The sequence below is a fragment of the Furipterus horrens genome, unplaced genomic scaffold, assembly GCF_987537825.1.
Source record: "Furipterus horrens unplaced genomic scaffold, mFurHor1.1.pri manual_scaffold_8, whole genome shotgun sequence".
NCBI classification, from domain to species: Eukaryota; Metazoa; Chordata; class Mammalia; order Chiroptera; family Furipteridae; genus Furipterus; species Furipterus horrens.
In genome coordinates, this window is record NW_028327178.1 from 46310588 (window position 1) to 46598945 (window position 288358).

Here is a 288358-nt window from a genome sequence, read left to right on the forward strand (position 1 = left end):
AGCTCACCCAGAATATGTGCCCCTAAACACTTCAAGTTCATTCTTATCTCTTCTAGAACTTACTTGGTGTTTGGATGAGAGTGGTAGGTCAGACTCTAGGGGACAGCGTACCTAAAACACCTAGAGAGTCAAAACAGTAAGAAAACAGGGACTTTAGCAGGAACATAATGGAAAACATAAAACCTAATGGTGTGAAAGTTTCATTACATTGAACAGTAAAGGGGTAAGAAATCATTGAACTCACCAGTCAGAGCGGTGATACTTAAGTGGTTGGGAAAAGATTCAAAGCTAAAAGTAGACTAAAAATAGCAAGTGAAAACTCAGGTTTAGAGATTCAACTTTTCCATTTTATAAAATGATTTCAAGTGTAATTCTTTAAAAAATTGGTATTGATGAAGAAGTCAAATCTGGAGGATGCCTTTTCTATTTTAAACACGGAATGTTGCTGTAGAGTACAAAAGCGTTGTTTATAAAGAATAATTTCTACTAGATACCTTCCTTTTGGCTGCCATGTGAAAAATTCAAATGGAATGTATATTAAAACCAGATGTTTGAAATTATCTTTTCACATTGAGAAAAATGTTAGTTGATTCTAATAGTGTCTGGATACTGTTAAGATTTTTGCTTCTTCCTACTTCTGGGATCTCTCATCAAATAAGAAGCTTCTTCCTAAGTTCACAACCTATGGGGTGATAATGCCAAGTGAAGAAGCAGTGATGACACAGTGTTTCTAGGGTAAATGCACATAGAATTTCTGGGGGGCCGGGGTCAGGTGGTGGCATTAGGGAATGCTCCCTATAGGAAAACTGTTCTAGGAAATATTTATGTTTTTGTATCACAAAATGTACTTACATGCTTTTCTGTATCAGTTTGAAATTCTTAAAGGTGCAAGTTTCTGTATCAATTTGACTTCTTTTGGGTACAAGTTACTGAGGGTGACTTAAAAATGATAGTGTATTATCTCATATAAGAAATTCAGAAGCAGGGGTTTCCACAGTTGGTTAGTTCAGCAGCTCAATGATGTTAGGACCCTTAACTGGGCCTCTCTACTATTCTCTCACTTTTCCCTCATCGTCACACAATGACTGCTACAGCTCTAAGCAGTCACAACCTCACAAGAAGCCATCCAAAAACAAGAATAAAAAAGATAGTTCCTCCTTTGCTTCAATCTATGATAGGAGAAAATGCCTTCCCAGAAAACCCAGCTGTCTTTCTATTATCTCTCATTGACTAGAATTGGATTACTTGCCACCACTAAACAAATAACTGGCAAAGAATGGAATTGAAAATACTGGTTTAAACCAATCACAATTTCCCCTAAAATGATCCTGTCTTCCCTGAGTCCATTACTAGTTAAACCTTTAAGAAAACTGGGCTTCTGCCATCAAAGAAAATAAGAGGTATGGTTGTTGAGTAGGCAGTTAACAAGATCTGCTTATCACCAATACATGTTTTCCTTTTACTTAAAGGTCTATTTTTAAATTTGCACTTAACACTTATTAAGAAAGCACCATCCTAAAAACTATACTGAATAAAGCAAATACATGTCAACACTAGCTTCAAAAAGGAAGAGAAAAACATGTACAGAAAATAAGCCAAGACAGTGAACAATAAATGAAGGGACAAAAAAAGCAAACGTTGGGATGAATATAGAATTTTTCAGATTCCTGGTCCCAAACTGACCTTTGGTATTCTGTCATAGAAGGGTTTATTTTAAGTCTTATCATAGTGGTATGGTTTCTACTTAGATTTGTATGTCTCTGTTTTTTTGTCATCTACCTCAAAACAGAAAACAACTAGAACTGCCAGAAAATCAAACTGCATGGAAGTCCAACAAACAAAGATTTAAAGAAGTAATACTCATCCAGACAGTTAGGAGGGTTGGAGCCAGGGAGGCAAGGCAGAGAGGACATGTGTGGTGGCAGTGGCAGCAGTGGCAGCAGTGGCCAGGCAGCAGTGGCAAGTTAGTGGCTGTGGCCAACTGGGAGGGACACCTGGGGAGCTATTCTAGTCCAAGGCCAAACCTCGCAGCTTTGGTTCCAGAGCTGGGAAAACAAAGGCTTATAGCTTCTAGCTGTGAAAACCAGTGGGGTTTGGGGTGGTCTCTCAGGGGAGTTTGTTTAGATGGCCCCCAAGGTCCTAGAACATACACAAACCCACCCACTCTGGAAACCATCACCAGGACAACAGCTAGAGGGGCACCAGTCACATATGGGAAGCAGGTGAAGTGACTAGAAAAGGGGTGAGTGCTGAGCAAGCAGCATTCTTCCCTCTCTGACCCCTCTGCCACATACAGCGTCACAAGGTGGTAAAACCAGTCACCCAGCACTAGCAAGTATATAAGGCTCCACCCCTTACAATGTAACAGGTGTGACAGCTCTACCTAATACACAGAGACAAACACAGAAGCCTGTCAAGTTGAGAAGACACAGAAATATGGGCCAAAACAGGGAGCAGATCAAGGCTCCAGAGGGGGGACTAAGTGAGGAAGAGACAGCCAACTTAACAGATGCAGAGCTCAAAACTTTACTTGTGATAACAATGCTCAGAGAAATGATTGAGTACGGCAAATGCATAAGGAAAGAAGTGAAGGCTACACTAGGTGAAATGAAGAAAAATCCACACAAAACCAATAATGAAGGAAAGGAAGCCAGGGTTCAAATCAATGTACTGGAATATAAGGAAGAAATAACCAGTCAAATAGTACAGAATGAAGGAAGAAGAATTGAAAAAAAATGAGGAGAGGCTTGGGAACCTCTAGGACAACTTTAATCATACCACCATTTGAATCATAGGGGAACCAGAAAGAAGAGGAAGAACAAGACATTGAAAACTTATTTGAAAAAATAATGAAGGAAAACTTCCTCAACTTGGTGAAGCAAATAGACATACCAGTCCAGGAAACACAGAGACTCCCAAACAAGTTGGACCCAAACAGGAACAAACCAAGACACATCATCATAAAATACCAAAGATTAAAGATAAAGAGAGAATCCTAGAAGCAGCAAGAGAAAAGAAGAGTTACCTACAGAGAAGTTCCCATAAGACTGTCAGCTGATTTCTCAAAAAAAAAAAAAAAAAAAACTTTACAGGCAAGGAGGGATTGGCAAGAAGTATCAAAGTGATAAAAAGCAAGTACCTACAATCAAGAGTACTCTATCCATCAAAGCTATCATTTAGAATGGATGGACAGATAAAGTACTTCCCAGACAAAGTAAAGCTAAAATTATTATTATATGAAATGTTAAAGGAACATATTTAAGAAAAAGAAGATCAAAACTATGAACATTTAAAATGACAACAAACTCACTACTATCAACCACAGAACCTAAAAACAAAAACAAAAACAAACTAAGCAAACAATTAGAATAGAATCAGAACCATAGATATGGAGATCATACGTAGGGTTATCAGAGGGGAAAGGGGACAGGGAGAATGAGGAAAAAGGTGCATGGATCAAGAAGCATAACTCATAGGTACAAAATGGACAGGGGATATTAAGAATAGTAAAGTAAGGGAGAAGCCAAAGAACATATATGCATGACCATGGACATGAACTAAGGGGAGTGGGGTATGGCTGGAGTGAAAGGAGGTACCAGGCAGAGGAAGGCAAAGGAGAAATAAAGAAAATTGGGACAACTGTAATAGCACAATCAATAAAATATACTTAGAAGAAAAACTAATCACTACTGGCCTTTAAAACATAGTCCATATGCAATGAAAACTATGACTACAGTCCTTAATCTCCAAACTTAAATCTGTCCTCTATGTGCACCTCTCACATAAAAGATTCTTCTTCAGTAATGTATTCAAGTAGTCTTTCTTTCCCTGGACCACACCAGGAAGTTGATGGAAATGTGTATCTGAGATTGCTAATTTCATGATAGTCTGGGTATTGATTGACACAATAATAACAAAATCTGAATGAAGCAAATAAACATGTGCTTGAGAGGGCTGTTTGGAAGGCAGTCTACTTAGGAAAGAATACTAGAGGGGGATTGTGATGGTTTATTTTATGTGTCAGCTTGGCCAGGCTATGGCACGCAATTGTTCAAACAGCAGTCTAGATGTTTTTGTGAAGACATTTTGTAGACGTGATCTCCATCCACCATCTATGAACTTCAAACAGATTATTCTTAATAATGTGATTGGACCTCATTCAATCAGTTAAAGGCCTTAAGAGCAAAGACAGGCTTCCACAAGAAAAAATTCTACCTCAAGATTGTAACATAAAAATCCTGCCTGAGTTGCCAACTTGTCAGCCTGCCCTACAGATTTCAGACTTGCTGGCTTCCATAATCACATGAGCCAATTCCTCAAAAATAAATATTGCTCTCCCTGTCCCATTCCACTTCCTCTCTCTCTTTCCCCCTCTTTCTCTTCATGCCCCCCCCCCCCATTGACTGCTTTTCTGGAGAACCCTGACTGACATGGGGATTAATTCAGTAAAAAGGAAAGTGACTAGAAGGGGGTTAAAATCATGCAATTGCATAAAACTAAGAAATTAAGGGAAGAAAAGTCTTTCATAGAGTTGACCTGGGAAGGATGAGGAGCCTCAGTAGAGGGTCTTCCTTACAAAACAGAAGAGAGCAGTTCAGTCACCATTGACTGGGCTCCAGAAATGCAGTTCTGATATGAGACTGAGGGGATGCCTGCAGTCCAAAATTACAGAAATGAGGAAACACAAATTCTAGGATTTAGCACTGGTTAGTTCATTTAAAACCTAGTATCTATAAAAACAGATTCCACATTTTAGTTCTTGGCAAGCTAGATTTAGGATTAAGCTGGATACTACTAAAGAACCACTGAAAGAGATGGCAGTGGCCATGCCTGGAAGAAACAGTAATACCTGGTGCAAACAGTGAGTCACTAGGGGGCTGGTCTCCTTATGGTAGTTAACCAGTCCTGTGGCTGAGGACTTGGGTGCCACCTGGAGATTCTCAGAAATCCCTGCAGTGACTTTGCTGGAAGTGTGGCGTCCTGCATGAGCGTTCCTGTGGTGTGTGTTATAAACCAATAAAACACAGTTTTCATATAGCTTTGCTACTAAACCAAAATCAATTGAAACATTTGGAGGGAAATAGCTGCTGCAGTAGATTACAAACTTAAGCAATGTGTTTTATACATTATATAATTCCCATGTGCTTAATCACTGCTCAAAACATCAATATCCACAGCAGCTACAGCTGAGCTAGTATCACATAGACCAGCTTATAATGAGGTTTGCTGTCTTGCAGGGTATTAATTAAGGAAGACCCAAGTAAGAATTATCTTTTTTATTGTAGCCAGAAATCCAACTCCTGAGAATTGATTCCTTGCTTTAAAATTTAAGTAACTTCAAAATCTCCTTAAGCTTAAGCACAAACAACCATTCAGAGTCCAAAAAGAAGAATCTTTTTTTTTTCTAAGTGATGACTCATTATGTCTTCTGTGGCTAACTGAGCACAAATTTCACAAACCAGAGCACACTTAAATTTGAAGTCTGGGCTGAAGAATGACAATTTTTGCAAACCACTTAACTTATCAAAGCAGTAAGAACTTCAGTAAAAAGTATATTTTGGAGTCATTTTTTAAAAGTCTTTAACCACCACCCAAACTGGGTCATTAAAACCCAGATAAAAATTTCAGAAATGGTTCAAAATATCATTCAACCATATTCCTATTGACATATATACACACAAGCTAATATCTATATCCATAATGTGCAAGATCCCTCTCTTTTCTTTTTCTTCACTTCCTTCCACCCTTCAATCTTTCCTTTATCTTCCCATGCCCTCATCACATACATTTATCACCTTAGCTCTTAAACTCCCTCCTGCACATGAACATCACCAAAATAGAAATCTGCATCAGCAGATGGTCCATTACTAAATCCAGAGCAAAACTATCTCCCAGGCTATCTACTACTAAAATAGGTGAAACTCCAATGGTTGGAAAGAGGGAGCAGCTGATATTCCATCTTCTGGTTTTGGAACATTGCTTCTTCCCCTGAGGTTCTCCAGGTAGGAGTTACAGAGGAATGTCTAAGATTTCCTGCAGCAGGAAGTCGTGCCCTTGCTAAGAACAGCATGAACATCTGTGGGCCATAAATCTTTGAGGAACAGTTGATGTTTGGATCCTCCAGTGGCAGGCATCCAGCAAGAACTGCATAAATTCACCCAGTTGTTTAAACTGCACCAAAAAGCCAGTCATTCTGTAAACACAATAATGAAAAAGATATAGAGGTGGCTGCCCTAAAGAAACATGGCCTAATCATGGTAAAAGTTCCAGACACATCCAGGAAATGTGGATCGGTAAGCTAAATATTTTTCTTTACTTGCTCATGTCCTAGATGCTCATTAAATGATAAACATAATATGAAGTGTCAAAATGTGAGGTGAAAACTAAAGGAATTAGATTGATGCTTCCCAATCTTTTTGTCTGGATTTAGTAACCGTGTGTATTTTGAGGCTTTAAGTTCTTGGAATAATGCAGAACTTTTTGTTTTTCCTCACTAAAATTAGACCCTTGGTCTTTCACAGACAAAGAAGATTAATGTTGGGGAGCTAAAGACCAGGTCCTGTTTGCTGAGGACATTCTATCTTTGTTTGCCAATAAGTGTGCCTGAGGCCTGTAGTCAAAGACAGCTGGCTACCACCAGCTCCTATTCCCATATTCCGTCTTGTGAAATAGTGTGTCCTTGTGTTCAGACACCCATTCTTCTGCAAGCTCCTTTTCTCACCACATACAGAACTTGCCTGAAGAAACCAGTATTTCCAGACTTCTTCTTTTTCTCTTATGGGCTTCAAAATTAAAGAATCTAGAACCCTACCAGGAAGGGTTTTCCAGGCAGGCCTTGAACTTGGAAACACCTATGGATCCACTAAAACGCTCCCTGAGCTCCTGAACTAGTAAATTTCTTAAGTTAGCTTTGGAGTTGATTTCTCTTTGGTACCAAGGGCAGCTATCATTCAAGGTGATACCAACAAGGTGAGTAAATTGATTCAGAAGAGGACAAACTATGCCGTGGAGAACATCACCCTCAAAATCTCAGTGATTTAACCAAGAAAGATATATTTCTCATACATGTGAAGTCCTCAGCTGCAAAGACTACACAACTTTTGTGATTTTGTTCTCTCAATAGAAAGACTTTTTCTTCTCTGCTAAGGAGTAGAGATTGGAGGATGGTGCAGGAATTTATACTCTCTTAGTCCAGAAGTAATCCCTACTACTTCCACCCATATTTCAAAGGCCAAAACATGTCATGTGGCTCCACCCAACCACAAATTAGCCAGGAGACATAATCTACCATATGCCAGGACAGAATAAAAATGTGAGTCAAAAAGGATCTATCAAATGGATGAGGGTGAATGGCTAGAACCTGAAGAATCAATTCTTCCCCATTGCCTCCTTTGTGACACATAACCCAGATAGGTTCTAGGCCTTTCACGTAAACATACAAATAATACATAAACATGGTTTTTGGAAGTTCAGGTTCATTATTTAATAGAAAACTAAAAGAAAGCTGTATTTATTTATACTGTGTGTTACAACTGAATTGTGACTCCTCAAACTTAAGACACTATAGCACTTTCAATCCAGTTTTTGGGTTCCTTTGGATGATTAGTTGGTTTGTTTTCACTTGTTTATTTTGGGGTTTGGGGTTTTTTATTTTGCTTTGCTTTTTAGTTTGAACTAACAAGGTAAGAGGGAAGGGAAGATTAATATTTTAGAGGTGTTCTTTTTTGGTTAAGCCAGCCTAGTGGTGCTGCTACAGGGTAGTCGGTGGGGGTGGGGAGTAGAAAGAATGTAAGTAATCATCACTGAAAAGATTAGGCAGAAATTAAGCCTAAATATCTACACTGAAGAATTTCCATTTCTAAAGATGGCCTGATACTGCTTTTCAGCAGCTAAAAGTGACACCTAGTGTGGAACAAGGGAAGTGAGCCGGTTCTCAAGTTTGAAGGTCACTCAGACATTTCTTTACTGGCTTCACGTCCTTCTGTCAAAGGTCAGTTAAAATGGACCCTCTTTGGCTTCTTTCATCTTAGAATATTAACAGGAAGTTGTAGGTGGAGCTGTTCAAGTCACCAGCACTGACAACATTAAGAATCATGGGTAAACTTGCTCTTTCTTAATCAGACAATGCACACTAGATACTTACTTGCAAATGTAGGTTAATAAAAGATACAGATCATCAATATAAAGATCCAGAAATATCCTTCAATAGAAGATTAATTAAATAAATTATGATATATCTTTTCAACAAAACTGAACATAACACAAAAGTCAAAATATTTAATGATAAGGAGAAAACATTTACGATATCTGCTAAGTGCCAGAGAAAATGAGCTACAAAATAGTGTACAGAGTGTCACAATTTTGTAAAAAAAAAAACCTTAAAGTGTTAAGGTTAACAGTAACATTGTTTGCCTTTGAGCAATAGGATTAAAGGTGAGTTCTTTTCTATTTTTTTTGTAAATTTTTATAGTTGTTGCAATAAAAGTACAACTCACTTTTTCTTTCTCTTTTTTTGTTTTTTGTTTTTTGTTTTTTTTACCACAGGCAAAAATCTAAATAAGAAGGAAACTGGGAGTGGCTAACTTATTATAAATTAGATAAATAGGAGCATGACCGGATTTTGCTAAAATTAGGGGGGAAATTATACATTAAATTGGGTAATGAAAGATATTGATAAGTACCAAATTTATAAAATGTTGCATTATTTCCTACTTATATATTCATCATCTCTCTACAACTGGATCTGTTCAAACATTTCCCTTCTCTCCTCTGGAGCCAAGTTGCCAACTTAAACCTTAGCGGTCAGGAGCACATGGAAAGTGGGTGAATGATATTACAGCAGGAAGTTATAAAAGCTGTGGGCTCTGAGAAGAGGATGCACATCAGAAGGTAAGCAAAATCAAATACTTAAACATCCTCCCCACTCCTGTTCAAATGCATTAAAGGTATTTGTCTCAGGCATTAGACTGAGGCCTCCGTAAAGTACTATGTTTAATTCATTATAGCCCTGGAGCCTAACTTCCGGTTCAGAACATGGTTGCAGAGTGAATATTTTGTCAAATGTTTCTACTCCTGTACTCCTTCTGTTTAAATATCTTGGGCAGTCAGAGTCAACTGCTTGCCTCGCCACTTTTAGCGGTTGACAGTACAGCAAGGACCTGGCCAGGGTTCTGGACTCTGGAGGCAACAGACTCAGACCTAGATTCCAGGCTGCCACTTTGTTAGGGTCTTCAACAAGTTTCTTAACCATTTTAAGCCTTGGCCTTCAAAACTAAACAATGAAGATAATGATAATATTTAACTTGGCTGTGCTGAGGATTAAATAAAATTACACTTTGAAAATACTTGGAGTAGCAAAAAGCTTGGGAAATATCATTTAATGCTCTGCGTGTGTTGCCTGGAGTCAGGGCCGTGCCTTGCATCATGCCTCACACTAAGTAGGTCTCAAGCAATTTCTGGTTGAAACGTGGGTCTGTATCCCACACTTCTGACCCTGCCCTCACTTTTCCACCAGCTTCTTTCCCAGGTTTACCATACTCGTTCACTTCCACTTCTCATCATTTCACAAAGAACAGAACCACCCATGGTAACAAGCTGCTAAGTTTTCTGAAAGAAGTTTTCTGGCTGGTTAACAATCAATCAATAATTAGTATAGTAACAGTTCCACTACACAGGGGCAACATTCTGGACTTGTTATACATAGTATTGGATTGGCCAAAAAGTCAGCATGGTTTTATCCATAAATTAAAAGACACATTTTTATTTTCCCCAATAATTATTGATTTGGACATTTTGAGTACGTTGGTTATCTCCTGCATGGTATAACGTCGATTGTTCTCAATGTCTCAATTTGATCACTATCAACTTCAACTGGTTCTACTGGACCATGGAGCAGCATCCATCAAGAAATCTCCAGCACAAAACTTCAGAAACCACTTTTGACAGATTCAGTCAGTCACAGAACCTTCTCCATACACAGCACAATTCTTTATTTTGCGTTTCAGTTGTGTTTGTACTTTTCTTGCAATAATAAAGCACAATATGCTGAAAATATTGCTTATTTTCTTCCATCTTCAACATTAAAATGTCTATGCAAAAATTCGACTTTGAAAATTTTTATTTTATTTTATTTTTTTTTTATTTTTGGTTTTTCAATTATAGTTGTCCCCTTTTCTCCCAATTTCTCTCCCCCACTCAACCCACCCCCTCTCCTGCAATCATATCCCTCCCCGTTGTCCATGTCCATGAGTCTTTTCTACAGGTTCTTTGACTAAACCCTTCCCTTACTTATCCACCTTCTCTCCCTCTCCCCTCCCCCCTATTGACTGCTATTCTACTCTTTGCTCTATTTAGTTCTTTTGTTTGTGTTGTTCTTTAGTTTCCTGTATTAGGTGATATCATATGGTATTTTTCTTTCTTTGCCTGGCTTATTTCATTAAGCAAAATTCTTTCTAGTTCCATCCATGTTGTTGCAAATGGCAGGAGTTCCTTCTTTCTTTCTGCTGCATAGTATTCCATTGTGTAAATGTACCACAGTTTTTTGATCCACTCATCTACAGATGGGCACTTAGGTTGTTTCCAGCACTTAGCTATTGTAAACAGTGCTGCAATGAACATAGGGGTGCATAAGTTCTTTTGAATTGGTGTTTTAAGATTCTTCGGGTATAATCCTAGTAGTGGAGTCACTGGTTCAAAAGGCAGTTCCATTTTTAATCTTTTGAGGTAATTCCATACTGTTTTCCATAGTGGCTGCACCAGTCTGCATTCCCACCAACAGTGCAGTAGGTTGGCGTTTCTCCACATCCTCACCAGCACTTGTTTGTTGATTTGTTGATGATGGCCATTCTGACTGGTATAAAATGGTATCTCATTGTGGTTTTTATTTGCATCTCCCTGATGGCTAATGATGTTGAGCATTTTTTCATGTGTCTATGAACCTTCTGTATGTCCTCTTTGGAGAAGTGTTTGTTCAGGTCCTTTGCCCATTTTTTATTTGGGTTGTTTTCTTGATGTTCAGTCGTATCAGCTCTTTATATATTTTGGAAGTCAGTCTCCTGTCTGTGATGTCATTGGCAAATATGTTTTCCCATATGGTTGGTTTCCTTTTCATCTTGCTGATGTTTTCTTTTGCAGAGCAGAAACTCTTTAGTTTGATGTAATCCCATTTATTTATTTTTTTCCTTTATTTCTCTTGCTTTAGGAGATATATCCGTGAAGAAATTGTTACATGAGATATCTGATATCTTCTTGCCTATGTTTTCCTCTAGGACTTTTATGGTGTCATGGCTTACATTTAAGTCTTTGATCCATCTTGAGTTTATTCTCGTGTGTGGTGTAAGTTGGTGGTCTAGTTTCATTTTTTTGCAGGTCCCTATCCAGTTCTCCCAGCACCATTTGTTAAAGAGGCTCTTCTCACTGCATTTTATGTTCCTACCTCCTTTATCAAATATTAGTTGACCATAGAGGCCTGGGTTTATTTCTGGATTCTCTATTCTGTTCCACTGATCTATATGTCTGTTCTTATGCCAGTACCAGACTGTTTTGATCACAGTGGCTTTGTAGTATTGTTTGATATCTGGTATTGTGATTCCTCCTGGTGTGTTCTTCTGTCTCAAGATTGTTTTTGCTATTTGGGGTCTTTTTTGGTTCCATATGAATTTATGGAGTATTTGTTCTATGTCTGTGAAATATGTCATTGGTATTTTAATAGGGATTGCATTGAATCTGTGAAAAATTTTATTTTTTAATGCACACTGATATGACAACTGTCACAATATAATCTAACAAAATTGGTTTGAATGAAGTTAAAGACAACTAAGTGCTACTAGAGCCATCTAGTAGGAAAAAAACAAATGAACTTTTGACGAGCCCAATACCTATTCAAAGCTGCCTGATTTGAAACTGTACTCCCTCCAGGCATCAAGCTTTATGGCTTATCACTAATAAATGTCACTTAAGGGTGGCCCTTCCAAATTGTCTTACATTATATTGCTGGCCTATGGACTATCTCAGCTCTGATGTGTCTTTAGGGAAGCTTTGCCTTAAGAATTTCACAGATATCCCAGGTATGAACCTATTACTACTTAGCCAAGGGATAGTTTCTGTTTATAACACAGGTGATATTCACTCAGCATGATATTAATGTTCTTGTTTTTTGGGAAGTGAGGATACTAGCATGTTAAAGAATCAGAAATTGGCCATTGTCCTTAGGAGAAGGTCAATAGGCAACAGCCATGTTGCCCATACATGATGCTAAAGCCCCACTTCCACAAGGACTGGCAGTTGCACCTTGCCATGTGTTTTAACCAGCCATGCAGAAGATAGCCCAGCAAGCCAAAGCCTGCCACATCACCCTGCATCAGGACCCATCTGGCCCACAGTGAGGTACCACACCAAAGGGTGAGCCAGATGGGGCCTCAGCTTGGAGGATGAGTTAGGGGTGACCAGCACCCACAAAAAGGTGGTCTGGACCATTGGAAATTCAGTGGATCCAAGCAGTCAGGATAAGTCCACAAGTCACTGCAGGCCAGCATGCATGGAATGAAGAAATACAGCTCCAAGCTCACACTCTTTCCCAGGAAGTCCTCTGCCCCCAAGAAGGGAAACAATTCTGTTGAAGAACTCAAGTGACCACACAGCTAACAGGACCAGCCATGCCCATATAGAATGTCCACAAGAAGGAGAAACCAGGGTTGTCATAGAGGAGGAGGAGAAATGCAAGCGGCTCTCTAGTCTTCACAGAGCCCACGCCAGTGCTTGGCTCTTTGACATCTGGGCAAAAAGGGCCAAGGAAGCTGCAGAACAGGATGTTGAAAAGTTGTTGTTGGCAACTTGCACTTTTTAAAAAAAGAATAAAATTAATCAAAATGTATAAATTAATTTTGGGGGGTAAAGTTTAGAAATGCTACAAGGTTAAACTCAAATTATGGGCATATCATGAGCAAAAATATTTAAATATTTAATGTTTTTATATAAAGTGCCAAAAGCCAATATATAAGTATTATGTATTAGGCACCATTAATCTAGTTTTATAGAATTAGTAACAAACTGAAATAAAACTAAAGTTTCTTTTTTGTTGTTGTTTAAGGAGAAGAATTGCAAAAGGCAAAACAAAGGTTAAACAGGAAGGAAAAATCAAGAAACCAAGATATAGAAGGTAATTATATCAGAGTAACTTGTTGCTTCCAAAGATTTTCAAAGCAGAAGACTCATATTATGAAATTTGAATACGTGTTCACAGAACCACGGTATCAACAATTTTTAAGAAACCAGAACAAATGAAAAAGATATCAGGATTAAAATTGGCAAATGTCTCAAGTTTCAAAAAGTAGTCATTACAGATTGATGAACTTGATACCAAAAACCAGCAATATGAGGTCTGTCCAGAAGGTATCCAGCCATGTAATATGAAAAACAGAGACATTTCTTATAAAAGATACATGATACAAGAAACATTGTACATAGGAAAATGATGCCTCAGTCCCTTCAAAGTAGACACCTTGGGCCCTCACACAGTTCTCCCAAATGCCTTCGGCGGCCCCGTCATATTTTCCTGAATCTTATCCATGGTCTGAAATCTCTTCCCTTTCAAAGGTGATTTTATTTTTGGGAAAAGCCAGAAGTCACAGGACACCAAATCTAGGCTATAGGGGGGCTGAGTCTTCTGGGTGGTACGATGTTTCACCAAAAAACTCTGCATCAGGTGTGATGTATGAGTAGGCGCATTGCTGTAATGAAGCTGACAATCACCAGTTGCCCACGACTGCAGCCTATGAATCATCCCAATAGTTTTCACACAAGAATGTTCAAGCTTAATGCAAAATTTGATACAGATTCCTCACTCTACTTGCTCAGTCATTTTGAATGTGACAGCCACACAGTACACATCTCAACAGCATCTACCGCCCCCACTGACTAGTAAAGTGAAGTCATCATTGTTCATGATGCTCATTCCAGGCCACTCTCCTTGGCTGCCAGGTTACATTGATGTTGTGCAAACCATTCTCATTATATTAACAGTGGGTGGACTTTTTTTGGACAGGTCTCATACTTCAAAACAGTTTACTAAAGAGAGTTTGTGAACATTTTTATAAAAAGCACTAACTAGTTAGCAAGCATATGTTCCCTGAAAATAGGTCATAACAACCATATTTTCTTTTCTTTTTTGTTAAGAATATCAGCTAGTTGTAATAGACTGGGAATCAAAACCCTTGAGTTCATGTGGCTGTGGGTAAATCACCTGATCAGGGACAAAATATCCCAAAGTATTTTTCCTACAAATCACTAACACCTGTTTGGCTACAAAGGTTTCATGGTGAAATATACTGCAGAAATAGTTAAACAACAATCAATAGGTTTCATTGCTGAACTTCTCAAGAGTTTTTAATAAGAGTCTGTGTGCATTGTCAGTTTCTGAAGTGAGCTATGATGTGCAAAGTTTCTCAACTCTATTGCACAAAGAACAGGAGTGTCTGTTTATTCATTTGTTTTGTTTTGTTTTCCAGAGTATCTTATAGACCAAGCTTCTGCAGAACTCTGAGAAATACTATTCTGAAAGTCCCTTCAGTTACAGTATTTTATGACCATATATGGTTAATTGTAAACTATTAAATTCAATATGATCACTATTGCTACAAGTAAATCTCATAATTTTAAAATGTGTCATATTTTTACTAAATAATACAAAAACAATTAAAACCAAAACACACCATAGTTTCGAACTCAGAAACTTCCACATTAAATTAATATGATTCAAAACCCAATTTCAGACTAAATTTTAAGGCAAACTGAGATTCAGTTAAGCTTATTTTCTTTTTAGTTTTTGTTCCAGGAGCTATTAAAGTTTATCTCCTGATGGCCTATAATTCATTCCATTTAAATTACATGTTAATTCACTTATAAAAAGAAGCAGGAGGACATGGGGTAGAGGGTAGGGAGAAATCAGTTTCTTTATAATTCTGTTAAATAATCCTGCATTCTTAATTAGATGAGAGAAACCTTTTAACTTTATCTCATATTTGGAAGGAACCCTGAGATATGTTCCAGATACAGCACAAAAGGAATAAGCGTTCCAGACAGTATCATTCTGTACCTAAAAACATTCTCTAATCACATTTAAATTACTAACGTACATTTTAAATCTTATTAATAAAATACTTTATAGTATTAATCAACATCTTCTAAGGCCAATTATAACACTTATAATCTATACATGTACAGTATATACATTCTGCATAGGGAGGATTCCTCATCTTCCCATATCCCGCTCCCAGGGCCCTTGACTCTGACCAAGACTTGCAGGCAAATCTGCAACTCCCCTGAGGCCTCCCACAGGTTCCTCGGTGAGTCAGCTCTAAGAGAAAGAGTTTACCCCGAGTAAACTCCCAACTCCCACATCTCTGTTTACCTAGCATTTCAAAAATACCCTTCTTTGTCAGATATTTTATAATCACATTGGTCTAAATTCAATCAACAACAATCTGGCAAAAAGACAAGGAGGAGGTTGTCACCCTACACATGGACAAGTGAGGAAACTCAGCTGCCCAGCAGAGGGAAGAATTAGAACCTTGTTTTCTGACCACCCCACTGGTGCTTCCTACTCCAGCACATGGCTCTACAACAGGCTGTGGTCACAATTTGCAAATGGCAAGATGCTTTTCTTTAGATTTTGATCTCACCATTTATTTAGGATGGCTTCTGGCAAGTTATTTAACCTCTTTACACCTCAATTTCCCAAACTGAAAAACGGCCACACTGTAATACACACTTTATAGAAAGGATTTGTTTTGTGCATGTAAGAAACCAGCCATGCATTTTGACACATAATAAATACTAATTTATAAATTTGCTAAAGTTTCTATTAATTTGCTTATTTGTCCAAAAAAATATATATTGAGCAACCACTCTGTGCCAGACAAGAGAGTCATAGTCACTGGTCTCATGTATTCGGTAGCTATTTTATTGTAATTATTATAAGTCATATGAGCACTTAGATGACAAAACCAGAAAGCTGAAGACTAAGGGGAAAAACTAGGAGCAAGAGCAGTACCCTTTGGTAGGGGGATGGAATATATTTAAGTAGGCCAAAGTATTTTAAAATAATAATAATACATCAGAAAAATTAAGCTTATTAATACTTTTCTAACAATATTCATATCTCTGTTTTCCAAAACCTCTATTTATCTCTTCGAGCTGATTGATATCTTGAGAGAATTTTCATTATGCCACTTAGGTTTAAAGAATAAATTATTCAAATCACTATCTTCAGTTCTCAAGTAGATAGAGAAAACAATTCAAGGGACATCCAAAAGGTTGGGAACATATCCTGTGGAAATTGTAAGTAGTTTTGTCTTGGATGTGCAGATACAGTTTTTCTAAAAGATCCAACAAATTCATTTTAATTCAGCATTTGATTGGTTTCTGTCTTGAGGGGTCTTATTACAAATCACAGCTGAGACTCTCCTGAGCAGTTTTTGCCTTCTGCTCAGAAGTGATGTTCTTCTCCTTGGATTGGTATGTTTTCAGTACACTGAAGGGGAAATTTTTAACGATAGTGGAATACATGGGGATAGGTATGAGCAATACAGGAAAGGCTGACATTAGCAAAAATGATACAAAGAAGCAGAATCACTGTAAGATCTGAGGATCCCTTTGATCCCCTCTATGTGGTGCTGAGAATTGGAGTACAATCACTCTCAACTATAATAATACATAAAAGTAATTATTTTTCTTTACAACAATATAAACATTGGCATTTTCTCTGAGTGTTCAATTCATCGACTTGAGGTGTGGACTGCTGTTGAACACCCCTTTGTCACAGTAATTTTTGTAACAAGATAATGTAAATTTAGTCCTCATATACCTCTTAGTAGCAACCAAAGACCATTGTAATTAGAGGTAATAATATTTTCTCACCCATTACATCGCATGTGCAAAATAAACAAAGGCCAGACTGAGCAGGATCTCCCTTCATCTATGCTCCATCCCTAAAATACAGCGTAGCTCGGAATATACATTGGAAAGTCTAAAAGTACAACTCAGTTCCACATTTACTGAGAACAAACCCTATTCAAGGTGCTGTACTAAATCATGTGACTACAAGAATGATTAAGATGGTTTCCCTGTCATAGAAGGATTTATAATCTAGCAGGGGAGATGTCAGTAGACAATTGCAAAGATATGTGTGTGTGGTAGATGCTAAGACAGCATGGGGGCTTCAGGCACAATGAAGAATATGTTTAGACCAATTTCATTGGTTGAATGAATGAAGATGCAGAGGTATGAGGAAAACTTCCAGGAAAATAATATATTTGAACTGATTCTTTAAAGTAAACAAAAGATTCCAAAACAACTGGAGTAAGAGAAACTGTTCTAGGCAGAGGAGACTGCATAATCACAGACTAAAAGTGTGACGTCAGAGAAACTACAAGTACTGTAGGGTGCCTAGAGCATAAAGTGTTAGGTAGAAAGGGACAGGAGATGAAACTGAACAGGTAGAGGAAGGCAACAATTTACAAAGTATTTTTGCTATATGAACAATGTATTTTTTGACATTTAAAAATATACAGAAGGTAAGATGGCGGAGGAGTGAGGAGAGGCTGCGGTTTCAGGCTCCCGAGACCCGTCTGCAGTTTGGGCTAATTGCAGACAGAACGTCTCAGTGAGCAGCTGGACACTGGCAGGAGTCGAGCCAAGGCACTGCTGGATTAGAGAAAATCCATCTGGGAACAACCTGTTTAGTGAGGACAGCGGAGGAAAAGGGGACGAAACGGGATTCCTGACTGGGGCGGCTGCCCGAGCTGTGGCGGGAAGTACACAAAGGCTTTTTGGTGACCACAGGCTGCCCCGGAGAGGAGTTGGGAGGAGAGCAGATCTCTGCCCGCTGGCAGAGACAGGACTCGACCAAGTGGCATTGGCGCCGAAGGACAGGAGACAGCGTGCTGCCGGGCAAGTGAGAACATAATTCTCTTTTATATTTTTCTCTAGTGGACGGTGAAGAGGGGAGGAAAGTTTGGGGGTGGTAGGCCATTCTTGAGGAGCGCAGGCGCAGTGGCGCGCTCATCCACTCCCCAACCCTACCATTGGGTCGCAGGGCGCACATAGGGAAGTGCCCTCATTCACTGGCCCAGGTGCGCGGGGCCGTGAGTCCAGGCGTCCCTCGGACACTCCCCAACAGACATAAGATCAGTGCCCCAACGGGCACAGGGAGGGCCCACTGAACACGCAGAGGACCATGCGCAGATACCCCTAGCCAGCTCCCGTGGGCGCCGGGCCCCAGACCGGAAAGCAGACCACTAGCGCAGGCTCTGTTTGTGCTCACCCAGTCGGGTGAGGGAAGGCGGGCGGCTGCAGCACAGGAACAGCAGGCGGCAGCGACTCACAGACGCTCACTTCCACTGAGCACAAGTGTCCGCGGCCCCTCCCTAAAAGGTGAGAGACCAACTCCCGGAGCTCGGTTCAGCGGGACTAAGGGCACGAGCGGTGTGTGAGCATGAAAACACCTCAGCCCGGGGACAATAGGCGCCAATCCCGGGGCAAGCTCTCGGGCCACCCATGCGTGCAGGGACGCGTGCAGGGACACCTCAGCGCGAACGTGGAACCACCGCGACCCGGCAACAATAGGTGCGAAACCCGGGGCAAGCTCTCGGGCCGCCCCACCCGCCTGTGCAGGGGCTCGCACCCAAGGACACCTCAACTGGCTCCAGCGGGCAGCAAGGGAGCGCGCCATGCTGGCAACCGCAGGAGCGCACCAGTGCTGCAAGAAACAAGAACGTCTGAACCGCCACACTAGACCAGCTGCGGATGCAGAAAAAAAGGCAACACGCCAAGGCTAAAACGGAGTAAAACCATCGCTTTTTATTTTTTTCAATTTTTTTTCTCCCTTTCCTCTTTCTTTCGTTCTTCTTAATTCTTTCTTTTCTTTCTTTCTTTCTTTCTTTATTCTTTTCTTTCTTCTCTTTTCTTGGGTTTTTTTTGGGGGGGGTTTGGGGGTATTTTTTTTTCAATTTTTTCTCTCCTTTCTTTCTTCTTTATTCTTTCTTTTCTATCTTTCTTTGTTCTTTTCTTTCTTCTCTTTTCTTGGTTTTTTGGGGGGGTTGTGTTTTTTTTTCTCTCTCTTCTTTCTTTCTTCTATATTCTTTCTTTTCTTTCTTTCTTTCTTTCTTGTTTTCTTCTATTTTCTTGGGGTTTTTTTGGGGGGGGGGTGTTTTTTTTCTCCCCTTCCAAAAAGAATAACAAACTTTATCTCTAATGTGTTGCATATAACCTCTCCTTCTCATCCTTTCTCTTTAATCGTTGCTTATTCATTTGTGTGTCTAGTTTAGCCCCCCTATCACTCTAAATAATAGAATATAATTACTATATAAACCCAATACAATACAATCCCACTTTCTTACTATATTATGCATTTTTCTATCCTTTTCTCCTATTTTTATTAACATACAATGTAAATATTACCTACAGGCTTGCACAGTCTCAACTATTATTTATCTATCACCACCTCTATCAAAAATTATATTTTTCCTCCCCAAAAACAACTCTTATCTATTCTTCTTATAGTATAAAAGCTCTAATCTCTTTACATTTATATTAATACGGGCTCGTTGGCTGACGATAGCAGGATAGAGTGGGGGATACTTTTTGAGGGTGTGGGTCTCCTGCCTGGGCTGTGTGTTTATGTTTTTAACAGCATATCCACAAAAGAACTCAAGACAAAGCGGACAGAGTGACTCTCAACCAACTAGCCAGAAGGAAGATCCTATCAAAGAACATCTGAAAAATAACCAAACAGCATAAACAAACGACATAAAGGGTAACTCAAGAACATCAGGCTCAGGATATCAAAGAGACTGCACCACTGAAACCCCCAGATCTCCGATAAAGAATCTCACACCACAAAGGAGGGAAGTCAAAGCAGACTACCCCCCCAAAAAAACAAATAAATAAATAAATAGAAACAAACAAAAAGAATCCAACATGGTAAGATGCAAAAATAACCTCTCAATGAAGAGAAAAGAGGAATCCTCAGAAAGAGAGATAGATGAAATAGACATAGCCCAAATGTCAGACATGGAATTCAAAACAATGGTGGTAAAGAAGCTCAATATACTCGACATCCTTAAAATCAACTATGACAACCTCCAAGGAAGTTACCAGCAGCTCCAAGAAAATTACAGGGAAGTTGCAGAGAACTACACCAGCATAAAAAAAGACATAGAAACTGTTAACAAGAACCAGGAAGAACTTAAGAATGCAATCTCTGAACTGAAAAACACAGTAGAATCAGTCAAAAGCAGACTAAACGAAGCAGAGGATCGGATTAGTGAGTTAGAAGATAATGTAGAGGAAAAACTCCCAGACAATACAGCAAAATGAAAAACGATTGAAAAAATATGAAAAAGATGTAAGGGAATTACAGGATAGCATGATAAGAAATTGTCAGGATCATAGGAATTAGAGAGGGAGAAGAAAAGGACGATGGAATTGAAAAACTGATAGGAGAAATAGTGACAGAAAATTTTCCAAACCTGATGAGAGAAAAAGTTATACAAGTTCAGGAAGCACAGAGAGTTCCAATGAAGACGAACACCCAAAAACCCACTCCAAGGCACATCATAGTTAAAATGGCAACATTCCAAGACAAAGAGAGAATCCTAAAAGCAGCAAGAGAAAAACAACTAATAACATACAAGGGAGCTCCGATAAGGCTATCAACTGATTTCTCAACAGAAACATTACAAGCCAGAAGGGAATGGTCAAAAATATTTCAAGCAATGAAAAACAAAGGCCTACAACCAAGAATACTCTACCCAGCAAGGCTCTCATTCAAAATAGAAGGTGAAATAAGGAGTTTCTCAGACAAAGGAAGACTGAAAGAATACATCTCTACCAAACCAGCATTGCAAGAGATGCTAAAGGGAGTGTTCTAAGAAAAAAGAAGAAAAGAACAAGAGAGCAGAGGAACAGAGGTACAAAGGGCAATGAATAAATACACGTCAATAATAACCTTAAATGTAAATGGATTAAATGTTCCAATTAAAAGACATAGGATAACGGAATGGATAAGAAAACAGGACCCACATATTTGCTGTCTACAAGAAACACACCACAAGGGAGAGTTAGAAGATGGCCGCGCAGTAGGAGCAGCGTTCTCAGCTCGCTCCTGTTAAGGAGACAATCCAGGAGGAACAAACTCGGGGAGGAATGACTGACACCTTCACAAAAGAACTCAAGACAAGGTGGGCAGAGTGACTCTCAATCAACTAACCAGAGAAAAAGATCCACCAAAAAGTAGCTGAAATACGACCAGACAGATTAAAGAAATATCATCAAGGACAACACAGACGGAAATCCAGGAGGGCGGAGGAGTAAGTGGAAGCTACACTAACCCCCTCCCAGGACGAGCCAGTGCTGACTTAGCCCCAGTACAGCAGACAGACCATCCCCCTCCAAGTGGTGTCATACTAAGGGGAAATAAAAGCCCTGCCTACAGGAATTAAGTTGCCACACCCACGGTCATTAAGTCTGACGGCTGATCACAGATTGAGTATAGTAACAACTAAAGAAGAGAGACAAAGGCAGTAGATCCCTGGAAGTCTCCAACAGGCTGCCTAGGGCCAGTCTGGTACATGATCTGACGCTACCAGAGGCAGATCCAGGAAGAACTGATCATTCTAAGAAGCACCAACAAACAAAAGGAATCACAAAAATGGGGAGACAGAGAAACAACCCCCCATCAAAAGGAAAGGTAGAATCCCCAGAAAGAGTGCTAAATGAAATAGAGGGGAGCAACATATCAGATACAGAATTTAAAACATGGATTATGGAGAAGCTAAATGAGCTCAGCGGAAACTACAAAGAACTCCAGAAAAACTACAGTGAACTCCAGAAGAACTATAAGGAACTTACTGAGAATTATACCAGCATCAAAAAGGACATGGAAGCTATCAATAAGAGCCAGGAGGAAATGAAGAATACAATCTCTGAATTGAAGAACACAGTAGAAGGAATTAAAAGCAGGCTAGAGGAAGCAGAAGATCGGATCAGCGAGCTGGAGGACAACGTACACAAAAACTCCCAGACAATGCAACAAAATGAAAAAAGACTGAACAAGACTGAAGAGGTTCTAAGACAGCTGCAGGACAACATGAAACGTAACAATATCCGTATCATTGGAATTCCAGAAGGAGAAGAAGAAGAGCAAGGGATAGAAAACCTCTTTGAAAAACTAATGACAGAAAACTTCCCTCACATGAGGAGAGAAAGAGTCATGCAAATCCAGGAGGCACAGAGGGTCCCAATGAAGATGAACCCCAACAGGCCCACCTCAAGACACATCATAATTAAAATGGCAACATCCAAAGACAAAGAGAGAATCCTAAAAACAGCAAGAGGGAAACAACTAATAACATACAAGGGAGCTCCAATAAGGCTATCCTCAGATTTCTCAGCAGAAACACTACAAGCAAGAAGGGAATGGCAAAAAATATTCCAAGCAATGAAAAACAAAGGCCTACAACCAAGAATACTCTACCCAGCAAGGCTCTCATTCAAAATGGAAGGCGAAATAAGGAGTTTCTCAGACAAAGGAAGACTAAAAGAATACATCTCCACCAAACCAGCAATGCAAGAGATGCTAAAGGGTCTGCTCTAAAAAGATAAAGAAACAGAGAGAAACAGAGAAGAACACGAGTACAAAGGGGGAAAATGACAATGAATAAGTACTTATCAGTAATAACCTTAAACGTAAATGGATTAAATGCTCCAATTAAAAGACATAGGATAGCTGAATGGATTAGAAAGAATGACCCACATATATGCTGTCTACAAGAGACCCACCTTAGAACAAAAGATCTACACAGACTGAAAGTAAAGGGATGGAAAAATGTATTCCAAGCAAATGGACATGAAAAAAAAGCCGGGGTAGCAATACTTATATCAGACAAAACAGATTTCACAGCAAAGTCCATAAAAAGAGACAAAGAAGGGCATTTCATAATACTTAAGGGAAAAATCCATCAAGAAGATATAACCCTTATAAATATATATGCACCCAACTTAGGAGCACCCAAATATGTAAGGAAAATTTTGAAAGACTCCAAGAAAGATATAGGCAGCAACACACTCATAGTAGGGGACTTTAACACCCCATTGTCAACAATGGACAGATCTTCAAAGCAAAGAAACACCAAAGATATTGAGGCACTGAACAACACTTTAGATCAAATGGACTTAGTCAATATATATAGAAGTTTACACCCCAAAGAAGCAAAATATACATATTTCTCAAGTGCACATGGAACATTTTCAAAGATAGACCACATGATAGGTCACAAAACAAGCCTCAATAAATTCAAGAAAATTGAAATTATATCAAGCATCTTCTCAGATCACAATGCCTTAAAATTGGAAATCAACCTCAAGGAAAAAACTCAAAAACATTCAAACTCATGGAGAATGAATAACATGCTATTAAATAATGAATGGGTTAACAATGACATCAAGGAAGAAATCAAAAAGTTCCTGGAAACCAATGATAATGAACACACAACAACCCAAAACCTATGGGATACAGCGAAAGCAGTCTTAAGAGGAAAGTTCATAGCAATACAAGCCTACCTAAAAAAGCAAGAAGAATCTCTAGTAAAAAATTTAACCCTACAGCTACAAGAACTAGAGGAAGAACAACAAGCAAAACCCAGATCAAGTAGAAGGAAGGAAATCATCAAGATCAGAGCAGAATTAAATGACATAGAGTCTAAAGAAACAATTCAAAAGATCAACAAGAGTAGGAGCTGGTTCTTTGAAAAGATAAACAAAATTGACAAGCCTTTAGCCAGGCTCATCAAGAAAAAAAGAGAGAGAACCCAAATAAATAAAATCAGAAATGAAAGAGGAGAAATCACAACTGATACCACAGAAATACAAAGAATTATAAGAAATTATTACGAACAACTGTATGGCAAGAAATTTGACAACCTAGAGGAAATGGACAGATTCCTGGAAAACTATAGTCTGCCCAAACTGAACCAAGAAGAAGCAGAAAGTCTGAATAGACCAATAACAGCTAGCGAAATTGAAGCAGTAATCAAAAAGCTCCCAGCACACAAAAGCCCAGGACAAGATGGCTTCACAAGTGAATTCTACAAAACATTTAGGAAAGAACTAACTCCTATCCTCCTCAGACTATTCCAAAAGATACAAGAAGAGGGAAGACTCCCAAACTCGTTCTATGAAGCCAGTATAACCCTAATTCCAAAACCAGGTCAAGACACAACAAAGAAAGAAAACTACAGACCAATATCGCTGATGAACATAGATGCTAAAATCCTCAACAAAATATTGGCAAACCGGATCCAGCAACACATTAGAAAGATCATACACCACGATCAAGTGGGATTCATCCCAGGGATGCAAGGATGGTTTAATATTCGCAAATCAATAAACGTGATACACCACATAAACAAAATGAAAGACAAAAACCACATGATCATATCAATAGATGCGGAAAAAGCATTTGATAAAGTACAACACCCATTTATGATAAAAACTCTCAGCAAAATGGGAATAGAGGGAGCATACCTCAACATAATAAAGGCCATATATGAGAAACCTGAAGCCAACATCATACTCAATGGGCAAAAACTGAGAGCATTCCCCCTGAGATCAGGAACAAGACAAGGATGTCCGCTCTCTCCACTCCTATTCAACATAGTCTTGGAAGTTCTAGCCACAGCAATCAGACAAGAAAGAGAAATAAAAGGCATCCAAATTGGAAAAGAGGAAGTAAAACTGTCATTATTTGCAGATGACATGATAGTGTACATAGAAAATCCATTAGACTCCACAAAAAAACTACTCAATCTAATAAGTGAATTCGGCAAAATAGCAGGATACAAAGTCAATATTAAGAAATCGAAGGCATTTTTATACACCAACAATAAAAACTCAGTGATAGAAACTGAAAGAAAAATCCCATTTACCATAGCAACAAGAAAAATAAAATACCTAGGAATAAACTTAACCAAAGAGGTAAAAGACCTGTACTCAGAAAACTACATAACACTGAAGAAAGAAATTAAAGAAGATACAAATAAATGGAAGCGTATACCATGCTCATGGATGGGAAGAATCAACATCATTAAAATGTCCATACTACCCAAAGCAATTTATAGATTCAATGCAATCCCTATTAAAATACCAGCAACATATCTCACAGACCTAGAACAAATACTTCAAAAATTTATATGGAACCAAAAAAGAGCCCGAATAGCCACAGCAATTTTGAGGCAGAACACAGTAGGAGGAATCACAATACCCGATATCAAACTATACTACAAGACCACGGTAATCAAAACAGTCTGGTACTGGCATAAAAACAGCCATATAGATCAATGGAACAGAATAGAGAGCCCAGAAATAAGCCCAGGTTCATATGGTCAACTAATATTTGACAAAGGGGGAAAGAACATCAAATGGAGTGAAAAGAGCCTCTTCAACAAATGGTGTTGGGAGAACTGGACAGGGACATGCAAAAAAATGAAACTAGACCACCAGCTCACACCATACACCAGAATAAACTCAAAATGGATCAAAGACTTAAATGTAAGCCGTGACACCATAAAAGTCCTAGAGGAAAAAATAGGCAGGAAAATTTCAGATATCCCACGTAGCAACATTTTCACTGATATAACTCCAAAGGCAAGGGAAATAAAGGAAAGAATAAACAAATGGGACTACATCAAACTAAAAAGTTTCTGCTCAGCTAAAGAAAACATCAGCAAGATGCAAAGGAAACCAACCATATGGGAAAATATATTCGCCAATGACATCTCAGACAAGGGATTGATCTCCAAAATATACAAAGAACTCATACGACTCAACACCAAGAAGACAGACAACCCAATTAAAAAATGGGCAAAGGACCTGAACAAACACTTCTCCAAAGAAGACATACAGAGGGCCCATAGACATATGAAAGTATGCTCGGGGAAACAAGATGGCGGAGGAGTAAGTGGAAGCTACACTAACTTCCTCCTAGAACTAGTCTGGATTTACAATGTAATTTTGGAGAAATCATCTGGAATAACGAACCGAACACCAGCTGGAGAGAAGTCTTATAACCACGGAGAGACAGAAAAGGCCGCTACATCACAACGTGACCGGTAGGGAGTGCGGAGACGTGGAAGGGCTGGCTGGGCTCCCACGGGTGGCAGCTGAAGGGGCTGAGAAACAGCTCAGCAGCCGGGGATTCCCCCTGAGAAGGGCAGGGTCTAAACCCCCAGCTGGGCTTCCCAGCCTACAGCGACAGAGTGGAAAGTAAAATAGTATCAGCTGTGAAAAGCGAAAAGCCACAGGCTTTCTTGCTAGCCGGAGAGAAACAGCAGGAGAAAAAGAGCTCTTAAGTGGATCACATACGAAAATATTTTGGCCACCACTTACCCTGGGCTCAAGCAGAGGGAAGGCAGAGAGGACTGGAGACACTTGGGGAGAATTTGGCACGGTGGCTTTGAGGGGAGAACTGGAGGAGCAGCTGACTGGGTCCCAGTGCTGACTCATCCCCAGTACTGCGGGTAGACCATTCCCCTCCAAGTGGCGTCAGCCTGAGGGGAAGCAAAAGCCCTGCCTACAGGAATTAAGCTGCCACACCCACAGTCCTTAAGCCTGACAGCTAATCACAGATTGAATAGATTAACAATCAAAGAAGACAGACAACAGCAGTAGATCCCTGGAAGTCTCCAACAGGCTGCCTAGGGCCAGACTGGTACATGATCTGACGCCACCAGAGGCAGATCCAGGAAGTGCAGATCATTCCAAGAAGCACCAACAAACAATAGGAGTCAAAAAAATGGGGAGACAGAGAAACAACCTCCCATCAAAAGGAAAGGTAGAATCCCCAGAAAGAGTGCTAAATGAAATAGAGGGGAGCGAACTATCAGATATGGAATTCAAAACATGGATTATGGAGAAGCTGAATGAGCTCAGCGGAAACTTCAAAGAACTCCAGAAAAACTACAAGGAACTCACAGAAAATTACGTGAGCATGAAAAAGGACATAGAAGCTATCAATAAGAGCCAGGAGGAAATGAAAAATACGATCTCTGAATTGAAGAACACAGTAGAAGGAATTAAAAGCAGGCTAGAGGAAGCAGAAGATCGGATCAGCGAGCTGGAGGACAACCTACACAAAAACTCCCAGACAATGCAACAAAATGAAAAAAGACTGAACAAGACTGAAGAGGTTCTAAGACAGCTGCAGGACAACATGAAACGTAATAATATCCGTATCATAGGAATTCCAGAAGGAGAAGAAGAAGAGCAAGGGATAGAAAACCTCTTTGAAAAACTAATGACAGAAAACTTTCCTAACATGACGAGAGAAAGAGTCACGCAAGTCCAGGAAGCACAGAGGGTCCCAATGAAGATGAACCCCAACAGGCCCACTTCAAGACACATCATAATTAAAATGCCAACATTCAAAGACAAAGAGAGAATCCTAAAAGCAGCAAGAGAGAAACAACTAATAACATACAAGGGAGCTCCAATAAGGCTATCATCAGATTTCTCAGCAGAAACACTACAAGCCAGAAGGGAATGGCAAAAAATATTCCAAGCAATGAAAAACAAAGGCCTACAACCAAGAATACTCTACCCAGCAAGGCTTTCATTCAAAATGGAAGGTGAAATAAGGAGTTTCCAAGACAAAAGAAGGCTAAAAGAATACATCTCCACCAAACCAGCATTGCAAGAGATGCTAAAGGGTCTGCTTTAAGAAGATGAAGAAACAGAGAGACAGAGAGGAACACGAGTACAAAGGGGGAAAATGACAATGAATAAGTACTGAAAGAAAGAAGGAACTTCTACCATTTGCAACAACATGATTGGAACTAGAGAGAATTATGCTTAGCGAAATAAGCCAGGCAACAAAAGAAAATTACCTTATGCTGTCACCTGTTACAGGAAACTAATGAACAACACAAACAAATGAGCAAAATTGAACCAGAGGTATGTAAACAAGGAATAAACTAACAGTAACAAAGGGGGAGATGGGAGGGAGAGAAGGGGTAAGAAGGGGAAGGGTCTAGTCAAAGAACATGTATGAATGACCCATGGACATGGACAACTGGGTGGGGACTGACTGTGGGGGGGACAGGGTGCAGGGAAGCAAGAGGGGGAAAAAAAGTGAGACAACTGTAGTGGAAAAACAAACAAACAGAAAATTTTTTAGTGGGGGGGAAATAAAAATATAAAGAATAGAAATGCAAGTTCAGTGAATATTAGAAGGACAAGGATTTTCCTTCCGATAAGACAGTCCTACAGATTTAGAGACTTGTATGTGGGTTATGTTACATAAATTAACATGTGTTTTCTGTTTTCAAAGGGCATAAGCCTACAATCTCATTACCTGAGTGATTATCTGTATGCATAGGCCTCACTTAATCCTGTCTGCACTGCTGCCTCCTGAGACTCAATGGTTTGGCTGAACTAAGTGGCTGGGTTGGTGAAGAACGGGGTGGTCTGTGGGCTTCACTTTAAAACTGGTTTCTCTTTTCTATCCTAATGGCTTGGACAGAAAAAGCCCAGAGGCCTGAGATGGGGGAAACCTAAAATATTTCCCTCAGTCCAAAATAAGTATAATGGGCAAAAGGGTTTTGGACAGGTGAGATGTACCTGGCACACCTTCCTCCAAAGAAGCCCTTCTTTTCCCTAATGTGGGACATTGAAAAATTAATACCTGTCTTTTGTCATCTAATGGTTACGGATTAAATGATGTCCTTTAACCCTGTTGCCCCCAGAATACAACAAGGATGCCAGCCTGTCAAACCAAGCATGCCGTTGTCCAGAGACAGCCAACCAACCTGGAGTCTGCACGATCCTTCCCCTTGTGGGAAGGCCACCCTCCCCTCCACATCCCCACTCTTATTAGGGATTTCTTGACCCACGGGTAGGTAGGACGACGACCATGTCCAGCTTGAAGCAGCTAGAGGAGCTCGAGACCTTCATCCATTGTCCTTTATAAGATTGTAAAGGGTCTTAAGTCTGAGAGGGAGGAATTGTTATTTTTTATTGTTAAAATATTTAACTAATTAATTAATTAATTTTTAAAAAAAGAAGAAGAATATATGAAAGGGTGAGGCGGGAGAGCTTGTATGTACGACCCATGGGCATGGACTTGGAGAGGGGATTGTTGGGGAAGGGGGGTGCTGGGCGGAGGGGAGCAAAGGGAAAAAAAAATTGGAACTATTGTAACAATATAATCAATAAAATATACTTAAAAAAAAAAAAAAACCCACTCTGCGTCATAAAAAAAAAAAAAAAAAAAAAAAAAGAAAGTATGCTCAACATCACTAGCCATCAGAGAGATGCAAATTAAAACCACAATGAGATACCACCTCACACCAGTCAAAATGGCAATCATCAACAAATCAACAAACAACTTGTGCTGGAGAGGATGCGGAGAAACGGGAACCCTGGTGCATTGCTGGTGGGAATGCAGATTGGTGCAGCCACTGTGGAAAACAGTTTGGAATTTCCTTAAAAAACTAAAAATGGAACTGCCTTTTGAACCAGCAGTTCCATTGCTAGGATTATATCCAAAAAATCCCGAAACACCAATTCAAAAGAACCTATGCACTCCAATGTTCATAGCAGCACTATTTACAATAGCCAAGTGCTGGAAACAACCTAAGTGCCCATCTGTAGATGAGTGGATCAAAAAACTGTGGTACATCTACACAATGGAATTCTATGTAGCAGAAAGAAAGAAGGAACTTCTACCATTTGCAACAACATGGATGGAACTAGAGAAAATTATGCTTAGTGAAATAAGCCAGGCAACAAAAGAAAAATACCTTATGCTGTCACCTATTACAGGAAACTAATGAACAACACAAACAAATGAGCAAAATTGAACCAGAGGTATGTAAACAAGAAGTAGACTAACAGTAAAAAGGGGGGCGGGGGGGAGGAAAAGAAAGGTGTAAGGGGATGGGTCAAGTTAAAAAATATATATATATATGAATGACCCACAGACAGGTGCAACTGAGTGGGGACTAAATGTGGGGGAGGGGAGGGACAGGGTGCAGGGAAACAAGAGGGCTAAAAAAGTGAGACAACTGTAATGGAAAAACAAACAAAAATCTCTTAGTGGGGGAAAAATGAAAATATGAAGAATGGAAATGCCAGTTCAGTGAATATTAGGACAAAGATTTTCCTTCACGTTGTATATTTTTCTCCCTATTTGATCCCTCCAGAGTTTGGCATTCTATACAAGTAAGTAATGACATAAGTTCCTTTGCATAGAACTAATAAGACCAGTTGTCAACAGAGGTTTTTTTTTTGTTTGTTTGTTTTTTTTTTTTTTTTTGACCAAGTCTTTGACTGGAATGTCAAGCCCAAAGGAAACATACTTGGGCTCAGATTGTTGCCAGAAAGCCCTGAGGAACTGGGAATGACTTTCAAAGGTAATAAAAGCCCGTGAGATAAAAGGCCTGGTACCATGGTTGGTTGTGCGGTCCACAGCAATCTTTCCAGGGAAGGAACGAAGGTTGTTTTCCTGAAAGATGGCTAGAAGGGACCTTAAGGCACAAGGAAAGACCAGAAAGACTTGGAAAAAACAGGTGTGTACAGGCAAGGATGAATGCCAGATATGTGGCACAGCTTCTGTGCCCTGAAGAACAGACTGAAGGTCACCCCAAATATTCCTTGGGTAAGTTCCAGCAAAGCAGAACTAAAGATCATAAGTGATCATTTGCTGCTCTTGTTATGTCTATGCAAACGAACAGGATAAATTAAAAATGGACTTAATGTAGTCCCTTTAAAGACAAGGAGGGTAACCTTAGGGAGAAGAATTATTATTCAAGGAAAATCACAATGATCAGTAGTAGAGTATAAAACAGGGCAACTAACCGTCTTAAAAGTTTCTTCTCCAGATTTAGAGACTTGTTTGCGGGTTATGTTACATAAATTAACACGTGTTTTTTGTTTTCAAAGGACATAAGCCTATGATCGCATTACCTGAGTGATTATCTGTACGCATAAGCCTCACTTAATCCTCTCTGCAGCGATGCCTCCTGAGACTCAACGGTTTGGCTGAACTAAATGGCTGGGTTGGGGAAGAATGGGGTGGTCTGTGGACTTCACTTTAAAACGGGTTTCTCTTTTCTATCCTAATGGCTTGGACAGAAAAGGCCCAGAGGTCTGAGAGGGGGAAAAACCTAAACTATTTACCTCAGCCCAAACTGAGTATAATGGGCAAAAGGGTTTTGGACAGGCGAGTTGTGCCTAGCACACCTTCTTACAAAGAAGCCTTTTTTTTTTTTTTCTTTCCCTAATATGGAACATTGAAAAATTAATCCCTGCCTTCTATCATCTAGTAGTTATGGATTGAATGATGTCTTTTAACCTTTTCGCCAAATCTGTTGCCCCCAGAACACAACAAGGACACCAGCCTGTTAAACCAAGCACGCCGATGACCGGAGACAGCCAACTGACCTGGAGTCTGCACGATCCTTCCCCATGTGGGAAGGCCACCCTCCCCTCCACACCCCCACTCTTATTAGGGTTTTCTGGACCCAAGGGTAGGTAGGACGACGACCATGTCCAGCTTGAAGCAGCTAGAGGAGCTTGAGACCTTCGCCCATTGTCCTTTACAAGATTACAAAGGGTCCTAATATTTGAGAGGGGGGGGATAGTGAATTTCTATGAACCAGGGGTATGGACTTGGGGGGGATTGCTGGGGGAGGGGGGTGGTGGGTGGAGGGGAACAAGGGGGAGAAAATTGGAACTGTTGTAACAATATAATCAATAAAAAACATTATAAAAAAAAAAAAAAGAAACACAACACAAAACAAAAGATTTACACAGACTGAAAGTGAAGGGATATAAAAAAATATTCCGAGCAAACGGACCAGAAAAAAAAGCCGGAGTAGCAGTCCTCATATCAGACAAAACGGATTTCAAAGCAAGCGCAATAAAAAGAGACAAAGAAGGACATTTCATAATACTTAAAGGAACAATCCATCAAGAAGATATGACTTTGATAAACATATATGCACCCAACATAGGAGCACCCAAATACATAAAGAAAATACTAGAAGACCACAAAAAGGATATCAACAACAACACACTCATAGAAGGGGACTTCAACACTCCATTATCAACAATAGACAGATCATCAAAGCAAAGAAACACCAAGGATATACAGGCATTGAACAACACACTAAACGACATGGATCTAACTGATAAATATAGAACTTTTCACCCCAAAGAAGCAAAATATACATTCTTTTCAAGTGCACATGGGACATTTTCAAAGATAGACCACATGATAGGACACAAAACAAGCCTCTACAAATTCAAGAAAATTGAAATCATATCAAGCATCTTTTCAGATCACAATGCCTTGAAACTAGAAATCAACCTCAAGACACCCAAACTCATGGAGACTGAATAACATGCTATTAAATAATGGCTGGGTTAACAATGACATCAAAGAAGAAATCAAGAAATTTCTAGAAACTAATGATAATGAGCACACAACAGCCCAAAACCTGTGGGACACAGCAAAAGCAGTCCTGAGAGGGAAGTTATAGCAATACAGGCATATCTGAAAGGATAGAGAATCTCAAATAAAAAACCTAACCATAAAGCTACAAGAACTAGAACAACAACAACAAACAAAGCCTAGGGCAAGAAGAAGGAACGAAATCATCAAGATCAGAGCAGAACTAAATGACATAGAGACTAAACAAACAATCCAAAAGATCAACAAAACTAGGAGCTGGTTCTTTGAAAAAATAAACAAAATCGACAAGCCTCTATCCAGTCTAATCAAGAAAAAAAGAGAGAAGACGCAAATAAACAAAATCAGAAATGAAAGAGGAGAAATCATGACTGATACCTCAGAAATACAAATGATAGTTAGAAATTACTTCAGACAACTGTATGACAAGAAATTTGACAATCTAGAACAAATGGACAAATTTCTAGAAACATACAACCTTCCAAAACTGAATCAAGAAGAAGTGGAAAGTCTCAACAGACCAATAACAAAAAAGGAAATTGAAACAGTAATCCAAAATCTCCCGGCACACAAAAGCCCTGGACCGGATGGCTTCACAGGCGAATTCTACAGAACATTCAGGGAAGAACTAACTCCTATCCTCCTCAAACTGTTCCAAAAAATCCAAGAAGAGGGGAAAATCCCAAACTCTTTCTATGAAGCCAGTATTATCCTAATCCCCAAACCAGGTCAAGACACAACAAAGAAAGAAAACTACAGGCCAATATCACTGATGAACATCGATGCTAAAATCCTCAATAAAATATTGGCAAACAGGATCCAGCAATACATCAAAGAGATCATATATTATGATTAAGTGGGCTTCATTCCAGGGATGCAAGGATGGTTTAATATTCGCAAATCAATAAATATAATACATCACCTAAACAGAATGAAAGACAAAAATCACATGATCATATCAATAGATGCAGAAAAAGCATTTGATAAAGTACAACACCCATTTATGATGAAAACACTCAGCCAAATGGGAATAGAGGGAGCATACCTTAACATAATTAAGGCTATATATGAGAAGCCTGAGGCCAACATCATACTCAATGGACAAAAACTGAAAGCATTCCCCCTGAACTCAGGAACTAGACAAGGTTGTCCACTCTCTCCACTCCTTTTCAACATAGTGTTGGAAGTCCTAGCCACAGCAATCAGACAAGAAAAAGAAATAAAAGGCATCTAAATTGGGAAAGAGGAAGTAAAACTTTCATTATATGCAGATGACATGATAGTATACCTAGAAAATCCTATAAACTCCACTAAAAGACTACTCGATATAATAAGTGAATTTGGCAAAATCGCAGGGTACAAAATAAATATACAGAAATCTAAGGCATTTCTGTACACCAACAATAAAATAGCGGAGACAGAGACAAAAAAGAAAATACCATTTACTATAGCAACAAGAAAAATAAAGTACCTAGCAGTAAACTTAACCAAAGAGATAAAAGACCTGTGCTCTGAAAATTACATAACATTGAAGAAAGAAATTAAGGAAGAAACAAATAAATGGAAGCAAATACCATGTTCTTGGATGGGAAGAATCAACATCATCAAAATGGCCATACTACCCAAAGCAATTTACAGATTCAATGCAATCCCCATTAAAATATCAATGACATATTTCACAGACATAGAACAAATACTCCATAAATTCATATGGAACCAAAAAGACCCCGAATAGCAAAAGCAATCTTGAGACAGAAGAACACAGCAGGAGGAATCACAACACCAGATATCAAACAATACTACAAAGCCACTGTAATCAAAACAGTCTGGTACTGGCGTAAGAACAGACATATAGATCAGTGGAACAGAATAGAGAGTCCAGAAATAAACCCAGGCCTCTATGGTCAATTAATATTTGATAAAGGAGGAAGGAACATAAAATGCAGTGAGAAGAGCCTCTTTAACAAATGGTGCTGGGAGAACTGCATAGGGACCTGCAAAAAAATGAAACTAGACCACCAACTTACACCACACACGAGAATAAACTCAAGATGGATCAAAGACTTAAATGTAAGCCGTGATACCATAAAAGTCCTAGAGGAAAACATAGGCAAGAAAACATCAGATATCTTACGTAACAATTTCTTCACGGATACATCTCCTAAAACAAGAGAAATAAAGGAAAAAAATAAATAAATGGGATTACATCAAACTAAAAAGTTTCTGCTCAGCTAAAGAAAACATCAGCAAGATGAAAAGGAAACCAACCATATGGGAAAACATATTTGCCAATGACATCACAGACAGGGGACTGATTTCCAAAATATATAAAGAGCTGATACGACTCAACATCAAGAAAACAAACAACCCAATTAAAAAATGGGCAAAGGACCTGAACAAACACTTCTATGAAGAGGACATACAGAAGGTCCATAGGCACATGAAAAAATGCTCAACATCATTAGCCATGAGGGAGATGCAAATAAAAATCACAATGAGATGCCATTTTACACCAGTCAGAATGGCCATCATCAACAAATCAACAAACAACTTGTGCTGGAGAGGATGCGGAGAAACAGGAACCCTGGTGCATTGCTGGTGGGAATGCAGATTGGTGCAGCCACTGTGGAAAACAGTTTGGAATTTCCTTAAAAAACTAAAAATGGAACTGCCTTTTGAACCAGCAATTCCATTGCTAGGATTATATCCAAAAAATCCCGAAACACCAATTCAAAAGAACCTATGCACCCCTATGTTCATAGCAGCACTATTTACAATAGCCAAGTGCTGGAAACAACCTAAATGCCCATCTGTAGATGAGTGGATCAAAAAACTGTGGTACATCTACACAATGGAATTCTATGTAGCAGAAAGAAAGAAGGAACTTCTACCATTTGCAACAACATGGATGGAACTAGAGAAAATTATGCTTAGTGAAATAAGCCAGGCAACAAAAGAAAAATACCTTATGCTGTCACCTATTACAGGAAACTAATGAACAACACAAACAAATGAGCAAAATTGAACCAGAGGTATGTAAACAAGAAGTAGACTAACAGTAACAAGGGGGGCGGGGGGGAGGAAAAGAAAGGTGTAAGGGGATGGGTCAAGTTAAAAAATATATATATATATGAATGACCCACAGACAGGTGCAACTGAGTGGGGACTAAATGTGGGGGAGGGGAGGGACAGGGTGCAGGGAAACAAGAGGGCTAAAAAAGTGAGACAACTGTAATGGAAAAACAAACAAAAATTTTTTAGTGGGGGAAAAATGAAAATATGAAGAATGGAAATGCCAGTTCAGTGAATATTAGGACAAAGATTTTCCTTCACGTTGTATATTTTTCTCCCTATTTGATCCCTCCAGAGTTTGGCATTCTAAACAAGTAAGTAATGACATAAGTTCCTTTGCATAGAACTAATAAGACCAGTTGTCAACAGAGGTTCTTTTTTTTTTTTTTTTTTGACCAACTCTTTGACTGGAATGTCAAGCCTAAAGGAAACATACTTGGGCTCAGATTGTTACCAGAAAGCCCTGAGGAACTGGGAATGACTTTCAAAGGTAATAAAAGCTCGTGAGATAAAAGGCCTGGTACCATGGTTGGTTGTGCGGTCCACAGCAATCTTTCCAGGGAAGGAACGAAGGTTGTTTTCCTGAAAGATGGCTAGAAGGGACCTTAAGGCACAAGGAAAGACCAGAAAGACTTGGAAAAAACAGGTGTGTACAGGCAAGGATGAATGCCAGATATGTGGCACAGCTTCTGTGCCCTGAAGAACAGACTGAAGGTCACCCCAAATATTCCTTGGGTAAGATCCAGCAAAGCAGAACTAAAGATCCTAAGTGATCATTTGCTGCTCTTGTTATGTTTATGCAAACGAACAGGATAAATTAAAAATGGACTTAATGTAGTCCCTTTAAAGACAAGGAGGGTAACCTTAGGGAGAAAAATTATTATTCAAGGAAAATCACAATGATCAGTAGTAGAGTATAAAACAGGGCAACTAACCGTCTTAAAAGTTTCTTCTCCAGATTTAGAGACTTGTTTGCGGGTTATGTTACATAAATTAACACGTGTTTTTTGTTTTCAAAGGACATAAGCCTATGATCGCATTACCTGAGTGATTATCTGTACGCATAAGCCTCACTTAATCCTCTCTGCAGCGCTGCCTCCTGAGACTCAACGGTTTGGCTGAACTAAATGGCTGGGTTGGGGAAGAATGGGGTGGTCTGTGGGCTTCACTTTAAAACGGGTTTCTCTTTTCTGTCCTAATGGCTTGGACAGAAAAGGCCCAGAGGTCTGAGAGGGGGAAAAACCTAAACTATTTACCTCAGCCCAAACTAAGTATAATGGGCAAAAGGGTTTTGGACAGGTGAGATGTGCCTAGCACACCTTCTTACAAAGAAGCTTTTTTTTTTTTTCCCTAATATGGAACATTGAAAAATTAATCCCTGCCTTTTGTCATCTAGTAGTTATGGATTGAATGATGTCTCTTAACCCTTTTTGCCAAATCTGTTGCCCCCAGAACACAACAAGGACACCAGCCTGTTAAACCAAGCACGCCGTTGACCGGAGACAGCCAACTGACCTGGAGTCTGCACGATCCTTCCCCATGTGGGAAGGCCACCCTCCCCTCCACACCCCCACTCTTATTAGGGTTTTCTGGACCCAAGGGTAGGTAGGACGACGACCATGTCCAGCTTGAAGCAGCTAGAGGAGCTTGAGACCTTCGCCCATTGTCCTTTACAAGATTACAAAGGGTCCTAATATTTGAGAGGGGGGGGATAGTTAATTTTTACGAATCAGGGGTATGGACTTGGGGGGGATTGCTGGGGGAGGGGGGTGCTGGGTGGAGGGGAACAAGGGGGAGAAAATTGGAACTGTTGTAACAATATAATCAATAAAAAACATTAAAAAAAAAGAACTTATGCACCCCTATGTTCATTGCAGCACTGTTTACAATAGCTAAGTGCTGGAAACAACCTAAGTGCCCATCTGTAGATAAGTGGATCAAAAAACTGTGGTACATTCACACAATGGAGTTCTATGTAGCAGAAAGAAAGAAGGAACTCCTGCCATTTGCAACAACATGGATGGAACTAGAGAGAATTATGCTTAGTGAAATAAGCCAGGCAAAGAAAGAAAAATACCATATGATATCACTTAATACAGGAAACTAAAGAACAACACAAACAAAGGAACTAAATAGAACAAAGAGCAGAATAGCAGTCAATAGGGGGGAGGGGAGAGGGAGAGAAGGGGGATAAGTAAGGGAAGGGTTTAGTCAAAGAACCTGTAGAAAAGACTCATGGACATGGACAACAGGGAGGGATATGATTGCGGGAGAGAGGGTGGGTTGGGTGGGGGAGAGAAATTAGGGGAAAAGGTGACAACTGTAATTGAAAAACCAAAATAAAAAAAAATAAATAAATATAAAAATTAAATGTATACAGTAATTTACAAAGCTTATTTAAACAATTTGTTTTTAATTTTCTCACATGTCTCTAGTTCATGAAGATTTCCACTGAAATGTTATTTATCCATGGAATAGTTCCAGCCCTCCTTTGCCATTTTGTATCCATCATAATAAACCTATTGATTTCTACTTTATATTATATGTATTTGCATAAATAATAACTTCCCTTCCCTTTCCTAAATCTTAAAACCATCTTGAATATTAGGATTTTCACACAGGTCCTAGTATCATAGTTTCTCAATTAAATGAATTTGTGTGGTACTTTGAGTTTTCTAACTGAGCATATGCATTCACACATTTTCCTGAACTAATCATCTGCAGTGACGTTAATAGCACACTTTTTCCTCTAGAGGGAGTGCGAGGTACTTCCTTTCACTCCACGTCTGAACAATTCTTGTGGGTCAAGGACAAAAGGAAATCTTCAAAGGTAAGTAACTAGATCATTCACCATGGGATGTAGCTTTTAAGAAACTGGGTGTAGCTTTTATGGGTAGTATAAATAGAACTGTGTTGGAGAAAATTCTTATTTACTTCTCTGCTTGGACCAACCTTTTGAGGATCCTCACCTTCTCATGAACATGATATGAAACTTGCGAACGTTTACCCCTACCCTTGAAAGCCAAGAAAGAACGAAGGAGAACTTTAGGGGAAAAAAAAAACGCAAAGCAAGCATACAGCAGGATATGTAGGACTTCTACTAGTCTAGCTAAAAATGTTTATCCTGCCTGTTTCATTAGGTTAAGAAACCACAGAATCATCTTGGCATTAATATACTTGTATCAAGAGCTTCCCATTCATTTTGTTCTTGGGACCCTCTCCCCGACCCTCCACCCAGGACTGAACTCAATAGCACAGACACTCAGACACCAATCATATACCAACAATGACTAATAGTAAGTGGAACTGGTATAATGAACCCCTCTCTCAGAAACAATAAAAACAAGCATCAGAAAGATAAATTCATTTGCTTAAGGTCACAAATCTAATTAGTTTTGAATAGCAGCAGCATGATTTATAATAGTTCATTAATTATATTATTTCAGCATGAACTCTAATTTTCAATACATTTTTAATTTAATAAAAATAAGTTGAGACAAATTAGGATGCTAGGCAACCCCAAAAGGAAAACTATTTTACAAAGATGATGGAGAGAATTTTTGCTGCATGGCGTTTTTGTTATGTCTTGTTTTGTTTTTCTAAAATAATAAGACTCAGAGTTTACCATTCAATTCAGATTCTCTTTGGAAGTTTGACTGGCATGTTTTCAGGAAATCAGGAGGTCATACAGTTAGGACCACATTTAATTGTCCTGATGCCACAGAGCACCAGTGTCTGAGAAGAGTGAAAGTAAAAATACCTACTTTTTATGCAAATTATTTCTGTTTAATACTTATGTGAATTTTTATCACAAAATAGGACTACTTTTCATTTAGAACCAGAACAGAAATAAGTAATTTCATTTTAAATGTTTGTGTGTGGACCTAGGACACAAATACACACTAACACACACAAACACATGTGTGCATGCAGACATGCACATACATGCATATTTATACATGGAGCATAAAACTTACTCCTTCCCTGACTCATTTTAGCCTTCTGTCTTTTTCCTTGTCTTTCTCACCTTTACTCCATTCATAGTTAGAAGCAAAATTTTTAAGAGTTGGTGATGAGGCAGAAGCTTGGAGGAGGTAGAGAAGAGAATTTTGTAGAGGGATACAAGAGGATTTGCAGAAACTTGGACAAAAATGACAAGAGATTAAAAGAATTGTTAGCTAATAGCATTGGATGCCTTTACTACCCACCTCAAATATAGCTTTGGTACTATAATTCTATCAAAATTTCCTCATGGCAAACCACTGTACATTATATCAGAAAGCATATCAGCGGAGTGAGTAGTCACTCCATATTGCTTCCGAAGTTATAATTCTAAAAAAACTGAAAGTGAAAATTTGGGGTTAGTTATTATATTTGATCTCAATATCACAAGTGTGATATGTAATTTATATGATATCACTAGTACCAACATGTCCATATTAATGATTCAAAGAATCAGAAGATTTCTGCTTCTAGGAAATATACAGCTCAATTCTTCTACTGCAGCAACTCAAAAAATGAGTGGAAAAAACTAAACATCAAAAAGAAAAAGAAAAAAATTCAGTTCAAAAAGGGACAAATGACCTGAACAGACATTTCTCCAAAGAAGACAATACAAATGGCCAACAAACATATGAAAAGGGTTCAACCACACTAATCATCAGGAAAATGAAAATCAAAATAACAATGAGATATCACCTCATACCTGGCAGAATGGCCATTATCAAAAAGTCAACAAGTACCGATTATTATTATCAGAAACAAGATGGCGGAGGAGTAAGTGGAAGCTACACTAACTTCCTCCTAGAACTAGTCTGGATTTACAATGTAATTTTGGAGAAATCATCTGAAATAACCAACCGAACACCAGCTGAAGAGAAGTCTTGTAACCACGGAGAGAGAGAAAAGGCCGCTTCATCACAACATGACCGGTAAGGAATGCAGAGACCTGGAAGGGCTGGCTGGGCTCACACGGGTAGCAGCTGAAGGGACTGAGAAACAGCTCAGCAGCTGGGGATTCCTCCTGAGAAGGGCAGGGTCTAAACCCCCAGCTGAGTTTCCAAGCCTACAGCAACAGAGTGGAAAGTAAAATAGTATCCAGCTGAGAAAAGTGAAAAGCCACAGGGTTTCTTGCTAGCCAGAGAGAAACAGCTGGAGAAAAAGAGCTCTTAAGCGGATCACATATGAAAATATTCTGCCCCCACTTACCCTGGACACAAGCAGAGGGAAGACAGAGAGGACTGGAAATGCTTGGGGAGAGTTTGGTGTGGTGGCTTTGAGGGGAGAGCTGGGGGAACGGCCGGCTGGGTCCCAGTGCTGACTCATCCCCACACTGCAGGCAGACCATTCCCGGCCAAGTGGCGTCAGCCTGAGGGGAAGCAAAGGCCCTGCCTACAGGAATTAAGCTGCCACACCCACGGCCCTTAAGCCTGATGGCTAATCACAGATTGAATAGATTAACAACTAAAGGAGCCAGACAAAGGCAGTAGATCCCTGGAAGTCTCCAACAGGCTGCCTAGGCCCAGACTGGTACAGGATCTGACGCCACCAGGGGCAGATCCAGGAAGTGCAGATCATTCTAAGAAGCACCAACAAACAATAGGAGTCACAAAAATGGGGAGACAGAGAAACAACCCCCTATCGAAAGGAAAGGTAGAGTCCCCAGAAAGAGTGCTAAATGAAATAGAGGGGAGCCAACTATCAGATATGGAATTGAAAGCATGGATTATGGAGAAGTTCAATGAGCTCAGCAGAAACTACAAAGAACTCCAGAAAAACTACAGTGAACTCCAGAAGAACTATAAGGAACTTACTGAGAATTATACCAGCATCAAAAAGGACATGGAAGCTATCAATAAGAGCCAGGAGGAAATGAAGAATACGATCTCTGAATTGAAGAACACAGTAGAAGGAATTAAAAACAGGCTAGAGGAAGCAGAAGATCGGATCAGCGAGCTGGAGGACAATGTAGACAAAAACTCACACACAGTGCAACAAAATGAAAAAAGACTGAACAAGACTGAAGAGGCTCTAATACAGCTGCAGGACAACATGAAACGTAATAATATCCGTATCATAGGAATTCCAGAAGGAGAAGAAGAAGAGCAAAGGATAGAAAACCTCTTTGAAGAACTAATGACAGAAAACTTCCCTAACATGAGGAGAGAAAAAATCATGCAAGTCCAGGAAGCACAGAGGGTCGCAATGAAGATGAACCCCAACAGGCCCATTTCAAGACACATCATAATTAAAATGCCAACATTCAAAGACAAAGAGAGAATCCTAAAAAGCAGCAAGAGAGAAACAAGTAATAACATACAAGGGAGCTCCAATAAGGCTATCATCAGATTTCCCAGCAGAAACACTACAAGCCAGAAGGGAATGGCAAAAAATATTCCAAGCAATGAAAAACAAAGGCCTACAACCAAGAATACTCTACCCAGCAAGGCTCTCATTCAAAATGGAAGGTGAAATAAGGAGTTTCCAAGACAAAAAAAGGCTAAAAGAATACATCTCTACCAAACCAGCATTGCAAGAGATGCTAAAGGGTCTGCTTTAAGAAGATGAAGAAACAGAGAGAGACAGAGAGGAACACGAGTACAAAGGGGGAAAATGACAATGAATAAGTACTGAAAGAAAGAAGGAACTTCTACCATTTGCAACAACATGATTGGAACTAGAGAGAATTATGCTTAGCGAAATAAGCCAAGCAACAAAAGAAAATTACCTTATGCTATCACCTGTTACAGGAAACTAATGAACAACACAAACAAATGAGCAAAATTGAACCAGAGGTATGTAAACAAGGAATAAACTAACAGTAACAAAGGGGGAGATGGGAGGGAGAGAAGTGGTAAGAAGGGGAAGGGTCTAGTCAAAGAACATGTATAAATGACCCATGGACATGGACAACTGGGTGGAGCCTGAATGTGGAAGAAGGGAGGGGGGCAGGGTGCAGGGAAGAAAGAGGGGGAAAAAAGTGAGACAATTGTAATGGAAAAACAAACAAACAGAAAATTTTTCAGTGGGGGGAAAAAAATAAAAATATAAAGAATAGAAATGCAAGTTCAGTGAATATTATTAGAAGGACAAGGATTTTCCTTCACACTGTATATATTTTCTCCCTATCTGATCCCTCCAGAATTTGGCATTCTAAAGAAGTAAGTAATGACCTAACTTTCTTTGCATAAAACTAATAAGACCAGTTGTTAATTTTTTTCTTCTTTAACTAAGACTTTGAATGGAATGTCATGCCCAAAGGAGACATGCTTGGGCTTTGGTTGTTACCAAAAAGCCCTGAGCAACTGGGACTGACTTTCAAAGGTAATAAAAGTCCACGAGATAAAAGGCCTGGTACCTTGGATGGATGAGTGGTCCATAGCAATCTTTCCAGGGAAGGAATGAAGGTTGTTTTCCTGAAAGATGGCTAGAAGGGACCTTAAGGCACAATGGAAAACCAGGAGGACCTGGAAAAGACAGGTGTTTACAGGCAAGGCTGAATGCCAGGTATGTGGATCTGCTTCTGTGCCTTGAAGGGGAGACTGAAGGTCACCCTAAATGTTCCTTGCGTAAGTTCCAGCAAAGCAGAACTAAAGATCATAAGTGATCATTTGCTGCTCTTGTTGTGTTTATGCAAATGAACAGGATAAATTAAAAATGGACTTAATGCAGTCCCTTTAATGACAAGGAGGGTAATCTTAGGGAGAAAAATCACGATTCAAGGAAGATCACAATGCCCAGTGGTAGACTATAAAGTAGTGCAACTAACCGTCTTTAAAGTTTCTTTTCATTTAAAATTTGTTTTCATTTGAAAGTTAAACTATGTCTGTGGCATTATCAAAGATGTTTAATTTACAGGCAAGAAGAATGTCAAATGCCTTGCAACTGGATGTCTTTCCGATAAGACAGTCCTACAGATTTAGAGACTTGTATGTGGGTTATGTTACATAAATTAACATGTGTTTTCTGTTTTCAAAGGGCATAAGCCTACGATCTCATTACCTGAGTGATTGTCTGTACATATAGGCCTCACTTAATCCTGTCTGCATTGCTGCCTCCTGAGACTCAATGGTTTGGCTGAACTAAGTGGCTGGGTTGGTGAAGAACGGGGTGGTCTGTGGGCTTCACTTTAAAACTGGTTTCTCTTTTCTGTCCTAATGGCTTGGACAGAAAGAGCCCAGAGGCCTGAGAGTGGGGAAACCTAAAATATTTCCCTCAGTCCAAACTAAGTATAATGGGCAAAAGGGTTTTGGACAGGTGAGATGTAGCTGGCTTATCTTCCTCCAAAGAAGCCCTTATTTTCCCTAATGTGGGACATTGAAAAATTAATACCTGTCTTTTGTCATCTAGTGGTTACGGATTGAGTGATGTCCTTTAACCCTGTTGCCCCCAGAATACAACAAGGATGCCAGCCTGTTAAACCAAGCATGCCGTTGTCCAGAGACAGCCACCAACCTGGAGTCTGCACGGTCCTTCCTCTTGTGGGAAGGCCACCCTCCCCTCCACACCCCTACTCTTATTAGGGATTTCTTGACCCACGGGTAGGAAGGACGACGACCATGTCCAGCTTGAAGCAGCTAGAGGAGCTCGAGACCTTCGTCCATTGTCCTTTATAAGATTGTAAAGGGTCTTAAGTCTGAGAGGGAGGGATTGTTATTTTTTATTGTTAAAATATTTAACTAATTAATTAATTATTTTTTAAAAAGAAGAAGAAGAATATATGAAAGGGTGAGGCAGGAGAGCTTGTATGTATGACCCATGGGCATGGACTTGGAGAGGGGATTGTTGGGGAAGGGGGTGCTGGGCGGAGGGGAGCAAAGGGGAAAAAAATTGGAACTATTGTAACAATATAATCAATAAAATATACTTTAAAAAAAGTCAACAAGTACCAGGTGTTGTCAAGGATGTGGAGAAAAGGGATCCCTTGTGTACTGGTGGTGGGATTGTGAACTGGTACAGTCTCTATGGAAAAGCCCCCCAAATTAAGTCAGTATGGAGAACCCCCCAAAATTAAAAATATAACCACCATGCAACCAGCAATTCCACTTCTGTGTATTTATTCAAAGAAAACAAAGACACTGATTAAAAATAATGCACCCCGATGTTCATTGCAGCATTATTCACAATAGCCAAGATGTGGAAGCTACCTAAGTGTCCACTGAGAGATGAATGGATAAAGAAGATATGATTTTATGTATGTATATATACAAACATGCACAATGGAATATTACTCAGCAATAAAAAGGAATGAAATCTTGTTATTTGCAACAACATGAATGCACCTAGAGACTGAGATGCTAAGTGAAATAAGAAAGACAAATACCATGATTTCACTGGCATGTAAAATCTAAATGTAAAACAAAAACAATATAAACAAATAAAATAAAACTGAAACAAACTTATAGATACAGAAGACAAACTGATGATTACCATAGAGGAAAGGAATGGGTAAAAAAGGTGAAGGGGAGGTATTGACTGGCAGGGGCATAAGGAAATATACCGGGGTGCTGGAAATGTTCTATATCAACCTGGTGACACTTCCTTGGCTACATATATACATAAAAATTTATCAAGCTGTACAGTTATGTGAAACTTCAATAAAAATACATAACACATAGACTCACTTAATTTTAGAACTAGAAAGAAGCTTAGTAATCACCTTGGCCAACTTCTATTTTACAGATGAAGAAACCAAGAGCCTGAAAAATTAAGAAGATTGTTAATGTCATGAAGGCTATTTACTCACTTATTCAGCAAGTAAAGGTTGGGCACTTGCTCTGTGCCGAGAACATATTGCAGCTCAAACAGGAGAGACACATGATCTGCTTTCATAAGCCTACAGTTTAGCTGTAGAAACAAGTTAAACAAATAACCTAAAAATTAAACTCATAATTCCATTTTGTGACAAATGTGAAGGGCCAGCACAGGGTGTTTTTAGCAATTGCACCTGGAGCTGAAACCTCGCTTACCTGGCTGACAGATAATTGCCTTTTTCCATGAACTTTGAATTTTTAAAAAACTAGAAGCAGATCATAGCCCTTCGTGAATTTATTTATCCAGTTTTCAAAGCACAAGCTTCATTTGTAAAGCATAAGCAAAACTATAAATAAATTTTAAATGATCACTCTCTCCCAAGACTTGCCTGCCCTCCCCCCCCTAATTAATTTCAGCCAGGAAGGCACTGCTAAAATTATTGGACTTGAACTTTGTTTCCTGTTTGTTAACTATCAGTTCTTTAGATTCATAAATTGTATGCCCTGACAATCTTTCTCAACCACTTTCCATTAACAGAGCATCCGCTGGTGCCTGTTTATTTGATATTTATGTGGATCCAGTGGTTATATCTCAGCCAACATAGAAAACAGAACTGAGATAAATCAATCTCAAGACAACCAATATATCCATAATAAAATTAAAACACACAACACATTTGATTTTTAACCAGTTCATGGTCTATTACTTTGGGGATTTGTTTTGAAAGGCCCGCTACAGCTCAGTACCTGGCTGGGGCTGACTGCCTGTGCAGAAAGATTGGTCCAATTTCCCTGCAAAAAAAATGCATCATTAGTGACCTGAGATTTCCTTGATAAGAAACAACTGTAATACTACTGTCTTAAGTTTGGTTCACTGAGAAGTAGACCCAGACACAAAGATTTGAGTGAAAATAGTTCATTTGGGAGCTCACCCTAGGAAGCACCAAGGGGAAGAGGGCAAAGTGAAAAAGAGAAGGGCAGGGGTGGGCACACATGGGACTCATCAGGCTGGCCACCGGGAGGAGACTGTGGACGATGTTACAGAGTAGTCCACCTGAGAGGCGGGAGGGCTGGAGTACTTAAGCACCAGCTGCCTGCAATCATCATTAGAAGGTTGTGCATTGGGATTCAGTTCCCTGCTGTTTCCAGCCTGCAGGTTCTGTGGACTGGGCAAATAGCTATAGCCAGAAAAAAAACACAAAAACCTGCAGGCATTTGCAATAAGGAGCCATCTGCACACAGGGAAATGGCAAATACTACGGGTGCATGCATGGCCACCAACAGTGGCTACACATCTAATTCAGTGGAGCATTAGTGCAAGGGTGTGCAAGAGAATTGATCCTCAGACACCAGGTTAAGTCATACAGGAAAGCACTGGTTAATTGGTTGAGTATAAATCACTAGGAGAGGATCTACTGTACAATAGTCATTTACTTTAAAAATTAAAAAAACTATAGGTATAAAACTTTTTTCTTCACTTGTTACTTAGACTGTGAACTATCTGTGGCCCAAGTCTAATAATCAAAGGAATCACTTTTCTCGATGGAAGAGCACCCTGCGTCTTCATGTGGTGCAAAAGTCTTCCTGGTCAGCTTTATAAAAAGAACAAGTGAATAATAGTCATGTATGATATCAGGGATTTTATATAAAAACTACATATAGATTATATATATATGACACTTAATTTATTTTTAATTTAATGAAAAAAATCTAAATGGAAACTAAAGGAATGGCTAAACTTTAAATAAACCTTTATTATAAGATATTATTTTCTAATATACTCCCCTAAGGTTAAGAAAAGGGACTATGATATCGATTAAGAGGTTAGTATCCTTGGAACTTGTTAACTAGGTCACTCAAGTTCGTATCATTCCTCTTTTCTCCAACAGATGAAGTTATTTGCATGATGTCATTTCCTTTGCCTCACCTCCTGATTGTTTTAGTTATATTTTTCTGTTGTCAAGATAAAACAAATTACATTCTTTAGCCTAGTTTTCACACTTAGGTAATATTCATTTCATATTTATGTGAAGGCACTGCTCCTCACCGGTTCTTCTGCTACAGCTCCCCCATTCCTACAGCCTTTATTTTATGTTTAAGTGGGCTGAAGTTCGTGGTCAAGCAGTTTTATTTTGTTTTGTTTTCTTTCAAGAAACGCTCTGGAGTACTGGTAACCCTTAATAATTATTGTTTTAAATGCTTACCTTTATTCTTGAGTGACATCTTGGCTGGGAATAATACCCTTACTTCACATTTTCCTTCCTTCAGAGCTACTTTGTAGCCTTTTTTCCCCTTATGTTAGCATATTGGATGTTGCCATGAAGTAGTCTAATGCCAGCCTGAAGTTATATCTTTGTAAATAACTCACTCAGCCTAGAAGTTTAAAGAATTATTCCTTTATTCTGGAAATATTGCTGTTGAGCATTTTGTATTCATTTTCCTAAAATATGATGAGGTTATTTTTTTAATATGCACTTTCTTTCCTTTCACACTCTTATCTTTTTTCATTTCTGTGAGATGAGCCTATTATTTCTAAGAGAAGTTTCTTTCCTATTTCATCTATTTCTTCCCAACAGTCATTTCTATTACACTGTAGCCAAAAGACGTATGATAAAATCACCCACTCACTGGTCTTTCTCCACACCTGGGTCGGATTCTGTGGACTTACCTCTGTGGCTTCTGAAGAGTAGAGGAAAGAGGAGTGGGCTGCCATGCTCTGTTGTGATTTTCTATTTGTTTCCTCTGGAGTTTCCTGTTTCTTTCGTTAGCACTCACTTTTACCAGGTAATGAATTGAAGCTTTTCTATTGATGATTATGTTTGTTGGCTCTTTACTGCTTTTGTTATCTTTCTTACACAGAAAGATATTTGGAAGGCAGTTTTATTCTTCCATCTTAATATATATATATTCCTAGAATATATATTCTTAAGCTCTCTCGGTAATTCATACACTCATAAAGTTCAAGGTCAGGGATTCATGAATTCTTGTGCCCAACAGCACTCACTTTTCACCACCTAGGATATACATGGTGAGGCACAAATAGATCTACAGGTGTGAGTATGTAAAATGGTTTATTCTTGTATTATTATCTTTTAATTATTGTATTATTTTTCATACAAACAACTGCGAACCTACTTTCACCCCACCGTGTACTTATTCTCTCTGTGACTCAGTTTGACTTCACCTGCAACAGAAGAATATCTTCTTACTGCACCTTATTGTGTGGTAGTAGCAATGAGGCAAATGAGGTAATGTGTAATAATATATTTCAAAAAACTTTCTCACCCTCAAGAGATATATTATTATTGTAGCTTCTACCTTCTCCATTCATGTTAGTGTTTACTGTTTGAGTAATGGCAAAGTTAGTTACCAGATTTTTCAGAGATTTCATTCTCTACTGTATTTTACTACGATAGCTATTACAGTGGACAAATGAAAAATTCTCTCTTTTATTGTGTTGCCTTTGTGTAGAGACCTAAAACCTTGAAAATACCTTGAATGGCATAAATTCAATGGTTATTTTTAAATGGTTGATTGATTTATTTGTAACCTGAAATCCCAACATAAGGGAAGACTGGTAGCTAAAAGAGAGAGAGAGAGAGAGAAAAGAATGAAGCCCAGAAAGCAGTAAGTTGTTTTGTATCTATTTATAATACTGTGCACACTAGATAGATAATTACAGAAAAGTAAAAGTAACATAAAAGGATTTCTCTCTTTAGTTCTGCCCCAGATGCATGGAAAGTGAGAAATGAACACAGTGTGGGGAGGCCACCTATGCTTTCCAACATGAATCAGGAAGATAAAATACATTAAATAAATGTTCCCACTAATTCCTGAAACCAAAAGCTGTGTGCTGGTTTATGATAACCAGGGGAAGCCCACCTTATCCTATGTCAAATGACATTCTGTGGGCCCCTTCAGAATCCAATAACTTTATCTTTGTACTGAGATACAAGTAAAACTTTAACAAATATATTAATTTTTATGGCTGAGCTTCTTAGGATTCTGCCCATATGGCACTTACCTATTGAGTTCAGGGGTTGCTAAACTTTCTTCTTCCAAGAACTTGCCCAAATCTCCATTTCTTGCTTTAGACTTTCCATCCCATAAGGATCATAAAAGACTCAACTTTCTGGATGTACTTATCTTTACTTTCTGAGATCAAATGCCACTTGTCAGCAAACGTCCATTTCTGTTCCAGCCTCAAGAACCATCATCCCCCAGCTTTCCTCAGACAGTTACAGTGAAGGTCCATTAAAGAAGTACTTTCCCAGGTCATGATACCCAGGAATTTGGAAAACAGCTTTGGGATATCTCATGGTGCCATATGAATGTAAGGTCCATGTATAGAATGAACCATAATGGTAGGACATAGAAAACTTTGCTTAAAATGACAACATATTTCAAAGTTGGATATATTTTATTGACAAATAACATTTAGGTACAGAGGTTAGTCAGGTGTCTCCAAAGATCCCCATTGTATTAGCACAGGCACTCCAGAGAAGAAAGATAGCATGTTTATGTGTTTCTGTATGACAGCAAGATCCAAGGTTGGTTATATCCAGAAGGCTTAGTAGACATAATGCCAGATTACTTGCATACTACAAGCATTGGGTTTATATTTTATTTATGAATACGCCTAAATAATTTTCCTTAATACCTTCATTCCTACTATCTACACCGTGTAATTATATCACATCAATGATATGCCATCTGCTCAACTTAAACTCATTCTTTGTCATTAGTTCTATTAAAAAATTTTATGAATAAACCATATTTAAATTTTAAGCCCTCTGCTGTCTCCCACAACCATTCTCCCTGTGAATTCATTTCATCTGTGCATTGTGTGAGATATAGTCTAGCAGAGCTAATAAGAGACTGTGTTCATTTATGTACTATTATCAATAGTATCCATTCTGAAAAATGTAACATTGGAATTTTAAAAATATATCTTAATATCAGTCATACTTTATATGCAAATACTTGCCTTTTTAAAAAACTATCAAATATAACCATTAATACTCTGAAGCCAAAAAGGTTTTTAACACAGGTCAAATTCTTCCTCTTTCCTCAGTAACAGCAACTCAAAAACTGTTGTGAAGCCCAGGAAATGGGACTCTAAAAACTCCAGAAAGATCTGCATCATCTACATGGAAATGAAACAGAAGTCATACCATTGCAATAGAGAGCTTCATTCATACACACACATATATCTCTGTAACGGCATTCCCAACACTGCCACTTTATTGTTCCCACTATATTGTTATGCTTCGGAGTTTTTTAAAGAGGTCTTCTCACTTTAAGTGTTATTTATTTTTGATATATATAATTTTCATAATCTCCAGAATATAATTCTAATTTGTGGATAGGAAAAGGAAAGTTCTTATTAGCAATGTACTAGTGCAAATGCATAGCCTGATGGCAACACAGCATTTACAGGCCCCAGAGATCTTTTCAAAGACACTGCACCCCAGAATCAGACAATAGTGTATCTCTAGGATAGAATCTACAGTTCTGGTTGCTCTTGCTGGGGCTGCTAAAGGACTGAGTCATTGACAACTTATGCTATAGATGTATTGTCTTATTTTAATTTTGAGATGAAAAAAGAAATCCATAATATTTCCAAATGATTTCTGCACAGAGAGTAGACACCAACTAACAAACAACTGAAACTAAAAGACAGTTCTTAAAAAGCTAAACTCCTTTTCAAAAAACTATCTAAATATATGCCTTGGTAAGACCCACTGTTAGACTTTTCCCCTGCTTAAGTTGACCTTCAATTCCATATTTGAAAGTGACTGAACCTTCATTCTTTCCCTTTTCCAGCAAGTCTTTTAAAAATAAAATGAACACAGTACTGTACTCAGTATTACAGCAAAAGGGATTGCTGACTAAAGAATTCATAAAAGGCAGAAGTAAATGAACAACACGGAATTATTTTGTTAAAAAGAACTTAAAAATAAACCGTGCTGCAAAACTACTTTTGCAATTATTGTCTTGTTTGGCCCCACAATGTTTCAGAGGCACTGCATTAATATAAACAGAATCATCTAATGTACTTTTTCAAAACAGCGCTTCTCAACCAAGGATTAGTATGAATTCATTTTACAGCTAGGCGCCAATGACACTTTGGTTTGCTTTACTGGCAACATTTTGGTGACGCATCCTATACTAAGAGGAAGGCTGGAAGACAAGCATATGACAAGCGCCAAATCCACTGTGTTACTTCTTTTCATGCTTCTTGGTTAATTCCCCCACGCCCAGCTCGAAGCTGCACCGGTTGTCACTGTCTCTCTCTTCCCTCTGCCGACTCTCCTGGGAGACTTGTCGCACAGCTTGCAGGATGGCATTCTGCACAATCTGTTTGCTGGCTTTCTGCAGCTTCACTTCTTCAGGCTTATTTCCAGGTTTCTCACCTAGACAAAAATATGAAAGGAGATTAAAACAACAAAGTTAATTTCAGGAACTGTGACAGGAGGGGGCAGGAGGGAAGGTAAAAGGGAAGGTCAGCCTATAAGAACATGCTAGGAGGTGGCCCAGTTAATTGTGAGGAACCCTCTGTAGCACATACCACTCTTGCCTCCCCTTCTCCCTTGCCAATAGATTCTGCATCTCTTTGCCCCAGTAGTGTACCAAATTGATATTCTCATCATCCCAGACTCCTCTGCTGCCAGCAGTGGTCATGAGACACAGTATTGACCAATGAAGAACTCTGGGAAAGATTTTGGAAAGCACCTGTCTCATGTCCCCATTTGCCTTTGGCACCTTCCCCTTCTTCCTATATGGAATGCAGACAGGATACTTTTAGGTGCTGCAGCCATCTGAAAATAAGCATGGAAATGAAAGCTAACATTCTGGGCAGAGCTGAGGAGAAAACAGGGGTTCCGTTTTGAAGGCATCATTGAGTATCTGCACCAGCCCTGGACCATGTACTTTTGGACTCCTTTTTGTGTGAGATAAATAAACTCCTTTTTGTTTAGTACACCATTAGTCAAGATTTTATATTGCTAACACCCAAATGTATGCCTAATAGATATGAGCTCATTGGGGCTGAAGAGGAATAGCTTATTACTGAATCCATATTAATCTGTCCTCTTTAATCTACAGAACACCAGATAGAAAATGTTTTAGACTGTGGGTCACATCACCTTGGCAAAAAACCACTCAACTCTGCTATTGTATCATGAAATTAGTTATAGACAATACATCAATAAATGCATATGGCTTTGTTGCAGTAACTTAAAAAAAAAAAAAAAAAACCATGTTTCAGGCCAGATTTGCCCCGTAGGCCATAGTTTGCCAATCCCTGATCTAGAATGGTGGGAATTTTCTAATTAGAAGGCAAAGCAATCTACTCAACATTGATTCTTCCCCCTTTTCCTCAGTTAAAAACCTTATATTTGGCCAGCTATATAATTAGGTATAGGTAAGTTCTAACCAATGGGTGGAAGCTTGTTTAATGAAAATTCTGCAAAAGGTTTTTAAAATGGAATAGGCAGATAAAGGTCCTATACCCTCTCCCCATCTTACTGCATGCAGCTCTGACACATGGTTATCATTACACGGGCCCTTGCTAACCATGAGGGAACCTTTAGAATGGAAATCATGTTCATGGATTTGGGATAAAAAAATTAGAAGGAACCTAAGATTCCAATGACCATATTAGACCATATTAGTCATTGGCTGCTCACTTCTAGGCTTCTTTCATGTTAGAATAATATATCTTATTTAAGGTGGTTTAATTTTGTATTTTCTTTTACCATGCAGCAAACTTATTACTAACTCATACACAGGAGAATGATCATAAATCTAGCATTTGACTAAAGCACAATCATGAACATTTTAAATTCCACCTGCTTATATTTATAGTGACAAATAAAATGGGCATCATTCCTTGCTCAAAATAATTTTTTCAGATGTTTCCTCTATTTGAATATGCTGCTACCATGAAAATGTATTTTAAATGAGAGAAGGGTGGTTTTCACCAGAACTGATTCATGAACAAGAGAATTTATATACCCATTAGAACAAAATCACATAAGAGAACATTGAGTCATTCTGAAACCAGACAGCTCTTATCCCTTTAGACATATAATTGTCATTTATTCAGCATTTGTGTCACTAGAACCATCTCCTGAAGGATTTACAATCTAATAAATAAGGCAAGATGAATCTATTCAAAACTAGAGAACAATACTCATTCTTCCCCCTCCCCCCAAAAAGCAGGAGAAAATCCTCAGTCTACACCAAACTGAGCAGAGAAGGAGTCCTGAGGTATGATGTGTAATGGACTGAAACTTTAAAGCAGAAGAGAAGAATACTTTAAATATTCTCTATAGAAAAAGAATGAACAGTAATATTAAGAGACACAGCAATTAAGAATGAGTATTTTAAAATACTTCAGAGCTCAGTTCAAGTTCTTTCTGCCACTTAAAGCCATGTGATCTTGGGCAAGTCATCTTGACTCTCTAAGCCTGTTAGCACATTTGTAAAGTGAGTAAGTAGTACCTATTTTAGAATGGTTGCTAGAGAATTAAGTGACATAACAACTATTCATCACTTAGTGTCCACCATTGTATATTGGTTGGGATATAGATTAGGCTATTGTAACAAAGAAACTCAAAATTAGAGCAGTTTACACAAGGGAGAGATATTTATTGCTCTTTCATATAACAGCTCGGAGGTATCCCAGTACATAGGCAGCTGTGCTCCACCAGGTTATCTAAGGACTCTACTTCCTTCCATTTAATTGCTCTGTCATTTCCTATTAATTTGCCCTCAACTGCATTAGTGAGCTGTTAACTAATATGTCATTTGGGGCTGGAAGGTAGCCAACAAAAAAAATGGAGGGCAAGCAATTTCCTTTTAAAGAATTGTCATAAACTTTGCAAACATTTCTCTGTTCACATTCTATTAGGAGAGACTGATTCATGCGGTGGTCACACCCAGCCACATGGGAGCCTAGGAAATATAGTCTCAAGCTGGGCAACCATATGCCCCACTAAAATTTGGGGAAGTTTTAATGCTAAAACAAAGAAGCAATTAAGGATTTTAAAAAATTACTTCCATGCAAGGGCCAATGCTCAACTGAAAAGGCAGAGTATGTACTTGTAGAAGGTCAAATCTGATCTTCAGAGAGCCCTTTGCATCACTGGACAGCATAAATGTGTGAACAAAGTTCAATATGTTCATGCTTGCTCTCAGAAAGAGTATCTATGCCAAACCAGATACATTTTAACTCTAAAAGACCCTGTGGTACAGCTATTTTTCTATCTTTGGATGGGGGAAGGGAGAATGTAGATATAAGAGTAAGCTGATTCCTTAATAATAGAGAAAGCAAGAAAAATCTACTCTAAATTTAGCTGTAGCTTAATATTTGAGTTAAATTGTCATGTCCTTATTCATTCATTATGAAGATAAATGGATTAAAAAGTCAAAGGCATGCTGTGCCAAGCTCTGCCAGTGGATCTCTTTGGTGATTACCCCTGGGACAAAAAGAGAGCAACTAGTTGGAAGAGAAAGAGAAGACCGAGGTTGATGGTAAAAGCCACCCAGAGTACCTAGATAATAAAAACAAACAAAAAAAATGTATATACAGAACCACTGAAGACCCTGAATGGTCAAAGCAATCCTGAGAAAGCAGGAGGCATCACACTTGCCAATTTCAAGCTGCAATACATTATAAAGTTACAGTAACCTAAACAGTATGGTACTGGCATAAAAACAGACACATAAACCAAAGGAACAGAACCAAGAGCCCAGAAATAAACCAAAGCATATATAGTCAACTGATATTTGACAAGGGAGCCAAGAATACTCAATGGAGAATGCACATGTAAAAGAATTAAACTGAATCTATATTTTATATCACTCACAAAAATTTACTCAAATGGATTAAAGACTAAAGACTTAATATAAGATCTGAAGCCCATAAAACTCCTGTAAAAGTCTCTGAAAAATGTTTCCTGAGATAGGCCTGAGCCATAGTTTTTTGGATATGACATATAAAGCACAAGCAATAAAATAAAAAATAAACAACTGGGACTACATGAAACTAAAAAGTTTCTTCACAGCAGAAGGAATTACCAGCAAAATAAAAAGGAAATCTACAGAATGAGGGGAAAGGTTTAATATCCAAAACATATAAAGAACTTATAAAACACAATAACAGAAAAACAAATAATCCAATTAAAAATGGGCAAAGGACCTCAGTAGACATTTTTCCAAAGAGGACATACAGATGGCCAGCAGGTACATGGAAAGCTGCTGAACATCACTAATCATTAAGAAAATGCAAATCAGGCCCTGGATGCTGTGGCTCAGTGGACTGAGCGTCGGCCTGCGAGCCAAGTGTCGCTGGTTTGATTCCCAGTCAGGGAACATGACTAGGTTGCACGTCAGGTCCCCAGTCAAGGGTGCGAGTGAGAGGCAACCACACAGTGATGTTTCTCTCCCTCTCTTTCTCCTTTCCCCTCTCTCTACAAATAAACAAACAAACAAACAAATAAACTTTAAAGAAATTCTCTCAAAAAAAAAATGTAAATCAAAATCACAATGAGATACCATCTCACGCCTGTTAGAATTGCATTCACCAAAAAGATAAGAGATAAATAGTGGCAAGGATGTGGAGAAAGGGGAACCCTCATGACTGTTGGTGGGATTATAAATTGGTACAGCCACTATCGAAAACAGTATAGAGCTTCCTCTAAATATTAAAATTAGAAATACCATACAATTTGGCTGAAGGAAACAAAAAAACTATTTTGAACAGATATCTACACCTCCATGTTCATGGAAGCATTATTTACAACAGTAAAGACATGGAAATAATCTAAGTGTCCATCAATAGATGAATGGATTTTTAAAAGCATGGAATGTAACATACAATGGAATACTATTCAGCCGTAGAAAGAAGGAAATCCTGACATTTTTAATAACATCGATGCACCTTGGGGACATTATGCTAAGTGAAATAAGACAGAAAAAGACAAATACTGTATGATCTCACTTAAATGTGAAATCTAAACAAAGCCTCATAGAAAAAGAGATAAGATGTGTGGTTACCAGAGGTTGGTGATACAGAATGAAGGAATTGGATAAAGGTGGTCAAAAGATACAAACTTCCAGTTATAAGATAAATAAATAGTGGAAATTTAAAGTACAACATGATGACTATAGTTAACACTGCTGTATAGCATATTTAAAAATTTCTAAGAAAATAAATCACAAAAGATCTCATCACAGGAAAATATTTTTTCTTGTACCTATATGAGATGTTAACTAAAGTTGTGGTAATCATGTCACAACATATGTAGGTCATTATGTTGTACACAAACTTACAGTGATGTCGTCGGCAGCCGTCCGTCTCGAGAGACGATGGTGTAGCTTCTTAAGTGTCTATCTGCACCGCCGAGAATGGCTGTGCAGTCCGACTCGGGAGTGACACGGCATCTGTCTCCTCCCGTGTTGAATCGACATCTTGCGATGACGCTGGAGTGTCCTCTCCAGTGGAGCTGAAGCTACAGAGCCTGGGCAGGGTGATATGGAGGGTCTGCTGTTGCCCATGCAGCAGACCCCCCCTCTCTTCGCAGCTGAAGGGTCCAAGGGAAAGACGGAGTCAATACAGCTTGGCTTCAGGTGCGCCGCAGGAGTTGCCGGTGTTGACTACAACGTCAAACCGCCTTAGGGACTCCGGCTCCGGATTTTCTGTCGGGGTTTACTCCCTTAGCCTTTCCCCTGAAGAGGTATGCCGCAAGGCAGCGGAGGTTTTTTTTTTACAGTGATGTATGTCAATAATATCTCAACAAAACTGAAAAATATGCTATGTAAACCACAGATACTTACTGTGTGTTAGGCTCTTTGACATGCAAGGAAAGATACTCCCTTTTGGGAGGTGGGGCAGTTACTATGGGAATACATGTGTCATAGCCAGATATCATAGAAATATCTGGCTGAGTCTCATATTACAATTCAGTGATTGGAATAATCCAGTATAACTCTGGTAATCAGATTATCTAGATTATTCTCTACCATCACAGAGTTCAACTCTCCATCAGCCACTACCATGCAACAATTATCTTTTTTCCAAAGTCTCTCTGACTTCATTGCATTTACTTATTCTTGTCTGCTTATTTATGACTTGCAATGCTTCATGAATTTACATACTTACTTCTCTCTCAGGGTGTTTCAGCTAAGGATCTATTTGCAACTGCCTGACTCTTGCCAACCCTGAGAGAACCTGAAAGACTCCATATACCACCATTATACCTGAAAAATGGCATTTTCATGCCAGGCTGCCTCTTAGGCCAGCCACAGATTGAATGTCTGTGGCTCATTCTGGCCCAATCACCTGTGGCCTGAGAGGTTGGATCAGGAGGCAAGAACACAGCTACTTAGGAGAAGAAAACTCCCCAGACCCCTGCAAGGCACTGTGGGCAGACCAGGCATGCACAGGATTGGCTTTGTCTACTGTATAACTGACTCGTGCTCCTATGGCATTCACTTGAAAGGAAAGGGTATTTGAGAACGTCCTCTTGGAAACCCTTAATATAAATAGAGTATGCAAAAGTGCATCACAGCCCAACAGAGGGCAGAAGCCACAGAAATCCTGAGTTTTGCCATTTACCTATATGCACTACATTTATTTGAAATTAATAAATTACCTACATGCTGTAGGTGGCCAATTGCCTGGTTTTAACGGATGCAAATGCCCTACAGCCTAATTAGCATTCACAAGATCATTTTGGTATTTCATAAAAGGTGATAAATTGATTTCATTAGCTTTAAACTCTAAATGCCCAATATAAATACATTGAAGTCATGAATGTGATGTAACTAAATTTGCACTCAGTGTCTTTCCACCTCGAATCATTACCCTCCTTCCCCTCCCAACACCACACAGGCATCCCTGTTGTCATGCTTCCCTGTGACACCCAGCCCACCCCCTGGGGGCCAGCCTTCCACAGACTTCCCTGAGCTCTGTGCTCTCCATGCTCCCTTCAAAACCTGCTCTTCCACAGGCCATTTTCATCTGCCCCTGTGGAAAGTGCCTGAGGAACTCAAAAGCAATTTGGTTAATAAGTGGCCTTAATTCCTTATTTATATCCATTAAAATCAGGCTTTTGTCAACCACAGATAGGTCCTCCTGATAAAAATTTGCATTGTTTTTTCCCCTAAGAACTTAACTTCCATTTGCCTCCATTACACTAACCCTATTACATTCCAGTGAGGAGGGTTTTAGAAAAGATCAGTGTTCCACTGTGAGGCAGAATCCAATTAGTGATTTTCCCTCCATCTCACAGAATGTGGCAGAGGTTTTTTTCATAACCATTGTCTCTATCTTGTCTCTCCCCACTGAGTAACTAAATACACAAGTTACAGAAGTCCCTATCAGGGCAGGATAGGGTTTGGCCACCACTGCCTGCCCACACTCTTGAATTGACAGCGCTGCTGATGGTAACCATGCAGCATAATTTTTATCTTCCCCTTGGGTTGCCTGAGACTATAAGACAGTATTATCATTCATCAATGACTAGCCTATGGAACACAGAGAACAAGAACTAATTCTGGTCTCTTAATTAAGGGAACAATAGCCTATTTTCCAGCTCTGTAACTACAGGAATTTTTCATGAAGGACCAGACATCATTTATCTACACCAATAGCTAATGAAGCCATACCGGTTGCCCTGTTTTGCCACTGAGCAAGCTGAAGTTGTGTGACTTAGCTTGTGTGACTTCTGAGTGACAGAAAGTCACAGCCTCTGAGTTTCCAGCTTGCTAGTAAACCCTCCAAGCCATCATGTACCATAACCAAATCAGAAGCAGCACCTTAGGGTTTCCAAAAGGTAGGTTTGAGACACAGAAGGCAAGACAGATATTAACAGGTATCTGACACTTCTAAGTTATATTTGAGCGATGCCCCACTTTTACCACCACCACCCCAATCAAAGCAGGTGCAGAGCATTAAGAACCACCAGGCCCATCATTTCAGAATGTGGCAAGCTACTATCATAAACTCTGGAGTGTTCATTAAAATGTCATATAGAACAAGGTGAGATGAGTCAGAAAGTTATTTACTGAGCATCTATATGCATGGTATGGTGGAGAGTTACAAAGGCCACCAGGCCAAGGTAGTTCATTCATTCATGCATTCATTCACAAAAGATTTACAGAGCACTCACTATATAACAAACACTATGCTGGGCATTAGAGATTAAAATATTGAGCAAAACAGTCATGGATCCTGATCTATTAGAGTTTACAAACTAATGGAAGAGTCAGGCATTAATCAAATAATCAAACGGGTTTATAATTTTGAGCTGTGACACATGCTATAGAGGGGGCACAGGGAACATAGTTCAAAAACTTATCTAAAATTGGAGTCAGGGAAGGAAGCCCAGACAGGGGACTTAAAGGTTCACAAGGCATTAATCAGTAAAAGGAAGGTGGCGGGAGCAGGAAGGGAGGAGCCATCAGGCAGGAAGATCAAACCCTGTCCCCTGAAGAGTGCAGGAGCAGGTCTCTGTGGGGAATGAGGCAACCCAGTTGGTTGCAGGCCTGATGGGGGAGTGGGAAGGGGAGCCTGGAGATGACTCTGTAGAAATTAAGCCAGCCCAGCTGGTGCAGGCCTGAGAGGTTGGGAGGGAGTGGGTCTCTTTTTTAGTATTTCTGCAGTGAATTATCAAATGTATGCCACACAGGGTACCTGGAGAAGTCTGAGGGGAATTATGAAATCAAGGTGGGACCATGTAGAATTTGGAGCAGGCCTTGGAAGACAGATGAAATTTGGAAAATCCAATGGGAGAAGAAAGGGAATTCTATCCTTGGACTTGGGAGACAGGACAGACATGTGACACACTGACACACAGTGTCCTAATAAGTTTTCACCTTGCGTGGCTATTGCATTATTTAAGAAGACAATTTAACTTATTCCACATAATGGTGCTGCAATGCATTATGTTTAGAAATCTGTAAGGAATAGTCCCAATAACACTTGAAGAGGAAAAGATCATTTTACTCTAGAAATAAAATTTGAGTATTTTGACCAATAAAAGAAAAGGAAATTTTGAAAAAGAACAACAGGGAGGACCTAATTTAGCAGCTTTCAACACCAGGTATAAAGCCTTAGTACAGCCACACACCACTTAAGGATGGGGAGGGATATGGTCTGAGAAAAGCATATTAGATAATTTTATTGTTGTGCAAACATTTAAGAGTGACTTACACAAACCTAGATGGCATAGCCTACTACATGCCTAGATTATATGGCATAGCCTATTGCTACAAGGCTGTACATAGCATGTTACTGTACAAAATCACAGGAGATTAAATCAAGCCCAAGAGAAAGTGATGAAATCAAGAGATATGAAAAACATGAGATGTGTGAGGCTGCTGCAAAAGTAATTTAGCATTGTGGTTTTCAGCAACCTGGTTTTTAATAAGTAGGAAGAGTACACTAAAATAAAAATTAAAAGTATAGGATAATAAATACACAAACCAGTAATACAGTCATTTATTATCATTATCAAGTATTCTGATGCTGTACATAATTGTATGTGCTATACTTATATATGACTGGCAGTACAGGTTTGTTTACAACAGCCTCTCCACAAACACATGAGTAATGGGTTGTGTGCAGCTATGACAGCCACAATTTCACTCAGGGATAGGACTTTTCCAGCTCCATTATAAGGTTTTGCGACTACTGTTGTCTATGTGGTCCATAATAGACTGTAACATCATTATATGGTACGATTGTAATTAATAAAGGGTAATACTGACCTAGGGATAGAATAATTGACAAATAAAATAAAATGAAAAGTCCATAAACAGCCTTACACATATGCGGTCACATAATTTATGAAAAACAGGATAGTGTAGTACAGTGGGGAAAGGATGGCCTAGTAGAGTTTCATACAAAAAATAAATAGAAATTTGGACTGCCTCATACTGTACATAAAAAATCAGTTTCAGGTGACTTTCACATCTGTATTTGAAAAGTAAAACAATCTGAAGAACAGAGGACTTTTAGAGCAGTGAAAATATTCTGTGTGATACTACAATGGTGAATACAACTCATACATTTGCTCAAAACATAGACTGTACAACACCCCCAAGAATGAGCCCTAATGAAAACTACAGACTTTGGGTTATAACGTGTCAGTGTAAGCTCATTGATCGTAACAAATGCATGACTCTGGTAAAGCATGTTGACAACGGGGGAAGCTGTGTGTGTGTGAGGCAGGGGATATGTGGGAAATCTCTGTACCTTCCCCTCAATTTTGATGTGACCCTAACACTGTTCTAAAAAAAATAGTCTTTAAAAGACTATCAAGCTTTTAGAAGAAAATATAAAAGAATATCTTTATGACCTGGGAGTGGACAAAGGCTTCTTAAACAGGACACAAAAAGCAACAGCCATCACACACACACACACACACACACACACACACACATACACACATGGAGAAAGATTTTTTTCATTTGAGGAAGCAAGACAGGAAAAATGCTATCGCTTTAAGTATTTAATTTTCTAAGCACCTGGATAACAGATAATTAAGTCAAGACTGGGTTATGAGTCCAGAGACCAAAAAGCCTGTTTTAATGACCACATAGATTTCTGCAGAATTTAGCAACAGGTTTCTCTACTTTCATCCTGAAACAGTCAGGAAATCAAACTCTTCCCCAGTTCCTAGCTTCTTGTTGTCAGTAGTTGCTCCAAAATTTCCATGAAGGAAGGATTTAGGAACAGCAATTCAGAGGATAGGGGAAACCAAGAATTTGTCTTGAAACTAGGGTGTGCATGACACCTTACACAGGACTGATTAAATGCCCATTTTCCACATCAAACAACGGGGGGTGAGGTGGAGATGAAGCTCAGCTACCCTTGTGACAGCCATTGCGCCTCTTCTCAACCTTCTCTAGCCAGCTCACTTCTTCAGAGTGGCTGTGTCACCCAGTACCCACCCTCCCCTCACACAGCCACCAAACAAACCCGGCTGGCCCAAACTGTGGGCTCCTGCATTCCCACCCCAGGGATATGCCAGATACAGAGAGTCTGGAAATCCAGAAGTCAGGTGTTTAGGTGACAGAAAATGAAAGCATCCTGTGAGCCTGCATATTAAGGAAAGTAGCAATACTAGACCTGAATAGAAGACAGAACAATCCTGGGAACGCTGAGGATCATGTACTCTTTCCCACCCTCAGAGTCAGGTCTTCACCCCCAGACTTTACCTGCACCCTCAGAAGCTCCTCCGCCCGTTCACCACCTCCCCAACTAGGCTACTACCCAGTTCTGCAGCCTCTGCTTCCCCTTTGTGGCCACTCCTAGGGTTGCCACAGACGCAGGGACAGGACATCCTTTGGCTGAAAGCCAACTACCTTGATTTCTGGGGTCGGTGAAGGGAGGAGGATGAAGGGAGGTAGTGTTTGTATGTGTGTTCTGTGTGTGCAAATGTATAAGAGCATGAGTGTGTGTGAATGTGTAGTTGTGTCAGTGCATGAGACTATGATGAGGTTTTAGCTTATCAAAGAGACCTGGAACAGGCACATCATGGTATTTTATGACCACAAAAACTCACACTGGCCATTTATAGATAACTCCTCCCAAGAGTTATGGAGCAGCTGGAAATACAGTCCAGAGGTTCCCTGTCTTGAGGCAGATGAAAATAACGACCGGAATATTTAAGATCTCTCAAGTATTTAACAAAAGATATGGAGTTTCTAAGCAAAACACCCACAGGCTCTCCCTACCCACCATGGAAAGGGAGATAGGGGACAAGAGAGGGAGGAAGGGACGGAGGGAGGGAGAAACAAATTGATATTAGCTTTTGAACGATTTCAAATGAATGCTTAAAACAACAAAAACCCTCTCACACTGCCCTCCCTAAAATGAACAGCATAATCCTCACAATCATCATTTTTCCACTAAGGAAGGAATCAGATCCTAGCTGTGACAAGTCATCAGTGAGTACACATCTAGAATTTAACTAAACAATGTCTCAAAGGTAAGCCTTTATCCCTGGAGGATGTGCATGCATAGCAAGACTCTCAGGAGGAGATTCTACTCTGACATAAAATAAAATCTTTTCTATTCTCCTTGAAGGAGCAGCTCCCCAGCTTTTGAGGCAACTTCTTTGTAATGTCAAAATATTTCACATATCCCCTCATGACACATGACAAAAAGAGGCTATGAATTCAGTAATGCTTTTAGATAAATGTGAATGGCATCAATCATGACAGCCTCCGTATACATTTGAAACTTGCAGGGGTTAAGGAAAGCTGTATACTCCAACCACAAGAGTGTGGTGAAATAGCATTTTGGTCCCATGAAACAGCACTGTGGCTACCAGGGTTTTTCTTGCTCCCACACCAGGCTGGCAATGTTGAAGCAATGAACATCAGGCAGGTATCTGAAACTAATTCCTAAGGGTGGGACGCAGGAGCAGCCAGGGCACAGTATGGAACAAGAAGATTTCCAACAATCATCTTCCAATTCTACCCTCTATGCCTAGTCACTCATGAAACATTTATTAAATGCCTAAATGTGCCAGGTTTATACAAGATAGGCCAAATTTTCACCTTCAGGAAAGACATGATGCCTAAGATTTCTCACCACTTTAAGTACCAAAAACTATTTTAAGGCTTTAAGAGATTAGCAGAGACAAAGAATCAATTCTCTCAACTTTCAAGTGGAAAAAATGGAGGCCCAAATATTGCATGGAGTCACTCACTTGGGGTCCTAGTCTGTGAGTCCCAGAGCTGGGATTATAATTGTGGGCTCCAGCTGCTGCCTCATCTTCAGGAAGGCAGGGAGGTGGCAGCTAGTAATATGGCCCAAAAATGACTTCCTTCTCTGCACAAAATGGAAAACACATGAGCATATGCCCTCACTTACTTCCTAATTGCTTTTTTCATTATCAAATCACTCTTTTATTATCATATCTTCTATTTGTCTTTCGATTTTCACCCTCTGACAGCAGTCAGAGTAACCTTTTTAAAATGAAAATCCAATATGTCACTCGACATATTCCTTGGCCTCTCACTGCAGTTGGAACAAAGGCTCAGCCTCTCACCGTAGCCTTCAGAGCCCTGCTGACCAGGCACCTGTCTCTTGTCTGACCTCACACTCTCCTTCCTTCTCTCACTTTGTTTTGTATTCAGTTCGTCATGGGTAAGATCTAGCTTTAAATGTAGGAATGCCTTGTTAGCACTTACTGTGTCTTAGTCTGTTTGGGCTAGTATATAGGCTGAGTGACATATACATCAAATATTTATTTCTCACAGTGCTGGAGGCTGGAAGCCCAATAAAAATGTGCTGGCAGGTTTGGTGTCTGATGAGGACCTGAGTTCTGGTTCACAGATGACAGTCTTCTCACTGTGTCTTCACATGGTAAAGGCATTGAGGGATCTCACTGGCATCCATAGCACTGTGGGATGTTGGGCAAGCCATTTCCTCACCTATAAAATGAGCACAATAATAGCACCTCCCTCATAATGTTGTTATAAAGATTAAGGGAATATTTGTTAAGTGCTTAAAACTGTGACTTAAAGTAAGCAGTACTGAAATGTCTGTTAAATAAATAAAATTAAAAGAGTTGGGGTCTGCATAGATTCCAAGCAGCCTATCTTGGTCTAAAATCAAAACCTTTGTGTGGGGCATTCAGCCACGTGTAGCTATACTGTATTTAGCTTCCTGACTTTAGGACTGAGAATTGAAGCCTTCCTAAGCCTCTCATCAAGAGGAAATGAATGTGCAGCTGTCAGAAATGAACCTAACACATCCCATCTGCTTATCTCAGCATGGCTTGTATTTATTGTCCATATACTGTACCTCACTAGAACATCAGTTCCTGAGGCATGACCCCTATCTCTCTCACCGCTCTATCCCCAGGACTTAGCACAGCACAGGCTCCCAATAGACAATCAGTATTTGTTCAACGAATGATTGCTGAACTGGTTTTCATTTCCAATTCATTCTATCTTTCTTCTCCTCTCTCTCCGCTCCCATTAATGTCCTGTTCATGGCCTCTTTTGCTATCTTTTGCTGCTTCACTGCAATTAGAGCTCAAGTAAGGAGGTAACAACCGAAGAGATGCTCTTTGGCATTAGTTTACATCCTCCATGTGAAAAAAAAAAATGCAAAAAGCACACTGGAGCAAGAATATCAGAAAGGCTGCTCCAATTTCTAGGCCACATATAACAAGGCCAATCACTGTTTTGTTTTGTTTTTTGCTTGTTTGTTTGAAATTTTACACTAAGTTTGTATCTCTCATTTCCCATCTTCCTGGTTTTCTCCGTTCTCTCCTTGTGCATCCCTATCAGCCACTCGGATGGGTCAGTTCTTAGTTTTCTCCATCCAATCTCAAACACTTTTCAGAACAAGGTGGTATGAAAACAAGCCCCCTTCATATAAGTCCAGTGACGTTCCTAGGTGATTTTGTCCCATTGCTGACCATCTGCCATGAAAAGCCTCTCCAGGCATTTATAAACTCCCTGAAGCCTACACACGTTGTCATATGCTGAATCAGGTAGGTCCCACTGACTCTCAGAGGCCAGCAGCCCATGCTGAGAAAGTCCTCTCATAGAGGCCCTGCATATGAATCTCTGAGCCTTTCTGAGTTCATCTGCACAAGCCTCGGCTTTCCCACATAACACACATAAAAGCATTAGAGTAGTTTTTTAAAGCAGAGGAATGAGAAGATGAGTCCCTATTGCTTCATCTACAAAGTGGACAAAGAAATAAAAACTTTATTTTCATCCATGAGTTTTCTTGGGCAAAATTCTAGTATATATGGCTTTAATTTTATTATGCCTTTTTTTATATAACGATGAGAATCTTGGCTTCCTTTACAGTGTTGGGGTTCATTAGGAAAAGAGAACAGGTGGCTGGAAATAGAAAAGGAAGTGAAGAACAAGATCAGATGTTTTATGGGGTTTCTTTTCAGTGATATTTTAGAAGGAAGAAGTTGGAGGAAAATAAACCCAGACTTTAGAACTATTTGTTAGAGCTATGTGACAGGAGATAATTTCATGTGTCTCACCCTGCATCTCAAGGAGCTTTGGCTGCCAGCATCAAAACTCCAAGTCAGAGCACAGCAAATATACTCGGCATTTGTTCTAAGAATCAGACATGGAAAAGGAAATAACGGACAGAAGGAGAGGTGGAGGCAGGGAGGAAAAGAGAAACAAATCTCTGAAGATGCAAATTAAAATTAAAGTGTATGCATCTAATTAACAATGCAGATAGTGCCTTAAAAAATTTCTAGCAAGCAAACTATAGTAAACTTAAATTGATTATACAAGACACATTACAACAAGTTTAAGATGCAAAAATTTACATTGCTATACTCTAAAGTGACAGGTGGATCTCATCTCCTGGTCCCCTGTATAAGGATTCACAGCAATCTAGGTAACTCCCTAGCTTTGATTGCTCTGTCCACCCTTGTACTGAAGGGTTGGGCCTGTCAGAGAAGAAAAATGATACACGGAGGCCTTCAAACATTTATTGAGCATCTACTATGTCCAGGCAATGTGCTAGGCATTAGGGATATTGAGATAATTCACATTTCCTGGTCTTCAAGATGTTCAAGAAGGACACAGAACATAATCTGGTTTTATGAGTAAGCTTCTTAACTCACTAGCCTACTTTCAATTCATCTTTCAAATTATAATAGTAGGCCTTCCAAAGTATATCTCATAGGATAAATGGGATAAAAATGTATAAGAAATATTAAAATGCTGTGAAGAGCTGAATATGACATATACATTACATATGTATGTATATAATTCCATGAGTTCAAAGTTCTTGTTTCACACATATTTCTCTTTAGAAAGACCTAACAACAGCACTACTAGATGTGTAAAGAGGAAAACACAGGTGATAGAAAGTGGTGAACAAAGCAAAAAAAAAAAAAAAAAAATGATAACAAGGATAATCTGTTACAGAAAATGTCAGATCTTAGCGATAGACCACAGGCAGGTCATTGAGTATCTGGTTGGTTTGTGGTTCTCAAAATCTGGCATCATAAGAACCACTGGGATCTATAGTTACAATGAAGACTGTACAGGATGCAGCTCAGGAATTTACATACTTAGCCATGACTGCAGGTAATTCTGATGCATATTTCTGATGGGCCACCCTGTTATTTAAGACTCACCTTCAGTCTATACCCATAGAGCATGAGAAAATTCGGTGGCTAAATGACCATTTTTAAATTTACTTAATTAATGAACAATCAAGAAAATGATTCAAGCCCCAAAGTGCAAGGTGTGCCTTCTCCATTTACTGAATTAGCTAATTGCCAACCATCAGTCTTCATCAAGGTTGTAAGCATTAATTTTAAAATTCTGGCTGTTACTTCATCTACTCATTTTCCACATCTCAAACCAGGCTTATGGAGATTAGTATCATTTCCAGGATTTTCCTCTTTCATTATAGCTAAATCTGTTGAAGGAGTCAGGTTTGTGGACAATATAACAAACAACCTTTTATTGAGGTGAAATGAAAATGCTTCTTATAATTTCTGGATCATGGAAAGATGGAAGTAAATCAAGTGGAAAATATTCAAATTCTACTTTTTTTTGAGGCCAAAGGCATTAATGGCCAGAAATACTCTCAAATTAGAAATTATATCTATGGAAAAATTTTCTCTCATATATATGTTTTTAATTCTTTGTATGTGGAAGTCATGTTATCTTAGCAGCCTTAAAGCTATGTATTTCAACACTTGATTGGAGTTAATAGGTGTGAATTAAAATTAATTCCAGAAAATAAGGTAATTGGGAGATACACTTTTAAATATCAAGAAGCATTAACAGGTAGAACATTTGCAACAATGAAAAAGAAATGTTGGCTGGTAATGTTATCGATATGTGTGTTCAGAAGACTGAAAAATATGATTCAATGGCTTCTACAAAGATCTGGTATATTTTTGTGAGTCACATCATGTACTGGGCAGTTTATTTTAGAAATTCAAAAGTACAACAATTACCCATTTTTAGAAAACCGAAAGGCTTTAATTCCATCAGATGAACAGAAAATATCATTACACATTTGAAATTAATCACAGGAAAACATTGTACCTGTATTTGGAAAATATTTTCTGTGTGAAGAAAATCTAGATAAAGGTGAAAATAAAACCCTATTCATCTTTGAATTTAAAATGCTCATGGAAATAATTTGATATAAAATCATGTTACCCCAGAGGGAGCAATAAATTAATTCATAGCAAGATTATGAATGATGAAAAATATACACTTTTAGTGCCCACTATTATTGCAAAGTTCATTTGCTTTAACAGGGTAGAATTCAAAGAAGTAGAGGAATAAGCAATTAATTCACTGCTTGTGATTTCAGGCCAGGTTAACACAATTTAGAGCCACCAGTGAATTGCAGATATATAACAATTTTTTGTTTATTTAATCAAATGAATATTTCATACACTGAAAAAAATAATTCTGGAAAAAACAAATAAATATACATATCTAACTTCAACTTTATTATCTCTAATCCAATAAACTCAATTGTTTTGCACAGACTTAGAAAGGTCAAGGTTGTACAATCTGGGATGAACCAGAAGGGCCCATTCCCTGCCAGAATTACATATAGCATCTCTCAGTCATGTTAAGTTTTCTTCAGTGTATATACCCCAATGGTCATAGAGAACTTTATCACATTTGAAAACATCTGCCTTATAAGAAATACATAGTTTATTAGTGTCATCCTTTATACAAAGGACAGCTCATAACATTTGTGTCATATATATATATATATATCCGTCGGCGGCGGCGGCGGCGGCGGCGGCGGCAGCCGTCCGTCTCGAGAGACGATGGTGTAGCTTCTTAAGAGTCTATCTGCACCGCCGAGAATGGCTGTGCAGTCCGACTCGGGAGTGACACGGTATCTGTCTCCTCCCGTGTTGAATCGACATCTTGCGATGACGCTGGAGTGTCCTCTCCAGTGGAGCTGAAGCTACAGAGCCTGGGCAGGGTGATATGGAGGGTCTGCTGTTGCCCATGCAGCAGACCCCCCCTCTCTTCGCAGCTGAAGGGTCCAAGGGAAAGACGGAGTCAATACAGCTTGGCTTCAGGTGCGCCGCAGGAGTTGCCGGTGTTGACTACAACGTCAAACCGCCTTAGGGACTCCGGCTCCGGATTTTCTGTCGGGGTTTACTCCCTTAGCCTTTCCCCTGAAGAGGTATGCCGCAAGGCAGCGGAGGTTTTTTGGAATCAGAGTTTTCCTTCTCTGATGTGCCCTGACTGGAAGATCAAACCAGCAACACTTAGCTCGCAGGCCGACGCTCAATCCACTGAGCCAAACCAGCCAGGGCATATATATATATATATATAAAACATAAAACTTGGTGCAATATTCCCAGGGGAGATGGGTAAAGGAAATTTCCACATCACTAGATCTGGATGGATATTAAAGAATTGGAGTAAAAAACACTAACATTTATTCCATTATGTCTAAAGATAACAAAATACTTTGAGTCCATTTTTAACTTTCTAGCTCATTAGTTCAATAATTTTCAATTCATATTTTCATTTCTGATTGTATACAACTGGTATATCTCTTATATTTATTGCAATCTGCCAGCCAAATAGGTTGTAGAGCATGAACACTAACTGAGGAAATATGGATCAGTACATATGCCCATTAGTAAAGAAGATGGAAGAGATCCAAGATTACAGCAGATAAGTAAAAGCTACACTCACCTCCTGGCAGGAACAAATTGGAAATAAAACTAAATTATAGAACAATCATCCTGAATAACCCACTGAAGACTAGCTGAAGATAAGTCATAACAAGGATTTATAGAAGTGGAGTCGTGTAAGGGATTGGCCCCACTACTAGAGGTGGCATCTGAGGTTCTAAAGAGATATCTCGGCTGCATAAGAGGGATCCCCCTGACAAATGTGGGGTCTACACATCAAGTCAGCCTCCCTAGCTCAGAGCACCAGAGCTGGTAAGAGACACCCATATAATATCTAATAGTGAAAAGAAGAGGGATTTCTGTCTGCCAGGGAGAGACAGGAGTCCACTGGAGACAGAGGTGCTCTATTAAAGGGCCAACACATAAAATTTCATTCACAGCTACTCACCCTGGGCTCCAGTGGAGGGAGGATGGAGTGGACTAGAGTCACATGAGGAAAGTCTGGGGTTTGTGGCTCTGGGGAGAGAGCTGAGGGGACAACAGACAGGGTCCCTGTTTTGAGTCATTCTCCCACACCACAAATGCCATATTTCTGATCCCCTTCTTTGGAATCAGCCTAGGGAGAAGCAATAGCCACATCCTCTAGACTTCCTCCAACCCCACCCTGGAACTTATGCACTGATGAAAAGTACAACCAGAGGCTATTGTTTCAGTGACTAAGCCTAACAGGCAGCCAACAGGCAGAGGCAGGCAGAGGAGGATCTTGGAGTGCCTGGGGATTTTTGCTGACCTGCCCCCAGGTCCAGTGCTGGTAAAAGCCAGCCTTGGTGTGCAGCTTCATCCTTCATACACACACCCAGGGCAAGTAGAAGCATCCACAAACTGTGGATCACTTGTAGTTCCAAGCAGGTTGCCGAGGGTGAATCACAGGCAGCGTCTAACATTGGCTTGTATCAGACCTACCTAAGAGGCCCCAGAACCAGCACACTATTGGCCAGCTTCAGACAACATCAGAGCAGGATCCAATAAGCTTCACAAGTAGCATATACAAAGGAGATCTTGGTGGACCCCAAACACTGCTGAGGCAAATTCTGCTTTATGTGGTCAGCATATGCACAGAGCTCATATACTGTGATAGGGATTAAGCCTGACAGTCAGCCAACCTGAGGGCCAATCCCATGCATGAACAAATAGGCCAATGGCGATCAAGGCTCAATTATAAGAGGAGAGCCCACATAACTCACACACCTGGAGCATACAGCTCAGGTGATCAATAAGACCATATCACTGGAATCTACAGGACATCGACAACATAAGGCCAACTCAGGAAGACTGAATCATAGCAGATCTATCTAATATATAGAAACAAACACAAAGAGGCAGCCAAATGGGGAGACAAAGAAACATACTCCAAATGAAAGAACAGCAGAAATCTCCAGAAAAAAGAACTAAAGAAAATGGAGGCAAGCAACTTATCAGGTATAGAGTTCAAAATAATGGTTAGAAGGATGCTCAACCACATGAAAAAGAACATAGAAACCATAAAAAAGGGCCAATCAGAAATGAAGAATACAATATCTAAAATAAAAAAAAAATACACTGGAAGGAATAAAAAATAGGTTGGATGAAGCAGAAGATTGAATCAACAATTTGAAGACAAGGTAGGAAAAAAAAACATCCAACCAGAGCAGAAAAAGGAAATAACTTTAAAAGTTAAGAATAGTTTAAGGGACCTTTGGAGAAACAGGAAATAACAACATTCACATCATAGGGGTACCATAAGGAGAAGAGAAAGAGCAAGGGATCAAAAACCAATTTAAGGCGATAATGACCAAAAACTTTCCTAACCTGGTGAAGAAAAAAGACACACAAGTCAAGAAAGTGAATACAATCCCAAACAAAATGGACCCAAAAGTCCCACACCAAAACATAGCATAATTAAAATGGCAAAGGTTAAAGACAAAGAGAGAATCTTAAAGGCTGCAAGAGAAAGAGAGTTGCCTAGAAGGGAGCTCCCATAAGACTGTCAGCTGATTTCTCAAGGGAAATATTTCAGGCCAAAAGGGATTGGCATAAAATATTGAAAATGATATTTTTAAAAAGGAGCTACAACCAAGACCACTTTACCTAGCAAGGCTATCATTTAAAATTGAAGAAATCTCAGCAAAGTGGGAATAGATAGAACATACTTCAACATAATAAAAGTCACATATGACAACCCCACAGTTTCCCAGACAAGAAAAAGCTAAAGAAGTTTGTTACAACCAAACCATAATTTAAAAAATGTTTAAGGGCCTACTTGAAGAAGGAGAAGGAGGAAGGGGAGGGTGGGGAAGAAACAACACAGGAACCTAGTTAAAAGAATAAACTGGCAATAAATACATATTAATCAATAATTGTTTTAAATGTAAATGTCATAAATGCTCCAATCAAAAGACATAGGGTAGCTGAATGGATAAGAAAACAAGACCCATATATATGTTGTCTACAAGAGATCCATCACAGGACAAAAGATACATGCAGACTAAAAGTAAAGGAATAGGAAAAAATATTTCCTGCAAATAGAAAGGAAAAATAGCTGGGATGATAATACTTATATGTGACAAAATAGACTTTAAAACAAAGGCTATAGTAAGAGACAAAGAAGGACACTACAAAATGATAAAGGGAGCCTCCAACAAGAGAATATAACCCTTGTAAACATTTATGCACCCAACATAGAGGCACCTGAATATATAAAGCAATCTTGATGGACATAAAAAAAGAGACACAGTAATACAACCACCCCATTGACATAAATGAATAGACCTTCCCTACAGAAAGTAAACAAGAAAATGGCAACTTTAAATGGCACACTGGATTGGATGGGTTTCATTGATATCTTCATAGCATTTCACCCCATTCTTTCAAGTAAGTAAGTGCACATGGAATATTCCCAAGGACGGACAACATGTTAGAATCAAAACAAGTCTCAATAAACCTAAGAAAATTGAAATAATATTTAGCATCTTCTCTGACCATAATGGTATGAAACTAGAAATCAATCTCAAAATAAAACTGAATAAAAAAACAAAGACATGCAGGTTAAATGACATGGTACTAAACAATGAATGCGTTAACAAATGGATCAAGAATGAAATCAAAAGATACCTCGAAGCTAATGAAAATGAGAACAAAACAACCCAAAATTTATGAGACACAGCAAAAGCAGTACTAAGATGGAAATTCATAGCATACCAAGCCTATTTCAAATAAACGACCTAACTCTATACTTAAAAGAACTTGAAAAAAATAAAGCCCAAAGTAGAAAGAGCAAAATAATAAAGATTAGAGCAGCAAAAAAGATAGAAAGAAGACTCAAATAAATAAAATCAAAAATGAAAAAGGAGAAATAACAACTGAACCCAAAGAAATACAAAGGATTGTAAGAAAATATTATTAACAACTTTATGCCAACAAATTGGAACATCTGAATGAAATGGATACATTTCTAGAAAGATGCAATCTTTCAAAACTGAATCAAGAAGCATCAAAAAATATGAAAAAACCAATTACAACTAATAAAATCAAAGCAATAATTAAAAAAAAAAAAAAAACTCTTAGCAAACAAAATTTCTGGACCAAACGGTTGTGAACAGGTGAATTTTACCAAACATTCAAAGAAGAACTAATACCTGTCCTTCTCAAATTATTCCAAAAAAAATGAGAGGAGGGAAGGCTCCCAAGCTCATTTTATTAGGCCAGATTTATCCTAATTCCAAAACCAGATAAAGACACTACAGAGTAAGAAAATTATAGGCCACTATCGTGATGAACATACATGCTAAAATCCTCAACCAAATATTAGCAAACTGGATTCAGAAATACATTTAAAAGATCATACACAATGATCAAGTAGGATTTAGTTCAGGGACACAAGATTGATACAATATCTGAAAATCAATAAATATTATATACCACATAAATGAGGCATAAAATTGATATGATCCTATCAATAGATGCAGAAAACATTTGTTCAAATCCAGCAACCATTTACTATAGAAACTCTCAGTAAAGTGAAACTAGAGGGAATATACCTCAACATAATGAAGGTCATATAAGACAAACCCATAGCTAATAACATACTCAATGGGCAAAAAATAAAACCATTTTCCTTATGATCAGGAACAAGGTATCAACTTTCATCACTGTCATTCAACATAGTACTGAAAGTCCTTACCACAGCAAACAAACAAGAAGAAATAAAAAGTATCCAAACTGGAAAGGAAGAAAAATAACTGTCATTATTTGCAGATAGCATAATACTGTATATAGAGAACCCTAAAAATTCCACCAAAAACTGCCAGAACTGATAAACTCAATAAAGTAGCAAGGATAAAAAATAAATACCCAGAAGTCAGTTGTATTTTTATACACCAATAATGAACTACCAGAAAGAAAACCTAAGAAAACAGTCCCATTTACAATTGCTTCAAAAAGAATAAAATACCTAGGAATAAATTTAACCAAGGATGTAAAAGACTTGTACTTGGAAGATTAAAAGACACTGAAGAAAGAAATTGAAGAAAATACAAATAAGTGAAAGCACATATCATGTTCATGGATAGAAAAACTTAACATCATTAAAATGTTTATACTGCCCAAAGCAGTCTATAGATTTAATGTAATTCCTAGTAAGATACCAATGGCATATTTCACAGAACTAGAACAAATATTCCAAAAATGTATATGGAACCACAAAAGACCTTGAATAGCGGGTGATCTTCAGAAACAAGAACAAAGTTAGATGAAACATTCTACCTGACATCAAACTATACTACAAAGCCATAGTAATCAAAATAGCATTGTACTGGCATAAAAACAGACAAATAAATCAATGGAACAGAACAGAAAGTTCAGAAGTAAATCCACACCTTTCCAGTGTCTCCTTTGACAAAGGAGACAAAAACATATGAGGTAAGGATAGTCTATTCAATAACTGGTGTTAAGAATGTTGGACAGATACATGCAAAAAAATGAAACTAAACCTCTTTCTTTCAACATACACAAGAATAAACTGAAAATGGATTAAAGACTTAAATGTTAGACTCAAAACCATAAAAATCCTAGAAGAAAACATAGGCACTGAAAGTTCTGACATTTCTCATAACAATATTTTTTCTGACATATCTCCTCAGGCAAAAGAAACAAAAGAGACAATAAGCAAGTATGACCACATCAAACTAAAAAGGTTTTGCACAGCAAAGGAAATCATCAACAAAATGAAAAGACAACCCACTGAACTGGAGAACGTATTTGCCTATACATCTGACAAGGGGATAATATCCAAAACTTATAAAGAACTTAATACAACTTAACACCAAAACAAATAAAACAAACAATCGATCAAATTAAAAAATGGTCAAAGGACCTGAACAGACACTTCTCCAAATAGAACATACACATGGCCAACAGACATATGAAAAGATGCTCAATGTCATCAATCATCAGAGAAATTAAAATTAAAACCCAGTGAGATATTACTTCACATCTGTCAGAATGGCTATCATCAATAAATCAACAAACAAGTGTTGGTGAGGATGTGAAGAAAAGGGAACTCTCATGTACTGTTGGTGGCAATGCAGATTAGTGCAGCCATTGTAGAAAGCAATATGGAGTTACTTCAAAAATTAACAAATGAAAATGTTTTATAACCCAGAAATTCCACTTCTGGAAATTTATCCAAAGAAACCCTAAACACTAATTCAAAAAAATATAAGCACTCTAATGTTCATTGCAGCATTATTTACAATAGCCAAGATTTGAAAGCAGCCCAATGTCCATCAGTACTAGAGTTTATAAAAAGCTATGGTACATTTACACAATGGAATACTACTTGGCCATAAAAAAGAAGTTCTTACTTTTTGCAACAGCTTAGATGGACCTGGAGAGTATTATGCTAAGTGAAATAAGCCTGTCAGAGAAAGACAAGTACCATACAATTTTACACATATGTGGAACCTAATAAACAAAATGAACTGACACAGATTCATAGATAGAAAGTAGGCTGACAGCTGTTTGGGGGATTGGGGTGGAGGTGTTGAGCAAAAAAAAAAGAAAAAGGCATATGGACATGAACAACAGTAAAGTGATTGCTGGGGGGAGGGTTGTAGGGGGAGGTGGAGATGGATATAGTGGGAATAAATAAATGGTGATGGACAGAGACTTGACTTGGGTGGTGAACATACAATACAATGTACAGATGATGTGTTGTAGAACTGTACACCTGAAACCTGTATAATTTTGTTAACCAGTATACCCCAACAAGTTTGATAAAAAGGGAAAGAAAAGATGGAAGGAAGGAAGAGAGGGAGGGAAGGAAGGAAGGGGGAAGGGAGGAAAGGAGGAAGGAAGGAAGAAAGGAGGAAAGAAAGAAAAAAGTGCTGGACTACAGCAAGGCTGATGGAACAGTAGAAGATACAGAGGAGAAGTGATGAGCCCAGGTGGATGAGAAGGAAGAAGGAAATGGAATGCAAAGCAGAACTGGACTTTGATCCTCAGTTGGAGGAGACACGGAGCAGGTGAGAACAGAGACTGGTGAGCTGCACAGATTTGCTGGTGAAAACGAAATTCTGGTCAGGGGTGAGGGTAGAACAGCAAGCACCAGGACAGTGGAGGATGTGTAAAATATACATGGAGAGCAGGGGTATGAGGCTACCTACAGAGATGAAATCAGATGGCCACACTCTACCATGGGAGCTACAGCCTGAAACCAGAGAGCTAGTTTCACATGTCCCACGTAAAGAAAACTGTTGTGCCCAAATCAGCTTTTCAGGCTACAGTTGGCTCTGGGGACTTACTGAAAGGACAATCACTGATGAGCTCTCTGCACAGAAGAGTATCAACCACAGGGCAAACGACAGGCAACTGACTTCCAATCCCCAATATTTTAAGATCTCAACACTTTGTAAAAATTTATTTTAGAAATCTTCCTTTGATATCCTTTGTTTTTTGACTTCTATTAAGTCAGAGGCAATATTAAAATGTTCAGACTGCATATTTCACATGGATTGAACTGTGTCCCCCCTCCCTAAATTCCTATGTAAAAGATCCAACCTCCAATGTGACTCTATTTGGTGACAGGGCCTTTACAAAGGTAGTTAATATTAAATGAGGTCGTGTGGGTAGGCCCTGATCCAGTGAACTGGCATCCTCATTAGAAGAGAGACAGACACCAGAGCTCGCTCTCTTGGCCACTCCCACAGAGAAAAGGCTGTGAAAGAACACAGTGAGAAGCCACCATCTAGAAAGAGAGAGAGACCTCATCAAAAATCAGTCCTGCTAGCACCTTGATGTTGGACTTCCGGGCACCAGAACTATAAGAAAATAAATTTCTGTTATTAAACAGTAAAAAAGAAAAGAAAGATGAACCCAGCAAAGCATTAAAACATTCTATTAAAATGGATCAGTCTGTGTGTTCTGCTTATTGAGGGAGATACTATCCAGGATTTAAACTGGAGCCTAGTAAAAGCAGATAAAATGGGCCATCAGCTACTGGTTCTATTCCACACTCAGCTCATAAATGGATAGTGCCAAGGCCTGCTTCGCAGCTGCCTGTTGCCCCACCTAAGATGGTAGGAAATGATGAATAAAGTGCAAGAAATAACAGCAGCTAGGGTAGAGCACTTCAATCTTCCTGTGCTCCATCTCCTCTCTGTAATTGTAGTATGAACTTAAACCCTAAAATCTATGAGAATAACAACACTCTGGGGTCACACCCAGTTTCAAATAAAGTAGGAATGAGACTTTTTGAAGACACTTAGAATGCTAAGGGTTCTGATCTGAGCACCGTGCTATCTTCTTGCTGTCCTTAAATTGAGTAATAAAAGGGATATTTACCCACATGTACCATACGGCCCAAATGGAATCCTTCAAAGATAAGCTAATAATATATACCAACTAGTCTAAGTAAAAGAAAGGTGTAACACAGGGAGAGCAGATATAGGCCTCATGTCTCACCACTCCTCTTTCTAAGGCAAGCACTGCTAACCCTTCATGTCACTGTTAAAAGTGCACTTGGCTAACCCTCAGGAATCTTCTCGACACAGTCCAAACAGCCTCTGCCATTCAGTCCTCTCAGAAAGCAGTTTGCAATTCCTAGATGGCAGAACCCACACTGGGCTTAGACAAAGATCTGGACTTACACAGCCAGCTTCTCCCTAACCTTAATAACTTTGACAATTCATTTGACCTCTCCAGCTTCAAGCTCCCTTTTCTAAAAAGAAAAATTCCTCTAATATTCAACATCCTAAAATGTGCTCACAGTTACTGTGATAAGCTATTATTTTCATAGCTTTTAAACTAGCTGGTTTCAACAAATTAATTACAACACAGACAGCCCAGCCAGTGTGTCTCACTTGGTTGGAGTATTGTTCCATATACCAAGAGGTCGCAGCACGCGCCTGGTTGCAGGTTCAGTCCCTGGTCAGGGCACATATGGGAGACAACCAATCAATGTTCCTCTCACATCATATATTTGTCTGTCCAGGAAGTATCTAGCCATGTAATATGAAAAAGAGACATTTATTGAAGAATAAATGGGACAATGACACCTCAGTCCCCTTCAAAGTAGGCACCTTGGGACCTCACACAGTTCTCCCAATCACCATCAGCTGCCCTGTTGTATTTTCCTGAATCTCACTGATGATCTGAAATCTCTTCCCTTTCAAAGGTAATTTTAGTTTTGTGAAAATCCAGAAGTCACAGGCCTCCAAATCCGGGCTGTAGGGGGACTGAGTGACCTGGGAGATTTGATGTTTCACAAAAAACTGCACGACACGTGATGCATAAGCAATGCGTTATTACGATGAAGCTGCCAATCACCAGTTGCCTATAGCTGTGGCCTTCTGAATCATCCCAATAGTTTCCTCAGAGAAATGTTCAAGTTTAATGCAAAATTTGATGCAGATTTGTTACTCTACTCACTCAGTCATTGTGAATGAGATGGCCACACAGTACACATGCTCACCCCACAGGGTCTATCACCCCTGCTGACTAGTACAGTGCAGTCATCATTTTTCACGCATGTGCACCCCATTCCATTCTCCTTGAATGGCAGGTTACATCAATGTTATGCAAATCATTCTCATTATATTAACAGTGGCTGGACTTTTTCTGGACAGATATATATATATACATATATACCAAAAAGATTATAAGCATCTATGCATCTATTAGTATGAAGGTTCCCTGAACTAAATAACAAATTAACTAGGTGTCATGTGGTTGTCTATGTGTAAGCCTCTGTCCCTCTAATTCATTATTGTATTACTGATTATTGGTAGGAATTAAAATACTCATATAGCAAGACGGTTGGATTTTGCTGTCTCACAACATGGAATGCTAAAGTTTTTATTTTTCTGAATCAGTAAATTTTATTCTTCAGGTACTAGTGACTTGCCCACATTTTCCCTGTTGTTTTGCCATAGGAGGCATGTAAAAGATCTTTACTAAGCACTTTCTCTTTTTCTTTCTTCTCTCACATGAAGCACATAGAACCACACTGTTCAGTGCTACTTCATGGACAAGGCACCATTTGTGTCCAAAACAGAAAATCTTATTCTCAGGACCAGCACAATATTTCCACATATTTCATGAAATAAGAACCACATCCCAATATGCAAAAAAGACCAAAGGTGTTTATAAAAATCAATTTCAGATAGAAGAGTCTGCTCAACATGGATAGAAAGAGGGTCAGAACTTGACTTCATTTTTGGTTCCTATATCATCAATGCTCAAAATGACATTTGAAATTGTTTTCTTACAAGTTAAGAAAGCACAATTTAAGGTTGCAAGAATCTTAATCACAGTAGGCATCTTAAGTAATTCTAAACCAAAGTCCACAAAAACATGTGAGCATCTGTTTCTTTTGAATCAATTATAGGCACTTCTTTTAAATATGCTTCTGCTCCTAGAGTCACATCTTCCATAACATTTTCCACCATCTGCAAAACAAGACATGATTGGCTTGGGGGACAGGTTCTAGCAATTTGCTATGTGAACATACACAGATGTGCTAATTATTAAAAAAATTATTCCCCTCGTCTATCATATTTAAAAAGAATTAAATGATACAGAAAGAAAAGTATGTGTGATTTTCATTCCTGAATACTAAAATGATTTTTAAATTATGTCATAATTAAGGCAATGTGATTCTAGCACAAAAACAGACAGATGGATAAATGGAACAGGTTAGAGAGGCTGGTAACTGGCATTCAGCAAAGATGTTAGTTCAAATGAGCAGAAAAAGGTATTGAGAAAATTAGATGGCTTTTAAATTTTTTAAATCTCTAACTCCAGACAGAGAAAAAATAGTGAATGTTTTTTAAAATAAAGAACATGCACTAGAGAGAAAAATGGCACTGAGGCTGGAGGATGAAATAACAAAAAATAATGAAATAACAAACAGGAGCTCTGCATGGACCAGTGGTGGTGCTGTGGCAGGAACTGAGAAATGTTATTAGTTAAATTCAGCACATATGGTCCAAAAAGAAAAAAAAACAGGAAGAAAGGGAGGCAGAGAAAATAAAAAAATATATAGTGAGTATATATCCGATCTTGGGGGGGGGTCCATCAAATAAAACACAAATAATTTTTAAAAGGCTATAAACTACGAAAAATATTTGCTATTATGTGAAAAGAAGTTATCTTAATATGTAGATAGATCTTTCAAATCGACAAGAACTCCAGGTTAAATATATTAATTATAATGAATGGTTTACAGAAGAAATAGTCATAGTGATCAACTAAGCACAAGCATTAGCCTATGCACCTTCCAATGTATAAAAATACGAAAAGGAATAAACCCACAACCATGAAAAGAAAAAAATTGAACAGAGGGCACCAATGAAAAGAGATCTCTACAAATTTCTGGAAGAAAGATGGTACATAGGATTCAGTAGATATAGAAAATAGAAAAAGCCTCAGCCTGGAATACACTATAAGAGGACTTGCAAGAAAGTGGGACTCAGTCAGCCCAAGAAAACAGAGAAAGTATAGGATCAGAATCTGCTATCTTGTAGAGGAAGAATAAAAACTATCTTCACCCAGATTTTTTTTAAATGATAGTATGCCTTTCTCTCCAGGCAAAAGTGAACTAATAATAATAATAATAATAATAATAAATGATGGCTATTTTCTCCCTCATGTCCACAAAATTACTGCAATAGATCCAGGCATCACATCCTCGAGAAACAAAACAGGGACTCCTTCCTTGTAACTGTTTCTGAGAGCTAGGAATGTTTTTACTAGCTGCTTTCTTCCCCTCCTATCCTCCTCCACACACATCTCAACCATCAGGCTTCCTCTCTTATCCCTTTGGTCATATGGCCACTCCTGAACCGTCGTCGGCAGCCGTCCGTCTCGAGAGACGATGGTGTAGCTTCTTAAGAGTCTATCTGCACCGCCGAGAATGGCTGTGCAGTCCGACTCGGGAGTGACACGGTATCTGTCTCCTCCCGTGTTGAATCGACATCTTGCGATGACGCTGAAGCTACAGAGCCTGGGCAGGGTGATATGGAGGTTCTGCTGTTGCCCATGCAGCAGACCCCCCCCCTCTCTTCGAAGCTGAAGGGTCCAAGGGAAAGACGGAGTCAATACAGCTTGGCTTCAGGTGCGCCGCAGGAGTTGCCGGTGTTGACTACAATGTCAAACCGCCTTAGGGACTCCGGCTCCAGATTTTCTGTCAGGGTTTACTCCCTTAGCCTTTCCCCTGAAGAGGTATGCCGCAAGGCAGCGGAGGTTTTTTGGAGTCAGAGTTTTCCTTCTCTGATGTACCCTGACTGGAAGATCGAACCAGCGACACTTAGCTCGCAGGCCGATGCTCAATCCACTGAGCTAAACCAGCCAGGGCCGACTCCTGAACCAATCACTAGCAATAGAACTGGATCCATCATTATAACCTAGACCAGTCAGCAGTTGCCTGAGTCCGATGGGTGAAGGTAGATACCAAGATAAAATTAGGACTCTTTCACACAATATTGTTAACTTAGCAGAAATGCCAGGCAACAGCATCCCATTAAGAATTTATAACAACTGAGTTGACAACAGAAGTAATGTTTTATGAGACAGATTCTCATAAGCCATTGCCAAACAGTGGTAATACTACACATAGAACAGTGTTTTGAGTTTTATCACACTGTCCTGGCTCTACTTTAAATATTTTACTTTTCACTAATCCCCAAAGTTTTGTCTATAGTCTAGTTGGCACAAGAATGTATACCACATTTATTTTCCCATATAGTCTTCTTTCATACTTTTACCCCACCTGAAGCACTTTCTGCCAATCTTTGTAATAAATGGCCACTGCCACAGCTGTTTGCTGCTAATGTTTCCAGTTGACCTTTATTGAACACTAGCTAGGTTCCTGGCACAGCAAGAATATTTCATGAATTATTTCATTTACTCTTCTAAATACCCTTAGGAAGTACTGCTGGTTTCCCTACTCGAAGGCAGATAGGACCACATGCACAGATGACTGCAGAGGAGGCCACCATTTCCTTCCCAGACTCTCCAACCCAATCTGAACCTGACTTCCCCAGCATTGTGGTTAATGCCAGAATTGTGTCACTTTTGCTTTTTCTTAAGCCCTATTACCAAACATGGGTAACAATGTGTGTTCTTATTTATCATTTACGTCTTGGTAGGAATGAGCAGTCCGTAAGCCAGGTTCGGTGAAGTAGAGGGAGGAGGTTAACTTTTAAAAATTATTTAGCAAAGCAGAAAGAAGCAATAAATAAAAAGATAACCCACCTCCTTATTTTGCTATTGCCTTAGTAAAGCCTTTCCTAATAACCAAAACAGCCAAAGTAACCATCATTAATAGAGCACCTATATTATCTACTACCCACCAAAAAGATATTATTTCCCCTCTCTTACAGATGAGAAAAACTGAAGCTCAGAAAGGTTAAGTATATTTTCAAAGGTAACACAGCCAGTTAAGTTATAGACTACAGTTTAAATCCAACTGCCCAATTAAAAAACCCATGCCCACTCTTCCTTGCTACCACACTGTCTCCATATTTCTATACCTCATATTGTTTAAAATACTACTTTATCTTGAAACCTGTTACAGTTTTTTATATTTTTGTGTTAGCGTGAACACTTCCTTATGGCCTTTTGCCTCCAAACCCAGATTCTGTAGAAATTTGACACTTGGATGACATGGATAATAAACAGGTGCTTGTCTCTTTTTCATATGAAGTAATTTTTTTAGTGGGGGGTGTTACATAAGGTACTTAAAGGAGGGATATTACTTAGGGTTCTCCAGAGAAACAGGACCAATACATTGGAGGTATAGGTAGATAGAGATAGAGATGGAGATGAAGATAGAGATAGAGGGAGAGGGAGATAGAAGGGGAGCAAGGTGGGCAGAGAGATTTTAAGGAATTAGTTCACATGGTTGTGAGGGCTGGAAAGTCTGAAATCTGCAGGGCAGGCAGCAGGCTGAAGATATGGTGGAGTTGATGTTGCAGCCTTGAGTCCAAAGGCATCTAGAGGAAGAGTTCCTTCTTCTTCAGGGACCCTTAGGTCATTTCTTTCAAGGCCTCCTACTGATTAGATGAGGTCCACTTGCATTATAGGAGGCTATTTGTTAACTTCAAAGTCTATTGCTTTAAATGTTTTTTGCGTCTAAAAAATACTTTTCCAGCAACATCTAGACTGGTCTTTGACCAAAATCTGGTCACTGTTGCCAGGAGAAGTTAACACATAGAAGTAAGCATCCCAGGAGGGTTGGGTGAAATTCATAGTAGAGACAGCAAAAATATAAAGCTTTATTATAAACTATATACATAATTCTCTAGGAAATAAATGAACACAATCACATTAAAACCTTTTGAATTGACCATATACCATTATTATCAATGACCAACAATTATAGTTACTCTTCACCTGTAGCCTTTAGTCCTATGCTGGTCTAAAATTCCATTAACTATCACCATTTGAAACTTTACATTGACTACAATTATATTTATTCATAAGACTGGCATACTTTCTGCAGTACTAATTCACACATTTGATATTTAAATATATTCTTATTTTTTAAAAAAAACAGTGCTTGTTATGTATTATGTGGCAAATATGTAGCACTACCAATTTTAGAAGAATTTGATCTGATCTTATCAATTACAAAGGGCAAAAAAAAAAAAAACCACTATACAACTCGATACAAATACACAATAAGTTAGAGAAAAGACTTGTTTCTTTTATGATCAGGTTTATATTCAAATAAGATTCAAGGATCTTTGGAGACAGCATTCATTATTTGACTTAATTAACTATTTAAAGGTCTATCTCCATGACTGCCAGCTCTGTAAGTTTCCATCCTCTATAGTCTGGTCTTAAGTAACAAGTACTCACAATGTCAGCCTCATGACCCAGTTCTTTCAATGAATAACTGAGCAAGTTAACCTCTGGGCTTCAATTTCCTAATGTTTAAATTAGAGGTTGGATTGACAACTCTAGAATTCTGAGTTTGCTAATTGAGGAATCTGTACAGTCTCCGAGCACATTGCACATATTCAATAATAATAATAGCACACTCATATTTAAAATTTTTATGTATAAATTGACATTTAATCCTTATGAAAACTGTTAAGTAAAAGCTTGCATTTTCCAAAAATGGCTCCAGCAATACTTCTTGTCTCCCACATCTTCAGAACATCACATCGTTCATCAAGAGATGGAGTCTCTTTTATGACTGACTCAATTAATAGAATATGGTGGAAGGGACATGACATGACCTCCCAGGATAGGCATACAGATTTCACCTGACTTTTTCTCCCTTGGGACAGTCATCTTAGAACCCAAACAGTAAGGAGATCCAAGCCACATGAAAAGGCTACACATAGGTGTTTAAACTTACAGCACCCAGTGAAGATCTTATCAGCCAGAATCAACCATGAGTTATGAAAGTGAACATGTCTTCGAATGATTTCAACTCCCAGAATTCAAGTAATTTCTGCAGATTCTACATGGAACAGAGACAGGCTGTCCCTGCCAAGCAGTCCCACCCCAAATTGAAGGTTTGTGACCAAAATGTATGGTGTCATGTTGTTAAGCCATTAGGTCTTGTGATGGTTTGTTATGTAGTAATAAATAACTAGAACAAAGTTAGTAGTGTTTTATCCTCACTTTACACATGAGGAAGCTGAGGCAAAAAGAGACTATGTAAATTGCCCAAAATCACACAGCTTGTAAACAGAATTGGAACCCAGTCAGTCTAACTCCAGAAGCTGAGCCCTTAGACACTATGCTATACTTTCATTTAATAAGTAATTATTGAGAGAATGATTAGTCCTTGATTCATAGCCCTAGTTATTCCTCGTGACATTACACAGAGCATCTTATCTAAGCAAATTATTGAATATATTGTATATTTTATATAATTTGTGTATAATTATATGTATTTTCTCCTAAGAAATCATGTTACCAAAGACTAAGATGATTGATAACAACAGTTTAGAAAAAACAAAAGCTCACATCAGAGAAGAGTTTTTCTTGGCCTCTTCTATTTATACTTCCCAAGAATATATGAATTTGAAATTTTACAGCTGGGAGAAGCAATTTCTAAGGAGCCTGACTCAATTTATTTACACCATACCTATAAAATGCCCTCTGAGGAATATATTAAGACTATAAAGATCAGAGTCTTGCCAATGAACAAAGAGTTATGATAGAGGAAAATGGGGGTAATATCTAAATTACATATTCTCTGTTTTAAAGATTACAGTATATTTAGCTATTTTAAAGCAAGATAAATGATTTGGTGAAAAGTCTCATTTAATGTATGAGAAATGTTTCAATTCACAAGTGGTTAAAAATTATTTAATCATTAAAATCCTACAAATTCATATCATTATGTACAAAATAAAGAGCATAATAAACTAGTCTAATTATTATTAATCAGGATAATGCTCAGATCCTTTCCCAGGAGTGAACTTGCTTTTACTGACCATAACACTGATGCATAATACATGTGAATTTCCACAGGACTGAAATAAACACAATTGCTGATAGCTTTTTGTAGAATTAAACAAAAAATTAAATATCAAATTTGGGACATTGTAGGTGGTGTTTTGCAGCTATTGTATTGTATTGTATTTTGTAGCTTTCCCAGTGTCTTTATATATTTTGTTTTCCAAATCATTGATTCAAGATACTGACATTTTCCCCATGTCCAAAAAGAAGAACAGCCATCACCGGCATGAAAGCCCAGAAATAGCAGCTGGCAACTCTACTGTGTGCCAAATCAGAAATGAAGGATTGACTTTTGTCATAGTCTAGTTGGAATAAAATTATGTATTTTCCTTTGGAGAAGAAAACATAGTCAAAACAACTGCAAGGTGTTGTTTTCTAGCCACTGTACCTAATCATGCTAAATCATGTAGGTTTAGCACTAGTTCTGGTCTGGCACATATGTTCTCCTAATGTATATTTAATAAATATGAACCAAGCTCTGTTATAGATACCGGGAATTCAGAGAAAAGTTTCAAGAATCATCTTGAACTCTAGGAGTACAGAATCATATTGGGGTTGGTGACCAATAAACTTGATCACATTGACGATGGTAAGCAACAACAGCAAGTGCTGTGAGAGCACCTGTCCCACCTGGTCCTTTTTGGTCAGATTCCAACCCCTACCACCATCTGCTTTGTATGGCTAGAGACACAGAAATGGAATTTCACCCAGAAGAGGGGCCTGGGAATTAATTCTGTACTTTCTGGTATCTTTGCTCACTCAGCCCCAACACTCTTCTTGGCCTGTGAAGACCAAAATCCAAGAGAGATGCTATGAGCACTTGCCCAGAGTCCTCCCCTGCATTCATTCCACACCTGCTCGTCACTCTCTGTCCTAGGATTCCTGGCTGCCAAGCCAGATTTTCTCCCACAAACATTTTTTCTTTTAACTTGCAGACTCATAGGGAAGTTGCAATAGTGCTGGGACTCTGGTGTTGGAGATAATCCAGCCTGGTTAGGACAACCCTGGGAACTATCACATAAGGAGGTCCAAGCTCCTGAGGGCTACCTGTCCCAATGCCCTGCCTTGTTGGAGAGACAATGCCCATGAGGATTCTCTTTCAAGGGGACACTGCCTACAGAGACCCTAAGGTCCACATAACACATCCAAGTGAGATCAACATCCACCTTGGAAAACTTGACCAGCTTCAAGAGCAAATTGACAGCAAAGAGGAGTAAGCAGAACTGTTCACTCAGATGAAGCACTGAAGGCCTGACCATTGCAGAGGAGACAGTGCCCCAAAGAACAAAAAGTGGTTTTCTCAGGTACCATGCCATTGTGGAGCACAGAGCAGGCCCGACCATAAGAACAACTCTTCAGAAAAGGAGAGAAGTTGCCTTGCATACAAGCTCAGATATCCTTCAAAGACAGAATATCAACCATTTCAGCAATATTTTTTTGAATATTCTCAATGTTTTTAAGTATATTTTATTGATTATGTTGTTACAGTAGTTCCAATTTTTCCCCTTTGCTCCCCTCTGCCCAGTACCCCACTTCCCTAGAGCAATCCAACCCCCCTTAGTTCATGTCCATGGGTCATGCATATAAGTTCTTTGGCTTCACGTTTTCCTATATTATTCTTAACTTCCCCCTCTACTTTGTACCAACCGATTACACTTCTTAATCCCTGCACCATATACCCATTTTTCCCCCTACCCCCTCCCAGCTGGTAACCCTCCAAATGATCCCTATACCTATGATTCTGTTCTTATTCTGGTTTGCTGAATTGTATTTTGTTTTTATTTTTTAGATTCAGTTGTTGATAGCTGTGAGTTTGTTGTCATTTTAGTGTTTATAGTTTTGGTCTTTTTCTTACGTAAGTCGCTTTGACATTTCATATAATAATGGCTTGGTGATGATGAACTCCTTTAGCTTTACCTTGTCTGGGAAGCACTTCATCTGCCATTCCATTCCAAATGATAGCTTTGCTGGATAGAGTAATCCTGGTTGCAGGTTACCTTTCATCACATTGAATACTGCTTGCCAGTCTCTTCCTGTCTGCAAAGTATCCTCTGAGAAATCAGCTGATAGTCCTATAGGCACCCTCCTGTAGGCAACTCTCCACCTCTCTCTTGCTGCCCCCAGAACTATCTCTTTACCTTTCACCTTTGGCATCTTAATCATGATGAGTCCTGGTGTGGTCCCCTCTGGGTCCAGCTTGCTCAGGACCTTCCATGCTTCCTCGACCCGTACATCTCCTTCACAAAATTTGGGAAATTTTCCTCATTTTTTTTTCTATTCTTGCTTCCTCATTCTGCACTGGTTGACTGTTTTTTTTCTTCCTTATGTTCCAAATCATTGATTTGAACCCCAGTTCCCTTCCCTTCACCATTGGTTTTGTGTGGATTTCCTTTGTTTCACTTAGCATAGCCTTCACTTCTCTTATGCATTTTGGTGGTGGTGGCAGCAGCAGGCCAGCAGAAAGCACAGTTACATGTTTTAAAAAGTCAGGAAGGATACCTGGGGAGCTTTCCCAGCTCCTCACTGGACCTTGCAGCTCAGGGTCCCAGCACCGGGGAAATTCAAGCCTCATTGTTTCTGACTGTGCAGACCAGTGGCGGTTGGAGTGGTGGCAGAAACTTCTGGTCTCTCAGCAGAGTCTGCTTGTTTGAAGGGCCCCCATGGTCCTAGAATGTCTGCAGATCCACCTACTCTGGGAATGACAGTCAGGACAGCAGCTAGATGGGCAATAGTCCAGTGCGGAAGTGGGAGAAGTGCCTGGAAAAGGGGTGAGTGCTGGGCAGGCAGCATTGTTCCTTCTCAGACCCCTCACCCACAAACAGCGCCACAAGGTGGTGAAATGGGTTGTCCTGTACTGACGAATTCCTAAGGCTCCACCCCTTACAACGTAAGAAGAGTGACAGCTCTACCTGGAATGCAGAGGCAAACAAACACAGGAGTCTGTCAGAATGAGGTGACAGAGAAGTATGGTCCAAAAGGGGGAATGGACTAAGGTTCCAGTGGGAGAACTAAGAGAGGAGGAGATAGCCAACCTAACAGATGAGGAGATAGACAACCTAACAGATGCTGAGTTCAAACCACTGCTGATAAAGATGCTCACAGGCTTGACAAATATGCTTGAGTATGGCAAACACATAAGAGAAGAAGTGAAGACTATGCTAAGCGAAACAAAGAAAATCCACACAAAACCAATGGTGAAGGGAAGGAACCCAGGGTTCAAATCAATGATCTGGAACATAAGGAAAAAAAACAGTCAACCAGTGCAGAATGAGGAAGCAAGAATTGAAAAAAATGAGGAAAACTTCCCAAATTTTGTGAATGAGATAGACATACAGATCCAGGAAGCATGGAGGGTCCCGGGCGAGCTGGACCCAGAGGGGACCACACCAGGACTCATCATGATTAAGATGCCAAAGGTGAAAGGTAAAGAGATAGTTCTGGGGGCAGCAAGAGAGAGGTGGAGAGTTGCCTACAGGAGGGTGCCTATAGGACTATCAGCTGATTTCTCAGAGGACACTTTGTAGGCAGGAAGAGACTGGCAAGCAGTATTCAATGTGATGAAAGGCAACCTGCAATCAGGATTACTCTATCCAGCAAAGCTATCATTTGAAATGGAAGGGCAGATGAAGTGCTTCCCAGACAAGGTAAAGCTAAAGGAGTTCATCATCACCAAGCCATTATTATATGAAATGTCAAAGGGACTTAATTAAGAAAAAGAAGATCAAAACTATGAACACTAAAATGACAACAATCTCACAACTATCAACAACTGAATCTAAAAAATAAAAACCAAATCTAACTAAACAAACCAGAATAGGAACAGAATAGGTGTGGCGATCATAGCTGCGAGAGGGAAGTCGGAGAAATGGGGAAATGGTGCAAGGATTAAGAAGCATAATCGCTTCGTACAAAATAGACAGGGGGGAGTTAAGAATAATATAGGAAAAGGTGAAGCCAAAGAACTTATATGCTTGAGCCATGGACATGAACTAAGAGGGGTGGGATTTCTGAAGGGTAGGGGGGTACTTGGCAGAGGGGAGCAAAGGGGAAAAAAATTGGAACTACTGTAACAACATAATCAATAAAACATACTTTAAAAAAAAGACACAATGAGGTATCACCTCACACCTGTTAGAGATTGTTTCTTGATAGAGTACACCTGAAAGGACAAGACAGATGAGATATTTTTCTTCATTGGTAGTCCCTGCCTCCCTGTCCCACACTCCAGCACTCACAAACAAAGTCCTTTTGTATGGCCTTGTGGCACTAAAGAATGGCCAGTAGAAGAGAGTTTCTCTACTGGAGAAAGGTGGCAACCATTCTCAGGGCAGGAATCAGACCCTCCCCAACAGAACTGACGCACCTCTTCATCTCCCTTTACTCTCTGCCCTTGTAGAACAGAACTGTATCTTTTAAATTTATTTTATTTTATTTTATTTTTTTTTTTTTATTTATTTTAGAAAAAGAGAGAGAGGGAGAAACTCAACTTGCTGTTCCACCCATCCATGCACTCATTGGTTGATTCCTGTATGTGCCCTGATCGGGGGTCAAACCCACAATGTTGACATTTGGAGGGGACGCTCCAACTTACTAGCCTACCCAGCCAGGGCCTTTGGTGTACTGTATTTCTTTATAGTAAGGCTTACTGCCCACCACCTAGCAGAGCACCTGGCTCAGAGAAGACAGGCAATGAATGTGAGTAAATAAATAAATAAATAAATGAAAATACCTAGTGCTTATACCCCATCTCCACTCACCTATTTATGGCCTTCTCTGATATCCCCAGCCCCATTTAGAGGAAGGCTACTATCATCTTTTTCCCCAGTCCAGGCTGCACAGGACCTTCACTAAGAGATCTTCTCTGATGTAAGGTGCTGGGTAGAAGAATAATCATGCACATTCTTTTTACTGAGTGCCAATCTAATTGTCAATAACTCCACCCAGAACTAGTCTTGTCCTGTAAACACAAAGCACAATGGCAAGATAAATGAAACTTTTAAAGTGTCCTTCTTAACATTAGTTATTTTTAGAACAAAACAACTATTATTTATTGATTTATACAGCAGGCCAGATGATGTGGTAAAATAATCTGTTCTGAAGCATGAGTCAGATTGCAATTAAAGCTATAGGAAACATCATTCTGAATTCCCTGGTTAGGGGTGATCAAAATCTCATCTAAGGCACTGCAATAAATATAAATTTTATTTTTTATTTCCACAAAAAATGTAAATTTAAAATGGAAAGGCAGAAATAAGTACACAAAATTTTAGAAATAAATTCCATGGAGATGAAAATCAACAACTTCTGTTAGACAACACAGAGTGTGGATTCCAGAGAGGCCTCCTGTCTAAATACCAATCAAACCCACCATATGTGTTTTTTTTTTTTTTTTAATGAGAGGTTTACAGAACAGAGACGTTACATTTATAATTTAGTATATTTTTTGAGTACCATAAACACTAATTTCTCTCATTTTAAAGAATGAAAAACATTTTTTTAAGGAATAGGACAAAGCATTTTATTTTTGTCTGCTAATCTCAGCAAATAGATCAGATATGGCCATTTGGAACATGATATAGCATTTTAACCACAAGTTAAAGGAAAACAGTTTTTGTTTGGCATTTATTTTTATAAACTTGTCCCTTGCTTTTAAAAAAATGTCATGTAGCATACTTAGCACACAGTAGGTCTTCTACAAATGTAGCTTCCTTGTGTTTTCTTACATTTATCTCCTCTATCCAATAAATGTCTGTAACTGAGAACTAAGATAATAAGACTCTAAGATGCTGAGGATGACTTGTAAATGATTGGAAAAGAGGCACAGAAACCACATTAATTCAAAATCACATAACAAGTCAGGGAAACTTTTGAAGAAAAACTGCAACTCCTCTCTGAATTTCTAGTTAGTGACTATGTGGTTGTTTCACCAACAAAGTTACTCAATAAGAAGGAAAAAAGCTTTCTTCCTAAACAGGTTCACATAGGCCCAAAGACAATATTCCAAGAATAGTATCTAAAAATGTGTGTGTGGCTATGACATAAGATCACAAAATAGGGACTTTTGTCTCCAAGAAAAAAAAGGCATAAAGATCATAAAACAATGTCTCAAGTCCCAAAATACAAATTTACCCTACTTAAATAATTAAATATTAAAAACATAATGCATTATACCCTCACCAGAAAATCATTCAGCTTTTAAATTTAGACAACATCAAAATTATTCAGATCAGCGAGATGCCCATCTGCTTTCAAACATGCAGCTGCTAGCCTTTAAACAGCAACTTTCCATGATTCATAACTTATTCATCCTAGGATGCACTCAGACATCTGTTTTATCATAAATTCAGCTTGTCACAGCATTCTTCTTAAAAGTTTCATAACTTCTACCCAAGTAACATACAGTAGTGAACCAGTAAGTCAGTCTTCTTCCTCAGAAAGAATCAATTGTACAGCTCCCCAAGACTGATGGTCCAATCTTGAAATCATATGCGTTCATATGAACATTAAAAACACACTATTAGTCATTCTCTTTTAAAACAGTTATATCAGTAATAGCTACCATTTAGCCTACTGTGGACTAGGTAGTTCATCTTTACCTTCATTACCACTCTGAAAATATGTATTATGCTCTTCATTTTACACAAGAGCAAATCAGTCAGGTTGAATGACTTACCCAATTTCACTAAGAGTATACATGGCAGAGGTGAGCTGTATGAGCCCAGACCTATCTGTCCCCATACACATGTGTATGCAGCAACCAACTTTGCTCCATCTTTAAATTGCTATGGAATAATTGAAATACTTTCATTGGTGTTAGAGAGGAGAGATTATACTTAGTCCAATACCATTTATTCTCAACTCAAGAAATATCTTACATATGGCATTTAGTTCATATACATGCTTTAAGAATTATAAAGCACTGTGTAAGTAGGTTGGACTTTTTATTCTGTTGTTCAACTTTCGGCAGTTCTAACTGTCCATTCTTTCACTCCCCATCACTAAGAGAAGCAGTCTGGAGAAGATAAAGAATCCAGTAAGTGTGAAAGAACAGAGTCCATTTCTGTGTGGTTGAGAGAACCCCTTATATATTCTGACTTGGAAGAAGAGGTGCTCAATACACAGACTTTCAAGACATCTTTTGCTATATGTTTTTAGTTTTAATGATATGTAGGAGACAACTGAATAATATGAAAAGATAATAGCAGTACATTGTGTTAAAAATTATGTCAAAAATAATATACATGTTGGGACAATATTTTTGTTTTAAAAAGTAGAAAATATATTTATAGAGACAAGGTCTGATAAGCTGCATATAAAATATTAACAATGGTTAGTGCTGGATAATATTGTGATTTTTTATCATTTATGCTTACTAAAATGTCTAAAACTATAGTAAAAAAAATTTTTAATTATGAAATATTATTTAATTTTAAATAATAATGGAGAATTAGAAAATGCAGTAATTATAGAAGACATCTAGGCAGTCAATAACTAACTTAAACCACCTTTAAAACTATGTATTTGATTAAAAAGCAAGAATCAACAATATGCTATCTATAAGAAACCCACATTGAGTATAATGATAAAGGTAATTTAAAAGTTAAAGGGTTCCTGGCTGGTGTGGTTCAGTGGATTGAGTGCCTGTGAACCAAAGGGTTGCCAGTTTGATTCTCAGTCGTGGCACATACCTGGGTTGTGGGCCAGGTCCCCAGTTGGGGGTGCATAAGAGTCAAACACACAATGAGGTTTCTGTCCCTTTCCTCCTCCCTTCCACTGTCTAAAAAATAAATTAATTAAATATTTTTTCAAAGTAAAAGGGGAACTTTCAGCCAAGATGGAGACCTAGACAGATACATTGTGTCTCCCTCCACAACTAAGAAGGAACACAACTATGTACCTCAAAACTAGAGACAACCAGAAGTTCCAGAAAATCGAGCTGCATGGAAGTCCAACAAACAAAGATATAAAGAAGAAATACTCATCCAGACAAGGTAGGAGGGGCAGAGCTGGGGAAGAGAGGACTCAGTGTGGTGGTGGCAGCAGCGGCAGCAGAGACAGGTCAGGAGAAAGCGAAGTCAAACATTTTAAAAAGTCAGGAGGGACACCTGGGGAGTGCTCCGAGCACCAGACCAGACATTACAGTTCATGGTTCCAGCACCAGGGAAAATAAAGCCTCATTGCTTTTGACTGTGTAAATGAGTGGGGGTTAGGGCGAAAGAAGAAAGTGCCTATCTCTCAGCAGAGACTGCTTGTTTAAAGGGCCCCCATAGGTCCTAGAACATCTACAGGTACACTCTGGGAACGACAGCCAGGGCAACAGCTAGAGAGGTGCAAGTCCCATATGGAAGCAGGATAAGTGCCTAGAAAAGGGACAAGTGCTGAGCAAGCGGCATTGTTCCCTCTCTGATCCCACCCTCACATTCAGCGCCACAACATAGTGAAATGGGTCATCCTGTACTGACAAATACCTAAGGCTCCACCCCTTACAACATAACAGCTCTACCTAAGACACAAAGGCAAACAAACACAGGAACCTGTCAAAATGAGGAGACAGAGAAGTATGGCCCAAAAGAGGAAACAAATCAAGGTTCCAGTGGGAGAACTAAGCAATGAGGAGATAGCCAACCTAACAGATACAGAGTTCAAAACACTGGTGATAAAGATGCTCACAGGCTTGACAGATATTCTTAAGTATGGCAAACACATAAGGGAAGAAGTGAAGACTACGCTAAATGAAATGAAGGAAAATCCACATAAAACCAACGGTGAAGGGAAAGAAATCAGGGTTCAAGTCAATGATTTGGAACATAAGGAAGAAAAAAAAAAAAAACAGTCAACCAGTACAGAATGAGGAGACAAGAACTGAAAAAAATGAGGATAGGCTTAGGAACCTCTGGGACAACTTTAAACATGACAACATCTGGACCATAGGGGTGCCAGAAGGAGAAGAGGAAGAGCAAGAAATTGAAAACTTATATGAGAAAATAATGAAGGAAAACTCTCCTAATTTGGCAAAGGAAATAGATATACAAGTCCAGGAAGCCAGAGAGTCCCAAACAAGCTAGACCCAAAAAGGACCACACCAAGACACGTCATTAAAATGCCAAAGGTTAAAGGTAAAGAGAGAATCTTAAAATCAGCAAAAGAAAAGCAGAGAGTTCTACAAAGGTGTTCCTATAAGACAATCAGCTGATTTCTCAAAAGGAACTTTGCAGGCAAGAAGGGACTGGCAAGAAGTATTCAAGGTGATGAAAAGCAAGGACTTACAACCAAGATTACTCTATCCAGCAAAGTCATCATTTAGAATGGAAGGGCAGATAAAGTGCTTCCCAGACAAGGTAAAGCTAAAGGAGTTCATCATCACCAAGCTGTTACTATATGAAATGTCAAAGGGACTTACTTAAGAGAAAGATCAAAATTATGAACATTAAAAATGACACAAAACAACTATCAACAACTGAATCTAAAAAATAAAAACAAAACCCAACTAAGGAAACCAGAATAGGAACAGAATCATAGGTATGGGGATCATTTGGAGGGTTATCATTGGGATGAGGAAGGGGGAGAAGTGGGGAAATGGTGTAGGGATTAAGAAGCATAATTTGTTGGTACAAAATAGACAGGGGGAAGTTAAGAATAATATAGGAAAAGGCAAAGCCAAAGAACTTATATGCACAACCCTTGGACATGAACTAAGGAGGGTGGGATTGCTCTAGGAAACAGGGGTACTGGGCAGAGGGAAACAAAGAGAAGAAAAAACTGGGACTACTGTAGCAACATAATCAATAAAATATACTTTAAAAATAGTAAAAGGAGAAAAGATATACAGTCTATTCTTGTAATTCATAGTAGTTATGTTCTATAAAGTAGCTACAAAAACTAAACTAGCAAATATGCAAACATTGTTTCTAAGGGAAGTACAAGTTTAAGTTCCTGCAAGCCTCTGGTCACAACATTTTTGTCAACTAATTGATATATTACCTAGTTTTATGTCTGTTTCTATTTAAAGACACTTTGTTCAATATATGTTGTTGATTCATTAACATTGACCTCACAGCCAACAGCACTGTAACTCCTATATGAATGAAGTTTATCTAAAAATTTCCTCCATAAGGCACATCACAATCTTCTTGCACTTAGGAACACTAGACAACAACTGCACGATAATTAAGGGCCATATTAAACAGTAAATACAGGGACAAAAAGCAAAAATGTGTGAAAAACTAAATACACCATTAAAAGCACACTTATTTATAGTATCTTAACTGAAACAAGAAGAAAAAAGATTGCTTTGTAAAACCTTAGCTGGGAACATGCATGTAACGCAACTCAAAATTTTTGCCATTCTATGCATACCTTTGAATAACAAAGGGCTACACATGTTGATTTTGACTGATCTATTTGTAAAAAAGATTTTAGTAATTGGAGAATTTGCTAATATGAATTTCATAAATAAGGGGGATCACCTGTATCATGTAAACATTAATAAAAAGAAAGCTAAAATGACTGTGTTATTATCAATCAAAACAGATGTCAGAACAAGAAAAATTACTAGATATAAAGAAGGATACTACTTAATGATAAAAGGGTCAAGAAAACATAATCTTAAATGTATATGCACCTGATAAGAGAGCTGCAAAATACATGAGGCAAAAGCTAATAAAATAAAAAGAAAAAAGAAAAATCTACAATTTTGCTACAGGTTTCAGTATTCCTCTTTTAGCAATCAACAGACTAAGTAGGCTGAATATGAGCTAAGATAGAGAAGAAATGAGCAACAGCATTAACTATCTATATCAAAATAACATTTATTTAGCACTCCACTTTTTTTTGAAAAAAACACGTTTTTTAAAAAATATACACGTTTTTTAGTGCACATGGAAGATTCACCAAGATAAATCATATTCTGATAACAGTAGAGAGATTCCTCAAAAAATTAAAAATGGAACTGCCTTATGACCCAGCAATTCTACTTCTGGGTATCTATCTGAAGAAATTCAAAACACTAATTCAAAAGAATATGTGTATCCTTATGTTTATTGCAGCATTATTTACAATTACCAAAATATGGAAGCAACCAAGTGCCCATCAAACGGTTAGTGGATTAAAGAAAAAAAAACTGTGCTATGTATATGCACAATGGAATATTATTCAGTCATAGCATGTGTGACAACATGGATAGACCTAGAGGGCATTATGCTAAGTGAAGTAACTCAGAGAAAGACAAATACCATATGATTTCACTTACATGTATAATCTAAAGAACAAAATAAATGAAGAAAAAAAAACTGAAACAGACTCAGAGGCACAGAGAACAGACTGGTGGTTGCCAGAGGAGAGTAGGGTTGGTGGACTGGGTGAAAGAGGTGAAGGGGTCAAGAAGTATAAACTGAGAGTTACAAAACAGTCACAGGAATGTAAATTACAGCATAGGGGATGTAGTCAATAATATTATAATAACTGTATGGTAGGCGTGGGTAATTAAAATATTGGGGGACCATCTTGTTAAGTATATGGTTGTCTAACCACTATGTAGTACATCTGAAACTAATAGAAAATACTGACTGTAAACTGTAATTGAAAAATAAAAATTTTTAAAAGATAGACCATATTCTGTCCCTAAAATATACTTTAGCAAATTAAAAACAATTGAAATCATCAAAAGTTTTTTCTGACCATAATAAAATTAAACTAGGATTCCAGATGCCTGTGGAATAGGTGAATGCTACACTCATTTCCTCCTGGTGCTAAACCAGATTTATAGCTAAATTATAGTGCAATCATCCTGAATAACAAACTGAAGGACAGCTGAACAGGAGTATTATAACCAACGAGTTACAAAAGAAGTCACTTGGAGACTGGTAAGAAGGGTGGAGACATAGAGAGGGCTGGTTCCTGCACCCACATGTGGTGGCCAAGAAACTTGAAAGGATATCTCAGCTACAAAAGTCCCTCCTGAGAAGCGTGGAGTATCAACCCCAAGCTGGGATCCCCAACCCAGAGCACTAGGGTCAGGAAGAGGAGCGTTCAGACAGTGGGCATTCTGTCAGCCTGGAAAAGGAGGGAGCCTTCTAGAAACCCAGTGTTCTTTTAAAGGGCCAACACACAGGGTCTTGCTCTCAGACACTCATCCAGAGTTCCAGTAAAGGGATGGTGACTCAGGATATACGGGAATCATAAAGAGAAGATATGAGTGGAGTGGCTACAAGGATAAATCTGGTTGTCGGTCACTGAGGTCCCTGTCCTGAGTCCCTATCCCACACCCGCCTCAGGTGCCACATTTCCAGGGTTGAGTACACCTATTCTTACAGCAACAGTCTGAGGAGTGCACTAATGCAGACCTCCAACTACTGGTAGCACCACTGCATCAAACTCGAGTCCTTTAGAAAGGTCTGTTGGCTGCACCCAACAGGGACTTTTAGAGTCCTCTTTTTCTGAGAGAAACTCTAGGCAGACACTCAGACTGTCATTAAGCTGTGTGGCTATGAAATGGGGGCCAGTCTTGACCTCCTCTTGTAGCTCAACTAGTATCACCCCAACAGGAGAGTCCTATGGTCTTTATTTCCAAGTCCTGGCGCCCTGCCCTGCTGGGCTCAGTTCCACAGTGGGAAGGATGTGCTGCCAAGTTCTGTGAACTTCAAAGTATGTCTCCAGGAGGCTCTTGTCCAGGACTCAGATAGGCGCTGCATTGTGTGGCTGCAGACAAAGGGGGAAGGGACGTGTTTGCCCCACTCTTGTAGGTGTGGTTGGCATCACTCCAAATAAGAGACTTTTTGATCTGTTCTCCCAAATCCTGGTGGCTCCACCCTGCTGAGTTTGGTCCTTCAGTAGGGGCAGCTGCTCCTGGAGGAGCTAGAGTTGTAGACTCTGGCAAAGACTAGGTGGTATGGCTCTGGAGTATGAGCCACTTTTTCTCCATTGAGTGCCTGACAACACTGCCCCCAAATAGGAGACCCACTAGCCCCATCCTCTTGACCAAAGTTGCCCCATCCTACTGAACTCACACCTTGTGGAAGGGTCTGTGGGTCATGGCCAGCCTGCATCCATTCTACAGTCTTTCTTTGGAAGGCTCTGGAAGAAGACCAGATGACTCAGGGGGTAGCAGAGTAGCCAACAAGTGGAGGTCAACCTCAAGGAACCTTGAAATATTTTTGATCTGCCCTCAGCTCGGAGCTGCAGGAAGCCAAACCTTGTACACAGTTTGGCCACTCCTAGGCCCAGTAGATGCATCCACAAACAGTGAATAGTGTGGTAGTTCCAGGCAGGTAGGCCAAGGCCAGTTATATACAACATCTGATGTTGTATTGCATCAAAAACTGCAACGAGAACTTCCGGCCAAGATGGAGGCCTAGGCTGACACACTCCATCTCCCTCCACAACTAAGAAGAAATACAACTACCACAAAACCAGAAATAACCAGAAGCTTCAGAAAATAAAGCTACATGGAAGTCCAACATATGAAGTTATAAAGAAGTGGTGCTCGTGAGACTTCTGGCCAAGATGGAGACCTAGACTGACACGCTCCATCTCCCTTCACAACTAAGAAGGAATACAATTACCTCAAAACCAGAACTAACCAGAAGTTCCAGAAAATAAAGCTACATGGAAGTCCAACGTATGAAGTTATAAACAAGTGGTGCTCATCCGGACAGGTATGAGGAACGAAGCCAGGGTGGAGAGGTCAAGCTGTGCTGGACTGCAGCTGCGGTGATGGCAGCAGGACAGTGGTAAGCACTGACACCTGTATTTAAGGGAAAGCAAGAAGCACCTGAGGAGCACCCCCAGCTGCAGACCAAACCCATCAGCTCATGATTTCAACACTGGGGAGGCAGATCCCCCTTGCCTCAGACTGTGAGAGCCAGAGGACGTGGGGACAGAGGAGGCGCCTGGTCTCTCCACAAAGAGTGAACAGCAGGAATCCATCTTGGACCCCCGCCCCCACACAAAACGCCACAGTGTGGTGAGAAGGGTTGCCCAGTAGTGACGAGTGAACAGGGCTCTGCCCCTATAGTGTAGGAGGTGTGACAGCCCTGCCCAGGAAGCAAAGGTAAACACAAAACTGTCAGGATGGCACAAATCATGATAGAGATCCAAGTGACACAGCTGACCAGCCAGCAAATATCTACTCTAAAGGCTCAGCAGATAGGAAATCTTTCTGAGTCACAGTTCAGAGCTTTGGTTATAAGAATGCTTACAGACCTGGCAGTAGATTTTTTTTTTTTCTTCTGGCAGTAGATCTTAAACAAGACAAGGAAGGAATGAAGGCTAGTCCTGCTGAAATGAATCAAAACACATATGAAACTAGTGGTGAGGGAAAGAAAACCAGGGATTAAATCAACAAATCGAAACATAGGGAAGAAACAAACAGTCAACCAGTGCAGAAAAGAGGAAACAAGAAGTGAGGAAAATGGGGAGATGCTCAGAAACCTATGGGACAGCTATAAGCGGGCCAACATCTGAATCATAGGGTTCCCAGAAGTTGAAGAAGAAGAACTAGAAATTGAAAAATTATGTGAAAAAATAATAAAGCAGAACTTCCCTAACTTGGGGAAGGATATAGAATTACACGTCCAGGAAGAACAGAGTCCAAAAAAACTGGACCCAGGGATAACCACACCAAAAAACATTACAATCAAAATGTCAAAAATTAAGGATAAAGAGAGAACCTTAAAGCAACAAGAGAGAAGAAGAGAATTACATACAAAGGGATCACAATTAGACTCTCAGCTGATTTCTCAAAAGAAACTCTGCAGGCAAGAAGGGACTGGCAAAATATATACAAAGTAATGAAAACCAAAAACCTACAACCACGATTACTCTATCCAGCGAAGCTGTCTTTCAGAATTGAAGGGCAGAGAAAGTGCTTCCAGGACAAAGTAAAATTGAAGGAGTTCATCAGGTCCAAAGCACTGTTATATGAAATGTTAAAGGGACTTGTTTAGGAGAAAGAGGATCAAAACTATGAACATTAAAATAAAAACTGTATCACAACATCCAACAACAGAAGCTAGGGAACAAAAACAAAGGCAAACTAAGTAGGCAACAAGAGTGGGAAAAGAATTATAGGTATGGGGGAAATTTTGGGGTGAGGTCAGCAGGTGAGGGGAAGAGGGGAAAGGGAAGGAGATGGTATAGGAATTAAGAAGCATCATAGAAGGGAGTGGAGTAGACAGGAAGATGTTGAGAAGAACTATATGCACAACCAATGGGCATGGATTAAGGGGGGTGGGGATAACTGGAGGGAAGGGAGTCACTAGGTGCGGGGGACAAAGGGAAAAGAAACTGGGACAACTGTAACAGCATAATAAATAAAACATATTAAAAATAAAAAATAATAAAAATATTTTAAAAACTGCAACAAAATACACCCAGAAACAACACAACCAGTGGTGGATTTCAAACCATATGACAGCTAGATACAACTAGCCAACCAAGCAGCACACCCAAAGGGATATTTTGGCAAGCACAGATCATGCTAGGAGCAATTTCATCTCAGGGGCCAGCCTCTGCATAGCAACTCATACACAGTGATCAAGGTCTATCCTTATAGTCAGCCAGCCTGTGGGTTAACTGCACCCATGACTGGGCCAACAGTATTCAAGACTCAACTACAATAGGAGGGTGCCCATAGCCCACATAAAACATTCCTAAGGCGCCTAGCTCAGGTGATCTGGAAAATTGCACCACTCAGCCCCTCAAGTCTCCTATGTCATAAAGTCATCATAACAAGACTGGGATTCATAGCAGATCTATCTAATACAGAGAGAGAAAAAGAGAGAGAGACAAAATGGGGATACAAATAAATATGCCTCAAATGAAAGAACAAGAGAAATCTCCAGAAAAATAATGAAATAACATGGAAGCAGCCAAGATATATAGATGCAGAGTTTAAACAATGGTTATAAGGATGCTCAACAAACTTAGGGGAAGACTGGATGCTCTCAGTAAGAATTTAAAGAAATAGTAAGCATTAAAAAGGACATAGAAACCATAAAAAGAAACAGTCAAAAATGATTTATACAATATCTGAAATGAAGAATACACTGGAAGGAGTCAACAACAGGTTAGATGAAGCAGATGATCAAATCAGTGATTTATAGGACAAGATAAGAGAAAACACCCAAGGAGAACAACAACAACAAAAAAAACCTTTAAAAAATGATGAAAATCTAAGGATCTCGGAAAACATCAAGCATAATATTTGCATCAGAGGGATACCAGAAAGAGAAGAAAGTAAGCAAGGGATTGGGAACCTATTTGAAGAAATATGGCTAAAAACTTCCCTAGCCTGGTGGAGGAAAAAGACACAAGTCCAGGAAGCACAGAGTTCCAAACAAGATGAACCCAAAGAGTCTTAAATGAAGACACATCATAATTAAAATTGCAAAGGCTAATGATAAATAGAAAGTTATAAAAACAGCTGAGAAAAGCAGTTAGCTACCTACAAGGGAGCTTCCATAACACTGTCAGCTAATTTCTCAATTGGCACACAATATTGAAAGTGATGCAAATCAGGAACTAGAACCAAGACAACTTTATACAGCTAGGTTAGTATTTAAAATTAAAAGCTAAATAAAGAGCTTCTCAGACAAAAAAAAATAGTTAAAGAATTCATTACTCCCAAATCAGTGTTACAAGAAATTTCAAAGAGTCTGCTTTAAGAAGAAGAAAAAGAAATAAAGAAAAGATCAAAGGTATAATCTAAAATGCCGATAAGCACCTATCAATAATAACCTTGAACATAAACAAATTAAATGCTTCAACCAAAAGCTAAATGGTTAAGAAAACATGATACATATATATGCTGTGTACAAGAGACCCACCTCAGAACAAAAGATACACACAGACTGAAAGTGAAGAGATGGAAAATATTCCATGCACAAGGAAACTTTTTAAAAAACCTGGGATAGCAATACTTATGTCTGACAAAATAGACTTCAAAACAATGACCATAATAGAAACAAGTAAAGGTCATTATACAATACTGAAGGAACTGATCCAATAAAAGGATTTAATCCTTGTAAACATATATGTACCCAAAATAGGAGCACCTGAATATATAAGGAAAATCTTTCCTTTTAAATATTTTATTTATTTATTTTTAGAGGGAGGAGAAGGAAGGGAGAAAGAGAGGGAGAGAAGCACCAGTGTGTGGTTGAATCTCTCCTGCCCCCAACTGGGGACCTGTCTTACAACCCAGGCATGTGCTCTGACTGGGAATTGAACTGGTGACCATTTGGTTTGAAGGCTGGTGCTCAATCCACTGAGCCACACCAGCCAGGGCTACTTAAGGAAAATCTTGGCATACATAAAGGAAGAGATCAAAAGTACTACAGTTATAGTAGGGAGTTTTAACACCTCATTGACATCAGTAGATAGATTTTCCAGACAAAAAACCAACAAGTCAAGAGTGACTTTAAATGACAAACTGGACCACAAATTGAATTAAATTAAATATTCATGTAAGGTTTCATCCCAAAGCAGCAGAATATACATTCTTTCAAGTGCACATGGAATATTTTCTAGGATAGACCACATGTTAGGACACAAAAGAAGCTGTAATAAAATCAAGAAGATTAAAACCATATCAAGCATCTTCTCTCACCACAGTAGTATAAAACTAGAAATTAACCACAGGAAAAAAATTGAAAAACATACTAAGTCATTGAGGCTAAATAAAATGTTACTAAAATAATGAATGGGTTAACAATGACATCAAGAGAGAAATCAAAAGTTACCAGGAGACATGAAAATGAATACACAAGAACCAAAAACCTATGGGACACAGTGAAAGTGGTACTAAGAGTGAAATTCATAGCATTACAAATATATCATAAAAAGTAACAAAACAAAACAAATCAAATAAACAATATAACCCTACACCTATAAGAACTAGAAAAAAGAACAACAAATAAAGCCCAGAGTAAGTACCAAGAAGGAAATATCAAAGATTAAAGCAGAAATAAATGACATAGAGACTAAAAAACAATTTAAAAGATCAATGAATCCAAGAGCTTGTTCCTTAAAACAATATAAACAATATTTACAAATGTTTAATCATACTCATCAAGAAAAAAAAGAGGACCCAAGTGAATAAAATCAGAAATGAAAGAGGAGAAGTAACAACTAACACCACAGAAATACAAAGGATTGTAAGAAAATATAATAAATAGGACAACCAGGGCAAATAGATGAGTTCCTATAAACATACAATTTCCCAAAATTAATGAAGAGTAATGAGAAAAGGGGGAGAATTAGGACAACTGTAACAGAATAACAATAAAAAAGAAAAAAAGGAGAATCTGAAAACCTAAATAGACTGATAACAACTAGTGAAATCAAAGCAGTAATAAAAAATACTCCCAAAAAACAAAAGCCCTGGACTAGGTGACTTTACAGGTGAATTTTACCAAACATTCCAACAACTAACACCTCTCCTTCCCAAACTATTTCATAAAACTCAAGAGGAGGGAATATTCCCAACCTCATTTTATGAGGCCAGCATTATCCTAATTCCAAAACCAGATAAAGACACTACAAAGAAAAAAAAAAATTATATGCCACTAACCCTGATGAACATAGAAGCTAAAATCCTCAACAAAATAGTGGCAAACCAGATCCAGCAATACCTTTAAAAGATCACACAATATTATAAGTGGGATTTATACCAGGGATGAAGGTTGGTACAATATTTGCAAATCAATAAACATGAAATACCACATAAACAAAATGAAATATTAAAAAAATCACATGATTACATCAATAAATACTGAAAGAGCATTTGATAAAATCCAGCACCAATTTATGATTAAAAACTCAGCAAAATGGAAATGGAGGGATCATACCTCAACACAATAAAAGTGATATATGACAAACTCACAGCTAAGATCATACTAAATGGGAAAAACTAAAATCAATTTTCTTAAACTCCAAAACAAATAAGGATATTTACTTTCACCACTCTTGTTTAACAGTGTACTGGAAGTTCTAGCCACAGCAATCAGAAAAGAAGAAGAAATAAAATAGGCATCCAAATTGGAAAAGAAGTAAAATTGTCATTATTTGCAGATGACATGATATTGTACATAGAAAACCCTAAAGACTACCCAAAAACTGCTAGAATAAATGAATTCAATAAAATAGCAGGATACAAAATTATTATTCAGAAATTGATGGCATTTTAGTACACCAGGAATTAACTATCAGAAAGAGAAACTAGGAAAAAATCCTATTTACAGTTGCATCAGAAAATAATATACCCAGAAATAAATTTAACCAAGGAGGTAAATGACTTGTATATAAAAAATTATAGAATACTGAAGAAAGAAATTGAGGAAGATATAAATAAGTGGAAGCATATATCATGTTCATGGATAGAAAGAATTAACATCATTAAAATGTCCATATTACACAAAGCAATCTATAGATTCAACACAATTCCTATTAAAATACCAATGGCATATCTGACAGAACTAGAAAAAATATTTCAAATATTACAAATATTTATATAGAACCACAAAAGACCTTGAATAGCAACAAGAAGAACAAACTTGGCGGTATAGTACTACCTGACATAAAACTATACTAAAAGGCTATAGTAATCAAAACAGCATGGTACTTGCATAAGCACATAGGTCAGTGGAACAGAATAGAGAGCCCAGTAATATACCCACAGCTTTATGGTCAATTAATATTATTTGATAAAGGAGGTGAGAACATACAATAGGGTAAAGACAGCCTATTCAATAAATGATGTTGGGATATTGGACAGAAATATGCAAAAAAAATGAAACTAGACCACTTTATTACACCATATGCAAGAATAAAGTCAAATGAATTAGAGACATAAATGTTAGACACGAATCCATAGAATTCAAGAAGAAAACATAGATGGTAAAATATCAGAAGTTCTCATAACAATATTTTTCTATACAACTCCTCTGGCAAAGGAAACAAAAGAAAAAATAAATAAATGGGATTACATCAAACTAAAAAGCTTTTGTACAGCAAAGGAAACCATCAACAACAAAATGAAAAAACAACCCATTCAATTGGAGAATATATTTCCCAAGGATACACCTGAAAAGGGGTTAATTTTCAAAATGTTATAAAGAATATAAAATGGAACACCAAAAAAAAAAAAAAAAAAAAAAAAATCCAGTTAAGAAATGGGCAAGGGCCCTGGCTGTTATGGCTCAGTGGATTGAGCATCAGCCTGCGAGCCAAGTGTCGCTGGTTCGATTCCCAGTCAGGGCACATTACTCGGTTGCACGTCAGGTCCCCAGTTGGGGGCGCGAGTGAGAGGCAACCACACAGTGATGTTTCTCTCCCCCTTTTTCTCCTTTCCCCTCTCTCTAAAAGATAAAGAAATAAACAAAACAACAAACAAATAAATAAATTATTTAAAAAAAAAAAGAAATGGGCAAGGGAATTGTATAGATGCCACTCCAAAGAGGACCTACAGATGGCCAATAGACATATGAAAAGATGATTACCATCACTAATAATTAGAGAAATGCAAATTAAGACCACAATGAGATATCAGCTCACACCTGCCAAAATGGCTATCATCAATAAATCAACAAACAAGTGCTGGCCAGTATGTAGAGAAAAGAGAACCCTTGTGCCCTCTTGGTGGGAATGGAGATTGGAGCAGCTACTCTGGAAAGCAGTATGGAGTTTCCTCAAAAAATAAAAAATGGAACTGCCTATGTCCCAGTGATTCCACTTTTGGGAATATACCTGAAGATATCCTAAACACTAATTTGAAAGAATATAAGCATCCCTTTGTTCATTGCAGCAATATTTACAATCTCTGAGTTATGGAAGTAGCCCAAGTGCCCATCAGTCGTCGGCAGCCGTCCGTCTCGAGAGACGATGGTGTAGCTTCTTAAGAGTCTATCTGCACCGCCGAGAATGGCTGTGCAGTCCGACTCGGGAGTGACGTGGTATCTGTCTCCTCCCGTGTTGAATCGACATCTTGCGATGACACTGAAGCTACAGAGCCTGGGCAGGGTAATATGGAGGGTCTGCTGTTGCCCATGCAGCAGACCCCCCCTCTCTTCGCAGCTGAAGGGTCCAAGGGAAAGACGGAGTCGATACAGCTTGGGTTCAGGTGCGCCGCAGGAGTTGCCGGTGTTGACTACAACATCAAACCGCCTTAGGGACTCCGGCTCCGGATTTTCTGTCGGGGTTTACTCCCTTAGCCTTTCCCCTGAAGAGGTATGCCGCAAGGCAGCGGAGGTTTTTTGGATTCAGAGTTTTCCTTCTCTGATGTGCCCTGACTGGAAGATCGAACCAGCGACACTTAGCTCGCAGGCCGACGCTCAATCCACTGAGCTAAACCAGCCAGGGCTCAGTGCCCATCAGTAGATGTATGGATAAAATACTGTGGTACATTTACACAATAGAACACTCCTTGACCATAAAAAGAAGGAAATCTTACTTTTTGTGACAGAATAGATGAACCTAGAGAGTATTATGCTCAGTGAAATAAGCCATCCAGAGAAAGAAAAATACCAAAGGACTTCCAGCCAAAATGGAGATGTAGGTAGAAACTTTGCCTCCTCACACAACCATAAGAAGGATTACAACTAACAAAAAAAAACAAAACAAACAAACAAAAAAAAACCCCACCAACAACAAGAACTGCCAGAAAATCAAACTGTGTGGAAGTCCAACAACCAAGGATTTAAAGAAGAAATATTCATCCATATGGGTAGGAGGAGAGGAGGCAGGGAGCCAGAGCAGAAAAGACATGGTGTAGTGAAAGTGAGGTGGTGGTGGCAATGCAATAGCTGCTGCCAGAAGAATAGGTAGTCTCACATTCATGTGTAGTGGATAAAAGCTGGAAAGAATACTTCAGGAGTGATCCCAGCCCCACGCCAGACAACGCAGCCCAGGGTTCCAGTGCTGAGAAAATAAAGCCTCATAGCTTCTGACTGTGAAAAACAGTGTGGGTTGGGCCATGGAAGAAACTGCCCATCTCTCAGGAGAGTCTATTTAGAGGGAGGGCCCCCATGGTCCTAGAACTTATGCAAACCCACCCACTCTTGGAACCATCACCAGAGCAACAGCTAGAGGGGCACCAGTTGCTTATGAGAAGTGGGTGAAGTGACTGGAAAAGGGGCAAGTGCTAAGAAAGAAGCATTGTACCCTCTCTGACTCCCTGCCCATGCAGCACCAAAAAGCAGTGAAACAAGTCACCTTGCACTGATGAATACCTAAGGCTCCACCCCTTACAATGTAATAAGTGTGGCAGCTCTACCTTCTATACATAAACAAACACAGGGAGGTTGCCAAATTGAGGAGACAAATAAGTATGGCACAAATGGAAGAACAGAGCAAAACTCCAGAAAAAGAACTAAGCAAAACAGAGAGAGCCAACCTATCAGATGCAAAGTTCAAAACACTGGTGATAAGGATGCCCAGAGAATTCATTGAGAACGGCAAACATATAAGGGAAGAAATGAAGGCCATCGTAAGTGAAATAAAGAAAAATTCACTGGGAACCAATAATGAAGGAAGGAAGCTGGGGTTCAAATCAATGAACTGAAACATAAGAAAAAATAAAAAGTCAACCAGTACAGAATAAAAAAACAGAAATTCAAAAATCTAGGAGAGAATAAGAAGACTCTGGGTCATCTCCAAAATTGCCAACATCTGAATCATAGGGGTGCCAGAAAGAGAAGAGGAAGAGTAAGAAATTGAAAACTTACTTGAAAAAATAATGAAAGAAAACTCTCCTAATTTGTTGAAGAAAATAGACATACAAGTCCAGAAAGCACAGAGTCCCAAACAAGTTGGACCCAAACAGGACCACACCAAGACACATCATAATTAAAATGCCAAAGTTTAAAGATAAAGAGAAAAATCTTAAAAGCAGCCAGGAGAGAGAGTAGAGTTACCTACAAAGGAGTTCCCATAGACTATCAGCTGATTTTCAAAAGAAACTTTGCAGGCAAGAATGGACTGGCAAGAAGTATTCAATGTGATGAAAAGCAAGGACCTATAACCAAGATTAGTCTATCCAGCAAAGCTATCCTTTAGAATTAAAGGGCAGATAAGTGCTTCTCAGACAAGCTAAAGCTAAAGGAATTCATCATCACCAAGCCATTATTACGTGAAATGTTTAAAGAATTTATTTAAGAAAAAGAAGACGATCAAAACTATGAACAGTAAAATAACAACAAGCTCACAACTATCAACAACTGAATCTAAAAAACAAAAACAAACTAAGCAAACTAGAACAAGAACAGAATCATAGATATGGAGATCATATGGAGGGTTATCAGCTGTGAGTGGGAAGGGGCAGAATGGGGAAAAAGATACATGGATAAGAAGCATAATATGTAGGTCCAAAATATTCAAGGGGATGTTTAGGATAGTAAAGGAAATAGAGAAGCCAAAGAACTTACATGCACAATCCATGGATATGAACTAAAGGGAGGGATTGCTGGAGTGAAAGGGAGTACCAGGCAGAGGGGGGCAAGGGGAAAATAATTGGGACAACTGTAATAGCATAATCAATATAATAAACCAGCCCTGGCTGGTTTAGCTCAGTGGATTGAGCGTCGGCCTGTGAGCTAAGTGTCGCTGGTTCGATCTTCCAGTCAGGGTACATCAGAGAAGGAAAACTCTGACTCCAAAAAACCTCCGCTGCCTTGCGGCATACCTCTTCAGGGGAAAGGCTAAGGGAGTAAACCCCGACAGAAAATCCGGAGCCGGAGTCCCTAAGGCGGTTTGACGTTGTAGTCAACACCGGCAACTCCTGCGGCGCACCTGAACCCAAGCTGTATCGACTCCGTCTTCCCTTGGACCCTTCAGCTGCAAAGAGAGGGGGGGTCTGCTGCATGGGCAACAGCAGACCCTCCATATTACCCTGCCCAGGCTCTGTAGCTTCAGCGTCATCGCAAGATGTCGATTCAACACGGGAGGAGACAGATACCGTGTCACTCCCGAGTTGGACTGCACAGCCATTCTCGGCGGTGCAGATAGACTCTTAAGAAGCTACACCATCGTCTCTCGAGACGGACGGCTGCCGACGATAATATACTTGAAAAAAGAAAAATATCATATGATTTTACTTATACGTGGAATCTAATGAATAAAAGCTAACAAACAAAATAGAAACAGGCTCAGAGATCAATAGAACAGACAGACAGCTGTTTGGGGGTGGGTGGTGGATTAGAGGGCCAGGTGAAAAAAGTGAAGAGATAAAGTAAATAAAAACAGACACAGACAACAGTATGGTAATTGTCAGAGGCGGAGTTAGGGAAGGTGGAAGACAGCAAAGGGGGAATAAATGAAACAAAAAGAGACTTGACTTTGGGTCGTAAGCACGTGATACAGTGTGCAGATGATATGTTATAGAATTGTACAGTTGAAACCTGTATGGTTTTATTAATCAATGTCACCCCAATAAATTCAGTTTAAAAAAAGAAAATAAATTAAGAATCAATAACATAGATATGTAGAGAATCCCTCCAAGTAACAACACACTTCTAAATAATTCCTGTGAAAAGGGGAGGTATCTGGAAAAATAAAATATTTTGTACTGAATAACAAAAAAAACTTTAAAATTGGTAAGATATGCTACAGCAATCCTTTGATGGAATTTATAACATTAAAAGTTTATATTAGAGAAAGATCTAAAATAAACAATTTAAATTTAGTTTTATGCCTACAATAAGAAGAGCAGAATAAAGTTAAAGAAAGTAGAAAGAAATTATAATGAGAAGAAATCAATGACATTAAAACAAGAAAAGGAATCAAGAAAATCAATGAAATGAAAAAAAATTTTTTTGAAAATACAAAAAAATTTAACAAACCTGTAGCAAACTGACAAAAAAAGAAAAAAAATAATACAAATTACAAGTATCAGAAATAAAATGATGATATAATTATAGATCCCACACATATTAAACAGATAATAAAATAATATTACAAATGTATTCATATACATTCAATAAAGTAGATGAAATAACCTGATCCCTTAAAAATAATACCAAAACTCACCCAAGATAAACAAAATGGTCCTGTTGAGACATTTAATCAAAATGGTCAATTAAACAAATTGAATTCATGTTTAAAGAGCTCTCTACAAAGAAAACTCTAGGCCCAGATGGTTTCACTGATGAATCATACCAAACACTTAAGGAAAAAAAAAATCATTCCATTCTACATCATCTCTTCCAGAACATCAAAGAGGAAGGAACACTTAACCATCTCATTTATGAGGACAGCATTACACTGATATCAAAACTGGACAAAGATGGTACCTGAAAAAAACTATGGACCAGTATCTCTCATAGACATTGACCAAAAAAATCTTCAACAAATTATTAACAAATTGAATTCTTTGGTGCATGAAAAGAATATCATGACCAAGTGAGTGTTATCTCAGGAATCTAAGGCTGGTTTAATATTTAAAAACCAATCAATGTAATTCACCATATTAACCATCTAAAGAAAAAAAGCCCACATGATCATATAATTTACAAGGAAAAGAAAGCATTTGACAATACTCATCATGTATTGATGATTTTTTAAAAAACGAGCAACAAACTAAGACCAGAAAGTCTCTTCTTTGATCCAGTAAAGAACACATACAAAAAATCCTACAGCTGGCATGATACTTAGTAGTGAAACACTGCATGCTTTCCCCTAAGACTGGAAATAAGACAAAAATATCCACTATCATTATTTCTACTTAATAATGCAATGGAAGCCATAGCCAATTCAAAAAGCCATAACAGGAAATAAAATAAAATGATACTTGCTTTTCAGACAACATGACTGCCTACATAAAAACTTCTAAAAAATCTGCAAAATAGCTACTATGACTAATGCAAAAATAAAGAAAGATAATAGGAAATAAGGTTAACATGCAAAAATAAGTCATTTCTATACAAGCAATGAATGTTTGAGTGTTGATGTTTTTAATTTTTTAAGTATATTTTATTGATTATGCTATCACAGTAGTCCCCATTTTTTTCTCCTTTGCTCCCCTCCACCCAGAACCCGCCTTCCCTCCAGCAATCCCACCCCCTGTAGTTCATGTCCATGGGTTGTACATATAAGTTCTTTGGCTTCACCCTTTCCTATATTATTCTTAACTTCCCCCTGTCTATTTTGTACCAACCAATTATGCTCCTTAATCCCTGCACCATTTCCCCATTTGTCCCCCTTCCCCCTCCCAGCTGATTACTCTCCAAATGATTCCCATACCTATGATCCCCATTCCTATTCTGGTGTGCTTAGTTGAAATTTGTTATTATTTTTTAGATTCAGTTGTGGATAGTTGTGAGTTTGTTGTCATTTTAATGTTCATAATTTTGATCTTCTTTTTCTTAAGTAAGTCCCTTTGACATTTCATATAATAATAGCTTGGTGATGATGAGTCCCTTTAGCTTTACCTTGTCTGGGAAGCACTTTATCTGCCTTTCCATTCTAAATGATAGCTTTGCCGGATAGAGTAATCTTGGTTGTAGGTCCTTGCGTTTCATCACATTGAATACTTCTTGCCAGTCCATTCTTGTCTGCAAAGTTTCTTTTGAGAAATCAGCTGAAAGCCTTATAGTCACTCCTTTGTAGGTAACTTTGTGCTTTTCTTTTGCTGCTTTTAAGATTCTCTCTTTATCTTTATCTTTGGCATTTTAATTGTGATGTGTCTTGGTGTGGTTCTTTTGGATCTAGCTTGTTTGGAACTCTCTGTGCTTCCTGGACTTGTATGTCTATTTCCTTCTCCAAATTTGGGAAGTTTTCTTTCATTATTTTATCACATAAGTTTTCAATTTCTTGCTCTTCCTCTTCTGGCACCCCTATGGTTCAGATGTTGGCGTGTTTAAAATTGTCCCAGAGGATCCCAAGCCTCTTCTCATTTTTTTCAATTCTTGTTTCCTCATTCTCTGCTGGCTGACTGTATTTTTCTTCCTTATGTCCCAAATCATTGATTTGAACCCATTTTCTTCCATTTACCATTGATTTTGTGAGGATTTTCCTTCGTTTCATTTAGCATAGCCTTCACGTCTTCCCTTATGTGTCTGCCATACTTAAGCATATCTGCCAAGCCTGTGAGCATCTTTATCACCAGTGTTTTGAACTCTTCATCTGTTAGATTGACTATCTCTTTATCGCTTAGTTCTCCCACTGGAACCTTGATCCATTCCCTCTTTTGGGTCATGCTTCTCTGTCTCCTCATCTTGACAGGCTCCTGTGTTTGTTTGCCTCTATGTCTTATGTAGAGCTGTCACACCTGTTATGTTGTAAGGGGCAGAGCCTTAGGTATTCATCAGTACAGGTGACCCGTTTCACCACATTTTGGCACTGTATGTGGAGGAGGGGTCTGAGAGGGAACAATATCGCTTGCTCAGCACTCGCCTCTTTTCCAGGTACTTCTGCCACTTTGTGTGGGACTGACACCTCTCTAGCTGTTGCCCTGGCCATTGTTCCCAGAGTTGGTGGGTCTGTAGATGTTCTAGGACCATAGGGGCTCTACAAGCAGATTCTGCTGAGAGACCAGCAGTTTCTTCCTCCTCCCCAGCCCACACTGGTTTGCACAGTCAGAAGCAATGAGGCTTTATTTCCCTGCCTCTGGAAATATGAGCTGCACGGTCTGGTCTGGTGCTCAGAGCATTCCCCAGGTGCCCCTCCTGACTCTTTAAAATGTGTGACTGCTTTCTGCTGGCCTACCACTGCCACTGCCGCCGCCACCACCACACCGCATCCTCTCTGACCCGGCTCCACCCCTCCTGTCTGTCTGGATGACTATTTCATATTTAAAGCTTTGTTTGTTGGACTTCCATGCAGATTGATTTTCTGGAACTTCTGGCTGTCTCTAGTTTTGAGGTAGTTGTATTCCTTCTTAGTTGTGGAGGGAGACACAGTGTGTCTATCTAGGCCTCCATCTTGGCCGGAAGACTGAGAGTTGTTTTAAATGTCATTTGTAGTAGCTCCTCTGAAAAGAACTACTAGGGTATAAATCTATCAAATATATGTGAGATCTAGATGCTAAAAACTATAAAATACTGAAATCAAAGAAGACCTACACCAAGAAACATATCATGTTCATGGATTGGAGAATCAACATAGTTAAAATATTAATTCCTCACCATCTGATCAATATAGCTCATGAAATTCCAATCAATATCTTGGCAGGATTTTATGTATAGACAAGTTGATTCTGAAATTTATATAAAAAGGCAAAGGAAATACAATAGCTAAAACAATTTTGAAAGAGAAGACCAAAGTTGAGTAATTCTCACTACTTGATTTTAAGGCCTACTCTAAAGCTATTATAATCAGTATATGTGGTGTTAGTAAAAGGATAGAAATGTGGATGAATGAAATAGAATAAAATTTTTAAAAAGAGACCCACACAAATATAGCCAATTAATATTTAACAAGGTGCAAATGATATTTAATGGAGAAGTAATGTCTTTTCCACAAATGATATCAGAATAATTGGACATTTTTTTACAAAAAATATTAAACTTAGCCTATAATTCACACCATACCCCAAAATCAAATTATTATGAACTGAATGTTTGTGTTCCTCCAAAATTATTATGATGATATTCAAAGTTGGGGCCTTTAAGAGACCATTACATTTAGATGGAATCATGAGGGTGGGCATCTAACCCTCTGATTAAATCTAAATGTAAAATTATAAAACTTTTAGAAGAAAATATAGGACAAACCTATCTGACCATGCATTATACAAATAGTTCTTAGATATGATGTGAAAAACAAAATTTATAAAAGAACTGATAAATTCAGTTGCATTAAAATTAAAAGTTTGTTCTGAAAAAGATAGTTTTAAAAGAATGAAATGTCAAAACACAAAATGTAAGAAAATATTTAAAAATCACATATCCAACAACAGATTTGTATTCAGAATATATAAAAAATTCAAAACTCAATAGAAAAAAAATACACCCTCTCCCCAAAAATGGGCAAAAGATTTTAAAAGACGCCACACCAAAGAAGATAAGCATATGGCAAATAAGCATCTAAAAGAAAATTATCAAAACCACTTAGTTATTAGGGAAATGCAAATCAAAATGACAATAAATACCATGACACAGTTATCAGAAAGACAACGATGCAGAGCAACTAGAACTCTCAACATTGCTGGTGGTAATGCAACATGAAACAGTCCTTCTGAAGAACAATGAAGCACATACTTACTGTAAGATCTAGTATTCCTAAGCTTGGGTATTTAACCTAGACTTACAAAAACCTATGTCCATTTATACACATTCAGGAATGTTTATCACAGTTTTATTCATAATCACCAAAAATTGAAAACAACCTTAATGTCTTTTAATGGAGAAAGGAATAAATAACTTTGGGTACACACATACAATGGACTACTATTCAGCAATGAAAAAGAATGAGTTCTTGGTACATGCAACAACACAGATGAATCTCAATAGCATTATACTGAGTGAAATAAGCCCGTCTCAAAAGGTTCCATACTGTATAATTCCATTTACATGGCATTCTGGAAATGGCAAATATATATGAATGAAAAACAGATCAGTAGTAATCGAGGGTTGTGGGGTGCGGGGGGACAGTTTGACTACAAAAAAGTAGCTGGACATGATTTTTTTTTTGTACAATGGAATTGTTCTATAGTCATTACACAACTCTATACATATGTTACAATTCATAGAATTGTACATCAAAAAAGTCAACTTAGTTTTATGTAAAATTTTAATAAGAAGTTAATAAAAGCAAAAAATATACATCAACAGAAGAGAACCTATTGAATGGGGAAATTATAAACCTTAGAGGTAAGATAGTCTGCTATACAACTTGTTGACTGATTTGTCAATAATTGGTTTATATAAATAAATAAAAACTATAACTACCTTGTAATAACTATTTTCTTAAATATTTTTGATAGCTCTCTCTAGAACTATTGTTGCTAAATGTTCTTTGTTTTAATCTTAGAAGTCAAGGTGCTGGCTGTCTGATTGCTTACAATTACACTATTTTTATTCCCTATTATATCCTTGTTATAATACCTTGCCTAATTCCTGTGCAAGAAAAGCCTTTTTGTTGACAATACATCATACTTGAAGGCAATCCAAACAGGTTAAAATGTATTAGGTCCATCCACAGGAGATGCTTTAATCCATGAAGTCCATACTAATCATTGAAAGAAGGTGGAAATGGTCCAGAGATAAGGAAAACTGTCCACACTCTCCACCACACATTCTGTTCTTTGTTAGCTCTTCTTCTAGGGAGTGAGAGTTGCTAATCTGATTGTTTAGAGCCTGGAGTTCTTTGAGTGAAACATGGCACTGAAAAGACATTTGAATTTGTGAACATATCCTTTTTCTTCATGCAATAGGCCAAGAAATACCCTGACATGCTCTTGTATACTTTCTTACTTCCAACACCAACATCCAGTGGTCTTTCTCCTTTCTTTCACTTTGACTTTTCCACAAATTGCTGATAATTCCCCACAAAACCAAGAGCACAGAATGGGAAGAAGTCCAGACATCTTCTTCCAGAACTTTTTGTTCCTCCCAAATGGAAGCTTTTATACAGTCACAGACTAAGTAACCTGGATGAGTTTAGCATTATGCACAGGAGCCAAAATATTTTTCCATATTGGTTGTGTCATCTGCTTTCCTTTGGCTGTGGTGGTACATTTCTAAATCTCCTCATATTGCTCGAGGAAGAAAGATTCCACCTTCAGTTTGAGGGGAAGGAATGAATTGGAGTAGATAAGGGATTTGGGAAAGGAAATCAAAGGGCCTCATTTTGGCCTTTTTACCTCAGCCATGTGCCCCAGCTTAATTTATTTAACCAGTATTTAGAAATATATTGTACTTACAGAGAAATTAATATATTTATACTTTACTCCTCTTTTAACTGCTATTAATTTTGTATAATTCCTTCAGAAGAAAGAAGAAATGAGTGATAGGCTCCCAGTAACTGAATACTTAAATGATTAGTATTCATGGCCCCTCGCCATTACAGGTTTTAAAAATTGATTTGAACAAAATTAAAATCCTCCTAAATTACAAAGTCTATGAATGGTATAAAAAGGGAGGAAAGTATAGAATTAAATTGTCTGCCATATGTAAACTGAGAAACCACCCAAAGACCCTGCCCAACATAAGTTGTATACCTTACAATCTGTAAACTACCAACTGAAATGAGATAATGTAAATGGTATGTTATACCATTTGATAAGAAGGAATCCTAGCTAGAGTCACATAAAGTACCATTTTATTCCTTTGTCATTCCATTGTACATCTAGACTGAAATTTGCTCCATAGATCTCAGTCACTTTTCACTTTTGCCTTTTATGTAAGCAAAGAGGCAGCAGACCATTCAAATGATAGCCAATCCACAAAGGCAAGGCCTGAACCAGACTTCAGGGTCCTTATTTCCCTTTGCTAAAATTCAAAAAGCTACAGTGGGTTTTGAAGAGCACAGTATTCACTGACCCAATTTTATAAATAGCTCATTGTTAATCTATTGTTTTATTAATCTTGGATTATCAAACATATTTTATGAATTTCGGAGTGATCATAACACATTCATTCATCTGTTCTTTTCTTTCTTGAGCATTAAACTGACTTGGAGAAAGAGGTAGGGGTTATTTACCTTGACTACTACAAACTATCTGGATTCCCAGATAATAGAGATCTAAAGGAGCAACAGTTCTAGAAATAAGGTTGTAATGCTGAAAAGCTGGAAAAGCTCAAAAACAATTTATTGTTCTGATTTTCATTTTAAATATATCAACATATGAGTTAGAAGACACATGATCAGTAGATGAGAAGATAAGCTGACATATTTTTAGCACCTTGTTTCTATTGCCCCCAAATGCTTATGATTTTCAAAAGAAACTCAATAATGAAGAAATGACTCAAACGTTTTTCACATATTTTATCCAGGTCAATTTATGCCATCTCTGACAGTTATGAATAACTTCTACTTTCCCAACAGGGAAAAAAACTAATACAAAACTTAGAAGAAAAATGAAAAGTAAAGCCCTATCCAAATAGTAGGCTTCTTAAACTAAATCAGTCAGCTCCAAAAATTTCCCACTGCTCCTTGCACAAGCCTTCACCCACAATAATGCTTTTAGAAATGCCAAGTTAACATCACCCAACAACTTTCACTCTGGACAACACCAGCCCATTCCCCCACTTTGGAAATGGAATGACACTTCCCCTTGGCTATATCTGACCTTGAACTGAAAAGCAGCTATCCCTGGAATTGGTGGGCTCTGAGTGACAGGGAAAAAGATACAGAATCTGAGGTCAGAAAACTCCAGCGGAGGCTGGAAAAACTATCTGGAATCAGCCTCTTCCCTAGAGGTAGTAAAAATAGGGCAACTTAAAGATAAAATAAGTTAAGGGCCTGAAAGTCCAAGTGTTAAGTAGTTTATATACACAACAAAGAACTGTTTTTTTGTTGTTTTGTTTTTGCCAGCTTCACCGATCCCATGTTGATTGAATGTCTGTCCCTCGTTATGCAGAACAATTTATTCCCTTGAGTTATTTGGGGGTCCAGTACGGTTCAAGGTCTTTCCTCTAAGACATTCATTCTTCTGAGTCACACAGTTTGTGGTGAATGTTAAAACTGACAAAAACCCATTCCTGCCTCCCCAGATAGCATCCTAATTTGTGGGAGAGGGAATGCAACTTCCTCTGCTCAAGTTTTTCTAATTGAATTTTTTGAAGCCCAGACTCATTTCTTCCCTCTTAAAAATATCTTTCCTCCCCAGCTATCTGGAGTCCATGGTCACAGCAAATGCAAACCAACCTTCCAAATTACATCATAACACAGTTAAAGAATCCTAGGTCCCTGTACTCTTTCCCCTACTCCCCCCTTTTCCACAGCAGTCTCTGATGAAAGCAGGGGCTGGGATTTAAGAGAGGGGGGAAAAAAGACTAGAGAGGACTTCGTATGTTAACGATCACCACGCTTTCCCAGCTGTTTCCTAACTCCACCTGACCTCAACTGAAACACACATCCATGTCTTCATACACACGTACACACTGGTAAGCCAGTCAAATGCAAACAAATCAAATTCCCCCAACTTGTAGCCACAGATAGCAGCGAAGAGACCCAAGTCTTTCACCCGCCAGCTCCAAAAAGACAGTGCCACCGCCAGCAGCACCGCAATAGCAGCCTCTGTGCTGCAGCCTCCGGCTGGTCGGCGGGCCAGAGTTTCAAGTCTAATTCCTTAAGTATCGCTCTCTTCAGTCCTTCCTCCCACTCTCCTGTGCTTCACCCACTTCTCTCCTCAGGAGGTCAGGAAGAACCGGGTCACTCTGGCATTCTGGTAGGGGGCGAGGAGTGGCAGTGAAGGAGATTCCCACTAAAATAACCCAAAGCCCACTACTCTTTGCCCCACGTCTCCACCCTCCTGCCCATGTAGGCGCCTGTGCAGCTGGTGAAGGTGCCAATTCTCCAGGTGCCTGAGCTCAGGTAGGATGTGGAGGAACTGGGCGGGAAGAGCAGCAAATGGACGGCGGCTGGAGATTGTTAAGAGGACAGATAGGGTAGGACTAGGGAGAGGGACGAAGACTCCGCACAGAGGCACTCTCCTGCCCCTCCCTCACAGACTGTAACTCCAAAACATGCAGACGGCCACAAGGTAAAGGCCTTCCCTCCCTACTTTCTCCCTTTTCTTCCCCGCTCCCCGCCTGGACACCTGGTGATAAAGCAAGGTGCAGGTGTACCTGGAGCGAATACCATGATTTCCTCCAGCCGCTATGCCCCAGGTAAAGAGAGACAGACAGACGGAGTGTGGAGGAAGGCCAGGACTTGTAGGGATCCGTTGCAGGTGCGCGCGCGGGGCGCGGCCGGCTGCAGGCCGGGCAGTCAGCACCTCGGATAGCTCCCCGCCGCGCGATCCCGGGGCCACAGCTCCAGCCGCTGCGGCGCGCTCAGCCTCCACAATGCACTGCTCTGCTGGCAGCCACCGCAGCGGCGGCGGGAGGAGATGGAATCCCTGCTCAATTCATCCCTCATTCCTACGCCAGCTCAGAGTACACAGCTGCTTAGTGAGCAAAGCACTTCTACCTCTTCCACGGGAGAAGGAAGGACGGAAAAGGAAGAGAGAAAAAGGTAATTGCCCGGCTTCCCGGCAGGGGGACTGCTAATTGCTTCTAATTACCTGCTGTCCTTAGCCCCAGTGGATGCTGGATTGACATTTAGAATGGGTTTGCCCCCCTCTTTTTTTTTTTTTTTTTTAACGCAAAAATCTTTACTCTCGAGGCTGACTCTTAGTACTCCAGGTTGTACTGCCTCTGAACAAAGGGGTCGGACCTCCAAGTTAATCAGTCCTTGGGGTCCAGGACTCCTCTCTCGCCCTTGAGTCCCAGCCTAGTGAGAACATCAGGAAGACAGCAGGAGGTAAGGACAGGGTGACTATGGAGGCAGCCAATCCACTCCCATGAAGCCAATCCAGCTCTAAAAGCCCCTAAGCTTGGAGGCCCTCAAGGTCATCACTTGAAAGGAAGCAGGGCCTGACAGTGTAGAGAAAAGAGATCTCGGTGAGGCTGGTCTCCTCCACCGATGAACTCACCCTCCCTGCTAAAGGATGAGCCAAAACAGTCCCTTCAGGTATGAGAACAGGCCTGAAACCCATCAAGAAATATTACTGCTTCCCCTGTCTTGACGTAACTGAAAACTAGCCCACCATGTATATATACATTCAGTTCTACTCTAAGGTATTGTGGCATGTCCCAACCTCACTTCATGCTTCTAAGCCACTGCTCGTTTTAAAGCACTATCTAGTTCCCCCAAGAAATGCTTGTACAGTATGGACAGCCCATACTACATGTTACCCAGCTTAAAACAAGTCCATCTGGGTTACAACTGCAGAGCTAAAGTGACACGGGACCCTCCAGCCTCAAAGCAGATGTCAGTTGCTTTGGGTTTAATCCTGTATTTTTGCAGTTGAATGGAGTTTGTCAAGAACAAAGGATGATCAGGGTCATCTCCAGTGTTTTATGGGATTTCTTCACTTGCACATTACCCTGGAAAATATAGCTATTCTGAAAATACAATATTTCTTAATAATTTGGTTGGTGGCCATAAGTCCTACATTCTTTTAAAAATATAAAGCATTGAAATAGCCTTATTGACATTGATTTTGTTCAAAATAACCTGTTAAATTGAAAATGAAAATAGTTTTACAGCTCTTGAACAACAGTTTGCATGAAGATGTATGGACGGCCTCAACATAACACAATCAGTACTGCTCTTAGGACCTGGCTCAACACAAGCTTGAACAGATAGGACATACCTCAGCAGCAAGAAGATGCAACTCAGCTCATGGGCAGGATGAAGTGTGGGCATAACTAATTTCCCCAAGTTTCACCAAAGCCAGGGACCAATGATGCTTCACTCTATCTTATTTGCTTTATCACCCTAAGTATGAAAGACTATTTGAAATAATCTTTGATTGAATGAAAGGCCTCATTCTTTTAACACACTAAATAGGGCTCTCCTTTCCAATATTTATTTTGCAATGGGCTTTATTCTCCTAATGCATCAACAATCATTCATGATTAAGTTCGAGAAAAAGCAATAGCATTTAAGGAAAGAAAAAAGACATGGAAACTAATCAGACTCAAGTATAAATTTCTCACCACGTACTAGTTGTGTGATCTGGGATAAATTACTTCACTGTGCCATCTAATATAAGGATTAATGTATTTCCAAGGTTTGTTGTTGGGATTAGATGTGATCATGGATTAATGGATTAATTAAGAGCAAGCATAACCTCAATTAAACTCATTCCAGGAAATTACTGGCACCCTGGGAATAAATGAAACCCTATAGGGATATGTTAAATCAGTATTTTTCAAACATTAATGTGCATGAGAATCCCATGAAGACCTTGTTAAAATGCAGATTATGATTCAATAAAACAGAGTGGGGCCTTATATTCTACATTTCTAACAAGCTCCCAGGTGATATCTATGCTGCAGATACTGCTTGTACCTGCTTGAGTAGCAAGGTATTAGATTTATCAGCATTTAGAAATGAATTATTTACATCTCTTCCAACCTTAGAGTGCATATTTCTAACTATTATATAAGGAAGGAACCCAGGTGGATTTCCACAGACTTCCAAGCTAGACAGAGGCCTAGATAATGGTAGAAAGAAAAAATGCCAAAAAATGGTCCCAGAGCTCCTTTGGCTCACCTGCTGTGGCAATAGGAAGTAATATGATCCAGTAAAAAACAACCCAACAGGTCAAGGACAGAAGAGAACACTCTCTATCAGGCCCATCTTCACCTCTTCTCTGACATTCTTCCTCCCATCATTGCTTCCAAACAACACTTCATTTTCTCTACCCAACACTCCACAGCTACCCAGCCACAGGACAATACACTCCCAATTCAGTTTTTGCTTAGTTATATTTTAGTAAGAGCAATTAATTTTATTCCTAATAAAACCAAGAAACTTTAATTATTTTTTATTTGCAGTTATTTCATAAGTCAATTGTATATTCAACAATGTTATCTTCAAGTTTTACTATTACTGGAGTTATTATTCTGTTGGTTTAGCTTAAATACCTTAGTAATGCTATTAGATTTTTACATCTTATTGTAAATGATCAATTTAATAACAGAATGCCTCAGGAAAATGAAAATTCTATTTTTTCTACCATATAATCCAGATTCATTTATATAGTCTTACCCCACAAATGAGGTTTAAATTCCCAGTATAGTCTCACTTTGTCTCTGTTTAAACATCTCCACTCAAGGCAACTCACTCTCTATTCAAACAATCCATTGCATTTTGAGAGAGTCATCAATCAGAGAGGCAGTTGCCACCACCACCACCACCACTAGCTTATTTTAGCACCATTATTTATAGTCAATGATGGAAATAATGATAGGAAGCAAGATAGCAAATAAGTTGAACTAGGTGCCCCACCTTGCCTACTCTTATGCTTAGCTCATAAAACTAGATCCTCCTATCCCTACAGATACTTGAACAAGGTTCTGGATAAACTGAAAAACACAGTGGGGAAAAAGTCACCTGATAGACCCAGCAATTTTACTTAGAAATTGGGAGAATATATTATATAAAAATGAACAGGGACATATAAAAAGTAGTGATTCATGTGACATATAAACATTAAACTGAAAGTTCCAAAGAAATTACAATAGGTATATTAGGACTATAACTCTCAGACTTCCCCAAGTCCCTATCCATTCTCATAAACATTGATTTATTCTACTTTATCTTTAAAGCTTTGACAAATAGAAAAGTTTGAAAACCCATTCTGAAGTATTCCCACTGTTTCCATTATTTGCAGCTCACCGTGCCTCCCTGATTCTTCTCACTCTAAACTCATTTTAAATGCATTATTCACCCAGTTAAAATTTTAACTCACTAAGGGATATACAGGAACTCGCCCTACCATCCTTGCAACTTTTCTGTAAATCTAAATTTATTTACTCTATATATTTCAAACCACTAAACTATAAACTACATGAGGGTAGGTATTTTAGCTTGTTTTGGTTATTACTACTTCCCCAGACCCTTCCTTGAGCACTGCTTCACTCATAGTAGGTATTCAATAGATTTTTTTGGTTAAATTAAAATGAAATAAAATTTTAAATAATTTTAATGTCTCTGAGAAAAGTTGAAATAGAGTTAAAAGAAGCATTTTTTTATTCTTACAGATTCATCTTTGCAAACTGTTCTCCAATGAAATATATATATATATTTTTAAATTACAGTGACATACAACATTATATTAGTTTCATGCATATATCACAAAGATTGGATATTTACATACTTTATGAAGTGACCACCCCAATAAGTCTAGTATTCATCTGGTACCATACATACTACAATATTATTGACTATATTCCCTATGCTGTACTTTACATCACCATGGCTAGTTTTATAACTGACAATTTGTACTTCTTAATTCTTTTCACCTTTTTCACTCATCTCTCCAACCTCCTATACAGTGACCATCAACTTGTTCTCTGTATCTATGAGTTTGCTTTTGTTTTGCTTGTTCATTTATTTTGCTTTCGGATTTCAAATATAAGTGAAATCATATGGCACTTGTCTATATCTGTCTAACTAATTTCTCTATATCAATCCACATTATAACAAATGGCAAGATTTCATTCCTTTTTACAGCTGAGTAATTAATATTCCCTTATATGTATGTAGCACTTCTTCTTTAACCACTCATCTATTGATGGACACTTAGGTTGATTCCACACCTTGGCTAATGTAAATAATGCTTCACTGAACATAGGGGTACATATATCTGTTCAAATTTGTGTTTTGGGATTTCTTTGAATAAATACCCAAAAGTGGAATTACTAGGTCTTATGTTAGTTCTATTTATTTTTTTGAGGAACATCCATACTGTTTTCCATAGTGGCTGCACCAATTTACAATCCCACCAACAGTGCATGAGAGTATCCTTTTCTCTACATCCTTGCCAACACTTGTTTTTTGTTAATTTATTGATAATAGCCACAAAAAGAAGTGTTATTATTATGAAGCATTAAACCATAATCTTTTCCAAATGTCTTGATTTGTAGGCTTCAAACAATTACAGAAATGAGGTGCTGGAAAAGAACTCTTTTCTTCTCCTAACAGTCTCTAGAAGTCATTGAATTGGGCCTATGGAAGAGCCTAGAGGTGAAGTAAGCAAAACTGAGAAAAGAAATGAGACAACATGGTATAAAAAGACATGAAAATAGGGAAAAAGAATGAGTAAAAAAGAATGAGAAAAAAAGACACCGAAAAGCTAACCCTTGTGCTATCCAATTTGTAAATGTAAAGAGAGTAAGGTAAAACCTTACCTTAGAGAGGGAAATGATAATTTTTTTAAATGAAGATGATGGAATAAATAGGGAGAATAAAAATACTGACTTTTTGCATTAAGAAAAGCAATGGGAAATATTAAAGAATTTTTGCAAGCTTAAAGTATAGGGAACAATGTCTCTGTAGGTTTGCATTTTATGAAGCAGTTTATGAGTCTTTCAAGGTGCTTTAAAGGGGACTATGAAACAGCCATATTTTCTGAAAGGGAACATCAGCAAAACTTCCTTACTGAAAAAGTATATTAGAACAGTTCTCCCAAATCACCAAATAAATTGTTGATTCTACTAGATGGTAGGAGAGGGAGAATCAGTTAAGGATAATATTCAGTTTAAAACCAGCCTGGTTTTTAAAAACCATAAAGTATTCAACACATCATTCAATTTATCTTCAAAATTGTGAGTAGACAGTATAAAACTTTAGTCAATAAATTGTGAATGCATAAATGTATCTGTTTATATATGTATATGTTCTGCACTAAGTCATTTCAGAAGAGAAAAATCAATGAGAAAAAACAGCCTGGAAAGAGAAGTAAAGAGAGAAGTAAAAAGAGAACGGAAAGGGATATGGGAAGGGGAAAGAAAAGAGGCAAGAAACAGAAAAAAAACTCTCTGGGATGAGCACATACAAATGGAGGAACATACAAAACACAAAAAGTAGCATTCTGAGAGACTCAAAACAAATTTTTTTTAACAAAAGGAGAAAGAAAAAAAGAATGACACTCTTAAAAAAGTAAAATAACAAATAGGAAATCCTCAGTACAGCCCAAACAAGAAATCAGGTAGTCTCATTTTCTGCGCACTTGAGCTTAATGTTTGAGTATAAATGTAATCATTTCCTTTGGAAATATTTATTAATTTTTTTGCTTTAATATTTATTATATTTTTTCCATTATCATTTAGACCCCTTAACTCCACAATCCCCAGCAATCACCACACTGTTGTCCATGTCCGTAAGTCCTCATCCTTTTTGCTCAATTCCTTCATCCCTTCACTCCCTCCCAACCTGCTGTCATCCTGCTCTACATCTATGAGTTTGTTCCCATTTTCATTGTTAGTTCAATTTGTTCCTTAGATTCCACATGAGTGAAATCATGTGGTATTTGTCTTTTCCCAACTGCCTTATTTCACTTAGCACAATGTCCTCCAGTTCTATCCATATAATCACAAAGCATAAAATTTTCTTCTTTTTTACAACAAAGTAATATTCCATCATGTAAATGTCTCATACTTGCTGTATCCACTCATCTACTGATGAACACTTGGGGTTTCTTTGGATATATTCCCAGAAGTGGGATCACGGGGTAACAAGACAGAACCATTTTTAATTTTTTGACATATCTCCATACCGCTTCCCACTGTGGCTGCACCAATCTGCATTCCCACCAACAGTACAAAAGGGTTTCCCTTTCTCCACATCTTCACCAGCACTTGTTCTTTATTGATTTATTTTCGATAGCCATTCTGACAGGTATGAGATGGTATCTTATTGTGGTTTTAATTTGCATTTCTCTGATGATTAGTAACATTGAGCATCTTTTCATGTCCATTGGCCCTATGTATGTCCTCATTGTAGAAGTGTCTGTTCAGGTCTTTTGCTCACTTTTTTAACTGGGCTGTTTGTTTTGTTTGGTATTGAGTTTGGTAAGTTCTTTATAAATTCTGGATATTAACACCATATCGGATGTATTGGCAAATATGTTCTTCCATTCTACAGGTTGTCTTTTTATTAGGTTGCTGATTTCCTTTGCTTTGCAATAACTTATTAGTATGATGTAGTTCCATTTGTTTATTTTTTCTTTTCTTTTCCTTACCTGGGGCGATATAGCTGAGATTTTGCTGCCTATGTTTTCTTGTACGCTTTTTATGGTTTCGAGTCTAACATTTAAGTCTTTGATCCATTATGAATTTTTTAAATATGCTTTATTGATTATGCTGTTACAGTTGTCACACTTTCTTTTCCCTTTGTTCCCCACCACCAGTGACCCCCTCTCCTTCCAGTTGCCCCCTCCTTAGTTTATGCCGATTGGTTGTACATATAGTTCTTTTCAACATCTTCCTGTCTACTCCACTCCTTCCTACTATGCTTCTTAATTCCTGTACCATCTCCTCCCATTCCCCACTACCTGTTCCATGCTGACCTCCCCCCATAATGTTCCCCATACCTATAATTCTTTCCCACTCTCATTGCCTACCTAGTTTGCCTTTGTTTCAGTTCCTTAGCTTCTGTTGTTGGTTGTTGTGATACAGTTTTCATTTTAATGTTCATAGTTTTGATCCTCTTTCTCCTAAACAAGTCCCTTTAATATCTCACGTAACAGTGGTTTGGATCTGATGAACTCCTTCAGTTTTACTTTGTCCTGGAAACACTTTCTCTGCCCTTCTATTCTGAATGACAGTTTTGCTGGATAGAGTAATTGTGGCTGTAGGTTTTTGCTTTTCATTACTTTGAATATTTCTTGCCAGTCCCTTCTTGCCTGCAGAGTCTCCTTTGAGAAATCAGCTGATAGTCTAATTGGGACCCCTTTGTATGTAAGTCTCTTCTTCTCTCGCTGCTTTTAAAGTTTCTCTTTATCCTTAATTTTTGACATTTTGATTACAATATGTCTTAGTGTGGTTATCCCTGGGTACAGTTTTTTTTTTTTGTTTGTTTGTTTGTTTTTTGAACTTTCTGTGCTTCCTGGACCTGTAAGTCTTATTTCCTTCCCCAAGTTAGGGAAGTTCTGCTTCATTATTTTTTCACATAATTTTTCAATTTCTAGTTCTTCTTCTTCACCTTCTGGCAACCCTATGATTTGGATGTTGGCCCGCTTACAGCTGTCCCATAGGTTTCTGAGCATCTCCTCATTTTCCCCACTTTTTGTTTCCTCTTTCTGCACTGGTTGACTGTTCCTTCCCTATGTTTCGATTTGTTGATTTGATCCCTGGTTTTCTTGCTCTCGCCACTAGTTCTGTATGCGTTTTTGTTCATTTCAGCAAGACAACCTTCATTCCTTCCACATCTTGTTTAAGATCTGCTATTAGGTCTGTAAGCATTTATATAACCAAAGCTCTGAACTGTGCCTCAGAAAGAGTTCCTATCTGCTCCTTCATTAGATTAGATATTTGCTATCCAGTCAGCTGCATCACTGGGATCTCTATCATGATCTGTGCCATCCTGACAGTTTTGTGTTTAGCTTTGCTTCCTGGGAAGGGCTGTCCCACCACCTACACTATAGAGGGCAGAGCCCCGTGCACTCATCACAACCTGGTAACCCTTCTCACCACGCTGTGGTGTTTTCTGTGGGGGCAGGGATCCAAGATGGATTTCTGCCGTTCACTCTCTGCTGAGAGACCAGGAACCTCCTCCTCCATCCCCACCCCTTCTGGGCCTCACAGTCTGAGGCAATGGGGGTCTGCCTTCCCTGGCATTGGAATCGCAAGCTGACGGGTCTTGTCTGCAGCTGGGGGTGCTCCCCAGGCGCTTCTCGCCTCCCCTTAAATACAGATGTCTGTGCTTACCGCCATCCCGCTGCCATTGCTGCTGCTGCCCCACCAACACAGCTTGACCTCTGTGCCCCGGCCTCACCCCTCCTACCCATCCAGACGAGCACCGCCTCTCTATAACTTCATACTTTGGACCTCCATTTACTTTCTGGAACTTCTGGTTATTTCTGGTTTTGCGGTAGTTGTATTCCTTCTTAGCTGTGGAGGGAGATGGAGCATGTCAGTCTAGTCCTCCATCTTGGCAGGAAGTTTCCTGTGTGTGTTTGCCTGTGTCTTAGGTAGAGCTGTTGCTCCTGTTATGTTGTAAGGGGCAGAGCCTTAGGGATTTGTCAGTACAGGGCGACATGTTTCACCACGTTGTGGCGCTGTATGTGGGGGAGGGGTCTGAGGAGTTACAATGCCACTTACCCAGCACTCGCCCCTTTTCCAGGCATTTCTACCACTTCCGTATGGAACTGGTGCCTCTCTGGCTGTTGCTATGGTTGTCATTCCCAGAGTGGGTGGGTCTTCGGATGTTCTAGGACTGCGGTGGCCCTTTAAACAAGCAGACTATGCTGAGAGACTGGAAGTTTCTGCCTCCACCCCAACCCCCACTGGTTTGCACAGTCAGAAGCAATGAGGCTTGATTTTCCCTGGTGCTGGGACTGTGAACTGCGCAGTTGGGTGAGGAGTTGGGAATGTTCCCCAGGTGTCCCTCCTGACTTTTTAAAACGTGTGACTGTGCTTTTTGCTGGCCTGCTGCTGCCACCACTGCTGCCACCACCACACCATGTCCTCTCTTCACTGGCTCTGCCCCTCCTACCTGTCTGGATGAGTATTTCTTCTTTATATCTTTGTTTGCTGGACTTCCATGCAGTTTGATTTTCTGGAACTTCTGGTTGTTTCTAGTTTTGAAGTCGTTGTGTTCCTTCTTAGTTGTGGAGGGAGACACAGTGTGTCTGTCTACGCCTGCATCTTGGCAGGAAGTCTCTCCCATTTTGAATTTATTCTCATGTGTTGTGTAAGAAATGGTCTAGTTTCATTTTTCTGCACATATCTGTCCAAGTTTCTGAACACTGTTTATTAAACTATTTTAGCCCATTGTATGTGCTTGCTTCCTCTGTCAAATACTAATTGACTATAAAGGTATGGGTTTATTTCTTGACTCTCTATTCTGTTTCATTCATCTATGTGTCTGTCTGTTTTTATGCTAGTACCATGCTGTTTTGATTATTATGGCCTTTCAGTATAGTTTGATATTAGGCAGCATGGCCCCTCCAATTTTATTCTTCTTTTGATCACTTTGGTATGCAGGGCCTTTTGTGGTTCCATATATTTTAGAAACATTATTCTAGTTCTGTGAAATACCTAATTGGAATCTTGATAGGAATTGCATTGAATCTATAGATTGCTTTGGGTATTATGGACATTTTAATGATGTTAATTCTTTCTATCCATGAACATGGTATGTGCTTCCACCTATTTGTATCTTCTACAAATTCTTCAGTGTCATAATTTTCTGAGTACAGGTCTTTACATCCTTGATTAGGTTTATTCCTAGGTATTTTATTCTTTTTGTAGCAATTGTGGATGGGATTATTTTCTTAATTTCCCTTTCTGTTAGTTCATTAGTGGCATATAAAAATGCAACTGATTTCTGGATATTGATTTTGTATCCTGCTACTTTGCTGAATTTTTTTTATCAGTTCTAGTAGTTTCTTGGTGAAATCTTTGGGCTTCTCTGTGTACAGAATCATGTGATCTGAAAACAATAATAATTTTACTTCTTCCTTTCCAACTTGAATGCCTTTTATTTCTTCTTCTTGTCTGATTGCTGTGGCTAGGATGTCCAGTACTATGTTGAATAAAAGAGATGAAAGTGGACATCTCTGTTTTGTTCCTGATCTTAAGGAGAACACTTGTAGTTTTTGCCCATTGAGTATAACGCTGGCAGTAGGTTTGTCATATATGGCCTTTATTATGTTTAGGTATGTTTCCTCAAATCCCAATTTGCTGAGGTCTTTTTTATCATAAATAGGTGGTGAATTTTATCAGATGCTTTTTCTGCATCTATTGATATGATCATGTGGTTTTTATCCTTCGTTTTGTTTATGTGGGGTATCACAATTGTTGATTTGTGAATATTGTACCAACTGGCATCCCTGAAATAAATCCTATTTATCATGGTCTGTGATCTTTTAAAGGTATTGCAAGGTCTGGATTATTACTATTTTGTTGAGGATTTTAGCATCTATGTTCATCAGGGATAGTGGCATATAATTTTCTTTTTATTTAGTGTCTTTATCTGGATTTGGAATTAGGGTAATGCTGGCATCATAAAATGAATTTGGGAGCCTTCCCTCCTCTTGAATTTTATGAAATAGTTTGAGAAGGAGAGGTGTTAATTCCTTTCAGAATGTTTGGTAAAATTCACCTGTGAAGCCATCTATTCCAGGGCTTTTTTTTGTTGGGAGTTTATTTTATTACTGCTTCAGTTTCACTAGGTGTAGTCTGTCTATTTGGATTCTCTGATTCTTCCTGATTTGGTTTTGGAAGATTTTATGTTTCTAGGAATTTATCCATTTTGACCAGGTTGTCCAGTTCCCTGGCATATAGTTGTTCATAATATTTCCTTACAATGCTCTGTATTTCTTTGGTGTCAGTTGCTTCCTCTACTCTTTCATTTCTGATTTTATTTATTTGGGTTATTTATCTTTTTCTTGATGAGTCTGGTTAAAGTTTTGTGAATGTTGTTTATCTTTTCACAGAACCAGCTCTTGGATTCATGATATTTGTATTGTTTTATTAGACTCTGTTTTATTTCTGCTCTTATTTTTACTATTTGCTTCCTTCTACTCATTTGTGCTTTGTTTGTTTTTCTTTTTCAAGTTCCTTTAAGTGTGAAGTTAAATTGTTTATTTGAGCGTTTTCTATTTTTTTTTTTTTAATAGGCCTGTAATGCTATGAATTTCCATCTTAGGATTGCTTTCCCTGTGTCCCTCAGAATTTGGATTGTTCTGCCCTCATGTTCATTTGTTTCAAGGTATGTTTTGATTTATTCTTTGATCTCATTGTTGACCCATTAATTGTTTAATAACATGTCATTTAGCTTCCATGTCGTTGCATGATTTTCAGTGTTCTTCAGATTGATTTCTAGTTTCATACCATTGTGGTCAGAAAAGATGCTTGATACGATTTCAACCTTCTTAAATTTAATAAGATTTGTTTTTTGTCCTATCATGTGGTTAATCCTAGAAAATGTTCCACGTACACTTGAAAAGTATGTACATTCTGCTGCTTTAGATGAAATACTCTGAAGATATCAACTGAATCCATTTGATCTAGTATGTCGTTTAAAGCTGCTCTCTTCTTTTTATTTTCTCTCTGGAAGATCTTTCCATTGAAGTTAATGGGGTGTTAAAATTCCCAACTGTGAATGTATTTCTGTCCATATCTCCTTGTATGTCCATCAAGATTTGCTTCCCATACTTACGTGCTCCTGTGTTGGGTGTGTAAATGTTTACTAGGGTTAAATCCTTTGTTGGGTTGTTCCCTTTATCATTATGTAGTGTCCTTTGTCTCACTATAGCCTTGGTTTTAAAGTCTTTTTTTTTTTTTTAAATATAAGTACTGCTACCACAGCTTTTTTTTCCCTTTCCATTTACAGGAAATATTCTTTCCATCCCTTTACATTTAATCCGTGTGTATCTTTCAATCTGAGATAAGTCTCTTGGAGGAAGCATATATATGAGCCTTGTTTTCTTTTTTCATTCACTTAACCTATGTCTCTTGGTTGGAGCATTTAAGCCACTTACATTTAAGGTGATTATTGATAGATACATATTTAGTGCCATTTTATTGTTAGACTATTTTCCTCTTTTTTCTTTCTTTCTCTTTTGCTTCTTCCTCTTAAAGCAAGCCCTTTAACATTTGTTGCAGTACTGGTTTGGTGTTAACAAACTCCTTTAGCTTTTTCTTGTTTGGGAACCTCCTTATTTTTCCTTAGGTTTAAATGATAGCCTTGCTGGGTAAAGTAGACTTGGTTGTAGGTCCCTGTTTTTCATCACCTTGAATATTTCACACCACTCCCATCTGGCCTGAAATGTTTCTGTTGAGAAATCAGATGACAGTCTAACTAGTGTTCCCTTGTATGTAACTACCAGCTTTTCTCTTGTGGATTTTAGGATTCTTTTCTTGTTTTTAAGCCTTGTCATTTTAATTATGATGTGTCTCAGCATAGGCCTCTTTGGGTCCAACTCGTTTGGGACTCTCTGAATTCCTGGACTCGTGTGTCCTTTTTCTTCATCATATTAGGGAAGTTTTCAGTCATTATTTTTCAAATAGATTCTTGATCCCTTTCTCACTCTCTTTTCCTTTGGTATTCCCATGATGTGGATGTTGTTATGCTTCATGTTATCCAAAATGTTTCTTAAGCTCTCTTCATTTTTTAAATTATTTTTTTTGTGTGTGCTGCTCTACCTGGGTGTTTCATTCTACCTTGTCTTCCAAATCACAGGTTTGATCCTCTGATGTATCTAGTCTACTGTTTATTCCTTCCAGTGTGTTATTTCTCTCAGGTATTGCATTCTTTATTTCAGACTGGTCTTTTTTTATGGTTTCTGTCTTTCTTCATGATGTTGAGTATCCTTATAATCATTACTCTAAACTCTCTGTTTGATAAATTGCTTGCCTCCATTACATGTAGTTCTTATTCTGGAGAATTCTTTTGTTCTTTCATTTCAGGTCTGTTTCTTTGTCTTCCCATTTTAGCTGCCTCTTTGTATTTTCTGCCTTAGTTGTTAAACTAATCATGATATAGCCTTAAGCTGTCTGTCATCAGCACCCTGGCCTAAGCACCACAGGGTGGGGCTAAGTAATTCCTACAGGGTCAGCTATTACTTCTCCTCAGGCTGATGCCACTTGCAGAGGAGTGCCTGAAAAATATGGCTTCTGCAGTATGGGGATGACTCAGCACAGGGACCCTGGTGCCCATTTCTTCAGTTCTGTCCCTAGAACCACCAACCCCAGAGCCTCTGCAAGCATTTCTAGCCCACTCTGCCTTCCCTCTGCCAGATCCAGGGTAAGTGGCTACAGAAGAAACTTTGTGTGTAGGCCTTTTAAGGGGCTCTCTGCCTCTTCAGCCATCTCTTTCTGGCAGACAGAAGCCCTGCTGCTTTTCATAGCTGGGTATTATCTGGGTTCATTTCTAGCTCTGGTGCTACAGGCTGGGGAGCCAAGCTTGGGGTTTAGACCCCACATTTATCATAGGGTCCCCCCAGCTGCTGAAATATCCCTTTAGAACTTCAGCTGCTGCCCATGGGAACCCAGCCAGCCCTCTCATGCCTTCTCTGAGCTCCCTACCAGTTTCATTAGAGAGAATTGGTTTCTTCTGTTTGTCCTTGGTCATAAGGCTTCTCTAGCTAGTGTTCAGTTGCTTATTCAGGATGCTTTCTCTACAATTTAGCAGTAATTCCAGACTGGTTCTGGGAGGAAGTTAATGTAACTTCCACTTACTCCTCTCCCACCTTGGATCTGACATTTATTAATTTTTAAACCATTGTTCAAAGAGTATCATCTCTACTTAAATGCTCAGTTCAAAATTAGGAGAATCACAGTATACTACGTAGGGATTTTGGTATCTGAAGAATTATTCTTCAGACCATGATAGCTAAACTCATAGCAATACTATCGGTTACTTTTTAATTGATTTTATAAGTGAGCTTATAACATAAGATTTTTTAGATAAGACACAAAACCATGAATCATAAAATAATTGATAAATGGGACTTCATCAAAATTAAATTTTTTTGCTATGTGAAAATCACTGTTAAGAAAATGAAAATGCAAGCTACAGATTAGGACAAACTATTCATAATATGTATATCTGACATATATACCTCTAACTCTTGCAATTCAGTAAGAAAACAACCCAACTAAAATTTGCCAAAATGTTGACACAAGCATGTCACAAGAGGAATATATTACAGAGGCCTGTAAGTATATAAAGACATCTCTTTTTTTTAATGTGTTTTATTGATTATACTGTTACAGTTGTACCAATTTCCCTTCCCTCTGCTCCCCTCCATCCAGTGGTCCCCCTCCCTCCAGTTGTCCCCCCGTTTTAGTCCATGTCCATTGGTTGTACATATAGTTCTTCTCAACCTCTTCCTGTCTACTCCATTCCCTCCTACTATGCTTAATTCCTACACCATCTCCCTCCCTTACCCCCTTACCCCTCCCTGCTGACCTCCCCCCCATATGTTCCCCATACCTATAATTCTTTTCCCACTTTCATTGCCTACTTAGTTTGCCTTTGTTTCAAGTCCCTAGCTTCTGTTGTTGGTTCTTGTGTTGCAGTTTTCATTTTAGTGTTCATAGTTTTGATCCTCCTTTTTCTAAACCAGTCCCTTTAACATCTCATATAATATTGGTTTGGATCTAATGAACTCTTTCAGTTTTATTTTGTCCTGGAAGCACTTTCTCTGCCCTTCTATTCTGAATGACAATTTCACTGGATAGAGTATGCATGGTTGTAGGTTTTTGCTTTGCATTACTTTGAATATTTCTTGCCAGTCCCTTCTTGCCTGCAGAGTCTCCTTTGACAAGTCAGCTGATAGTCTAATTGGGACCCTTTTGTATATGATTCTTTTCTTCTCTCTTGTTGCTTTTAAGATTCTCTCTTTATCTTTAACTTTTGACAATTTGATTATAATGTGTCTTGGAGTGGTTCTCCCTGGGTCCAGTTTTTCTGGAACTCTCTTGCCTCCTGGACCTGTAAGTCTATTTCCTTCCCCAAGTTTGGGAAATTCTGCTTTATTATATTTTCACTTAATTTTTTAATTTCTAGTTCTTATTCTTCGCCCTCTGGCAATCCTATAATTCTTATGTTCGATCTCTTATAGCTGTCCCAGTGGTTTCTGATCCTCCTCTCACTTTCCTTGCTTCCTGATTCCTCTCTCCATACTGGTTGACTATTTGTTCCTTCTCTATGTTCCGGTTTGTTGATTTGAACTCTGGATTTTATTTCCTCACCATTTGTCTCGTATGTGTTTTTGTTTTTTTCAGTATGAGTGGTTTTCAGTCCTTTCTCATCTTTTTCCAAATCTTTTGTTAATTCTGTAAGCCACCTAATAACAATGGCTCTGAACTGAGCCTCTGACAGGTTTCTTATTTGTTCATCTGTCAGATTCTTCATCTGTTGCCTGGTGAGCTGTTCCACCAGGATTTCTATAGTTCTCTGCCTCATTTTGACAGATGCGTTTTGCTTTTTTGGGCCAGCTATAGGAGGCAGTGCCTGTATACTCGTCACAACCAGGCAATTGGCGGGGATCCGCAACCTTTTTCACAGCGCTGTGGCGCTTTGTGGTCACTACCCAGCAACTGGGGGCGGTCCAGCAACCTTTTTCGCCGCGCTGTGGAGCTTTGTCATCACTGCCCAGCGACCAGTGGCAATCCGAAACCTATTTCGCAGCGCTGTGGCGCTTTTTGTGGGGGAGGGGGTTCAAGATGGATTCCTGCCATTATTCTCTGCTAGGAGACTCGGATCAGTCCTCCCACCCTCTGGGCCTCACAGTCTGAGGCAATGCGGTGGCTGCTCTTCCCAGCATTGGGGTCGAGAGCTGCTGGGGCTCGACTGCAGCCAGGACTGCTCTCCCTGCCACTGTCCCTGGTCCTACTGCAAACAGCACCGCCCACTTTCGCTTTTCTTACCTGCCCGATGAGCGTTGCTGGTTTATAACTTCAAAAGTTGGGCTTCCATGTAATTTTATTTTCTGGAATTTCTAGTTATCTTTTGTTTTGAGGTAGTTGTATTCCTTTCTAGTTGTAGAGGGAGACCGAGTGTGTCAGTCTAAGCCTCCATCTTGGCCAGAAGTCCTATATAAATACTTCTTAACATCATTAGTCATCAGAGTGTTATAAATTGAAACCATAATGAGGTATCATTACATACCCAGTAGAATGGAGATAATTAACAGAACTGAAAATGCCAAGTGTTGATGAGATATGGAACAACTAGAACTCTCATATATTGCTGCTGAGAGTGTAAAATGGTACAACCATTTTGGAAAACAGTTTGATAGTTTCTTATAACATTAAATATATACTTACTGTAAGACCCATCCATTTCACTCCTAGGTGGTTACCCAAAAGAAATGAAAACTGTTTCTACACAAAGGCTTATGCATAAGCATTGACAATTGCTTTATTCATCATAGCCAGGAAGTGAAAACTACCCTAAGGTCCACTGACATTGTATGGCTACTCAAAGTATGGCATATAGAAGCAACACATAGATAAACTTCAAAACTTAGTGAGCAAAAGAAACCAGATACAATAGAGTATATACACCACATGATTTCATTTTTATTAAATTCTAGAAAAGGTTAAAGAAGCTATAGTGCCAGAAAGCATATCAGTGGTTGTCTGAGCTTATGGATATGGCAAAGTGAATTGAGACTGACTGACTGACTAAACAGGGACACAAATAAACTTTTGTAGATGATAGAATTTTTCTATATCTTTACTGTTAGTGGTGGTTATGTGGGTGTAAACATGTCAAAACTCATTGAACTATATACTTATAATGAATACATTTTACTTTATAAATTAATACTGCTATAAATTAAAAAATCAGTTTGTAAGAATCCAATATTTCTAATAAATAGAAATAGGAGTAAAAATGTCCTAAAAATGAAACATTTTGAGAACTGGAAATATTTTTAAAATATTTAAATCTAAAATAGTTTTACATTTTCTATTTAACACTTTTGAATTATTGTACTTAGCCAGTATTAATTATTGAAGAATGAGTAAATAGGTATACAATGTTGCAATTTATTTTCAAAATACACATTGCTCTTTGCTTCATTAATTTATTCAACAAGCATTTATTGATCATGGGATGAATACTAAGAACAGTAATAGATAATGAAAATTCAGAGTCATATGACATTGGTTGCTCTCAACTAGTTTAGAGTCTGGTAGAAAAAAGAGACAGGGAGAGACTTTCGGCCAAGATGGAGGCCTAGTCTGACAGGCTGCATCTCCCTCACAACTAAAAAGGAATACAACTACCACAAAACCAGAACTAACCAGAAGTTCCAGAAAATAAAGCTACATGGAAGTCCAACATATGAAGTAATAAAGAAGTGGTGCTCGTCCGGACAGGTAGGAGGGGTGAAGCTGGGGTGGAGAGGTCAAGCTGTGCTGGCGGTGGCTGAAGCTACAGTGATGGGCAACGGGACTGTGGTAAACACAGACACCCGTATTTAAGGGGAGGTAAGAAGTGCTAGGGGAGCACCCCTGGCTGCAGCCCAGACCCATCAGCTTGCGATTCCAACGCCGGGGAAGGCAGACCCCCATTGCCTCAGACTGTGAGGCTCAGAGGGCGTGGGGAGTAAGGAGGAGGCTCCCCATCTCTCAGCAGAGAGTTGAACAGCAGTAATCCATCTTGGACTCCTGCCCTCAAACAAAGTGCCACAGTGTGGTGAGAAGGGTCGCCTGGTAGTGACGAGTGCACAGGGCTCTGCCCACTATAGCGCAGGAGGTGTGATAGCGCCACCCAAGAAGGAAAGGTAAACAAACCTGTCAGGACGGCAGGGATAATGATAGAGATACCAATCATGCAGCTGACAAGAAAGCAAATACATGAATTAATGGACGAACAGATAGATAATCTTTCTGAGACTCAGTTCAGAGCTATAGTTACAAGATAGCTTACAGAAATAACAGCAGGACCTAATCAAGACAGGGAAGGAATAAAGGCTAGTCCTGCTGAAATGAACAAAAATACATTCGAAACAAGTGGTGAGGGAAGGAAAACCAGGAATCAAATCAACAAATCAGAACATAAGAAAGAAACAAACAGTCAACCAGTGCAGAAAGAGGAAACAAAAAGTGAGGAATACGAGGAGAAGCTCAGAAACCTCTGGGACAACTATAAGAGAGCGAATATCCAAATTATAGGGTTGCCAGAAGGTGAAGAAGAAGAACTAGAAATTGAAAAATTATGTGAAAAAATAATGAAGCAGAACTTCCCTAACTTCGGGAAGGAAATAGACTTACGGGTCCCAGAAACACAGAGAGTTCCAAAACAACTGGACCCAGGGAGAACCACACCAAGACACATTAGAATCAAAATGTCAAAAATTAAAGATAGAGAATCTTAAAAGCAGCAAGAGAGAAGAAGAGAATTACATACAAAGGGGTCCCAATTAGACTATCAGCTGATTTCTCAAAGGAGACTCTGCAGGCAAGAAGGGACTGGCAAGAAGGGACTGGCAAGAAATATTCAAAATAATGAAAAGCAAAAACCTACAGCCACGATAACTCTATCCAGTGAAGTTGTCATTCAGAATAGAAGGGCAGAGAAAGCGCTTTCAGGACAAAATAAAACTGAAGGAGTTCATCAGATCCAAACCACTGTTACGTGAGATATTAAAGGGACTTGTTTAGGAGAAAGGGGATCAAAACTATGAACATTAAAATGAAAACTGTATCACAACAACCAACAACAGAAGCTAAGGAACTGAAACAAAGGCAAACTAGGTAGGCAACGAGAGTGGGAAAATAATTATAGGTATGGGGAACATTATAGGGGGAGGTCAGCATGGAGCAGGTAGCGGGGAATGGGAGGGAGATGATGCAGGGATTAAGAAGCATAGTAGGAAGGAGTGAAGTAGACAGGAAGATGTTGAAAAGAACTATATGTACAACCAATGGGCATGGACTAAGGGTGGGGAACAACTGGAGGAAGAAGGGTCACTAGGTGAAGGGGAGAAGAGGGAAAAGAAATTGGGACAACTGTGACAGCATAATCAATAAAATATATTTTTTTAAAAAGAGAGAGGGAAATGATCAGAAAGGGAACATGGAGAGACCTATTGAGGCCTACAACTATCCATAGAAGTGTCAGGTGGTGTGGTCGCATAAAGTCAGAGTATAGGTGTATTAAAACAACTAAGGTAAGCCCAAGACAGAGTCACTCTGCTGAGCTCCCACATCAGCAAACCAAAATTTAGCTAAGTTTTTATGCTCAGTTCTCTAGAAAAGGAAGGCCTAAGTCAACCAGTCAGAGCTTGCTTGCCCAGCACAAGTTACCAGACCCAGCTTCAAGACTTCTCTTCACTCCATTTAAGGGGAGTAAACCTGCTTTAGCCAATCAGCAAATGCCCAGTATAACTTCCTTGTTCCTGATCACTTTGTTTTATAAAAAATCTCTTGGTTAATAGAACTCTTCCAAGCTTCTATCTGTTAGATTGGATGCTGCCCTATTCATGAATCACTGAATAAACCCAATGACATCTTTTCAAAATTTATAATTTTTGGATTTTTCCTTTAACAGATGAGAATGCTACTAAACCAATGGGATCCAAGTGGAGGAGGGAAAGAAATTAAGCCATGAGGAATCCTCTAAAGAGAAAGAAAATTAGAGGTCATTCTGGACTAGTTGTGTGGTTGAAAGAGTAGCTCCACAAGCACAGAGAAGTAAGAAAGCTAGCAGGACAGCAGGACAGATTCCTTGGTCTGAGGTTTCACCTGTGGAGCCCTTCTAGATGACAACAGGGTCTTAGGAGTGCCCCTGTGAGTGACTGCTGAACAATTAGCAGAGAGGGAGTAAAAGAACTCTGGAGTGAAGTGTCAGGGCTGTTGCAGTCATCCTGGATGGTGGGTAGACAGAGAGGTGAAGAGAATGAACCATACAGCTTGGCTTCTATAAGGGACGGTGTTGGGAGAGAGATGTTCCTAGATATATCTAAAGAGGAAATAGCTTCAAGATCTTTCAATAAGCTAATAATGATGAAGTAGCGTGATAACATTTGGAAATTGATGGTTTTCAGAGTTAGTAATTGATTTTTCACCACTTTATGTAACAATGGTAGACATTAAACTGAATCTTGACATTTGAATTTTAAAATAAATGCTTGATATGCCAAGTAGGGAGTAACCTTGGAAGCCAAAGTTTTTAATTAATTACAAGAGCAGAAGGATAAACTTTTCTGAGTCCTAGCCAAAGCTTTCTGAGTCCTAGCCTCAAGGTTAAATTGGTAAGAGTAGGAGAGAAAAGCAGGAAAAAGCATAGCCAGAAAAGAAAGGAGTAGGAGAGAGGCAGGAAAAAACAAAGCACCCCCAACGAAATATTTTACATTTGATTTGTTTTCTTTGAAAATTCATTCTGGGCTTAGGGACTAGATGTATTTTTTTTTTTTTAATTAGGAAGGATAAGACAAATTTAAAAGGGCCTCCAAAAAAGAAGACTGTCAAATGGCTGTGTCCCGACCCTGGTCAGTCCATGGAAAGGTGGATCCTCAAAGGGGAAATGACTGAGAACCCAGATGAATTTGGAGAAATCACAAGACTTTAATCTGACTGCTGAGGAAAGAGTGAAGATAGTGTCCAGGAAAAAACATCCAGCCTAAGAGAAAGTCTTATAAGAGTTTATTTGAATCAAACAGATGACAATTTCTGGGAAGCAAAATCTCAAGGGTTTGAGAAAATATACCAGAAAATGGCAGTTTTGCAGCTATTTTATACTTTACAATCAAAGGAGGAGACATAAAGTGGTTACATAAACTTCATTGATGGTAGATTAAGGAGGCAGGAGAAAACAAAACTAGGGAAATCTCTGGGATTAGATAAAGAGTAAAAGGAAGAGACATATACTTTTTTCTTTTACACTGGTGGGTATAAGATAGTTAACAAGTGACATTTACAGCAGAGAGAGATTGTATTTGGCAACAAGATAACCATGAGGCGTTCTGGTGCTCTGGTGGAAGATTGTGCCCTGAGTGATCTGGGAAAAAAGGAAACTACTCTGACATTATAAAGGTGTGTTATCATAGATGCAAAAAAGACAATACACAGGCTCAGTTAAGGTAAAGATTGACCTTTGTCAAGGAAGATACTGGCCTATGGCATGACTACCTGCCATGACTTGCTTTTAGTTAGGAAATTGTATGTTTACACCACCCTATGTGGTTACTTTCGCTCTCTGAATTTGTAAGGCTTCCATGCAGGCCTCTCCTGAGCTTGTCAGGTTTAGTATGTGGCCCCTTTTCCATGTCCACAGAATCAAAGGAGACATAGGGGGTTACATGAAATTCATTGGTGGTAGATTAAGGAGGCAAAGCAAGAAAAATCTCTGAGACTGGATAAAAAGTAGAACAAAGAGACCTACTATAATGGGTGCAGAGTGACGGCCCCTGAAAATAGGAGAAAACCCCCACAATCCTTGATTTGGGGAAGGGAAGAGTAGATGGTACAGCATTTAAGATACATTGCATAACAACAGCAAGTTAATACCTGTGCCTTCATGAAAGGAAGAGAGCTGCTGCTTAGGACGAATTGTGTATATAACTGAGAATACTCAGGGACTCCTGACACAGCTGGGGGAGCTTATCTAGCATCTGCGTGAGAGGCAGGGAGCAGATTCCCACCACAGATGTCCATGCATTGCTGGGAACTTTTGTCCTGACTAAAGATGGCAGTTGAAAGAAAGTAAAAGATATAGGGGAACTGGCAAAAATGGCATATCATGGAAGGGGCCAGATATGAGGTCATGCAGGAAGTTCCAGGCCGAGCGTTTAAATGAGGGCAGGCTAAAAGAGAAGGCGGTCTGCCACAAAGTCTGGAGCATAAGAGAGGAGGTCTGCTGGGAGTTCGGAAGAAGCCATGTGGTCTGGAGTAAGGGGAAAAGAGTCACACAGTCTGGAATAAGAGAAGGGAGGAAGCCACATAGTCTGGTTAAAAAAGAAGACAGCAGCAGAGCTGGCAGAGTTCTGTGGGATCTTCCCAGCCACCAGATTCATGAGAGATGCTTGGACCTAAAATGTAGCTGGGAATGCTGAGCCACAGACTTCTGCTTTTCTGAAAGATGGTACCTCTGACTGGTATATTCTGAAACTGGCTTGGTCTGGCAAAGGGAATCAGGACTATGTGTTTTGGGGTGGTTTTAAAGGGAGCAGGACTTAATGGCAGAAGTCTGCCATTATTCTAAATCTGTATAACCTTTAAATAAACAACCCCTTTCCTTTTTCACCAAACTCTTGCATTGGGAATCATCCTTCTTGGTGGCAGGCAATCAAACCCCACAACAGTTCCAGACCAGCATTGGTGGGGTTCTGTCACAATACTTCTTTTACATTGGTGGGTACAGGATAGTTAACACATCACATAGAGATGGTAGGTGGGCAAAAAGGTAACTAGTTTAGTGCTCTGGTGTCTGTGTTTGTACGCTGAGGGGTCTGGAAAAGAGAACTACTCTGACATTTCAAGGTATGTTGCACAAAGACAATAGACAATTTCAAAGGTAAAGACTGACCTTTGTGAAGAAAGCTACAGGCATAGGACATGACTATCTACCATGTTCCACTTTTAGTTAAGAATTTGTACATTCAAACTACCCTGTGTGGTTACTTTCAGTCTCTGAGTTTGTAAGTCATCCATGCAAGCCTCCACTGAGTTTGTGAGGTTCAGTATGTGGCCCCTTCCGTATCCTCAACAGAGAATATATAAAATGGAGTCATTTTAACCAAGCTGCTAAAATTATTACCATTATAAAGGTTGAGGCATGAGGAGAAACTTCATTCTTATTCTAAATAGCCTCAGAACTTAAACATTTTTTAACTTTGCAGTCTTTTATCGGTGCCTGATTATATATCTGATTACTCCCTGAAGGACTCATGTATACATCCACCTGACGTTCATTATTCAGATTATCTAGTATCCACCAGACATGACTAGACCTCCTGGCACCCATCTTCTGAACCACCTAGCATTTGTCATCCTGACAGCCTGACATCTGACTGATAACCATCCTTGACCAATACTAAGGCTAAGAATGTAGGACTCAAGAATTAATTTTTTACTATAAGAACTTTCATCTTTTCTTTCTTCTTTGGAACAGTTCTGGGTTTTTGCCTAGCTGTGTTCCCAATTTGCAAAGTTTAAGACACTTGAATACATTTCTATCATTAATTTCTAGCAAGGCCTCTAGACTCTTTTTGAGTTCATTCAACACTTTCAAGGGTATGTATAGCTCAGAAAGACCTTGAGCCTCATGAAAATTTCCAGGCTGATGCCAGAGGGATAAAATAGCGATAGTGGAATGAATTGTCTGGGCAGGTAAACTTAAGGGCCACCTCCTATGTCCTTTCCAAAGCAGAGAACTCTCATATACATAGGAAGGCTTGGGCATTGTCAGAACATGGCGACAGCTGGACTGCCCACCTGGTCTTTTGAAATATGCAAATGAACTGTATGCAAATTAACCTGGACTTAATCTCTCCCATAGGAAATAAAAATGGATTTTGCTCGTTCTCAGAAGAAATGTTGATGGACCAAGCACAATATATTGACTGGCCTGGTGGGGTAAAAGCAGGGAGATGTAAATAACCTGCTGAATGTGTTGATGGGTAAACTCACCCTAACCACAATGTGTGTTTGGCAAAGTGTGGAGACAGCGCCTGCAAACAAACAAGCAGTCAATCCTTAAACACCCAGATGAATGATTGGGAGTTTTCACTCCCCCTTTCTCTTGTTCCTACAGGCCCTTGAGTTGGTCCAGGAGTTTCCTTTTTTTCTTTCATCCTCTTCTCTTCTCTCAATAAACCCGTTGTTTAACCCTTTGAGTGCCATGAGCAATTTGAAATTTGGATCAATATGAGAGAAAATTATATCAATATATAACCTGACATGCAAAAAGAGAACAAAACAAAATATGAATTATTCCATTGTTATTTACATTTATAGCCATCAAAAAATAAAAATAAAAAAGAATCGCTGGGAGTGACAGTGGCACTTTTGCGAAAATTTGTCAGTGTTGCTCACAGCGATGTTGGCATTCAAAGGGTTAATCCTACAATGGTCTCCAGGTGACTTCTCAGAGCAAGGCTACCTGCCAGGCATGTAGCCAGGACAGGTCTTGAGGTCTAAATAAGGAAGGCTCCAGAGGGATCAGAGGCCATAATGAGACATGGCCATCTAGGATGATGGGTCAGATCAAGTCCCACAAGCAAAGAACAAAGTCACATTTTAATAACTGCCAGGGCACAGCTAGTGTCTGCAAACTGAATGCTCCACACCCTTGAATTTAGATACAACCACCTCAGGGGAAAGGTGCAAAGTAGGAATTCTATATTAACTGGTATTTAAAATCCTAAATTTTACTCAGAGGTTTCTGAAATGACTGAATAATCAATCATTTTGACTGATTCTTCCTGGAAGTTACTAAATTAAGTTCTCTGCTATAAGACAAAATGATAAATAGATTAGCAGTAGTTATTTTTTTAAATCTTGTTTTCTCCATCTGAGAGTGTAGCCTATGAATCTTTACCAGTTTCACTAACATTTTTGAGTGCTTAATACATTCACACAGCAGTTTTGGCTGCCTAAATGCCATACCTTCCATTGTGCATAGCTTCCCCTCTCATCCAAGTCTAAGTTTAAATATTACTCCTATGACATTTTTTCTAACTAACCTTAGTATATCAAACCCCCACCACCACCTCATCCACCCCCGCACCCCCCACCATTTATTCTCTACCAAGGTCCTAGATTCATTACATTTATAACATTTTCCATAATTTCCTATGTCATAATTATTTGTTTGACTATCTGTTTAATGTCTAATTACCTGTTGGGTGCTACACCGTTACTTCCATAAGGGCAGAAACTCTGCCTTTTTCATCATCACAATATTCATAGTGCTTAGCATGGTCTTAGTTATGTAGCAGCCATTCAATAAACACATGTCAAATGACTATCCCAAGCTCCATTCTAAATTATTTTCCTGAATTTATCTTATTTATTCATGAGATAAATGCAATTATTGTTCTCATTCTAAAGATGAGGAAAATGAGGCATAGAGACACTAATTAACTTTGTAAAGGTCACACAGCAAGGAAATGGTAGAGCCAGAATTTAACCTCAAGAAAGGACAAAAAACCTAAGTGTGACTGACTGCAGATCTTGCTCTATCTCTCATATAACATTTTCTTTTTTCACAAACACAAAAGGTGATAGTTGGGCTTCACCATACCTGTGGTACAAGGAGGACAATGACCAATGAACCCACCCAAAGGCCAGAACATTAGGATGTAGGCCAAAACAGTTTTGACTTCTTCGATGAGGAAATTATTCAGTCTAAGAGTGTCGATGAGTTTTTGACAAGAGTTGTGGTTTCAGATGTCACCTGGGATCTCCTTGGGAGAGACTACATAAAATGAGGATGAGATGGGGCTATGTTTGATTTGGGGATAGTTTGGCCTATCTTTAAAAACAAACCATTGAATAATTTTTTAATTACCATACTGCAACATCCACCCTAGTCGCAATCTCAAACCTTAGAACTTCCTGGTCCTAAGGTTCATGAATGAGGTAACAGGTGAGCTGATGTAGGGTATCCTAGGCACACGATCTAAAACTTTTTCATCTTTCCTCCCATTTTAACATTCTCCTGTAATCTCTCTCTCTCTCTCTCTCAATAGCTGACAGCTCTCTCATTTATCCTGGAAGTCTACAAGTGCCCCTTAACTTGGCTTTACTTTCTAAATAATTCATAAATTTACCAACTACTTTCCATTTCTATACCCCTTCCCTAATCAAACTCTCATTATCTCCCACATGAACTATTGGCAATAGTATTTGTAACTGGCCTCCCAGCTCATGTTTTCATATTCATCTGCTTATTTATATTCATCTCCTTTATATTCATCTTTCATAATTGATCAACTTAGTCCTCAGAATGGGAAAGCAGCCATGAGTGTATAAATAAGTAGCTATGGCTTTGTTTCAATAAATAGCTGGTGGGCCAGGTTAACCCTTGATTTATCACATAATTACCAGAGTTATCAGGAGAGAATATAATACTAAACACATTAACTATGTCACTCCTCTGCAAAGAAAAAACTAAAACTTTTGATAATGCCATATTGTCTATAAGGCAAACAATCCAAATAACTTCTAAATTGTCCAAAACATTTGATCTGGTCTCTGTCTACTGTCTAACTTTATATCTCACCACTCCCTGCCTTGTACTTCATATTCCTGTAAAATTAAACTACCTGGTTTTCTGCCACAAATGTTCCCTCGTGTTCCTAGTCTGATATCTTCACATTTTTCATCCTGTCTATAAAGACCTACTCACATTTTGTCTTCACTTGTCTAATTCCTACTTATTCTTCCAGAAAAGACCCAGGCCTCTTTCTGGAAGCTTTCCATAATCTCACAGGATTAGGTGCCCTCCCCTGACTCCCAAGAATCCCTATGTTTATCGCTATCATTGTTAGTACTATACTGGATTGTAATTATCTACTTGTTTCCCTCAGTAACTATAAGAACCTCAACAGAATGTCCAGAATTTTCTTAGCATACAGAAGAACTATAAATATTTTAAATGTTTATTGAATAAAAGTGAATATTTTAATGAATGCAATGAACTAGTTTGATTTTCAAAAGTTTATATAAATGAAACAGGGCTTGTTGAATACTAGCATTGTGTCTGCCACACACATCTTTTGTTATTCAGCATATGTCTGTGTGTGCATGCATGTGTGTATGTACACTATTAGAAATGATATATGTACATATTTAAAATTGTTTATTATGGAAAATGTCAAACATATAAAGAAGTAGAAAGTATAATATAATAAATTCCCCTTCCCCATGTGTCTGTTACCCAGTGTCAATGTATATTAACTCACAGCAAATCTTGTTTCATCTATACTTGTACCCATACCTTCAACCCTCCCATGTCTGGATATTTTGAAGCCTATCTCAGATATATCATTTCATTTGAAATTATTTCAGTATATATCTCTGAAAATTAAGTGTTTAAACATTTAAATATAATCACATCATTATCATGTCTTTTAAAAATAACTCATTCACATGTAAACATAATTAAAGTTACTATCCTTTTAAAAGATTTTATTTATTTATTTTTATAAAGGAGGAAGGGAGGGAGAAAGAGAAACATCAATGTGTGAACACGGGGGACATGACCCACAACCCAGGCATGTGCCCTGACTGGGAATTGAACTGATGACCTTTTGGTTTATAGGCTAGCACCCAATCCACTGAGCCACACCAGCTGGGACCAATATTAGTATCTTTATCCCCTCCCCAATAGTAATATACACTTAAAATACTTTAATTTTGATGCCACTCCTCTTAATGTATACATTAGTATCTAGTATTTTAGTTCTTGCCACTTTTCTCTAAAATTAGATATTGTTTTATACAATCAATATTTGCTTATCAACATATATACAAATAGCTACCTCACTTAAAAATCCCTTTAATGTGAAATCTTTCCATAATAAATTCTTAGATTGTGTTTATATAAAAAATGTCTTTATTTCGCCCTTGTTCTTGAAGGATAGTTTTATTGGAGAGATTTCTAGATTGACTTAATCAAGTACTCCCCCATTCTTCATTTCCCACTCCTCAGGTCTGAATTCCATCTCCATGGCAAGATCTTACGTTCCTATAAACTTTGTATGGACCTTCCTTGATGTCCCTCAGAGGCTATGGTTCTGGGTCCATTTTAGGAATTGTGGAAATATTTGTTCCATTTTAAGATAATATGATTTATCCCAAAGATTATGTTGGAATCTGAACATTTAAATGCCAAACCAAAGAGAAAATAGTATTTTCTAAAAAAATTTTTCTAAATAAATGTATATTTTATCAACTTTCTGTGGGAGATTTTATGCTTAACAAAAGCAATATAGGGGACTTCCAGCCAAGAAGGATGCATAGGTAGATGTGCTTCGCCTCCTTGCACAACCATAAGAAGGATCGCAACTATCCTCAAAACAAAAATACCCAGCACTGCCAGAAAATTGAACCAATGATTTAAAGAAGCCATATGCATTCTGACAGGTAGGTGGGGTGGAGCTAGGGAGTCGAGGTGAAGAAGACTTCATGTGGCAGCAGCTGGTGGAATAGGCAGTCCCACATTCACATGTGCAGGATAACATTTGGAAGAGATACCTTGGGAGCAAGTGATCCCAGCCCCAGGCCACACTGCACAGCCCAGAGTTCCAGCACAGGGAAAATAAAGCCTCATAACTTCAGGCTGTAAAAACTAGTGGGGGATTGGGCTGCAAAAGAAATTGCCAGTCTCTCAGGAGAGCCTACTTAAAGGTCCCACATGTCCTAGAATGTATACAAACCCATCCACTCTGGGAACCACCACCAGGGCAGCAGCTAAAGAGGGTGAAAATTACATGTAAGGGGGTGAAGTCAATGGAAGGGGGGTAAGTACCAAGCAAGCTTCCAGAAAACCAGGCAGTGGCATTGTCCCCTCTTCAACCCCTCCTCCACTATAGAGCCACAAAGGTGAAGTGGAGTGCCACACCTTGGCAAAAACCTAAGGCTCTGCTTCATACAATGTAACAGGTGTGCTATGACAGGGAGTCAAAGGAGCTCTGCCTAATACACAGAAATAAGGACAGGGAGGCTGCGAAATTCAAGAGGCAAAGAAATATGGCTCAAATGAAAGAACAGAACAAAGCCCCAGAAAAAGAACTAAATGAAATGGAGATAGCCAACCTATCACTTGCGGAGTTCAAAACACTGGTGAAAAGGATGCTCAGAGAACTTATTGAGTATGGCAAAAGCATAAGGGAAGATATGAAGGCTACACTAAGTGAAATAAATGAAAATCCACAGGGAACTAACAGTGATGGGATGAAGGCTGGGATTCAAGTCAATTGTTTGGACAAAAGGAAGAAAACATTCATCCAGAACAGAATGAAGAAACAAAATTTTAAAAAATAAAGAGAGAATAAGAAGAGTCTGGAACATCTCCAGAAGTGCCAACATCTAAATCATAGGGATGCCAGAAGAGGAAGAGCAAGAAATTGAAGAATTACTTGAAAAAATAATGAAAGAAAACTTCCCTAATTTGGTTAAGAAAATAGACATACAAGTCCAGGAAGCACAGAGAGTCCCAAACAAGCAAGACCCAAAGAGGACCACACCAAGACACATCATAATTAAAATACCAAAGGCTAAAGATAAAGAGAGAATCTTAAAAGCTGCAAGAGAGAAGAAGAGAGTTACCTACAAAACAATTCCCATAAGACTATCAGCTGATTTCTCAAAAGAAATTTTACGTGCAAGAAGGGACTGGCAAGAAGTATTCAAAGCAACAAAAAGCAAGGACCTACAACCAAGATCACTCTATCCAGCAAAGCTATCTTTTAGAATTGAAGGGCAGATAAAGTGCTTCCCAGACAAGATAAAGCTAAAGGAGCTCATCATCACCAAGCCGTTATTATATGAAATGTTAAAGGGACTTATTTAAGAAAAAGAATATCAAAACTATGAACAATAAAATGACCACAAACACAACTATCGTCAACTGAATTTCAAAAAAAAAAAAAAAGAAACAACAAACTAAGCAAACAACTAGAACAGGAACTGAATCTTAGATATAGAGATTATTTGTAGGGACTTCAGTGGGAAGGGGGAGGGGGGAGAATGGGGGGAAAGCTACAGGAACTAAGAAGCATAATTGGTAGGTATAAAATAAATAGGGGTGTGTTAAAGAATAGCATAGGAATAGGAGAATCCAAAGAATTTATATACATGACCCATGAACAAGAACTAATTTTATTAACCAATGTCACTTCAATAAATTCAATAAAAAAGATTTAAAAAGTAAGATTCCCTTCCTTAAGAAGTCTCCATTCTAATAAAGGAGAAAGAATCTTATAAAACACTACAGTGCAAAGTAGAATATAATAAATCCCATGCAATAGTATAAAAAAGACCATAGAATTCAAATAGATTACTTCCAACTTTAGAGAAATTAGTTTTTATATAAGTTAAAATTAGAGAGTCATGGGAAAAAAATGTATAGAGGTTAATTTAAATAGACAAGTACCCATAGGTAAATGGGTCTCTGTCCATGGAAAAGTATTCATTTTACACTGGTCCTGAGACTTGAGAGTTTAAATGAACAGCAGCCCCAACACACAAGGAATATCTAAACACCACAATATTTTGTGCATTTTTGTGTATTTAACTTTGAACAACTTCATTTTACTGACCACTGAATTTGTATGTACCCTGTATGTATGCATATACATTTATAATATATGTATTATATTATCAAGACTACCCTGCCATGCTGGTCAGAGAAGAACAATTGCTTGGAATTCACATTTATACCAACACAATCTTCACTTTCAATAAACCTTAGAAGGGATAGTGCCCATTCCCATAAATCTCATTCTGATGATATTATGTCTCATTGGTCAGAACCTCTGAATATCCACTACTTCTCTGGATCCCTAGAGGTAGACTGTTCTTTCTTTTCCCTCACAACTCTTGAGAAAACAAATTTCCATCACAAATAATGGGTTACTAGAGCTACAAAATATCCTGACCCCCAGTTAAGGAGATTCTCTGTTTAACAAAACTACTATTGAAGTAAAATAATTAAAAATAATATTAATAATAATTCTTTTGTAAGAGAGATGCGATGCTATCTTTGAAATAAAACGTTACTTCTTATCTCTTCTCTAGGTTCAAGTCTGCCTAAACAGCCTCATGCTTCTATTTAGGTAAATTTTAAACCTTATAACTGGGACAACTCTCATAGCATAAAAAATAAAAATATTTTTTTAATTAAAATAAATAAACCACGAGTATTACTGAAAGAGACAGTCTACTATGCTCTTGGAAATTTCCACACAGAGACTCTGATCCCAGTATTGAGCTATCCCTGCCCTCTTTTAGACTTCTTCCTCCTTCTTTCATACAACTCCCAAAGTTCATCCATTTCAATTGCATTTATTGAGCATCACTGTACTAAGCCAAGGATATACTATTATAAATAAGGCAGTCTCTGCATCCAGAATCTTACATATATAGAACCATAGACTGGAGGAGAGAAAATAAGAAGAGAATAGGATAGATAAGATTTCTAAGGACTGAATCCTGAAGTATTCCAATGTTCAGAAATCAGGAAGATAAAGAGAAACCAGCAAAGGAGGCTGAAGCAAAGAAGCCAATGTAATAGCTTCACACCTGGCCTTTCTCTTTTCCTCCTCATCCTCCCTCTCCCCCCTCCTCCCTCTCCCCCCTCCTCCCTATCCTTATTTCTCCCCTAAAAAGGAGTAATTTACTTACTTAGTAAGTTTAGGACAGAACCTGGTAGTCAATGACTCTACTCCTTCCTTTTTTCCTTGCCATTAGGGAGTTGGTAAAAAGCCTGTGCTGTTCTGTTTCCTTTTGTGATAATATCTGCAGAGACTATGTGAAAAAACCTGCAATTCTCTGTGCTGCCCATGACTTTGATGGGTAAATCTACCTCATTCATGAAATTCATTTGTCTACAAATCTAAATGTTTCATCAATATTTAAACAAGCTCAAATCTCTTCCAAACAAAAACAGAAAACAATATCCCTTAATGCCACACCCATTTTCACCTATAACCATATTCACGGCCTGATTAGATCATTCAAAGGACCTAAGTATTAAGTTATTCTTTCTCATACATAATACAAACATTTAAATAACTGACAGGAAGCCCAATAAAATTAGAAGTTTATGATGACTCCTTTTGTTCTTCATTTTCAAATTGTGAAGTACTAAATTCTTTCGATTTGCTTTGTTTTGGTGTTCCTTAAGCACATAACCTGCTAAATGTGTAACCCAGAATTTGCCCATTCTCTTATGTTCACAACCAAATGCTTAAATTTTCTATAACTTGCCATCTTTATTTCCTTATTTCTCCTCCCACTATTTCATTAATATGAATTCTGTCATAATCACTACATCAAAGGGTTAATTTCTGAGATTGTTATTGACTGACAAGATGTCTAACGGAAATTTTCCAGTCCTTATTTTATTATAGGTCAAGCACTGTGTGTGATCAGAAAAGGCTTCACTGAAAAGGTGACATTTGAGAAAAAAAAATTAGAAATGGCAAGAAAGCAATGAAAGTGGACTTCTGAGCTGAGGAAACAAAAAGGAAGTCCTGTAAATTGCAGTGTGCATGGCATCATCCAGAAACAGAAATAATAGTATGTAGGTGAGGCTGGGAGCACGAGGGCAAAAGCAAAAAGATACATCAGCATGTTAACAGGAGGCCTTGTAAGCAATTTTAAGAATTTTGGCTCTTCCTAGAAATAAAATGGAAAGACACTGGAGGGTTTTGAGCATAGAAATGACATGAGCTGATTTATCTTCTTTGTTGTTGTTGTTTTTATACTTTGTTTGTTTTTCTATTACAGTTGTCCCACTTTTTCCCCATTGTTCCCTCTTACCTCCTCCCCTGACTTATCTTTTAAAAGTGTTGCTCTGGGTATGCTGTTGAAGGGAGACCAAACAGAGAGTAAAGGTAGAAGCAGGAAGCCGTTACGAGGTTACTAGAGTAATCTTACACTGAGCAATGGTGAATAGATCAGAGCATTACTAGTTAAACTGGTGAATAGTGATCAGATTCTGTATATATTTTGAAGATGGAGCCAACAGAATTCGCTGATGGATTAGATATAGGGTTTGAAAAGAAAGAGGGAAGTCAAAGATAATTCTAAGATTTTTGACCAGGGCAACTGGAGAGATGAACTTTCTACTTTCTTAGATGGAGAAAACTTCAGAAAGAGCCAGTTCATAAACTAAAAGCAAAAACTCACTTAGGGACATGTTCAGTTTGAGACATATTCAATTTTAGATATCCAAGAACTCTCAAGAAACCAATTGGATATATCAGTCTAGAAATCAAGGAGAGGTCTGGGCTGGAAATAGAAATTGGGGAGTCTTCAGTTCTATATATGGTGTTTAAATCCATGAGCCTAAACAAGATCACTGAGGAAGTAAAGTTAGAAAAGAGAAATGAGATCTGAACACTCAATATTTAGAGCTTAGGGAGGTGAGGAGAAGCCAGCAAAGGAGACTGAGAGGAGCACCCAGAGAAATTGGAGTAGAAGTAGGAGAGTTTTATACTTGGAAACTAAGAGAAAAAAGACTTACAAGATGGAAAAAGTGATCACCTATATCAAATGCTACCATCAGGTCAGGTAAGATGAGGATTGAAACATGACATGAAGGTCATAGGTGATCTTGATACATTCAGGATAAGTAAAGTAACAAGTATGAAAGTCTGATTGAAGTAGTTTAAGAGAGAATTGAAGATAAAAGAGAGACTGAATACAAACAACTCTTCTGTGGAGTTTCACTGTAAGGGAAGGAAATAAAATGGGCATTAGCTAAAACAAATGTGAGAATTTGGGTGGAGGAGGAGTAATGATTCAGGAAAGAGAGAAGAGAATTTCCTGAGTATTTTCCTAGACTTTGAGGGTCCCATCTTAAGAGGAAATGGGATCACAAATGAAGTGGTTAGCCTTTGCTTATCTGTCTATAGTAAGTTTAGTTTATCTATAATAAGAAGGAAAATGCCAGGTAAATGGACACAGATAGTTGAATGGGTGTAGATGTGGTGAGAGGTTTTGGAAGTTCTCTTCTGACTGCTTGTTACTCGATGCAATAGGATGCAAGCTCATCAGCTTAGAGTTAGGATTGAGGAGGAAAATTTCAGGTGTGGGTAATATGAAACAATCACTCAGGAGAGTTGAAGAGTGAGTACTAGTAAAAGCCCATATGATTTCCAGGCAGCATTATGGGCACATTTAATATTAACAGTCACATAAATAGAGCCCACTTCAGCATGGCTTTGTATTTTTCTCTAGCATCAAGCATAAGTAAGCAGCAAGTACAGAACAGAAGTAGGATTGTGGTTTTTCCAAGAAGATAGAATGAAGCAAGAGGTCAAAGGAGTCAAGCATGTATGCAAAGGAGTGATTATAATGATGTTATGGAACAAATGTAAATTGAATAAAGTGGTCATGAGCAGATAGAAATTTAATAAAGTTGTCCTTCTCACAAAAGGAGTGAGAAGCAGTGAAACAGTAAGCAATCAATTGATTATAGGTGCTGGTAGAAAAGCAACACTGGAGTACAGTTATTAGAGAGGACTTAGTAACTTAAGAACTGATGGTAGGAGGGTGCTTGGGATTGAGATTAATGGTTGAAAAAGAGGAATGTCAAAGATGAGAGGTTGTAAATGTGAATGTGAAGATGAGTTATGGAAGATACTGCTATATTCCCATCTAATCTATTCCTTCTTAGTTCTGAGCACACAGCCAAATAATACACCCCATTTTCCCCTGCAGGTAGGTGTGGCAATGTAACTAACTTTTGGTCAAAGGAATGTAAGTATAAATAAAATCGATAAAATAAAATCGATAAAAAATCTCTACCAGTATATCTTCCATTCTCTTCCCCTACCAGCTGGGTGAGAAAAGAAGAGCCTGTGACCTTTGATCCCTGAAAGGAAAGCCCATGCCCCTTCTCATTGATTGGATTTTTCACTAGTAAGAAAGAAACATCTATTGTGTTAAGCCACTAAGATTTTGGGATTTACCCAGCAGCTAGAGTTAACAACTCATACAATGGTGATGCCATTAGCCAAGACAGATATTCAGAAGCAGGAGCTTATGTAGAGGTAAAGATAAAGACTTCAAGCTATGCCCTGGCTGGTATGGCTCAGTTGGTTGGATCATCACCCAGTAAATCATAATGTCATGGGTTCTATCCCCACATGCCCAGGTTGTGGATTTGGACCCCAATGAGGGTGTGTACAAGAGGCAACCTACTCCTCTTTCTCCCCCCTCCCCCTTACCCTCTCTCTAAAATCAATAAGCATGTCCTTGTGTAAAAAATTTTTTTAAAAGATAGACTTCAATTTAGGCCATATTTAATTTGAGATTCTTTTGACATATCCAAGCAGCTAGAAATAGTGGTCCTGAAATAAGAAGGGACTTGGAAGCAAAGATTTAGAAGTTTGGGAAATACAAGTGACTAAAGCCTTGGTCCTGATTGAAATTGTTAGAAATAGTAAAAACCGAAACCAAGGAAGCTGAGATGCAAGATTTATTAAGAGGACCCTGCCAGGCTGTCTCAAAGGAGAGAACAGCAGCTGGCGTACAGGCTGACAAGGTTTTAAAGGGAGGGATAGAGAATGACTGGAACAGGGTATTGGGGTGCCTAGTGATTGGTTTGGCCTGGGGGTAATGGCAGGAACAATGGGTTGAGTCTGGGGGTAACTGCGCGAACAATGGTGAGAACAACGAGGTACTTGGTGTTCTGTTGAGTATGTTGTTCGGGAGAAGGTGATATATTGTGCATGTTGCTGGGGAGAAGAATAGAATAAGGGAGTAAAAAAAAATTTCTACCTCCTACTGGTGTTTTGCAAGATTAGAGGAACTTTTCACTGGACTTCTCAATAGTCATTGTTTGTGGTTTTTACTTCCTGCTAATCAACTTATTGGGTGGAAGTTTTTGAGGCTCTTACTGAACCTAAGAGAAATAACATAGAAAGACAGTATGGAGGAAAAAAAGGATGAAGGCTTTGGATGAAGAATATCAGCATTTATAGAAATGCAGAAAAAGAGATCAGAAGGTAAGAGAATACTTTCTCAAAAAAATTTTATGATTGATATTTTTACAATAAACCAAAATAGTTGGTCTTAGAAGTCTCTTTTAAAGGACCACTTAACTTGTTAAACTGATAGTCCTATAAACCATATTACTGCCTCTGGTTTTAAAATCTTAAATTCTATGAACTCCTTAATGCTTTGCTTCACACAGTGAAAGTTCTAAAATTTGATAAAACCATCCCTCATACCTAAAATGACAAAATACATTTAAATACTATGTAAAAATTTGAAACCAAAAGTGGTCTCTGATAAATTTTCTGACACAACATTTTGTACTCTTCAGTACATTCATTGTCTTACCTGTATCATCAACTTTTTAATGTTTGATCCCTTCAAAAATGCTTTCATATGTATTATTCATTAGATGCCCCTATCAAATCTATAGGATTGGTTAACATAGTTAGGGCTCCAAATATCTGACAACTTATCAAAAGAGAACATTACCTTAATATGGGGCCTGTGTCAAAATAAAGTCCATTATAGAAGGCAAGAAAACTGTCTTCCAAGGATATCTACAAGACAAATATATCCATTTTTAAATACTGTTTCAATCCCATAGATTATCCATTCATTAAGTCCTAGTAGCTTATGAGTCTCACAAGTTTTTTTACTATGACATCAGGGAGCATCTTACTTCCTGACTCACAGTTTGAGTCACTGTAAATGATCTCCCAAAGAGAGTGAGCAAGTGATAAATGGTGCATCCTGGACAACAAAAACAACCATTTATTTGATAATCACACTGTCCTTTGTTGTAAATGCTTTTAGCAATCATAAATTTATTCTGATTAATTCCTCACAGATGAGAACATGATTATGCTTTTACTTGCCTAGAGAAGTAGCTATTTTGAGCCCTGGCTGGTGTGGCTCAGTGGATTGAGTGCTGGCCTGCAAACTGAAAGGTCACTTGTTCAGTTCCCAGTCAGCGCACATGCCTGGGTTGCAGGCCAGGTCCCCTCTTGCAGGCATGCAAGAGGCAACCAATCGATGTTTCTCTTCTTCTCTTTCTCCTTCCTTTCCCCTTTCTCTGAAAATTAAAAAAAAAAAAAATCTTAAAAACTATTTTAAAAAGTAGCTATTTTGGCTGCTCTTGTTGTGTTTATGCAAATGAACAGGATAAATTAAAAGTGGACTTAATGCAGTTCCTTTAATGATGAGGGTAATCTTAGGGAGAAAAATCATTATTCAAGGAAAATCACAATGATCAGTGGTAGACTATAAAGTAGTACAACTAACCGTCTTTAAAGTTTCTTTTCATTTAAAATATGTTTTCACTTGAAAGTTAAACTATGTCTGTGGTATCATCAAAGATATTTAAGTTACAGGCAAGAAGAATGTCAAATGCCTTGCAACTGGATGTCTTTCCAATAAGACAGTCTTACAGATTTAGAGACTTGTTTGTGGGTTATGTTACATAAATTAACATGTGTTTTCTGTTTTCAAAGGGCATAAGCCTAAGATCTCATTACCTGAGTGATTGTCTATATGTATAGGCCTCAATAATCTTGTCTGCATTGCTGCCTCCTGAGACTCAATGGTTTGGCTGAACTAAGTGGCTGGGTTGGTAAAGAATGGGGTGGTCTGTGGGCTTCACTTTAAAACTGGTTTCTCTTTTCTATCCTAATGGCTTGGACCAAAAGGGCCCAGAGGTCTGAGAGGGGGGAAACCTAAAATATATCCCGCAGCCCAAACTAAGTATAATGGGCAAAAGGGTTTTGGACAGGTGAGATGTGCCAGGCACACCTTCCTCCAAAGAAGCCCTTTCTTTTTCCCTAATGTAGAACATTGAAAAATTAATCCCTGCCTTTTGTCATCTAGTAGTTATGGAGTGAACGATGTCTTTTAACCCTGTTGCCAAATCTGTTGCCCCCAGAATACAACAAGGATGCCAGCCTGTTAAACCAAGCACGCCATTGTCCGGAGACCGCCAACTGACCTGGAGTCTGCACGATCCTTCCCCATGTGGAAAGGCCACCCTCCCCTCCACACCCCAACCCTTATTAGGGATTTCTGGACCCAAGGGTAGGTAGGACGACGACCATGTCCAGCTTGAAGCAGCTAGAGGAGCTTGAGACCTTCGTCCATTGTCCTTTATGATTATAAAGAGTCTTATTATCTGAGAGGGAGGGATTGTTATTTTTTATTGTTAAAATAATTAATCATTTATTTATTTAAAAAAAAGAAGAATATATGAAAGGGTGAAGCGGGAGAGCTTGTATGTATGAACCATGGGCATGGACTTGGGGGGGGATTGCTGGGGGGGCGTGCTGGGTGGAGGAGAGTAAAGGGGAAAAAATTGGAAATATTATAACAATATAATCAATAAAATATACTTTTAAAAAGTAGCTATTTTGAAATATACCTGATTTAACTTGTTTTCTAAAAGAATTTTGAGTCAAATAAAAAAAAACATTCAATGCATCTCATAAAGGCCAACCTCTGTTTAGGCCATCTCTTCTAATATCTTCAACTATTACTCTAAAATGATCAAATTTCCACATACTGATTTTATGTGTTAACTTGGCAAGACTATGGTGGCTAGTTGTTTGGTCAAACAATAATTTACATATTGTCATGAAGGTATTTTTGGATGTGATTAATATTTACAATCAGGTGACTTAAAGGTGAGATTACCCTTCATGATGTGAGAAAGTCATTCAATCAGATGAAGGCCTTAAGAGCTAAGAACAGTTTTCCAAAGAACAAATTTTGTCTACAGAACAGAAATTCTGCCTGAAATTTCAGCCTTCAGACTAAGAACTGCAGCATCAGCTCTTACCTGAATCTTCAGCTTGCCAGTTTGCCCTACAGATTTCAGACTTGCCAGTCCCTACAATGGCAAAAATCACCCCCTTTTTAATAAATGTAATATATTTAACATTCTCTATAACCTTGTCCCGTTCAAAGCAAGCATGTACTGTCATTCAATGTATTTTTTCTTAAGCCTTTTTTTTTTAAAGTGTATTTTATTATGTTGTTAAAGTAGTTTCAAATTTTTTCCCATTTGTTCCCTCTGCCCAGTACCCCCCTTCCCTTCAGCAATCCCACCCGCCTTAGTTCATGTCCATGGGTCATGCATATAAGTTCTTTGGCTTCACCCTTTCCTATATTATTCTTAACATCCCCCTGTTGATTTTTTACCAACCAATTATGCTTCTTAATCCCTGCACCATTTCCCCACTTCTCCTTTCCCCCCTCCCAGCTGGTAACCCTCCAAATGATCACCATACCTATGATTCTGTTCCTATTCTGGTTTGCTTAGTTGAATTTGTTTTTATTTTTTAGATTCAGTTGTTGGTAGTTGTGAATTTGTTGTCATTTTAGTGTTCATAGTTTTGATCTTCTTTTTCTTAAGTAAGTCCCCTTGACATTTCATATAATAATGGCTTGGTGATGATAAACTCCTTTAGCATTACCTTGTCTGGGAAGCACTTTATCTGACTTTCCATTCTAAAAGATAGCTTTGCTGCATAGAGTAATCTTGGTTGTAGGTCCTGGTTTTCATCACATTGAATACTTCTTGCCAGTTCCTTCTTGCCTGCAAAGTATCTTTTGAGAAATCAGCTGATAGTCTTATAGGCACTCCTTTGTAGGCAACTCTACACCGCTCTCTTGCTGCTTTTAGGATTCCTTCTTTATCTTTCACCTTTGGCATTTTAATCCTGATGTGTCTTGGTGTGTTCCCCTCTGAGTCCAGCTTGCCAGGGACTCTCCATGCTTCCTGGACTTGTATTTCTTAAATATTAATGTTTTTAGAACCACAAAATATTAGAAGGAGGAGAAGAACAAAGAAAGAAAGAAAGAAAGAAAGAAAGAAAGAAAGAAAGAAAGAAAGAAAGAAAGAAAGGAAGGAAGGAAGGAAGAGAGAGAGAAAGGAAGGAAGAGAGAGAGAAAGGAAGGAAGGAAGGAAGGGAGAGAGAAAGGAAGGAAGGAAGGAAGGAAGGAAGAAAGAAAGAAAGAAAGAAAGAAGAAAGAAAGAAAGGAAGGAAGAAAGAGAAAGGAAGGAAGGAAGAAAGAAAGGAAGGAAGGAAGGAAGGAAGGAAGGAAGAAAGGAAGAGAGAGAAAGGAAGAAAGGAAGAGAGAGAAAAAGGAAGGAAGGAAGGAAGGAAGGAAGGAAGGAAAGAAGAAAGAAAGAAAAAGAAAACAAGCATGGTCCTTGTTCTCATTTGTTTTAAGAAATTTTTTGGTAGAAAAGACTTGATAGATAATTTCCTACAAAAACATATCAGTAAATATACCCTTGATTGAAGATTTAGAATGAATAAAATAAGAATGTATTAGTCAGGATTCTCCAGAAAAGCAGTACTACCCTTACAACCTCATTTAACCTCCCCAAATGCCTTATCTTCAAAAACAGCCACATTGAGGATTAGGGCTTCAACATATGAATTTTATGGGGACACAATTAAAATACATTAAGAAGTACATTAAGAAACTAAAATACATTAAGAAACTAAAAAAAGGGGGGGAGAGAAAACTAAACTCAAAGCTAACAGAAGGAAATAATTGAGATTAGAGCAGATATAAATAAAATAGAGAATAGAAAAACAATAGAATCAATAAAACCAATAGCTTGTTATTAGAGAAGAAAATCAACAAAGTTGACTAACTTTAGCTACACTAGGAAAGGAAAAAATAAGATGAAAATAACTAAAATCAGAAATGAAAATGGGAACCTTATAACCAACTTCACAGAAATAAAGATAAAAGAATCCTATGAATAATTGTCCACCAATAAATTAGATGAAATAAACAAATTCCCAGGAACACCTTAATTACCAATACTGACTCAAGAAGGAATAGAACAAAATTATAAGAAGACATTAAATCAATTATTTAAAAAAAAAACAAGCAAACAAAGACTCTAAACTCATTAATGTTTAGGGCTTCTCTGGTGAATTCTATCAAATATTTAAAGAATAATTAACAACAACTCCTTTCAAACTCTCCTCTTTAAAAAAAAATATTTTCTTTGTATTTAAAAAATAATTTTAAAATTTATGCCATAGTAAAAAATTCAAACAGAAGGAGGTATACAATAGAAAACTCATTTTCTCACTACACATTTCCAATCCCAGGAGTTTCAGTATCATTCTAGAAGTATGCTGTCCACAAATAAGCATACTTTTAATTAAAAAAATCATATTTCATGAGCATCTTCCACATCACCACATTCAGACCTGCTTAGTTCTTTTAAGACTAGATAATTAATTTAAGCAATTGCCTATAGGTTGACATCTTGATGGGCCCCTGTATTTTATACACAGCATCTTTACATATTAGAATAATGAATGGGAATGGGTGAGGACTAAGGTACATTTCTCCTAAAAGTTTACAATTTTCATTGACTAGAATAGATTCTAATGATTGAAATATACTTTTGAAAGCAGCAAGGCTAAGCTGGCAGGTTGACTCAGGAGCTTAGGATCTCATTGCTACTAAAACAATCACATACTAATGCTCTCTCAGATGAGTAACTATAAATCACAGCAAAGAGTAGAAGAGTAGCTTACGCATTAAAAAGGTCACCCTTACTTAATGTCAAGGAAATAATTCAAGTATCTCAGCCAATAGCAAAATAAAAAGAAGTAAATGTTTCAGAACAAGCTGTTTTATTAATTTGGTATCAAAAGATGGTCGAAAATAAACCAGAAGACCATGGCAAGTTATAGCTGTTGTGAGAAACGCTCACAATAAAAACCGGGACACAGGACTTGAGCAGTAAAGCGAGGCCTTTATTCACGAGTCTGCAGAGCCCGGCGCACCCTCATAGCCAGGACAATGTGCGCCCCAAGTAGACAAAGGAACCTGGTTTTATAGTCTTAGCTTCCCCACCCTAACGCAACTAGTTTCCCCTCCCCTCTCCTCCTTCCCCGTTTCTCCATGACTTGATACTCCGGAGGTACAATCTAACGCGTTCATCTAAATGCCCCTATTGTGATTTGTGAATATGCTAATGTTATCCACTCCCTTCTCAGAGATCCTTTAATTACATTTGCCCTTAAGACCCTTTAATTACATTTGCCTTTTGTTACCAATGACTTTGCTACTGGTTTGGGAGTTACTATGACCTTGTTTCTAACACTGTGTAAATGATAAAATCTTATATTTACTGTTTAAATTCATCAGTTCAAAGAATTCCTTTGTAAAGAAGACGATAAAGAAGTTTACATGCATTAATTCCAGACTGCATTACTCTTTGAAAAATATGACCTACCAGTTAGAATTTGGGTATTATTGCTACTTTTTCCTTCATGTTTGCATCATGGTGATTAATGAACATTCATTTTCTGGGCACATTCTTTTCCATATAACAGGAAAAACAGTGAACCTTTAGTGAAAATAGGTTAAGTAGCTAAATGGCCTTCCTTTTTGAGGCAGTTATTTATGTCCTGAAATAGTGTAATAACTTGAAGAAGAACCTCCTTTGTCATGTGCTATCATAAAGGGAAAGGAATGATGAATCCACTCAGGTACCAAGTAGTCCTTCAGTCATTGCTGGATTTTGAGACAAATTCAACAGCAGTTTCAGAACGTGAACCTGGGAGATCTGGTAAAGATAGCAGTGTAGGCAAATGTGGCTCATCTCTTCACATAACCACATCAAAATTACAACTAAAATATAGAACCATCAGCCAGAACCATCAGATATCAAAATGAATGGAAATCTGACAACTATGGAATTAAAGAAACAACATCCATTGAGACAGGTAGGAGGGGCACAGGCTCAAAACAGGCTGGTTTCTCACCCATGTGTGGTAGGTAAAAATTATGACGGGATATCTGAGTGAGGAGTCACAGCCCTGCACCAGGCCCCCCAGCCCAGGGTTCCAATGCCAGAAATTTTAAATCCCCACAACTTCTGGCTGCAAAAACAGCAGGGTTTGAGTTAGTGGAAGAAACTGCTGGAGCCCCAAGCAATTCATCTTAAAGAATCCACACATGGACTCACCTATTCAGACTCACTCCCTCTGAACGCCAGCACCAGGATAGCAGCTTGAAAGGCACCAGTGGTATACAGGGAAAAGCTGAAGTGTCTGGCATCAAGGCCATCAGAGGCCATTGTCTCTTTTCTAAACTCTCCCCCTACAGAGCCAGCAAGTTGGTGCCATATCTGAGAATCCAACAACCTGGCTAATACTGTTTGACCTGGCTAGATTTCCATAGACTCTGCCCCACCCAATTTTGGGGCCCACCCAAGCTGCTTTTCCATATGAATGGCTGGTCTTGGCTCTTGCTTCACAACTTCCTAAATCCTACCAAACAAGCAACAGTTGGGCTCAGTGAGCGCAAGGGCCACCACTACCAGCAGACAGCTTAGATTCACAGCTGGGCTTTGCCTGGGAACCTCAAAGCCCAGCATAAGTAGCAGCCATCTCAAGTGGCTTTATAGCTCAGGCAGGGTGCTCCAGGCAAAACACGGGTGGGGGCTCACCTTGGCCTGCACCACCCAGTAAATCCATGGCCAGCACACCTAGTGGGCAGTGTAAGAAACAAGGAAACAGTTACTCCCAAACCAGTAGAAAATCATTAGTAACAAAGGACAAATGTAATTAGAGGGTTTTAAGGGCAAATGTAATTAGAGGATCTCTGAGAAGGAAGTTGACAGTATTAGCATATTTACAAATCACAAAAGGGGCATTTATATAATCGCATTATATTTTAACTCCTGAGTAACCAGTAATGGAGAAGAAGGAGAGGGGAGGGGAAGCTAATCACATTACTATAAAACCAGTTTTCTTTGTCTACTTTGCAAGCACATTCTCTTGGATGATCATGCGCCAGACTCTGCAGACTCTTGAATAAATGCCTTGCTTTGCTGCTCAAGTTCTGTGTCCCAGTTTTTATTGTGAGCGTTTCTCACAACAGCTACAGACCACATCAGAGCACCACCACCCTGCCCTTGCACAGCAGATCCTCCACAGAGGGTGGAAGTTGGTGGTCAGTGGTCACAGACAATCTTTGCAGCTGACTAGCCTGGGTAAATTCCTCATTGATCTACCAACAGCAACCAACTACAAGAGGAGGGTGTACTCAACCCACACAGAGGGCACACTTCAAGCACCCAGCTTGGTTGATAGGGGAGGCTGTGCCACTGCACCCTGCAGGACACCTTCGATCTTCCAGTCAGGGCACATCAGAGAAGGAAAACTCTGACTCCAAAAAACCTCCGCTGCCTTGCGGCATACCTCTTCAGGGGAAAGGCTAGGGGAGTAAACCCCGACAGAAAATCCGGAGCCGGAGTCCCTAAGGCAGTTTGACGTTGTAGTCAACACCGGCAACTCCTGCGGCGCACCTGAAGCCAAGCTGTATTGACTCCATCTTTCCCTTGGACCCTTCAGCTGCGAAGAGAGGGGGGGTTTGCTGCATGGGCAACAGCAGACCCTCCATATCACCCTGCCCAGGCTCTGTAGCTTCAGCTTCACTGGAGAGGACACTCCAGCGTCATCGCAAGATGTCGATTCAACACGGGAGGAGACAGATACCGTGTAACTCCCGAGTCGGACTGCACAACCATTCTCGGCGGTGCAGATAGACTCTTAAGAAGCTACACCATCGTCTCTCGAGACGGACGGCTGCTGATCGACTATCAAAACACGGAGTCCGAACAACTCTACCGAGACATGCTGCATGTCCCTCCACAACTAAGAAGGAATACAACTACCTCAAAACTAGAGACAACCAGAAGTTCCAGAAAATCAAGCTGCATGGAAGTCCAAAAAACAAAGATATAAAGAAGAAATACTCATCAAGACAGATAAGATAGGCAGTCCGGGGCGGAGAGGACACGGTGTGGTGGTGGCTGCAGTGGCAGCAGTGGCAAGTTGGCAGAAAGCACAGTCACATGTTTTCAAAAGTAGGGAGAGAAACCTGGGTAGTGTTCTCAGCCCCAGACCACACCGCATAGCTCACAGTTTCAGCGCCAGGGAAAATAAAGCTTCATTGTTTCTGATTTTGCAGGCCAGTGGGGGTTGGGGTAGAGGAAGAAACTGCCAGTCTCTCTGTAGAGTCCACTTGTTTAAAGGGCCCCCACAGTCCTAGAACATCAGCAGACCCACCCACTCTGGGAACGATGGCCAGGGCAACAGCTAGAGAGGCACCAGTCTCATACAGAAATGGGAGAAGTGCCTGGAAAAGGGGTGAGTGCTGAGCAAGCAGCATCGTTCCCACTCAGACCCCTCCCACATACACAGTGCCACAATGTGGTCAAACAGGTCGCCCATACTGAAGAATGCCTAAGGCTCTGTCCCTTACAATGTAACAGGTGTAACAAGTGTACTGAAGACACAGAGACAAACAAACACAGAAGCCTGTCAAGATGAGGAGACAGAGAAGTATGGCCCAAAAGGGAGAACAGATTAAGGTTCCAATGGGAGAACTAAGCGATGAGGAGATAGCCAACCTAACAGAGGAGGAGATAGCCAGCCTAAGAGATGTAGAGTTCAAAATACTGGTGATAAAGATGCTCACAGGCTTGATAGATATGCTTAAGTACAGCAAACACATAAGGGAAGAAGTGAAGGCTATGCTAAATAAAACTAAAGAAAATCCACACAAAACCAATGGTGAAGGTAAGGAAACCAAGGTTCAAATCAATGATTTGGAACATAAGGAAGAATTAAGAATTGAAAAAAATGAGGAGTGGCTTAGGAACCTCTGGGACAACTTTAAATGTGCCAACATCCGAATCATAGGGCTGCCAGAAGGAGAAGAGGAAGAGCAAGAAATTTAAAACTTATTTGAAAAAATAATGAAACAAAGCTTCCCACATTTGGCAAAGGAAATAGACATACAAATCCAGGAAGCACAGAGAGTCTCAAACAAGCAAGACCCAAAGAGGACCACATCAGGACACATCATAATTAAAATGCCAAAGGTTCAAGATAAAGAGAGAATCTTAAAAGCAGCAAGAGAAGAGAGTTACCTACAAAGGAATTCCCATAAGCCTATTTGCTAATTTCTCAAAAAAAACTTTGCAGGCAAGAGGGGGTTGGCAAGAAGAATTCAAAGTGAAGAAAAGCAAGGACCTACAACCAACATTACTCTATCCAGCAAAGCTATCATTCAGAATGGCAGGGCAGATAAAGTCTTTCCCAGACAAAGTAAAACTAAAGGAGTTCATCCTCACCAGTCCCTTATTATATGAAATGTTAAAGGGACTTATTTAAGAAAAAAAAACATAACTATGAACATTAAAATGACAACAAACACAACTATCAACAACTGAATCTAAAAATCAAAAACAAAAACAACCAGAACAGAAACAGAATCATAGGTATGGGGATCATTTGGAGGGTTATCAGCTGGGAGGGAGCAGGGGGAGAAATGGGGAAATGGTGCAGGGATTAAGAAGCATAATTGGTAGGAATGAAATAGACAGGGGGATGTTAAGAATAGTATAGGAAAGGGTGAAGCCAAAGAAGTTACATGCATAACCCATGGACATGGACTAGGCAGGGAGGGATTGCTGGACATTCAGGGAGTACCAGGCAGAGGGAAGCAAAGGAAAAGAAAATTGGGACAACTGTAGCAGCATAATCAGTAAGATATAATTAAAAAAAAAAACCTGAACCATTTCCTGTAAGCAACACTTGGAACAGGTCTGTAACATAACTGTTAAGTAGGTGGTCATTGTTAACAGTCCTGTTTGTTAACAACTTCAGTTCGGCCAGCTGCACTGTGGAGTTGAGGGGACCAGAGAAGACATCCTCACATACTTGATTGATGTATATCTTTACCTTGATTTGATTTTCAACATTCACACTTGGCTTACTCAGTGCATTTAAAGCCTTTTCTTTAATACTGTGGTTGAGATAATTGATTTTGCTTCCAGCAATTGTTATGCCACTCAATTCACAAATCATGACTTGGTTAACTGAAAAACCTGTATGCTACCCAGAGTTCCCAAAGGTCTTTCAATAATTACAGGATCCTCAGTTGACTCCAGCAGATAAAGGACGTTCTGAAGTTGTTCAGCGTTTAGGGCATCATCATATGGACCACTGGTTAAATCTGCGACTGGGAGGGATGCAGTCGAAACCCTGGCTGCCTCACCACTGGCCTACAAATGTAGTAGCAGGAGCTGGCCTGAGGACCAGACTGGTCACCACCCAGCCCACCTCCCACGTAGTCGCTGGGGCCAGGGCACAGCACAGGACCTGGCGCAGGAGGCTCTTGGGTGCTGGCAAAGGGGTCTGTGAAGCAAATAGGCCCTGAAGTCACCTAGGCTGGAGCTGAACTGCTGGAAAAGAAATCACACTCTTCTTACAATAGAACAGGAGGGAACACTTCCTATCTCATTCTATAATGTTAATTTTACCCTAATACCAAAGACACTTCAAGGAAAAATAAAAAATAAAAACTACAGACCAATGGTTCTTTTGAGTATAGATGTAAAAATCCTCAGCAAAATACCACCAAACTGAATCTAACAGAATATTAAAAGAATTATACAGCCTTTCAGTCCTGATACCATGGGCTGAGGTGAGAGCAGGCCAAGGAGCTGCACTGGCGATCAAGGAGTAGAAACAGCAGCCAAAGGTGCATGACTCAAGACTATTTGAATCTGCATATGATAACAGTCTCAAGATGACTGCAAGACTAAGAGGATTTGAAGTAAAAGATCTTGGTCGAACTCAGTCCTTTGGCTGCAACACAGAGACATTTTTATATGTGTGGATTTATTGGATGGATTCCTGTCCAAAATGAAGGTACAGCCCAAGCACCTTGGTTGTGTTGGACTAAGCTGCTTCTACCTGGCTGTAAAATCAGTAGGAGAGGATAAGAATGTCCTATTGGCAAGGGACTTGATTCAAATAAGCCAGTAGAGGTTCACAGTTTCAGATCTGATGAGAATGAAAAAGATTGTGTTGGAGGTGTGTTGGAAAGTCAAAGCTACGACTGCTTTCAGTTCTTGCAACACTATTATTTATTAATTTAAGAGAATTTACCATTTGAAAGGATAAATTGCATTAATTTTGAAATATTAGAAGTCTAATTTAAAGGCATGCCTTGTATGTTCAGTGTCTATCATTGACTGGAGATCCAAGCACAAAAGTGTGTAAAGCTAACAAAAGGCATTCCAAGATAAATGGCAGAGATTTGACCTTCTGGCAAGAGCTCATATCTGAGTATTTAACTGAATATTCATCAAACAAGTGTTCCAAACCAAATATCCAGAAGTTGAAATGAATTGTTTCTGGGCAACTGCATGGCAATCGAAGCATAATTACTACAGAATAACTCCCTTCCATCAATTCCTGAAATGGTTCCTTAATTGAATTATTACAGCAACAAAAATACTTCTCTGAAGCCATTCTCCACAATCCTGAAGTATGAATTTTATAATGTTACAGTGGATTTAAGCTGTAAATTATCAAACATCACTACATTGGCATTGATGTTCTCATATTTGGGGAAACAACCTAATTAACATTACACTATAGTGGAATTATGCTGAAATTTGAATTTACCTGAGGCATACAAACAAAATCAAAAACAGTATGTGAACTGTTAAAGGCAAGTCAGGGAGAGTAAACTGTGAATCTTCATTTCTAACATTTATCCAACTTTCTAAATTGGGTCAGTATATTTAGATGGTATTAAAAATGGTAACCTACTTAATTTAAATTTAAATTTTGAGGTTTACCTTTAAATCAACATTTCACTAATGCACTATTAACACATAGTAAGGGTCACTATTTTAGGCAGTGAAAATGGTTTCTTAGCATTTGTAATGCAAGTAGATTATCCAGAGATGTGGACTTTATTGCTACATGAGAATTATATTTAAATTTGAAGACATTTTATATAAGGCAAAACTACATACCTAGTAATTTTGGCATATTAAGTTATCCTTAATATTTTTTATAGAAAATAAGCGATGCTTGTATCCAGGAAAAAAAGTTTGCATACAAAATCTACTGCTTCAATATAATTTTCCCATCAAGAAAATTAATTTTATTGTATTAGTGATTTAAAATAAGTTTACAACACTCTGAAAACTTGCTGATTTAACAATCTAGTTGTTTTTACTAAGGACTGTTTTTACAAAACTGCCATTGCTTCTAATTTATAATTTTGTTTAAAATGAAGAAAACATACTTTCACTAATTTCCCCTACTATGCCAGCAGAAAGTCTTAGGTAAATAATGCATCTTCATAATCATCTTTATAATCATGATATTGCTGAGGTAGTGTTCAGGATATTTTATTGTCAGTGAATATAAGGAGAGGTACAGTGTTAAAAGTGTCGTAAATAGTTACTCAGTGCAATGATGTAGCCTGAGTCCTTGCAGGATGACTGTACCAAATTTTGACATCATGTTTTGGATAAATATGCACTGGAAAGTAAACCAAAGAATCACAATATATCTTATACTTTTGTAAACAATGTGTTGTAGGTACCTTTTCAGTTTTCCCAAAAGGCTGTTATATTTCAATATTTTGATTACAGCCTTGTTAATTTTGAGTTAGCAGAAGTAACCTAACCAATTACTGTTATGTTTTGGTACTAAGAGATATACATTTCAATAAAGTTATCGAAATGCAAAAAAAATAAATAAATAAAAGTATTACACGCCATAACCAAATAAGATTTATCCCAGTAACATACAAGTGGTTCAATATATAAAAACCTGCTATAAGCACATGAAAAGAACGAAAGGGAGAAAAAACAAATGATCATCTCAGTTGATGCAGAAGAAGAATTTGACAAAATCACACATCCTTTTTATGATTAAAAAATAAACAAGAATAATAGGAAACTTCCTCAAGCTGATAAGGACATGCTTGTATATGAAAAACAGCTATAAATATATGTTATAGCGTAATACTAAAAATTTTACCCCTACACAAGGAACAAGAAAAAGATGCCTAATTTTGCCACTTATTCTATTGTACTGGAAGTTCTAGCCAGAGTAATTAAGCAAGAAAAAAAAAAGGCATACAAATTGAAAAGAAGTAAAGCTATCTGTATTTGTAGATGACATGATATTATATGTAGAAAACTAAAAAAAAATCCCCCCAAATTATTACAATTAATCAATTTAGCAAAATTTAAGGGTACAAGGTCAATACACAAAAAAGAATTGTAGTTTTATATACTGGCAATGAATAATTCCAAAAGAAAATTAAGAAAAAATACATTTATAATAACATCCTAAACCATAAAATATTTAGTAATAAGTTTAATCAAGCACATAATGCACTAAAAACTACAAAACATTGCTAAAATAAATTAAAGACCTAAATAAATAAATAACTACTCCTTGTTCTGGATCTGAAGACATATTGTTAAGATGACTATTCAAATTGATCTACAGAGTCAATGCAATCTCTACCAAAATTCCAATGGCCTTTTTTTTTGTTGAAATGGAAAAGGTAATCATCAAATTAATAAGAAATTGTAAGTAGCCCCAAATATCCAAAAACAACATTTAAAAAGAAACCTAAAAAGACTCACACTTTCTGACTTCAAAGTTACTATAAATCTACAGTAATCAAAACAGTGTGATACTGGCATACAGATAGACTAATAGATCAATGGAATAGAATTGAGAGTCTAGAAATACACCTGTATATCTATAGCCAATTAATTTTCTATAAGCATGCCAAAATCATTCCACAAAGAACAGTCTCCTCAACAAATGATGCTGAGACAACTGTATAACCATATGCAGAAGGAATACATTTGGGCCTCTATAACATATCATAGATAAAAATTAATAGCCTAAATATAAGAGCTAAAGCCACAAAATTTTAAAAAGAAAACATAAGGGTAAGTCTTCGTGATACTGGGTTTAGCAATAAACTTTTTGACTTGACACCAAAAGCACAAGCAACAAAAGAAGAGATAAATTGGACTGAATTTTAAAACTTGGTGTATCAAGTGACATTATCCAAAAAAAAAAAAAAAAAGTCAGTCAACAGAACAGCAGAAAATATTTGCAAATTATATATCTGACAAAGGTCTAATATCCAGAATATATAAAAAGAATTCTTAAAACTCAACAACAAAAAGATAAACCAATTTAAAAATGGGCAAAGAATCTGAATGGACATATTTCCAAAGAAGATATGTAGATTGCCAACAAGCACATATATGAAAAGATGCTCAACATAAATAGTCTTTAGGGAAATGCAAATCAGAACCACAATGATGTACCACTTGACACCCACTCGGATACTTATGCCTTTTATTTCTTAAGGGAAATAACAAGTGTTAGCGAGGATGTTAAGAAATTGAAACCTTTGTAAATTCCTGGTGGGAACATAAACTGGTTAAGCCACTGTGGAAAATAGCTTGGCAGTTTCTCAAAAAGTTAAACATAGATTTACCACAGAATCAGGAATTTCACCACTAAGTATATATCCAAAAGAATTGACACCAGGTACTCAAACAAGTACACATACCCACATATTGAAGGCAGAACTATTCATGACAGCCAAAAGATGGAAGCAACCCAAATGTCCATCTAAGAATGGATAAACAAATTGTGGTATACATTGAAAATGGATTATTCTACCATAAAAGAAATAAAATACTGATACATGCTACATTGTGTGAAACTTGAAAACTTATACTAGTGGAAAAAGCCAGATACAAAGTCACATATGATCCCAATTTATAGAAAATATCCAAAAACAGGAAAATCCACACAGACAGCATACAAATTGGTATTACCAGAGAAGGTAGGCGGAAGGGATGGGAAGCAACTATTTAAAGGACATAGTTTCTTTTGGCAAGATACAATTACACAACATTGAGATTGTACTGAATGCCACTGAATTGTTCATTTTAAAATGGCTAATTTGGAGATCCAAGATGGCGGAGGAGTAAATGGAAGCTACACTAACCTCCTCCCAGGACCAGTCTGGATTTACAACTTAATTTTGGAGAAATCACCTGGAATAACCAACGGAACACTAGCTGGAAAGAAGTCTTATAACCACGGAGAGACAGAAAAGGCCGCTACACCACAACTTGACCGGTAGGGAGTGCGGAGACGCGGAAGGGCTGGCTGGGCTCACATGGGTGGCAGCTGAAGGGATTGAGAAACAGCTCAGCAGCCGGGGATTCCCCCTGAGAAGGGCAGGGTCTAAACCCCCAGCTGGGCTTCCCAGCCTACAGCAACAGAGTGGAAAGTAAAACAGTATCAGCTGTGAAAAGCGAAGAGCCACAGGGTTTCTTGCTAGCCGGAGAGAAACAGCAGGAGAAAAAGAGCTCTTAAGTGGATCACATACGAAAATATTTTGGCCACCACTTACCCTGGGCTCAAGCAGAGGGAAGGCAGAGAGGACTGGAGACACTTGGGGAGAGTTTGGCACGGTGGCTTTGAGGGGAGAACTGGAGGAACAGCCGACTGGGTCCCAGTGCTGACTCATCCGCAGTACTGCGGGTAGACCATTCCCCTCCAAGTGGCGTCAGCCTGAGGGGAAGCAAAAGCCCTGCCTACAGGAATTAAGCTGCCACACCCACAGTCCTTAAGCCTGACAGCTAATCACAGATTGAGTAGATTAACAATCAAAGAAGACAGACAACAGCAGTAGATCCCTGGAAGTCTCCAACAGGCTGCCTAGGGCCAGACTGGTACATGATCTGACGCCACCAGAGGCAGATCCAGGAAGTGCAGATCATTCTAAGAAGCACCAACAAACAATAGGAGTCAAAAAAATGGGGAGACAGAGAAACAACCTCCCATCAAAAGGAAAGGTAGAATCCCCAGAAAGAGTGCTAAATGAAATAGAGGGGAGCGAACTATCAAATATGGAATTCAAAACATGGATTATGGAGAAGCTGAATGAGCTCAGCGGAAACTACAAAGAACTCCAGAAAAACTACAAGGAACTCACAGAAAATTACGTGAGCATGAAAAAGGACATAGAGGCTATCAATAAGAGCCAGGAGGAAATGAAGAATACGATCTCTGAATTGAAGAACACAGTAGAAGGAATTAAAAGCAGGCTAGAGGAAGCAGAAGATCGGATCAGCGAGCTGGAGGACAACCTACACAAAAACTCCCAGACAATGCAACAAAATGAAAAAAGACTGAACAAGACTGAAGAGGTTCTAAGACAGCTGCAGGACAACATGAAACGTAATAATATCCGTATCATAGGAATTCCAGAAGGAGAAGAAGAAGAGCAAGGGATAGAAAACCTCTTTGAAAAACTAATGACAGAAAACTTCCCTAACATGACGAGAGAAAGAGTCACGCAAGTCCAGGAAGCACAGAGGGTCCCAATGAAGATGAACCCCAACAGGCCCACCTCAAGACACATCATAATTAAAATGGCAACATTCAAAGACAAAGAGAGGATCCTAAAAGCAGCAAGAGAAAAACAACTAATAACATACAAAGGTACTCCAATAAGGCTATCATCAGATTTCTCAGCAGAAACACTACAAGCCAGAAGGGAATGGCAAAAAATACTTCAAGCAATGAAAAACAAAGGCCTACAACCTAGAATACTATACCCAGCAAAGCTCTCATTCAAAATGGAGGGTGAAATAAGGAGCTTCCAAGACAAAAGAAGGCTAAAAGAATACATCTCCACCAAACCAGCAATGCAAGAGATGCTAAAGGGTCTGCTCTAAGAAGATAAAGAAACAGAGAGAGACAGAGAAGAACATGAGTACAAAGGGGAAAAATGACAATGAATAAGTACTTATCGGTAATAACCTTAAATGTAAATGGATTAAACGCTCCAATTAAAAGACGTAGGGTAGCTGAATGGATTAGAAAGAATGACCCACATATATGCTGTCTACAAGAGACCCACCTTAGAACAAAAGATCTACACAGACTGAAAGTAAAGGGATGGAAAAAAGTATTTCAAGCAAATGGGCATGAAAAAAAAGCCGGGGTAGCAATACTTATATCAGACAAAACAGATTTCACAGCAAAGTCCATAAAAAGAGACAAAGAAGGGCATTTCATAATACTTAAGGGAAAAATCCATCAAGAAGATATAACCCTTATAAATATATATGCACCCAACTTAGGAGCACCCAAATATATAAGGAAACTTTTGAAAGACTCCAAGAAAGATATAGACAACAACACACTCATAGTAGGGGACTTTAACACCCCATTGTCAACAATGGACAGATCTTCGAAGCAAAGAAACACCAAAGATATTGAGGCACTGAACAACACTCTAGATCAAATGGACTTAGTCGATATATATAGAAGTTTTCACCCCAAAGAAACAAAATATACATACTTCTCAAGTGCACATGGAACATTTTCAAAGATAGACCACATGGTAGGACACAAAACAAGCCTTAACAAATTCAAGAAAATTGAAATTATATCAAGCATCTTCTCAGATCACAATGGCTTAAAATTGGAAATCAACCTCAAGGAAAAAACTCAAAAACATTCAAACTCATGGAGAATGAATAACATGCTATTAAATAATGAATGGGTTAACAATGACATCAAGGAAGAAATCAAAAAGTTTCTGGAAACTAATGATAATGAACACACAACAACCCAAAACCTATGGGATACAGCGAAAGCAGTCCTAAGAGGAAAGTTCATAGCAATACAGGCCTACCTAAAAAAGCTAGAGGAATATCTAATAAAAAATTTAACCCTACAGCTACAAGACCTAGAGGAAGAACAACAAGCAAAGCCCAGATCAAGTAGAAGGAAGGAAATCATCAAGATCAGAGCAGAATTAAATGACATAGAGTCTAAACTAACAATTCAAAAGATCAACAAAAGTAGGAGCTGGTTCTTTGAAAAAATAAACAAAATTGACAAGCCTTTAACCAGGCTCATCAAGAAAAAAAGAGAGAGGACCCAAATAAATAAAATCAGAAACGAAAGAGGAGAAATCACAACTGATACCACAGAAATACAAAGGATTATAAGAAATTATTACGAACAACTGTATGGCAAGAAATTTGACAACCTAGAGGAAATGGACAAATTCCTGGAAACCTATAGTCTTCCCAAACTGAATCAAGAAGAAGCAGAAAGTTTGAATAGACCAATAATAGCTAGTGAAATTGAAGCAGTAATCAAAAAACTCCCAGCACACAAAAGCCCTGGACCGGATGGCTTCACAAGTGAATTCTACAAAACATTTAGGAAAGAACTAACTCCTATCCTTCTCAGACTATTCCAAAAGATACAAGAAGAGGGAAGACTGCCAAACTCATTCTATGAAGCCAGTATAACCCTAATTCCAAAACCAGGTCAAGACACAACAAAGAAAGAAAACTACAGGCCAATATCGCTGATGAACATAGATGCTAAAATCCTCAACAAAATATTGGCAAACCGGATCCAGCAACACATTAGAAAGATCATACACCACGATCAAGTAGGATTCATCCCAGGGATGCAAGGATGGTTTAACATTCGCAAATCAATAAACGTAATACACCACATAAACAAAATGAAAGACAAAAACCACATGATAATATCAATAGATGCAGAAAAAGCATTTGATAAAGTACAACACCCATTTATGATAAAAACTCTCAGCAAAATGGGAATAGAGGGAGCATACCTCAACATAATAAAGGCCATATATGAGAAACCTGAAGCCAACATCATACTCAATGGGCAAAAACTGAGAGCATTCCCTCTGAGATCAGGAACAAGACAAGGATGTCCGCTCTCCCCACTCCTATTCAACATAGTCTTGGAAGTTCTAGCCACCGCAATCAGACAAGAAAGAGAAATAAAAGGCATCCAAATTGGAAAAGAGGAAGTAAAACTGTCATTATTTGCAGATGACATGATAGTGTACATAGAAAACCCTATAGACTCCACAAAAAAACTACTCAACCTAATAAGTGAATTCGGCAAAATAGCAGGATACAAAGTCAATATTAAGAAATCAAAGGCATTTTTATACACCAACAATAAAAACTCAGAGATAGAAACTGAAAGAAAAATCCCATTTACCATAGCAACAAGAAAAATAAAATACCTAGGAATAAACTTAACCAAGGAGGTAAAAGACCTGTACTCAGAAAACTACATAACACTGAAGAAAGAAATTAAAGAAGATACAAATAAATGGAAGCATATACCATGCTCATGGATGGGAAGAATCAACATCATTAAAATGTCCATACTACCCAAAGCAATTTATAGATTCAATGCAATCCCTATTAAAATACCAGCAATATATTTCACAGACCTAGAACAAATACTTCAAAAATTTATATGGAACCAAAAAAGAGCCCGAATAGCCACAACAATTTTGAGGAAGAACACAGTAGGAGGAATCACAATACCTGATATCAAACTATACTACAAGTCCACGGTAATCATAACAGTCTGGTACTGGCATAAAAACAGCCATATAGATCAATGGAACAGAATAGAGAGCCCAGAAATAAACCCAGATTCATATGGTCAACTAATATTTGACAAAGGGGGAAAGAACATCAAATGGAGTGAAAAGAGCCTCTTCAACAAATGGTGTTGGGAGAACTGGACAGGGACATGCAAAAAAATGAAACTAGACCACCAACTTACACCATACACCAGAATAAACTCAAAATGGATCAAAGACTTAAATGTAAGCCGTGATACCATAAAAGTCCTAGAGGAAAAAATAGGCAGGAAAATTTCAGATATCCCACATAGCAACATTTTCACTGATATATCTCCTAAGGCAAGGGAAATAAAGGAAAGAATAAACAAATGGGACTACATCAAACTAAAAAGTTTCTGCTCAGCTAAAGAAAACATCAGCAAGATGAAAAGGAAACCAACCATATGGGAAAATATATTCGCCAATGACATCTCAGACAAGGGATTGATCTCCAAAATATATAAAGAACTCATATGACTCAACACCAAGAAGACAGACAACCCAATTAAAAAATGGGCAAAGGACCTGAACAAACACTTCTCCAAAGAAGACATACAGAGGGCCCATAGACATATGAAAATATGCTCAACATCACTAGCCATCAGAGAGATGCAAATAAAAACCACAATGAGATACCACCTCACACCAGTCAGAATGGCCATCATCAACAAATCAACAAACAACAAGTGCTGGCGAGGATGCGGAGAAACGGGAACCCTGGTGCATTGCTGGTGGGAATGCAGACTGGTGCAGCCACTATGGAAAACAGTTTGGAATTTCCTCAAAAAACTAAAAATGGAACTGCCTTTTGAACCAGCAATTCCATTACTGGGATTATATCCGAAAAATCCTGAAACACCAATTCAAAAGAACCTATGCACTCCAATGTTCATAGCAGCACTATTTACAATAGCCAAGTGCTGGAAACAACCTAAATGCCCATCTGTAGATGAGTGGATCAAAAAACTGTGGTACATTTACACAATGGAGTTCTATGTAGCAGAAAGAAAGAAGGAACTTCTACCATTTGCAACAAGATGGATGGAACTAGAGAGAATTATGCTTAGCGAAATAAGCCAGGCAATGAAAGAAAAATACGTTATGCTGTCACCTATTACAGGAAACTAATGAACAACACAAACAAATGAACAAAATTGAACCAGAGGTATGTAAACAAGGAGTAGACTAACAGTAACAAGGGGGGAGGTGGGAGGGAGAAAAGGGGATAAGAAGGGGAAGTGTCAAATCAAAGAACATGTATAAATGACCCACAGACATGGGCAACTGAGTGGGGACTGAATGTGGGGGAAGGGAGGGGCAGGATACAGTGAAGCAAGAGGGGGAAAAAAAGTGAGACAACTGTAATGGAAAAACAAACAAAAAAATTTTTTTAGTGGGGGAAAATGAAAATATGAAGAATGGAAATGCCAGTTCAGTGAATATTAGGACAAAGATTTTCCTTCACATTGTATATTTTTCTCCCTATTTGAGCTCTCCAGAGTTTGGCATTCTAAACAAATAAGTAATGACTTAAGTTTCTTTGCATAGAACTGATAAGACCAGTTGTTAATAGAGGTTCCTTTTTCTGACCAAGCCTTTGACTGGAATGTCAAGCCTAAAGGAGATATGCTTGGGCTCAGGTTGTTACCAAAAAGCCCTAAGGAACTGGGAATGACTTTCAAAGGTAATAAAAGCCCGCGAAATAAAAGGCCTGCTGCCATGGTTGGTTGTGCGGTCCACAGCAATCTCTCCAGGGAAGGAACGAAGGTTGTTTTCCTGAAAGATGGCTAGAAGGGACCTTAAGGCACAATGGAAAACCAGAAAGACTTGGAAAGGACAGGTGTGTACAGGCAAGGATGAATGCCAGGTATGTGGCCCAGCTTCTGTGCCCTGAAGAGCAGACTGAGGGCCACCCTAAATGTTCCTTGGGTAAGTTCCAGCAAAGCAGAACTAAAGTTCATAAGTGATCATTTGCTGCTCTTGTTATGTTTATGCAAACGAACAGGATAAATTAAAAATGGACTTAATGTAGTCCCTTTAAAGACAAGGAGAGTAATCTTAGGGAGAAAAATCATTATTCAAGGAAAATCACAATGATCAGTGGCAGACTGTAAAGTAGGGCAGCTAACCGTCTTAAAAGTTTCTTCTCACTTAAAAAATAGTTTCACTTGAAAATTAAACCATATCTGTGATATCACCAAAGAGATTCAAGTTGCAGGCAAGTAGAATGTCAAGTGCCTTGCAACTGGATGTCTTCCCAATAAGACAGTCTTACAGATTTAGAGACTTGTTTGTTGGTTATGTTATATAAATTAACATGTGTTTTCTGTTTTCAAAGGGCATAAGCCTATGACCGCATTACCTGAGTGATTGTCTGTACACATAAGCCTCACTTAATCCTCTCTGCAGCGCTGCCTCCTGAGACTCAACAGTTTGGCTGAACTAAATGGCTGTGTTGGTGAAGAATGGGGTGGTCTGTGGGCTTCACTTTAAAACTGAATTCTCTTTTCTATCCTAATGGCTTGGACAGAAAGGGCCCAGAGGTCTGAGAAGGGGGAAACATAAACTATTTCCCTCAGCCCAAACTAAATATAATGGGCAAAAGGGTTTTGGACAGGCGAGATGTGCCTAGCACACCTTCCTCCAAAGAAGCCCTTTTTTTTTTTTTTTTTCTCCTAATGTGGAACATTGAAAAATTAATCCCTGCCTTTTGTCACCTAGTAGTTATGGATTGAATGATGCTTAACCCTTTTTGCCAAATCTGTTGCCCCCAGAACACAACAAGGATGCCAGCCTGCTAAACCAAGCACGCCGTTGTCCGGAGACAGCCAACTGACCTGGAGTCTGCACAATCCTTCCCCATGTGGGAAGGCCACCCTCCCCTCCACACCCCCACTATTATTAGGGATTTCTGGACCCAAGGGTAGGTAGGACGACGACCATGTCCAGCTTGAAGCAGCTAGAGGAGCTTGAGACCTTCGCCCATTGTCCTTTATAAGATTACAAAGGGTCTTAATATCTGAGAGGGAGGGATAGTTATTTTTTACGAACCATGGGTATGGACTTGGGGGGGGATGCTGGGGGAGGGAGATACTGGGTGGAGGGGAGTAAAGGGGAAAAAATTGGAACTACTGTAACAACATAATCAATAAAATATACTTTAAAAAAATGGCTAATTTTATTTTAAGTGAATTTTAACTCAATTTTTAAAAATTATGCACAAAAAAAAGGAGATCCTTCAAACAATACCTCTTATATAGATTATTAGCTTCCAAGAGTATTATTCAAGTGTTAAATTCCTGAAGTTTTAAAATTTCTCCTCAGGAGAACTTTACAAAAAGTAATAAAGCTATTTAACATTTTGAGCACTTACTCTGTATCATGCATTATATTAAAAGTTTCACATACATTGCTTCCTTTAAACTTAACTATAGCCATCAATACATTTAATTTAAAGAAGAAAAGCTGAGATATATAAATATTAAATTGCTCTAAGTTACACAGAACATTTAGCTATTAACTATGCTTTAGTTTAGCAACAGAATGAAATAAACATTCATTCAGTTCATTGAGTGCCTGTTAAATTTTGTGTTTTTCTGTGTGGTATAGGTAACACTGTGATACAAAAGATTTCTTGAAGCAATGTGGATAAATATTTTTAATAGGTACATTAAAAAACTGTATTCTAGAAAATATAAAAATGAACTATCAAGCAAAATATAGATCCATAGACAGAAAGCAGGCTGACAGCTATTGAGAGGGTTGGGTAGGGGTCTTGGTAGGGGAGTAGAGGAATTGAGAAAATAAGGGAAAAAGATCTCATCGATACAGATGGTAGTGTAGAGATTGTGGAGGGTGGAGAAGGGTATAGGGACATAAATGGTGATGGAAGGAGACTTGACTTGGGGTGGTGAACACACAGTAGAGTGTACAGCTGATGTGTTGTGGTATTGAGAACCTGAAACCTGTATAATTTTGTTAACCAGTGTTACCCCCAATAAATTCAATATAATAAATATAAATTAGACACCAAAGCTATAATGTCATAGTATTAAGATAAGACTAAAGTAAACATGTTTAAGAAATAAAGTTGATTTAAGTAAAACCTAAAAATAATAGCTGACATTTATTAAGTATTTAGTACTTGCTGCACACTGTTCTAAAGAAGGGCTCTAACTTATTAATGCATATATTCACTTATTAAATAAATTGTTAATACAGTACTTGCATGTCAAAACTATGAAGGTTATATATATATATATATATATATATATATATATATATATATATATATATGACTGCAGTGTGGAAAACACTGGTATAATTGAAAGATATAGCTTTTGGAGTCAGACAAGACTTAAAAGAAGCCAGAGGGGTAAGGCAGAATGATAGAGGAAGGAGCTCAACAGGCAGATTCTAAAATGTATATAGTAGGGCAGAGACCCAAGAAAGAGGGGATGCTCCTGAAGATCAACAAGGTTTAATAGGACCTATCCTACCCAATATAAAAACTTATTATAAAGTTCTGTAAAGTAAGACAGCTTGGTATTTGTGAAAGTACAGTCAAACATAAATGAAACAGAATAGAAATGAAACTGGAAAAGCTGGCATTCATGCTGCCTGTCACTACCAGAACCAATAAGTAGAGACAAGAATTGAATCTTTATGGGTGCATTATTCAGATGGCCAGCTGTCTGAGAAGACAGCAGGTTATGTACCCTAAAAGCCATCTTAACATCTCACCTCAAGCATACCATTTTTATAGGAGATGAAAAGGGTAGGTAAGAGGTCTAGAATTCAGGATAAAAGTAGGTAAAGTTTGGAATTCAATAGAAAAGGTTAGTCAGATAAAAGTTGCAGTCCTGCTTTTTTCCTAGCATCCCAGTAATTCTTAATCTGCATCCTGGTTGGCAGCCTTCCATCCCTGGAACACAATGGCTCAGATACCATCTTGATTGCTTGCAGACCCCATGAGGCACAAAGGTTGAATTGCTTGTGGGTCTTGGAGTCAACGTAGGTTCAGTCATACATTCCAGTTCCTGGAACAACAGCCTTCTACATGCATTAATCACTAAATCTATTAACTATAAACTAAATCTAAAAATTTTTAACTGTATAATTTTCCCATCAGAAAGCCCAGAATCACACACATGTATAGAAGCTTGGCCTATTAGAAAGATGGTGTAGCAAAACAACGAGAAAAGGAGAGATTATTTAATAATTATTGTTGAAACAAATGATCAGTCATTAAGAAAAAAAATAGTTGGATACCTATCTCACAAAATTCAATTCCAAATGGAACAAAGTCTTAAATTGAAAAGGTAAATCTTTAAAAGCTAGAAAAAAAGTATAGGAGAATATTTTTCTAACCTGGGATAAAGAGAGGTTTTTTTTTAAAGACATTTTATCAATAAATGTTAAACAGAAAAGAAAAAAATGGATAAATTCAGCTAAATTAAAATAATTTCTGCTAATCAAAAGACAAAAAGGGGAAGCAGGGGGCATGGCCCCTTGAGGCCAGTAACTCCTCTAGGCCATGGTGGCTACAATGGCTCATACAGAGGCCTGGCCTGACCAAGAAGCCACAGGCCTCCTCCATGCTGGGTGGGGGTTTGTGGAGTAAAACAGAGGTTGGATCTGGAGGGCCCAGAGAAAGATGGGTTTTCTCACCAGCATGGGATGGATGCAGAGGCAGTGGCAATGAACGCCCTTGGGGAAGAGAGCTTCTCACTTTCTCTTCTGCCTCTGATGCAGAATTTAATGCTGTGGCTGGATATTTGGAGAACATTACCATGAGTGATGCTTTCCAGTTATTATAGAGAAACTTCATAAACATGTACTACCAGGAGTTCCAGTTATTACAGAGAAATGTGATGGACAAGTACTACCAGGAGTTTGAAGACAGAAGAGAATAACATATCTGCATGACTATTTTTAGCAAATGTATTTCTTTGGTAGAAAAGTATATTAAAGAACAGCTGCTGGAGCAGATTCCTGGATTTAACATGGTAGCCTTCACAGCAACTCTACAGCACCATGAAGATGAAGTGACTAGTGACATTTTTGACATGTTGCTCATGTTTACTGATTTTCTTGCTTTTAAGGAAATGTTTTTGGACTACAGAGCAGAAAAAAAAGACCTGGAACTGGACTTAAGCAGTGGCTTAGTGGTGACTTCATTCTGTAAATCATCTTGTGGCACTAGGCCCTACCTCCAGGCAATGAGATTGTTCTGGACATCACAGCCCAGTTTACTGGGAAAGGCTTCAGCGAATGACAGAAGAGATCTTGGGGAGACAAGCTCTGTTAATGGGTCAAAAAATACTACTACCTGACCCTACTGGGTCCCATTTCAAAAAACCATGTGTTCAGTAACCCTAGTACTCCTCCCTAATTGGACATCTCTCTCAGGGGTCAGGCTCCTCTGGAGCAATCCCACCTGGGGGGCCTTCCCCAGCACACATGTTGCTGTGTCAGCACAAAAGTTTCAGTCTTCAGCCTCAATGGGGTTTGTACTGTTTAGGAGCAGTTATCTAGGGTATTACTCAAGCCAGCTGCCTGCCCTGAAATATCTGGAGCTTCTGTTGTCACAGCAACTCTTGGTGTAGGAATCAACTGAAAGAGCTTTTACCTAAAAGGTACATGTTAAAGTCAGTTCCTAGTCTTACATTTGCAGTCCCTATATCACTGTCTTCTACTGGTCCTGATGACAGATGAATACTCAGGCTAATCTAATGGATATAATCTTGGAACTTACAGGATTACCCACTTCAAGATCAAAGTATTATATGCTGTGTGCTTTTTAGCTGTTCTACGAAAGCAAGAATGCTTTCTATGTTGGTGCTCCTATTTTACTGGACATCAATGAATGTGTGCTTGTGCTGGCAGTAGACTAAAGGTAGCCTTTTCTCTTTTTCTTATAGCATGATAAGTGTTTGTGCAGGTTTGCTTAAACTTTTCTTTATAAATTAGATCATTAGGTTTTCTGTCGGGGTAAGGGTCTGCAATTCCTTCTGTCTGTTTTGATTTACTACATTGGCTTAGCACAATGTTTGATAGAACATTACTGACCAGAAAACATGGATGTCATATCTCTAGAAAAGGAAAACCTAGTGTAATTCCCAATGTGTACATTTTTTTTAAGTAAAAATAAATATCTGTACTGACTTTTCATTGACTGTTCTAGTTTAAAGGATGAGCTACAGGCTATATGTTTTCTGTACTTATGTAGCACTTATTAAATATGTCTGTACAATGAGTAAAAAAAAGATCTTAAAAAGTAAGAAGGCAAAACTGCAAGCTTGAGTAACATATATTCAAATCATATAAACAAGAAAAAGTTCATGTCCAGGGTTTATAAATAACTTGTACAAAGTGAGAAAATAAAATGACTTCCCAGCTCTGGCCTGGTGGCTCAGTTGGTTGGAACATCATTCCACACACCAAAAAGTTGTGGGTTTGATTCCTGGTCAGGGCACATACCTAGGTTGTGGGTTCGATCCCCAGTAAGAGAGTGTAAAGGAAGAAGTTGATCAATGTTTCTCTCTCACATCGATGTTTCTCTCCCTTTCTCCCTTCCTCTCTCTCTGAAAACAATAAACATCCTCAGGTAAGGATTTTTTTTTTTTTGTGACCTCAAAAATGGGTAAAATATATGAACAAGCATGGCACAGAATAAGAAACCTACATGGTCAAAAAATTTATGAAAATATGTTCAAACACACTAGTAATCAAAAAATGTAAATTAAAAGAACCAATCAGATATAATTTTATTCCTACTAGATTAGCAAATTTAAAAAGTCTGACAATACCAAGTGTTGGTTAAAGTATAAATTGACACAACATTTTAGAAGACAATGTAGCATTATCTTATAAAGTTTAGCATTCACATGCCACCTATTCCACTATTACATATAAGCCCTAAAGCAATTCTTAGCATGTGAACCAACAGACATGTGTAAGAAAAAACATATAATCATTTGCAATAGCAAACATCTGGAGATAATCTAAATGTCCATTATCAGGAAAATGGGCACAAACTATGGTATATTCACACAGTGACATATTACCAATGAAAAGAAATGAAGTGATGCTGCATAAATGACACAACTTGAAGAAATTTTAGAAACATAATTTTGAATTGGTGAAGCGAATTGCAGAAATCTAAAGCAGTCTGATACTACAAAGCTTAAATAAGCAATGCTGAGCAAATAAATATATAGTTATAGAGAGATATGAAACTATATTTTTTCAGGATACTTGTTAACTTAAGGAAGATGGGATAAGGGAATACCACCACACAGTAAATTCAACATTCTAGATCTTAATCTGGATCATAGATTCAGAAGTATTTACTTTATATTAATCTTCATAACTTAAATATATACATTTATATTTATTAAACATCTATCATATTCTGACAAGTTTTAATGTATTTTATAATATATGATATGTGCAAAAGAATATATGTGGCTATTCTGAATTAATGGCAGGCACATCCTGAGTGTTTTGAGCATGATTTTCCAGTCTTATATATGGATTAATAAACTTTATATTGCATATTGAGGACAAAGTAAGAGTTCATTTTGGCTCTGAAACTTTAAATGATATTTTAAAATGATCTGTAGCTCCAGAGAAATTCCATAAATTATACTGAGTCAGTAAATGGCTTTCCTTTTTAGATTAATTGAATATGATGATGTTATCTTTTTCCTTAGCAAAAAAAATTAATTTCTAGCTAAAAAGGAATAATGAACACTACATATTCTTCAGATTAAGCCTAAGATCTGAAATGCATTTTCAGTTAAGTTTTACATTCATCCTTTCTGGTTTCTGAAATTCCCTTTAGATAATATGCTAAAAATTGAAAGCATTTCTTTTATAATTCCTCATATTTTCTTTCATTTTAATAAATTTTGTTTTAATAAAATCAATAATCACTTCAAAAAATTTTCCACAATAGACATATAAAGAAAAAATTTACCAGCAAAGATGACTTTTTTGTTGACTTTTTCTTTCTTGAAGTACATATATTTAAAAATATTGATATCAAAGTTCTGCATTTTGCTTTTGAAAGTGTTTTAATATAATTTATGACCTGCAGTTACATTAGGAAAGATATTATTTGATCAATACTAAGTAGTCTCCAACAGTAAAATACCAAATAATAAAAGCCGCAATCAAAAACTACCATATCCCTGTAAATAACAAATGAAAGTTTCTGGCATAAGGTATTAGTTTTCATCTCTAAAAAGTCAAAAATTATATCCTTTAAAGTAAGTATTACTACTCATCAAGATATGTTATTTGAGTTTCTTAGCCCCTGAACTACATAGCAATATCCCCTCCTAAACTTTACTACCCACAGATTCACCTCTGGTGGTTCTTGCATGGGAGGGTCCAGGGATCAATATTTTGAGTCCCTCAACTTTGGAGACAGTGGCACAAACACCTGTAGCCGCAGAGCCTGACAGCGGGTTCTTGCTAGTTTGCCCACTCAGTAAGGCAACTGCAGCTGGTTGCACACACACACACACACACACACACACTTGAAGTCTTTAGCACATCCCACTGGTGGAAAAAGTAAGAGGCTGGTTAGATAGGAAGGAAGTCGGAGCAGAGCCTTACTACGGGAGAGAAGCAGTGCTCTCAGCCAGCGCCTGTAAATGGTGGCTGAATTGAACCAGATGGTATCTGTTCCTTTCATTAATATAAACATAAACGGCATTAATGTAGACATGGCCCCTTCCTATCTACAGACTCGGCCCACCACCTGCAGTTTAAGTTCATCTTCAAAGCCGTGGCACTTGTGAAGCTTCTCCCACTGTTCCACTGACTTTGTAGCCCGGGCAAGTTATATACTCTCTGAGCTGACTTCTGTCCTCAGGGAAAAAAAACAATCAACAAACAAGACATGGGCTTGGGGGAAGTAAGCAGTGTAGATGAGTAGATGAGATTCTGTAAGGCTCCTAGCATACTGTCAGGTTGGAAGTCACACGACATAGTCAATTCTAGAGGGACAGAGGGCTTCATTAGAGTTGCCTCCTCGAAGCTTGGACGTAACAGTGAAGAAACAACATGGAATACAACGAGAAGAACTGCACGGCACCCTGGAGACCAGCGGAATCAACTGCAGCCTCACAAGGAAGTGCAGCTGCCGGACCCGCCGCTTTCTCTTTAAACACCTGCGCTGCGGCCCGCGGAGGGGTCCTGCGAAAGAACGCTGCCACGAAGTCAGATTCCTCCGCCGGTCATGGCGCTTCGTCTTCCGGCTTCACCCGCGTCTACCCTCGATTTGGTCCTCTCCTTCCCTCTAGGTGCCAGCTGTCGCTTCTCTGGCAGATAGCCCCGGATACCCTGCCCAGCACCCTCGGATTTAGGCCCAACTTGGTGTGTGGAGACCACACTGCGCCGCTGCCGAGACCGCCCCCGATCCCTCAGGCACTTCCGTTCCGGCCTGGGCAGGTCGCAGCCGGAAGGGGAGCAGGCGCAGGGCGGGCGGTGATGGACGCGCTGGCGGTCATGATGCGGAATCTCCTGACCCAGAACCATGCCCTGCGCAGGGAGAACGACGAACTCACCGACCAGGTGCGGCGACTGCTCTGCGAGAAAGCCAACCTGCTAGCCCAGGTGCGTCCGCCAGCTTGCCCCGTGGTTTTTCCTGAAACGTTTGAAGGCGACTCTGCCCGGCTTTCAGAATTTTTGATCCAAACCACCTCTTATATGAGGTTCTTCAAGAACAGATTTTCCAACGACACCCTAAAGGTGGCATTTTTAATCAGCCGCCTCTCTGGGGCGGCAGAGGAGTGGGTAGTCCCCTACATCGAGAGGGAAAGCCCCATCCTAGCACATTACGAGAGTTTCGTGGATGCGCTGAAGCGGGCCTTTGGCAAGAATGGGTAGAAAACCGCAAGGCCTGGACCCCCTCCTGTCGGGAGTGACTGCGGCCAGCCCTCCTGCTCCCCACAACCCCAGCCCTGCTTGGCTTGATTCACAAAGACTCTCCAGTAATCAGCTACTGGGCTCCGAGCCTTACTAGAAAGCTTGGCCGCCACCTGTTCTTACCACCCTCACTGCCTTTGCCCTCTGCCCAGCAACACAGCCACTGGCCGAGAGCCTGATAGAAACTAAACGGTCACCCAGGATCATGCTCCTGCCACCTGATGACTCAGAAGATGGTTCCTGTCAGCCTTTGAAAATCAGGGTCAACCTGGGAAGTGCCTGAGTTTGTCCCAACCCCCGTGGACACTGGTGTAGATCACTCCGCCACCGCCACCGCCACCGGGGACCGCTTCCAGGGTTACTGTTCCTGGCGTCCAAAATTTGGACATTTTCTCCCCGAGAACCAATTTTCCACTTCATTTCTGTTCTGGAAATACCAGAGTCTCAAAGACAGTGCCTTTTAGTCACAGAAGTCCGGGCACTGGACACTACATGGAAAAAGTTTTACATTTAAAATTTAAATACATATTTATCTTAAGTTACCGTATGCCTAGTACTGGGTGTTAAAGGAGAAACAAAAATAAGTAAGACAAAGCAAATATGTTCTGAGAAAAAATTTTAAGTGCATATTATGATGTTTGATAAAATAATAATACATTTGTGTATAAAGAATGGCATATTTGATTCTTTTTATTAATGGCCTTTTCTTACTTCTTGCCCCGTAAATTGAACACATGCAGCTTACAAAGGCGACAGAAAACCCATTTGAACAATTTTTATGATATTGTTTTTAAAAATGCATGTAACTAGTGGCAAAAAAAAATGCGATGGTGCATTCTTTGAACTGTATCCACCTGGCCTTATTCCTTATTAAATGACTTAGCTCCTTCATTTTTTGTAAACTACTTTGCATTTTTGGCCTCAGCTTTGTTTCTGTAATTAAAGGCATTAGCGGATCATTAAAATTTGTTTCAAAATTCTGTGATTCTCTTATGAGACCAAAGAAGGGAAGAAAAAAGGAGGATCTGAGCCCTCCTATTAAACAAAGGGTTTCTGTAAACCTTCTAGGGAGGAAAATCCTAACTGCCTTTCCCTAAAAGTCCATGGATTTTGTTATTCTGGTAGTCAGTATAGTCTCACTGAAATGTCTTCTTGAATTCTTGGGTAGACATTTTCATATTGAGAAAAATTCATCACTACCTCCTTTGTGAGTAATTTATATACCTGAGGACCATAGGAAAAATCTGTATTTTTGCAAGATGTGATTGATGACAGGTTATAGCAATTATATAACATTGCCGATTTGCCTTACAAGCATTCATAAGTGTGATTTCTTATTACCATACTTTTGTAGCCCATATGTACTAACAAAAGAAACTGAATCTTAGGCCTATTTGCTGATAATTTCAAGGCAGTGTTTTTCCCACAGTAAAAAAAAAATTTACAGGATATAACACCAAATTTTTTTTTCAGTCAGCCCCACAAGAGCAAATATTTGATTGGATACAAAAACTTTCTGCCCTTGCTGGTCTGGTTCAGTGGATTGAGCATAGTCTACTAACAGAAAAGTCACTGCTTCCATCCTGGGTTAGGGCACATGCCTAGGCTGTAGGCCAGGTTCCTGGTTGTGGGTGTGTGAGAGGCATCAGTATCAATTCAAATAGCATAAAAAAATGTGACTAAAGTCAAAATATCTCTTAATTTTCTGTAGCTATCTTGTTGTTGAGGATCACTTAGTATATAAAACTTGCTTACAGTCAGTTAACACAGAAATAAAGGAGCCAGGAGAGAAGGTCTCAGTGACTTCCACATCAGGTTTTTCCACATCTGCAGGTCATAACAGATTATGATCAATTCATTGTTGTCTTTAATCTTCTGCTGAGTGATTTACAGGGAATAAATCTGTTATCAGAGAAACCCTGGTTCTTCTCACAGATGTAGTAAAGAATTACAGATCAGCAAATTTATAAATAGGCACCCCAAGTTTATTAGTGGATGGGATAGCAGAAGCAAGGCTGGCTTGAGGCTGGGGTGGCTAGTTCACCTTAGTGTGGCCAGAGGCCTGGTGGTCAGTGGCCAGAGGGCCAGAGGGCCAAGAGTGATAAGAGAGAGTCCTTTTATTCTGAGGACTTAGGTAGTTGGCAGGATGGGGTAAAGAAGTTACATATTGATTGACGGGTGGTGCTAGCTTTCCTGGACTGGGGTGTGAATACCCAGTGTTAATGGGCTTTATTTAGGCCCTATAGGGCTTCTCTCGCCTTTCATCTTTCAGGGCCTTGGGATACAAACACAGTTTCAAAGGCTTTCCTTCCTAGATAGAAGGAAGGAAAGGACAGATAGAATTCCAAGAACTTTTCTCTTCCTGTGCTAACATAGTGTTTGTTTCCTGTGCTATTGGAACACCTGGCAATATTATCTGACCAGGCCCAGGACTGCTGCGTTAATGGGTGAGGCATGTCTCCCTCTGCTACTCATTCTCCTGTAACGTCCTAATCTGATCCTTTGTTCGGATCACCTAGATGGCCAACTTTCCTATGGATTTAAGCAATTTCCTCATCTGCTAGATTGAGTTTCTCTTTGATATGGGTCTGGAATACTTTTACATTTGGCCTTCCATTTGAATTTATAATCTGTAATCCTCAATAAATTTCTTCTGCGATTCTTCATTCTTGGAATAGCCTTTAATCATCTTTTTCTGTTTCTCAAATCCCTGAAAAGATCAGAGAAAGATGTGTTCATGGAGTTCATGTTCATAGTAAGTTGATCTTTTTCTTTCAGACCTAGATTTCATCTTTGGTAAGCTCCTGTTTCTGAGCCTCCTGCATCACTTGGGGTCTAGTTCCTAAAAATCCATCCCAGTGTTTCAGGTGGAACTCCTCATATTTGCTTTTCAATTCATGTTTGCTCTCCATTTGCATGGCCAGGTTCTTCTGGCTAAAACCACAGTACATCCATGATGGGACCAATGGAGAGTCAGACCCACAGCCTGAGGATACATCAGGGGGAGTTTGTCACAGGAATTTCCAGAGGTCCAAAGAAATCAAACGCCATCAACCTTGCTTTAGGTGGACTTCTCAAGAAGTCTTGGCATCATGAATTCTGTTTGTCTCAATGGCCACAGAAACCAATTTATTCAAGCTGTCTTTCAATAGTGCATCAAATAAGAGGTACAAAAACTTTTCCCAAAGCAGACACCTAAATGATGATATTCCAAACTGCTCCAAATAATCTATCTCAGCGCAGTGCCTAGAATTTCAGCTGGGCCTCTGAAGCTCTTGTATTTGAGGTCCATGGCAGTCTCTGACCCATGCTGAGAAAGGGGAGCAGGGCTCACTACCTGGACTGCTTGTGTGAACTGATGCACCCAAAGAATCCACTGTTCCTCCCTCACCCACTACTCTCTGAGCCTCCACTGAGAGTGTCTTTTTGTACTCCAGTGATTCCACTTCAAATCCAAAAATTGAGGGGCACTGATAAAGGATATATTAGTCCCAGTAAAGAGCTCAAAAAGGGTAGATGTGGAAAAAAATTGCACAATTTTTTAGTTCCTTTTGAGTTGGGCTTATATGACTTTACTTGATTCGGGCATTTTGTGATTTACTAGAAAAGTGGGAAACTCTTCATATATTTAAAATTAGGGAGTGCACTCATTCTAGAGCCAAATAAGCATAATTTATTATACAGTTGTTTTTATTTCTGTCTATGATGCAAGTTGTTAAGATTTGACTAAGATTTATTTTGGGCATCTTGACTTCTTGACAATTAATTGAAGGTAATGTGCTAGCAGAGCTGATAACTACCTATGTAATGCAAACTACAGACATCTATTAATTCAAGTAGAATAAAATCCTTCCTTTTCCCTAGGTCCTTTTAAATGGACTTCTGTCAACAGTGCTCTAAAATGATTCTTCAGCTTTACCTGAGGGGCTTAGTAAAAAAACAGATTGCCCCACCCTATCTCCAGAGTTTGGGTTAGGATATGAGAGTTTGCATTTCTAACTACATTCCTAGGTGATGCTAATGCTGTTGGTGCAAGAGTAAAACAGATTAGAAATAAGAAAAATATTTAATTCTCCTTTGTGCAAAGAAAAGAGAAAGAAAGAACTTATTTTAGAAAACTTGTCATTAAAGTTCTTTCCCTGCCTCTGAAATGTATGTAACCCTTTTTAAAGGCAAAATAAGCCTCCTGCCTATTTTAGAATCCAGAAATTTCTCTTTGAAATGGGCCCTGGAGTGACCACATTGAAATGTAATCATCAAGGGAAATAGCACCCTATTTCCCAGTCTCCTGGACAGTATAAAAGCCTAACTTCAGCAGGTGCCTGGCTCCAAATTATAAATCTACCTTTTGTCATAAAGATAGAAGAAATCTATTTTCCCTTTGTATAAAGGCAATTAATCCTTGAGAATGAGTTATTTATCTTCAGAACATGGATATACTTAATGGGTTTCATCTGCTTTGCTAAATAGGTGAGATTTCTTTTTGTCTTTGTTATCTCTTTTTGTGTCTTTCCTGTGATCTGCCTTACATTCTAATGTTTATTCCATAATAAAACATTATGGAATAAAAACATTCTTTCTCATCTATCTTTGTGGAGAAGATTTTTTAGGTTGATAAGACATGAAACAGGGCAAGCGGCATTGTTCCTTCTCATACCCCTCCCCCACATCCGGCACCACAACGTTGTGAAACAGGTCGCCCATTAAGGACGAATACCTAAGGCTCCGCCCCTTACAATGAAATAGGAGCAACAGCCCTGCCTGGGACATGGAAGTAAACAAACACAGGAGACTTCCAGCCAAGATGGAGGCCTAGACTGACATGCTCCGTCTCCCTCCACAACCAAGAAAGAATACAACTACTGCAAAACCAGAAGCAACCAGAAGTACCAGAAAATAAATGGAAGTCCAACGTATGAATTTATAAAGAAGTGGTGCGCATCCAGACAGGTAGGAGGGGAAAAGCCAGGGAGGAGAGGTCAAGCTGTGCTGTCTACGGCAGCAGCAGCGATGGCAGCAGGACAGCGGTAAGCACAGACACCCATATTTAAGGGGAGGTGAGAAGCGCCTGGGGAGCACCCTTGGCTGCAGACCAGACCTGTCAGCTTGTGATTCCAAAGCTGGGGAAGGCAGACCTCCATTGCCTTGTACTGTGAGGCCCAGAGGGGGTAGGACAGAGGAGGAGGCTCCCAGTCTCACAGCAGAGAGTGAATGGCAGGAATCCATCTTGGGCCCCCATCCCCACAGAAAATGCCACAGCGTGGTGAGATGGGTCACCTGGTTGTGACGAGTGCACGGGCTCTGCCCCCTATAGCGTAGGAGGTGTCACAGCCCTGCCCAAGAAGCAAAGGTAAACACAAAATGGTCAGGATGGCAGGGATAATGATAGAGATACCAATCACGCAGCTGACCAGACAGCAAATATCTAATCTAAGGAAGCAGCAGATAAGAAATCTTTCTGAGGCGCAGTTCAGAGCTTTGGTTATAAAAATGCTTACAGATCTAACAGCAGATCTTAAACAAGATGGGAAAGGAATGAAGGCTAGTCCTGCTGAAATGAATGAAAACACATACAAAACTAGTGGTGAGGGCAAGAAAACCAGGGATCAAATCAACAAATCAGAACATGGGAAAGTAACAAACAGTCAACCAATGCAGAAAAAGGAAACAAGAAGTGAGGAAAATGAGGAGAGCCTCAGAAACCTATGGGACAGCTATAAGCGGGCCAACATCTGAATCATAGGGTTGCCCGAAGTTGAAGAAGAAGAACTAGAAATTGAAAAATTATGTGAAAAAATAATGAAGCAGAACTTCCCTAACTTGGGGAAGGAAATAGACTTACAGGTCCAGGAAGCAAGAGAGTTCCAAAAAAACTGGACCCAGGGGGAACCACACCAAGACACATTAGAATCAAAATGTCAAAAATTAAGGATAAAGAGATAATCTTAAAAGCAGCAAGAGAGAAGAAGAGAATTACGTACAAAAGAAACTCTGCAGGCAAGAATGGACTGGCAAGAAATATTCAAAGTAATGAAAAGCAAAAACCTACAACCACGATTACTCTATCCAGTGAAGCTGTCATTCAGACTATAAGGGCAGAGAAATTGTTTCCAGGACAAAGTAAAACTGAAGGAGTTCATCAGATCCAAACCACTTTATATGAAATGTTAAAGGGACTTGTTTAGGAGAAAGAGGATCAAAACTATGAACATTAAAATGAAAACTGTATCACAATAACCAACAACAGAACCTAGGGAACAAAAACAAAGGCGAACTAAGTAGGCAACGAGTGGGAAAAGAATTATAGGTATGGGGAACATTATGGGGTGAGGTCAGCAGGGAGGAGGAAGTGGGGAAAAGGAGGGAGATGGTACAGGAATTAAGAAGCATAGTAGGAGGGAGTGGAGTAGATAGGAAGATGTTGAGAAGAACTATGCACAACTAATGGGCATGGACTAAGGGGGTGGGGACAGCTGGAGGGAGGGATGTCACTGGGTCGAGAGGAACAAAGGGAAAAGAAATTGGGACAACTGTAACAGCATAATCAATAAAGTATATTAAAAATAAATAAATAAGCAAAAAATATATATTATACTTAATTATCATGAAGTTTTCACTATATCACGGGATTTTGTGGTACTGTAGACGTATGTTGTTAATGTTACGTAGATTTAAGTGTAGAATATGTTTAAGAACATAAATAGTGTTTATAAAAGTGTGGGAAAGGTTTAATAAGGGAATGGGAAAGGTTAATAAGGGACTAGGAATGGTTTATAAGTGTGTGGGAAGGGTTTATAAAGCTAAAAATACTAAAATAAATGTAAGATTCCTACTTCACGGATTTTCACCTATTGCAGCAGGTGGGGTGGGGTGTCTAGAATGTAATACCCATGATAAGTGAGGGAATACTGTATATACATCTCACATTTCTCTCACTGGATTTCATTGTTTGAAGTCATCCTTTGGTAACCATAAATATTTGCATCAAAAACAAAATAAAGCCACATACAATCTCCCGTTATAAAAATAGAAAAGAATAGGTTGTTGGAGATATTTTTCCATTTTTGAAAGACTTATAAAAAATGAAACCAAAGAACCATTACAAGTTATGAAAAATACATTGACCTTTGAATTTCAAGCAAGCTCAAAACAAGCAGGACAATTAAAAAAAGACAATCAAAACATCTGAGAAAATATATAAAGCTTGTCCAATGATCATGTTTAAAATAAATAATGCATCTTCATGAGTTATTGATCCTCTTATAATTCGAGAATGCCGAGAAAAACATACCAAGGAATGATTTGTAAAAGGTCATCAAAGGCAAGTAACATACAACCAGCTCATTGCTTTTCTTGTAACTGTTAAAGTTAGAAGAAACAAGAAAAGCAAAAAGGGTTGGGGGACAGGGAATAACAGAAATGGACTGTACTTGGCTGAACAATGTCTCCTCAAAATTCATGTCCACCCAGAAATTCAGAATGTGACCTTATATAGAAACAGGATCTTTGCAGATTTAGATAGTTAAATTAAAATGAAGTCTTACTGGATTAGGGTATGTCCTAAATACAATATGACTGGTGTCCTTATACGAGGCAGGGGGATGGGGTGGGCATAGAAACAAAGACAAACAGGGAAGAAAAGAAGCATGTGACAACAGAAGCAGAAATTGAGTGATTCAACTGCAAGCCAAAGGATGCAAAGGATTGCTGGGAGCCACCAGAAGCTATGAGAGAAGCAAGAAACAGATTATTCCCTAGAACCTCAGAGGGATCATGGCCTTACTGACACCTTAGTTTCAGACCTTAGACTACCAGAACTGCTTCTAAGTCACCCAGTCTGTGGTACTTTGTTAGGGCAGCTCTCATAAAGTAAATCAAGGTTAAAAAAAGAATTGAAATTAGTATTTAATTTCAGAAAGTAAATAATGCTGTAAAGAACATGTGAAGATCATAGTAATCAGAGCCATGATTCCTAACTCAAATAATGAATTCAATTTTTGTCAAAATCTTTGGAGCTACATATCTTCTAAGCCAGAAGGAGCCCTATATTTGATAATTATTCAACATATTTTCAAAAAGTCTGAGAAAATATATGGAAGGTAGGAGGGAAAACCACCAAAGAGAAGCAAGCAGAACAGCTCTCAGATCTCACAGTGTTATGAATAGTTTGTATTCCCACCAACCAAAGTAGAAAGACCTCCTGCTGCTTGGGTAATCTGGGAGAATTCAGAGAGGGGATTTCCTCCTCTAGGGGCCACATTAGAATAAGGCTTTTCTGGATTCACCTGACAAGCTTTAAATCAAATCTAAAACATCAAACTGTTTCCAACTAAATTAACTCTGTCCTCAAAAAAGTCCAAAACAGTTAAAGAAATACAAAAGTCAAACATCCAGCAAGGTAAAATTCACAATGTCTTGAATCTGAGTTTAAAAAGAAAAAAGTTGCCAGGCATGATGAGAAGCAGGAAGTGTGACTCATAACAAACAGAAAGTTTGGGGACTTCCTGCCAAGATGGAGGCCTAGACAGACACACTGTGTCTCCCTCCACAACTAAGAAGGAATACAACTACAGTAGACCCTCTCTATATTGCGGTTCACTTACTGTGGTCTCACTGTATCATGGGACTTTTAAAAATATTGTATTTAATTATTTATCGCGGATTTTTCGCTATAAGGTTAATAAGGGACTGGGAACAGTTCATAAGTGTGTGGGAAGGGTTTATAAAGCCTTAAAATATATATAAATACTAAAATAAATGTAAGGTTCCTACTTCGCAGATTTTCACCTATCGCGGGGAGGTCTAGAACATAGTACCCATGATAAGTGAGGGAATACTGTACCTCAAAACTAGAGACAACCAGAAGTTCCAGAAAACCGAGCTGCATGGAAGTCCAGCAAACAAAGATATAAAGAAGAAATATTCATCCAGAGAGGTAGGAGGGGCAGAGCCAGGGTGGAGAGGATGCGGTGTGGTGACGGTGGCAGCAGTGGCAGTAGTGGCAGCACGGCAGCAGCAGTGGCAGCAGCAGCAGTGGCAGCGGCAGTGGTGGTAGCGGCAGGTTGGTGGAAAGCACAGCTACACATTTTAAAAAATAGGAAGGGACACCTGGGGAGCACTCCCAGCCCCAGACCAGACTGCACAGCTCATGGTTCCAGCGCCAGGAACAATAAAGCCCCATTGCTTCTGACTATGAAAACCAGTGGGGGTTGGAGTGGGGGAAGAAACTGCCAGTCTCTCAGTGGAGTCCACTTGTTTAAAGAGTCCCCACGGTCCACCGACCCACCCACTCTGGGAACAACAGCCAGGGCAACAGCTAGAGAGGTGCCAGTCCCATACAGAAGTGGGAGAAGTGCCTGGAAAAAGAATGAGTGCTGAGCAAGCAGCATTGTTCCCTCTCATACCCTTCCTTCACATACAGCGCTACAACATGGTGAAACGGGTAGCCCATACTGATGAATTACTAAGGCTCCGCCCCTTACAACATAACAGGTGCGATAGCTCTACCTAAAACACAGAGACAAACAAACACAGGGGCCTGTCAAGATGAGGAGACAGAGAAGTATGGCCCAAAAGGGGTAATGGATCAAGGTTCCAGTGGGAGAACTAAGCGACAAGGAGATAGCCAACCTAACAGACATAGAGTTCAAAATACTGTTGATAAAGATGCTCACAGGCTTGACAGATATGCTTAAGTATGGCAAATGCATAAGGGAAGAAGTGAAGGCTTTGCTAAGTGAAATGAAGGAAAATCCATACAAAATCAGTGGTGAAGGAAAGGAAATGGGGGTTTAAATTAATGATTTGGAACATAAGGAAGAAAAAAACAGCCAGCATAGCATAAGAAAACAAGAATTGAAAAAAATTAGGAGAGGCTTAGAAACCTCTGGGATAACTATAAATGTGCCAATATCCAAATCACAGGGGTGCTAGAAGGAGAAGAGGAAGAGCAAAGAAATTGAAAGCTTATGTGAAAAAATAATGAAGGAAAACTTCCCAGATTTGGCAAAGGAAAAAGACATACAAGTCCAGGAAGCACGGCGAGTCCCAAACAAGCTAGACCCAAAGAGGACCACACCAAGACACATCATAATTAAAATGCCAAAGGTGAAAGATAAAGAGAGAATCTTAAAAGCAGCAAGAGAAAAGCAGAGAGTTACTATAAGACTACCAGCTGATTTCTCAAAAGAAACTTTGCAGGCAAGAATAGACCGGCAAGAAGTATTCAATATGATGAAAAGCAAGGACTTACAATGCATATTACTCTATCCAGCAAAGCTACCATTTACAATGGAAAGGCAGATAAAGTGCTTCCCAGACAAGGTAAAGCTAAAGGAGTTCATCATCACCAAGCCATTATTATATGAAATGTTAAAGAGACTCATTTAAGAAAAAGAAGATCAAAACTATGAACATTAAAATGACAACAAACTGACAGCTATCAACAAATGAATCTAAAAAATTAAAACAAATTCGAACTAAGCAAACCAGAACAGGAACAGAACCGTAGATATGGGGACCATTTTAGGGTTTCCAGCTGGGAGGGGTAAGGAGGAGAAATGGGGAAATGGTGCAGGAATTAAGAAGCATAATTGGTTGGTACAAAATAGACAGGGGGATGTTAAAAATAGTATAGGAAAGGGTGAATCCAAAGAACTTATATGCATGACCTATGGACAGGAACTAAGGGGGGTGGGATTGCTGAAGGGAAGGCGGGTACTGGTCACAGTGTAGCAAAGGAAAAAAAATTGGGACTACCGTGACAACATAATCAGTAAAATATACTTTTAAAAAAAGAAAGTTTTTTTAAAACATAGAGGTCCTGACCAAGTAGATCAGTTGGTTAGAGCATTGTCCCAAAACACCAAGGTTGTGGGTTCGATCCTTGGTCAGGACACATGCAAGAATCAACCAATGAATGCATAAATAAGTGGAATGACAAACTGATCTCTCTCTCTCTCTCTCTCTCTCAAAGTCAACAAAAAATAAAGTTTATGCAGGCAGATAACTTAGCTTAAGAAATAAAATAATAATAATAAAAACTAGAAATGGCACAGAGAATAGAATTAGTAAACAATAATGTTTAAAACAACTATTTTAATTATACTCCATATGTTCCAGAAGTTGGAGGAAAGCATGAGAATATAAGTAAATAAAAGAGAGAATAACAAAAATCAAATGTCTAGAGATGAAAATTACAATATCTGAGATGGAAATTGTGCTGCATGGAGTTACTGGCAAAATAGGCACTACAGAAAAAAAATTAGTGAATTGAGGAGGACAGAGTAATAGAAACTACACAAGATAAAACCAAAGGAAAAAATACTGAAAGTAAATGAAACATCAAACAGATTAACACATGTGTCACTGGAGTCTAAAATGAGACAATAAAATGCAGGAACAAAAAACTTGTATACATAAGGCATATATAAAGAACTCTAAGACAGACACTATAATTAAAAAATGAAGCAAAAAGCACATAAAAAGATTATTAAAATTATTAGTCATTGAGAAACTGCAAATTAAAACCACAATGAGATACCATTAACACCTACCAGAATGGCTAAAATTGAAAAGAGAACCATACCAAGTATTGACAAAAATGTGAAACAATTAGAATTCTCATACAATGCTGGTGGGAAATTAAACTGGTACAACCGTTTTAGAAAACAAATTGGCATTTTCTAAAAAGCATCTACACTATGAAGGAAGCCATCAACAAAAGGAAAAGGCAGCCTACTGAATGGGAAAGAATATTTATAAGTAATATAGTTGATAGAAGGTTAATATACAAAGCATATAAATAACTCATACAACTCAACATCAAAAACATTCCATTATAAATGAGCAGAGGGCCTAAAAAGACATTTCTCCAAAGAAGACAGATGACCAAAACCACAAAAAGATGCTCAACATCATGATCATCAAGGAAATGAAAATCAAAACCACAATGAGATATCAACTAATGCCTGCCAGAATGGCTATTACCAAAAAGACAGCAAAGAATAAGTGTTGGCGAGGATATGTAGAGAAGAGAATCCTGTACACTGTTGAGACTGTAAATTGATGAAGCCACTATGGAAAAAAGTATTAAGATTCATCAGAAATTTAAAATAGAACTACCATATGACCTGGAAATTCCACTTCAGGGTATTTAGCCAAAGACATTGAAAACACTAATTTGAAAAGATATGTTCATTGCATCATTTTTACAATAGCCAAGATATGGAAGCAACCTAGGTGTCCACTGATAAATGAATAGGCAAAGAAGATGTGGTATATATATACAATCAAATATTACTTAGAAATTTAAAAAAAGAATAAAATCTTGCCATTTGTGACAACATGGATAAACCTAGAAGATATTATGCTGAGTGAAGTAAATCAGATAAAGACAAATACCGTATTTCACTTATATGTGGAGTCTAAAAAAAAAAGACAAACAAATAAAATAGAAACTGCCCTGGCTTGTGTGGCGCAGTGGACTGGATGCTGGCCTACAAACCGAAATGTCTCTGGTTTGATTCCCAGTCAGGGCAGGTGCTTGTGTTGCAGGATGGTCCGTGATTGAGTGTGTGTGAGAGGCAACTGGTGGATGTTTCTCTCCCTCTCTTTCTCCATCTCTTCCCCTCTCTCTAAAAAATAAATAAAATATTTTTTAAAAACAAATAAAACAGAAACTCATAGAAATAGAAAATGATGATTGCCAGAGGGCAGGGAATGGTAGATGGATGAAAAAGGTAAAGGGGATTAGGAAGTACAAATTGCCAGATATAAAATAAATAATGGGGCCCTCGGTGGTGTGACTCAGTTGGTGGGGTATCATCCTGCAAAGCGAAAGGTCATGGGTTTGATTCCTGGTCAGGGTGCATGCCTGGGTTGTGGGTTTGGTCCCTGGTTGGGGCATGTACCAGAGGTAACCGATTGATGTGTCTCTCCCTCACTGATGTTTCTTTCCTTCTCTTTCTCCCTCCCTCCCCCTTTCTCCCTTTATAAATAAATAAATAATAAACAAACAAACAAACAAACAAATAAATAAATGGGAATGCAATTATAGCACTGGCAATATAGTCAAAAATAGGTTACAAGATTTTGTGATCATTTCATGAGGCTACATATAAATGTCTAATCACATGTATCCCTGAAACTAATGATATTGTATGTCAACTACATTTAAATACATATGATTTTAGTATTCTTACAGAAAATTGTAAAATAAAATATAAAATCATTACCTAAAACATGTATAAGAAACATAAAACAAATAGACACTATGTAGTTTTTAAGTGTGCATCAAATTTCCTAGGTCATAGGCAAATATCAGTAAATTGCAAAGTAAGTTGCAAAGAACTAATATTGTATCTGCCACTTAAAAAAAAAACGTAATTAAATTTGAAATTGACTACATTTTTTTAATTTTAGAACTTTAACTCATAGAGAGAAACACAATGTACATTTAAAACATACTTAGAACTAAATAATAACATTAATATCAAAATTTGTTTTCTTTTAACCTATAAAAAGTGAAGATAAAAATAAATGAGTGATACTACTGAAAGGTCTAGGAAATATTGAATAATAAATATACAGGAAGTGGAATAAAGTTTAAAAAATTAGAACAGAGACAAATGAAATAGAAAACCAAGAAAAATATAACAACAAAAGAAATATGGTTACTTTAAAAATAATAGACAAGATATTAGTAAGACTATCCAAAAAAGAAGAGTCCTAACCGTGTGGTTCAGTGGGCTGGGCATCATCACGAAAAACAAAGGTCTCTGATTTGATTCCTGGTCAGAGCACAAGCCTGGCTTGTAGGTCAGGTCCCAGGTGATGGCGAGCAAGTGGCAGCCAATCCATGTTTCTCTTGCACATCAATGTTTCTCTCCCTTTCTTTCTCCCTCCCTTCCCCTCTATCTAAAAATAAATAAATAAAATCTTTAAAAAAGAGAGAGAAGAAAACACAAGTATATGACATAAAAATGAAAAAGGAACATAACCAGATAAACATTTTATTCTTTTTTTCTTTCATTTTTAAATTTTTATTAAATTAAAGCCAGCCTTGATGCATAGCCTGGTTCTTTCTGCACACAAACAGGCCTAGCAGAGGGAGTCACATGCTGTGGATTGTTGATAGCTCCAAACATGCAGACCAGGGCCAGTCACAACAAACATCTGACAAAGACCTAAAACCAGTCTTTGTAGATCTACCTAATACATAGATATAAATTCAAGAAGCAGCCAAAATGGGAAGACAAAGAAACGGACCCCCAATGAAAGAACAAGAGAATTCGCCATAAAAAAAAAAAAAAACTTAGATGAAATGGAGGTAAGCAATATACCATATAGAGAGTTAGAGTAACGATTATAAGGATACTCAACAGCATGAAAAAAGACATAGAAACCATAAGAAAGGACAAGTCAGAAATACAGAATGCAGTATCTGAGATAAATAATACATTGGAAGGAATAAACAGTAGGTTAGATGAAGCAGAGGACTGAATCAGTGATTTGGAAGACAAGGTAGAATAAAACACCCAGGGAGAGCAGCAAAAAGGAAAAATAATTTAAAAAATGAGGAGAACTTAAGAAACATTTTGGACAACACGAAGCATAACAACATCCACATCATGGGAATACCAGAAGGAGAAGAGGATGAGTAAGGGATCAGGAACCTATTTGAAGATATAATGGCCAAAAATTTCCCTAATCTGGTGAAGGAAAAAGACACACAAGTCTAGGAAGCTCAGAGTCCTAAACAAGTTGGATCCAAAGAGGCCTACATGGAGAAATATCATAATTAGAATGACAAGGCTTAGAGACAAGGGGAGAATCCTAAAAGCAGCAAGAAAAAGGCAGGTAGCTACCTACCAGGGAACACCATTAGACTGTCATCTGATTTCTCAACAGAAACATTTCAGGCCAGAAGGGAGTGGCATGAAATATTAAAGGTGATGAAAAGCAAGGACTTACAACTAAGGCTACTTTACCCAGCAAGACTACCATTTAAAATTAAAGGAGAAATAAGGAGCTTCCCAGACAAGAAAAAGCTAAAGGAGTTTGTTAACACCAAACCAGTGCTACAACAAATGTTAAGGGCTTGCTTTAAGAAGAAGAAGAAAAAGAAAAAGAAAAAAATAAAATAAAACAGAGGAAAATAGTCTAACAATAAAATGGCACTAAATGCATATCTATGAATAATCCCCTTAAATGTAAATGGCTTAAAAACTCCAACCAAAAGGCATAGGGTAGCTGAATGGATAAGAAAACAAGACCCATAAATATGCTGCCTCCAAGAGACCCATCCGAAATCAGAAGATACACACAGACTAAAAGTAAAGGGATGGAAAAAGATATTTCACGCAAACGGAAAGGGAAGAAAAGCTGGAGTAACAGTACTTACATCTGACAAAACAGACCTTAAAACCAAGGCTATAGTAAGAGATAAAGAAGGGCAATACATAAAGATAAAGGGAACTAACCAACAAGAGATATAACCCTAGTAATCATTTACGGACCCAAAATAGGAGCACCTAAATATGTGAAGTGAATCTTAATGGATATAAAGGGAGAGATGGACAGAAATTAAGTCATAGTCATTTTAACACCCCATTGATTTCAAAGGATAGATCTTCCAGACACAAAATCAGCAAGGAGACAGCAGCCTTAAACGACACACTAGATTACATGGATTTAATTGATATACTCAAAGCATTTCATCCCAAAGCAGCAGAATATACGTAGCTTTCAAGTGCACATGGAACGTTTTCTAGGCTAGACCACATTAGGACACAAAACAACTCTCAACAACTTAAGAAGACTAAGTCATATCAAGCACCTTCTCTGTCCACAATGCTATGAAACTAGAAATCAATCAAAAGAAGAACAGGGAAAAACACACAAAGACATGGAGGCTAAATAACATGCTTTTAAACAACGAATGGGCCAACAACGAGATCAAGGAAAAAATCAAAAGGTACCTTGAAACAAATGAAAATAGAACACAATAATCCAAAATCTGTGCGACACTGGAAAACAATACTAAGAAGAAATTTCATAGCATTACTGGCCTATCTCAAAAAAAAAAGAAAAAGAAAAAGTTCAAATAAACAGTCTAATTTCACACTTAAAAGAACTTGACAAAGAACAACAAATAAACCCAAAGTGAATAAGAATAAGGAAATAATACAGATCAGAGCAGAAATAAATAAAATAGAGTCTAAAAAAAACAAAACAAATGATCAATGAATCCAAGAGCTCGTTCTTTGAAAAGATAAACAAGATTGACAAGCCTTTAACCAGACTCATCAGGAAAAAAAGAGAAAGGACCTAAGTAAATTAAATCAGAAATAAAAGAGGAGAAACAAATGATACCAAAGAAATACAAAGGATTATAAGGAAATATTATGAACAACTATATGCCAGCAAACTGGACAACCTGGATGAAATGTATAAATTCCTAGAAACATACAAACTTCCAAAACTAAATCTGGAAGAATCAGAGAATCTGAAAGGACAGATTATACCTAATGAAATTGAAGCAGTAATAAAAAAAACTTCAAAAAAACAAACAAACAAACAAAAGCCCTGGACTGGATGGCTTCACATGTGAATTTTACCAAACATTCCAAGAACTAACACTTCTTTTCACCTATTACATAAAATTCAAGAGGCGGTAAGTCTTCCAAACTCATTTTACGAGGCCAGCATTATCCTAATTCTAAAACCAGATAAAGATATATAAAGAAAGGAAAATATAAACCATTATCCCTAATCAGTATAGGCACTAAAATCCTCAACAAAATATTAGCAGACTGAATACAACAATGCATCAAAAAGATCATCCACCATGATCAAGTGGGATTTATTCTGGGAATGCAAGTTTGGTATAACATTCGTATATCAATAACTGTGATTCACCACATTAACAAAATGGAGGATAAAAATCACATGATCATATCAATAGATGAAGAAAAAAACGTGATAGAATCCAGCACCCATTTATGACAAAAACTCTTAGTAAAATGGGATTAGAGGGAATGTACCGCAACATGATAAAGGCCATATATGACAAACCTACTGCCAGCATCATACTCAATGCACAAAAACTACAACTGTTCCCCTTTAGATTGGGAATAAGACAGGGATGTCTACTTTCACCACTCTTATTCAACATAGTACTGGAAGGCCTAGCCACAGCAATCAGACAAGAAGAAGAAATTAAAGGCACCCAGATTGGAAAGGAAGAAGTAAAACTGTCATTACTTACAGATGACATGATTCTGCATATAGAGAATCCCAAAGATTCTACCAAGTAACTACTAGATATGATAAACGAATTCAGCAAAATAGCAGGATTTAAAATTAATATCCAGAAATCAGTTACATTTTTATATGCCAATAATGAACTAACAGAAAGGAAATTTTTTAAAAAAATCCCATTCACAATTGTTTCAAAAAGAGTAAAATACCTTGAAATAAACCTAACCAAGGATGTAAAAGACCTGTACACAGAAAATATAAGACACTGAAGAAAGAAATTGAAGAAGATACAAATAAGTAGAAGCACATACCAAGTTCATAAATAGGGAGAATTAACATCATTAAAATGTCCATACTATCCAAAGCAATCTATAGATTCAATGCAATTTCTGTCAAGATTCCAATGAAGTATATCACAGAACTAGATCAAATATTCAAAAAATTTGTATGGAACCACAAAAGCCCCACATTACAACAGCAATCCTGAGAAAGAAGAACAAAGTTCACACTACCTAATATCAAACTATACTATAAGGCCATAGTAATCAAAACATCTACTGGCATAAAAACAGACTTAAAGATCAATGGAGCAGAACAGAGAGCCCAGAATGAACCTATACCTTTATAGTTAATTGATATTTGACAGAGGAAGCAAGCACATACAATGAGCTAAAATAGTTTATTCAATAAATGGTGTTGGGAAACTGGGACAGATATGTGCAGAAAAATGAAACTAGACCACCTTCTTACACCACATACAAGAATAAATTCAAAATGGATAAAAAATCCTAGAAGAAAACATAGGTGGTAAAATATTGGACATTGCTTGCAACAATATTTTAATGGACATAACTCCCCAGGTAAGGGAAACTAAATAAATAAATAAATAAACAAACAAACAAACAAATGGGACTACATCAAACTAAAAAGTTTTTGTACAGTATGGAAATCATCAACCAAATAAAATGATAACCCACAGAATGGGAGAACATATTCATCAATATATCTGATAAGAGATTAATATCCAAAAATTATAAAGAACTTATAAAACTCAACATCAAAACAAACAACCCAGTTAAAAAATATGCAAAGGACCTGAATAGACACTTCTTCAAAGAGGACATATGGAGGCCAATAGACATACAAAAAGATGCTCACTAACCTTCAGAGAAATGCAAATTAAAACCACAATGAGATACCACCTCACACCTGCCAGAATGGCTATCATCAATAAATCAACAAACAGCAAATGTTGACAAGAATGTGGAGAAAGGGGAACCCTTTTGCACTGTTGATGGGGATGCAGATTGGTGCAGGCACTGTAGAAAGCAGTGTGAAGATATCTCAAAAAATTAAAAAGTAAAATCTTCCTTTTGTCATAGTGATCCTACTTCTGGGAATATATCTGAAGGAACCCAAAACACTAATTCGAAAAAACATAAGCACCCCTATGTTCATTGCAGTGTTATTTACAATTGCCATGATATGGAAACAGTCCAAGTGTCCACCAGTAGATGAGTGGATAAAACAACTATGGGACATTTATACAATGGAATACTACTACTCGGCTATGAAAAAGAAGAAATTTTACCTTTTGCGATAATATGAATGGAACTGGAGGACATTATGCTAAGTAAAATAAGCCAGTCAGAGAAAGACAAATACCATATGATTTCACTCATATGTGGAATCTAATGAACAAACTGAACTAACAAGGAAAATGGGGACAAACCCATAGATGTAGAGCAGGATGACAACTAGGGGTGGTGGGTATGCTAGAGAGTGGGGGAATTGAGCAAAAAGGATAAAGGACTCATGGATATGGACAACAATGTGGTGATTGCTAAGGGGAGGGGAGTATAAGGAGACTAAATGTTAATGGAAAATATACAATAAAAATTAAATCAAAGATAAAATAAAATACTAACTTACATACAAAATATAAAAAATAGAAATCTGGAAGGCATACATAAAAATCTTGAGAGAAATTTATGTAGTTCTAGGATTATCTAGAAGATGATACAATGGACAAAATTGACCAAATTCTAATTACCATGGAGTTTATATTCTAGTGGAGAAAGACAGAAAATAAACAATTTATAAAAGATATAGTATGTCATATGGTAATAGGTACAATGGATAGTGAATGCCTACGTTTGTGGGTTGCTATCTGTACAAAGTGGTCAAGGAGGCCTTACTGATAAGGTGACATTTGAGTAGTGATTTAAAGGACCCTAAGAATGTGATGGAAGGGACATTAGTTTCTATTTTTAAAGGATCCCTCTGGCTGTTATGTTTAGCATAGATTGTAGTGGAATGAGGCAAGGTCAGAAACAGTGAGCCAAGTAGAGGCCACCGCAATGTCTTGTCAAAAGATAATGGTAGCTTAGAACTAGGGTAGTCAGAGTCTGGTTACGTTTTGAAGGCTAGGCCATTAGGAGGTATTGGTGGCTTGCATGTAAGATGCAAAAGAAAGGATTGGTTTTATAGCCTCAACAACTGGGAGGATGGAGTTGTCATTTAGTGGAACAGGAAAGGTTGTGTGGGGAGCAGACTCGGGGGTCAGGTCAGGAGTATGGTTTTGGATATATTTGAGGTGCCACATAGAAATCAATATGGAGACCATTTATGACAAAGTATGTGGAAAGGCTTTTTCCGAGAGCCTTTTCTTACCCCTCCTTCATCCTAAATTTGAATTAGGTGCGCTTGCCCTCTGTGGCACCACCCACACTTGCACAAGACTATAACTGTTTATGAATCATTCTTCCTCCACTAGATTGTGAGGATTCTTACTGTATCCCTGGCACCTACTACTATAGGACCTAGCTTGTAATAAAGCACAATAAGTGTCTGTAGCATGGGGGTTAAAAAGTAGAGAGAGACTCAAGTCAATGAACATAATCGTAAGTAAATAATTTTTACCAATAGGATAAATATTGTTCTATATTTCATGTAGAAGGATCTTACTAAAATAGTTTTACTTGGGAGTGAAAAATGTCATTAACACTTCTATAACCTTTTTGAGTCTCATGACAGCAAATTCAATAATATAGTTGTATGCTAATTTCTTTCCAAACTTCACAAATTAAAAGATTTATAATCAAACTGTAAAATTCTTATGTTACTCTATTTTAAAGGAAAGACAGTAGAGCTTCAGATTTACTGACTGACTCCACAGACTACCATTGATAGACAGGCTTCAATACACTTCTGCCAAATCCTAATTAAGCTCTTAAACTCATTTAATAATTTCATATTGAAATACTTGTGGGACCTCTGGTCATACATGACATATGAACACAAGTATTTACTTACTTTACCACTCCAAGGCCCAGCCAAAGGCAGGGATTTAGAAAACAATGAAACTGAAGAGAGTACATATATAGTAAAGGATATTGTTCAGCCTTCTCTTTTAGATTCCCAGAACACTATCAGCCAGACCTTTTCCCCCAAACAGGAGATCTGAAAATATTCTTTGCCATGACTGACCATGTCAAAAGGAAGGATCTAAAGAAGATGACATTAAGTAATAACTAGCAAACATCTCAGTCAGATCACCAGAGACTGAAGGCTCTACCATGAGCTCATGGATTCTCATCAACTCTTATAAACCACTTTTGGAAATGAGAAGACAAAGAGATATTGCCTGTAATCTGAGGAAACTTTCTAACATGTAAAGAGAGACCAAGGCAAACAAACAATTTATTCTATCTCATAGAATAAAATAAATATAAGTTCTGATATAAATAATTAAACAGCTAATTGGGGGAAAAGAGGCATCTCCTCCTTATAAAAGAATTTCAAATAACACATATAGAAGAATGAGGATAACAGAAAAATCTGTTAGAACACCATAGTAATAAATGTTATAGGCAATTTTCACCAAAATTACATGCTAAAATTAATGACTGAAAGTTTGAGGAGCTACATATAGGTTATTTACATATTCTCAAAGTACTACCTCCAAGATAGTAATTAAAAAGGAAAAATAGTAACTATAGTTAAGAAATCTTGCAAAAACTATATTACTCAGGTGATCATGGTAAACATCACCAGTAATAAGACATAGGAACAACAGGAGTCCCCTGATATGATTCACAGAGAAAGGTATATCACTTCTATGGTATTCTTGTCAAAAATGCACCTCAATGTAATCATAAGAAATTATCAGAAACACTCAGATTGAAGCCCATTCAACATAAATAACACACTTGTGCTCTCCAAAAATGTCAAGATCATAAAAGACATGGAAAGAATAACCACCATGTCACAGGTTAGAGGAAATTTAGGAGCTATGACAAGTAATTGTAATGTGATATTGTGGATTAGATTCATTAACATAAAAAGGATATTAGTGGGGGGAAAAACTGGTGAAGTCCAAAATTAAGTCTATGGTTCAGTTAATAGAATTGTTTTAATGTTAATTTCTCAGTTTTGATAATTATGTAAGATCTTAACATTAGGGTAGATTTACTCTGGGTATGTGCAAACTGTACTCATTTTATAACATTTCTATAAATCTAAATTATTTCAAATTAAAAAGCTTTTTTTTGAATCTTAATATAAATGTTAGAGATATGAAGTTAAGAGAATCTCTCAGAAATTAGATCAAGACAAAGAAATGAAAAAAAGGAATATAAGGGACAGATAAAACTGACACTCAAACAGGTAAGAAATGATTAGCAGCAAAAGAGAAAAGTAATCTTAAACAACTGTAATTTAGAAATAGAGGTGCTGGAGACATAAACAGTCAGTTAACCCGAATGTGAGGGGCACCCATCATGGAATATTTATCACCTGGGAATTATGCATGTTCAGCGACTTAAGGAAACTTATTCATGAGTTAATTACTACCCTTCATTGATTTAGTCAATGGCATTAGATTGTAACTCAAGAGTATCCAGAGCCCTGGCTGCTCGTAGCTCAGTGGATTGAGCGTCGGCCTGTGAGCCAAGTGTCACTGGTTCGATTCCCAGTCAGGGCACATTACTAGGTTGCACATCAGGTCCCCAGATGGAGGCGCGAGTGAGAGACAACCACACAGTGATGTTTCTCTCCCTCTCTTTCTCCTCTCCCCTCTCTCTAAAAAAAAGTAAAATAAAATAAATAAAACAAATACATAAATAAATTATTTAAAAAAAAAAAAAAGTATCCAGTAGGGAAAAACAGAGAGGATGAGGAGAGGGAATAAGGGAGCGGGGGGCGGTTTACTCTCATTAGGATAAAAATGGCCAGCTCAGTTCTGGAGGAGCGCACCTTTGAATTGGCTTTCAACTGCACCCAGAGCTGCAGATCTATGAATAAACAACTGCCTGTTACTGCTAAAGTCCTGTGTCCTGGTGTTTTATTGTGAGCATTTCTCACGAAGAATAACAGTAAATTTAGAGCATTTGTCTAAAAAAACAAACATTAGAAAATCATAAATGAAATAATTCAAGAAAACTTTCCAGAACTGAAAAATATAGTTTCCAGATTGAAAGGGCCAACCAGTTTCCAGTACAAAGACCTGTCACACCAAGAAACATCATATTTCCAAATATGGGCATGAAGAGAAGATTCTTCAAACTTTAAAGAGTGAAAAATATATAGGCCACACAAAAAGGATCATAAATCAGAATGGCTTCAGACTTATCAAGATGTTTTCAGTTTTTTGAACATAGTTATGTTTTTAATATCTGTATTTATTCATATTTTTACCCTGAAAGCAGAGGTGAGTTCTGTAGCAGATACCAAACTTATTACTGACAGCAATAATGGCACCAGTTCCCCACACCCAGCACCCTACAGGTGATATAACAGCAATGTGTCATCCTGCACATGGGAGGTCTTCTCCTTCCCCTTTCCTGAGAAGCACAGATAGTACTTTTGATCCTAGTCATTAACACTCCTTTAGAATGTAAATGACTGTCTGACTCTGTAGTTTATCCCCCTTTAAAATGTAAACACGTTGGGAAATAAGGCTCTTAATCTCTTTGGAGGTCTCTGGCTATTCAATTATGCTTTAGCTTCCAAGACTAGTCTTTTAACCCAGGTGCCACTTAAAAGTTTACTCAGAAAGCTCTAACTGTGCAAGATCACTGGAACATCCACTTCCTGACACTTTCTGATCTAGAAGTCAACCCCCAGCCATTAATAAATATGAAGGTAGAGTGGATCTCAAAAGTTCACCTATTTGTTAGGGCCAGAGACACCATGTTGCTTGCCCTGTAACCTGCCACCTGAGGCAGGCCTTGCAAAACAGGCTATGGCCAGTGGTCACTGTGCCCTTGGGAGCTGTGGCCTGCAATCATACAGAACATGGGCCACCGCCTGTGCTGAAACAACGAGGGTCTGCATCACCAGCCACTCACCTGATCACAAGGTTCCCCATTAACAGAGGCAAATAAGGCATAGCCAGTATCCTGCTGAGAACTAATTATAAACCCATTGCCCCTTACCCTCTCCCTTAATCATTTACCATAAGTCCCCTAACAGCCATCCCTAATCAAAGGACATTGTTCTTTTGCAAACACCTATATCCTGGACTCTGGAGCTGACCAGCGCAGTGGCTCATCCCCTTGAGGGCTTGCTCCAAGCCCTTAAAAATCCCTCTATCCTTCCCTTGGTGCTGCAGTCCTCTCAGACTCAGCCGCCTGCTTGAATATCCCTTAAAAAAGGCTTTGAACTGGTCCACCTGACTCCTCCCTTCTTCCCAGCACAAACCTAACACTATTCACTCCTCAGACTGAGGGTGTGCTCCTCCATCAAAAAAGAGAGTGAACCAAGAGAAGACAGCAGGGGATCCAGGAATACTTTTAGAACACGATTCTCATTTCTCTTAGATGTATCTCCAATGTCTGAGCATATCCTTAAGATAAATAGGAAAGCCGAGGTTTAGCTGCATTACATCAAGTATAGTTTAAATTATTTTGCTAGGAGTTGTGAGTTTGAGTGGACTTATGCACACTGTTCATTTTTGTAAGGGGCAAGTAAACTGGTGACTCACAAACCAGTTGAAAATAATTAGCAGCAATAGGCAAATGTAATTAGAGGGTCTCTGAGCCAGAGTTAACAGTATTAGCATATTTACGAACCAGAGAAGGGACATTCTGCAGCTCAGCACAAATGTTTCTGAGAACAAAGAATATCTGAGGTCAAAGGTGGGGAGGATAGTCATTACCAAACTCCAGGAAATGGGAAGATGTAGCTAGACAGCCCAGCAAACAAGATAAAAAAAATTTCAAAGAAGAGCTGGAGACAGATCTATACCCAAAATACCCTGAGTTAATTTTCACCCTCAGTTAATGTAGTGAATCGTTGTTAGGTTGTAACTCCAGAGTATCCAGCATGGAAAAACAGAGAAGGAGAAGGAGGGGGAGAAGGGAAGGTGAGGGGCAGGGGACAGGGCCTTTTACTCGCATTAGGATAAAAACAGCCAGCTCCATCTTTTCGGTGCGTGCCTTGATTTGGCTTTTAGGCTGCGCCCAGAGCTGCAGATCTATGAATAAACAACTGCCTTGGTTACTGCTCAAGTCCTGTGTCCCGGTGTTTTATTGTGAGCATTTATCACAATTTGGGGGCTGGTCCAGGATCCTCTGCCTGTGTGCGGTAAGGGGCTCTGAGCCGAGGCAGGGTGACGCATTCTACCCATTTTGGGGTGGCTTGCTCGACCCAGAGCCCACCTGCCTCACAGTGTCTGGAAGCGACTTGAGACAGGTTGTTGGGACAGCAATGGATTGACACAGGGGGAACTAAAAGTGAAAAAAAGAAAAAAGCTAACACCGTGGCAACCAGGCAACCTAGTGCATGGGCGAAGGTATGAAAATTGGACTTAAGTACTGCCTTGGTGGTTGAGCATCCTGGGGAAGTCGAATGAGTGTGTGGCTGGGACATATCTCAAGATACAGAGTGAGTGTGGAGTCCCAATCCGCGGGTCTGTTCTCCCATGAGGGAAACGGCTGTAGATGGACCAAGCGTCTCGGGCTGTATGCAATGTCTCTGGTAAGAGGGTTAAGCACACAGGACTGTATACAAGAAACTTCCGGTAAGGGGGGTTGAGTATACAGGGCATGGGCAGAAATTCTCTGGTATAGGGGAATTGAGCTCATAGGGTCTGTGTTCAATAAATCTCTGGTAAAGGAGGTTGAGAACACAACCAGATTCAGCCACAGGAATTGACTGAGGATGGGAAATAACAATTCTAGGCCTATGGAAATGGAGTGGAGCCAAGGAAGACCCATATTCTTCCCAATAGTCCATTAGGGAGAATGTACAGGGCATGGAAAAAAAAAATTTCCAATATGGGAGGTTGAGCTCTCAGCAGGGTTAGTGGGGAAAAGATCCCCAGACCCAGAATAAGGAGAAACAGAAAATGGTAAAATTTTGTTGTCTTCTTTGGCCAGAAGAACCCATCAAGGGGTAATCCGTTTTCTGGTCCCAATTTGGGTCTGATGAAACTTGGGTTTGTCAAGCCCTGATCTTATATGTGAGTGATCAGGCATAAGCTTCTAAGGAAGAGAAGAAATATGCTTTCTGCTGGTCACCACCTACCAACAGATCCGCAGGTCTCTTCCCTGTAAAAATAAAAATTTTTTAAAAAGAGAAGGAAAGGGAAGATAAAGCCTGGGACCCTCTGTCCTGTCTCCCACCGCCTTGTAGCCCTGGCCAGCCAGCAACCAACCGGGCAGAGGCACTGTGGACAGACAGTGCAGACAGATTAGGCCGGGGACACCTAACATGTGCACAACCAGCAGGGCACTGGAAGAAATATACTCTAAGAAGGGAATTAGAGCATTACAAACAGAACTTTGAAAATTTCCCCCAAAGCAATTGCTTGCAGCATTTCTTTCCACCCAGGTAACTTCTAGCAATTCAATTTACATCTGAATACTCCCTGCTAGAGCTGCAAGGAGGGGCAATGTTAAATTTGCTAGCCAAGCGGCCATCTAATCCCCTAAAAAGCTACTAGGTTCTGAAAACAAGAGGATAATTAACTTGCTACAGGTTGCAGAAACAGCAGGATGTCTGCCTCTCCAACATAGAGAGAGGAGGGGAAAAAAGGTGACACTTTTAAAACTCAGGTCACTTTTCTTCAAACTGTGGTACAAGCGGCAGTGGTCGCGGCTTGGCTGCCAATGACACCACCTCTAGGGCTGTAACTGGAGGGCCCTCAACCTCCTCACTGCTTCAGTGGGGGGACATGCCTATATCTTAAAAAAGAGTGTTGTTACACATGGACGAAACTAATGTTCGTTCTAGACATCCCCTTCAGTGGGGAAGGAAGAGGAATAATCAGACGGACTGCTATAAGAATACGGAAAAGAAAGCATCCTCCTGGTCAGGGAATTGTCCTGGCCAAACAAAAGTTTCCCAATATAGATCCTAGATGGGATAATAACAGTCCAGAGTATAGCACCCAGATGAGAGACCTTAGGGGAATCCAGGAGTCCATTCCCCTGAGCACAGAATGTCTCGAAGGCATTCAAAATGCAGCAAGGAGGACATAAAACTCCATCAGCATTCCCACAGAAGCTCAAGGACCAGATGAGAAAGTATTCTGGTCTAGATTCAGAGAATGCTGTAGGGCAGGGACTCTTAAAAGTCATCTTTGTAACAGAAGCTGGCCACATATTTGTAAAAAATTGCAGAAGGTAAATGAATGGGCCAGATAGAACAATTGAAAAACTCTTCAAAAAAGCTCAGAAGTGTATGTTAGAAAAGAGAAGAAGCAAAAACTTCGAAAAGCTGCAGAATATCTCTGCACATCTAGGAACTTTTAGCTGCCAGATACTGAGTTTGAGTACAGTCCTTCACAGTGTGGAAAAGAACAAGGATTGGAAGCATGTTATGGTTCAATATAACTAAAGGGTATTTAGAAAGTTTGTAAATGTTGCAGAAGGTTTGTGGAAAGTAATAATAATAAAAAGGAAACAGTTATGTGTAATGGGTCATTTTTACTCTTTGCCATTTTTGCGTTTTACCCCAGTGGCAGGTTATTTTTTCCTCATGTATCCTAGCAACCTTGAGGCCCCCCTTTGCTAGCTGACCCTAGCTGTAGCCAAGGACATGAGTATAGTTCTGCGCCAAGTGTTTATCAGCTGAAGCCCCTTCTAAATTAGAAAGTGTGTATATATATGTAGTTTCTCACGCCTGTGTAGTTTTTTTCTTTTGTTGTTATCTGGCTACCCCAAGGACATGAGTATAGTTCTTTTGCCTTTAAAAACCTTTTAGTCTGTAAGGTGGGGCGGCTCTCCCATCTTCTGCTTCTGAAGGTGGGAAGAACCGCCCCTGGCCAGGTAAATAAACGCCATAAATTTGTTTCTAAATTGCCTCGTGTCCTCTTTGCTTGTAAATGCTCCATAACATTATGGAAGTTTTAAACCTGGGAAAAGAAAACCTCAGCTGTGTGTGTGCTGATTTCATAAAAGTGTATTTTGGTCTGTTCTGTTGTGGAATTCTCTATACAGTATCTGTTTTGACCAATAAGATCTAGGAAAGGTAATCTGTAAACCGGCTGAGGAGAATTTCTTTTGAAACCCAGGATCCAGGAAGGGTCATTCAGGGCTGATGAGTGATCCAGCCTGAGCAACTGAACATGTCTCTGCCAAGGGCACATCTCTCTAGGAGGCCAGTGGACATACTGGAGGGAGAAGGTCTAGCTATCTGTCTTTTGAATTATTGCCCTGTTTATGCTCTGAAAGGAAAAATTGAGGTTTCCCAAGGAAAGTTAAAACTTCACATGAAAAAAAGTAAACAAGGGAAAGTGTAAGGCATGGAAATAAAGAAGGTTTGTGAGAAGTATATAGAAGTTTTGTTAAAAGTTTGAGAAAGTTTTGAAAAAAAATTGTATGGTTTTAGTAATGGAAGGTATAATGCATGGAAATGCAGTTTTGAAGAACAGGGATTTTCCTTCACACTCTTATATTTTTCTCCCTACTGGATCCCTCCGGCATTTGGCATTCTAAGTAAGTAAGCAATCGACATAAGGTTTCTTTGCATAAAACTAATAAGACCAGTTGCTAATGGTGGTTTTGTCAACTGAGGCTTTGCCCAGGATGTCGTGCCTGAAGGAGGTATGCCTAGGTGCTGGTTGTTACCAAAAAACCCTGAAGAATAGGAGTTGACTTTCAAGGCTGATGAAAGCCAAGGAGGAGAAAGCCTAATACCCTGGTTGGTTGTGCGGTTCATGGCAATCTGTCTAGGGAAGGAACGAAGGCACGATGGAAAAACTGAAGGACTTATATAAAGCATGGGTTTTACAGGCAAGGCCAGATGGCAAGTGTGTGGCTCAGCTTCTGTGCCCAGAAGGGCAGATTGAAAGTCAACCTAAATGTTCCTAGTGTGAATTCCAGCAAAGCAGATTTAAAAATAATATATAATCAATTGCTGTTCTTGTTATGTTTATGCAAATAAATGAACTAAATTAAAACTGGACTTAATGCAGTCCCTTTAATAACAAGGAGGGTAATCTTAAAGAGAAAAATTATGATTTAAGAAAAATCACAATGTTCAGTGGTGGACTATAAATTAGTACAGCTGTCTTGTTTTCATTTAAAAGTTAAAACTAGGTTTGTAACATCATCAAAAATGTTCAATCTATAGGCAAGGAGGACCTGTCAAATTGCCACTGTTAAATATCATTCCAGCAAAGGCCCTGTAACTGAATGTCTCCATAGTCTTGCGGATTCAGAGACTGGTTTGTAGGTTATGTTATGTGAATTAACATGTATATTCTTCCTTCTGTTTGCATAGAACATAAGCCTATAATCTCATTACCTGAATAATTATCTGTACATATAGGCCTCACTTAAGAAGGCCATCTGCATTGCCGCCTCCTGAGACGCAAAGGTTTGGCAGAACTAAGTGATTGGATTGGTAAAATGTGGGGCAGTCTATGGGCTTCACCTTAAAACTTCTCTCTTTCTGTCCCACAGCTTAGACAGAAAGGACCCAGAGGTCTGAGAGGGGGGAATCTAAAAATATTCCCCTCAACCGAAACTAAGTTTAGTGAGCAAAAGGACTTTGAACAGGTGTGACATGCCTTGCACACTTTCCACCAAAAAAACCAAATTTTTTTCCTAATTGGGGACATTAAACATTAATCCCTGCCTATTGTCATCTAGTGGTTATAATTTTAATTATGTCTTTTAATGTTGTTGCCAAATCTGTTGCCCCCAGAATATGACAAGGATGCCAGTTTGTTCAGCAGTGCCAAGCCCTTGGAAACTGAGCATGCCGCTGCCTGGGGACAGCCAACTGACCTGGACTTTACGAAATCCTTCCCCATGTGGGAAGGCCACCCTCCCCTCCTCACTCCCACTCTATTAGGGATTTCTGGACCCAGACCCAAGGGTAAATAGATGATGACTGTATCTAGCTTGAAGCAGCTCGGGGAGCACAAGACCTTCGCCTATTGTCCTTTATAAGATAAAGGGTCTTAAGTCTGAGAGAATTGTTACAGAGGAAGGTCCCCAGGAGTTCCCCAGAACCTGTGGTTGGGGGGACAGGGAAAGAAGACAGCTATTGGGGTGCCTTTGCATGGCTGTGGCTGGTAGCTAGTGTCTTAGTTATACAGGTAGCTTTAGTTCTTCTAAGGCCCCAAGGAAATGGGAGGGATTTTAACTATAAAATAGTGACAAAAGAGGTCAACAACACCTAATGGATCATTTAATCCTCACATCTACATCGATGTCATTAGGGTCCCTAGAGAAGCTCCAGATAAATTTAAAGCTAAAAATCAAATAGCAAGATTTGAGTCAATGCTCTTCTGGTGGTCGACCATTAATAAAAATATTGATTGGATAAATTATTATAACCAGCAGAGCTTTATCAATTATACTACAAATGCTATAGAAGGAATAGCTCAACAATTAGATGCCACCAGTCAAGTGGCCTGGGAGAATAGGTTGGCACTGGATATAATGTTGGCAGAAAAAGGAGGTGTATGTGTGATGCTCAGGGGACAGTGTTGCACTTTTATCCCCAATAATACAGCTCCTGATGGGACTATCACTAAGGCTCTACAGAGACTGACCACCCTAGCAAATGAACTAGCGAAAAACTCAGGCATCAACAATCCTATAACAGGATAGTTAAAAAATTGATTCGGCAATTAAAAAGGAATGATCTCATCAGCTCTCATATCCCTCATAGTGGTAGCAGGCATATTTCCTGCATCAGAGGTTTAGTTCAGAGACTAATTGAGACTGCACTAACTAAACAGAAGCCAGCAACTTTTCATAATCTTCTCCTCCTAGAGGCCAAAGGAAATCCTTGCTATAAGGAAGAAAGTTGAGAAACCCTTCTTAGGTTTGAAGGAATAAATAAAAATGGTTTAAGTAGTCAATTTCCCAAAAGAGACAGGGGGGAATTGTAAAGGGCAAGGAAATTGGTGACTCCCAAACCAGCTGAAAATAATTAGCAGCAAAAGGCAAATGTAATTAGAGGGTCTCTGAGCCAGAGTTAACAGTAATAGCATATTTACAAATCGGAGAAGGGGCATTCCACAGCTCAGCACAAATGCTTCTGAGGACAAAGGATATCTGAGATTAAAGCAGGGGAGATAGTCATCACCAAATTCTGGGAAATGGAAAAATGTAGCTAGACAGCCCAGCAAATAAGATAGAGAAACTTCAAAGAAGAGCTGGAGACAGACCTATAATCAGATCACCGAGTTAATTTAGTGAATCGTGTTAGATTGTAACTCTGGAGTATACAGCATGAAAAAACAGAGGAGAAGGAGAGGGGAAGGTAGGGGGGCTTTTACTTGCGTTAGGATAAAAACAGCCAGCTCCATCTTTTCAGCGCGCACCTTGATTTGGCTTTTAGGCTGCGCCCAGAGCTGCAGATCTGTGAATAAATAACTGCTTCAGTTACTGCTCAAGTCCTGTGTCCCAGTGTTTTATTGTGAGCATTTCTCACATTTTGAGCAGTGGCACAAATGTGAGAGATGTTCACTGGCTTCCAAACCCCCTTCTCCTACTACTCTCATAGGTATTCAGGAACCTGGATCTTATGATCACCTTTGGTGCCCGTTTTAAGTTAGAAAGCAAGCAAATTTCAAGTAAGTACATTAAAAATGTCTGGCCCTGATTCAGTTCAGCTAGTTGGAGCATCAACCTGCACACTTCAAAGTTGCGGGTTCAATTCCTGGGGTCAGGGCACCTATGAGAGGCAACTGATCAATGTTTCTTTCTCTCTCTCACGCGCGTGCTCTCTCTCTCTCTCATGGATTAATAAATAAATAAAAATAAAAATGTAGAGAAAATATGCTAATTAAATAATTATAAAACAATAGACTTGAATCCTGAAATAATCTTAAAGACTATGTAGTACAAGCCCCTCCTTTAAAACAAAAAGTTTGCCAATTAAAAACTAGGCAAAGGACCTGAATAAACATTTTTCCAAAGAAGATACACAAATAGTCAACAAATATTTGATAGATGCTAATCACTAGTTAATAAAAAATGTAAATTACAACCACAATGATGTATCACCACAAGTCTGTTAGAATGGCCATCAACAAAAAGACAAGAGATTACAAATACTGGTGTAGATGTGGAAAAAACAACTTGTACACTGTTGGTTCATCAGACAATTAAAAATAGAACTATCATATTATCTAGCAATTCTTCTGGGCCTATATCCAAAGGAAACAAAAACACAAACTTATATATTTGCATCCCTATGTTCATTGCAGCATTATTTACAATAGTCAAGACATGGAAACAACCTAAGTGTCCATCCATAGATGAATGGATAAAGAAGTTGTGGTACATACAGGCATACCTCGTTTTATTGAGCTTCACTTTATCGCCTTCCCAGATTGTGCATTTTATAAAAATTGAAGGCAAAACCTTCCATCAGGAAAAGATTACAATTTGCTTTATTGTGGTAATCTGGAACCAAGCCTGTACTATCTCTGTTGTATCATTGTATATACAATAGAATATTATTCAGCCACAAAAATGAGGAAATCCTACTATTTGTGACAACATGGAGGCATGATGCTAAGTGAAATAAGTCAGAGAAAGACAAATACTGCCAGATCTCATTAATATGTGGTATCTGATTTCTAAATGCCCCTGGCTCACTGAATAATGGAACACGTGAAGAGAGCCAACAAGTGGCCCTGTTACTGTGCAATCATCCATGACACTCTAGCTACAGTCTTCCATATTATTTGGGGCAGCCTCTAGACCCAAAGAAGGGTAAAGCAATGTTGGTTTAGTAATTGGCTCCTTGCATGAGAAACTCCTTGGAGAAATCAAAATATTGGGACTAATTTATTATATAAACTTAGGGGCAACTGTTTGCATAAATGCCTCTACCTCTCCTCCAGCTGCTCTCCCCCTCCTCCTAACAGTGGACTGGAAGTTGGTAAGGCTGTGTGCAAGGCCACAGTTGCTCCTGTCCTATTTGAGGACATTATGACGTGGTGACTATGGGCACAGGCTATGGAGGCAACTGGACCTGTTCTTCTATCCTGGCTCTGATAACAACTTGGCATTGATAGGATTTTTAACTTCTCTTAATCTTGGTATCTTCATCAGTAATAAGGTGTGCCTCAAAGTTGTCAGAAAGCATACATAGAGATCGCTTATATAGTATCTGATACCTGGTAAATATGTAACAAATGCTGTTTGGAGGGTCACTCTCAATTGTCATATTGGAGCTGCTGCTGAACATACCCTGTATTGCTCATTAACTCCCTCCTCTAGGAAATTTTAAAGTTAATATACCTCTCTCAAAACTTATGGAAGGCCAGGTTATTGTTTTATGTTTTTACTTGTCTAATTTTCTTAGTATCAGTATCTTTTCTTGACCCAGGATCTGTTATTTTATGAAATAAACTATAGCCTCATATTCCCCCTTCCCAATTCATTATCAATTAAAAAACTGAAAATCATTCTATAGAAATGGTAGTATTTAACAAATATATTTTCTTAGTATACATTCAAAAGTCACTTGAGAATGTTTCTTGACTATGCATTAAAAACTCAATTACTTTCTGAAGTATGTTCCATGAACTGGATAAAGATACACACAGCAGATTTTTTAAAATTACGCACATTTATGACCATTATTTATAAATCTTTGTAAAACTTGGAAAGGTGACCACTTAACTCCATCCTGGATGGTAAGCTCCATGAGGGTAGCAGTAGTGTCTGCCTTATTCACTGTTCCATCCCCAGCATCTAGTCCAATGCCTGGCACATACAAGGCATTCAATGAACATTTATTGATTGATACACTTTTAAGTTTCTTTATAAAACATAGTTTTATGTAGGATTAATGGAAATGTCCTCCAAAGAAGAGCAAGTAAAGTGATTTGGTAAACTCATATTCTGAACTAAAAGAAAAATCAGAATTCTTGGGCATAGTGCAAGACCCTTTGGAAATGAAGTAACAGATCATCCTAGAATTCATACAAACCAGAAAGAAAAAGGTTGGGTGTAGTCTGAAACACACCCAATTTTAAAGAAACAAAATATAAAAAAAGACCCCCCAAATACATGATTTTACACGAGACTCAAGAATCAGCTCTCAAAATGGCAATTCTGACTCTGGCACCACAGACAGACAAGCAGGGAGCCACCCAGAGGTCAGTTTACACTTGACTATATGCCAACAACCCACTTAAATGAACGGAGATTACAAAACCAAAGAGAATCTTAAAATGAATACACATTTGTGAGAAGAAAGCTGCAAGTGCATTTAAGATTACAGAAATGCTAAGATAAACACAGCTTCCACAGATATTTTCAGTTACAACTAAAGGAGGTCTAGTCTACAGCCTGGGGCCGATGACCCTAAAACTGGCATGTCAATATCAAGAGAACTTCCTTCTAGCTTCTGCTTCTCTATCAAGAATGCTCTTTGAGGAGGAAACATTAATGGTGCACCTAAACAGCAGTGGGTGCTGGGCTAAATATTTTGTATTGTTTATCACATTTAATTTTCACAGCAGATCGTGAGCTAGAAATCCCAATTACTATTTTAGAAATGATGAAACTAAGGCTCAGGGCAGTCAAGAACGTGCCTAAATGTATACATTAACTGATAACCAGAACAGGATTCAATTCAAATTTGACTATATAAGTCCACTAAACCACACTTCCCCCTAGTTATAATGAAAATATTTACATTTATACTAGTAATTGGGAATCTCTCTCAAAGAGATCATGAAATTGCACAACTGCCAAAATGTCACAATCCAACTAAATTACATCTAGGGCCTTTAAGATAAGATCAGTATGGTGACCTTTAAGGATTCATGGGAATAGGTGATGGGAAAATGCCACCTACATTTTAAAAAATAATGCTTAACACAAGACTGAGCACACTCTGCTAGTTGGGGCCAAATCTCTTCTGCCTTTCTATCTCTGGGATCCAGCCCAGGGCCTCAATAACATGCTGCAAAAACAAAACAAGCTATCTCTTAAGTATCTAAGTGTTCTCAAGTAGATACATTTTTGTTTCTTTTGGATAGTTCCAAGGAGCAGGAAGTACCCAGTTACAAAAATGGACACAAAAGTAAGGGAACAAGGAGCAGTTAGAGCTATCTCAAGATGGGAGTGCTGGGCATCAGGAAGGTAGGGAGTTCCCCATGACTGAAAGGGCTCATTGATTTCAGTTATTAGAAAGAAGCATCAGAATAAATGTACGCCCTCATCTCTCTTTGATGGTTGTCAATGGTTACCTTGCCTCTGGTCTGACGTTTTACTTGTCTCTCACACATTTGTGAGGTGTGGGAGGGTGGTGGGCTTGGATAATGAAGGGAGATTGATTTTAAAGGTAAATGGCAGAGGGGAGAGTTCTCCATTCTCTTTCCTGGAAGAAGCCTCAGCACCTTAAATACCACAACTCAGAACTCAAGGCTATAACCCTTACACTAATTCTGTTGCATGTACACAGGCTTTTATAGCTGATCTAAGAACTAATCACCACTAACAGCATTACTCAGGAAACTGTAACCAGGTTCCCAATGACTGAGGTACAGACAACCTTACACAACATAATCCATTAAATTGAAACTACATATATTTATATCATTCTGCTTCATCTCAATCTTTTTCTCAACAAAATAGGAGAAATTTATTAGTATTGGGTTCACCTGATGGCAACCTCTGTAATTTTTAACAATTTTAAATTAGATCAAGTTAATTAGCAGGCAAATGACCTAGAGTTTGGACTTCCTAAAATTCTCTTCCTCAATCACTGCCAATACAAGTTGGTATAAAAGGTAAAATCAAGTTTGTAGATATTATCTGTTCAAAAAGGTGACTATATTAAATAATGAGAAGATAATAACATTGGCATTTAGGATTTCCTTCCACTCACATGACAGATTTAGTGTAAGGACATTTCAGAATTAACCCTCTGTGACTGGAGTTACCCTTGAATTGCCTAAAATGATGGTTTCACCATTTAGGGAACTACTAAAGCCAGCTGGGTGAGAGAGGCAGTCTCAGTGATCAGGAGAAAGGACAGCAAAGCTGCCGTGTCATAACTTTGCTGCCAACAAGAAGACAAGCACCCTAACACACATATGAACCCAGTACCAGTGGTGGAAATTACAACACAAATATAATTTTCATGCAAAATAGGACAAATAACATTTACATAATACAAATAAAGGACAAAAAGTTAAGCTTTCTTTCTGGGCGTACCATTGTGATTATGTGGTTTCAATAAGGGTTAATACCACATAACTTGAAACTCTGAAAAACCATAAAGATAATATAGAAAATGATGTTGGTAGAAATCTGGATATGTGAAAGGTTGTTATGAAAAAATGAAAACAGGAATGACAGAAGTATATTTTCTTATACATACTAAAATGAAGACCCCAAAATGATTTGTTGAAGTAGTTATCAACAAGATGTTACGTTATTTTTCTTCTGCTTTGGTTAAAACAGCCTAGGAACATCAATCAGCTTCCTCTTCTACTAATAGCACACAAACAGTGACAGGACTACTTTTAGGATGGAAAAACAACTTTTAAGAAAAGAAATTAAATTAATTTTAGACTAAATATTTTACCAATAAATAAGTTTCTCAAAAGGTAGTATCTTCATCCTACAAGCTTGGGCATAACATATACACCAATGTAAAAAATAAAATTTCTCCCACAATAGTAATTACAGGGGTTAATACAACAAGCTATGAAATGAAATTAGTTTAATGTATCTTTAAAAAAAAACCTATCAACCAAAAATAAATTTAAAAGTCAACATTTTTCTAAAATTGTACATTCCAAAATAATTGACTAATGCTTTATTATAGAACATAATTCAAACTATTGTTGGTATTTCAATATATTCCTAAAAAATGGTTTTAAAAGATTTTCATACACCAAAATTGGAACATCATTTATAATTCTGTTACAGCTATGAAAAAGCAATCAACTCTACTTAAAACTGTAACCAGTGATGAAATATACTTCAAAAACATAAACATTTGGTCTGACAATCTTTAATATTGGTTAACAATAGACTGATGCTTCTTGCTGATGAGTTATTTTCATCAAATGTGCAAAAAAAAAGTGCAGCCGTCTACTTTTCCTTGAAATACGTAAGACCAACACTTCTATATTATTTACACACTTAAAACATTTTAAATGTAGTAAGTAATGACACTGTATCTCCTTTGTGGATAAATTATATGCTACAGAGAGCACAAAAGCTTGATAATATTTTGTTAAGTTACACAAATGTATCTGAAGAGGCATACCTGCTCTTGTCCTAATTTCAAAATCAATTAAGAATTATTTTGATTTAGGGAACCTTGGAATTATTGCAAATGTGAAAACCTTGTCTCTCAGAGCCAGGTTCCTATTTTCCCTTTTCTAAACCTTTCACCACTGGTCCACTCCATTTCAGAGTAGCAATGCCCCAAATAAGAGGAATGAAGGGACACAGCCCGCAGACCACCAACATCCCTGTGGATTTACTTAGCCTTCAGGTCTTGTTACCACATTTGGGGGGAAGTTATGGGCAATCAAAATGGATGAAGAGACACTTCAGCAAAAAGCAACCATTATTTGTCCACAAAAACTAAAAAAAGTGATAGAAAATTAACAAATCAAATACAAATCAAAGACCATTCTACACGTCCAGGCCTTGTTTTCATATTTGTGCAGTGTTCTTGGGCAACCACCCACCAGTATTTTCTGTGTCTACATGAAGTACTTTTATTATTTAAAATGCTGTTTTGACTATAAGTCACATATAATTAGGATTAGGAAATCAATTTACTCAGTTACCACTCTGTGCAGTGCATTCACCAGTGCAGCAGTGTAGAGAGGAATTAAAAATTGAATAGAAGTCTCTCACTTCTGAATTGGACACAGGAATCCTCAAATTAAAAACATTAAAAAAAAAGAGAGAGAAGGGGCTGGACTTACTGGCAACATTAATACTAGACACTAGACAGGACAATGAAATTGTTTGGTCAGAACCAATGAACATTACTCCTTGAAAAGTTTTAAGAACAACTATCCAGGCACTGCCTTAAGTCCAGTGAGTACAATGCTCCATAAGTTAAAAAAAAAAAAATACAGTGACCCATTTATTATGAACAATGCAACCTCAGTCTCCATGGGTCAGGCAAAGTGTTCACATCCCACCACCTCTAGCTACAGGCTATTGTTTCCAACTGCTGCTCCGCTTCGGCAGCCATTGCTGCTGCCTGTAACTGTTCTGTCTCGCTCTGGATGGCACTGGGAGTAACCTGCTTCCTTTCACTGTGCATATTGTTCTCGTGCCTTTTCAGATCAGAAGCCTTGGCAAACGCCTTGGTGCATGAGCCACACACAAAAGGTTTTTCCCCTCTGTGTCTTCGTTCATGATCTTTGAGGTGGGACTTGTGTTTAAAGGCCTTGTCACACATATGGCACGCAAATGGTCTTTCATTACTGTGAACTCTCTCATGCTTCTTTAGGTCTGGGGCGCGAATAAATGATTTTCCACACACTTCACAACTGTAGGGCTTATATCCTGTGTGTATTTTTAGGTGTTCCTTTAGGTGGGCCTGTGTGGTAAAACCTTTTGTACACATTTCGCAAACAAATGGCCTGTCCGCAGTGTGGAGTTTTTCATGCTTCCTCAATCTGCCTTCATCAGAAAATGTCTTACCACATGCCTGACAGGCAATCTGCTCCCGATGGTGGCCATAAAGTAAATACTCAAACTTCATGTCACTGGCAGCAGTTGTCCAGCCTGGTGTCTGTTCATCCTTCACTTCACTCATTCCATCATTAAATGTTAAAGCTTGAGGTGTCTGGGACCCCAAATCTTTCGATTCTGGGGTCTCCATGGATTCTACTTCCTGGCCGTAGCAATTTACTTTCCGAACTTCCTCGCTGCCCAGCTCTTTCAAAATCGCTTCCTGGACCCTGAGTGTAGTTGTAGGCGACTTGCCATCCTCCTGACTCGGCGGGGTGCCTTCTACAGTGTCATCTGATGGACTGTCATCTTGATCTCCAATTTCTTCCACATCATCATCCTGAGTGTCAGCAGCATCTCCAATGGGGCGATTTATTTTGAGGCAATATTTAGTTTTTGACTGGCCATTATTTTCATCAGGACTAGATACATCACGCTTCTGAGAACAGAGTTTATCCAAAAATCGGATACCAAGAATCTGACCTGACGACATCATTAAGTTAACATCTTCTTTTTTCACGGAAATCTTTGCTGTGTACATGTAGTTCAGGACTTCTTCAAATATATCAGAACGAAGAAAATCTATTTCTATGACTGAAGAGCTATCAACCTCAAGCTTCTTAAAAAGCTTTTTAAAGTAGGTGCTGCAGGCGGCAAGAACACATCTGTGTGCTCTGAATTTCACATCTTCAACAACAATAGCAATATCACAAAATTCTCCTTCCAGGCGTTGTTCGTTTAGTGTTTTCAGAAACAGAGTTTTATGATCATCGTCATTATATTTAATGGTTTCAGACATGCTGATGAAAAACTCCTACAAAAAATTTTAAAAAAAAGTTTGATAATTACGCATAACACTCCTTTATATAGAAAACAGATAAGATTTGCATTTTCTGATCAACTTTTGGTACCTAACAATTTGAGAAAGTCATTATGAATGGTTCAAGAATATGAGTAGAAAAGACATCTCATCTTAGAGATTTCCATATTGTTACTTATTTATCTTCAGTTTACTAAATATTTGCCTAGTTATAATGATAGCCAACTTTTACTAAGCACCCAATACATACCAAATATTGTTCTATGTGCTTTACAAGTCTTCACAAATGTAATAATTAAATAAACCTATGAGACAGGTATTACTATTTCCATTTCATAAATGATAGGACCTGCTCAATATTTTAGTTATTTAGTGGAGAGCTGGGACTCAATTCCAGGCAATCTAGCTCCAAAACCTGTGCTTCCTGATAAGTAGAGGTAATAATGACAAATAACTCAGTTTCAAGGTTTAAGAAACAGTTCTGAGGCAAAGATCCACTAGTCCTGTCTGTTGTGACTACTCTAATTTCACGTAGAGGAAGATTCAGTAAAATAACTAACAGTATTGAGTGTTCTACTTCCTAGACATAACTGACAAATCACTGTTGCAGAACTACAAAGGGATATCATTGCCAAAATATCCCATTTGGTGTTGTTTTCTAGTTTTTCCATATTAGTTTTAGGCTACTGAATGAGGGCTAAGGTTTAATATGACCCTGAAAGAATCAGATAACATTTTGGAAGACAGGTGATAAGCAGCTTCATTTTCTCTGGATGCCAATCTACCTGCCATCCAGACAAAAATGCTATCAAGATTAGATGTACTTGACAAGTGCTGCCAGTATTTTACAAGCAAAAGGAACTTAGAACTGGCATGAAAGACATCTGTCACAACATTAAAGAAACTGATAAAAAAAGTATTCCTACTTATTAATTAATTTATTTATTTGAGAGAGGGAGAGAAAGAGAAACATCATTTTGTTGTTCCACTTATTTGTGCATTCATTAGTTGATTCTGGTATGTGCCCTGACCAGGGATTGAACCCACAACCTTAACATATTGGGATGATACTCTAATCAGCTGAGCTACTCAGCCAGGGCATGAAAACTGATCTTTCTAAAATAACGTATTCTATGTTTTCTTTTCAAAAACATCATTTTCCTTTCATTCAACAAAAGTATAAATGAGGAAAATACATATTTCCCCCCAGAGAAACATAAGTGCTAACACATAATTGATATTTATGTGTATATCTATATATATATTTTTGAAAGCAAATATTAAATCATATTTTCAAGATTTAATATCCAAAGTTATAGTTACCATGAACAACTCAGGCTATTGTCTTAATGCTTGAAACACCAAATTCTTCAGATCAGAATAACTGATCAGGGGCACGCCAGTCCTACAAGAGAAAAGGACACACAAGAGTAAGGTAGGAATCTTCCTCTATCCCAAATTCTAAACAAGAATGTTTTTTAAACATAAGCTTTCCTTTCTTGTCCTGTCTCTTGCACATGTACCCATTTTCAGGTTGGGAACAGAGAGGAGGGTGGCTGGTAGCATCAGGTTCAGCTCTGAGCAGACATGAGGAACGGATAAGGGCTGCAGTACTTGGGGTGTGGACAGAGGTACACAAGGAATCAGGGGATGCATTGGTGAGCCACTAAAGGATTTCTCCTCATAAACAAAGCCCATGTATAGATGTTGGTAGCTACACAGATATCAGGAAAAGCCAGCCAGTACCCCCTATCCCCACCATTTCCTGCTAGGTATGTAGCCCTACACATTTTTCTCTAGGCTTATATAGAGAGTATATCTATTTTCATAAATACTAAGAAAGTTATATAAGTTCACATACCCAACAGTTAACATTGGAGGAAACAGTAGCTGCCTTCTTCTTTCTACACTTCTGTACGATGTAGCACATACCATTTAGCCTGCATTTGAGAATTCTAAGTGTTTTAACCTGTATCCCTACAGAGAAGCTCAAATATTTTAGCTTTTTCTGAGTTTTAACTCCTACCATACAGACTCCATCCTGCAGACCAATATCCTGAAAAATATAAAGTTTATTCTACTGAATGAACACAAATAAGGGTCTGGGCTGCAACAGTCTTACCTAAAAACAGTGGTGCAAAACGCGAATCAAGAGACCAAATTCTGAAAACTATCAAAAAGTTCCCTCTACAGAAAAACAAACAGAGCAATCAGCTGCCTTAAAGCAGCAGGGGATTTTCTTATCTGCAAAGTGTGAGGATTGGGCAAAATTAGTTCTACGAATACTTTCGACTTTGCTTCTTTAACGGAACCTGGTCTGTTGTCACCCCCAAAAGAAAGCAGCCAGGCCGAACTTCTACCAGGTCACTTCCTATCGCTGCCAGTAACTATTGCAGGGCTTGTGGGATAAAAGTACATGAACTAGGGAGAGGACTGGCCGTATACATCAGGGTGCTGATCTTTTTTTCCTTTTTTGGCCAGGGTGTTATCTGGTCTCCTCTAAAGGTCTCTGAGGACCACTTTTTTTCTATTGAAATGTTCCAATTGCTAAGTTGAGGTGCGTCAAACTGGAGGCTACCCATTGCCGGTATGTGTGTAGGTGGTGAGAAAACTACCTCAACTGTACCTCCATGACAAAGCTGCCCCTTTACTATGGCTCTCCAAACCGCTGGCGCACCAAGCCGCCGCTACAGAACAGGGAACCGGGGCTCTAGCAAAGCCAAACTTACATAAGCAGCCAGCCGCCTCCCCTACCCCCGACAATGGCGGCGGCACGACTTCCCTGTTCAAAGCCCGCAACTTCGGGATAGGGAGAAAGAAAAAGAATGAAGCGCAAGAGCCATTCAGCTTTCAGAGCTTCTCCAAGCCATGCTCTCGTTTTGTTTCTGCCCGGAAAGTGGGGGAGTGGATAAGGCTGTTTGCATTTCTTCCCAAACAAAAGTTCCGGCCTCGGAGCTAGGAGGTGAAAGAGTGACTTTTCCTTTCACAATCAGGCTTCCCCTGCAAGCTACGGGCCTTAGCTCTGAGCTCAAGAGGAGCCCACGGCGGTCCCGGCGGCGGTAGCGAGCGGGAGCGGGCGTGTGGCCGGTCTCCGCAGCCCCGCGCCGCGCCGCGCCGCGCCCCGTACCGCCCGCGAGCCCGGAGCTCGCGCCCCGCGCACTCCCCGGCCGGCTCGCGCCGGGCCCTCCCCCGCCCTCCCGCGGCCGGGGGCGGGGGCGGCGCGCGGCCGGCTTCCCGAGCTCGGCGGGCGCACCTGGGAGTGCGAGCGCGGGGGTCCCGGTCCCCCTCCTCCACAGGCAGATGGGGGCGGTACGGTGGGTCCCCCGGCTCCGAGGGGCGGCGCCCGGAGGGCCACACTCGGCGCCGGGTTCCGGGCCGTCCCCACCCTCACCGCGGAGCATTGCGGAGATGCGAGTGGGAACGGCCATGAACTCTGCCACCAAGGCTCAGCGCGCGCGCGCGCGGGGCCGCTACGGCCGCCGCCCGGCCACTGTTCCAGCCTGCTCCTGCCCTGCGCAGCACTCAGAATGCCCGGTCCCCAAGCCCGGCCCAGCCCTGGCCCACGCCCGTCCCCGCTCGCACCGCGCCTCCGCCGGCCGCTCGCACATCCTGGAGCTGGCTGGTGCCCCAGAACGCGGCGAGAACGCGCTTCCTGCGGGCCGTCCCGCCGCGCCAGCTGCTGGCCACCCCCGTGCCAGCCTCGCTGATAGCCCGGGCCCCTTACGCACCCCTGGCCCGCGCTTACCTGCAGCCTGGCACAGCCACAGACACTCGCCGTGGGCTTCCCGCGCTCGCTGCACGCAGGCCGGGGACGGAATGGACGCGGGCCACGGGGGCACGGTGGGTAGCAGTGTGTTTTGGATTTTTTTTTTTTTAGTTCGGGGAGGGGGCGGGGTGGGGGGGGAAACCGTGCACGTCCCTGATGGTAGCAGCCCTCCTCCTGCACGAGCACAGAATGTCTACCCGGCCTTGAAACCCCCACCGGCACCCCCCCTTCCCGTGCATGCGCGGTGCGGGCTGGGAGGAAGGCGCGCCGCCGGCTTGCGCAGGCACGGAACCCGACCGGGCCTCTAAATTGGCGACCAGGGAAAGGGTTAATCCGGGTCCTTACGACGCTTTCCTTGGAGTGTAAGGGGCCGCCCCCTTGAGGGCTCTGGCCTGCGCACGCGCGCGCACGCGCGCAGCTCGGGGCGCGCGGAGCCCGCGCGCGGGAGAAGGGAAGGGCGGAGCAGGGGCAGGGGCGGAGCTTCGGGAGCAGAGGAGCGTATGCACGAGCGCCCGCTCGCGGGCACCCGCCCCGCCTAGAGCTCCGGCCTTCCGCTCCGGCTTCTGAGCTCCCGCCCGCGCCTGGCACCAGCACAGCGCCGGGGACGCGGGATCCCGGCGTTCCCGTGCGTGTGCATGTGCGTAGGGTAGTACCGCCCTCCGGCGCGCGCTGGCAGGGCGCCGCGGCTTTGGGCTTCGCCTTCGGCTCCCGGGCGAACGCCCTAGGCACCCTAACCCTTCGAGTATACAGACTGACACCGAGGCGCGTGAGCCTTGAGGCTTGAGTGATACTGCTGCCCCATAATGTATATCGGGGAAATGATAGGCGCTCAATAAACGTTTGCCTAACAAATGAAAAACAATGACATCTTTCATTTCGAGTGTAAGGGTCGATCCTGGTCACCCAGAAGAAACGGATACCCCCCTAGAGATCTGGATCCAGCCAAGCACGCGCTCACGCTCCAGCAATTACCCAGACACTCAAGGAGAAGTCACGGGAGCCGGAGGCCCCAGCGCATATCTAGCAGCCGTGAGCCTGAACTGGGTTTCATTTGCAGCTCCCTCGGAAGGTTCTATTAACGTAGCACTCTTCTTACATCCCTTACAAAAGTAATGCCTCCATTGCCGTTGAAACCGTGTCTCGTTCCCTCTGATGCCGGGGCTGGGCCTGTGCCTGCCGTTGAGACCTGGGAAGTTGCTCCAGCTCCCACGTTTTTCGCTCACCTAAGTACAGGAAGTTGGACAGCACTAGCGCATTGCTTCTGAGTCGCTAATGCATCTGCATCTCACTCTTAACGGCGTCTCAGAAGAACACACGTAATATAACATTAAAAATTATAGCAGGAACTTCCTCTTGGGCTTCCATGAACATTACATGAGATAACGCTTGTAACCGGAACAATGTAAACATTTGAAATGATATGATTGGCTGTATTGAATTCTAAAGAAATTCTATATGGCCTCAGCTAATTTTGTAATATCAACTGACATTAACTTTCAGTGTTTCACAGGGTACACATCATTTCTGATGTTCATGAAAGCACAGGGATTAATAGGTGTATTGAACTAAGCAGAAAAGAATAGACCAGTTCTAGAGGCAGACATATCCACTTCAAATATTGCGTACATTGTTTAACTTCTCTAAACCCCAGGTTCTTATTCTCTGAAGTGAAGATAAGGAATGCACCTAAAGGTCAATTGCGAGAATTAAATGGACTAGGCGCACCGAAGTGCTTACTTCAAATATTAGCTAGGTGGTGTTAAACGACCTGCCCACTCTCCGTAGATGGTGGATTTAAGTGGTGTAGGATCAGAATGGATACAATTTATGTTCATAGTTGGTATCTTTGTGGTTGTGTTCCTTCTGACACCAGGGCTGGACCTGTTTATTTCAATCCTGTCTATGCTATCCCTTCATGTAGCCAGGGATAATAATAGTACTATATCGTAGGGTTATGTTATCAAGCAATAAAACTGTCACTGCATTTAGTCAGTGTGGACAAGACTAGCACTTAGTTATGGTTAATTGTCTACTGCTGCTCCCCGTTCCCCTGTATCACATAATTGCATAGTTTTATGTACTCTTCCTGCATGTATTTTTTATCTGCCTATTATGTAAAGACAGTCTTATTGCATATACTTTCCCAGGATTTGACTACTCTTGATAAAATTAAAACAGTTCAGAAGAGTTCTCAAGCACTAGAATGCATATCTCAAGTGACAGATCCCTGACATCTTGGTTTTTCATCTATTAACCCTCTTCTCATATATTTTATGCTGTCACCTAGGCTCTTCCTGACTGTCTCTTGCTTCATGGGGATCATGGGGATAAGTCTAAATTAAAGGGGCAACTCCAGGGGAAGGAGCAGGGAAGGGTAGGAAACCACAAAAAAAAGGGCCTGGTTGTTACCAGACAGGCACCAGCTTGGAGCGGGTCTGCCCCAGGCCGGCTTGTAGTGTGTGGGTTCCTGTCTTCGAGTAGAAAAGATTTCACAACACGAGTCCAGGTGATTTTGAAAGTATGTTTTTTAAGGTCGGGACAGTGAAACAAAGGAAAAACTTATGGTGGAAGAAGTAACAGAAGAGAGCTTAGGCAGGGCTGCCTTGGCTCTAGAAAAGTTCTAGGAAAGGAGTGTGTCAAGGAGGCTGCTGTTCGCTCAGCTGGGAGGTCAGAACAAAAGGGGCCCTAGAGACAGGATCAGAGGTAAGGCCTGGTTGAGCTGCTGCTTTCCCCTGCTCCCCTGGCTGTCAGTCTCCTGGAGGCCCTTAGAGTTTAGGAGGAAATAAAGAGCTCACACCTAAGAAGGGGCATGGGCATGCTCTAGAGTGGGAGAGGGCTGCATCTTTGTCCCGAGGGCTTTTTATCTTTTTTCTGTGGGTGAGAATCTTAGGGGAGAGTTTCAGCAGAATATTCATTAGTTTTCCAGGTGTATTTTATAATATGCTGATGTGTCAAAATGAGGCACAGGGGGTTTTGGAAATGTTCTTTGGTCTATTATACTGTTTTACTTTTATCTTGAGTCTGGCTTTTAATAGGGTTTTTGTTATTTGTTCCTCTGACTTCATCTGTCCTTGGGTTTAGCTGGCACAAATGGCATTAATTTGGTCTCTGTTCTCTATGTCCCAGACTAGGGAAATTTTAGCTGTGTGTTCTTTGGTTAGGGAGGAGAGGTATGAACCATTCACTCTTAAGTTTTCTTGGTAAGGAGAAATAAGTTTTTGTGATTCACCAGCTACTTGTAAGTTGTTCAAACTGTTTGGCCTTGTTTAATTTCCTTGTCTCAGTTTCCCCATTCCACTTGCCCAAGAATTTTCCTAGCTTACTATTCTGCTTCATGGTCCCCAGCCTTAACCCAGTGCTATGTAACACCCTCTAGGCCATAAATAAATATTGGCTGCAGGTAAGTGACAACCTAGAACTTGATATCACAGGGAGTTATAAGGGCACCTTTTAAAAAATCTGTATAATTGGAATAAAAATAGTGCCTACCTAAAAGGGTTAATTAACTCAATGCATGGTTATGAGTATTCATTTTGTGCCAGACGTATAGGCACTGTGGATACAGCAGTGAACAACATATACAAATATACCCACCTGGGAGGTAGACAAGAAACAAATAAATAATTTAAATATATATTATGTCAAGTGATCAGTGTTATAGGAAAAAACAAAAACCAGAAGGGGAAGGAAACAGGAAGGCTGGAAATACGGATGAACAATTTGAAATAAAGCCATCAGGGAAGGCACGCTGAGAAGATAACGTTTAGACAAAGACCTGAAGGAAGTGAGGGGGTCAGTTAGGTGAAGATGGTGATGAGAAATGCTTGAAGGGGAAAAGAAGAACAAGCACATGGATCCTACAGCGGATGCATCCCTTTGTGTTGAAGAAAGAGCAAAGACACACGTAGAGGAGGGGAGTGTGAGGCAGACACTCTGCATCAATCTAGATGGGAAAGATGACAGCATAATGGTTTTGGTTTTGGTTTTCTACTGAGATACTGTGGTTATGTTTGTTGAATGTGAAATGCCCAATACACTCTAACAATGATTTTTTATATTTCTAGACAAATTCTAGCATGGTTTAAGAAACTTCTGGAACTAAAATCTTCAAAGAATAAGGGGGTGTGACAGCAGGTGGGGGAGGTGGTGAGGGTGGAACATGAGTTGTACAGTCGAATGAACTGAGAGAGTCACAACTACGGGCTTTTACAGAGAAAGAAAAGGAAAGGTTTCAAAAGGGAAGGAGGACACTTGCTCTTCTCCAGGAAGGAGTACAGAAGTCATGCTGGAGAGGGTTACAGGATTCCAGTAGACCCTGAGAGCAGTCCTTGTCAACCTCGGCTGTACATAGTAATCACCTGGGGGACTTTAAAGATGCTGGACCTGGAGTGCCACCCTTGGAGATTCTGATTAATTGCTTTGGCATGTGGCCCAAGTTTTCAGCAATTACAACAGCTGCCCCAGTGATTGTAAGGTACAGCCATTGTTGAAAACCACTGTCCTTTAGCAAGAAGATGAGGGGAACTTCCAGGGACAGTTGAGGTGTGGATAGATATACATAAAATTCCTTTAAGATATTAATATAGTTTCTGATATATAGTAAGCTATTGACTTCCTTCTTCAGACTCAAATACTTAAATGATGGTCTAAGAAGGTGACATTTGTTCTCGGATCAACGTTAAATGAATAAGAACATCTCAGCAGAATTCTTTATTCCATCCAAGACAATATCTTCATAGAAACCCTCCATCTTTCCATGGTCATCCCAAAGTTCTGTCCAGAAATTAGTCATCTCTGCTTTAAAAATGAGACTATAGAGGAGGGCAAAGTGAATAAGTAGAAGATTTATCCTTTCCTCATAATTAGTTTGAGAATCAAGCATATTTGTATAACAAGCCAGCAAGTGGTTTCTAAATTCCAGTTTTCCTTTGGGATGACTAAGCTAAACATGAATTTAAGCGAATTAATTTACTTAAGCTGTAGGATAATAAAAGTAACAACTGACCCTAAGTTAAATGATTATCTTTATGATTTGGAAACAAGCTAATATACTTTTCCATACGTCTCTTATCTGTTATTAATAGAAGTTATGGTCTTATCCAGTTAAAAAAGAAACAATTCAACAGGAGTTGTAAGAAATTAATAAAAACACCTAAATCTTTTCAGAGCTAATATTTAAACAACTTAAATAATTGGAAAAAGAAATGATCAGACAAATTATGTCATCAGCCTTTCATTATCGAGTAAAACTATTATTTCTAAACAGATCTTTTGGAGAATTCTATACAGGCTTATCTTGTTTTATTGTGCTTTGCCTTATTGCACTTCACAGATGTTGCATTTTTCACAAATTAAAGGCAAGACCCTCCACCCTCTGATGAGCTTTATTGCTATACTGACTTTATTGTGGTGGTCCAAAACTGAACCCACAATATCTCCAAAGTATGCCCATAATATAGTTAATTTGAAAAAGTTATTTATAGCCCTGGCTGGTGTGGCTTAGTTGGTTGGAGCCTTGTCCTGTAAACTGAAAGTTTTAATGTTCAGTTCTTGGTCAGGGCACATACCTAGGTTGCAGGTTCTATCCCTGATTGGAGCCCATATGAGAGGCCACAAATCTTTCTCTCTCTCTTTCTCTCTCTCTCTCTCTCTCTCTCTCTCCTCTCCCCCTCTTCTCTCTAAAAGTGATGAAAAAGTGTCCTCAGGTGAGGATTAAAAAAAAAAAAACACATTATTTACAAAGTTCTATTCTACTATTTGCAAAAAAGCATTTCGAATAATTTAAATGAATACTCAAGGGAAAATGTACAAGTAAAAAATAAATTCTTAAGAAAAGTAGAGCAGTTAGGCATAGTCATATTTCTTATTCAAGAGAGCTATACATTTGAAATTTCCCATCCAAGGGAGATATATATTCACTAATATATTAGTTTGACCTCTAAAGAGTCCATATACTGTAAGCCAGCAGGGTAACTATTTACATTAGAAGTTTCTAACTATTTTTAAAATAAACTTTTAATTTTGGAATAATTTTAAATTTATGGAAAAGTTGCAAAAATAGTACACTGTGCTCCTGTGCACCCTCCACTGAGTTTCCCCATTGTTAATATCTTGCATCACTGTGGTACATTTATATAAACTAAAAAACTAACATTGGTGCATTATTATTAACTAAATGCCAGACTTTTTCAGATTTCATCAGTTTTTTTCTGTTAATGTTCTCTCTGCTCCAGAATACAACTCAGGGTTGCATATTGCATTTAGTTGTCATGTCTCCTAATCTCTCTGGTCTGTGACAGCCTCTTAGTCTTCCCTTGGTTTTTCATGACTGTTAGTCTTGAGGAGTACTAGCCAGGTATCCTGCAGAATGTTTTCCCCATCTGGTTTGTCTCATGTTTTTCTCATTATTACACTGGGGCTATGGATTTTGGAAAGACTACCGCAGAGATGAAGTGCCCTTCTCATCACATCATCCATGTATTACAGAATCACTAAATTTGGACTGGATAAACTCTGAGATCCTTTCTACTTCTAAAGAGCTATGGTCATATATTTTATAGAGCTTGCTATTTTTTAAAGTAAATATATATATATATACTCCAGTTTTATAAATTTTGGTCTATAATTTCACTCAGTGGTAAGAAGGCAGGCAAGATCACATAACAATACATCAACTGCAGATTAATTTTATACTGTTGCCACAAGCCATGTGCTCTGTATGGATCTCTAGCATTTACAGATTTATGAAAGATTTTACCAGGCCACTAAGTAGCCCTTGGCTAAATGTACCCATTGTAGATAAATATGTCAGTAGGCCAAGCATATTTTTAAGTAAAAAGACAATTAAGAATAAAAATGTATTTGATTATGGGGATATCAAGAAGAGGGATTCTTCTAGATCTAGAAATCCATGATTCCTTGTATGAGAACAGGAGAAAAGTTTGAGAACAAAGATGGATGAAGAAAGGAGAAGAGAATCAAGGGGAAACTGTTGGTGGGTACACAAACTATTTTATTAAAGTGATTTTGTGGCTGCCATGTTTTCTTTTATGACCCCTCAATATTATTCTTACGGAGCAATTAGGACTTACCAGTTTTTGGAACTAATATTAAAATGATTTTATTCTGAATATAGTACTGAACACCTCCTATGTTGACACTAAAAGCCAACATTACGTTTGCTTTGCATTTGTATGATCCTTAAACATTCATTATTCAATTTGATCATTGTAACAGCCCTGTATATTTTCATTTGAGAAGGGAATTGTTATAGGATTTGAAATCCAGAAGCCCTTTTATGTGGCCTACACCCTCATTTTACAGATGAGAAGATGGAGACCTTAAGATGGTAAAACTAGCACTCATAGCTAGTTAGTGGTAGAGAGTGGTAATAATCTCTGGTCATCTAGTCCTCCAGGCCTGCTGGCTGGCTTCTTTGGAGTAAACAGTGAATGCCTACACAGTACTTTTCACAAGTCAGGACCTGTCATTTATCCTCACAACTCACTATGAGGTAGGTCTTTCCATCTATAAGTGATGAAACTGGAGCACATAGAAATTAAACAATTTCCTCCATGTCATACCACTAGGAAATGGTAGGCCAAAGAGTGGAACCCAGATTGTCTCACTCCAGTGTCTCTTAACCTCTGTACCAGTTGCCCTAACTCAAATCATGATTTCCTTTGCCTCTTAGTTTCATTTTCTCTCTTATGAATAGAACACTTTAGACTATTGTTATTATCTCAAAATTTTATAAAAGTCTTACACTGGTAGGTGTATAATCAACATGGAGCAGATTTTCCCAAGCTGAGCTGAAATAATATTCCTCTCTTCAGACAGTTGGTACAGTTGCTGAATTTCTCCTTATGCTGATCCCTTCTACTTTTGCATTCACAGTGCATTGTATAGAGGCTCCTGCTTCAATCTAGTCACTCACTCCACAGGTACCTATTGAGCATGTACTACACATACGGCATTGGAGGATATTGTCATGAACAAGATAGACATGATCCTGCTCTCAGGAGATTATAATTTAGTCATGGTGGAAGGTGGGAAATTTGGAATGGTAGAGGTAAACTTTTCTTACAATACCAGACCAAAGAGATCAGTTGTGGAAAAAATAAATAGATGTAGCAGATTGTAACTATCATTAAGTCATCCTCAGTAGACTAGTAAGTACACAATTAAATATTAAATAGGGTCCTGGTAATGTTTTAGAAGAGAATTAGTCATTATCGTCAGCAGCCATCCATCTCGAGAGACGATGGTGTAGCTTCTTAAGAGTCTATCTGCACCGCCGAGAATGGCTGTGCAGTCCGACTCGGGAGTGACACAGTATCTGTCTCCTCCCGTGTTAAATCAACATCTTGCGATGACGCTGGAGTGTCCTCTCCAGTGAAGCTGAAGCTACAGAGCCTGGGCAGGGTGATATGGAGGGTCTGCTGTTGCCCATGCAGCAGACCCCCCCTCTCTTCGCAGCTGAAGGGTCCAAGGGAAAGACGGAGTCAATACAGCTTGGCTTCAGGTGCGCCGCAAGAGTTGCCGGTGTTGACTACAACGTCAAATCGCCTTAGGGACTCCGGCTCTGGATTTTCTGTCGGGGTTTACTCCCTTAGCCTTTCCCCTGAAGAGGTGTGCTGCAAGGCAGCGGAGGTTTTTGGGAGTCAAGAGTTTTCCTTCTCTGATGTGCCCTGACTGGAAGATCGAACCAGCGACACTTAGCTCGCAGGCCGACACGCTCAATCCACTGAGCCAAACCAGCCAGGGTTATTAGTCATTATACTTTGACAGTAATAAGTGCAGTAATAATGGTGAATACAGTATAAGTCACGATGGTTTGTAAGATTCAATTCATGTCCAACAGCAAGATTATTTTTAATATTCCATTTTTAAAAATGTTTGCCAAAGTTTGTTTCATATTTTTTCAAAGGGAAAGGACTTCAGCATACCTGTATTTGATGGAAAACAAATTGCAAAGTGCTTCAAATTAATGAGAAGATACATTATTTTCTGGTCCCAAACAATTTTCTATCCCTCAAAGACAAAACTTCCCAAATATATCTTACAATGTTGTGGTAATCTCTGGAAGCTGAACTTGTTTTAGTATTTGCTGACAAGAGGGAGATTATGATATCTTTTAATAGCTAAGGCTTGTGGAATGAAATATATTTGATAATTTATCTTTAAAATCTTTACATGGAATATTGATTTCTTAAAAAAGATTTTGCTTATTTATTTCTATGGAGAGAAGAAAAGAGGGGTAAAGAGAGAGAAAGAAACTCTGATTTGATCAATTGCCCCTTGAATGCAACCAGACTGGGGACAGAACCCACAACTCAGGCATGTGCCCTGACTGGGAACTGAACCAGAATCAAACCAGTGAGCCACACTGGTTAGTGCTGGAATGCTAATTTTTATTTTGAACTTCCAACTAGTAAGCATGCATTCCTACTGTTGAAATTTATTTATGGTTTTGATATAACTTTAAGAGTAGACAATTAGCAAATAGAAGTTAGTCTTCTAGCAGCATTTTTATTTATTTATGCTGACTCATAAATTCCTTGATATGGTCACATTAAACCAACTCTTCCTTAATTTGCATGCAGTCAGTGGAAAGAATTATGACCCTGAAATCATAACAGGAAATCTCGCTTTTAGCTTTGGTGACTCCACAAGGCATCCATTGATGACTGGTTGTCATTTGTTCACTTTTGCCTATGCTGTTATGTTTTCCCCCATACAAGTTGCTTGTCAAATGTTTCTGGAAGCAGCATGGATGTTTTCACCTGGAATAACTCACTGTTGGATGCTTATATTTCTTTTGCTGTCAAATTTAGTGACTTGGTCAGATTTGTGGTAACACCAGTCACAAGTAAATCAACACTTTATGTGAAATTCCTCATTTTTACTGTTGAGGTGCTAAATGCAATCTAGACTCAAAAAATGATTTATTTCCCTGCCAAGTAAAAAGGACAATAATCAAGTGTATCCAAAATCATTACAGTCACCATGACAGCCAGATTAAACTAGAATCCAAATTATCTCTAGTATCCTTAATGCATCCTAAGTCCTTCTCTCACACTTGCTAGTCTTAGAATAACAAATAGTCTCAGTAGCCTTTAGCTAAGGCAATCATCATGATTTTTTGTACAGTGCTATGAAATTAATATTCACATATATATTTCATTTGGATCCTGTACATATACAAAACTCTGTTAGTTTAGGAAAGTTAATATTTTAGAAATGGAGAAACCAAGATTTAGAAGCTAAATGACTTATCTGTGATGATACAGGTAAAAGTGCCCCTGATGATGCTAGAAACTTCTGCTTCTGTGATCATTGCTCTGCACTCTATATTTCAAGGAACCAAATAAAATAAGATTAGAAAATAGATGTGATATCAAAGTCCCACAGTGCTAGGAAGGCTTATTCCCAGGAAGTCTGTGTCAGCATTTGTCTTGCTGAATGATGGACTCTTGGGGATAGAGCCAGACCGTAATCTTGGTTGGATGTCTAGCCTGAATTTTTTTTTTCCAACATGAAAGACAGGCAAATGGGAGGCAGTCAGGTCTTATGGGCCATTAAGAAAGAAAAACTAACCCTCTGGATCATTTCTAACCTAAGAGCTATCATGACCCAAGTTTTGTTGCCTGCCTCACTTTTCTACATTTTGCATTTAGTAAACATTCACTTACAGTTTGAAGGCACAACATACACCTTTTCAGTTTTTATAATCTGACCATGAGATGGGTTCTTATTTGCTATGGTCCATCTACTTCCCATTGGAAGCACTCAGGTGCTGTTATTAATCTAATTTCTGCTAACTGTGTAATTGGAAGCTGTAACCTTGACTTTTAATCAGGGCCAAGGTTGTAAGAACACAATGCTTTAAATTACAATTACCATGATCCAGTTATTCCATTGCTGGGATTATACCTGAAGAATCCTGAAAAACCAATTCAAAAGAACCTATGAACCCTCATGCTTGTAGCAGCACTATTTACAATAGCCAAGTGCTGGAAACAGCCTAAGTGCCCATCTGTAGATGAGTGGATCAAAAAACTGTGGTACACTTACACAATGGAATACTATGCAGCAGAGAGAAAGAGGGAACTCCTACCTTTTGTGACAACATGGATGGAAGTTGAGACTATTATGCTTAGTGAAATAAGCCAGGTAGCAAAAGAAAAATACCATATACCAATACAGGAACCTAATGAACAAAACAGACAAATGAGCAAAATAGAACCAGAGGCAGGGAAACAAGGAACAGACTGACAGTGAACAGAGAAGGGGGCGGGGAGGAGGGGGGAAAGAAGGGTAAGAATCTAGCCAAGGAACTAGTATAAATGATCCATGGACATGGACAACAAGGTGGATTGGCTGTGGGGGGCAGGGCAGGGGAGAGCAATGGGAGGAAAATGGAACAACTGTAATAAACAACAATAAAAATAAATAAAAATAAAATCACTTCAAAGCCCAAGAGGACAGTAAGAATTCTGTAAGTAAATTTCCTGTGCCTCAGCAGCAGTTATTGAGGGCCATGTTTTTACAGCCATTTCGGCTTCCATCTGAATTAATATAGTTAGTTGTCCCTGTTGGGTTAGGGGGAAAGCATATTATAATTGGGTTCTAGTGTTTATACATAAAATTCCTTATGTCAAATTCCTTTTCCACTAACTTTCTACAACTTCTGTTGCTCTTAGGTTTTTTTGTTTGTTTGTTTTTTTACTCATTTAGAAGTAATTGACTTATTAGGACAAACTACTTGCTTAATTTCTCTTAAAAATATACCCATCCCTTTCCTTCCTTTTGTAAAAGTGTTTTTTCTAAATTTTAAGAGAAACCATAAAAGGAGTATTATTGATAATACAAAAGTTGTTTTATATACCTTCAGCAATTGTTAAAATGGATTAATTTGTGACCAAAAGGGGGGCCATATGGACAAAAAGGGGCCACATACTAAACCTGACAAGCTCAGGGGAGGCCTGCATGGCAGCCTTACAACTCAGAGACCTCAAGTAACCACATAGGATGGTCTGAAATTAAAACTTTTTAACTAAAATCAGTTTATGGCAGGTAGGCTAGAATTTTCCCTGACAAATATCAATCTTTAATTGTGCCCCATTTATTTGCCCTTTTGCATCTGTGGTAACAGACCTTTGGAATGTCAAGGTAACTTCCTTTTCTCCAAACCTCTCAGTCACTACCACTGCACCAGAGTAGAGACCTCATTGATATTGTTATTGTGTTAATTGTTGACTTTTAACTATCCTGTACCCACCTATGTAAAAAATCATTTTACTTTTTATTCAGTCCTAGAGGTTTCTCTCCTTTGCCTTCTCTCTAGCCTACCTAATCTATCATGAATGGATGTCATGTGACCCCTTGTGGCGGAGTTGCCTCCAACGCCCTAGGCTCTGTTGGAAACTACTCTGTCCAGCAGAGGTTTCATGACCATGGTGGAACAAACTTATCCAGGACACTGTATTTTGTCTGGGGGGAAAGGGAGGTGACGGTTCCCTGTAGTGGAGAAAGCATAAGACCTCCATTCCTCATGTTTTTTATTGAGAAGGGTATGCATGGAAGATACAAGTCAAAATTCATAAATCATCAATGGCTTTTAGGTGCCTGGATTATAGTTGACAATAACAGATTACAAGTACCAGTACAGAGGGCACAGTGACCAGTCTGTGTTAGGGTCTATTAAACATCTTGACACCACACTGGCATTAGGTGCAAGGTTTCATACATTCCTTGCTAGAGATTGTTTATACTTAACTAAGAGATAAGAAAAACAGAGCAAGTTCTAAAGCATAATAAGCATTCTTTAAATCCAATTCCCATGGAAACCCTCTGAATGGTTTTTGGTTATGTCTCCCACACAGCCTTCTGTTGAGACTTAAAGACAAGCTGGGGCGGGGCGGGGTAGGGGGGCAAGTCAGGCTCATGATCAGGGTTACATTCCCTAAACCACAAAGAGCAGTTCCCCACATATCTCCTTTTTTTTTGTAATGCTTATAGTAAAAAGACCTATAAAGCTTGCTACTTTCTTTTCTCGGTTATGATTATGAGTAAATAACTTGTAGACACATTGGAGGACACAGAGTATGATAATGACCAATAAACATTCAGCATCTCCCATTATCCATATACATAAATTTAGTCCTTAAAACCAATTTTTAGGGTTAAGCCACTGAAGATTATTACTTAGGGTTTGAAACACTTTTTGTTCAGCAAGCTGCTTAATGTCCATAAGATGCTGATGGAGTTTAAATTGTAGCCAATCAATTTGGCCTTTAGGTTGGTGGAAAAGGCATCCCATAGATGATGTTGTATTGTTAGCCTAAGAATGCTGACTAGAGTTCCATTTTAATTGGGTGACACATAGTCTTAAGAATCTGGGGTTGCAGGCAAGCTGTTGTCAAGTGGCCAGGACATCTTGTCATTCCCCGAGTCACAGTACAGCTGATTCTGTGGCTGAGAGCTGGGCTAGGATTTCCTGATCAATACGGGTTTGCAACAGGACGTTATAGGGACCAGTCTATTGTTTAGTCAGCGGTTGTTCAGGGCCTTGAGTCTTTCGGGTCTTCAGTGAGATTTGGTCCCCAGATTGAAGTGGGTGTAGGGCTTGTTAGGCAGATAGATATACCTGCAATGAGTAAACTTATACAAAATGGTCAATTTACATAATACTTTACAAACCAGACATTGAGTCTGTAAGACTGGAGACACCCAATTGCAGGGCCTTTGCTGGAGTGATAGCATTTTTGATGATGTTACAAACCTAGGACTTTCTGCATGTAAAGCAGAGACAAGCCTATTTCTGTAATTAAGGGGTTAAACAGTGGCAGCTATTTGTTGGAAGGGTAGAGTGCCCCCCTGTTCCTGCTTTGAAGCTAGAGGAAGAGAAACAATTTTACTTTTGATGATTACTGCATTCCTTTAATGTGCTTATCATTATTTAGCAACCTTGAAAATTTTCACAGAGGCTAGAGAAGGCAGGGGAGATAGTAAGTTTGGAACGGTTTATTCTTAGGACGGTAGTTTCTAGGTCTAAAATTTACAGTGTTTCAAAGACTTATATTCTTACTTTTCCTTCTTATTTCTTTTTCACTTCCATTTCTATTCTTGAGTTACCCACTCAAATGTCCTTTCTTTCCATGCCACAAACAATTTCTTTCCTTTATTCCTTTTTACCCTTCCTTTACCTTCTTAATTTCTTTTTTTCCCTTCTCTTTATTTTTTCCTTTCTTCCCTCTACACAATCCTTCTTCAACTTGCACAGACTATCTATGCCTTACTTGGACTTTCTGCAACATACATAATTCCTTTGACCCAACATTCTACAAGAAACGTAATAAATTTTTTAAAAAGCTTAAGTCTAATTAGGTTGTTAAATTAGATTCTTTGGGGAGAACTCTATACTCCCCCTGTTTTGTTTTTTAAGAAGACTTTTAAAGGTATGATGGTCTATGTAGCCTGGTTTATTAGTAGTTTTTATTTGCTGTGGTTGGCCTAAGAAATTAAATGTTTTAAACTAATATGCCTGAATATGCTTGGCTGATTTTTTTTTGTAAGAGCAGAGGCATGCAACACCTCAGAGTAAGTATTTATTGATATATGGAGGTATTTAAGTTTTTAAAATGGGGGTAATGAGTGAAATTTGTTTGCTAAATTACTTGGGGGAGCCGATCCTTGAGGGTTGGTCCCAGTGCTGGGAGTCACTGCACCCGGCACCTGGCAGTCTGCACATTCCCAGATAATTTGCTTAGCTTGAGAATGGGGAATGCCAAATTTTTGGTGAAGTGCTTAAGAATTTTGGTTGTAAAACTCACGAGAGGCAAGTGCCTTTTGGAAGGTAGTTAAAACACTTGACGAAGGCGTTTTGCCATAGGGCCTAAAAGGCCTGAATGAGAGCGACTATGGGTGACAAATATAGGATGTGCTCTCCTATCAATAAAACTTTGTAAAGTTAGGAATAAACTGAGTAACTGGGGGGTCTATAGACTCCTTAAGTAAAACTTGATTTATGTGGAGCATAGTATATACCATATAGCCAGAGTCACAGACTAGATTCAGGGGTTCATTTGGCCATTGTTGGAGGGCCATAGTGGCTCCAGAGAGTTCAGCTCTCTGGGTGGATAAGTGATTGTGAGTTACACAATCTTTTTAACTTTGTCCTTCCCTTTATGTGATGGCTGTTTTTCTAGTTTTTCCTGGTCCATTTATAAAATAGTTTTTGTCCTAGATATTGGGGTAGGACTAATTTTGCTTTAACATGTAAATTTAATTGAGGTATTTTTTGTAAAAGTTTATCTGAAGGGAGAATGATCTCAAGTTTTCCAACATAATCAGCTATTATGCATTGGAAATTTAGGGATTGACTAAAAGGCTGCTGTAAGTAAACTTGAGTTAAGGGTGTTGAACAGATGAATAAGCTGGTAGATAGTTATACCAAGGCTAGGTCTTCGCCAATTGATTATGTCTAACAATTGTTGGAGATTATTGAGAGTTAAAGGCTTTGGAGAATTAATTTGGAGCACTTGAGGTTGCCAAGATTCAGACTGTTGTATTTTCTTAGGAGTTACTTGTAAGCCTGCCTGGGCCATAGATTGCTGTAAATGAGCAAAGGTATTAGCCAATTGTTTTTGAGCTTTTTAAAAAATTTTTCTTATTTGACAAAGTTTTCCAAGTATTTTAAAATGTATTAAGCCTGATTGGTTTAGAGTCTTTTTCTTTTTGGTAAGAAGAGAATAGTAAATTCTTGAGATGATTCAAGAGCTCTTTGAAATACCCCAGGGCTATAAGGAAGTCTTTTAAATTTTGAATTTTGGAAATTTTGTCAACTAAGGAATATATATTATGAAATGATATTTGACTATTTACTTAAAGTGATAATAAAAGGCACATAATATTAATATAGACTGACAATTCAGTTCTTAGCATTGAGAGACATTAATTTTTGAATATTAGTTAAGTATTTGAGTAATATACCACAACACATAATTATTTACCAAATAAAACCTTAGTTTTTAGGCAATTATAGGAAAAACTTTTACAGTTTTTCTGTCAAGATTTGGATCAGGCAAGAGTAGGTGGACCTGTGTCAGTCAGTGGACCTGTGTCAGCAGGTGGACCTGTGTCAGCTGGCAGAGAGGCAAGAGACATCGTGGCTTTCCAGGATCCCAGAGGGAAGGGGTTTGCAGAGCCTATTGTTTGGCAGTGTTCTGCATATTCCCTTCTTCCTCCCCCTTTCCTATTTTTATTGCGGCTATGGCACCCTTTAAGCCTGAGTTATTTTCCTTACTTACCCTTTGTTTTTTTTTTTTTTTGAGACTGCAGTGCTTTGAGCCACAGCAGTATGTAGTAAATTAATTAGATGACTTTCCTTAATTTGGCATCCAGTTCCTTTTATTAGTTGCTGCAGTATTTGAAAGTAAAGTTATTGTTCTTTGGATAATCCTGATCCCATTCTTTCATGGGTAGTAGGTCCCTTTTCGTTGGTTTTGGTTTTGCCCTTTTCCCCTGCCTCTTGTTTAAAGTGGACCAGTAATTTTCCTGATTCTAAACTAGGGATTAATTGGTGTAGTGGGTTGGAGTGTGCTGATTGTGAGGAGGGCTCCCAAGGGTGTCATGCCTTGGTCATCCCTACCTCTCTTACGTATCTCGGTTTCTCTCGCAGTCATCTAAAACAACTGGAAGGGCTTGGAGTGCTGAATGACCAGTTCTTATTTTGCACACCCCCAGATGAGCCAAGAATTATATTACTGTGAGTGAAATGTCCCACGAGGCCCCTACATGTCACGGGAATTGACCCCAGACACCTCTGCTAAGTCCCAACTCACATAGGGACACCCAAGAATTCGGGCCAGAGGGAGGAATGCCTCTTATCTTTGGAGCTTGGTCATCGCCAGAGCCCTCATATAAATCCTATTTCTGGTCTAAAGCTTCTTTCGCTATCATAAAATCCTATTGGGGGGAGACGCCACGAGGTTGGGCAGTGAGTACTTGTGACTGTGTTCCTGAGGTTGCGCAGACTTTGACTTGTGGCTGGTGGGAGCCTAGTGTGCTAACCCGGTCCATGAACCAGCTTATCCTTTCATGGGAGTCTTACAAATGGCAAGCACCCTATTGGCATTTACGTGCTTGTCCCGTGCCCTTAAGATTGTGGTGATTTATTGAACAAGAGAAGCCAAAATGGTCCTTTAGTGAGTGAGAGGAGACAAAGGTGAAACCAACCCCTCCCCCCCTAGAGAGAGTGGTAGAAACAAGAAAAATCCCCTCTCCCCTATCTTAATCACACAGGCAGCCTTTTCCAGAAAGAGCCTGGGGGCTGCAAGCCTTTACTGTGGGCAGAGGCACCAAAATTCCTGTCCATGCAGTGTGGTTGTCCATGGTCAGGCTCTTGGCCCCGCAGCTGTTCCAGGCATCACTTCTCTTGAGTGCCCTTCATCCAGGCACCAGATGAGGCCCCCCGTCCAGGCACCAGATGAGGTGGAGTTGCCTCCAATGTCCTAGGCTCTGTTGGAAACTACTCTGTCCAGAGAGGTTTCACGACCATGGTGGAACAAACTTATCCAGGACACTGTATTTTGTCTGGGGGGTAACGGAGGTGGCTGTTCCCTGTAGTGGAGAAAACGTAAGACCTCTGTTCTTCATTCTTTTTATTGAGAAGTATATGCATGGGAGAGTGAAGCTGAGGCTACAGAGCCTGGGCAGGGTGATATTCTCGGCGGTGCAGATAGATAGACTCTTAAGAAGCTACACCATCGTCTCTCGAGACGGACGGCTGCCAACGACGATGCATGGGAGATACAAGAAATTTATAAATCATCAATGACTTTTAGGTGTCTGGATTATAGTTGACAATAACAGATTACAAGTACCAGTACAGAGGGCACAGTGACCAGTCTGTGTTAGGGTCTATTAAACATCTTGACACCACACTGGCATTAGGTGCAAGGTTTCATACATTCCTTGCTAAAGATTGTTTATACTTGATTAAGAGATAAGAAAAACAGAACAAGTTCTAAAGCATAATAAGCATTCTTTAAATCCAATTCCCATGGAAACCCTCTGAATGGTTTTTGGTTATGTCTCCCGCGCAGCCTTCTGTTGAGACTTAAAGACAAGCCGGGGGAGGGGGCAAGTCAGGCTCACGGCCAGAGTTATAATTTCCTAAACCACAAAGAGCGGTTCCCCACAACCCCTTATGCCTCTTCTTTTGATTGTGATACATAAAATAAGGTGCAAAACTGCCATTTGCCAGAGCATTTCCTCAATCTGTTGAGGTTTTGTTTTCTGGCAGTTGTGGTCAGTTTGGCTCAAATAAACTCATAAAAATTATTAGGAAAAAAAAAAAGAAAATAGATGGGGTATGTTTGACAGTTCATAAAAGGATCTCAATTCTGGGCTAGATAAGCAAATGTGACCTTTTGTTTGATTCAGTTTTAAAAAGCCATTATTTATTTAATGTCTGTAGTTCCTCAGAGTTTTTTCCATTCTTTTAACCAATTACATCTGATAAAGATATCCTTTGGTCCAATATCAAATTTCCTTTCAGATAATGAGAATAGTATGAGATATGTTGTTTCCTTTACTCACAGAAGTATGTGTTAGATCTGTGGGAAGGAGCTACAAGACAGACCTGCTAAAATATGAAAGATATAATAGTTCAAAATTTTTTATGTTAAGTAGTGATGTATTACAACAATCTATACTATTTTAGAAAATGATATCTTAGGAATGAATATGATTTGAACTTACTCATGTTTTGAGGGTATCTGAAATTGAGAACCAGGCAGATCCACCTACTCTGACTCTAACCAGCCATTCAGTAAATCGTTTGAAGAAATTGGATCCCAATGATTACAGATGGGAAATTTTTGAATTATGTCCATATTCAAGTGGAAATCAAGGAAACCCACCAAAAGAATTGTGGACTGATTGACATGACAACTGTGGATTGAGCAAAATTTATTATTTTTTAATCACTTAGGTGTCATTTTTTAGAAACACTATACTTCATGTATCATTTTTAGCAGGTACTTTATAAAAGTCAAATATATCTAATTACAATAAAATAGCAGGTGTGCACCAATATCATATGTATTACAGGTTTCTTCTTAATTTTTGCTTTTAAAATATTTCTAAACTCTGTATTAAAACGTGGCTTTAAAACAGTTTTTTATTTTTAGCAAAAAATATTTTTAAGAAGGATCAAGACTCAAACTCATGAGGAACTAAGGCAGTGGAAGGAATCATAACATGTGAAATATTCAAATAAAAACTTATTAAGTTTAAATAACTATGCCTATGTTACACTATACATAATTTTAAAAAAAAAACCTTCACACAAACAGAAAGAAAGAGAAAGAGAGAGAGAGAGAAAGAAAGAAAAGAAAGAAAGAAAGGAAGAAAGAAAGAAAGACTATTTAGTTATTTTATTCATATAAAGGCTATAGATTGTTACTGTAGGTCAAATTGTGTATAAGTAGTAAAGTTCTGCTACCAAACATACATAGTAAGGTATTTTATCTTTTCAAATGACAGGCTAGGAAATGCCAAAATGAGATACTTGAAACAGTCTCCTTCAGTTGGCCAAGCTTTAACAAATTACTTCATGAGACCCAGTTTTATGTGCAGAGGTGGGAATATAATGTTCTTTCTGTCAACAAGTGGCTCATGTAGAATATTTGGATCACCAGGTTTGAGGTCAGATCTTGGAGGCCAATTCAACTCCACCAAATGCTTCTCATGAGCTCTGCTGTCCCACATACACAGAAAACAGGGATACTTGGTGTATCAGCATTGCTGACCAAGAAGGAAGAAGACCATTTTAAGGTCAACACAGATGATCCAATTGTGCTTGTGACATTGCAACACAGATCAATGACTCTTTATGTCTTCATATTCTTCATGAAAACAAACTTAATGGCCAGCTGGGACTGCACAAAATAAATTGCCATTGTGGAGGAGGACACACTTCAAGTTCCACTTTGAGCTATCGATGAACAGTTGCCATTCAGTTGTGTTATAGATTGGAATTCCCAATTTCTCCATTAAACCATGTATGTTATGGCAATACACAAAGCCACCCTCACTTCAAAAGTACTGCAGAAATGCACCTTCTCTTGATTGAAAGTAGGATGCCTTTGCTCCTTTTTCAAGCAAGTTTTTCTCGTGCAATCTTGATGATAGGAGTTCTGAAGCCTTTTTGGACAGTCCCAAATCTCATCCCAAATCATTCAACTCATGCTGATCAAATCCCTTACGAACTGAGTCATCTTCAATTTCAAAATCTTCATCATTCCTGTCACTTAGTTCTCCCCATACTCCTGTTTTTCAAAAGAAGGTAGTTCAATGAAAACTGGCACTGGGATTTCAGCTGAATGAGGCACTTGGCATATAGCTGATGGTAGACTAGGATACTCTATTTTACATATATTTTTCTTGTTATATCCTGACATTTTCACTATACAAAGGTAACAGTCACTTGAATGATCTCTGGGCTCTCACCAAACCATACCAAATGGCAGTTTATCATGTGTTCCCTTCGTCCACATCCATAGACTCTTGACACACTGCTTGCACACCTTATGAGGGGCCCAAGACTTATCTTGATCACCAAATTTTTCTTTAAAATATGCAAAATAGGCTTGCCTGACAGATTTGCTGATGTTTGTCCTTTGACTGGGAATGGTAAAACTGCCACAGATATAACAAAATAAATCAGGGTTGTTTAGGCACTTACAATGAGAAATAGCAGAGGCAGACATGATCTGAAGGAAAGAAAATAAGTACATATGTAAATAAAAAAATAAATTCTGCTAACTTCTTGTATACAGACAAGAACTCAGACAAGAATATGATTCACTATATAGAGTGTCACACAACCTCCCACCACACTGTCTCATGTGTAACTGAATAGCCTAGACAAGTATGAACCTGTCGCTGGTCTCCAAGATTGTCCCCCACCCCTCCCCACTAGAGGGAGGTTTGCTCTCAGCCAATAGGAGAGCACTAGTGCTTCCCTCGATCCAGGCCCAATCCAGCCTAGAGTGGTCACATTAAGATAAGATGTAGAGAAAAACTTGACCTGATAGAAGAAAACTAACTACAGTTTTGAAATCAGCACACCTATTTAACTCTAAAACAGCTGAAAAATCGAACTCAACAGGAATTATGTTAAAAATTGTTCCCCTGTGATTTGCTAGTTTACCATTCATTCATTTATTAAGAAACATTTTTGAGTGTTTATTATGTATTTGGCTTTCAGGAGTCTGGGGAATTTCCAGGTAGAGAGGCAACCAAAGATTAGAGTGGACATTCTTAAATTCAAAAGTGGTCTCCAATTAATGTAGAGAAAGAGAGACTTCCAGTAAACTTGGAATTCATATAATTTCAAAATAGACCTGAAACTAAGGAACCTCTGCAACTGCTGAGCTATTTCATGACAACAGGTATCAGGAAGGGGGAAATGGCCTCCTCAGTTCAGTGTCCCCCTCACTGTTATTTCTTCTAGACCTCAGGGTTTTCATATCTCTGGCACCCCTGGGAAAATGACATGAGCATGTCCCCCTTCCTTTTTATAGGTATATTTGAGAAACTTGCACCCAAATTATTTTATGCATTTTAAAAAGTCCTAATGAGCATCCAAAAAGAAAACATATATAGCTTCCCCAGGAATAAGACAAAAAAAAAAAAAAAAAAAGGGGGGCTTGCTGATTGCCCCAAATGATATTTCCTTTAAAAAAAGGTTATATTTAACCTTTCTTCTTTTGAGTCAGGGTAAGTGAACTGCACACATCATAAATAAAATTTTCTGGTAACTTCCGGCCAAGATGGAGGCTTAGACGGACACGCTAAGTCTCCCTCTACAACTAGAGAGGAATACAACTACTTCAAAACAAAGGATAACTAGAAATTCCAGAAAATAAAACTACACGGAAGCCCAACATATGAAGTTATAAACCAGCGGTGCCATTCGGGCAGGTAAGAGTTAAAGAGGGCAAAGCTGTTTGCGGAGCGGCGGGGGGCGAAAAATCCCGGTGGCAGTCAAGCCCCTGGCAGTGCGCAACCCCAGCGCTGGGGAGAGTGGCCACCGCATTGCCTTGAACAGTGAGGCCCAGGGGGGCGGGAGGACGGATCCCGGTCTCCTAGCTGAATAACTGTGTGAATCCATTTTGGACCCCCGCCCCCAAAGAAAGAAAGCACCACAGGGCTGCGAAATAGGTCGCAGACAGGCGCCGGTCGCTGACTTGTGACGCCAAACGGCGCCGGTCGCTGCGTCATTATGAGTACACAGGCACTGCCCCCGACAGCCGGCCCAAGAAAACAAAACGCATCTGTCAAAATGTGGCAGACAACTATAGAAATCCCGGTGACACAGCTCACCAGGCAGCAGATAGAGAACCTGACAGATGAACAGATAAGAAACCTGTCAGAGGCTCAGTTCTGGGCCATTGTTATCAGGTGGCTTACAGAATTCACAAAAGAGCAGGAAAAAGATAAGAAAGAAGCGAAAAACTTTCATAACGAAAGGAACAAAACCGCATACGAGACAGATGGTGAGGAAAAAAAATCCAGAGTTCATTTCAACAAACTGGAATATGGAGAAGGAACAAGCAGTCAACCAATGCAGCGAGAGGAAATGGGAAGCAACAATGAGAGGATCAGAAACCTCTGGGACAGCTATAAAAGGCCCAACATAAGAATCATTGGTTTGCCAGAGAATGAGGAAGATGAACTAGAACTTGAAAAATTGAGTGAAAATATAATAAAGGAGAACTTCCCAGACTTGGGGAAGGGAATAGACTTGCAGGTCCAGGAAGCAAGGAGAGTTCCCAAGAGACTGGACCCAGGGAGAACCACTCCAAGACACATTATAATCAAAATGTCAAAAATTAAAGATAAAGAGAGAATCTTAAAAGCAGCAAGAGAGAAGAAAAGAATTATGTACAAAGGGGTCCCAATTAGACTATCAGCTGACTTCTCAAGGGAAACCCTACAGGCAAGAAGGGACTGGCAAGAAATATTCAAAGTAATGAAAATCCAAAACCTACAACCACGAATACTCTATCCAGCGAAATTGTCATTCAGAATAGAAGGACAGAGAAAGTGTTTCCAGGACAAAATAAAACTGAAAGAGTTCATTAGATCCAAACCACTGTTATATGAGATGTTAAAGGGACTGGTTTAAAAAACAGAAGCTAGGGAGATGAAACAAAGGCAAACTAAATAGGCAACGAGAGTGGAAAAGGAACCGTGGGTACGGGAAGCATATTGGGGGGAGGTCAACAGGGAGGGGGAATGGGGAAAGGGAGGGAGATGATATAGGAATTGGGGATCAAGGTAGGAGGGAATGGAATAGACGGAGAGAGGTTGGGAGGAACTGTATGCACAACTAATGGACATAATCTAAAAGGGGGGGACAACTGGAGGGAGGGGGGCCACCGGGTGGAGGGGAGCAGAGGGAAGGGAAATTGGCACAAATGTAATATTTTAATCAATAAAACACATTAAATCTGAAAAAAAAATTATTAACATATTTAAAAATAAATAAATAAATAAATAAAATTTTCTTACTTTAGAAGAAGGAAGGACTGTGATCCTGCTTTTGATGTATATGAAATACAAAGTACAAAAACCACTCTTCTTGTCAAGATGAGGGGAAAAATCATTCTTGAGCATTTCAGTTTTCATGCAATGAAACCCAAAGTTCTGTTGAATCTACCTTTTTTATTTCTCTACTGCCTGTACTTCTTCTTTGGAGACACATTTCTATCATAGACATTTGCCTCTGATTTTATTCATGAATATTAAAGGTTAAAAAAGCCTTACGTCATCTAGTCCATGCCACTATTTTAAACTGAGACCTAGAGAAGCAGAGACTTGCCAAAATTGACAAACCTACCTAGAATCAAGGGTGGGACTGGGCTGGCTTTGGGGCAAAGGCGTTACACAGCAATCACTGCCTCAGAGCAGAGTGCCCTGATGAAATCAGTGTTTGGTTCCTTAAACTGGGCTTTAATTCCCCCTTGGATGGTCATAGGGTAAGTTAAATTCACAAAGGATCAAGGAGTGGTAGAGATGCTTATATGACAATGCTCTTTTTGTACAATATATGAGTATGTGTTACAAAGCCTTAAAAAAGGGACTTTATGAACTAATATATAAAACTGTCTTCCAAAAATGACAAAGTCGATTTCAGGTTACAAGTTTGAAGGCAGAGACCATCACTGGTAGGGGACAGTTCTCTTTTGGAAAAATGATTAGGGAATCTTAGGCATTGGTAAATGTTAATACCTTCTTTCTAAATATTTTGCACAGTCATGGAAAATACCCATCCTTTTATTAAAAAAAGAAAAAGAAAAAAAGATCTGCAATGAATATAAATTATATGTATTTTTAAAAAAGTATTATATGTGTGTATGTGTGTGTATATATATATGAATAGACATATATACATATACTCTTATAAGAGTATTTTTAGAATCATTATCTTCCTGGTAGGGACTTGATGATAGTATCATAACCACATCATAGGCAGAGTGAAAGACTAGGAGAGGAGATGGATGTTTCATTAAATTATTTTCCTAGACATATAAGATCTGCAGTTATAAGGAGACAGGCTTGAAAAATCAAATGCCCCTCAGGGTATTATTTAAGATGCGATAGGGGGAAAAATCAGGGCTTCAGTAGAAAGCCACTACAGCATACCCCATCCCCAGTCCCTCTCGTACTACCTACAAACATTAATGTCTGAGGAATACACCAGTATCTTCTATTCTGCCACTGGATAACTTGCTTTCCAATATTCGGACCAACCCCTCCCCACCAACCATGACCTACAAGAAAAAAGAAAAGAAAAGAAAACACTCAGAGTTTTAAGTTATTTGCTCCCACTCCAGGAATGTAAAATAAATATATGGAGGGGAATGGAAGAAGGCTAGGTACTTTCCTTAATACACATATATTAATATTAGTCAGGAATACATTTATGTAAAGCCCTGTGTGCTGACTTGAAAGGAGAGAGTTCATCCAAGGATTATTAAAGGATATACTTTGGTGAACTCTTAACAGTCTCAGGTTTTATATAGGCCAAGTAGCACTCTGAGAGGTGTAGGACTTTTTCCATCAAAACTGTGCCTCTAGAGCTTCCTGCTTTCCAGTCCCAGCCATTCGCCCCATGTCCTTACTCTGTGAAAACTGCTAAACCTACCTTCTCTTCAGCCTGTGTAGCAGACACTGGCCCAAGGACATGTTCACAAGAGCCTAGGGCTATAGGAACAGGGAAGGGGAGATGCTTGAGGAGTGTATATACTAATGAAGGTAGTTTTTGTGCCACTTGCAGTGAAGCAGATCCTAAGGAGAGTTGCCAGGATAAAATACAGGACAACCATGTGTATTTGAATTTCCGATAACAATGCATAAATTTGGATGTAAAATGTGAATACTTATACTAAGAATTGCTCAATTTTTATCTGAAATTCAAATTTAACTGAGCATCCTATATTTTTATTTGCTGAACTTGGTAACTCTGAGCAAGGTGATGATGTCCAAAAAAATAAAATGTTATTCCAATTTAAGCATTTAAATACTGTTGTAAGGTGAATTGTTATAGCCATTTTCTTATTTTGAAGGTCTGTATTTTATAGCATTCAAAATTCATATTATGTGGGGATCTGTAACATTAATGATATTTTTATCTGTGGGGATGGAGGTGATATATAAATTAACTGAGATTATTTATGTAATTAATAATAATTAATTTATGTAATTAAGTAATTAGTAGCAGCAGGTCCTTTTCTTTTTTCAGAATTAGCCTGATAAACATTGAGAGAGATTGAGACTATATTCAGTTTGGGAAATGATTGAATCAGAGATACTATGACACATTTTCAGTGCATCTATCAAATAAGATGGTGACTAAAATACCTGTGACAGTATCAGCAAGGAGTCAGTCCCTTGCTATTTCAAAAGACCATGATCTGAATTATACCTATTTCTTTTTATAACAAAGACAACAGTAAAAATCAAAGGGGAAATATTCAAAGTAGGATGAAAGGAATTGGTATTAGAAAAGACTACATAGTGACTAGAAAAAAATACGAAATGATTTTCAAAGTTTTCCATCATGAGGGACACTACAACCACTGGCTTTGACTCATAAAGTTTTCTTTTCTATTTTACCCCCTCCACTTTCCTGATCTCTGCTGAAAACCAGTAGAAAGAGAAAGTTTTTCAAATGCTAAGGGGTATATTCAAGCACCCCAGGTGTCTGCATGCAGCAACTAGTTACTCAATAATTCCCAAAAGCAAGATCAGAGGCAAAGCAAACTTGTCTATTCTCAAATGGTCAATGACTGTGTTCCAATAACCTACTAAGAAACTTTGTGCCTAAGAAGAAGCATGGAGCAAAAGTCAGCCAGGACAGTCAGTGCAGTGGAAAAGACAGAAGATCAAAAGTTTTGAATTTTGGACACCACTCTGCCAGCAACTAGTTGTGACTAGGAACAAGTTCTTCAGTCTCTACCTTTATAGAATGAAGAAGTTGAACAAGACCAAGTTTGTAAGCTCCCTGTTCAATGAAACTCCAAAGAAACTTAATACAATTATGTTTTCTTCTAAACACTTACTTTCTTTGTTCATCTTTCCCCTATATCTACCTGGCAAAATTCTAACCCTCAATCAACCCAACTATAATAATACGTGTGTTACCATACCCAAGCAGTTGAGAAGCACAGGGGAAAGTGACAAAACTGAGAAGGTTAGTGCCATCTCAGATCCAGAGCCAGCAACCTTCACCCCCACTCAACAAAGGTTTTCCCTCAGTTTAGAAAAAATGGATCCCCCCCCCCCACAAATGTCTGCCTCTTCTCTGCTCTACAGACTCACTTCCATTGCATCAACTGCTTTCCTCTTTCTGTCTCAGTGGCAAAAGGATCGTGTCCTAGATAGTGCTCCATTGATTATTATTTTTCTAGGATATAATTTTCTTTCATTTTACTGGAGCATGTTCTCAGCATAGAATGTTTATATAATCTGTTAAAAACAAAACTCTGCCTTGTCTGTCCTGATTGTTTTTTCCTTTCTTAAGAATTAAGCTCTTAAAGAGGGTGTTCTATAATTATCATGTCCACTTTCATACTCCAGTTCCCTCCTTTACTCACTTCTACCTGACTTATGCTTTTGCCACCCTAGTGAACAACCCCCTAAAATTATCACCTTCCTCATTGCTAAAGCCAGAGAACATATTCCAGCCTTTGGGCATAATAGCATTTGCACTGAATGTCTTTTCCTTTGACTTTTAGTCTCTCTCTCTCTCTCTCTCTCTCTCTCTCTCCCCATCCACCTTTCCTTCCCTCCCTCCCCCTCTCCTTCTTCTTCTCTCTCCTATCCCTTCTCTTCACTCCTTCTTCTTAATAAATCCCACGAATACTGTTGTTTCCAAGGTAGTGTCTCAGGTTCCTCTTCATTGCTTGGATTCATTTACCAACTTACTAACATGTTTAATTTTCCACAGCTGAACTAGTGATCCTGCCCTCTAAGCCCTCTACTTGCTTCTCAGCTTGGGGGACCAGCAGTTACCTAATCACCAATATCAGAAACCTTAGCCCTATTCTTAAATTCATCATTTCTCTCATCTTGATTATAACTGGTCGATGAATCATATAAATTCCATTTCTGTAGTTTTATATTCATTATCAGGTAGATCTAATCTTGTCATCACCACTAACCACCTCTGTGACACCACACTGAAAAGCCTTTGAGGTTCTAGAGCACAGACAAGAACAGAACAAATCTTCACCAGGTACCTCAAAGCCTTCTAAAAGCCAACCCTTACATAGGTTCCTGACCTCATCTCCAGCCATTCTCCTGTGTTGTACTCTATATTCTTGTCTAAACAAATGCCTGTGGTTTCCAAAATGTGTCATGTTGGTAGTCTTCCAGGGCCTTTGCACAGGCTTATTCTTTTTTCTTTTTATTTTAAGATTTTATTGAGACTTCCAGCAAAGATGGAGGCCTATGCTGATATGTTCCATCTCCCTCCACAACTAAGAAGGAATACAACTACCGCAAAACCAGAAATAACCAGAAGTCTCAGAAAATAAAGCTACATGGAAGTCCAACGTATGAAGTTATAAAGAAGTGGTGCTCATCCGGACAGGTAGGAGGGGTGAAGCTGGGGAGGAGAGGTCAAGCTGTGCTGGCGGCAGCAGCTGTGGCAACGGTGGCAAAACTGTGGTAAGCAGAGTCACCCATTTTTAAAGAGGCAAGAGACAGAGGCAAACACAAACAGGAGACTTCTGGCCAAGATGGAGGCCTAGACTGACAAGCTCTGTCTCCCTCCACAACTAAGAAGGAATGCAACTACCACAAAATGATAAATAACCAGAAGTTCCAGAAAATAAATGGAAGTTCAACATATGAAGTTATAAAGAAGTGGTGCCTGTCCGGATGGGTAGGAGGGGAAAAGCCAGGGTGGAGAGGTCAACTGTGCGGGTGGTAGCAGCAACAGCGATGGTGGTGCAATGGCAGTAAGCACAGACACCGGTAATTAAGGGGAGGTGAGAAGGGCCTGGGGAGCACTCCAGCTGCAGACCAGACCTGTCAGCTTGCGATTCCAAAGCCGGGGAAGGCAGACCCCCATTGTCTTGGACTGTGATGCTTGAGGGGGTGGGGATAGAGGAGGAGGCTCCCAGTCTCTCAGCGGAGAGTTAATAGCAGGAATCCATTTTGGACCCCCACCTCACAGAAAATGCCACACTGTGGTAAGAAAGGTCACCCAGTTGTGACAAGTGCATGGGGCTCCGCCCTCTATAGCATAGGAGGTGTGACAGCCCTGCCCAGGAAGCAAAGGTAAAAAAAAAATTGTCAGGATGGCATAGATCATGTTAGAGATCCCAGTGATGCAGCTGACCAAACAGCAAATATCTAATCTAACGAAGCAGCAGATAGGAAATCTTTCTGAGGCACAGTTCAGAGCTTTAGTTATAAGAATGCTTACAGACATAACAGCAGATATTAAACAAGACAGGGAAGGAATGAAGGCTAGTCCTGCTGAAATGAACAAAAACACATATGAAAATAGTGGTGAGGGAAGGAAACCAGGGACCAAATCAACAAACTGGAACATAGGGAAGGAAAAAACAGTCAACCAGTGCAGAAAGAGTAAATAAAAAGTGAGAAAAATGAGGAGAGGCTCAGAAACCTATGGGACAGCTATAAGCAGGCCAACATCTGAATCATAGGGTTGCTAGAAGGTGAAGAAGAAGAACCAGAAATTGAAAAATTATGTGAAAAAATAATGAAGCAGAACTTCCTTAACTTGGGGAAGGAAATAAACTTACAGGTTTAGGAAGCACAGAGAGTTCCAGAAAAACTGGACCCAGGGAGAACCACACCAAGACACATTAGAATCAAAATGTCAAAAATTAAGGATAAAGAGAGAATCTTAAAAGCAGCAAGAGAGAAGAAGAGAATTATGTACAAAGAGGTCCCAATAAGACTCTCAGCTGACTTCTCAAAAGAAACTCTTCAGGCAAGAGGTACTGGCAAGAAATATTCAAAGTAATGAAAAACAAAAACCTACAACCACAATTACTCTATTCAGTGAAGCTCTCATACAGAATAGAAGGGCAGAGAAAGTGCTTCCAGGACAAAGTAAAACTGAAGGAGTTCATCAGATCCAAACCACTGTTATATGAAATGTTAAAGGGACTTGTTTAGGAGAAAGAGGATCAAAACTATGAACATTAAAATGAAAACTGTGTCACAATAAACAACAACAGAAACTAGGGAATCAAAACAAAGGCAAACTAGCTAGGCAATGAGTGGGAAAAGAATTATAGGTATGGGGAAAATATTAGGGGGAGGTCAGCAGGGAGGGGGAGGGGGAAAAGGAGAGAGATGGTACAGGAATTAAGAAGCATAGTAGAAGGGAGTGGAGTAGACAGGAAAATGTTGAGAAGAACTATATGCACAACCAATGGGCATCGACTAATGAGGGGGGACAACTGGAGGGAGGGGGTCACTGGGTCGAGGGGAACAAAGGGAAAAGAAATAGGGACAACTGTAACAGCATAATCAATAAAGCATACAAAAATGCAAAAATAAAAGATTTTATCTACTTTTTTTTATAGGAAGTTTCTTGCTGGTTTGAACTGGGGAGTTTTCAAATAGGTACTATATTAGTATTACTATGAGTGTGTATTTTAGTGTAAGTATGAGTGTTAGTAAAGATGCTGACTAAGCTGCTATAGTAAAACAAACAAACAAAAAAAAACTAAATGAAAAAACTTTAAAAATTTAAAAATACACTGGTTGCAACAAGATAGAAGTTTATTTCTCACATAAGAGTTGTGCCCAGATAGCCCAAGGAGGCTTGGTAGGTCTACACCGGGGACCAACTTCCTTCTGTCCTGTTGCTCTGCCATGTCCTAGAACTGCTCTGTCCAGTATGGTAGCCTCTACCCACATGTTTTTGTCAAGCTCTTAAAATATGGCTAGTCCAAACTAGCACATGCTGCAAGTATAGAACAAATACCAGAATTCAAAATATCTTATTAAGTTAATATTGATTAAGAAGTTTGAAGTTATATATGTGGCTCACATTATTTTCTATTGGATGCTACTGTTTTAGAATGTAGTACATTATCTTCATCTATATGGTGAAAGAGAGCTCACAATTCCACATACATGGTCAGAAAAAAAAAGCTGGAATGCAAAATAGTAGAGGGCAAGTCTTTTTTAAAAGGAGGTGTATGCAATTTGCACACATCAGTTTACTCACATTTCATCGGTGAGGACTTAGCCACAAGGCCCCAATAAACTGCGCAGTATACAAGAAAATGTTGTATGTGGATGGGCAGTCATATGCCATATTGGAAAGAAAAAAGGGGGAATGGATTCTAGGCTAACAGATTCTAACTAATCTCCATCACAGGTATGTTTCTAAAAAGAAGAATTAGTTGATTTTGAGTAGAGGACATTGAAAGATGTTTTCTGGAAGAGGGGATGAGGAAAAAATAGACTAGAAGGATATTCAGGAGCCTGATGAAAAATAACCAAACTAAGATATTTGAACATCTGGATTGAGAAAGTAAATCAAGGAGGAAGAGATAAACAATGGATCAGGGAAAAAAGGGGTTGGTCAAGGAAGAAGATACACTTATGCTTGAGACAGTGCACGACAGAGGGAGAAAGGAGGGTACGTGTAGTTAGCTTTCTGCCTGTGTAACTGGGTCCTAGAAAGTATAAGTGTAGCTTTGTTCCCAAATGTTGGGGAATTGATATGGTAAGTCAATAGTAAACTGAGATCTAAAAGACCTCAAGACAGAGGATGATGAAGAGAGAACACAATGGTGCACAATAAATACATGGGTAAATCTTATAGACACAATGTTGAACAATAGACTCAAGACACAAAAGAATATATACTGTATTTTTCCATTTATTTAATGTTCAAAAAGTGGTAAGTGTAATCTATGGTAATAGACATCAAATGTTCATGGCCTTGGGGCAGAGTAACACATAAGATGAACCATAAGGTAGGCTTCTGAGATGGAAGTAATATTCTAAATCTTGATCTAGGTACTGTTTATATGGGTATGCTGCTTGGTAAAATGCCATTATTGATGTGTATATACTTTTCTGTGTTCACATTATATTTTAATACAAATTGTATAGAAACAAGCAAGCAAACAAGGGAATGGGTGACTGATATAGAACCTATATTATAGACCAAGTATGATTATTCCTTGGGACTAGGGAGAGGCTGACTTTAACCTGAGCACATTGCTGCTCACTTAATACCTGAAAAAAAAAATCAAGGTTCTGTTTGCAGGGAAGCAGGAGAGATGGTTTTTTAGTAGGCAGCAAATTGTAACTGATACATGCAGTTATTTTTAAAATAACTTAGGTCCATATTCATTGACCTGGATGAATATCCACCATAAATTTTGAAATAGGAAAGGTAAGATGCTAAGTAATATTCTCATTCTATTCAAAATACCCTTCCCATATATGGAGAAAAGTATGGAAAAGGGCACACCAGACTATTAATTCTGGGTCACCAGCAATTTCACTTCTGGGTATTTATCTAAAGAAAATGAAAACACTAATTTGAAAAGATATATGCACCTCTATGTTCATTGCAGCATTATTTACAATAACTAAGCTATGGAGGCAACCCAGGTGTCCATCAATAGATGACTGGATTAAAAAGATGTGGTATATATGCAATGGAATATTACTCAGCAATAAAAAAGAATGAACTCTTTCCATCTGTGACAACCTAGATGTATCTGGAGAACATTATGCTAAATGAAATGTCACACAGAGAAAGACAAGTACCATATGGTTTCACTTAACAAACAGAAAAACAAACAAAAGAAAAGAAAAGTAGAAACAGAGACCGAAGGGATGGTTTCCAAAGGGGAGGAGGCTGGGTAGAAAAGGTGAAGGAGAATATAGTCAGTAATATTGTGATAAGTTTGCACAGTGACAGATGAGTACTAGAATTAGTGGTGTGATCACATAGTAAGGCATAAAAATATTGTATCACTGTATTGTACACCTGCAACTAATATAACCTATATAATATTGTATACCAACTATGCTTAAATTTTAAAAAAATACTGGGCTCATGAGAGAAGATGAATGGGAAAGTGTCGACAGGGATGGTTGGGAAAGAAAGTATTAGGGTTTTCTAATTTTTGCAGTTTCAGTGACTATAAGAGGCATGTGTATTTTTGCACTTTTTGAAACTGAATTTATCATGAAGATTAAAACAAAAAAGTCATTAATCTAGTAACTTAGGAACTAAGTCACCAGGAATGGGGAATTTTGGTAAAGAAGAGTGAGGATGAAGCTAGCATAGACCTGAGGGCCAGGTGGCAACATTTTGTCCTCTGCTCTTGGTATCTCATTAGGAGAAGCCCTCCTTTAGCCAATGGCTAAAGGTGCAGAGATAGATGGCATGGCTCTCCCTAAGGGCTTTGGTTCCTCAGGACCATTTCTTGAGTAAAGTTTGGAATTTGTTAGTGTACAGCCTCTAGGGAAACAGAATGCTCAGCAATATTCAACTTCTTTCTGTGACTTTGGTATTAAAATTCGTGGAGAAGGAAAAGGTGGGAAAAAGTCAATTCCATCTGGCAACACCCACCTGCCAGAGGTTTCTGTTGAATGGTGGAGAAAAGGCACCACCACTATGAACAAAATGAGTGTCTCCCAGCAATCCGATTCACAGATCTGAGGACCAGGAGCAGTCACATTATCCCTCATGATGAAGATTTTTCATTAGCTATTTGTTACCACTTAATTTAATAAATACTAATTAATTTTGACACTACAGTATCAAATTCATCTGCAGGACTTTTTCTCTTTTATTGAGGTTGTCTTAACTTTTTCTCAGGTATGAAACAAATAGCAGTAAAAAAGATAAATTGTAATATTTATTTAATACTGAATTCATCATTTCTTCATTTCATCTTGACTATGAATTTCATGTTAAGTAAGTCATAAAACAGTTATGAAAATACAATTAAGACTTCATTTCAAACTGTTCTGTATTTTCTAAGAATTGTTCCTTACACAAATGCTACCAGAAATATTGGCTTTGGATTCCTGAAAGTAGAGGTAAGCCCTTTTTCAAGTAGGTAGGTACTCAATTAACCCTGAGGATCAATGAGATTCTATATTTATTATAAATTGTTACAAAAATAATCACCAGAAGAAAAACAACAAAAATAATAGCACTAATACAATGTGATAAGTGGAGGAGAGACTTAGTGATACTCAAAAAATTCACTTTCTAGTTGTCAGTTATCTGGATGCACTCTAACTTGTTTAAGCTCTCTCCTAATACTGACCATTTAGGTTGTTACCATTTTTGTTACCATTTTTTTCCCTTTTAGACAATGTGGCAATAAAAAAATCATATATATATATAATTTTGCAAGTACGTGACTGTATCTGTTGAATTACCAAAAGTGAACCTTTTTACTTTTTATTTTGATATAATAGTTTTTTAGATTCATTTTAAAGAGAGAGAAACATCAATTTGTTGTTCCACTTATGTGTGCATTCATTGGTTGATTCTTGTATGCGCCCTGACCAGGGATCAAACCTGCAACCTTGGAGTATCAGGTTATGCTCTAACTGACTGAGTACCCAGCCAGAACCAGTTTATTTATTTCTTTTTTTTCTTTCTTCTTTTTCTTTCTTTTCTTTCTCTCTCTCTCTTTCTTTCTTTCTTTCATCCTTTCTCCACCTCCCCCTTTTTTTTAAGACAAAGAGTCTTTATTTTAAAAAAATTTTTATCCTCACCTGAGGACATTTTTTTCCATTGCTTTTTGAAAGGAGAGAGAGAGAAACATTGACTGGTTGCCTTCTCGCATGCATCCAAACCAGGAATTGAAACTGTATCATGAGTATGCTGGCCTGGGATGAACCCTCAACCTTTCTGTGCATGGGATAATGCTTCAACAAATTGAGCCAGTTTGTCAGGGCAGTTATTTTTTCTAAATTAACAAAGTACATACTTACTATTTAAAAAACTATGTAAGATGAAAAGGAGCAGAAAAAAGGTCATCACACAGATGCAACCACTGTTATTATTTTAGACTGTTTCTTTCCAATTTTTTTTATTTATTTTTCTTCCATGGCTTTGGAGTCAATAGTCCAAACTTTTGTTCTATTGATAATTAGCTATGTGACCATAGGTAAATTATTATCTCTAAGCCTTTTCTTCACCTGTAAGATATGGAATATTTACTCATAATTGTTATGTTAGTGGATTGGAGCAAAATAAAGTAGATAGTAATAATCACTTTTACAAATTCAGGTTTATTAAATATAATTTACATTCTAAAAAGTTCACATTTTTAGTACTGTGTTTTATAAGTGTTGGCAAATATATATAGTTGTGGAGCCATTAATATAATAAATGTATAGAAAGTTTCTGGCACCAGGCAATAACAAATCTAATTTTTGCCTCTAGGGATTTCTCTTTTGTGCACTTTTTATATAAAGAGAACCATGTAATATGTGGTCTTTCATGGTGGGGTTTGAGCCTCTCAGTCAGCCAGCAGGAGGGGAGACCAATGAATGGGTCAACAAAAATGAGGAACCAAATACAACAGGAGAGTTCAAATAACCCACACAAAGAACATTCCTAGAGCATCCAGCTCAGGAGATCAAGGAGACTGCACCACTAGGTCACACAGGACTCCTACCATATACGGCCATCCCACAAGACAGGGAGTCAAATCAGATCTATCTAATAAATAGAAGCAAACAAAAAGAAACAGCTAAAATGGGGAGAGAAAGAAAGAACATTCAAATGAAAGAAAAGGAGAAATCTCCAGGAAAAGAGCTTAATGAAATTGAGGAAAGCAAATTATTAGACATAGAGTTCAAAGTAATGGTTATAAAGATGTTAAAGGAACTTAATGAGAAGTACATCATCATGAAAAAGGACATAGAAACTATGAATAAGAACCAGTTGGAAATGAAGTATGCAATATGTGAAATGAAGAATACACTAGAAAGAATTAAAGGTAGGCTAGATGAAGCAAATGACTGAATCAGTGATTTGGAAGACAAGGCAGAAAAAAACATCCAGTCAGAGCAACAAAGTGAAAAAAGACAAAAATATGAAGATAAGTTAAGAAAGCTTTGGGACAACATGAAACATACAATATTTGCATCATACAGATACCAGAAAGAGAAAGAAGGGAGCAAGGGATTGAAGAAATGACAGAAAGCTTCCTAATTTGGTGAAGGAAAAAGTCGCACAAGTTTAGGAAGCACAGAGTCTCTCAAAAAAATGAACTCCAAAGACCCACACCAAGACACATCATAATTATAATGGCAAAATTTAAAGACAAACAGAGAATCTTAAAGGCAGCAGGAAAGTAACAGTTAGTTAGCTACAAGGGAGCTCCAATAAGACTATCAGCTGATTTCTTCACAGAAACACTACAGGCCAGAAGGAATTGGCATGAAATATTCCAAGTAATGAAAAACAAGGACCTGTAGCCAAGACTACAATACCTAGCAAGGCTCCCATTTAAAATGAAAGGCAAGTGCTCACTTCGGCAGCACATATACTAAAATGAAAGGCAAAATAAAGAGCTTTCCAGACAAAATTAAAAAGCTTGAGTAGTGCATGTCCACCAAACCAGCATTGCGAGATATGCTAAAGGGACTGCTTTAAGAAGAAAATGAATTATAGAGAGAAAGAAACACAAAGAGAAAAAATGGCAATGAATAAGTACTTATCAATAATAACCTTAAATGTAAGTGGGTTAAATGCTCCAATCAAAAGACACAGGGTATCTAAATGGATAAGAAAACATGATGCACACATATGCTGTCTAAAAGAAACCTTCTTTAGAACAAAAGATTTACACAGGTTGAAAGTGAATGGATGAAAAAAAAAAAATTCCATGTAAGTGGAGACAAAAAAAAAAAGAAAGAAAGGAAAGAAAAGCTGGGGTAGCAATACTTCTATCTGACAAAATAGACTTCAAACAAAGACCATAACATGTGACAAGGAAGGTCACTCCATAATACTGAAGGGATCAGTATTACTAGAGAACATATCCCTTGTATACATACATGCACTCAACATAGGAGAACTTAAGTATATAAAGAAAATTTTGGAGGACTTTAAGGAAAAGATTGACAGCAATACAGTCATTGTATGGGATTTTAACATCCCACTTTGAACAATAGACACTTCCTCCAGAGAAAAAAAATCAACAAGGATATAGTGGCATTAAATGACACACTAGATTAAATGGATTTAATTTATATTTACAGAACATTTCATTCCAAAGGAGAAGAATATACATTCTTCTCAAGTGCATATGGATCAATCTCAAAGAAAGACCACATGGTAGGACACAAAATAAGCCTTAACAAATTCAAGAAAACTGAAATCATACCAGGCATGTTCTCAGATTACAATGGCTTGCAATTAGAAATCAACCTCAAAAGAAAAAAAATCCTCAAAAACATGCACATACATGGAGGCTGAATACCATGTTATTAACTAATAAATGGGTTAACCACGAGATCAAGGAAGAAGTCTAAAAGTTCTGGAAACAAATGAAAATGAAAGTACAACAACCCCAAACCTATGGGATACAGCAAAAGCAGTCCTGAGAGGGAAGTTCATGGCATCACAGGCATACCTAAAGAAGATAGAAAAATCTCAAATAAACAATATAATGCTATACCTAAAAGAACCAGGAAAAAAATAATCAAAAAAAAAAAAAAACAAAAACAAAAAAACCAGCAAACTAAGCCCGGAGTAAGTAGAATGAAAGGAATAATCAAGATCAGAAATAAATGACATAGAGACTAAAAAAAAAAAAAAAGTATCAATGAATCCAGGAGCTGGTTCTTTGAAAAGATAAACAAAATTGACAATCTCTAACCAGACTCATGAAGAAAAAAAGAAAGAGGACCCAAATAAATAAAATCAGAAATGAAAGAGGAGAAATAACAACTGATACCACAGAAATACAAAGAATTGTAAGAAATTACTATAAACAACTTATGCCAAGAAATTTGACAACCTGGGCAAAATGGATATATTTCTAGAAACATAAAATCCTCTAAAACTGATTCAGGATGAAACAGAAAACCTGAACAGACCAACAACAAACAGGGAAAATGAAGCAGTAAATAAAAAACTCCTAGCAAACAGAAGTTCTGTACCAGATGGCTTCACAGGCAAATTTTACCAGTCATCCAAAGAACTGACACCCACCCTTATCAAACTATTTTTTTAAAAATTCTAGAAGAGGGAACACTTCCAAACTCATTTTATGAGGCCAGTATTATCCTAATTCCAAAATCAGGTAAAGCCACACAACAAAAGGAAATTATAGGCCAATATTTCTGAAGAGCATAGATGCTAAAACCCTCAATGAAATATCAGCAAACCAGATCCAGCAAATCATTAAAAAGATCATACATCATGATCAAGTGGAATTTATTCTAAGGATGCAAGGTGGTACAATATTCACAGGTTAATAAATGTGATACATCACATAAACAAAAGGAAACAAAAATCACATGATCATATCAAATGCAGAAAAAGTGATTGGAAAAATCTAGCACCCATTTGTGATAAAAACTCTCAGCAAAGTGGGAATAGAGGGAATATACCTCCACATAATAAAGGCCATATACCAAAATCCTACTGCCAACATCAAAACTCAATGGGCAAAAACTAAAAGCATTTCCCTTAAGATCAGGAACAAGAGTAGGGGGGTCTGCTTTCACCACTCTTACCAACATAGTACTAGAAGTCCTAGCCACAGTGATCAAACAAGAAAAAGAAATAAAAGGCATCCAAATTGGAAAGGAATAAGTAAAACTGTCATTATTCACAGATAACATGATATTGTACATGATATTGTACATAGAAAACCCTATAGGTTCCATCAATACACTACTCAACCTAATAAATGAATTTGGCAAAATAGTGGGATACAATGTTAATATTCAGAAATCAATGGCATTTTACACACCAATAATGAACTATCAGAAAGAGAAACTAAGAAAACAAACCCATTTATTATTGCAACAAAAAAAGTGTAAAGTCCTTAGGAATAAATTTAACCAAGGAGGTAAAAGACTTGTACTTAGAAAACTATAAGACACTGAAGAAAGAAATTGAGGAAGATACAAATAAGTGGAAGCATATACTGACTTACTGGATTACAAGAATTAACATTATTAAAACATCCATACTACCCAAAGCAATTTGTAGATTCAATGCAATTCTTATTAAAATACCAATGGCATATTTCAAAGATCTAGAACAAATATTTAAAAATTTTATATAGAACCAAAAAGGACCCTGAATAGCCTCAGCAATCTTGAGAAAGAAGAACAAAGTATTAGGGATTACAATATCTCATATCAAACTGTACTGCAAGACCACTGTAATCAAAACAGTCTGGTATTGGCATAAGAACAAACACATAGATCAATGGAACAGAATAGAGAACCTGGAAATAAACCCACGTCTTTATGGTCAATGAATGCTTGACAAAGGGGGCAAGAGCGTACAATGGAGTGAAGACAATATCTTCAATAAATGGTGTTGGGAGACCTGGACTGGTATAAGCAAAAAGAAAGAAAAGAAAGAAAAAGAGAGAGAGAGGGAGAGAGAGAGAGAGAAGAGAGAGAAAGAAAGAAAGAAAGAAAGAAAGAAAGAAAGAAAAAGAAAGAAAGAAAGAAAGAAAGAAAGAAAGAAAGAAGAAAGGAAGGAAGGAAGGAAGGAAGGAAGGAAGGAAGGAAGGAAGAAAGAAAGAAACTAGACCACCATCTTACACCATACACTGGATTAAACTCAAAATGGATAAATGACTTAAATATTAGTATGACATCATAAAAATTCTAGAGGAAAACATAGGCAGTAAAATTTCAGATATCTCACATTGCAATATTTTTGCTGGTATATCTCCTAGGGAAAGGAAAATAAAATAAAAATAAACAAATGGGACTATATCAAATTAAAAAGCTGCACAGCTGAAAAAACATCAGCAAAATGAAAAGGGAACCAAATGCACATACTTGCCAATGTCACATTGGTTAAGGGTTTAATCCCAAAAATATATAAAGAACTCATACAACTCAACACCAGGAAGATAAACAATTCAGTTAATAAATGGGCAAAGGACCTAAAAAGACATTTCTCTAAGGAAGGGCTACAGATGGCCCATAGATATATAAAAAAATGCACGACATCATTAGCCATCAGAGCGATGCAAATTAAAACCACAATGAGATACCACCTCTTATGGGTCAGAATGGCCATCATTAATAAATCAACAAACAACAAGTGCTGGCAAGAATGTGGAGAAAAGGGAACCCTAGTGTACTGTTGATGGGAATGCAGACTGGTGCAGCTGTTCAGGAGAAACCCAGAAACTTGGTTTTTCTTGTCAACATAGTAGAGCATTACAGATCTGCAAGCCTACTACCATGCAAGCAAAGTTTATTAGTGCTAAATTCTAATGTGAAAGCAAAAGCCAAGGAAGCTAGAGCAGGGGTGGCAAAGGCAAGATGGCCAGAAGTCCAGTGCCAAAAGAGAGTGAGGCCTTTGTTCCGAGGACTTAAATAGTTGGCAGGATGGGGGTGAGGGAGTTGCATATTGATTGATGGGTAAAGTTTGTGCCAGCTTCGCCTTCCCCTCCCTGCCCCAGGGGAGACATGACTACCCAAATGTAGGTATAAATGGGGGTCTAATAGCCCAAATCCTTATCTTGCTCCAGACTATTTGTTCATTTTGCATATGTAACAGGGGGCAGGCAATTAACCAGAGTTGTTTCATGGGCTTTTTCTCTGGGCACTGTAGACCAACCCCCTTAATCCCCCTTCCACACACACAGTTTCAAGGCTTTCCTTTTCCAAGCTAGTGTAGATGATACACTCAGACTTTCAAGGGCTCCTCCCTGTGTCATCATAGTTTACTTGTGTTGGTCAGATTGCCTGGCAGCTTTATCAAACCAGGCTCAGGACGACTGGTTCAATGTGTGCCTTTGCTTTTAGCCTCCTCTATTAAGTTCTTTGTTAGACTGCAATGGTGAGGGTCCTGCCTTTATTTCCCCTCTGGCCACTCATTCCACTATAACATTCCCCCCTCAAGTAATAGTTTGAGGAATTTGAGCTCAGGACTGCAGGGTCAGCAGGTGAGACATATCTCCCTCCTTCTCCCTGCCTTGGTTTGTGACTATCCTACTTAACATGCCCCCTTTCAAGTTTTTGGAACCACAATTTTGGGCTTTGAGGTGATGACCACTCTGATTGCTTCCTGTTGAGCCTCCTTTGGGTTCTGTCTGCTTGCTAACTATCAGTCAGAGGAGGTGGAGGGAAGTGTCCTTTCACTGGCCCATCACAGATGTCCAGAGCCTGAAGTCCCAGAGGTCAATGGTTGTTCATGATGATCAGCTGTAGCCTTATAGACTCTCTTCTAGAAGAGATAGATTTAGGAGAGAGCCATGAAGTAGCAGCTAGGCAGTTTATAGGAGAGCTGATCCATGGGAGAGGGCCATGTGGGCAGAGTAAGTGTAGAAAAGGAGGAGGAGTAGCCACAAGCAAGGAACTGTGAGCCAGGAGGGGATTCAGCCATGCTGCCTGTAGTGAAGTAGCAGCTTTGCAGTTTGTAGTGAAGCTGGTCCACCATGAGAAGGGAGAAGTAAGCAAGCAGCTATGTAGTTTAGTCAGGATTCTGCCAGCAGCCTGGTGTAGTAAGGAAGGAGTCATGCTCCTGCTCTAATAGTGCTGCTCTAGCTGACTCTGAAGCCACCAAGGACTCTGCCTTGCAACATGCTAACGTTTCTCCTCACAGACCTGGATTCTATCTGGACTCTTGGACTTGGGATGTATAAAAAAGTCACTCTGTTGGGACATGTGCCTCCCCGGAACTCCACCATGATTCAGTGTAACACAGCACATGTTTTCTTAGACTATTACATGGAGGCTGAAGACGACATATCCCAGCTCCTGAAGGAGAGAGCTGCTGAGAGAGGATGGCGACTTTGAAACCCACAAGTGTACCTTCCAGAGGGACTGGAGAACTGTTTGTGCAGCCAGCTTAAGATAAGAATATGGGGAACTACTGGGCTTGTTTTTGGCTCATAGTCTGCTGGGAAATAAGGGAAGTGCTGGGTCTTGTGGGAGAATAGGGCTCTGAGCTAGAGTGCTCCCAGCTCCTCCAAGGTTTTACCTTTATCAGCTTTAGGGAAGAATGCGTTATCAACAGGACATCACAGGGACTAGTCCCTTGTTTGGCCAGCTGCTGTTCAGGGCCTTGAGTCTTCCAGTTCTTTAGTAAGACACAGTCCCCTAGCCAGAACAGGTGGAGGGGCTTGTCAGGTGAATAGATAAACCTGCAATGAGCAAACTTGTGCAAAATGGTTAATTTATACAACCCACAAACCAGTCTCTGAGCCTTTGAGACTCTTTTGAGAAGACACCCAGTTTCAAGGCCTTTGCTAGAATGACATTCAATAGTGGCAATTTGACAGATCCTTCTTGTCTGTAAATTGAGCATCTTTGATGATGTTACAAACCTAGTTTCACCTTCCAAATGAAACAAACTCTGAAAACAGTTAGCTACACTAGCCCATGTCCACCACTGAGCATTGTGATTTTCCTTGAAACACATTTTTTCTCCCTAAAATCACCCTCATTGTCATTAAAGGGATGGTATAAAATCCAGTTTTAATTTTACCTGTTTGTTTGCATAAACACAAGAGCAGAAGCGACCTTTAAGTCAGCTTTACTGGAACTCATACAAGGAATGTTTAGATTGACTCTTTAGTCCACCCTTCAGGGCACAGAAGCTGAGACACACAACTGCCACCTAGCCTCGCCTGTACCACCTGCTTCTCTCTAGTCCTCCTAGCTATCTTTCAGGAGAGCAACCTTTGCTCCTTCCCTGCAAAAACTGTCATGAACTGCACAACCAACCAAGGTACCAGGCTTTTTCCAGTGGGCTTTCATTAGCTTTAAAAGTAAATCCCAGTTCCTCAAGGCTTTTTGGTGACAACCAGAGCCCAGGCATATTCTAGTCAAAGCCTTGGTTGACAAAACTACTATTAGCAACTAGTCTTATTGGTTTTGTGCATAGAAAGCTAATGTCTTCACTAACTCTGTCAGAATGCCAAATTATGGAAAAATCAGGTAGGGTGAAAAATCTAAGAGGCAAGCCTATCTCTGTAAAATACCAGGGGAGAGGGAGTAAGTGAGCTGGGAGTGTAGAGTGCCCCCCTTCCTGCTCTGAGGCTAGAAAAAGAGGGGGAAAAAATATTGGTGATTACTGTATTCCTTTAGTGTGTTCAAAAGTGAGCTGTTTCATTATCTAGTGACCTTGACAACTTTTACAGAGGCCAGAGAAAAGGCAGGGGCAATATCAAGCTTGGCAGGACTTGTCACTGGGACCACAGCTCCTGGGCCTCCAGAAGGAGAAATCATAGTGTTTAAAAGACTTATTTTTCCTCCTGAGTTTTACTGTCTACCTAATGGCTCTCCTATGGAATCAAAATTAAGATACTTCTTTTTAAAAGAGAACCAAAAATGACAATGACAGAGGTTCAAGGAGGGACTAAGACACTAGTCTTAAGAGTCTTATCTCACCAACCATTACTGACAGGCTGGTAGAAAGAGTGTCAGAAATATGGCAAAGACAATTGTATTAAGGCCTAATTGTTGTGCTACTTATCTGCAACAGGGTTTTTTTTTTTTTTTTTTGAAGAGAACCTGGAGATCCTTGATGGATTCATAAGCATATATCTCAGGCTGTGGTTCCTGTGGGGACTTATATGAAACAGGTTTAATTTGAGATTGATGGACCTAACTGGCTATCCCCATGAGCTTTACTGCAGTTGGGATGTTTAGTAGGACCTGAAATAGACCATGTCCCCTGATTTGACTTGTTTGTGTTGGAGCCTTAAGTTTGTTTTTATATGCCTGTCGTCGGCAGCCGTCCATCTCGAGAGACGATGGTGTAGCTTCTTAAGAGTCTATCTGCACCGCCGAGAATGGTTGTGCAGTCCGACTCTGGAGTGACACGGTATCTGTCTCCTCCCGTGTTGAATTGACATCTTACGATGATGCTGGAGTGTCCTCTCCAGTGAAGCTGAAGCTACAGAGCCTGGGCAGGGTGATATGGAGGGTCTGCTGTTGCCCATGCAGCAGACCCCCCCTCTCTTCGCAGCTGAAGGATCCAAGGGAAAGACGGAGTCAATACAGCTTGGCTTCAGGTGCGCCGCAGGAGTTGCCGGTGTTGACTACAACGTCAAACCGCCTTAGGGACTCCGGCTCCGGATTTTCTGTTGGGGTTTACTCCCTTAGCCTTTCCCCTGAAGAGGTATGCCACAAGGCAGCGGAGGTTTTTTGGAATCAGAGTTTTCCTTCTCTGTATATGCCTGTAATGCTTGTCTAAATAAATGAGGGCTGCCCCTAAATTCCTGAGATGGACAATTCCTGGTTATAGGCTTTCCTGTTATTCCTAGGATTGTGAGGAGAAGTGTCCAGAGAAAGAAGTAAGGACAGAGTGTGTGACCCCTGTGTTTAATAAAAAAGTTATTTTTTTACTTGCCACATCTATGCATATGCTAGGCTCCAGCCCAGTGATGGTGACCTCTTGAGTTTGGGCCGGCTGGGGCAGGTTACTATCTGCAAGGCAGCAATGGCCCGGCGTGGGAGCTCTTTAGCCCCAGGGACAGAGGGCTGCCCATGACCTGTAGACTTACATCTGTGGCATGGCCCCCGTGGAGGCTTATTATGATTAGGACACTCCTTTGCCCAGTGCCCCTCTGTAACAGAGCAGGGTCCCAAAAGTCCCCACAACCCATGGTTTTAAGGATGGTGGAAGGAGATAATTACAGCTTTTAAGGTACTTTGCGTATCTATGGCAGGCTGGTAGCTAGATAATAGCTCTTCTACGGCCTGGGTCAAAGGCCAGTAAAAGGGCAGATAATGTGGTTTGAGATACTTTGCATATCAATGACAAGGAGCTAGCAGAGCCTTTCCTGAAGGGAAGGAATGCTGCCACTGGGTAAAAGGGCGGATAATACAGCTTAAGATACTTTTCATAACAATGAGGTATGGTGCTCCTGATCAACATTTAAAATTGGGGGGAGCCATGAGGATGTAGGGGTGATGCGGTTTGAAAGGTTGTAAAAGCCTCATCCCCCACCCCCCACATCTGCCAGGAGGTCTGGTGTGAATTAAGAGCTGGAGTAAGAAAGAGGAGACCCACTGGGAAACCCGCCTGGAGAACATGGCAGCATGGCTAATGAGGCTGGAATTGCAGGGACCTGATTAGTGGGAGATGCCTGAAATGCTGAACTGTGGCTGGGAATGCTGAGCTGCAGACTTCTGCTTTTCTGAAAGAGGGTACCTCTGGCTGGTGTATTCTGAAACTGGCCTGGTGTGGCAGGGGTAGGCAATACTATGTGTTTTGGGGTGTTTTAAAAGGAGTGGGACTTAATGGCAGAAACCCGCCATTATTCAAAATCTGTAAAGTTTTTAAACAAACCTTTTTCCTTTCCACGAAACTTTTGTATTGGGAGTCACACTTCTTGGCGGTGGCAACCAGACCTCACAGCTGTTCCAGAATAGCATAGGCTGGGGTTCTGTAACACTGTTACAGAAACAGGGGAGTCCAAAACTCCCCAGAGTTTGTGGCTGGGGGATGGGGAGAAGGAAGCAGCTTTCAGAATGCCTCCACATGCCAGAGGCTGGTGGTTAGTGTCTTTCTTATGCAAAATGGCTTGGATGCTTCCAAGGCCTCAGGTAGATGGGAGGGGTCTTGAACCAGGGAATGGTATGGAAAAAGCAGGCAGAGCCTACCTAAGGTTCTGTGAATGGTCAGAACTGGTTGCAACACCCACTGCGGCAGAGGACGCAGTCAGGGATATATAAGCAGCTGCGGACATTTTAGCTCTCTCTCACTCTCGCTCTCGTGCGGTCCCTTCATGTGGCTTGTTGAAGGGGTCTCCAGGCTGCTTCAAGAGGCTCTCGCCATGTGGTTTATAGGAAGAAGGCAGGTTGCAAGGAGGCTGAGAATCCCGGCGGTTTTGTATTGAGAGCTGAAGGGCACCACAGCACAGAAAGGACCTCCCCAATCAGAACTGAGTGATTGGCAGCTGCTGGTAAAACTGACTGTGTTTGGAAAGTAGGGAAACGGTGTTTCTGACCTTCCTAAGACTGGCCATGTTTGTTAGGGGGGAGACAAGGATATGTGTTTATAGGTGTTTTAAAGAGCATAAGACTTAACAGCAGAAGTCCGCAAATAATCTAAATCTATATAACTGTTAAATAAACAATTCTTTCTTTTCACTAAACTCTGGTATTGAGAGTTATAATTCTGGCGGCGGGCAATCAGACCCCTAACTAAAGAGCCCGTGGGTTCTGTTTCAATTGGAGCAGCCCAGGGGTTCTGTAACAACACCTCCGTTTGGCACTTAGTATTATTTGGAGCAGACTGTTCCAGTCAGAGGAATGCGACTGCGAATGTCCCACAAGCGGGGCTAGATTTGGGCGTGCCTAGTCTCCTGTTCCTCCATCTCCTGAGCCCTGGCCTCCCTCTCCTGGTCACAGTAGTAAAAGATTGTGCTGGCTGTGATCAGCATTTCGTCCAAGGGAAGGGTCTTGGAGAAGTTTTTGTAATTTCCTCCTAATGTCAGAAGCTGATTGAGTTAGAAACTTATTCTTTAATATGAATTGTCCCTCATAAAACTCCAAGTCTAGGTTAATATGCTTGATGAGAGCTTCTATTAGCCTTTCTAGGTAAGTGATAGGGTTTTCACCTGGGCCCTGGCTAACAGCAGACACGTTGGGGTAATGAACAGGCACTTGGTGTCTTGCCTTGAGTCTAGCTTTAATACAAAGTAAGAAATGGTTTCATTCCCACTTTTGGAAATTACTATTAAAATCCTAGTCAGGGTCCGTAGGTGGAACCACTGTTTCTCCTATAGGATATTTTGTTGTCAGTCAGATGTAAATTATTAACAAACTTTCTGGCCTCCTTAATTATTTTTTCCTGTTCAATGTCTGATACAGTTTGTCCCAGAACTACAATTATATTTTTCCAGGTCAGTTCGTACAGCAAAGTAAGGTGCTGGAAAGCATTTATATATTTGTCTGGATTGTCTGAATAGTTCCCAAGGTCAGCTTTGATTTGCCTAAGCTCAACAAGGGATAAAGATCTGTGTATTAGCTGGGGGCCCAATTCTTCTATTATGGGCAAGAGCTTAGTCGGAGCAATTTTAGGGGCAGGAAGAGTAGGGACCAGAGGTTGTGCTAGGACCCCTGGTATAGGGGTCTTCTCTGGGGTTTCTGGAACTGGGATTGATTCCATGAGCCTCTGGGAACTGAAGCATGAATCAGTAAGCACAGCATACATAGGATTAAGTTTATTCTTTTTGCATAAATCACTATGGCTCCTCAAGTGGAAAAATGCTTGGGTATAAGAAATCTCTGACCACTTTCCAAGACATTTACAAAAGAGGCTACGTTGTAAAACTATTATAATTTAGGGTTTCATTTAGTGGCCAGACCTTCCTGTCCCCCTAGTTGATATTGGGGCCAAGCTGTGTTACAAAAAAAGATCAGTCGGTCTTTTCTTTAGGTTTTGAGGGTCAAACTGCAACCAGTTAGAAAGGATACATCTTAAGGGGGCATCAGCAGGAACAGACTCTTAATTCCCCAGCTAGAAAAGGGAAGAAAAAAACACCAAAATGTTATAAGCTGCAGTTTCTTGGCATAAACCTGGCAAAGGTTTCGGCATAAACCCTACAAAAATTTTGGCATAAGCCTGGCAAAGGAACATAGGCAGTAATCTGGACTGCCCAACCCCTTTTCTAGGGGGTTGGGAGTTGTAGTAGTTCCTGCGTCCTTCTGGGAGCTAAAAGCTTAGACTGGAGTTGAGGGGTTAAAACAGTGGCAGCTATTCCCTGGGAGTCAGCTAGGGAAGCAGTTTGTTTTGCCCTTGGATGGTCACCCCTCTCCCCACCTCTGTCAGGAATCTGGATTTAAAAAAAAAACAAAACTGAGATATCAGGCTCAGGCCTCAAGGGGCAGTTGAAAAAAGGCTTGAGGTAAAGTGTTACTTTTTTCCTCTGCATTGGAAAGACAAACACTCTCCTGTTTCTGCAAGCTGTAGTGAGTTGGAGTAATTTACAGTGTTGCAAAAACTTATATGCAAAAACTTTTTTAAGACACAACATTCTAAAATAAACCTAACAAGTTCCCTAAAACTTAAGCCTGATTAGCTTGCCAGATATTTGAATTACCCTGTTGTTCCCAGGACGTAGTAGCTCCTAGGTCTAAAATTTATAATGTTTCAAAGACTTACATGCTTACTTTTCCTTCTTATTTCTTTTCTACGTCCGATGTCCTTCCTTCCCATGCCACACATGGATGTGGTATATGTCCCTTTCCTTTATTCCTTCCTACCATTCTCCTTCCTTCACTTCCTTAATTCCTTCTTTCTCCTTTCCTTTTCTTCACTTTCTTAATTCCTTTTCTTTCCTTCCCCCTCCACAATCCTTCAACTTGCACAGACCAACTATGACTTACTTGAGCCTTCTGCAATACACATACCCAACATTCTAAAGTAAGCATAATAAATCTCTTAAATCTTAAATCTGATTAGGTTACCAAACATTTGACCTAAGGAGTATATTATGAAATGAAAAAGGAGAAATTTATGAATAAAGCAAATTTAAGCCAAGAAAAGGCATAGTTAGAAGAAAAGAACCTGGGAAAGCCAGCACTTTCCACTAAGGGCTAAAATCTTGCTTTTTTTTCTCAAGAACTAAACCTAGGTGGGGAATGTGCCACAAGGATGGGGGTGTGATTGCTTTACAGTGTGTCTGTCCTTGCGTGGACTTCTGCTTGCAGCTGGCAGGAAACAGCATCCTGTCCTGGTCTGTGTCCCAGCTAATCCTCTCACGAGTGTCTTTCTTTAAGTGAGCGCCTTAATGGCTTTTAAATGTTAGACCCATGCCCATGAAGTTGGGGCAATTCCTCCAGAGGGAGAGAGCAAGATATTTACCTGGTAAATGTAACATTGCCCCTCCCTGTAGCTCTTGCAAGGAGTATTTGGATGTAAATTGAAGTGCTAGAGAAGAGAGATGCTGCAAGAAAGCTTCCTGAGGGAGAGACAGATGCTGCAAGCTTACAACAGGCCAGTGATCTAAACTGACTCTTTCTGGCCGGGTTTAGAGGCAGAAAGGCAAAGGGTGGTGAGTGACGGGAGTTCTCTATGAGGCCCTTAGCGGGTCTTACGGATTGATCCTAGACACCTCTGTGAGGACTCCATGCATCGCACTGTAACGCAGCCACTGTGGAAAACAGTATGGAATTTCCTCAAAAAATTAAAAATGTAACAGCCTTTAGCTCCAGAAATTCTACTACTGCGAGTATACCCTAAGAATCCCGAAATACCAATTCAAAAGAATTTATGCAACCCTATGGTCATAGTAGCACTATTTATAATAGCCAAGATTTGGAAACAGCTTAAGCACCCAGCAGTAGATGAGTGAATAAAAAACTGTGGTACATTTATACAATGGAATGCTATCCAGCAATATATAAGAAGGAATTCCTACCTTTTGCAACAGCATGGAGACTATTATGCTAAGTGAAATAAGCCAGTAAGTGAAAGACAAATACCATATGATCTCATTTATCAGAGGAATCTAATGAACAAAATAAACTAATGAGTAAAATAGAAGCAGAAGCATAGAACTGTTACAGAGCGAAAGGGGGTTCTTTCACGTGGTGCCTCGGTGTAAAACCCAACAACTAGTGTTGAGGAAAACAGGTCCATTTACAATATTCCAACCTGGGGAGGACAGTGAGCACTGCATCTCAGAGCCCTGTTCTCCCATGGGACCCAGCACTTCCCTTGCTCCCCAAAAGGCTAGAAGTCAAAAACATGCCCAGAAGTTCCCCATCCCTTATCTGTCAGCTGTCTCCTTCAGGATCTGGAGTACAATGTCATCAGCCTCTGTATAACAGTCCAGGAAAACATGTGCCGTGTTACATTGGATCACGCATGGTTTTCCCTTTGTTCTTTCAAAGCTGCATGGTGTTCTCCCGGCCTTGAAAGTATCAAAGCCATTTGTGTAACAAAGACACTAGCCACTAGTCACAGGCATGTGAAGGCATCTTAAAAACTGTTTCCTTTCACCATCCCCCAACCTGCAGTATCTGGGGATTTTTGTACACCCCCCATTCCATAACACAACCATGGAACAGAAAGACAACTATAAGAAGGAAGGTGGGTGAGAGGGACTGATTGAAAGAAGGTGAAGGGATTAAACAAAGAACATATATGAATGATGAAAGGACATGAACAACTGTGTGGGGATTGACTATGGGGTGGGGGACAGGCTCAGTGGACGGGCAGAAAGGGGGGAAAATTGGGACAACTATAATAACATAATAAAATATTTTTAAAAATTAAAAGAAATAGCGTCTTTTGTGATGCTTCTTTTATTTAGCATAATGTTTTCAAGGTGCATCCATGTTTTAACATGTACCAGTACTTCATTCCTGTTTATTGATGAATAATAAACTCTATTGTATAAATTTACCATATTTTATCTATCCATCAGTTGTTTACCATATTTTATCTATCCATCAGTTGATGGACATTTGGATTGTTCCCACATGTTGGCTCTTATGAATAATGCCTCTAATTTCATTCATGTACAAGTTTCCTGTGGGGATATATAATTTCAATGCTCTTGAGTTTAGCTAGGAGTAAAATTGCTGGGTCATATGATAATTTTGTTTATCATTTTAAGGAACTACCAAACTCCCCTCTTTAAGGCTGCTGAACCATTTACATTTCCACCAACAATGTATGAGGGTTTCTTTCACTACTCATTCCTTACATCCTTTGCCCTCAGTAAGCACTTCAGCTGGTTGTGACTTTTTGCCTGGTTGGGTAAACCAGGCCTTCATTCCTGAAGTGTCAGCAGTCCTGATTATACTGGGATGCTATATGCAGAGAAGCATTTATGCCAGTAAGAATGTAATGCTGCCTTTCCCATGATGGAAGTGGTCCAATGTAATCAACCTGCCACCAGATAGCTGGGTGACTACCTCCGGGAATGGTACCATAACAGGGGCTCTGCCTTGGTTTCTGCTGCTGGTAGCTTGGGCACTCAGCAGTGGTTATAGCCAAATTGGCCTTGGGAATGGAAATCCATTTTGCTGGACCTCTGTGGGCTTTTCACCCCTACCACCAGGGCTGCTTTGTTTCTGAGCCCAGTGGTAGAAACTGGAGTGTCTGGGGAAAGAAATTGATGGTATCCACATAAGGTATCATCCTGTCTACTAGATTTTTAAAATCCCCTTCTGCTGAGGTCACCCTTTAGTAAACATTCACATGGAAAACAAATATCTTCATATTTTTTCACTCATTCAGAGAGGTCTACCCGCATACCTCTTTCTTAAACCTCCTTATCACCAATTTTTCCTCAATCATGTTTTTTCCAAGTCTCTGATCACTCAGACAAACAATTGGCCACAGCCCGTGAATATATAATATTCAATACAGAATATACAAGTGAACATCTAGTCATTTCTCATTTTAAGCAAAATGAACAACCCAGTGTACTCAAATTTCTGTCTCCTGGGAGGATTTCCATTCACTGTTGTCTTTTAACGGTGTCCTAACAAGGGGTTGCAGTATTGTAGCTGTCCTCTTTTGGGTGGTTTCTGCATATTGTGTACAACCATCTATAAACCAGGTCACAGTTTTCTCTTCCTTTGTCAACTGATTGTAGGGAACTCCTCATGAGGTCATAGGTACAGGTGGGAGGGAGAAAGTCATGTAGCAGGGCTGGAAACCATTTAAACCACTGCTTCAGATAATTTACTTCTACTGTCAGGGCCTGCTTAAGACCAGTCTTATATATACCACTTCCACTTGATGAAAGGGTGCTGCTATTCACACTGAGCATGTTCACACCTTGGTGGGTCAGACAACACCCAGTTTATGATGCATAGCACAGGTTGCATAATAACTTGGTGGCCCATGGTTAAACTGTTCCACCTTTACTAAGGCCCAATAGCAAGCCAAACATGTTTCTCAAAATGAGAGTAGTTATCTGTAGAAGATACCATGGCTTTGCTATAAAATCCTAGAAGTCTGCACTGTGACTCTGCTACAGGGGACTGCTGAAGGCGTTAAACAGCATCCCTATCTGCCATGGACACGATAGGCACCATTGGATCTGCTGGACCACACGGCCCAAGTGGCAGAGCAGATTAGACCTGTTGCAGAGCCTTCTTTTGTTCTAGCATTTTCAGGCTTCTTGTAAATAAGCCAGAGTATCACACTTAAATGAGGAATATGTTGCTTCAAAAATCCAAAAAGTCTCATTAGGCATTGTGCCTCCTCTTTGTTGTAGGAGGGGCCAAATGCAGCTACTTATCATGACTTTAGAAGGGATTTAGAAGGGATAGCTCGACATGCCCTATGTCACTGGACCCTTAGAAATTTTAATACGATAGAAGCCTCCTAAATTTTTGTCAGATTTCCCAACCTTTAACAAAGAAACATTTTGTCAATAAGTTTAGAGTAGGTTGCTACTTATTGCTCACTAGATCCAACAATATAATGTCATCAAAGTAATAGAGCTGTCTTTTAAAAGGAGAAGGTAATGAAGATCCTTGCAAACTAAATTAACACATAGGGCTAGAGAATTGATACACCCTAAGACAATTAAGGTTTGTATCTGAACTTGCCAGCTGAAAGCAATTTTTTGGATGGTATTAATGAAAGGTATGGACTCAAACTTTTGCCAGATAAATAGCTTAATACCAGGTACTAAAGGATGTATTAATTTGCTCAAATTGTAACTACAACTGGTATAGCAGCTATAATTGGAGTCGCCACATGGTTAAGCTTGTAATAATCCATTGTTATTCTTCCAGATCCATCTGTTTCTTGCACAAGAATAGTCAACTGAATGGTGATATGATAGGAATTACCACCCTTGTATCCTTCAAGTCTTTGATTGTGGCACTAAACTCTGCAATCTTTCCAGAAATATTGCTTTTAGTTTACTATTTTCTTAGGTAGAGGTAGTTCTAGAGGCTTCCACTAGGTCCTTTTTCACCATAATAGCTGTTACTTCACAGTTCAGGGAACCATTATGGGTATTCTGCGAGTTGCTGAGAATGTCTACAGCAATTATGCATTCTGGAACTAGGGGAATAACCACAGGATAGTACACTTGTTGTGTCTCACATTTTATTTATGCATTCATTTGTTAAGCTGACGATTATAAACAATACTGCAAGGAACATATGCATGCATATATCTCTTCAAGATAGTGATGTATTTTCTTCAGGTATATAACCAGAAGCCACAATTTCTGATCTACAGAGAAGAGCAATCGCAGATGCTGGGGATCCGGGGCCTGGGTGGAGGTAGACAAAGGGGTGGGAGAATGGGCACATCTGTAATAGTGTCAGCGATAAAATTTTTTTTTCAATTAAAAAAATTTAAAAGTAGTCAAGAGACCAAAAATAAATAAATAAATAACAGATGCTGCGGCTCCTTTCACAAATTTATTTTTCATAGAGAATAAAATGTGTGTTTTCTGGACCATTCCAGGGTGGGGGAGTAGGTTCCAAATTATAAATCCACTTTAGCATTCCAATCTTTCTAAGCCTTTGGATTTTTTTCTCTCTCTTTTACCTAGGTAGTTCTGGCATTTCAACATCATTTAGAGTAGACCAACTTTCAGTTCACATTTTGGTAAACCAACCAGAATTCTTTCTAACTCCCAAGCCGCAACATTAAATGCAGGATTTCTGCTTGGTAGACCCTATTAATAAATTTGACCTGATCTAATGTTTTTGCCTCAATTATTCCACACCCCTATGATCCACTCCCACACTTATTCCCTGGGTTTCTGTCTGTATACTTTATAAAAAGCATGTAGTTTTTTAGAGTGTAGTGCACCTCTAGGTGGGTTGGACTTTACACTTCACCTTTTGGGATCTTCTGGGACTTGGGTCTAGTTACAGATCTAGAAGCAGAGGAGTGGCAGGGGTGGGGGTAGGGGGTTTGGGGGTCTCCGAGGATTCATGTTAGGTTTGTACTGGAAGAAGGGAGGAGTCAGGTGAACCAGTTCAAAGCCTTTATTGAGGGTTGTTCAAGCAGGTGGCTGAGTCTAAATGGACTACAGTCCCAAGGGAAGGGGTAGAGGGCTTTTTAAGGGCTTGGAGCAAACCCACAGGGTGGTGGGTCACCGTGCTGGTCAGCTCCAGAGTCCAGGGTATAGGTGTTTGCAAAAGAACAAGGATGGCTGTCAGGAGACTTATGGTCCTTGTTTCTGGGAAATGATCAAGGGAGAGGGCAAGGGGTAATGGGGGTGTAATTAGTTCTCAGCAGGGTACTGGCTATGCCTTAGTTGCCTCTGTTAATAGGAAATGTTGTGATCGGGTGCATGGCTGGTGATGCAGATCCTCTTTGTTTCAGCACAGGTGGTGGTTCAAGTTCTGTATGACTGCAGGTCACAGTTCCAAGGAACACAGTGACCACTGGTCATAGACTGTTTTGCAAGGTCTGACTCAGATGGCAGATTATGGGGCAGGCAGCATGGGGTCTCTGGCCCTAACAATTCGTTGTGTCTTGCAAAACAGCTCCCCCAGTGGAGACTGTTAACGATTTCCTCAGGCAAAGCAGGGTTAATCTCTTTAGATGTGGATGAAATACTTTCCTCTACTGGCAAAGAAGACTCATCAGAATTTAGGGGGTTCGACAACCCAAGCTTCGTCAGCATCATACCATAGGTCCCCACTCCAATCTTGAGGAACCCATTTCTTCCTAACCAATGCCCTCACTGTGATAGCAAGCACTCTACAAATTTGGGAATTCACTTTTTGCTGTAAATCAGTCACTCACAGGATGAGACCTGAAATTTGGTTTTCAGTGGTTTCAGCTCTGCAGAAGCCTTTCCCTATATCATATTATAAATTTGTATTATATTTTCCTGTAGCCCTACAAATCACCTTAAATTGATTTTTGTGTATGATGTGGTGCAGGGGTCAAGTTTCATTTTATATATCGGATATCCAATTGTCCCACCACCTTTTATGGAACAGGTCATTCTTCTCACACTGCTCAACTCTGTGACCTTTTTTTAAAAATAAATCAATCATTTGTATAAATGTAGGGCTGATATAGTTTCTCTGCTCTGTTCTTCTGGTATACTTGGCTATCCTTGCAGAAAAACAACACTCCCTCAATTAGTGTAACTTTGTAATAAATCTTGTTATCCACTAGAGTAAGTCCTCCTGTTTTTTGTTTCTTCTTCAACATTTTCTTGAATATTCTCGGTCCTTTGCATTTCCAAATAAAATATAGAATTAGCCTGTAAATTTTTATGCAAAAAAACCCTGGGAACAAACAAAATATACTCATAGATAAAAGAGGCTGACAACTGTTAGAGGAAAGAGGCATAGAGGCAGTAGGAGGCTGGTTGACAAAGTGCAGGAATTAAGTAAAAAAAGAAAAAAAAAATCTCATAGTCACAGACAACAGTATGGTGATTACCAGAGGGAAAATGGGTGAGGGGAGGTAGAAGAGGGTGTAGGGGGGATAAATGGTGATGAAAGGAGACTTGCCTTTGGGTGGTAAACAAACAATAAACATACAGATGATGTATATTATAAAATTGTGCAGTACACTTAAAATGTATGTAATTTTATTAACCAATGCCACCCCAACAAATTTAATAAAAATCTTTTTAAAAACATTTTTATTGGGATTCTATTACATTTATAAATCAATTTGGGAAGACTTGACTTTCTTAACTTTAATCCATTAATGTAAATTCTAAGTCTTAAACTTATTGAGTCGAGTATTTAAAAATATGTCACATCTTTCCATTTATGTAGGTCTGAAGTGCAATTTCCTTTTTGGTGAAATGTACACATTTTTCATTTGACTTATTCCTAAATATCTGATACATATGATGTTATTTTTAATTAAATCATTTAAAATTATACTTTTGTTTATTGCAGATATGAAAGAATAGATTTGGGTATTTGATGATTTTACTAAATTCTAATAGTTGATTTGTGTGTTATTTTGGATTTTCAATATACATAATTATGTCATCTGCAAATAACACTTTCATTTTTCATTCTAATTACTATAACTTTATTTTATTTATTTGCTTGTTTGCTTATTTATTGCCTTACTGTGCTCATTAGGACACATTACAATGTTAACTTTAAAAGGTAAGAGTAGTGAGACTGGGGACCAGATGGGAAGCTTTCTTTTACCGTGAAGTATGATGTTTACTATAGGGTTTTGGTATTTTTTATTAGATTGATGAAGTTCCTGTCTATCACTGTTTTGTAAATGTACTGACCTCAGATGTTGAGTTTTATCAAATGCATTATTCTATGTCTTTCCTATGACCACATATTTTTTCCCTTTACTATAATATTGAAATGAATTGTAATCATTACTTCTCTAATGTTAAAACAATCTGTATCTTTGACATAAACCCAACATGTCTGATTAACTAACATTTTTATATAACTTGAATTTGATTTACTAATTTTTGTTTAGAATTTTACATCTGTGTTTATGAGATATATTGTTTTTAATTGTATTTTTTATTTTCCAATTACAGTTGACATTCAATATTATATGTCTCAAATGTACAGCATAGCAGTTAGACAATCATATACTTTATAAATTGTTCCCCCTGGTATTTCCAGTATTCACTTGGCACCAATCACACTTATTGCAATATTATTAACTATATTCCCTATGCTGTACTTTACATCTCTATTTTGTAACTGTCAATTTGTACTTCTTAATACTTTCCACTTTTTCACTCACCCCCCTAATGTCCGGCCCACCTAGCAACCCCCCTCATCTTTCCTACCTGACAACTTCCTCACCCTCACCCTCCACCCCGACCTGGCAAACCCCTAACACACTCCCACCTGGCAACCATCAGTTTGTTCTCTGTATCTATGAGTTTGTTTTTGTTTTAATGGTATATTTATTTTGCTTTTTAGATTTTTTATAAAGTTAGATAGTATTTGTCTTTCTCTGACTTTTTCCTTTAGCATAATACCCTCTAGGTTTATTCATGTTGGAATGAAAATACTTCATTTTTTATGGCTGAATAATATTCCATTGCATATGTACCACCTCATTCTGTCAAATTGTCTATTGATGTACATTTAGGTTGTTCTTATACCTTGGCTATTATATATAAAATGTCCTGCTTTGTCTCTTGTTATAACATTTGTTTTAAAGTTTATTTTATCTGGTATCAGGACTGCTACCCAAGCTTTTTAAAAATTTTCCATTTGCATGAAATTTCTTTTTTCATTCTTATAATTTCAGTCTGTATGTGTCTTTTGATCTGAAGTGGGTCTCTTATAGGCAGCATATGTATTAATCTTGTTTTCTTATCCAGTCAGCCACTTTATGCCTTTAGGTGGAAGCATTTGATCCATTTCATTTAAAGTAATTATTGATAGGTGTGTGGCTATTGCCATTTTATTATTCGCATTTTTTATATCTTTTTCTTAAAGAAGTCCCTTTAACATTTCTTGTGACACAGTACTAGTTTGGTACTGATGAACTCCTTTAATTTTTTCTTGTCTGGGAAGCTCTTTATCTCTCCTTTGATTCTAAATGGTAGCCTTGCTGGGTAGAATAATCTTGGTTGTATATCCTTGCTTTTAATCATGGAATTTTTTGTGTCAAGCCCTTCTGGCCTGAATTTTCTTTTGAAAAACCAGCTGACAGTCTTATCTGAACTCCCTTGTACACAAGTAATTGCATTTTCTTGCTACTTTTAAGATTCTCTCCTTGTCTTTAACCTTTGTTATTTTATAATGTGTCTTGGTTTGAACCTCTTTGGATTCATCTTATTTGGGACTTTCTGTGCCTCCTAGGCTTGTATGTCTATTTCTTTCACCAGGTCAGGGAAATTTTCTGTCATTATTCTTTCTTCTGGTATTCCTATGATGTTTATGTTGTTTATGCTTAATGTTGTTCCAGAGGTCCCTTAAACTATCCTCATTTTTTTTCTTTTTGCTTCCAATTGAACTTTATTCACTACCTTGTAGTCCAAATCACTGATTTGATTCTGTTTCATCTTATCTGCTATTGATTCCATCTAATGTATTCTTTGTTTCAGTTATTGTATTCTTTATTTCTGACTGGTTCTTTTTAATGTTTTTTATCTCCTTGTGTAAGTTCTCACTAGTTCATTTACTCTTTCCCTGAGTTCATTGAGCATCGTTATAACCAGTGTTTTGAACTTCGCATCTAGTAGATTGCTTGCCTCCATTTTGTTTAGTTCTTTTTCTGGAGTTTTAGCCTGCTCTTTCATTTGGGACATGTTTAATTGTTTCCTCATTTTCTCTGCTTCCCTGTGTTTGCGTTTATGTATTAGATAGATCTGCTATGCTTCCTAGTTTTGGCAGGGTGGCCTTATGAAGTAGGTGTCCTGTGGGACAGATTGGTGCAGACTTCTTCGTCACCCAGACTGGGTGCTCCAGGGTTGTCCATTGTGTGAGTAGTGTGTGCCCTCCTGTTGTAGTTGAGCCTTGATTGTTTTGGCACATCTGGTGGTGAAGTTGACCCTTAGGCTGACTGGCTGTGAGGT

General features: G+C 39.0%; 3 protein-coding genes and 3 pseudogenes across 5 annotated transcripts; 4 read left to right on the forward strand and 2 right to left on the reverse strand.

Annotated features, from left to right (window-relative positions):
* Positions 1-12246: 12246 nt before the first annotated feature.
* LOC150002849 (large ribosomal subunit protein eL13 pseudogene) lies at positions 12247-12899 on the forward strand (annotated as a pseudogene).
* A 36110-nt stretch (positions 12900-49009) lies between these two features.
* AKAIN1 (A-kinase anchor inhibitor 1) lies at positions 49010-120001 on the reverse strand. Its single transcript, XM_090285780.1, has 2 exons — positions 119738-120001; positions 49010-51761 (listed from the first exon to the last, which is right to left on the reverse strand). Exons 1-2 carry the CDS (start codon positions 119751-119753, stop codon positions 51568-51570), a joined length of 210 nt encoding a protein of 69 aa, XP_090141906.1. The 5' UTR covers positions 119754-120001; the 3' UTR covers positions 49010-51567.
* ZBTB14 (zinc finger and BTB domain containing 14) lies at positions 51696-230221 on the reverse strand. Of its 3 annotated transcripts, XR_016512727.1 has the most exons (4): positions 230115-230221; positions 227693-227774; positions 218148-218230; positions 51696-51761 (listed from the first exon to the last, which is right to left on the reverse strand). XR_016512727.1 is itself a non-coding variant. In XM_090285778.1 (3 exons), the coding sequence occupies exons 2-3, from the start codon at positions 227693-227695 to the stop codon at positions 225017-225019; spliced, it is 1350 nt and encodes a 449-aa protein (XP_090141904.1). In that variant the 5' UTR covers positions 227696-227774; positions 230115-230221; the 3' UTR covers positions 224928-225016. The 3 variants fall into 3 exon arrangements, 2 of the variants coding, with proteins under 2 accessions (XP_090141904.1, XP_090141905.1); XM_090285778.1 differs by lacking the exons at positions 51696-51761; positions 218148-218230 and adding an exon at positions 224928-226363; XM_090285779.1 differs by lacking the exons at positions 51696-51761; positions 218148-218230; positions 230115-230221 and adding exons at positions 224928-226363; positions 228231-229452.
* Positions 167378-168131, forward strand: LOC150002852 (cyclin-G1 pseudogene; annotated as a pseudogene).
* On the forward strand, positions 181901-182535 carry LOC150002853 (ADP-ribosylation factor-like protein 2-binding protein; annotated as a pseudogene).
* Positions 186685-188032, forward strand: LOC150002854 (protein LDOC1-like). The gene has a single exon (XM_090285777.1). The coding sequence runs from the start codon at positions 186704-186706 to the stop codon at positions 187100-187102; it is 399 nt and encodes a 132-aa protein (XP_090141903.1). The 5' UTR covers positions 186685-186703; the 3' UTR covers positions 187103-188032.
* Positions 230222-288358: the final 58137 nt, after the last annotated feature.

Coding starts and splice junctions, on each gene's coding strand:
- LOC150002854 (XM_090285777.1), top strand. CDS start 186,704: ATGGACGCGCTGGCGGTCATGATGCGGAATCTCCTGACCCAGAACCAT.